Genomic DNA, 288,358 nt, shown 5'->3' with positions numbered 1-288,358 from the left:
GTAGTATATGGGGCTTTGGTGACAAAACGGATTGCACTGTGATAGACTGCATCCAATTTGTTGAGTAGGGTATTGGAGGCTATTTTGTAAATGACATCGCCAAAGTCGAAGATTGGTAGGATGGTCAGTTTTACAAGGGTATGTTTGGCAGCATGAGTGAAGGATGCTTTGTTGCGAAATAGGAAGCCAATTCTAGATTTAACTTTTGATATGGGTCTGGAAGGAGTGTTTACAGTCTAACCAGACACCTAAGTATTTGTAGTTGTCCACGTATTCTAAGTCAGAGCCGTCCAGAGTAGTGATGTTGGACAGGCGGGTAGGTGCTGGTAGTGATCGGTTGAAGAGCATGCATTTAGTTTTACTTGTATTTAAGAGCAATTGGAGGCCACGGAAGGAGAGTTGTATGGCATTGAAGCTTGCCTGGAGGGTTGTTAACACAGTGTCCAAAGAAGGGCCAGAAGTATACAGAATGGTGTCGTCTGCGTAGAGGTGGATCAGAGACTCACCAGCAGCAAGAGCGACCTCATTGATGTATACAGAGAAGAGAGTCGGTCCAAGAATTGAACCCTGTGGAACCCCCATAGAGACTGCCAGAGGTCCGGACAGCAGACCCTCCGATTTGACACACTGAACTCTATCAGAGAAGTAGTTGGTGAACCAGGCGAGGCAATCATTTGAGAAACCAAGGCTGTCGAGTCTGCCGATGAGGATGTGGTGATTGACAGAGTCGAAAGCCTTGGCCAGATCAATGAATACGGCTGCTCAGTAATGTTTCTTATCGATTGCGGTTAAGATATCGTTTAGGACGTTGAGCGTGGCTGAGGTGCACCCATGACCAGCTCTGAAACCAGATTGCATAGCAGAGAAGGTATGGTGAGATTAGAAATGGTCGGTAATCTGTTTGTTGACTTGGCTTTCGAAGACTTTAGAAAGGCATGGTAGGATAGATATAGGTCTGTAGCAGTTTGGGTCAAGAGTGTCGCCCCCTTTGAAGAGGGGGATGACCGCAGCTGCTTTCCAATCTTTGGGAATCTCAGACGACACGAAAGAGAGGTTGAACAGGCTAGTAATAGGGGTGGCAACAATTTCGGCAGATAATTTTAGAAAGAAAGGGTCCAGATTGTCTAGCCCGGCTGATTTGTAGGGGTCCAGATTTTGCAGCTCTTTCAGAACATCAGCTGAACGGATTTGGGAGAAGGAGAAATGGGGAAGGCTTGGGCGAGTTGCTGTTGGGGGTGCAGTGCTGTTGACCGGAGTAGGAGTAGCCAGGTGGAAAGCATGGCCAGCCATAGAAAAAGGCTTATTGAAATTCTCAATTATGGTGGATTTATCAGTGGTGACAGTGTTTCCTATCTTCAGTGCAGTGGGCAGCTGGGAGGAGGTGTTCTTATTCTCCATGGACTTTACAGTGTCCCAGAACTTTTTGAGTTAGTGTTGCAGGAAGCAAATTTCTGCTTGAAAAAGCTAGCCTTGGCTTTTCTAACTGCCTGTGTATAATGGTTTCTAGCTTCCCTGAACAGCTGCATATCACGGGGGCTGTTCGATGCTAATGCAGAACGCCATAGGATGTTTTTGTGTTGGTTAAGGGCAGTCGGGTCTGGGGAGAACCAAGGGCTATATCTGTTCCTGGTTCTAAATTTCTTGAATGGGGCATGATTATTTAAGATGGTTAGGAAGGCATTTAAAAAAAATATCCAGGCATCCTCTACTGACGGGATGAGATCAATATCCTTCCAGGATACCCCGGCCAGGTCGATTAGAAAGGCCTGCTCGCTGAAGTGTTTCAGGGAGCGTTTTACAGTGATGAGTGGAGGTCGTTTGACCGCTGACCCATTACGGATGCAGGCAATGAGGCAGTGATCGCTGAGATCTTGGTTGAAGACAGCAGAGGTGTATTTAGAGGGCAAGTTGGTTAGGATGATATCTACTGTACAGCACTTTGAGATATCAGCTGATGTACGAAGGGCTATATAAATAAATTTGATTTGATTTGATTTGATCTATGAGGGTGCCCGTGTTTAAGGCTTTGGGGAGGTACCTGGTAGGTTCATTGATAATTTGTGTGAGACTGAGGGCATCAAGTTTAGATTGTAGGATGGCTGGGGTGTTAAGCATGTTCCAGTTTAGGTCGCCTAGCAGCACGAGCTCTGAAGATAGATGGGAGGCAATCAGTTCACATATGGTGTCCAGAGCACAGCTGGGGGCAGAGGGTGGTCTATAGCAGGTGGCAACGGTGAGAGACTTGTTTTTAGAGAGGTGGATTTTTAAAAGTAGAAGTTCAAATTGTTTGGGTACAGACCTGGATAGTAGGACAGAACTCTGCAGGCTATCTTTGCAGTAGACACCGCAGCAACACCGCCCCCTTTGGCAGTTCTATCTTGTCTGAAAATGTTGTAGTTTGGAATTAAAATTTCTGAATTTTTGGTGGTCTTCCTAAGCCAGGATTCAGGCACAGCTAGAACATCCGGGTTGGCAGAGTGTGCTAAAGCAGTGAATAGAACAAACTTAGGGAGGAGGCTTCTAATGTTAACATGCATGAAACCAAGGCTATTACGGTTACAGAAGTCGTCAAAAGAGAGCGCCTGGGGAATAGGAGTGGAGCTAGGCACTGCAGGGCCTGGATTCACCTCTACGTCGCCAGAGGAACATAGGAGGAGTAGAATAAGGGTGCGGCTAAAAGCAATAAGAATTGGTTGTCTAGAACGTCTGGAACAGAGAGTAAAAGGAGGTTTCAGGGGGCGATAAAATAGCATCAAGGTATAATGTACAGACAAAGGTATGGTAGGATGTGAATACAGTGGAGGTAAACCTAGGTATTGAGTGATGAAGAGAGAGATATTGTCTCTAGAAACACCATTGAAACCAGGAGATGTCATTGCATGTGTGGGTGGTGGAACTAATAGGTTGGATAAGGTATAGTGAGCAGGACTAGAGGCTCTACAGTGAAATAAGCCAATAAACACTAACCAGAACAGCAATGGACAAGGCATATTGACATTAAGGAGAGGCATGCTTAGTCGAGTGATCAAAAGGGTCCGGTGAGTGGAGAGGTTGGTTGGGGGTCACGGCGATTTAGACAGCTAGCCAGGCCATCGGTAGCAAGCTAGCATAGAATGGAGGTCTGTTATTAGCCACCTCTTGCGTTCCGTCAGTAGATTAGTGGGGTTCCGTGTGGTAGAGGGGAATAATCCAAATCACACAACAACAAAAATAAAAACAATAGATATAGTTATAGAGGCCCAAGAAGAAAACATAATAATAATAAAAATAAATAAATAAATTGTCCGATTGTCTATTCAGATAGCAGCCGATAAGACAGCTAACGGTTAGCAGGCCGCAGATGGGCGTTCAGGTAACGTCGCGACGGAGGAGCTAGCCGGATAACTCCTTCGGGTAGATAACGTCGGCAGTCCAGTTGTGAAGGCCCGGTGGGGCTCAGCGTAGGCAGCAAAACGGGTCTGGATAGGTGACTGCAGCCCAGGAGTGATTGATGGAACTCAGGAGTGATTGACGGAGCTGGCTAGCTCCGGAATAATTGATGTTTGCTCCGGAATTAACGAAAGCCGTTAGTCACACGGATAGCAGCTAGCTAGCTGTGAGATCCAGGTATGAATATCCAGAGAGCGGTTGAAATCCAGGGACATGGAGAGAAAAATTGGTACGGTATGTTCCGTTCCAAGCCGCGCTGTGCCGTACAAAACTGGCGATAGATTTTCGAGCTAAAGGATAGCTGATGCCCACAAACCGTGGTTAGCTGAATACTAACGATTTGCCAGATTTGCCAGCTTCTGGCTAGCTTCTGGCTAGTTTCTGGCTAGCTTCTGGCTAGTTTCTGGCTAGCTTCTGGCTAGTTTCTGGCTAGCTTCTTGGACGATTACAGATTTGAGGTAAATAATACTTTTTTATAAATATAAATTGGTGAGGCGGGTTGCAGGAGAGTGTTTTGAAGATGAGTTGATGGAAAATTTTTAAAATGTATGTGAAAAAAGTTGTAAATATATATATATACACGGGACACGACAAGACGAGGACAAAAGGCGTCTGAACTGCTATGCCATCTTGGAAAACATATGTGGTGGTACTTAATGAATATGATGTCAGTTCGGTTGTCATCTGAGACATTCTCATCAATGATAAGATGACAAACTCTACAGTGGAAAGTCTACACATCAGAGTTATCGGATTCACATGGAATTGTTGTTCAATTTAAATATTTGAATATGAAATTATTTGTGATGGGATGAAATGTGATTTTAGCTTCTAAAATGTGAGATTTGGGTTTTCATAAGACAGGGCTCTGCTCAATCAGTGGCCCGCCCCTGTGAAGGGACATGGGCTATAAAATTTTCAAACACGCCCTCCTCTCCCTTCCTATATAAGCCCTTGATGACAATATAACCTCCTGTTCCGAAGATGTGAGGACGACAGTCCGATGTCAGAATGGTTCAGATAATAACTACAGAACGAAGCCAACATCAGCGAGAGCTTTGGTTGCGATTGATATGAACTTAGAACTCTTAGAACAGAGTATCCCGTCTATCACACAATGACGTTACTGCAACGTATGCAATTGACCACCAGAGACATTCTTCAAAGGACTCGGTTGGGCAACACAGCCTTCCATCTACCATAAACCTACCGAATCGCAGCTCAGAGTAAATATTTATTGTATTTTCCTTTTCCAAATGGGCGGTAATTTAGAATGCATAAGATACTGTATTTACGATAGCACAGCTTCTTCCCTTTGTTCCTCAGTCTTCCCGCTCTTTCACTCAAACCCAGCCCCTTTTCTTTTGAGTAACAAGCTGTCATATCTGTTCCGCCTGCTAGGAACGTTTGCCTTTATGACGTAATGTGTAATCAAGTTATGATTTAAATATGTGTATGTGTAATTCTGTGTGATTAGTTAGGTATTTAGTAAATAAATGATTAAACCCAATGTTGTATTGCTGATTCAAATTGTTAGCCAGGGTTCGTGCAGATAACCAATAATTTACAACTTTCAGATGAGACTGAATTAAAATGATGATTAATATTGACTGTTATTGATGTAAAATATTACTAGGTCTTTAAGAGTTTATTCGGAAGATAACAGCTCTATAAATATTATTTTGTGGTGCCCGACTCTCTAGTTAATTACATTTACATGATTAGCTCAATCAGGTAATATTAATTCTGGATAAATTATTTTATAGAATAGCATGTCATATCACTTAATCCAGCATGCCAAAGACACAACAGATTTCATTCAAACAGCACTTTACTACGTTTGCCAGCAGCTCTTAGCAATGCTTGAAGCACAGCTCTGTTTATGAATTCAAGCCTATCAACTCCCGAGATTAGGCTGGCAATACTAAAGTGCCTATAAGAACATCCAATAGTCAAAGGTATATGAAATACAAATGGTATAATTCCTATAATAACTATAAAATAAAACTTCTGAACTGGCAATATTGAAGACTCATGTTAAAAGGAACCACCAGCTTTCATATGTTCTCATGTTCTGAGCAAGGAACTTAAACATTAGCTTTCTTACATGGCACATATTGCACTTTTACTTTCTTCTCCAACACTGTGTTTTTGCATTATTTAAACCAAATTGAACATGTTTCATTATTTATTTCAGGCTAAATAAATGTTATTAATGTATTATATTAAGTTAAAATAAAATTGTTCATTGTTCATTCAGTATTGTTGTAATTTTCATTATTACAAATATATATATATATATATATATAAAATTTACGAAAATAAATTGACCGATTAATCAGTATCGGCATTTTTTGGTCCTCCAATAATCGTTTCGGTATCGGTGTTGAAAAATCATAATCGGTCGACCTCTAATAAACACACGTACACATGGATTTTGCACTGTAGATATGTGGTAGTGGTGGAGTACGGGCCTGAGGGCACACATTTAGTTGTGAAATATGTGAATGTATTGTAATGTTTTTAAAATTGTATAAATTGCCTTACTTTTGCTGGACCAGAGGAAGAGTAGTTGCTGCCTTGGCAGCAGCTAAATGAGGGCATAATAAATACAAAAACAAACAGCAGTTTGAAAAAGGTTTGAGAATGGCAGTTGGAGAAATAGGTTCTTGAATAAAGTGGTCAACTTCATAGCTCTGTTCACTGTTGGAAGCTTGGGGATTCCCTAACCAACTCCTGCTCTCATTCACTTTTCTCTATAAGAATAGTTTCCTTGAAATAAAGCAGAAGACACTTTTCCCATTACTCTCTAAGATGTCAGGAGGACTGGAATCAGATTTGTAATGTTGCCTGCCATATGTCTGGCTTCTCCTGAAGAACATGAGGCGATGATCTAGGTTTTCCTGCTCCTCCATCTAAACTTGGCAGCAGGTAGCGTTGGGCCAGTAACCGGTTGACTGGTTCAAATCCCTGAGCCGACTAGGTGAAAAATCTGTCTATGTGCCCTTGAGCAAGGAACATAACCCTAATTGCTCCTGTAAGTTGCTCTGGAGAATTACTAAAATGAAAAGGCACCCTATTGCTTGTCTTTATTTACTAAGATGGAATGCTTCAGGGACAGGTGCCTCAGTCTCTACATTGTGAAGATTCTACTGGCCAAGCGACGTTACTACAGCATTACTACAGGTGTTTGCCAGGGCACTAAGTATTCCACACTATGTCAACACAAACACCCTCAACATCACAACATATTAAGCACTTTGTGACAACTGCTGATGTAAAAAGCGCTTTACAAAACATATTTGGTGGAATTGTATTGTATTACAGTCCAGTTAGTAACAATTTTAGAAGGATCCACATGGAGTGCTCTGTGGTAACGGTAACAAGCAGCCCTTTCCTACATGGTTCTGCCCACACAGTGGAAATCCAGCAATGGCAGTATGGTAGTGGGAGTATAGTGTCATAAACCCCACTCACTCAACAAAACAATGCACAGTATATCAACAGACTCCTAGGGTGTTCCTCTTCAAAAGGGGATATTTTCCCTTCTCACTTCCCAGGGAGATTCCATGGGGTGGTCGGTCTGTGTACTGCTGGATAGCAATTAGCAGCTCATTAGAAGCATTAGAACAGCAAACGTCCCCGCCCGTGGCTTCCTGTATCCCACAGAGACTCATTGACCCTGACCTCAGAGGAGGAGTTCTCTTTAGTCTCGCACACTCGCGCGCACACACACACACACACACACACACACACACACACACACACACAGTCCTGAAATAATCCCATTATCAAACAACACTGTCGCTGATCTCAAGTCTAATTTGAGGGAAACACATTGTCCCCGAGTAAGGCAGTGAGCTATGAGAGATAGCAGCCGGAAGGTAACCACCTGACTTCAAAGGCTGAAGTACAGGATGGCCACCATGTGTCTGAGAGACCATTAAGACTTGGCTAGACCAAATAAAAGCAATGCGGGAAGACAGAAAGTACTCTGGGACTTTCAAGATAAGGACAGCTTACTGTACCTGCAGTTCGCTCACATGAAATGTGTAGTCCATCAGAAATACCAAACCTATGACCTAGTAATGGCCTGGTAATGATTTAGTAATGACCTCACCTTCTCACACTTTGCTACAGGGCAATTCCACAGTAATGGAATTATGTTTTAACTCTGGGGGGGTTTCCACAAATATGTCTGCAGAACGAATGGGAAGTCAACTATGACATGACACCTTCAGTTTGAAAAATATATTTTGCTACTGAACTACAGGAAGTGACATGGATTTACACCCGGTAACATAATTACAGTAACGGAATTCCATCATGGGTCCCTGATCTGTACTACACAGACATGCATGATTATGGATATGAATGTCCTTCTCTTCATGTTTCACAAGCGCAGCGCAGCACAGCAGTGTAGAGTATAGCTCAGTACAGTACAATATACTGTACTATACTACATTACTCTACTTTACTCTGCTCCCTGTACTGTGCTATCCAAACTTGTGAAACATGATGATAGATTCAAACTGGTCCATCTGTGGACGTTAACATCATGGCCAGGGTGGACTGACCTAATGTCAAATTATTTTCAACGTCCATGGATCTCCAGTGTCGGTTGATGCTCAATGGGTGAGGATGCTGGTTAAAGTAAATGGAAAGAGAGGGGGCTCATGGGTAGGTCGGTGCCAGTATGATCCGGGACAGGTGACATTAATTGGAGAGTGAGAAACAGGCAGAGAGGGAGGGGTTGTCCAGAGAGACTGTTTTAACAGAAGGAGAAAGAAAACAGTTATGAGCTGAACCTAACAGTATACCAGTAGAAGGGAGGACAGTAGCAGGTGACCCTATGAGCTGAACATAACAGTATACCAGTAGAAGGGAGGACAGTAGCAGGAGACCCTATGAGCTGAACATAACAGTATACCAGTAGAAGGGAGGACAGTAGCAGGAGACCCTATGAGCTGAACATAACAGTATGCCAGTAGAAGGGAGGACAGTAGCAGGAGACCCTATGAGATGAACATAACAGTATACCAGTAGAAGGGAGGACAGTAGCAGGAGACCCTATGAGCTGAACATAACAGTATACCAGTAGAAGGGAGGACAGTAGCAGGTGACCCTATGAGATGAACATAACAGTATACCAGTAGAAGGGAGGACAGTAGCAGGAGACCCTATGAGATGAACATAACAGTATACCAGTAGAAGGGAGGACAGTAGCAGGAGACCCTATGAGATGAACATAACAGTATACCAGTAGAAGGGAGGACAGTAGCAGGAGACCCTATGAGATGAACATAACAGTATACCAGTAGAAGGGAGGACAGTAGCAGGAGACCCTATGAGATGAACATAACAGTATACCAGTAGAAGGGAGGACAGTAGCAGGAGACCCTATGAGATGAACATAACAGTATACCAGTAGAAGGGAGGACAGTAGCAGGAGACCCTATGAGATGAACATAACAGTATACCAGTAGAAGGGAGGACAGTAGCAGGAGACCCTATGAGCTGAACATAACAGTATACCAGTAGAAGGGAGGACAGTAGCAGGAGACCCTATGAGATGAACATAACAGTATACCAGTAGAAGGGAGGACAGTAGCAGGAGACCCTATGAGATGAACATAACAGTATACCAGTAGAAGGGAGGACAGTAGCAGGAGACCCTATGAGATGAACATAACAGTATACCAGTAGAAGGGAGGACAGTAGCAGGAGACCCTATGAGATGAACATAACAGTATACCAGTAGAAGGGAGGACAGTAGCAGGAGACCCTATGAGATTAACATAACAGTATACCAGTAGAAGGGAGGACAGTAGCAGGAGACCCTATGAGATGAACATAACAGTATACCAGTAGAAGGGAGGACAGTAGCAGGAGACCCTATGAGATGAACATAACAGTATACCAGTAGAAGGGAGGACAGTAGCAGGTGACCCTATGAGATGAACATAACAGTATACCAGTAGAAGGGAGGACAGTAGCAGGTGACCCTATGAGCTGAACATAACAGTATACCAGTAGAAGGGAGGACAGTAGCAGGAGACCCTATGAGCTGAACATAACAGTATACCAGTAGAAGGGAGGACAGTAGCAGGTGACCCTATGAGATGAACATAACAGTATACCAGTAGAAGGGAGGACAGTAGCAGGATACCCTATGAGCTGAACATAACAGTATGCCAGTAGAAGGGAGGACAGTAGCAGGAGACCCTATGAGCTGAACATAACAGTATACCAGTAGAAGGGAGGACAGTAGCAGGAGACCCTATGAGATGAACATAACAGTATACCAGTAGAAGGGAGGACAGTAGCAGGAGACCCTATGAGATGAACATAACAGTATACCAGTAGAAGGGAGGACAGTAGCAGGAGACCCAATGAGCTGAACATAACACTATGCCAGTAGAAGGGAGGACAGTAGCAGTGGAAGGGAGGACAGTAGCATTAGAAGGGAGGACAGTAGCAGTGGAAGGGAGGACAGTAGCATTAGAAGGGAGGACAGTAGCATTAGAAGGGAGGACAGTAGCAGTGGAAGGGAGGACAGTAGCATTAGAAGGGAGGACAGTAGCAGTGGAAGGGAGGACAGTAGCATTAGAAGGGAGGACAGTAGCAGTGGAAGGGAGGACAGTAGCATTAGAAGGGAGGACAGTAGCAGGTTTCCCAACTGTGGCTTGTGACTATTATGATTTCCCATTTTAGCCAATTCAGTTGCAGTAATTCTGTTACAGATTTTTTTGGTAATCTCGTTACCAATTTGGTAATGGAATTATGAGTTTTAATCACTTAATAATTCATAAACAAAATGTATATCAGTAAAATCACAATGAATTGATAGGCCTACCATTAGTTGTTACTTCTGTGAAATGTCATAATCCTCACACTTCTTTTTCTTAAATATGTGGATTTTTGGTCATGGAATTACAAGGCACAAGGCAATTTTCTTAAACTTTTAGAAGGTAAACAATTTCACCAAAACTACATCTAAGTGTTGATATTAATTGTCAGGGGTCTTAACCTCCACATGATTGTGTTGGTGTAATATACCAGAAATGAAAGTCTCTACTTATGCCTAATTCTTTAGATGGAAAATGGTTGAAAAATGTATCTATGCCTTCAGTTCACACAAATATAGACTCTTAGCTTTCATTTGACACCGATTTGATATGCTCCTATGACCTTCACATGTTGGTGCTCATGGGACCTTTTACATGGAAATGACCTGCTAGGACTATTGTGTGCATACTCCTCACATCCTCTCTCCTCACCTCAAAACCCATTGGTCCCTCCCCCCTGACCTTCTCCTCCAATTGGTTTTGAGAAGGAGACCAGGAGTATGCAATTGATATTCTCCCTGTGTGTTTCTGAAGATCCTAGCTTTGAGCTGCATACGGTTTATTCCTGCCCCTTCATGTGTATTTTGGGCCAGAGGCGCGGGGGTATTTATAGCTGGCTTTAGAAGTCTCTCTGTCTGTACCATGCCTGAACAAGGACCATTTTGGTAACTGAACTTGAAGCAGCAGGGCAGTTAAATACATCTGCGTCCTAAATTGCACCCCATTTCCCTATGGGCCCTGGTCCAAAGTAGTGCACTGTATAGGGTGACATTTGGGACATAATCTACTACTCACTCCCCTCTTGGATACTAATACTAGCAAAGAACAGTTCACTTAGTAGGCTTGCTGCCATTCCATTTCCCATATCAACTTGCAGTATAATGCTATCTGTGTTCCACAGCTGATTCAAATATTTTTTTAAACACAACATTTCTCCCTAAACAATCACAATTCAATGTGAGGATGCTCATCCCCGAACCTAGATTACTCCTACACTAGTTCAGGCAGGAGTGGTTAGGATGATCGTCCCCTAGCCTAGATTACTCCTACACTAGTTCAGGCAGGAGTGGTTAGGATGATCGTCCCCTAGCCTAGATTACTCCTACACTAGTTCAGGCAGGAGTGGTTAGGATGATCGTCCCCTAGCCTAGATTATTCCTACACTAGTTCAGGCAGGAGTGGTTAGGATGATCGTCCCCTAGCCTAGATTACTCCTACACTAGTTCAGGCAGGAGTGGTTAGGATGATCGTCCCCTAGCCTAGATTACTCCTACACTAGTTCAGGCAGGAGTGGTTAGGATGATCGTCCCCTAGCCTAGATTACTCATACACTAGTTCAGGCAGGAGTGGTTAGGATGATCGTCCACTAGCCTAGATTACTCCTACACTAGTTCAGGCAGGAGTGGTTAGGATGATCGTCCCCTAGCCTAGATTACTCCTACACTAGTTCAGGCAGGAGTGGTTAGGATGATCATCCCCTAGCCTAGATTACTCCTACACTAGTTCAGGCAGGAGTGGTTAGGATGATCGTCCCCTAGCCTAGATTACTCCTACACTAGTTCAGGCAGGAGTGGTTAGGATGATCGTCCACTAGCCTAGATTACTCCTACACTAGTTCAGGCAGGAGTGGTTAGGATGATCGTCCACTAGCCTAGATTACTCCTACACTAGTTCAGGCAGGAGTGGTTAGGATGATCGTCCACTAGCCTAGATTACTCCTACACTAGTTCAGGCAGGAGTGGTTAGGATGATCGTCCCCTAGCCTAGATTACTCCTCCACTGTCAGTCACACCCTTTATTTTCCTCACAGCTCATCATAATACCAGCTGTGGGAATGACAATACATCCCCTTCATCCTCTACAAACACAGGTGTTGCAGCCAAAACAACATAGCAAGGAAGTTAACCTGATAAAATACTTAAATAGATTAAACCCTATTAAACCATATTCAGAAACGTTTTGGGAGGACAATGGAAGTTCACTTCAAAAACAATTTTGGTGTATAGCTCTTCAGGGTATTTCAATAAAAACACTTAACAAGACCCAGGCCATATCCCATATGGTATTCTATTCCCCTGGCATCCGCCAAACCCAGAGTCGTCGGACTGCCAGATGGTGAAAAGCGTGATTCATCACTCCAGCGTTTCCACTGCTCCAGAATCCAAAAGGTAGTGATCGTTACACCACTCCAGACAATGCTTGGCATTGCACATGATGATCTTAGGCTTGTGTTTCAGCTGCTCGGACATGGAAACCCATTTCATGAAGCTCCAGTTTTTGTGCTGATGTTGCTTCCAGAGGCTGCAAACGAGGACAGAAGACTTTTACACGCTACGCGCTTCAGCACTCGGCGGTCTCATTCTGCGAACTTGTTTGGTCCACCACTTTGTGACTGAGCCGTTGTTGCTCCTAGACGTTTCCACTTCACAATAACAGCACTTACAGTTGACCGGGGCAGCTATTGCAGGGCAGAAATGTGATGAACTGACTTGTTGGAAAGGTGGCATCCTATGACGGTGCCACGTTGACAGTCACAGTTCTCTTCAATAAGGCCATTCTACTGCCAATGTTTGTCTACGGATAATGGATGGCTGTGTGTTCGAATTTATAGACCTGTCAGCAGCGGGTGTGGCTGAAATCGCCAAGTCCACTCATTTGAAGTGGTGTCCACATACGCTATATATACAAAAGTATCTTAAAGACGTGTTTTTTTGGAAACAGAATGACAGGACATTAGGCAAATAATTTCTCCAAAACTAAATAAGTGTTGATATCAAAGCCTTTGATTATTCCTAACTTTTAGGATAAAACATTTTTGAAAAAGTTAATATGTGCGTTAATTTCTCCAAAATGTAAACTTTTGACACCAAATTTGAAACAAAGACTTACGTCCCTGGTAATGTGCCCAACAGAAAGCAGAGGTGTAATAACTAAGCCCTGCCCTGTCAATGTAAATATAGGAGTGCTACTGCACTGGGAGGTCAGGGGTCAGCAGTTGCTCCTGACCCTGGGGGAGAGGCTGGTAGGCCGGAAGGCGAGCAAAGTTTTTCCCACTCTACTGTCCCTGCAGACTGGGAAACAGAGAAGAGAGACAGAGGTGTCCCAAAGGCCTCCCTGGGCTCTGGTCAAAAGTAATGGACTAAATAAGGAATAGATTTGCCATTTGAGATGCAGCCAGTCAAAGTCAGAGCTCTCAGCCCTGATGAAGCCACAGTCTGTTATTTATCTGCCGTCAGCAGCTGGGGCCGGCACACACAGTACATGCAGCTGCTTAATTGGCTAGCGATCCCAGGTCCCCCAGAAGAGGCTTTGGAGCAGCAGATTGATTGGCTGCGGCCGCATAACTCCTCTTTGTTTACACAACAACCACATAAGGGACCGGGCTGGCAGCCTCTCCAGATGTCTGCACTGTACTGTAGCAGAGAGGTGACGTCTGGCTGTCTGAAGGAATTAAGGGACCGGGCTGGCAGCCTCTCCAGATGTCTGCACTGTGCTGTAGCAGAGGTGACGTCTGGCTGTCTGAAGGAATTAAGGGACTGGGCTGGCAGCCTCTCCAGATGTCTGCACTGTGCTGTAGCAGAGAGGTGACGTCTGGCTGTCTGAAGGAATTAAGGGACTGGGCTGGCAGCCTCTCCAGATGTCTGCACTGTGCTGTAGCAGAGAGGTGACGTCTGGCTGTCTGAAGGAATTAAGGGACTGGGCTGGCAGCCTCTCCAGATGTCTGCACTGTGCTGTAGCAGAGAGGTGACGTCTGGCTGTCTGAAGGAATTAAGGGACTGGGCTGGCAGCCTCTCCAGATGTCTGCAGGGTCAGTCATATGGTGATGATAGAACAGTGTGTGAACCCTGAGGCAAGGAACAGAGCCCAACCTTTTTTTGCAACTTTCTCAAATCATGAGAGGGACAGCAGGACAGGGGGCTGAGAGGGACAAGATGCTGAAAGGGGGCTGAAAGGGATAGAAGGCTGAGAGAGACAAGAGGACAGTGAGGAGGAGTGGAGGAGACAGGGGGCTGAGAGGGACAAGAGGACATAGAGGAGGAGTGGAGGAGACAGGGAGGGGACTGAAAGGGATAGGAGGCTGAGAGGGACAAGAGGACATAGAGGAGGAGTGGAGGAGACAGGGAGGAGACTGAAAGGGATAGGAGGCTGAGAGGGACAAGAGGACATCGAGGAGGAGTGGAGGAGACAGGGAGGGGACTGAAAGGGATAGGAGGCTGAGAGGGACAAGAGGACATAGAGGAGGAGTGGAGGAGACAGGGAGGGGACTGAAAGGGATAGGAGGCTGAGAGGGACAAGAGGACATAGAGGAGGAGTGGAGGAGACAGGGGGCTGAGAGGGACAGGGGGCTTAGAGGGACAAGAGGACATAGAGGAGGAGTGGAGGAGACAGGGGGCTGAAAGGGATAGGAGGACAGGGGGCTTAGAGGGACAGGAGGACAGGGGGCTTTGAGGGACAGGGGCTGAGAGGGACAGGAGGACAGGGGGCTTTGAGGGACAGGGGGCTGAGAGGGACAAGAGGACAGAGGAGGAGTGGAGGACACAGGGGGCTGAAAGGGATAGGAGGACAGGGGGGGCTTAGAGGGACAGGAGGACAGGGGGCTTTGAGGGACAGGGGGCTGAGAGGGACAGGAGGACAGGGGGCTTTGAGGGACAGGGGGCTGAGAGGGACAAGAGGACAGAGGAGGAGTGGAGGACACATGGGGCTGAAAGGGATAGGAGGACAGGGGGCTTAGAGGGACAGGGGGCTGAGAGGGACAGGAGGACAGGGGCTTTGAGGGACAGGGGGCTGAGAGGGACAGGAGGACAGGGGGCTGAGAGGGACAAGAGGACATAGTGGAGGAGACAGGGGACTGAAAGGGATAGGAGGACAGGGGGCTTTGAGGGACAGGGGGCTGAGAGGGACAAGAGGACAGTGCAGAGAAGTGGAGAGGACAGGGGGCTGAGAGGGACAGGAGGACAGGGGGATTAGAGGGACAGGGGCTGAGAGGGACAAGAGGACAGTGAGGAGGAGTGGAGAGGACAGGGGGCTGAGAGGGACAGGAGGACAGGGGGATTAGAGGGACATGCAACTGAGGCTATGAACGGAACACTGGACACGTCAGGCCAGGCATGAGGCATCATTAAGATGTGCAGTACACCACTCATAACTCGATCAGTCAACACTGCATGGTGCATTTTACTGAGCTCTACTGCAGTATACAATCACTACCCACATACTGTAGAAATACTAGCCTGTTACTCTACCATTACAGGAACTATGATCACATTTGTTCCAACAGTAATTATGTCTGTATGGCTTCAGCTGTGTTTTCAGAATGAAACACTGAAGTGCTTTGATAATGTGTCGTAATATTTGGATGTACTGTTGGATTCTCCCGTTAAGGGTACAGAGCCTGGTCCTCTGAAGAAAGATAAGCAGCATATGTTCTCATACAAAACCAGTCTGATCGCTGTCTCACAACTATTGGAACATCACCGCCGGTCAAAAGTTTTAAAACACCTATTTATTCAAGGGTTTTTCTTTATTTTTTTTTACTATTTTCTACATTGTAGAATAATAGGGAAGACATCAAAACTATTAAATAACACATATGGAATCAAGTAGCAAGTAGCACAACAGAGTAAGAGGACAAGTACCGACACCTCAGAAGTCCTCAAATGGCAGCTTCACTAAATAGTCCCCACAAAACACCAGTCTTAATGTCAACAGTGAAGAGGCGACTCCGGGATGTTGGCCTTCTAGGCAGAGTTCCTCTGTCCAGTGTCTGTGTTCTTTTGCCCATCTAAATCTTTTCCATTTATTGGCCAGTCTGAGATATAGCTTTTTCTTTGCAACTCTGCCTAGAAGGCCAGCATACCGGAGTTGCCTCTTCATTGTTGACATTGAGACTGGTGTTTTGCGGGGACTATTTAATGAATCTCGCGAACGAGCTTTTGTTAAATCATCACTTGTTTAGCGAAGTTGAGGTAGGGTGATGATTCGATGATAAATTAACATGCACCGCATTGATTATATGCAACGCAAGACAAGCTAGTTAACCTGGTAATATCATCAATCATGTGTTGTTAACTTGTGATTATGTGAAGATTGATTGTTTTGATAAGAAAAGTTAAATGCTAGCAAGCAACTTACCTTGGCTCCTTGCAGTCAAAAGGTTCAATTGACGCTGCACTCGCGTAACAGGTGGTCAGCCTGCCACGCAGTTTCCTCATGGATTGCAATATAATCGGCCATAATCGGCTTCGAAAAAGGCAGATTATCGATTGTTAAGAAAACATGAAATCGTCCCTAATTAATCGGCTACGCCGATTAATCGGTCGTCCTCGATTTCTGATTAATTCAATGTTATTTTAATGGACAAAAAAAGTGCTTTTCTTTCAAAACAAGGACATTTCTAAGTGACCCCAAACTTTTGAACGGTAGTGTATATTGGGAGTATTATTATTATTTCACTTATAATTCCCTGTATAATTCCGACCCACTGTAAATCCAGTGTATACTGTAGCTAAGAAAGTAATAATTAGTGTATGTTGTGTAGTAAGCTGTTTGTATCCCATGCGCCTCACCCTAATCATTTGGTCTGTTTACCCCTCTTAATTTTACCTAAACATGCCAATGTGCTGCACATGTAGCCTATAACCTGTTTTTTAGAAATGTCATCATCTAATATTGTCTTAGCTGTCATTGTCTGCTTATATGCCCCCTTTATTTATCATACCATTCTGACTTGATGTACAGGGAAAATGCTGTAAGAGCAGCCCATGTTCTGCATTCTGTTGCTGTACATTTCAAAAGTGCTGAACACACAGTTATATTGACTACGTCCGTCTTACTGTAGCTCGCTCATTAATGTCTTAATAAAAATTACGGAATGCCTCTCACCCGCTCACCGTTCCCTTATCCCTTATGCCATAGCTTGTACATCTCAATTGTCTGTAGAAACCACATTTGTTTAAACATAAAGTTTTCATATCTCGAAATCAATGTCATGTGGTTACTCAAAATTCAATACAATACAAATGTAAAAGTAACTTCTATTGCCATTGCCTATATGTAAAAATAGCCTTCATAAACCAACAAATAAAAACATTGCAGCATGCAGGAAGAAAATATCCTGATAAAAATAAATATCCTATTTACACATGGCATGTCTGCAAGGCACTTGTATCAACTGTTAACTTGGTCAGCCCAAGCTCATGATAGGCCCTCAGAGTTTCCTGTGCCAGTGAGCTCCAGACAGACAGAGCTGTAGGTTATTTGTGCAAGGGATAAGAAGTAATCAGGTAGTCTTATTTTATGACGTTTCCCTCGGATCACAGCATCACGTTTTTTTCCCCTTTCATGCTGGAAAGACTTTTCAAATAGGCAACGTTGAGGAACTATTGTCCTTCTCAATGGATGTTAAAACAGACTTTGTTTACTTGCTGTTTGAGGCGAAGACAAAAATACTTTGAGAAGCTCCACAGTTATGGTGAGCTAAGACAATTAGAAATAATATCAGATCTCCAAATGAGCACATTTATAGGCCTACATTTGTGCTCAGGCCAGGTAGCCTAGATCTACTTCTATGCCTAATAAGGTGTGTTTCTTTACTGAATATTGACAAGAGCGCTCCAAACAAAAGACAATAAATGGACAACTCGTACATGGTATGAAATAAACCAACACTTTTCTCACAAAAACAAAAAACGGGTATTTTCGCACTAATTTATGGTAAATAAAGCGACTTCAATTGCTAAGTTCTCTAAACAGCGAGAAAAAACAGCACCAGATTCACAAGAAATACATTACAATGAAGAAGCAATACTCCAAACCGCATCTTTATAAATAAAGAGAACTGATACTGTATACTGGTTGTTGGGGTGGGATTGGTGTGGGGAGTCTGTGGGTGGGTTTTGGCCATTTTATTGGATTCCTCATGTCTTACTCAATGGTAGGAAAAGTTTGGTTCAAATCGGATGTTGGGTAATATACTGGTGTAATATTACGCACATCCTATAAATTAAAAAGGGCCAAATTTGGTGCAATCTATTAGCTTATTTAATTTGATCTCTGAGAAATTGTCAACAAAATAATGTTTCAGGAATGCTAATCTTACATTTCTAACTACAGAACCTATTTCAGAACAATCTGAGATTGTGGGTGTCATGGCTTGCCGAAATGACATGGAATGACCCGTCTCCAACTCCTGGCAGCACAGGTGACAAAGGAGAAGACAGCCCACCGCAGCCAGCCCACAAACTGCTTTGACAGACACACAACCCACAGCAGCCTTTGACAGACACACAGCTCAGAGGCTGAGCAAAAAGGCCTCTGTTAAAATCTCTATGGGTGTGTCCCAAATAGCATCATATTCCCTATATAGTGCACTAATTTTGACCAGAGCCCTATTAGCCCTGATCGAAAATAGTGTACTATATAGGGAATAGGTGCCAATTGGGATGTACCCAGGATCTCTATAAAAGGATGACTAAGAGGCTGTTAGGACACTTCATCTGCAGCACTGTATTTACAGAATCAAAGCAGAATGTATGAATGAATGTGTGTGGTAAAGCCTGTGGAGAATCCTTAGCTCATTAAAGGAGTTCAGCTCAGTGTCTAATCCACACAGGGCTGTCATATCAGAAATCAGATCTGTAACATTTTCCACCATGGATGTTCTGTCTGGTATGTTTCCTATGGGGAGAGGTGATTTCTGCTGCCTAAAATAAATGTATGACGGTAGTACTATTCCGCTTGCCTGGCTTGCATTAAATAGATTGCTTTTGCATACAAATGTAGTTATTCGTCAGGGAGGGTGGTTTTGCGCAACAACAAAAAAATGCATTAACTATTCCCTCGCAAAACAAATTATGCTTCTATACTAAAGATTCAACACCCATCCCACCCAGAAATTGAACTATGAAGCACCCATCAGATTATTTCCATGACAACCGACCATACTTTCTCTATGATTTCCATGACTGCTCTTCCTGATTAAAGAAGCATAAAGAGTTGCCATTTACCGCAGAGCTGAGGGAAATGAATCACAATATCCCAGATAATGACACCTTTAATACCTCGCCAGGAAAACGCCTCACATTTTCACTGCTGATAACATTCAGAGAGAGACGGAAAGAGAAAGAGACAGGGAGAGCAGAGAGCATGAGAGAGAGTCTGCGTCCCAAATAACACCCTACTCCTTACATAGTGCAATGCTTTTGCCATTTGGAATGCATCCAGAGAGGGACTCCCACAGTTTTAGGAAAAAAAAGTTGCTATCTAGAAGCTAACATGCTAACCACACCGCTAACATCGCATGCGTGAGTGTTTTAAAATAAATGTACATATACATGTTATTCAATCAGTGACGCTAGCCGCGCTGCAATTCCGGCCTCTCCCATCTCCTCATTGGTTTTTAGGAGCATATAACCACGTGGGTGATTGAAAAATGAACTGAGGTCCACACTCCAGTCCAGTTGGTGGTGGTAATGCACTTTAAAGTTTGTTGTCAGCCACCATACAAAGTCCAAAGAAGAAGAAGAAGCCTGAAGGAGGAGAGATTACTAGAAACAAAATCTGTGGATGGGATGAATTATTGGAGTAGAGGACCTTGTGCATTTCAGGTAAAATAACAACACAATGTTTATATCCCAGGAAAATTAGCTAGCAACAGCAAGCTAGCTAGCTAAATTGCCATAAATGTTTAATGCTTTTCAACCTGTCCCCAAATTAATATAGTTGGTTCAGAGTTTGTTTTGATATTTCAACCCATAGAGGGTTCTACATGGAACCAAAAAGGGTTATCCTATGTGGACAGCCGAAGAACCCTTTTGGAACACTTTTTTCTAAGAGTGCACCCGCAGCTCTCCTCTCCAATTGGTGGCTGACAGAATGCAGCAGAAAGTGCAGCTTTGCTGTACCTAGACAACAAACAGTCTCAAACCTGACAGAGCAATATTATTACACTTCTTGTGGTGTCGGCAGAAATCCCTAAATCCATTCTAACCACTACAAGTAAGACCTACTCCTGGTGAAGCATAAAATATCCACTAGTCTCTGTTGTGTAGTATAGCTACTGTAGATTCAGCAAATAGTAGATGCAGCAAATAGTCACACAGTTCTTGTGTAGTCCGATCCAGAAAGGGGGGCAATTCAATTGTAATGCAATAATGCAGACTCAAATTTTTCACTTCAAAATGTATACCAAATAAAAAAACATTAATTTCAAAGCTTAACAAACCATAGAACTCTATGCACAAGGACTACTTTAAACAAGTTCCATCGAACATGTGTAAAACACATTTACAGGAAGAACTGTGCAGATACAACGTTTGGTAAGAGAATAAAACTGAGGGGGATTTTACCCTGATTTTGTTACCAAACTTTGCATCTGCACCGATTTTCCAGTATTTACTGTGTAAATTGTTTAAAGTAATAATTGTGCATAGAGTTGTATTCTTTGTTAAACTTTGAAATCAGTGGTTTTTGTTTGGCATACATTTTGAAGTAAAAAAGCTGTGTCAAAGCATAATTCCGTTCCAGTGGAATTGCCCAAGAATGACCTTACATGTGATTGAATAGGATTTTTGAAACGATATATAAACTGATTTACTGTTGTATCTTAAAACAAATCTGTCCGTTCCAACCCCACGGTTCCATCCATGACCTGTCTGTGGGATGGTGTCTGGCTGGGTCAGTGGAAACTAAGGCCTTGACACTCCTGGTGGACAAAGATAACGCAGTGAAATGACAGTTAAACACTAGACAGCAGAAAACATTACCTCATAATGGAAACCAATCCTCATAACACCCTCACTGTCTCCAGCATACTAAAATCACAGATGTGAGTGTGGGATGGAGAGAGAGTGAAAGAGGGACAAAAATAGAGAGAGACAAATGGAGATTGAGAGAGAGGGAGAGAGGAAATAGAAAGAAACAGAGAGAGGAAATAGAAAGAAACAGAGAGAGGTGGGTCCAACATGTGAAGTTCATTGGAGCACATTAAATTGGGTGTCAAATGTATTTTGAGTAATTAAGGCATATATACATTTTTCAACAATTTTCCATCCCTTATCCCATAATGTTGAATAAGCAAGGTTTTGATATCTGGTCAAACAGATGGAAAAGAGGTATTCTACAACATCTACCAGAAAACGTTTAAAAAGGTATTAGAAATCAATCAAAACACAATAATGTTGAAGGAAAGACCCCTGCCAACTAATGCCAACGCTATTTACTTTTGCTTTCTGTAAGTTTAAGAAATATTGCCTTGTGCCTGGGGATTCAGCTACCAAAAACCCACATACTGCATCTTGAAGATATTTTCACATAAGTAATAAGTGAAGGTAAACCTATCAATTAGTTGTAGTGTTTTTACTGATATCAAGTTTGTTCATCTCCCGAGTAGTGCAGGGGTTTAAGGGACTACATCGCAGTGCTTGAGGCGTCACAACAGACCCGGGTTCGATCCCAGGCTGTGTCGCAGCAGGCCGTGACTGGGAGACCCATGAGGCGGTGAACAATTTTTCAGGTTAGAGGGTTTGGCCGGCCGCGATTTTCTTATCCAATTGCGCTCTAGCGACTCCTTGTGGCGGGCCAGGCGCCTGCAAGCTGACTCACGGTTGCCAGCTGGACAGTGTTTCCTCTGACACATTGGTGCGGCTGGCTTCCGGGTTAAGCGAGCAGTGTGTCAAGAAGCAGTGCGGCTTGGCAGGGTCGTGTTTCAGAGGATGCACGGCTGTTGATATTCGCCTCTCCCGAGTCCGTAGGGGAGTTGCAGCGATGGGACAAGACTGTAACTACCAATTGGATATCACGAAATTGGGGAGAAAATTGGATAAAATGTTTGTTTTTTAAAGTTAGTTTATGAATTATTAAGTGATTAAAACTTGTAATTCTGTTAGCAAATCAGTAACGGAATTACTGCAATTGAATTGGCTACAATGGGAAAATCATAATAGTCACACTGCCATTGGGTCATCTGCTACTGTCCTCCCTTCTACTGGCATACTGTTATGTTCAGCGCATAGAATCACCTGTTACTGTCCTCCCTTCTACTGGCATACTGTTATGTTCAGTGCATAGGATCACCTGCTACTGTCCTCCCTTCTACTGGCATACTGTTATGTTCAGCGCATAGAATCACCTGCTACTGTCCTCCCTTCTACTGGCATACTGTTATGTTCAGCGCATAGAATCACCTGCTACTGTCCTCCCTTCTACTGGCATACTGTTATGTTCAGCGCATAGAATCACCTGCTACTGTCCTCCCTTCTACTGGCATACTGTTATGTTCAGCTCATAGAATCACCTGCTACTGTCCTCCCTTCTACTGGCATACTGTTATGTTCAGCGCATAGAATCACCTGCTACTGTCCTCCCTTCTACTGGCATACTGTTATGTTCAGCTCATAAGAGTTTTTTATGGCTATGCTTGGACAGTACAGCACACTAGAGTAAAGTACAGTATAATGTACTGTTTTATACAATGGGTGGGTCTAATCCTGAATGCTAATTAGTTAAAACCGCATTCAGCTGGTGTCTAATCCACAAGTTACCACCAGCTAAATCTATGACGTTAAAATGCCTATTTACTCAGTTCCATATAATTGTGCAATACACTGTCTCACCAGCCCAGCCAGGCTATTTATAAACTTGATCTCTACTATAAAAATCATCTAGATATTATCTCACAGTTATTTTCGAATTTGCAACATTGTTTCAATATTCAAATTTGAATAATATTCAAATTTCCAGCTGTCCCATAGTAATGAACATGTCGGGAGTTGTCACACCCTGGCCTTAGTATTCTGTGTTTTCTTTATTATGTTGGTTAGGCCAGGGTGTGACATGGGTGATTTATGTGTCTTGTTTTGTCTAGGGGTTTTTGTAGTCTATGGGGTTGTGTTCAGTGGAGTGTTCTAGGTAAGTCTATGGTTGCCTGGAGTGGTTCTCAATCAGAGGCAGGTGTTTATCGTTGTCTATGATTGGGATCCATATTTAGGCAGCCATATTCTTTAGGTATGTTGTGGGTGATTGTTCCTGTCTCTGTTTTGCACCAGTTAGGACGGTTTCGGTTTTTCCACGGTTTCTTATTTTGTATAGTGTTCACGTTTTCATCTTTCATTAAAGATGTTTATAAATAACCACGCTGCATTTTGGTCCTCCTCTCCTTCCCAGGAAGAAAACCGTTACAGGAGTCGGGACGAGACAGACAGGCAGGCAGCGTATCTCAGCCAGTCGAAATCATGAATCAAGCTGGCATCATTTTTATGGATAAATACAAATATATGTCAATTGAAAAAAGCTAGTAAGCAAGGGATAAAAACGTTGCCAGCCAGTATTTGCTTGGAACATTTAGAACGAATGGCTGGGTCACGTCCATAGATACAGAACAAAAAGTGTAAACGACTGGGTCGCGTCTCTGGCAACCGAAACGATAGAACAAACAACCAGCCGGCTTGGGTAGCAACCCTAGATTTGTGTCGGGACTATATCTTGTGGAAAGATTAAATACTATGAATAAATTCATCAAAATAATGTTTTTAATTCAAATATGTAAATCATTATTTGAATATGTTGGTAACCTGTTGTTTTAAAAAAAATGATAATGCCCTTGAAGCCAACAATATTGGCACACTTCGTCTCGGACCTAACAACACCCGTGCCAATATATCCCCCAAACACCGGCTTCTCAGGCATTATCACTTAATTGTACTGTACTGAGCATATCTACTGTACTTTACTCAACATATCTACTGAACTAAAAATATGTACTGTACTCTGCTGAACATATCTGAAGGTACAATCTCTGCCTTCCCGGCAGGCCAGGAGAGCAAATCAAGTGCACTATGGGCCTACCGCTGGCCAAATGGATGGTTCAGAATACTGTCTGCAGTAATGTAGCAGGCATAAAAGAAAGCTTAAGCAAAGTTGATACTGTGAGAATACAAAACATTTAAAATATTGACTAGCAAGAGACTGTCAACGAATACAGCATAGAGATGCTGTTTTTATGAATGAGTTAATGTTTAAGTTCTTTCTCAGCAATGTCAACACTTCGTATTCAACAATATTATTTTTCCAGTCAGATAAACACTCCAAACAGCCTACCCGACCGGCCGGAGGCGTCCACATGGTCCCAAACCACACCGTAGCCTCGTTTTGTATCACATTTCAATGATAAAATTGGGGGAGGGGCAAAAATGCAATTTCAGAATGTTGGGGGACATGTCCCCAGTGAAAGTTGCGCCCCTGATTATAAGCCATAAAATGCACATTCTTCCCATTTCCACTCAGCGCTACAACAAGCAGTGCAGCAGTAATGAATGAGTAGGAAAGTGTATCTATAGGCTTGTGTTGTTATTATTAACGGCTCGGGTCTTTTTAATATCGAGGAATATTTAACTTTCTCTGTTCATAGAGTCACAACATGAACTTGTGCATGAGGCAGAAATGATGCGGTGCCAGACTCAAGTTTCCATCAGCTTTTTGGTCAGTGTCAGAAAGGGAAAGCGGAGGGATGTTGAGAGGCGGACCCTCAGTCTGCTGCTCTCTCCCTCTGCTGAGACTGACCATCAGTCTGCTGCTCTCTCCCTCTGCTGAGACTGACCCTCAGTCTGCTGCTCTCTCCCTCCGCTGAGACTGACCCTCAGTCTGCTGCTCTCTCCCTCCGCTGAGACTGACCCTCAGTCTGCTGCTCTCTTCCTCCGCTGAGACTGACCCTCAGTCTGCTGCTCTCTCCCTCCGCTGAGACTGACCACCAGATGCAGGTACCATCAGCCCAGTAAAATAAACAGCAGATATGTTCAATGTATGTTCACTGAGATGTGCCTCACAAGTAGTACAACAATGGATTTATTACCAGTGTGATCATATAGCCTACCTCAAATTTTGAAATATAATTTTTTTAAATGGTCTGAACAACAATTCAAGCAAAGCCAATATGTGGTGATAATGTATTGAGCCCATACAGCCCAGCTTTCTGCACAAACCTCATTGCTACAGTACAGTTTTTAATTGGTTGATGTTGCATAGGCTTACGGTTTTTAAGTCATGTACAACAACAAAAAATCTGAGTGGTAGATCTCAGCTTGCATTTTGACTCAAAGTGATCTTGACCCAGAAAAGGTTGTTCTATAGTTTTCCCTGTTAACAATATCAACGTTTCCCTTTATTGTGATCGAGTCAACGCAATATTAGCCACTTTCAATGCAACATACCGAAACAAAACAAACTATGCAAGAGCTTTTGCAGAACGCATCGGAGTAGAATTCTATTGCATTGACACGCACTATTTGGCCCGTACTCTACACATACCAAGCGGCATAAACAATCAGAACTGCTGTAGGCCTATATGCAAATAGACCATTGTCATAGATGGTTCTGTGCCATTTACTTTGAACTTGACTGTGTTTGCAGCATTAGTGGTAGTGAGGAGATGTGCTGGTTTTGAGAGCTGTATGTAGCAACATTTTGTTCATTTCCTTTGCTAGTTAGTGAGTTATTAGACCAGTTATAGATCATTTGTAGTCAGCAATAGGGGAGTGATTGCTCAGTGACTAAATTGTTTTGAGGGAACATTGGTTGCAGCCGATAATATTTTTCAGTGACAAGTTTCTGGCAGCTTTCTTCCATTACACAACGGTGTTCGGAACATGCTACTGTAGATAGCTAATTAACACAGGTCGTCCCTTTGTCTTCCATCTGTCTTCAGTAAACAAGCTACAGTAGATAGCTAATTAACACAGGTCGTCCCTTTGTCTTCCATCTGTCTTCAGTAAACATGCTACTGTAGATAGCTTATTAACACAGGTCGTCCCTTTGTTTTCATCTGTCTTCAGTAAACATGCTACTGTAGATAGCTAATTAACACAGGTCGTCCCTTTGTCTTCCATCCGTCTTCAGTAAACATGTTACGGTAGATAGCTAATTAACACAGGTCGTCCCTTTGTTTTCATCTGTCTTCAGTAAACATGCTACTGTAGATAGCTAATTAACACAGGTCGTCCCTTTGTCTTCCATCCGTCTTCAGTAAACATGTTACGGTAGATAGCTAATTAACACAGGTCGTCCCTTTGTCTTCCATCTGTCTTCAGTAAACATGCTACTGTAGATAGCTAATTAACACAGGTCGTCCCTTTGTCTTCCATCTGTCTTCAGTAAACATGCTACGGTAGATAGCTAATTAACACAGGTCGTCCCTTTGTCTTCCATCTGTCTTCAGTAAACATGCTACTGTAGATAGCTAATTAACACAGGTCGTCCCTTTGTCTTCCATCTGTCTTCAAAAAACATGCTACTGTAGATAGCTAATTAACACAGGTCGTCCCTTTGTGTTCCATCTGTCTTCAGTAAACATGCTACTGTAGATAGCTAACTAACACAGGTCGTCCCTTTGTCTTCCATCTGTCTTCAGTAAACATGCTACTGTAGATAGCTAATTAACACAGGTCATCCCTTTGTCTTCCATCTGTCTTCAGTAAACATGCTACTGTAGATAGCTAATTAACACAGGTCGTCCCTTTGTCTTCCATCTGTCTTCAGTAAACATGCTACTGTAGATAGCTAATTAACACAGGTCGTCCCTTTGTCTTCAGTAAACATGCTACTGTAGATAGCTAATTAACACAGGTCGTCCCTTTGTCTTCAAAAAACATGCTACTGTAGATAGCTTATTAACACAGGTCGTCCCTTTGTCTTCCATCTGTCTTCAGTAAACATGCTACTGTAGATAGCTAATTAACACAGGTCGTCCCTTTGTCTTCCATCTGTCTTCAGTAAACATGCTACTGTAGATAGCTAATTAACACAGGTCGTCCCTTTGTTTTCATCTGTCTTCAGTAAACATGCTACTGTAGATAGCTAATTAACACAGGTCGTCCCTTTGTCTTCCATCTGTCTTCAGTAAACATGCTACTGTAGATAGCTAATTAACACAGGTCGTCCCTTTGTCTTCAGTAAACATGCTACTGTAGATAGCTAATTAACACAGGTCGTCCCTTTGTCTTCCATCTGTCTTCAGTAAACATGCTACTGTAGATAGCTAATTAACACAGGTCGTCCCTTTGTCTTCAGTAAACATGCTACTGTAGATAGCTAATTAACACAGGTCATCCCTTTGTCTTCCATCTGTCTTCAGTAAACATGCTACTGTAGATAGCTAATTAACACAGGTCGTCCCTTTGTTTTCATCTGTCTTCAGTAAACATGCTACTGTAGATAGCTAATTAACACAGGTCGTCCCTTTGTTTTCATCTGTCTTCAGTAAACATGCTACTGTAGATAGCTAATTAACACAGGTCTTCCCTTTGTCTTCCATCTGTCTTCAGTAAACATGCTACTGTAGATAGCTAATTAACACAGGTCGTCCCTTTGTTTTCATCTGTCTTCAGTAAACATGCTACTGTAGATAGCTAATTAACACAGGTCGTCCCTTTGTCTTCCATCTGTCTTCAGTAAACATACTACTGTAGATAGCTAATTAACACAGGTCGTCCCTTTGTTTTCATCTGTCTTCAGTAAACATGCTACTGTAGATAGCTAATTAACACAGGTCGTCCCTTTGTCTTCCATCTGTCTTCAGTAAACATGCTACTGTAGATAGCTAATTAACACAGGTCGTCCCTTTGTCTTCAGTAAACATGCTACTGTAGATAGCTAATTAACACAGGTCGTCCCTTTGTCTTCCATCTGTCTTCAGTAAACATGCTACTGTAGATAGCTAATTAACACAGGTCATCCCTTTGTCTTCCATCCGTCTTCAGTAAACATGCTACTGTAGATAGCTTATTAACACAGGTCGTCCCTTTGTCTTCCATCTGTCTTCAGTAAACATGCTACTGTAGATAGCTAATTAACACAGGTCGTCCCTTTGTCTTCCATCTGTCTTCAGTAAACATGCTACTGTAGATAGCTAATTAACACAGGTCGTCCCTTTGTCTTCCATCTGTCTTCAGTAAACATGCTACTGTAGATAGCTAATTAACACAGGTCGTCCCTTTGTCTTCCATCTGTCTTCAGTAAACATGCTACTGTAGATAGCTAATTAACACAGGTCGTCCCTTTGTTTTCATCTGTCTTCAGTAAACATGCTACTGTAGATAGCTAATTAACACAGGTCGTCCCTTTGTTTTCATCTGTCTTCAGTAAACATGCTACTGTAGATAGCTAATTAACACAGGTCGTCCCTTTGTCTTCCATCTGTCTTCAGTAAACATGCTACTGTAGATAGCTAATTAACACAGGTCGTCCCTTTGTCTTCAGTAAACATGCACTGTAACATGGACATATGGCCGTGTGGGAACACTAACCCTATAAAGGTGTGTTATAACATTTTGTTTTCTAGAAAATTAATACTCGCTAACATGAAAGATAAGGTCCTTATGCTTCCAAAACCGTAACGCAAGTGTTGCATGTTAATGTTCAGACCAAGAGTCAGGGCTATTTACAAAACAAAACATACAGAAGACCCCTTTGTCCAATGACTCTTATGTGTAATGTAATGGAACTGAGAGTCATGATCAAGGGCTAGGGTTGAACCATCATTAGCACATAAGACCCTGTCAGGAGGAACCAAGTCAGATAAGAGGCAGAATGAGGTAGGTACTGGGCTGAAGCCACACAGCAAGAAAGAACAGCTCTTTACTATGAACTAGTAACATTATCATGGACAGCTGTTTACCATGAACTAGTAACATTATCATGGACAACTGTTTACCATGAACTAGTGACATTATCATGGACAGCTCTTTACCATGAACTAGTGACATTATCCTGGACAGCTCTTTACCATGAACTAGTGACATTATCCCGGACAGCTCTTTACCATGAACTAGTGACATTATCATGGACAGCTCTTTACCATGAACTAGTGACATTATCATGGACAGCTCTTTACCATGAACTAGTGACATGATCCTGGTCAGCTCTTTACCATGAACTAGTGACATGATCCTGGACAGCTCTTTACCATGAACTAGTGACATTATCATGGACAGCTCTTTACCATGAACTAGTGACATGATCCTGGTCAGCTCCTTAACATGAACTAGTGACATTATCATGGACAGCTCTTTACTATGAACTAGTAACATTATCATTGACAGCTGTTTACCATGAACTAGTGACATTATCATGGTCAGCTCTTTACCATGAACTTAGTGACATTATCATGGACAGTTCTTTACCATGAACTAGTGACATTATCATGGTCAGCTCTTTACCATGAACTAGTGACATTATCCTGGACAGCTCTTTACCATGAACTAGTGATATTATCATGGACAGCTCTTTACCATGAACTAGTGACATTATCATGGACAGCCCTTTACTATGAAATAGTAACATTATCATTGACAGCTGTTTACCATGAACTAGTGACATTATCATGGACAGCTCTTTACTATGAACTAGTGACATTATCCTGGACAGCTCTTTACCATGAACTAGTGACATTATCATGGACAGCTCTTTACCATGAACTAGTGACATGATCCTGGTCAGCTCTTTACCATGAACTAGTGACATTATCATGGACAGCTCTTTACCATAAACTAGTGACATTATCCTGGACAGCTCTTTACCATGAACTAGTGACATGATCCTGGACAGCTCTTTACCATGAACTAGTGACATTATCATGGACAGCTCTTTACCATGAACTAGTGACATGATCCTGGTCAGCTCTTTAACATGAACTAGTGACATTATCATGGACAGCTCTTTACTATGAACTAGTAACATTATCATTGACAGCTGTTTACCATGAACTAGTGACATTATCATGGTCAGCTCTTTACCATGAACTAGTGACATTATCATGGACAGTTCTTTACCATGAACTAGTGACATTATCATGGTCAGCTCTTTACCATGAACTAGTGACATTATCCTGGACAGCTCTTTACCATGAACTAGTGATATTATCATGGACAGCTCTTTACCATGAACTAGTGACATTATCATGGACAGCCCTTTACTATGAAATAGTAACATTATCATTGACAGCTGTTTACCATGAACTAGTGACATTATCATGGACAGCTCTTTACTATGAACTAGTGACATTATCCTGGACAGCTCTTTACCATGAACTAGTGACATTATCCTGGACAGCTCTTTACCATGAACTAGTGACATTATCATGGACAGCTGTTTACCATGAACTAGTGACATGATCCTGGTCAGCTCTTTACCATGAACTAGTGACATTATCATGGACAGCTCTTTACCATAAACTAGTGACATTATCCTGGACAGCTCTTTACCATGAACTAGTGACATTATCATGGACAGCTCTTTACCATGAACTAGTGACATTATCCTGGACAGCTCTTTGCCATGAACTAGTGACATTATCCTGGTCAGCTCTTTACCATGAACTAGTGACATGATCCTGGACAGCTCTTTACCATGAACTAGTGACATTATCATGGACAGCTCTTTACCATGAACTAGTGACATGATCCTGGACAGCTCTTTACCATGAACTAGTGACATTATCATGGACAGCTCTTTACCATGAACTAGTGACATTATCCTGGACAGCTCTTTACCATGAACTAGTAACATTATCATGGACCGCTCTTTACCATGAACTAGTGACATTATCATGGACAGCTCTTTACCATGAACTAGTGACATGATCCTGGACAGCTCTTTGCCATGAACTAGTGACATTATCCTGGACAGCTCTTTACCATGAACTAGTGACATTATCATGGACAGCTCTTTACCATGAACTAGTGACATGATCCTGGACAGCTCTTTGCCATGAACTAGTGACATTATCATGGACAGCTCTTTGCCATGAACTAGTGACATTATCCTGGACAGCTCTTTGCCATGAACTAGTGACATTATCATGGACAGCTCTTTACCATGAACTAGTGACATGATCCTGGACAGCTCTTTACCATGAACTAGTGACATGATCCTGGACAGCTCTTTGCCATGGACTAGTGACATGATCCTGGACAGCTCTTTACCATGAACTAGTGACATGATCCTGGACAGCTCTTTACCATGAACTAGTGACATTATCATGGTCAGCTCTTTACCATGAACCAGTGACATTATCATGGACATCTCTTTACCATGAACTAGTGACATTATCATGGACAGCTCTTTACCATGAACTAGTAACATTATCATGGACCGCTCTTTACCATGAACTAGTGACATTATCCTGGACAGCTCTTTGCCATGAACTAGTGACATTATCCTGGTCAGCTCTTTACCATGAACTAGTGACATGATCCTGGACAGCTCTTTACCATGAACTAGTGACATTATCGTGGACAGCTCTTTACCATGAACTAGTGACATGATCCTGGACAGCTCTTTACCATGAACTAGTGACATTATCCTGGACAGCTCTTTACCATGAACTAGTAACATTATCATGGACCGCTCTTTACCATGAACTAGTGACATTATCCTGGACAGCTCTTTGCCATGAACTAGTGACATTATCCTGGTCAGCTCTTTACCATGAACTAGTGACATGATCCTGGACAGCTCTTTACCATGAACTAGTGACATTATCATGGACAGCTCTTTACCATGAACTAGTGACATGATCCTGGACAGCTCTTTACCATGAACTAGTGACATTATCATGGACAGCTCTTTACCATGAACTAGTGACATTATCCTGGACAGCTCTTTACCATGAGCTAGTAACATTATCATGGACCGCTCTTTACCATGAACTAGTGACATTATCATGGACAGCTCTTTACCATGAACTAGTGACATGATCCTGGACAGCTCTTTGTCATGAACTAGTGACATTATCATGGACAGCTCTTTACCATGAACTAGTGACATGATCCTGGACAGCTCTTTGCCATGAACTAGTGACATTATCATGGACAGCTCTTTGCCATGAACTAGTGACATTATCCTGGACAGCTCTTTGCCATGAACTAGTGACATTATCATGGACAGCTCTTTACCATGAACTAGTGACATGATCCTGGACAGCTCTTTGCCATGAACTAGTGACATGATCCTGGACAGCTCTTTGCCATGAACTAGTGACATGATCCTGGACAGCTCTTTACCATGAACTAGTGACATGATCCTGGACAGCTCTTTACCATGAACTAGTGACATTATCATGGTCAGCTCTTTACCATGAACCAGTGACATTATCATGGACATCTCTTTACCATGAACTAGTGACATTATCATGGACAGCTCTTTACCATGAACTAGTGACATTATCATGGACAGCTCTTTGCCATGAACTAGTGACATGATCCTGGACAGCTCTTTACCATGAACTAGTGACATTATCATGGACAGCTCTTTACCATGGTGGGTGTGTCTCGTATATACATGCACACTAAAGTGTTTTATGGCTTATAGTCAAGTACAGAGACAAACAGTTGGCTTGCTACTTAAAAAAAATATATATTTAGTATATAGAACAATTGCTTTTTATAGGAGGTGGGGACTGGGGAGGGTGGCTACAGCGTTGACAGTTGGCTATTTTGATCAGGGGGAGATATCGATCATGCATGTGTCTGTTTTTAAATGGGATTTCTCACACATGGCATGCAGCTTAATTAATGTCAAGCCTACTGCCTAAATTAAGACATAACCTACAGTAGCCTTACCTTGCTTAACTTTGTCTCTCCAGCCTGACACTAGCCAGTTCGCATCAGTTGCAGCAAATACTCGTAGCCGGTTTCTTTGAGATCCTCAAGCGAAATTGCTCGCTACAGCTGACGTTATCAATAGTCTACTACTGTCACAGAGCGAATAAATAGTCTACACTGTCTAGCCAAATATATTAAACTGATGTGTCTATCGACTTTATTATTTCCAAAAAAAATGCACTCATAATTTAAGAAAGGATAAATACAGGTAAACAAAAACCAAAAAGAACTACGTGTTCATGCAGCGCGCGACACTCCGTAGTTACCTATTTAATCGCCGCCGGTAACCTAACCCCAGGAAATATGCCAAGTGTAGGACCGGACCGATTCATAAGAAAAGTAATATGTTCCACAGCCGCAGTACGTATGGAGCGCTAGCACGCCTACCGGTCCAACCTCTGACTGGCAGCGGGCAGGACACAGCGCGGTAGAAGACGATGCATAAATCATGAAAATGGGAGGCTCTAATGTCTAAAACGATCATAATAATTATTCAAGAGGAGACAAGGTCGATGTCATTCAAATCTTTAGTCCATTCCCCCAAGGCCAAAGCATTTGACATTTGATGTAAGGCAATTATGCTATAAAAATGTGAGGTCTGCAGGCGACTCATTCAGGAGACTGCAGATTTTGTAGGTCTATTCTCTTGGGGGGAAGAAAGGTCAACAGATTGATCATGTCTGGTTTAGAGGATCAATACAACATTACTTAATGAATACTCTTGTCTTAAAAAAAACGTGCATACTGCTATGCGAAATGTACATTTTATTCAAATTATTATTTTATTGTAATTTCAAATGTGATCTGTAGCCTTGGTGTAAACTGGTGCATGTATCGTCATACAATGTCTCTGTGCTGCAGCCTACTATATCACAGTAGGAAGGCTGAGGCTAAAGGACCGCAGTGAGAAATTCCCCCGCCAGGTGTGTGCCATGCCCAGGGCTGCTGGTTTCAGTGTGTGGGGTTTTTACAGAATCTTTGTCACAAATGGCACCCTATTCTCGACATAGTGCACTTATTTTGACCAGAGCTCTATGTAGTGCACCGTAAAGGGTATAGGGAGAATGGCATTTGGGAAGCATCCAGAGAGGGGCAGGAGGAGAGATTAATGAGGGTTAAGTTTGATATGAAGCGATCAGCAGAGTCATGTAGAGCTGAAGCAGTGTTATGCCAGAGAGAGAGTTCTGGCCCTTGGATCCACTGTTAATCCACTGATACAACATCACCTCTCTTTGACAGCATCCCAAATGCCACCCTCTTCCCTATTTAGTGCACTGCTTTTGACCAGAGCTTAATGAGCCTTGGTCAAAAGTAGTGCACTAAATAGGGAAGAGGGTGCTATTGGGAATTAACATTCATTCTCTCTCTCTGCCAAAGCAAAGCCTCCCTCACACACAGCACCTCCCCTGCACACATCACACTCACACACAGGCCGAATACCGCACACACCTTCCTTCCCTCAGGTGCTTCAGGCAGCTGCAATCCGTCACACCACTCTGCTCTGCACTCAGACGTTGTGCAGACTCCTGGAGGATCATGGGGTGGAGATGATTTTTTCTCTATTCCCATGAGCTCTCCATAGCAGATATACCATCTGCTACTGGAGTTGGGGTAGGCAGGCATATTCTCAGGCTGTAAGGTAAGCACAACAACAATTTGACATGCAGTTCATTTTCCATTAAAGGGGCGATCAGCAGTAGCTACATGATATGTACCCATTGATTCTTGAAGAATATAATTTAGAAATGCTTCATGAGATTAGTTGAAACATTTATTGTTCTTACTGCTGATTGCAACTTTAAAGAATTTCCAGTACTTTAGTTTTAGGCCTAATTGTGTTTGTATCGTGCAAGGGAAGGCCAACTAAGCCTTGAACAAACTGATATTAATGAAGTAAGTAGAGATACCAGTAAATATTATTTTCACACATTCAAAGTGGGTACAATTATTTTATTTCCATCTCATAAGAAAACAGCAAGCAGGAAAACCAGTGCATTACTGTGAACTAGACTGAGTTGTAGCCTATAGGTGTGAGCATATGATAAAGGGCAAGCATGTTTGACATGTCAATGCACAGCAGGGGGAGGTTGATTAGGCCTAGTTATGAATCTCATACACTGCATCAACAACATCATGGGAAAAAAATTGCAGCATAGCAGCCAGTTGCTAGGGAGAAGCAAAGGGCAGGGCCCTAAAGAGCCAACTTGCTTATTTGGCAAGTGAGCCAAAAAAATACATTCCCCAATGACTTTCTTACCACTGCAGTTTCCATGGTGACCATATGGGGAGTAATGGAGCTGTAGTTTGGATGGGTTAGGGGTATCCTATACCATCAGGAATGCACTCAGGTCTGACCTGTTGCATCATTTTCGGAAACATTCCCATGCACAGGGTAAGAAAAAAACAGCATGCGCACGTCTGAATCCACCACACACAACTCTACCTGAAGTTTTGAGAGCGCGCTACATCTGCATGGAGACGAAGAGACGTGGGAAAAACGCAGAAGTTGGGGAAGTAGCTAGCAGCTCACTGACTGACTGGAAATGTATTGGATTGAATAGTAAGTAATAGGAGATTTTAATAATTTAGCTATAAAGTAACTTGTTAAAATGTTAACAGAATTGTAGGGCATTTGCTTAAGCATCTGCCATCACGATTGGACCGTTCCACCTGTCCTGTTTACCTACTGACAAGCATTTTGGTGATGAACAAGCCAACGAGCAACATTTATCATACCCGCTGTATTTCTGTATTTTGAAAGTGTTATCGTGAAAACCTGATTGCTGACATGCAAAACATGTTGGGAGTAGGCAGGGTGGTTGGTCCACATTTAAGGAGAACGTCTAGCAACCCAAATGTTGCATGTTTAAATCTCATCAATCTCATGCTAATTTGCAACAATACTGAACAATATAAACGCAACATGTAAAGTGTTGGTCCCATGTTTCATGGGCTGAAATAAAAGATCCCAGAAATTGTTTATAAGCACAAAAAGCTTATTTCTCACAAATGTTGTGCACAAATTTGTTTACATCCCTGTTAGTGAGCATTTCTCATTTGCCAAGATAATCCATCCACTTGACTGCTGTGGAATATCAAGAAGCTGATTGAACAGCATGATCAATACACAGGTGCACCTTGTGCTGGGGGACAATAAAAGGCCACTCTAAAATGTGCAGTTTTGTCACACAACACAATGCCACAGATGTCTCAAGTTTACAGGAAGCATGCAATTGGCATGCGGACTGCTGGAATGTCCACCAAAGCTGTTGCCAGATAATTGAATGGTAATTTCTCTACCATAAGCTGACTCCAACATCGTTTTAGAGAATTTGTCAGTACGTCCAACTGGCCTCACAACCGCAGACTATGTGTAACCACGCAGCCCAGGAATTCCACATCTGGCTTCTTTACCTGCAGGATGGTCTGATGAAACTGTGGGTTTGCACAACCAAATCATTTCTACACAACCAAATAATTTCTACACAAACTGTCAGAAACCGTCTCTGAGAAGCTCACCTGCGTGCCCGTCATCCTCACCAGGGTTTTGACCTGCCTGCAGTTTGGCGTCATAACTGACTTCAGTGGGATAATGCTCACCTTCGATGGCCACTGGCACACTGGAGAGGTGTGCTCCTCACGGATGAATCCCAGTTTCAACTGTACTAGGATGGCAGACACGGTGTATGGCGTCATGTGGGTAAGTGATTTGCTGATGTCAACATTGTGAACAGAGTGCCCCACGGTGGCGGTGGGGTTATGGTATGGGCAACGAACACAATTGCATTTAATCGATGGCAATTTGAATGCATAGAGATACCATGAGATCGGAGGCCCATTGTCAACATTAGCCACCTAGCTAACGTTAGCCACAAAATTCGGAAACATATACGTTTTGCAAATTCGTAACATATTGAATGAATTGCAATTCGTAACTTCATGCAAATTGTAATTCGTAACATATCATACGAAATGTATGATGGACATCCATAAATTAATACATACCATACAAAACGTAACATATCATCTATTGAAGTGTCCCGGATTTAAGTTTACCCTCTTATGTCTGAGTCCAGGTTGGTAACATTTTATGTCAGGAGTCTTTGTCCACATAATGTGCAGCAGGGAAAGACATGCAACTGAGAACCTCACCAAGGCTGAACACATGTGTGAGGTGAGGAAGAGGATTGACCTTAAATATCAGTGTTACTGTAATTTAATTATTCCAATATGTTTTCATTAATTGAATTCCCTTCATCTATTTTATGAGAATTTGTAAGATTCTTGTTTGCATAAAATAGACGAAGACCAGTCTTATCAATAATAGGTAACATCATTTATTCTCAGATGCGCTGAGCCGGCTTCATGGCAGAGCGTACAGGTCGCAGTGGTGGGTAGTATATGGGGCTTTGGTGACAAAACAAATGGCACTGTAATAGAGTATTGGAGGCTATTTTGTAAATGACATCGCCGAAGTCGAGGATCGGTAGGATGGTCTGTTTTACGAGGGTATGTTTGGCGGCATGAGTGAAGGATGCTTTGTTGCGAAATAGGAAACCGATTCTAGATTTAATTTTGGATTGGAGATGTTTCATGTGAGTCTGACTTGGGGTAGTAGCTGTTAAGAAATCTTTTGGACCTAGACTTGACGCTCCGGTACCACTTGCTGTGCGGTAGCAGAGATAACAGTCTATGATTAGGATTGGAGTCTTTGGCAATTTTTAGGATCTTTCTCTGACACCGCCTGGTAAAGAGGTCCTGGATGGCAGGAAGCTTGGCCCCAGTGATGTACTGGATCGTGTGGTCGGAGGCCGAGCAGTTGCCATACCACGCTGTGATGCAACCAGTCAGGATGCTCTCGATGGTGATGCTGTAGAACTTTTTGAGGATCTGAGGACCCATGACACATTTTTTCAGTCTCCTGAGGGGGAATAGGTTTTGTCATGGACTCTTTATGACTGTCCTGGTGTGCTTGGACTATGATGTTGCCTGTAATCCATGGCTTCTGGTTGGGGTATGTACGTACAGTCATTTTTGGTACGACATCATCGATGCACTTATTGATGAAACCAGTGACTGATGTGGTGTACTTCTGGAAACCTGGAACAGATTCCAGTCTGTGCTAGCAAAACAGTCCTGTAGCTTGGCATCTGCTTCATCTGACCACTTTTTTATTGACAGAGTCCCTGGTGCTTCCTGCTTTAGTTTTTGTTTGTGAACAGGAATCAGGAGGATATAATTATTTTGAGATTTGCCAAATGGAGGGTGAGGGAGAGCTTTGTCTGCATCTCTGTGTGTGGAGTAAAGGTGGTCTAGAGTTTTTTCCCCCTCTGGTTGCACATTTAACATGAAGGTAGAAATAAGGTAAAACGGATTTGTTTCCCTGCATTAATATTCCCGGCCATTAGGAGCACCGCCTCTGGATGAGCGTTTTCCTGTTTGGTTATGGCCGTATACAGCTCTTTGAGTGTCGTCTTTGTGCCAGCATCGGTTTGTGGTGGTAAATAGACAGCTACGAAGAATGTAGATGGAAAAACTCTCTTGGTAAATGGAGTCGTCTCCAGCTTATCATGAGATACTCTACCTCAAGTGAAGACTTCTTAGATATCGTGCACCAGCTGTTGTTTACAAATATACTTAGACCGCCACCCCTTGTCTTACCATAGGCTACTGTTCTATCCTGCAGATACAGTGTATAAACCACCAGATGTATGTTATTAATGTCATCGTTCAGCCACGACTCTGTGAAACATAAGATATGACATATTTTCATGTCCTGTTGGTAGGATATACTGTACATGCTTGTAGTTCATCTTTTTTATTATTCAATGATTGTACGTACGTTGGCTAATAGGGCTGACGGTAAAGTCAAATTACCCAGTCACCACCGGATCCTAACAAGGCACCCCGACCTTCGTCCTCGATATGTCCGTTTCTTTCTCCTGCGAATGACTGGAATGACGGGGATGAGGGCCTTGTCGGATGTCTGGAGTAAATCGCTCTCGTCCGACTCGTTAAAGTAAAACTCGTCTTTCAATTTGAAGTGAGCAATCGCTGTCCTGATTTCTAGAAGCTCTTTTCGGTCATAAGAGAAGATGGCAGAAACATTATGTTCAAAATAAGTTACAGATAATGTGGAAAAACACACACAATAGCCCAATTGGTTTGGAGACTGTAAAACAGCAGCCATTCTCTCTGGCGCCATGTCTAACAGTACATTCACAACCAATTTCACAACATTAAGTGTGTGCCCTCAGGCCCCTACTCTACTACCACATATCTAGAATGCAAAATACGTGTATGTGTGTGTAGTGCATATTTTATTGTATGTTTGTATGCACGTGTCTGTGCTTACGTTTGTGTTGCTTCACAGTCCACTGTTCCATAAGATGTATTTTTATCTGTTTTCTAAATATCATTTTACTGCTTGCATGAGTTACTTGATGTGGAATAAAGTTCCATGTAGTCATGGTTCTATGTAGTACTGTGCGCCTCCCATAGTCTGTTCTGGACTTGGGGACAGCGAAGAGACCTCTGGTGTCTTGTGGGGTATGCATGAGTGTCCAAGCTGTGTGCCAGTAGTTAAAACAGACAGCTCGGTGCATTCAACATGTCAATACCTCTCACAAATACAAGTAGTGATGAAGTCAATCTCTCCTCCACTTTGAGCCCGGAGAAATTGACATACATATTATTAATGTTAGCTCTCTGTGTACATCCAAGACCCAGCCGTGCTGCCCTGTTCTGGGCCAATTACAATTTTCCTAAGTCCCTTTCTGTGTGGCACCTGACCAATCGACTGAACAATAATCCAGGTGCGACAAAACTAGAGCCTGTAGGACCTGCCTTGTTGATAGTGCTGTTAAGAATGCAGAGCAACGGTTTATTATGGACAGACTTCTCCCCATCTTAGCTACTGTTGTATGAATATGTTTTGACCATGACTTAATTTCCACATTATTCCTGTTTGGCCCTGTCCGGGGATATTGTCAGATGAGGCCACTGTGTCTCCCGACCCCTCCTGTCTCAGCCTCCAGTATTTATGCTGCAGTAGTTTATGTGTTGGGGGGCCATGGTCAGTCTGTTATATCTGGAGTATTTCTCCTGTCTTATCCAGTGTCCTGTGTGAATTTAAATATTCTCTCCTCTCTTCTCTCTCTCTCTCAGGACCAACTGGCCTGATGACACATTGACTGTGCTGCTGCTCCAGTTTCAACTGTTCTGCCTGTGGCTATGGAATCCTGACCTGTCCCAGACCTGCTTTTTCTTCAACTCTCTAAAGACAGCAGGAGCGGTAGAGATACTCTGAATGATCGGTTATGAAAAGCCAACTGACATTTACATCACTTGCTCTGAGACCTTGAAGTAGTGGTTCCCCTTGCTCTGCAAGGGCCGCGGCTTTTGTGGAGCGATGGGTAACGATGCTTCGTGGGTGACTGTTGTTGATGTGTGCAGCAAATCTGATATTGAAAAAAACATCACGCAGACATAACAGTTCTTTTGAAATATTAAAAATACAAGGGAAACACAGGAAAGCAAATGGCTCCTGCTGAAAAGAGAAGACTGTTGTAGGCTAAAATATTTGGTCAACTTCCAAGAGAGAGAGAGGCTTTTGGCACAAGAGAATCAGCCATCACCAGCAAGTGAGCTGCGCATCATTGGGTGAGATTGTGAAACTGGAAAGCATTTTTAGGACTATATTTCCTACTCATTTTGTAGCCTACAATATTGTATGTCTCCACACAACTAGGTCTAGGCTATTGATGGATTCAAGACAAGGTTGTTTTATTGATCTCAGTTTGTCAGTGTCAAAGTAGCCTGCCATTCTGATCATCTGTGCTGTATTAAAAAATATTATCCCAAAGTCTCCAGTCATGTGAAATGACATAGAATGGTATGAAATTCGTTTATAAAAGGCCACATTCTGTAATTACTGCGTCCAAAACTACACAGTTGACTGCAGTTACTCAACTTTTACTGCAGTTTCAAAACGGCAATCTTTTTTTGTAAGGGCCCCATGTGATCTACTTTTTGTGTGCATGTACTGACATGTAACTGATAGATGCACACACACTACACGTTAATGTTTTTAAATGTATGTAAATTGTAAAGTGTTTTGTCTGTAATGTATTTTTCGTTATGCGTTGGACCCCAGTAAGACTAGCTGTAAGACTTAACGTTAACTTTTCTACGTAGTTACTAGCCATACAGCTTGAGCTTGTTTCTAACGTTACTTGTTCTCGATACACATAGAAAGAAAATGATCATTTTTTAAATGACAAAATTCTAGAACCGTTTTTCATGAAAGACAGTACTTTATATTACCCATGAGATGGGGTAATTGCAACACACATACAGAAATCGCATTTGAAACAGGAACTTTTTTTGCGTCGAACCCGGAAACGTCGGAGGGACCTATTATAGTGTTGCAAAAGCAGACCAGTCTGGTCGTCGGAAAAATGTCTGACCAGAAACCAACGGTGGATCCTGAAGTCCCCTTTGCCAAGAGAATAGATCCAAACAAGGAGGATCTTACCAGGGACGAGTTCTACTTTATCAGACAAGTGGAGCTCGCGCAATGGAAGAAGAAATCGCAGCAACTGAGGGGCCGTAATATTGCAACAGGACTTGGTATCGGAGCCATTGTAATGGGAATTTGTATCCTTGTCAAACAGTCACACAAGGTGAACTAGCTAGTTACGTACGAGATAACGTGCACTATCCGGCATGATATAACAAGCCATGGCAATGTTTTCCATAGTTTAGTCAACCGGACATTCATGTAGGACATTGAAGCTGCAAGTCATTGTAGAAATGTAATGACATATGCACGTTGTAATGGTGAAGCGCAACATGACGTGTTTGCATTGTATTGTAGCAAGCGAGTTAGTTAATTGGCCCTTAAAACCAGAATTTGGGTTTACAGGAGACGTTGAATATAGCGATTATCCTTTAAAATCGAATCGCCATATTCAGCGTTTCCTGAATGTCCAGTTTCTGGTTCACTAATTGGCTAACTAGCTACCTAAATAGCTCTCTGTCACTTTATTGTAGGCTGCTACAGTGAAAGCTGGTGATGAGTGTAAAACTTGTTTGTCATAAATGTATGCTGATGTTGAAAACATTCATCTTTGTGCGTATATACAGTAACTAAGGTCGACTGTAGATCGCATTTCAGCCAGCACATCCCTTGCCTCAATCTGCACATTTGACTTGACTTTGCTTCTCCTAGATGCCTACACGTTTTACTCAGTGAAACAGGAGAAGATCATGGATGAGCTGGATGAGGAGGCCAAGATAAGAGGGGCAAAGACAGGCGCCAACTGACATGGCAATCAGAAAACTTAGCTAAGATGGACTGTGTGGTGTGCCAGGTATTCTATCTACTTTACTGGAATGGACGAAGGGACTAATGCAGAAGCTACACCTTATTCCACTGCTAGCCATTGTCAACTTTCAAAGTGGCAGTATTGGACCTGTTTTGCCCAGGATCTGTAGGTTATGTAATTATGTTGCTGACTTAAGCGTCTTCATTGTGATTAAACATGTGTAACAGGGTTATATTGGTGAATCCCCTTGCTACTTTATTGTTAAGCCAATGGGTTTTGGTTTTAGTTTTGTCTTGCCTCAACATGGCATCTTATTGGCTGGTTTGCGTAGCTTGCTTATGAGGGGGGATGTTCCAGTTAGAATTGTCCCAGTGAACATGCACCAAACCATCGGTAAGTTGTTGGTTGCAAAGCACTGCATGTCAGAAGGGATTTTTATACTCCCAAGTGATGTTTTAAATGTACAATTTATATCAATTTGTTTGTAAATGTTATTGGAACATCACACATAAGATGCAGCGTTTTTTGTTGCATATTTGTTATGCATTTTGTTGTAGAGAATTCCACCAAATACTAGCTAGCAACTTACTGTGTCTGGTGGGGGGGTTCGTATATTTTGTACAGTGGGTCACATACAGAGTTGGATGGTGAGCTGTGCATTGCATGACGTGCAATTTTGTGCTGTTTCTATCAGAATAAAGCTCCATGACTGGTGCTACAAGTTGGAGCTCGTGTCGATGATTGATTGTACACAACGCAAGAAGAGTACTGTTACACATGCTTGTCAATAGGAGGAAAGATCTACTGCTCCCGATTGCCCTACCAATTCAGGATACCTGGGTGGTGTTTACTAAATGGAAGAAAATGGACTGCTTGTAGTTGTTGTAGACTTTTTTTTGTGTAAGAAACGGTCACTTAAAAAAAATCTGTAGTGTGCCCTACATGAACATGACCCTATTCTTCCTTTTCTCCCAATAAGTAGTCAGTCACTTGTATAGAGTTATTGGTACTGCCCCATTCAGTGTCATATGTCTCCCAAAACTGTCTATAGAACTAATCCAACCTCCAATCAATAATGTTAATTCTACAGTGACCTTAAAATGTGTGGGATTTGAATTGGAACTACTGAACTGAGACAAAGAAACAATCATATTTAAATATATTTATGTTGATAAAGGACGGAGATGTAAAAATTGTATTATGTAGTTTTTTTTACAAAACAAATGACATCTTCATGTAAGGTCAGTGTAATGTTTCCTAGGCTAAATGCCAGACATACAGTTGAAGTCAGAAGTTTACATGCACCTTAGCCAAATACATTTAAACTCCGTTTTAAACTATTCCTGACATTTAATCCTAGTTTTAAACAATTCCTGACATTTAATCCCAGTAATAATTCCCAATTTTAGGTCCGTTAGGATCACCACTTTATTTTAAGAATGTGAAATGTCAGAATAAGAGTAGAGTGATTTATTTCAGATGTGATTTCTTTCAGCACATTCCCAGTGGGTCAGAAGTTTACATATACTCAATTAGTATTTGGGAGCATTGCCTTTAAATTGTTTAACTTGGGTCAAATGTTTCAGGTAGCCTTCCCGAAGTTTCCCAGAATAAGTTGGGTGAATTTTGTCTCATTCCTCCTGACAGAGCTGGTGTAACTGAGTCAGGTTTGTATAGGCCTCTGCTCGCACAATTTCAGTTCTGCCCACAAATGTTCTATACGATTGAGGTCGGGTCTTTGTGATGGCAACTCCAATACCTTGACTTTGTTGTCCTTAAGCCATTTTGCCACAACTTTGGAAGTTTGCTTGGGGTCATTGTCCATTTGAAAGACCCATTTGCGACCAAGCTTTAACTTCCTGACTGACGTCTTGAGATGTTGCTTCAATATATCCACATAATGTTCCTGCCTCATGATGCCATCTATTTTGTGAAGTGCACCAGTCCCCCCTGCAGCAAACCACCCACACAACATGATGCTGCCACCCCCGTGCTTCACGGTTGGGCTAGTCTTCTTCGGCTTGCAAGCCTCCCCCTTTTTGCTCCAAACATAATGGTGGTCATTATGACCAAACAGTTCTATTTTTGTTTCATCAGACCAGAGGACATTTCTGCAAAAAAGTACGATCTTTGTCCCTATGTGTAGTTGCAAACCGTAGTCTGGATTTTTTATGGCGGTTTTGGAGCAGTGGCTTCTTCCTTGCTGAGTGGCCTTTCAGGTTATGTTGATATAGGACTTGTTTTACTGTGGATATAGATACTTTTGTACCTGTTTCCTCCAGCATCTTCACAAGGTCCTTTGCTGGGATTGATTTTCACTTTTGCACCAAAGTACGTTCATCTCTAGGAGACAGAACGCGTCTCCTTCCTGAGCGGTATGACGACTGCGTGGTCCCATGGTGTTTATACTTGCATACTATTGTTTGTACAGTTGAACATGTTACCTTCAGACGCTTGGAAATTGCTCCCAAGGATGAACCAGACTTGTGGAGGGCTACAATTTTTTTTGAGGTCTTGGCTGATTTCTTTTGATTTTCCAATGATGCCAAGCAAAGATGAACTGAGTTTGAAGGTAGGCCTTGAAATACATCCACATGTACACCTTCAATTGACTCAAATGATGTCAATTAGCCTATCAGAAGCTTCTAAAGCCATGACATAATTTTCTGGAATTTTCCAAGCTGTTTAGAGGCACAGTCAACTTAGTGTATGTAAACTTCTGACCCACTGGAATTGTGATATCGTGAATTACAAGTGAAATAATCTGTTTGTAAACAAACAATTGTTGGAAAAAATACTTGTGTAATGGACAAAGTAGATGTCCTAACCCACTTGCCATAACTATAGTTTGTTAACAAGAAATATGTAGAGTGGTTGAAAAATGAGTTTTAATGACTCCAACCTAAGTGTATGTAAACTTCCAACTTCAATTGTACATCAATATTGCCACAATAGTACGGAAGCAGAGAGGAGCGCTATCATAATTCCAACTGTTTATTATGTCAAAATATGATTTACAGAGTATGCTGTAGCCACCAAACCTACAGAGTAAAAATATTAAATAAGACATTGCAAGGGGAAGGCACAAATTTGAGCATGGCAGGACAGCAGCTTTGCATATCAAAGCGATACAATCATACACATATATTAAAATATTAGCATTGTAATCACATTTTCTTTAAATATATACACTTGTGGAAATCTTAGGTGAGTATTATCCTGAGTGGCGCAGAGGTCTAAGGCAGTGCATCTGGGCTAGAGGTGTCACTACAGACCCTGGTTCGATTCCAGACTGTATCACAACCGGCCTTGACTTGGAGTCCCATGGGGTGGCACACTTTTGGCCCAGTGTCGTCCGGGTTAGAGTTTGGCCGGAGTAGGTCGTCATTGTATATAATAATTTGTTCTTAACTGACTTAAATGAACTAAAAATAGAATTCAGTGTGCGTATTTAAGGCAATGGCTAAGGGCTCACAGTTCCATCCATTTTTTATGCAGTCATTCTCTCGCCTCCCTACCTGTGCATATAAATAAGCTACTTCATTTAACAAAAAGTGTGAAATTAGTGACTACTAAAGTAGAAGTTACTAAAGTGCAGAGGGTGCCTTGTTTATTACACATTGCAGAAATGTTTTTTCATTGTTCAATTTCGTGTACAAAACATTAGGAACACCTTTAGGACAGCCCATTTAGTCTACTGGTCGATTGTTTGTTCCATAGGCTGTTGTTCCATGTCTGATTTGCGCATGTCTCAGTGGACTAATTCATTGAGGAGGCCGTGGTCAACGAAGGTCATACTGTTTCCCCTTTGATTGTTGTGGCTAAGTAAAAAGTTTTAGAACACCTACTCATTCAAGGGTTACTCTTTTGACTATTTTCTACATGTGGCTAAGATGCAGAAGGCACATCTCTCATTGTTTCATAACTTCATTGTGTTAACTGTTTCCCCTTTGATTGTTAGTGTCTATGATCAATTCCCTGTTACATACAATACCGGTAAAAAGTTTTAGAACACCTACTCATTCAAGGGTTACTCTTTTGACTATTTTCTACATTGTAGAAGACATCAAAACTATGGAATCATGTAGTAACCAAAAAAGTGTTAGAAACAAATCAAAATGTATCTTATATCTGAGATTCTTCAAAAGCCACCCTTTGCCTTGATGACAACTTTGCACACTCTTAGCTTTCTCTCATCCAGCTTCATGAGGTAATCACTGAATCATCATGTGTTTAAATGAACAGGTGTGCCTTGTTAAAAGTTAATTTGTGGAATGTCTTTCCTTCTTAATGCGTTTGAGACAATCAGTTGTGTTGTGACAACGTAGGTGTGGTATACAGAAAATAGCCCTATTTGGTCAAATACCAAGTCCATATTATTGCTAGAACAGCTCAAATAAGCAAAGACAGTCCATCATTACTTTAAGACATGAAGGTCAGTCAATACAGAACATTTCAAGAACTTTTGAAAGGTTCCTCAAGTGCAATCGCAAAAACCATCAAGCGCTATGATGAAACTGTCTCTCATGAGGACCGCCACAGGACAGGAAGACCCAGAGCTACCTCTGCTGCAGAGGATAAGTTCATTAGAGTTACCAGCTTCAGAAATTGCAGTCCAAATAAATGCTTCACAGAGTTCAGGTAACAGACACAGCTCAACATTAACTGTTCAGAGGAGACTGTGTGAATCAGGCCTTCATGGTCGAATTGCTGCAAAGAAACCCCTACTAAAGGACACCAATAATAAGAAAAGACTTGCTTGGGCCAAGAAACACAAGCAATGGACATTAGACTGGTGGAAATTTGTCCTTTGGTCTAGGGTCCAAATTGGAGATTTTTGGTTCCAACCGCCGTGTCTTTGTGAGATGCAATGTAGGTGAACGGATGATCTCAGCATATAATGGGGCAAAAAAGTATTTAGTCAGCCACCAATTGTGCAAGTTCTCCCACTTAAAAAGATGAGAGGCCTCTAATTTTCATCATAGGTACACTTCAACTATGAGAGACAAAATGAGCATTTTTTTCTCAGAAGATCACATTGTAGGATTTGTAATTAATTAATTTGCAAATGATGGTGGAAAATAAGTATTTGGCCAATAACAAACATTTATCTCAATACTTTGTTATATACCCTTTGTTGGCAATAACAGAGGTCAAACGTTTTCTGTAATTCTTCACAAGGTTTTCACACACTGTTGCTGGTATTTTGGCCCATTCCTCCATGCAGATCTCCTCTAGAGCAGTGATGTTTTGGGGCTGTTGCTGGGCAACACAGACTTTCAACTCCCTCCAAAGATTGTCTATGGGGTTGAGATCTGGTGACTGGCTAGGCCACTCCAGGACCTTGAAATGCTTCTTACAAAGCCACTCCTTCGTTGGCCGGGCGGTGTGTTTGGGATCATTGTCATGCTGAAAGACCCAGCCACGTTTCATCTTCAATGCCCTTGCTGATGGAAGGAGGTTTTCACTCAACATCTCACAATACATGGCCCCATTCATTCTTTCCTTTACACGGATCAGTTGTCCTGGTCCCTTTGCAGAAAAACAGCCCCAAAGCATGATGTTTCCACCCGCATGCTTCACAGTAGGTATGGTGTTCTTTGGATGCAACTCAGCATTCTTTGTCCTCCAAACACGACGAGTTGAGTTTTTACCAAAAAGTGATATTTTGGTTTCATCTGACCATATGACATTCTCCCAATCTTCTTCTGGATCATCCAAATGCTCTCTAGCAAACTTCAGACAGGCCTGGACATGTACTGGCTTAAGCAGGATTTGAGTCCCTGGCGGCGTAGTGTGTTACTGATGGTAGGCTTTGTTACTTTGGTCCCAGCTCTCTGCAGTTCATTCACTAGGTACCCCTGTGTGGTTCTGGGATTTTTGCTCACCGTTCTTGTGATCATTTTGACCCCACGGGATGAGATCTTGCGTGGAGCCCCAGATCGAGGGAGATTATCAGTGGTCTTGTATGTCTTCCATTTCCTAATAATTGCTCCCACAGTTGATTTCTTCAAACCAAGCTGCTTACCTATTGCAGATTCAGTCTTCCCAGCCTGGTGCAGGTCGGCAATTTTATTTCTGGTGTCCTTTGACAGCTCTTTGGTCTTGGCCATAGTGGAGTTTGGAGTGTGACTGTTTGAGGTTGTGGACAGGTGTCTTTTATACTGATAACAAGTTCAAACAGGTGCCATTAATACAGGTAACGAGTAACTTAAAGAAGAAGTTTCAGGTCTGTGAGAGCCAGAAATCTTGCTTGTTTGTAGGTGACCAAATACTTATTTTCCACCATAATTTGCAAATAAATTCATTAAAAATCCTACAATGTGATTTTCTGGATTTTTTTCTTCTCATTTTGTCTGTCATAGTTGAAGTGTACCTATGATGAAAATTACAGGCCTCTCTCATCTTTTTAAGTGGGAGAACTTGCACAATTGGTGGCTGACTAAATACTTTTTTGCCCCACTGTATGTATTTCCCACCGTAAAGCATAGAGAAGGGGGTGGTGTTATGTTGTGAGGGTGCTTTGCTGGTGACACTGTCTGTGATTTATTTAGAATTCAAGGCACACTTAACTAGCATGGCTACCACAGCATTCTGTAGCAATTATGCCATCCCATCTGGTTTGAGCTTAGTGGGACTATAATTTTGTTTTTCAACAGGACAATGACCCAACAAACCTCCTGGCTGTGTAAAGGCTATTTGAACAAGAAGGAGAGTGATGGAGTGCTGCATCAGATGACCTGGCCTCCACAATCCCCCGACCTCAACCAAATTGAGATGGTTTGAGATGAGTCGGACCGCAGAGTGAAGGAAAAGCAGCCAACAAGTACTCAGCATATGGGATCTCCTTCAAGACTGTTGGAAAAGCATTCCAGGTGAAGCTGGTTGAGAGAATGCCGAGAGTGTGCAAATCTGTCATCAAGGCAAAGGGTGGCTATTTTGATGTTTTACACTTTTTTGGTTAATACATTATTCCATATGTGTTATTTCATAGTTTTGCCGTCGTCACTATTATTCTACAATGTAGAAAATAGTACAAAATAAAGAAAAACCCTTGAATGAGTAGGTGTTCTAAAACTTTTGACCGGTAGTATATATCACCAGTAATAGGCTACATTTACCATTAATCCCCATAATTTCTAATCTACAATGTTTGTTTGGTTAGGGTCATTTCTAATGCAGTTATTATATTATTACACCAGTATTTTGCGGTTCTAATTGTCGGAGTGGACATGTTGTTTGCAGAGCTCACAACTTATGCTACACTTGTGAGGAACAAGTTTTGGTTCATTTCAATCAATTTACGAGTTTTGTCAATGTATTAATTGTCTTTTCTTTGGAGCGCTCCTGTCAATGTTGAGTAAGGACGTGCACCTAATTATGCATATAGGCCTAGAAGTATATAGGCCTAGGCTACCTGGCCTGCTTGCAAATGCAGGCCTATAAATGTGCTCATTTGGGGGATGTTTGATAGAATTTCTAATTGTCTTATGTAATGAGTTCTGGAGCTAACCAAGTCTGTTTTCAGAACCTCAATGTATTTGAAAAATATCTCCAGCGCTTTCCTTTTCGATATCCACTTGGCATGAAAGGGAAAAAATGTCATGCTCTGATCCAGTGGAAACGTCATAAAATAGATGATTACTTCTTATCCTTTGCACAAATAGCCTACAGCTATGTCTGGCTGGAACTCACTGGTGTGAGGAACTCTGAGGGCCCAGAATGTTTTATACCATGTTGCAAATTTGCTAGCTCAAGCTTCAGGCTGTAGCCAGGTTACAGACTATTACCGGCAACTTCAGGAGCTTAACGGAAGAATCAGCCAAGGCCAGCAGCAGCTGGAGAAGGAGGGTCAGAACAGTTTTTTTTTCTGGTTAGGATATATTGATCTCTGGTTCCCTCTTTATTAATTTGTGTATTTTCATTGTTTAATTAAACCAAGTACTTAAAGCATCAGATAAGCTCAGTATATATAGTTGATTTTATTAAAACACATAGGGTGTGTCTGTATGGAAAAATACATGTTTTAACATTTTGTCTAATTGGTCAAAAGAAAAAAAGGACTCGGTCGACCTAGATTGAGTTTGTCGGGGACAGTCCTAAACCTTCCTATTATTGAGTTGCACCACCTTTGCCCTCAGAACAGCTTCAATTAGTTGGGGCATGGACTCTACAAGGTGTTGAAAGCATTCCACAGGGATGCTGGGCCATGTTGACTCCAATGTTTCCCACAGTTGTGTCAAGTTGGCTGGATGTCCTTTGGGTGGTGGATCATTCTTGATACACACAGGAAACTGTTGAGTGTGAAAATCCCAGCAGAGTTGCAGATCTTGACACACTCAAACTGGTGTGCCTAGAATCTACTACCATACCCTGTTCAAAGGCACTTTAATATTTTGTCTTGCCCATAGCCGTATTTTTATATATAAGAAAGTAAAAAATATATTAATATTTTTTGGAAATAAATTGTGAATTCACCGGGTCAGTCTAATGGAAAGAGCAGGTGTTCATAATGTTTTATACACTCCGTGTATGTGCAAGAAATGTAGGTTGCCAAAATGTCTTTGGTTCATTTGTAAACGTAATTTATAAATGCATTATTTCATATTTACAATCATGGTGAGACCCATTAGTCTACACCTATATCTGTATGTTGGATTATTTTTGTAGAAAATATAATCTCAGTGAAAAAATTAGGAGAGATTCGTAACAATCATCAACCATAAGTATTTTTTTATTTTTGATCAATGTGGCTGATTTGGCAATACTTTCACTGAATTTGTTTTTTTAAAAGGAGTAGCTGGTTAGTTTGTCTTGGGTATTCCTCATGTAATAGAGCTGTATTTTGCCTAGCTTCCTGGAAAGACTGACACCGCAATGATCTCAGTGTTATAGTTCTACCACTAGGTTGTATTCAGCAATAGAAAACTACTGGTCTATAGTGTTGTATTGTATTGATAAATGCTCACTATCATGTATATAAGATACTGCCTAACGTTAGACAACAATGTTCACATCCTTCTACATGTCGACAACAGTTCTCCTTCATAATTCTGTTGAATTCATCCGAAATATTGCTTCACTATTGCACATTGGAAAATCAGCAAAGTACAACAACATATCTGGATTTTCATAGTCCCTCTAGAGGGCAGTAGTGAGTTTACAGTCAGCATCAACATCAACAGATTGCAAACAGACAGTCAAATGTGCAAATTAAAATGTGAATAATCTGAAACAGTCCCAATAAAAACTGTCTGCGACAGTCAGATAAGCAGGAAAATATTGATCAACTGCCCCGGACTGGATCCCATGATCCCAATATTGTCGAACAACCCTTAATAATGCTTTGTGGCTACAAGGCAGGATTATAGCAGATCACTAAGGTTCTACTGTATGTACAACTATCACACATGTTCAACATAGCATAGTATGAGTAATGATGGTACACTACCTGGGCTGGTACTGTTGTGAGCCTTTTACACTCATTTTATACTCACACTGTTCTGGTGGCATCCTACTGAACCATTGTAGTGGCAAGGCTTCTCTCTGGGGTGACTGACAACAGATGACAGAGGTTCCGTTGTCCCTTCATAGCAGAGGGCTCAGTGACCTATGATGAACCCTGTGATCTCTGATGAACCTGTGACCATTAGCTCAGCAGAGGAGCTTCCTGGTTTCTGGGGGGCCTAGGTTACTCTCTCCTCCAGTGGGGGGCCAGATAAATGGTTTAGACGTGATGTCACTTCCTTCCTCCAGCAAGATGGACATAATCACTGCACTCTTCAGATGAGGTAGTCCGGACTTATTCTACAGCAAGCATGGCTCAAGATTCTTACTGGTGAGAGAGGAGACAAGGAGATGCAATGATTAGATGTGTAGAGTATTCAGATATAGTGGAGAACCGTTCACCTCCTGTCTTCTAGATAAACTTAGATTTTGGACAGCAGGATGAATACAACACATACTCAATACAGTAGCCGTGTCTGAAACCTGGCTTACCTACTACTTACCAAAACTGCATAATGTGTACTAATCACACACTATTTAGAATGTACTATTTAATAAAAATATATTCAGTAAGCAACAAATGTCAACATACTAGACTCACCCATACCGAGAGTGTGTCATCTAATGCGCAATTGCGTTGTTTCCCAACATGTGTTCATTTTGGTATAGTCCCCTTATCTGATTATCAGCTGTCGTCAAACACGTTGGTCTGAAAAATTATTCTATTCCTCAGTAGCAGGCAGCAAATTTGTAGATGAAATGAGCCGAAATGAGTATGACATCCTGGCATTTAAAGCATACAATTTTTTTCCCACACACTATAAAACGTATTTTTGCATTCCCAATCATCCTACTATTTAGAACGCAAGTAGAAGTATTCGGACCCTGTAAGGACAATGTGTAAACCCACCATTCTACTGATGTCAGATGCAAAAGTCACCCCTTTAGAGGGCTTCTCCAGAGAGCTGCTACTGCTGCTGCCTCCCAGAGAGTTCCTCCTAATGATACCTTGGAGGGGGAGCATGTCCAGGCGCTGCAGACTGTTTCTGCGGGAGGAGGAGAGGTAACTCCTTTCCTTAGAGAGGCGGCGCTGGCGAATTGACAGCATGGCGGCAGGACAGACTATCCCCGCAGGGGGAACCTTCCCCATCCTCTCATACAGCTCTTCAATCTCCCTCTTCTGGGTGGCCTGGAGACTCTGCACCTCTGCCAAGTGTCTGACAGGAGGGAGAGGGAGAATGAGAGAGCGGGATAAAGATAAACAGTTTAGGACTCTGAGGAGGATATGTTTAAGTGCTTTGGAATAGTTGAGAGTCAAGTTGAGTTCAAAGTAATCAAACTTCGATTAAAACCCAAAATGGGTGAATGACTGAAGAGATGCTGAAGGTGAAACACTCACTTCTCCCTCATCTCCAGTAGCTCCTCCCACATGTCCTCACTCTCTGAGTCGTCACTGCTCAGGTATGTGAAGTTACGGCTGTAGCTCAGCCACATGTGGTTTAGAGTGGAGGTGTAGGTGGGGCTCCCTGCCCCTCCATCCCACAGGCCACGCCCCTCTGATTCCACCGCTATAACGGACAGGCCGCTGTCTGCAGACATACCCATCAGACTGAGGCTGCACATTCTCTTCCTCCTCCTCCTCCTCACTGTCTGGTGCTCTTCCTTTTCCTCCTGTTCCTCTTCATCTTCTTCCTTCTCCTCCTCCTGCTCCTCATCTTCTTCCCCCTCTTCCTTCTTCTGCTCCTTCTCATCTTCTTCACCCTGTTCTTCCTCCTCCTCTTCCTGCTGCTGTTCCTTGGTCCCGGCCCACTCTACTTGGACCTCCCGGGCCTCCCCCATAGTGAGGTGTGGGGGGTGGGGAGTGAGGGAGGTGTTCAGGCTGGTCTCTGACTCCCACTGCTCCTGCTCCTCTGTGCTGCTCTTGGAGGTGGTGGTGCTGCCCACTGACATGGGCCTGGCGGGGTTAGAGCCCTGTCCACCTGGTTCAGGGATCTCCATGCTAGGGGAGACCTGAAAACGGCCCACTGTGACAACAGCAGGTGGAGGATCTGTGGGGAGAAGGGGGTTTATGATCAATATCAATACAGTGATAATAATTCATTTTCACAATCTGCTGTTTGTGTTTACATTCTGTTCTAGTCGTTGATATTATATTCTACTGATATTGACTCATGTACACTCAAATTAATTACAATGCTTTAGGCCGGGATTCAATCCGATTGCCCCTTTTCGGCTATGCACCGTTTAAAGGCAATGTTTCCGGAGAATTCATGGTAAACGCTGCATATGTCAGCTCAATCTGAAATTTCCTTTAAATATCAAGCGTGCAGTTACGTGGCTCTACTGTTGATCAGATATAACCCTGGTCTTAGTTTCATAACTTTCTGTCAGAAAACCAATCCAACTGCCATATTTACTGCCAACATCTGGCAGTGGTGTAAGAAGTGGGAAGGAATCAGAGTTAGCTGAGGTGTGGAACTAGGTGGCACTCTCCTGGCTTGGAAAAACCTTTTCTCTGCTGAATACGGCCTTGGGACTTCTCAAACAGAGCCTGTTCTGTCTGTCTGTTGAGCGGGGTGGGTCTTGTTGGGTTAAGTCGCTCGGGGACCAGAGCAGGGCGGAGTGGCGGTGTAAACACAGACAGGTGGGGAGGAAATGGGAGGAGAGGCCTGTAACGAGTGCGGAAGCCTTATAATTGGTCAGTTCTGCTGGACAAATCTTCTAATAGGTCAATACTGGTAGGCAGGGCTATAATCACACCTACGTATTGGTCCCTTATTCAATGATCCCGAGGCACTTGTAGTGCTAATAGGTGATGTTGTTACCAAACACCGATGTGGGCAGGATAAAACAGAACAGGAAACAACGGGAAGGGCAAATTGGCCCAAACACGCTTATTTTTAGATTGCAGGGCAATTCTGAGAATTATTTACTCTGGTTCCTTGAAAGTTTTCCTGGAGGTTTTATTAACGCTCTGAGAATGGAAAATATAGGTTATTTAGAGATTTTTTTGAAAAATAACTTCCTTCAAACTTTCACTGAATGTTTCAATAAAACTTTTAATAATATTGCTAGCTTATTTTGGGTCAATGTTTTTGAACTCCAAGCACATATAGGACACATGGAATTGAATTTTCTTAGGCATTAATCATGTGAACACATTTGTTTTTTATTGTGACACAGAATCAGTTGCTAGGTTTCCATCATATTCGCAACAGATTTTCATGCGAATATTCTAAAATCTAAATGAATAAAATATGTGCATTTTCCCACCGGAGATGTTTTCCATCAAATTGACTGCGGATAAAAGTATGTGCATGATAACGTAGTCCACATCGTAACTTTTGCGGTTAAATTCCTATGTACCGAATACAAATTCCAGTTAAATGGGATTCCATTGCATTTTCAACTCTACTGATTGTTTCGACACAACAAAAATGTTGCGTTATGTAATATTGTCACGTGCGCTCTAGCCTACAGTTTGCAGATACATAGCCTACATGAGATTATTATGGCCAAAAGAGCGATAATATTTTAATTTGTCAAATTAAAATATTAGCATCGATCATCATGTAACCAGAATAAGACCCTAGATATTTATTGGAAAAAGCATCAAGCACATTGCACTTTCACCACTTTGTGATGTTAATCACAATTTATTTAATCTGTAGCCTAATAAACATCATGGTTTTCCGAGTCATTGTGGGAGGACCACACACACACCATATCATCACGTAGTTTACTTCGATATGATGGTTAATATCTAAATATTTGCACATAAAGGCGTTTCCACAGTCAACTCGCTCATAATAGATTTTACCGACACAAGAAAATCCCACCATGTAGAACAAACTAATGATCTGTCTGCATTTATAAATGGTATGACTTTATTCAAATAAAAATTGGGATGATTCAAACATATAATCTTCTGTACTCTATCAACCAGGATGGAGCTAGCCATGCCATGTTTTTTTATGCAAACAAAGCTGTTGATTGTAGTCTATTCAAACAGACCCCATTTCAAATGAAACAAGCACTCATTAAGATCAGGTGTGGCCAATTAGTGGGAGCAGCCAAAATACCTGTTGCTGCTGAGAACAGAATGTATATGTTTTTTAATAACATTCTTAGAATGTTCTCTAAACCAAGGTTATTATAGTTTTGTGTTTTTATATTTGTTTTTATTTCTATTTGTTTTTTCATTTTTATTTGAAATGTAGTTTATTTTCAGTTATTTTTAGTTTTTATTCCGTTTTAGTTTGATAGAAACATTTAAATTTCATTTTTATGTTATTTAGTTTCAGTTTTAGTGTCAAGGACAAAGTAGCCTATGCCTGGGAGGCTAGCAGCCATGTATGTTCTACTTCTTCTGTTACCTAGTGATAGACAAGTGTTAGCTAGTGATAGGCTAGTGTTAGCTTGTAATAGGCTAGTGTTAGCTAGTGTTAGCTTGTAATAGGCTCGTGTTAGCTAGTGATAGGCTAATAATAAGCTAGTGCTAGCTTGTAATTAGCTAGTGATAGCTAGTAATAGGCTAGTGATAGCTAGTGTTAGGCTAGCTAGTAGTCTCTGAAATTACAGACCTAAAGGATTCTCTTGGACATTTAGAAAGAAAACAAATCGGGGAAGGGTGTTCTTCAGATAGAACTCTCCCAAGTTTGGGTAGGTAGACCAAGCCTGAAAAATCATCATTGGTTACCGCCTTGGTTACCGCCTTCCAAAGTGTGTTGCATGAACTTTACAAAAAATATACGTAATCAAAGACTGCAAGTTTCTGCAGCTGCTCTTCACCAACTTCAGCCTACAGCCACCACCTGCATTGTGGGTGGCTCTATTGTCAACCAAGCATGAATAGGTTTTTGTTTGCCTCACGCGAACATGACCAAATATGTGACTGAAACAGGAACCAAATTTGCGATTTTCATGTATACAGTGGACAAATGAATGTGAGGATCTCAATAACCAATTGATTGTCCTATTTTTTTACATTGTACTATCTATTTACAGTTTGAATGTGTGATAAATGTTTATTTCGACATTACAAAAAAAAACGTATAAACGACAGCAACACTGCCATGTTGCACTGAGCCGTGCCTTTGGAAAACCACAACTTTTGGCTGTTTCAGATGCACCTCCCCCGACTTCACTCCTCAACTCGCGTCTGCAGTCTATTGCTTTAGCTTTAACACTCAAGAGTCCATTCTTTATCTGAAGCAAGTAAGCAGACATCTCAGAGCATCAGGTAAATCCCTTGCAGTGGTTTTAGTGAACATACTGTAGATGATGCAAACTATCCACTTGTGAAATGCACTAATTCAAAATAACTCATTCATTAAAAATCTTACAATGTGATTTTCTGGATTTTTTCCCCTCTCATTTCGTCTGTCATAGTTGATACCTATGATGAAAATTACAGGCCTCTCTCATCTTTTTAAGTGGGAGAACTTGCACAATTGGTGGTTGACTAAATACTTTTTTGCCCCACTGTATGTAAAAACATTAACTTGGCCACTCAGGAACATTCACTGTATTCTTGGTAAGCAACTCCAGTGTAGATTTGGCCTTGTGTTTTGGGTTATTGTCCTGCTTAAGGGTGAATTAATCTCCCAGTGTCTGGTGGAAAGCAGACTGAACCAGATTTTCCTCTGGGATTTTGCCTGTGCTTAGCTACATTCCATTGAAAAAAACTCCCCAGTCCCTTAACGATTACAAGCATACCCATAACATGGTGCAGCCACCATTATGCTTCAAAATATGGAGAGTGGTACTCAGTAATGTGTTGTATTGTACTTGCCCCAAACATAACACTTTGTGTTCAGGACTAAAAGTGAATGACTTTGCCACGTCTTTTGCAGTATTCATTTAGTGCCTTGTTGTAAACAGGATGCATGTTGTTTTTTTTGTACAGGCTTCCTTCTTTTCACTCCATCATTTAGGTTAATATTGTGGAGTAACTACTATTTTGTTGAGGCATCCTCAGTTTTCTCCTATCACAGCTGTTAAACTCTGTAACTGTTTTAAAGTCAGAATTGGCCTCATGGTGAAATCTCTGAGTGGTTTTCTTCCTCTCTGGCAACTAAATTAGGAAGGACGCCTGTATCTTTGTAGTGACTGGGTGTATCGATACAGCATCTAAAGTGTAATTAATAACCACACTATGCTCAAAGATATATTCAATGTCTGCTTTTTTATTTTACCCATCCACCAATAGGTGGTGCTCTTTGCGAGGCAATTGAAAACATCCCTGGTGGTTGTGGTTGAAATTCACTGCTCGACTGAGGGACCTTACAATTATCTGTATGTGTGGGGTACAGAGATGAGGTAGTCATTCAAAAAACATGTTAAACACTATTATTGCACATGCAACTTATTATGTGGCTTGCTAAGCACATTTTTACTCTTAAAATTATTTAGGCTTGCCATAACAAAAATACTTATTGATTCAAGACATTTCAGTTTTCATATTTTATTCATCTGTAAAAATTTAGAAAAACATACTTCCACTTTGACATTATGGAGTATTGTGTGTAGGCCAGTGGCAAAAAAATATAAATTCAATCAATTTAAAATTATGACTGTAACACAATAAAATGTGGAAAAGTCTGAAGGCACTGTATGTCTGGCGGGGATGTTGACACTAGGGCAACAAACAGACAGGGCCGTGGTGTCACTGGATAAGGTAGCGATGTGCTTCCCTGTTTCCCGAAGAGATCATTAGAGATAATTTAAAATGGCTTCCACCATTTTAAAGTAGTCAACTGGGTGGGGATTCCGGAGTAATCTGCCAATGATCAGAGTATTGTCTTCTTCTTCAAATTGGATTGCCTATAGTTAGTAAATGGCTTTGAGCTATATTACCGACATCTAGTGACCACACTAAATGAATGACACACACGATTTGGTTTAAGACTCCAGCACTGCAGGTGGCAGGTAAATCACCAATGTTAGCTTTACACTTTTTTCAAACATCAGACAGCCTCAAAGGCACTGCCCATGCTGTCACAGACAAGGTACTTGTACGGACGAGATGTGTATGCTGGAACAATGAGGAAGTTTGACTAAGTGCACTGGGCCGGGCTATGGATCGCAGTGCTAGAAGCATCACTACAGACCCGGGTTTGATCCCAACCGACTGTGATCGGGAGTCCAATAAGGGTGGCGCACAATTAGCCCAGCGTCGTCCGGGTTAGGCCAGTGTAGGTCTTCATTGTAAATAAGAATTTGTCTTAACGTACTTGCCAAGTTAAATAAAGGTTATTTAAAAATAATAATAATAATTGTGCAGCATGATGCCTTTTTTTCCCCCAAAGTTTAGAAGAGAAAAAACAAAAACTGAACATAATTTACCATGACTGTATCATCACCTGGTACGGCAACTGCTCCGCCCACAACCGTAAGGCTCTCCAGAGGGTAGTGAGGTCTGCACAACGCATCACCGGGGGCAAACTACCTGCCCTCCAGGACATCTACACCACCCGATGGCACAGGAAGGACAAAAAGATCATCAAGGACAACAACCACCCGAGCCACTGCCTGATCACCCCGCTATCATCCAGAAGGCGAGGTCAGTAGAGGTGCATCAAAGCGGGGACCGAGAGACTGACAAACAGCTTCTATCTCAAGGCCATCAGACTGTTAACCAGCCATCACTAACATTGAGTGGCTGCTGCCAACATACTGACTCAACTCCAGCCACTTTAATAATGTAAAATTTGATGTAATAAATGGATCACTAGCCACTTTAAACAAGGCCACTTTATATAATGTTTACATACCCTAAATTACTCATCACATATGCATACACTGTGCTCTATACCATCTACTGCATCTTGCCATCTTGATGTAATAAATGTATCACCAGCCACTTTAAACAATGGCACTTTATATAATGTTTACATACCCTACATTACTCATCTCTATACCATCTACTGCATCTTGCCTATGCCGTTCGGCCATCACTCATTCATATATTTGTATGTACATATTCTTATTCATTCCTTTACACTTGTGTGTGTATAAGGTAGTTGTTGTGAAATTATTAGGTTAGATTACTTGTTAGATATTACTGCATGGTCGGAACTAGAAGCACAAGCATTTTGCTACACTCGCATTAACATCTGCATGTGACAAATAACATTTTATTTTATTTGTTTCTTCATGTTTTCTGAACTATTTGAGAACTTTCCAAATATCAAACCAGTTGCAGAACATTCCTACATTACCAACTATTTTATTAAATGTAACCATGTTTGAACTTTTAGGAAATGTTCTGTTAAAGTAATGAAATACCAAGAAAATCATGTTTTTTTGTCAAGTTCCTTAAATGTACTGAAAATGTTCCAAAGCCAAGCAACTATCCTGCACCATTCCCAGAAAGTTGTGGGAAGTGTGTATGCAAAATAACCATAGGACAACCATGCTCTCACCAAGCTCTAAGAATCATATGGTTCTCAGAACGTAGCTGGGTAGGCCTTATTTAGACAGAATAAAACATAAAACACACTTGCATAATAGAGAAACGGCCTCGTTGTGTGTGTGTGTGTGTGTGTGTGTGTGTGTGTGTGTGTGTGTGTGTGTGTGTCTGGAATGTTTACTCTGCATTTGTTTAGTGTGCTAACAAGGTCTGCCAGCGTCCTCCCCGACCCGTCTCCTACCATCAACAGATCAACAGTAAGCTTAGGTAAGGGCCAGTACAGTAGAATACAGTTAGAGTAGAGGTAGCGAGGGGAAGTCGCTGTGAATTCTACCTGTGTAACTGGAAGATACTCTGGGCTTGGGAGCACTGGCATTCATCTCAGGCACCATTGGTCTGGACATTGGTGTGGTTGAGCTGAACGATGATAACTTGGGAAAAGAGGAAGGAAACATGTAATCAATATTATTAAGAGAAATAAATCTATCCCCCCATACATTAGGTATTTCTCTTTATCATTTTCTTAATCAAATCAAATTTTCTTTGTCACATGCACCGAATACAACAGGTCAACCTTACAGTGAAATGCTTTCTTACAAGCCCTTAACCGACAATGCAGTTTTAAGACAATACCTTCAAAAAAATAAAAGTAACAAATAACAATGTTGATGACTTTTTTCCAGTAGGCTTGCAAAATAATTTCAGCTATGTTTCAGTGACCAAAAATATTCAGCAAGAATGACATTACTTGTCACTGTCAGACAGTCATGTAAGGTCTAGTTGGTAGCTTACTGTGCTCTCCGGGCTGTCTGGGGACGAGGGGGACAGGTCAGACCCCGACGCAGAGCTGGACACATCAGACTGGTCCTGAGGAACCATGTAGGATCCTTGGGAACTATTCTGTAAATGGCTTAGGCGTTTGGAAGACACTGTTTCCAGTGACATCCCCTGTGGGTTCCTTGGAGGGGTGTTGTAGCCCATCATAGAGGGAGATATGTGGTTATGCTGCCAGCTTGGGTGTCTGTTTTGAGAGTACACAGACCCAGACACATCCCTCTGCATCTCTGGTGGAGTGTCGGCGCCCTGGTAGACACTGTGCTGTTTTCCTTGACCAGGCATCCCACCCTGAGGATGGGGGACCTCCACTGGAGCTGTCTGGTAGTGGGGGGAGTAGATCGATGGGTAGCCAGACTGGGGGTGGGTTAGCTGGGGGTGGAAGCCTGCTATGGAGGGCATCCCTCGGTTGGCCAGGCTGTTGGCAGGGATGAAGGAGTGGGCCATGCTCATCGCCATGGAGATCACATTGGCCAGGGAGAAGAGGGGCTGTGTGTGGGAAGGCCACATGTCGGAGTGCTGGGGGTGAGCAGAGGGAGACAGAGGGTTCCCCTCCCCGCTGTACTCTAAGGGGCTCGGGGCATCAGAGTGGTGGCCCCCGGAGAAGGCTGGGGAGTAAACGGAGGGGAACATGGGGTTGCTGGCAACCCGTGTGAGGGGAGAATGGGCTGGTTTCGGGGAGCCGGGGTTCACTGGATAAGGGAAAGGGAAGTGTGTGTGGCCCATGAAGGGGGGCATGTGGTAGTGCTGCTTGGGATGGGGGAGCTGCTGCTTAGGATGGGGATGGAGGTGCTCTGGGGAGAACATGGAGACTGGGTGGTGCTGCTGTGGGTGAGGGTGCTGCTGCTGGGGGTGCTCTGGGGAGAACATGGAGGCTGGGTGGTGCTGCTGGGGTTGGGGGTGCTGCTGCTGGGGCTGGGGGCACTCTTGGGAGAACATTGAGACTGGGTGGTGCTGCTGGTAGTGAGGAGAACCTGGAAGATAGAAACAAAACAGAACAATTTATGTTAGTGATTATCAAATTCAACTAACTTTTATTTACTGAGAGGGAACTTATGTGTGGTGACAGATTGGTAGACACAAAACAACATAACATTACCTAACTCAGAAATACCACTTGTGTAAAAAGAATGCCTTACAAAACCTCAATGTGTTCTTTACAGTGTCCTCATACAAACTCTTATGCCAACGCCTAGAGGACACCTTAGGTTGTAAAAGAGTGGGATACTGAACGAACACAGAGACTAGTGAATTATATTATTCTTGCTCCATCTCACTCAGATTTTGGATTGTTCCTTCTGCCCTACTGCCAAGTGACATCAGGCATTTGGAACATAAATCCCTCATGTGCGGTGGTTTCCATGGCAAATGGCAGGGTTTTGTCTTTAAAAAATCACAGTTTAAGAGAGAGCTTTGATGAGATTGTCATTGCATAACAGGAGCTGATAGCCAGAGTGGTTGGGGCATGTGCAGTTATGTATGCATCCCAAATGGCACCCAAAAGTAGTGCATTGGTCAAAAGTGGTGCATAATGTAGGGAATAGGATGCCATTTGGGACGCAGGCAGATTTATTTTGGATTAGAAATTTAATGCAGCAAGGAAAGACTAGTTTTGACATTTTATGAAAGTCTGAAATTGAAAACATCCCACTGGGCACAGACGTCAATTCAATGTCTATTCCACACTCCTCAGGGATTAGTGCGGATGCCATTACACTACCCCATCCATTGATTTTAAATTGTATTCAACAATGGCTCTACAGTTATGAACCAACATGTCTCCTGTCACTGAGGTAATCCAGCCACTAACACGCCAGTCACTGAGGTGATCCAGCCACTAACATGTCAGACACTGAGGTAAACCAGCCACTAGCACGCCAGTCACTGAGGTAATCCAGCCACTAGCACGCCAGTCACTGAGGTAATCCACCCACTAACACGCCAGTCACTGAGGTAATCCAGTCACTAACATGCCAGTCACTGAGGTAATCCAGTCACTAACATGCCAGTCACTGAGGTAATCCAGCCACTAACACGCCAGTCACTGAGGTAATCCAGTCACTAACATGCCAGTCACTGAGGTAATCCAGTCACTAACATGCCAGTCACTGAGGTAATCCAGCCACTAACACGCCAGTCACTGAGGTAATCCAGTCACTAACATGCCAGTCACTGAGGTAATCCAGCCACTAACACGCCAGTCACTGAGGTAAACCAGCCACTAACATGCCAGTCACTGAGGTAAACCAGCCACTAACATGTCAGTCATTGAGGTAATCCACCCACTAACACGCCAGTCACTGAGGTAATCCAGTCACTAACATGCCAGTCATTGAGGTAATCCACCCACTAACACGCCAGTCACTGAGGTAATCCAGTCACTAACATGCCAGTCACTGAGGTAATCCAGCCACTAACACGGCAGTCACTGAGGTAATCCAGTCACTAACATGCCAGTCACTGAGGTAATCCAGCCACTAACGTAAATTCAGATATAAATATAGTTTGGGCAACACAGTTCAAGCAGGCATTATGAAACTAGACTGTGCTGTGGCTGTGTCCAGCAGAGTACAGAGAGACAACAGGGGAAGGAGGAAGGAGGGATATACTTCAGATGGCCTCCAAATCTTGTGCGGTGGAAGGGGACGTTGTGTGTTCTTTAATTGACTTTAAATGCTTCCATCTCCTCCAGTGCTGGTGGGGGGGGGGGTATTTCTTGGAAAGAGGGGGAGTGGGATTGTTTGTGTGTGTGTCTGCGGGGGTCATCAGAAGGGGAAAGGAGAAGTAATTAATTAAATGTATGAAAGCGGGAGTGGGATTGTTTGTGTGTGTGTCTCTGTATGTGTATGCGTACGTTTGTGTGTGCATGTGTGCTAGAAAACAGAAAACAGGCTGGGAAAGCTTATGCTTTACAGTGACTGCATTCACCTCTCGAAAAGAGGCAACAAGCTTCCTTCAGATGAGGTAATTACCTAAGAGGCCCTGGGACAAGGCTGGCACGGCACCACTGAGGCACAAAACTGGGCTTTGAGGGAAAGGGGAAAGTTAGTCGGGACCATTCAAATGTCCTGACAATACTAAGAACGGGGTCTGAGGAGGGAGGGGTTTTACGACGGTGTCGGGCCCGGTTTGTGTTCCACTGCCAAGATGAGGATGCATCCCAAATGGCATATTATTCCTTTAATAGTGCACTACTTTTGACCAGGCTTTGGTCATGCCCTATAGGTCATAGGGTGTCATTTAGTCTGCAACAGTCCTCTCTCTGTGGTGAACAGTAAACAATGCTAAGTCTCTTCACATGGGCCTGTGGGGAGGAGGAGGAGAGCTAGGCTGTTACAGTACAGTACCTGGGGCGTTGTGGAAAGACTGGGAGCGTAATAGAGGTCTCCATGCAGGTAAAGTCACGTCTGCTGGGCTGAAGAAGTCTCCTCCATCAGCGGGACGTAAGGGAGAACCATGCACAGCTACACTGGGGTCAGCCATGCTGAAGTCTTGGGAGAACAGACAGATACAGACAGTCAGTCTCAGTCATTGAGATGGACATGCACATTGGCAAGAAAATGCATGTCTATTTACCATACAAACCCTAGTGAACATACAGTAGGTGTAGGGAGGTTGAATATGAATAGAGACCAAGCAGCACAAGATGATACTGAGAAGAACTGAGGTTTCGTTTTCTTACCTGGTAGAGAGGAGGCAGAGTGTGTCCGCTCCACAATGTGACTGTGAAGATTAGGCTGGAAGAGAGGACACAGATATACACAGTGAGTTAGAGATTGTCTGGTAACTATTTTAATACTTTTTAGCCAGTAGTTCTGAAAGTAGCGCTCACGTGCCAAAAGTGGTCCCTGAAAATTGCGTACTACATCACACATGAGCAGATATGTGCACCACATAATTTCTCTCTCTCTCACTCTGCTGTGTGTGCATATTGCTAGGTGTCACTCAAATGGCGAGGGGCTGAAGCTCATTGGCTAGAACTTACATTACTAGGGGGCTGGCCCAAGTGGTGGAAAATGTAACGAAAATGGCGCAGCACAGCTTTCAAACTAATTGAGGTTAAACAGTAATTCTGCTCATAGATTATGCATGTATGAACTACACATTGACACATGCAGCCCAAAGCGAGAGGTTTAAAAAATATTTAGTAGTCGCCAAAGTTCCAGAACATTTCTTTAATAAACATAAACATAGGACATAAACCCAGTGGGTTTGTTGTGAGAAGTCAGTTGCATTAAGGCAGGGTCATTTTAATGATGAGGCCCATTTGAATAACGACCCAGTTAGACAATCATTAACAACTATGTGGTGTTCCCATTCCTTTGCTTTGGTTTAAATCTTTTAACCACCATAATCTGAACTAATAACTAACTTTAACTGATGCTACAGGCGAAACCAAGATGAAATTTCAAACAGGAAATGCCCCAGATTTTGAAGGCGCTGTGTTCCAATGTCTCCTTATATGGCTGTGAATGCGCCAGGAATGAGCCTACACTTTCTGTCGTTTCCCAAGGTGTCTGCAGCATTGTGACGTATTTGTAGGCATATCATTGGAAGATTGACCATAAGAGACTACATTTACCAGGTGCCCGCTTGGTGTCCTCCGTCGAAATTATTGCGTAATCTCCAGCTGCGTGTATTTTTCCATTTGCTTCAGAGGAGAAACCCAACTCCCACGAGTTATTTATCATCGAATAGATATGTGAAAAACACAGTGAGGATTGATTCTAAACAACGTTTGCCATGTTTCTTCGATATTACGGAGTTCATTTGGAAAAAAGTTTGGCGTTGTAATGACTGAATTTTCAGGGGGTTTTCTTAGCCAAACGTGATGAACAAAACGGAGCGATTTCTCCTACACAAATAATATTTTTGGAAAAACTGAACATTTGCTATCTAACTGAGAGTCTCCTCATTGAAAACATCCGAAGTTCTTCAAAGGTAAATGATTTTATTTGAAAGCTTTTCTTGTTTTTGTGAAAATGTTGCCTGCTGAATGCTAGGCTTAATGTTATGCTAGCTATCAATACTCTTACACAAATGCTTGTGTAGCTATGGTTGAAAAGCATATTTTGAAAATCTGAGATGACAGTGTTGTTAACAAAAGGCTAAGCTTGTGAGTGAATATATTTCTTTCATTTCATTTGCGATTTTCATGAATAGTTAACGTTGCGTTATGGTAATGAGCTTGAGGCTATGATTACGCTCCCGGATACGGGATTGCTCGACGCAAGAAATGCCCCTGAACTCTTGTGTATTTTCTGCACTATGCAATGATATGGGCAGCGACCATGTAACACTTTTACAACATACAGAGGTGCATTGGTTATCAAGGGGCAAAGTATTGACACGTTGTTTTGAATTGAGAGACAAGCTTAAATTTTCTTTACTGACCATAATTTTCACTTGTCTGACCTCTTGCATGATGACGAGTTTCTCACATGACTGGCCTATCTGGGTGATGTTTTTTCTCGCCTGAATGATCTGAATCTAGTATTAAAGGCACTCTCCGCAACTATATTCAATGTGCGGGACAAAATTGAGGCTATGATTAAGAAGTTGGAGCTCTTCTCTGTCTGCATTAACAAGGACAACACACAGGTCTTTCCATCATTGCATGATTTTTTGTGTGCAAATGGGCTCAAGCTTACGGACAATGTCAAATGTGATATAGCGAAGCACCTGAGTGAATTTGGTGCACAATTACGCAGGTACTTTCCCAAAATCGATGACACAAACAACTGGATTCGTTATCCCTTTCATGCCCTGCCTCCAGTCCACTTACCAATATCTGAACAAGAGAGACTCTCGAAATTGCAACAAGCGGTTCTGTGAAAATTACATTTAATCAGAAGCCACTTCCAGATTTCTGTATTGGGCTGCGCTCAGAGTATCTTGCCTTGGCAAATCGCGCTGTGAAGACACGGATGCCCTTTGCAACCACATACCTATGTGAGAGTGGATTCTCGGCCCTCACTAGCATGAAAACTAAATACAAGCACAGACTGTGTGGAAAATTATTTAAGACAGACTCTCTCCAATACAATCCAACATTGCAGAGTTATGTGCATCCTTTCAAGCACACCCTTCTCATTAAAATAGCCTCCAACATTCTACTCAGCAAACTGGATGTAGTCTATCACAGTGCCATCCGTTTTGTCACCAAAGCCCCATATACTACCCACCACTGCGACCTGTATGCTCTCGTTGGCTGGCCCTCGCTACATATTCGTCGCCAAACCCACTGGCTCCAGGTCATCTATAAGTATTTGCTAGGTAAAGCCCCGCCTTATCTCAGCTCACTGTTCACCATAGCAACACCCACCCATAGCATGCGCTCCAGCAGGTATATTTCACTGGTCATACCCAAAGCCAACACCTACTTTGGCCGACTGTACATTTGTTCATGTGTAACTCTGTGTTGTTGTTTTTGTCGCACTGCTTTGCTTTATCTTGGCCAGGTCACAGTTGCAATTGAGAACTTGATCTCAACTGGCCTACCTGGTTAAACAAAGGTGAAATCATTTTTTTAAAGACATTATTAACCTGTGGGGAGTTATTCACAATTTTCGATGAACAAATACGTTTTTATATGTAAGATGGTTAAATAAAGAACAAAATGATTGATTATTATTATATTATTATTTGTGCCCTGGTCCTATAAGAGCTATTTGTCACAGTTTTTTTCAATATTTAGGACTAACGTATTCCTTGCCACCAATTCTGAAACTAACTGCAGCTCTTTGTTAAGTGTTGCATTCATTTCAGTCACTGTGGTAGCTGACGTGTCTAGTGTTGAGTCATCCGTATACATAGACACACTGGCTTTACTCATAGCCAGTGGCATGTCATTAGTAAAAAATGATAGAAGTAAGGGGCCTAGAACAGTTGCCCTGGCAAATTCCTGATTCTACCTGGATTATGTTGTAGAGGCTTACATTAAAGAACACCCTCTGTGTTCTGTTAGACAGGTAACTCATTATCCACAATATAGCAGGGGGTGTAAAGCCATAACACATACATTTTTCCAGCAGCAGACTGATTGATAATGTCAAAAGCCACACTGAAGTCTAACAAAACAGCAGCCCCCACAATCTTTTTATCATCAATTTCTCTCAGCCAATCATCAGTCATTTGTGTAAGTGCTGTGCTTCTGGAAAGTCCTTCCCTATAAGCATGATGAAAGTCTGTTGTCAATTTGTTTACTGTAAAGCGTTGGTCGGCTAGTCGAGCCAGTAAAGGGGGCTTTACTATTCTTAGATAGGGGAATTACTTTTGCTTCCCTCCAGGCCTGAGGGCACACACTTGCTAGTGGGCTTAAATTGAAGATGTGACAATATCGTCCGCTATTATCCTCATTAATTTTCCATCCAAGTTGTCAGACCCCGGTGGCTTGTCATCGTTGGTAGACCACAATCATTTTTTCACCTCTTCCACACTCTACGTAAAACAAAATTAATTAATTGTCTTTCATAATTTGGTCAGATACACTTGGATATGTAGTCTTAGTGTTTGTTGCTGGCATGTCATGCCTAAATTTGCTAATCTTGCCAATGAAAAAAGTTATTCAAGTAGTTGGTAATATTAGTGGATTTTGTGATGAATGAGCCATCTGATTCAATAAATGATGGAGCTGAGTTTGCCTTTTTGCCGAACATTTCATTTAAGGGATTCCAAAGCTTTTTACTATCATTCTTTATGTCCTTTATCTTTGTTTCATAGTGTAGTTTCTTTTTCTTTTTAATTCAGTTTAGTCAAATGATTTCTCAATTTGCAGTACGTTTGCCAATCGGTTGTGAAGCCAGATTTATATGCCATTCCTTTTGCCTCATCCCTCTCAAACATACATACTGTTTTTACAGTCGCTTTCTTAATGGGTGCCTGCTTATTATTAACTGTGATAAGCAATTTCATGAATGTGTCAAGTGCAGCGTCTGGTTGCTCCTCATTACACACCACGGACCAACAAATATTTTTTACATCAACAACATAGGAATCACTACAAAACGTATATACAATATTAGGCCTAAAGCTTGGAACTTTGGTTTTCCTAGATATGGCTACTACATTGTGATCACTACATCCAATGGATTGGGATACTGTTTAAAGCACATTTCTGCAGCATTAGTAAAGATGTGATCCATATATGTTGTTGATTTCATTCCTGTGCTGTTTGGAACTACCCGGCTGATAACCTGAACCAGGTTTGAAGCTTTCTCTTGAGTGGGCAGCCTGATGAAAGCCAGTCAATATTTAAATCACCCAGAAAATATACCTCTGTTGATATCACATACATTATCAAGAATTTCACACGTTATCCAGATACTGGCTGTTAGCACTTGGTCTATAGCTGCTTCCCACCATAATGGGCTTTAAGTGAAGCAGATGAATCTGTAGGCCATATTACTTCAACAGTTTTTAACATGAGATCCTCTCTAAACTTTACAGGAATGTCGTTCTGAATATAAACGGCAACACCTCCACCGTTGGCATTTCTGTCTTTTCTGTAGATGTTATAACCATGTACTGCTGCCACTGTATCATTAAAGGTATTATCTAAGTGAGTTTCAAAGATTGTCAGAATATGAATGCCATCTGTTACTAGTAAATTATTGATTTCATGAACCTTGTTTCTTAAGCTACATATGTTAACCTGGGCTATTTTAAAAACTTTTCTGGAATACTTGATTGTTTTCATTGCTTTACTGGGAAGCTTAGCAGAGGTAGACATGCCATGTTAATGATGTTAGTGCAGGGTGAGCTCCACACAGTGGACTTCCTACTAGGGCACACCGCCTCAGTGCTAATAGTACAACTCTGGTTTACATTTACATTTAAGTCATTTAGCAGATGCTCTTATCCAGAGCGACTTACAAATTGGTGCATTCACCTTATGACATCCAGTGGAACAGTAGTGCATCTAAATCTTTTAAGGGGGGTGAGAGGGATTACTTTATCCTATCCTAGGTATTCCTTAAAGAGGTGGGGTTTCAGGTGTCTCCGGAAGGTGGTGATTGACTCCCCTGTCCTGGCGTCGTGAGGGAGTTTGTTCCACCATTGGGGGGCCAGAGCAGCGAACAGTTTTGACTGGGCTGAGCGGGAACTGTACTTCCTCAGTGGTAGGGAGGCGAGCAGGCCAGAGGTGGATGAACGCAGTGCCCTTGTTTGGGTGTAGGGCCTGATCAGAGCCTGGAGGTACTGAGGTGCCGTTCCCCTCACAGCTCCGTAGGCAAGCACCATGGTCTTGTAGCGGATGCGAGCTTCAACTGGGTTCATAGGCACATGATTACTGCATAAAATAGCTGTGGGATCAGCAGAGGCATTCGGGGCAGTAAGAGGGACATAAATTAGGTTACTGATATTGTGTCTTCCAATGCCCCTGAGATAATGTAAATTTTCTGAAGCATATGACAACTCAGCAACAAAATGGGATTAACACCCACAGAGTTGCAATAGTCTCGCAGCCAGTTATGGAGGGCCAAAAATCTGCTGAACCATTCAATGCCACGATTTAGGGAGGGCAGGGGGACAGATATATTGTGGGGCATTTGTTAGGGGTCAAGTAGTGACACAAACAGTTCTTTACAATCCATCGTCAGCTGTTCTGAGCTGCCCTTCATAATGTCATTGAATCCCACATGAACTATGATAGATTCAATTTCCTGACGCTGGTTTTAAAGTGTTTGGGAGCAGCTTATTCATGTCCTGTACCCATGCTGAGACATTTCTCACCATTGAACTGCCCAATACAACAGCCGGAGAAGGGAATGGAGAATTCCACCCATTCTTACCCCTCACACAATTCGTTGAACCTTTCATGGGCCCATGAGATGCAGGATAGCGTACGCCCACTGCTCACATTGATAGGTCCAGACATCCCACTGCAAGCAGTGCCCCATCAGATCCATCGAGGGGAAAGGAGCCGAACTCGATGACGAAGCTGCTGCTGGAGTCAACATAATGGAGTCGGCACCACTGTCGCAGACACAGGCAATCCCAGTGATGAGGGTGCAGGTAGATCAGGCACCAATGCAGGGAAGCTATTCCATAAGTCAATCTGCTACGAACCTCTCACAGTTACTCCCATCCACTAAGCATCATGCCGCAGCCTTCGGTTTCCACGAATTGTGACAGGGAACCAGCTCTTTTTGGAACATTATTCTTGCTGTTCTCCGTCTACTTCACTACAGGATGGAGGAGGAGAAGCAGAAAGGGGCGACTTCCTTTGCAGGCATGTTCCAGGAAGCACCTGCCATTCAGATAAGGACAGATGACAAGGCGGGGAAACCTCCATCAGACCTGAGCGGTGTCCAGCCATAGGAGTTGAGAACAAGAAAGTTCCAGTTTGTGTTCTCCCTATAAGTTTGCGTAGAATTTAGATTTGTTTGCTAAGCATAGCCAAGTCATTCCTGTAATCCTCCGCTAGCAAACAATTTCTGCATTGGAACTCCGAATTGTCAATATTGTCGTGAACAAGAGCGCAATAAACACAGCTCTGCAGGGCTGGAAACATTCATTAGCTACTTCAGACAAAGCGGGTTCCATTGCAACCTAGCTAGCTAGCTGGCTAGTTGATTGCAGGTGTTGACATAGGTGACCGAGTTTGTGAGCTGAGTCGGTGACCCCCGACAGCAGCGTGTCTGTAGCTCCACCACGGTGTTAATAATTCCTCAATATGTAACGTTAGCCTTGATTTTTATCCGATTGAGAATCTACCTACGAATGTCATCTCTCGCAACAGACAGGTTCAGTAACACCACAGCAAAAGCAGACGGTGACATCTGACGCCTCCCCGGGGGGAAACAAATTGTACAAATAGTCTAGAAACGTATAAGGTCATATGGGGTCTCAGTTAAAGATGTGGTAGGGTCAGCAGCCTGTTTTCAATCAGGTCCTGGTCCGGAGCCAGGAAGGAGAGATTTCCAGGACTGCCTGAGGTAATTATGTACCCAGGGGGTAGTATGTGTAGGAAAAGGAGTTACCGGTCCTCCCGACCCACATGAAACAGCACATTGTTCTCCACTATGTACATCCTAGATCTGTTTAATGGAAGGCACAGCACAGCACAGCACACATGTTGTTCTCTGGAGATAAGAACATGTCCTGGCATTACAGAGTATCCTCTCCTGGCTGCCCCTGTCTCCTTCTGAAATGTCTCCCTATTCCCTATATAGTGCACTACTTTAGACCAGAGCCCTAAACCCAAAGGTAGTGCACTATAAAGGGAATAGGGTGCCATGTGGGATGGAGACCCTTTCTCAGTGAACCACTCTGAACCTAAATAATGGTCTAGTTACTGTATATTATTAGAGCTGGAATGTAATGTACACAAGACAGTGGAGAGGAAAGAGGGAAGCCTGTTGGTGCTTCCACTAATTACATCATAGGATTTATATGAAGGTTCAAGAGCTTTTTAGTACCACCATGTTCTGATTACAGTGTTACTCATATTGCTTTCTCCATAACTCCTAAACCCATGAATCTTCTTAACTATTAACTAAAGCATTTGAGCCAATCAGTTGTGTTGTCACAAGGTAGGGGGGTATACAGAAGATAAAAGACCAAGTCCATATTATGGAAAGAACAGCTCAAATAAGCAAAGAAAAACGACAGTCCATCATTACTTTAAGACATGAAGGTCAGTCAATCTGGAACATTTCAAGAACATTGAACGTTTCTTCAAGTGCAGTCGCAAAAACCATCAAGCGCTATGATGAAAATGGTGCTCATGAGAATGGAAGACCAAGAGTTACCTCTGCTGCTGAAGATAAGTTCATTAGAGTCACCAGCCTCAGAAATTGCAGCCGAAAAAAAATCTTCACAGAGTTCAAGTAACAGACACATCTCAACATCAACTGTTCAGAGACTGTGTGAATCAGGCCTTCATGGTCGAATTGCTGCAAAGAAACCACTACTAAAGGACACCAATAATAAGAAGAAACTTGCTTGGGCCAAGAAACACGAGCAATGGACATTAGACTAGTGGAAATTTGTCCTTTGGTCTGGAGTCCAAATTGGAGATTTTTGGTTCCAACTGCCGTGTCTTTGTGAGACGCGGTGTGGGTGAACGGATGATCTCCACATATGCATTCCTCACCGTAAAGCATGGAGGAGGAGGAGGAGGTGTTATGGTATGTGGGTGCTTTGCTGGTGACACTGTCTGTGATTTATTTAGAATTCAAGGCACACTTAACCAGCATGGCTACCACAGCATTCTGCAGCGATACACCATCCCATCTGGTTTGGGCTTAGTGGGACTATCATTTATTTTCCAACAGGACAATGACCCAACACACCTCCAGGATGTGTAAAGGCTATTTTTACCAAGAAGGAGAGTGATGGAGTTCTGCATCAGATGACCTGGCCTCCACAATCTCCAGACCTCAACCAAATTGAGATGGTTTGGGATGAGTCAGACCGCAGAGTGAAGGAAAAGCAGCCAACAAGTGCTCAGCATATGTGGGAACTCCTTCAAGACTGTTGGAAAAGCAGTCCAGGTCAAGCTGGTTGAGAGAATGCCAAGAGTGTGCAAAGCTGTCATCAAGGCAAAGGGTGGCTATTTGAAGAATCTCAAATATAAAATATATTTAGATTTGTTTAACACATTGTTGTCTTTGGTTTAGGTGATTTTTGTATTTATTTAACCTTTATTTAACTAGGCAATTCAGTTAAGAACAAATTCTTATTTACAATGACGGCCTACCAAAAGGCAAAAGGCCTCCTGCGGGGACAGGAGTGGGGAATATAAAATTAAAATTAAAGTACAAAACACACACCGGCTCTGATGCTCGTCAGATGTGGCAGGGCTTGAAAACTATTACAGACTACAAAAGGAAACCCATATGCGAGCTGCCCAGTGACACGAGCCTACCAGCCAAGCTTTTATGCTCGCTTCGAGGCAAGCAACACTGAGGCATGCACAAGAGCACCAGCTGTTCTGGACTACTGTGTGATAACGCTCCCGGTAGCCGATGTGAACAAAACCTTTCAACAGGTCAACATTCACAAAGCCGCTGGGACAGACGGACTACCAGGATGTGTACTCAAAGCATGCATGGACCAACTGTCAAGTGTCTTCACTGACATTTCAACCTCTCCCTAACCGAGTCTGTAATACCTACATGTTTCAAGCAGACCACCATAGTCTATGGTCCAAAGGAAGCGAAGGTAACCTCCCTAAATGATTACCACCCCATAGCACTCACATCGGTAGCCATGAAGTGCTTTGAAAGGCTGGTCATGGCTCACATCAACAGCATCCTCCCGGACACCCTAGACCCACTCCAATTCGCATACCGAATAAACACCTCCCTCTGCAACTGGATCTTGGACTTCCTGACGGGATGCCCCCAGGTGGTAAGAGTAGACAACAACACGTCTGCCACGCTGATCCTTAACACTGGGGCCCCTTAGGGGTGTGTACTTAGTCCCCTCCTGTATTCCCTGTTCACCCACGACTGCATGGCCAAACACGACTCCAACACTATCATTACGTTTGCTGACGACACAACAGTGGTAGGCTTGATCACCGACGACGGTGAGACGGCTCATAGGGAGGAGGTCAGAGAACTGTCAGTGGTGCCAGGACAACAACCTCTCCCTCAATGTGAGTGAGAAAAACGAAGGAGCTGATCGTGGACTACAGGAAAAGGCGGGCCGAACAGTGGAGTGGGTCGAGAGTTTCAAGAGAGCATCCTCACCAGTTGCATCACCGCCTGGTATGGCAACTTCTCGGCATCTGACCGTAAGGCGCTACAGAGGGTAGTGCGAACGGCCCAGTACATCACTGGGGCCAAGCTTCCTGCCATTCAGGACATATATAATAGGCGTTGTCAGAGGAAAGCCCATAAAAATGTCAGAGACTCCGGTCACCCAGGTTATGGACTGTTTTCTGCTGCCATCCTGAGCTGGTACTGACCTGTGATGCATACAATGAGTTAACCCTGTTGTGGAATTGTGGGCATGGCGCTCCATGGCTGCCGTCCACGTGGACCATGTGCTCCTTCATCAGAGTCTCCGCCCTCTTGATGATGTCACCCATGCGGTGGATGAAACCCTCCTTCTCCGATGGCAGGATGAACTCATTGTGTACCTGGAAAATACACACGCCATGAATAAATCAATAACACATGTCTGCCTGTTTGCCTGCCTGCCTGCCTGCATGCCTTTCTGTGTATGTACACTACCGTTCAAAAGTTTTGGGTCACTTACAAATGTGCTTGTTTTTGAAATAAAAAGCTATTTTTTTGTCCATTAAAATAACATCAAATTGATCAGAAATACAGTGTAGACACTGCTAATGTTGTAAATGACTACTGTAGCATTTCACATTTCTAAGTGACCCCAAACTTTTGAACGGTAGTATATGTCTGTCTGCCCTCATTGTCATAACCTCCACACACAGTACTAATTTGTTGGAGCAGTTTAGAGCAGAGGTTCCCAACCTTTCCGTTCCGGGGACCACCAAATCACGTCAAAAGCTTTTTTTACATAAAATATTTGGTCAATTTTAGCAGTGAATGTAACAAATAAAAGGCCTTTTATTATTATTATATTAAAACATTTTGCATTGTGAACATTTATGTAAAATTGCAAACAATAACATTAATACTCCCAACTGTCATAATTTTTTCAACAACAAAAAAATATAACAAAAAAATACAATTAAAATAAATAATCACAATAAAAAATTGGACCACCTGCAGTACCCCCGTGGACCACCAGTGGTCCGAGGACCACAGATTAAAAACCACTGGTCTAGAGCAGGATTAAGGAGGTTTGCATAATTCTGTGAATTGTGGTTTGATTGGATGGTTGGGTGTGGTGAATGGGCTGGCTCTCCTGTCAGCATGTCTTAATTCAGCTCTTGTAGTGCTGGTGTACTGCACTAAGAACCACAGGGGCTTTTATAAGACCTGACTAACTCTGTGCCAAGACTCGACTAAACAAAAGCGCACTGTGTTTCATTCAGAGTCAGAATAACCAGAATCAACACAAAGTTCTAGAATTTACCACCAACAGAAGTAGAAAATATCACTACCTCATCTTGGCTACGTGCTTTGTGTATACCTACGCCAGAACCCCCCAAGTTCGTAATCAAACCTAAATGAGACGTGTGTAAACTAAAATGGTACGGGTGTAAACTGCTTATCTGCATGCCTCACATCCCCCTAACTGAGATACATCTATATGACATAGAAACACAGAGAAAAGTGTTTAAACTGGAAGTGGGACGTAGAGCCTGTGCTGCTGTGTGAGATAGGAGAAGATAGTAGAATCTGCTATTAAGATAAGCTGGTAGTGCTTCATTTCTCTGGAGATTATACTACCCTATAGTGTGTAGGTCTATTATTTGGAGATCAGTGAAGGGCCAATGGTCGAATGACTAGACTAGGTTTGCGTCCCAAATGGTGTACCCTATTTCCTATTTAGGGCCCTGGTCAAAAGTAGTGAACTACATAGGGAATAGGGAACCCTAGAGGTGACCACTAACCATGACAGCTGCGATGTCCTCTGGGTTGTCTCCATCCAGGTCAAATTTGAAGGTAACCATCTTGTCATTGTGAGTCTGCAGCTGACACTCCACCACCCGGTCGTCTTTGTCAGAGAGCTGCATAGAGACACCATCCATCAGGGTAACTTTGTTTATGTTCTGTAGACTAAAGAAACACTGGGGAAGCAGCAGAACGTCTGTATGTAGAACGTGTGTATGCAGGACGTGTGTATGCAGGACGTGTGTATGCAGGACGTGTGTATGCAGGATGTAGTCATAGTTATAGTTTTGATGTCTTAATTATTATTCTACAATGTAGAGAAAATAGTAAAAATAAAGAAAAACCCTTGAATGAGTCGGTGTGTCCGAAATTTGGACTGGTACTGTATATATATAAAAAGTGCTGCTGCTAAATTAATATAGGGGAAACTGCAAAGTAGGCATCCCAAATGGTACCCCATTAGCATTATATTCACCCACTCTATAGGGAATGGGTGCTCCTGGGAAGGCCCTAATTGTGGGCTTGACAATCAGTTGTATAGAATAGTCTTGATTGATTAATTAATTTGTTTTACCCCAGTGATGCGCAGTCTTGAACGGGCTCTCCTCCGGAACAGCTTCCCAGCCGTGCGCCTGGCAGCAGTCTTGCCACTCCTCTCTGATAGGCCCTCGTAGCCATCACTCAAACCTGAGGTCACGTCGGAGGCGTAGCTGTGAAGATGATTGGCGTGTTAGTACATTTTTCATTACCGCTGTAAAACCACAGGTGCATTTTATGTTGCAGTCATTTATGAGTTAATAACCATGCAATGAGGATGAAATAGAAATAACCACACGTCAAAATAGGAAACAGAGCTAGACCGTTAAACATGCCAAATATACACTCACCGGACAATTTTTTAGGTACACCCCCCGTTCACGAAAATTAATGAATCAATCAATCAATCAAATGTATTTATAAAGCCCTTTTTACATGATGTCACAAATCGCTCCTACAAACAGTGAGTCATGTGGTCGTGGCTTGCTATATAAAGCAGGCAGACAGGCATCGAGGCATTTAGTTACTGTTGGATTGAACGTTAGAATGGGCAAAACGAGTGACTAAAGCGACTTTGAGTTTGCTATGATTGTCAGTGCCAGGCACGCCAGATCCAGTATCTCAGAAACAGCCTCCCTCCTGGGCTTTTCAAGCACTACTGTGTGTAGGGTTTACCGAGAATGGTGCTGTCACATCTACTCCCCCTCCTCCCCTCCGGCGTTCGACGTCGCCGGTATACTAACCACCGGTCCTGGGATCCATCGTTACGCACACCTGGCATCCATCATTACGCGCACCTGCAGATCATTATGATACTCACTTGGACTCCATTACCTTCCTGATTATCTCCCCTTTATCTGTCACTCCCTTGGGTTCCTTCCGCAGTCGATATTGTTCCTGTGTTCATGCATTGTCGCCACTGTTATGTTGTCTCGTTTCATGTTTGTTGTTTTCTTAAACGTTTTACCTGCACCTACTTCTCGACTCACAGCATCTCTGTTACAGGTACGACAAAAAAAAACATCCAGTCAGTGGCAGTCCTGTGGGTGAAAACAGCTCATTGATGAGAGAGGTGGAAGGAGAATGGCAAGAATTGTAGAAGCAGGCGGGTCACAAACAGACAAATAACGGCACAGTACGATAGTATCGTGCAGAATGGCATCTTGGAATGCACAACATGTTGATTCTTGTCACAGAATGCATATTGCAGCGGACGACCACACCGGGTTCCACTCCAATAAGCTAAAAAGAAGAAGAAGTGGTTCCAGCAGGCACGCAATCACCAACACTAGACAGTTGAGGAGTGGAAAAAAAAATATTGGAACATGACAGCGAGTTTCCTTGAGTGGCCTGCTCAGTCCCCAGACCTCAACCCAATAGAGCATCTTTGGGATTAAATGTTACGGGCTGTTCGCAGCATGAATGTACTGCCGCCTAATCTGCAGCAACTGCTTGATGCCATCGCGTCAGCATGGACCAACATCCCTGTGGAACATTTCTGACACATTGTAGAATGTTCTGGTGGCAAATGGGGGACCGACCCAGTGCTAGATGAGTGTACCTAATAAACTGGCCGGTGAGTGTATATGCCAAATAAAGCCTAATGTGAGGATATAGTAAACGTTAGTGTGCTGTAATATTGGACACATCTCCGAAAGAAAACAATACAGTCATAAGAAAGGAACAACAAATCCATGTGTTCTATTCAGCAGTGGAGCATTTATGTAATGAAAACGTGTTACACAGCCTGGGAGAACATGCAGTAAAAAGCTTCATGGTTAGCTAATTGAGTCCCCTGGGTCTCTTAGAACCGTGGTCCCTGATTTATCCCTCCAGCCATCCACTACTCCTCTGAGGCCAGCAAACATTTACAGACAGACGCTCTACTGGTTAGAAGATTCCACTGTGCTTCTAACCATTCTCTAAAATTTGAATAACTTTTGGGTAACTTCAGTTCACAGCGGATAAAACTTGAACAAGGTATTGCCTAGACAGAATGTGCACCAGATGACAACACACATGTAAAGGACCTCACAATACTTGCTTAGCGAGTACCAGTTCCTCCTGATCTGGATCACACCAAGGATCGAACCCAGGACCTCTGCCTTGCTAGCACACGTGACCTCCTTCCAGAAGTGTCTTACCAGTCGCACAATGCAAAAAGCTTGCTAATCAGTGGTGCAAGTGGGGACACTTCAAGCTGAGGAGTAAGTTTCACACATCCCCATGTGCTACACATGCAGGACCATACAAACACCCGCACACACGCACACACACACAGACCAGCCCCACCCCATTCAAGGCTCCCCTACAGAGAAGAAAGCTGTTCTCCTCACATACCGCTTCACGAAAACACAGTTACCAGAAACATCTGATATGAAAGTAAAATAGAAACATCAGAGTCCATTGTGCTTCAATAAATAGACTACAGAGAGGTTGTTGATTCCCTCAGCTGGAGAGAGAGAGAGGCTGTTGATTCCCTCAGCTGGAGAGAGAGAGGCTGTTGATTCCCTCAGCTGGAGAGAGAGGCTGTTGTTTCTATCAGCTAAAGAGAAGAGATGTTTCCATCAGCTGGAAAGAGGGAATCTTGTGTCCATCATTTGGATAGAGACAGGCTGTCGTTTCTCTCAGCTGGAAAGAGGGGCTGTCGTTTCCATGAGCTGGAGATAGAGGGGTTGTCATGTCCCTCTGCTGGAGAGAGATACGGGCTGTCGTTTCCCTCTGCTGGAGAGAGAGACGGGCTGTCGTTTCCCTCAATGGGAGAGAGAGATGGGCTATTGTGTCCCTCAGCTGGAGAGAGAGGGGTGGTCATTTCCCTCAGCTGGAGAGAGGGGGCGTTTGTTTCCCTCAGCTGGAAAGAGACGGGCTGCCTTTTCCCTCAGCTGGAGAGAGAGGGGCGGTCATTTCCCTCAGCTAGAGAGAAGGGCTGTCGTTTCCCTCAGCTGGGAGAGAGAGGGGCTGTCGTTTCCCTCAGCTAGAGAGAAGGGCTGTCATTTCCCTCAGCTAGAGAGAAGGGCTGTCGTTTCCCCCAGCTAGAGAGAAGGGCTGTCGTTTCCCTCAGCTAGAGAGAAGGGCTGTCATTTCCCTCAGCTGGGAGAGAGAGGGGCTGTCGTTTCCCCCAGCTAGAGAGAAGGGCTGTCGTTTCCCTCAGCTAGAGAGAAGGGCTGTCATTTCCCTCAGCTGGGAGAGAGAGGGGCTGTCGTTTCCCTCAGCTAGAGAGAAGGACTGTCATTTCCCTCAGCTAGAGAGAAGGGCTGTTGTTTCCCTCAGCTAGAGAGAAGGGCTGTCGTTTCCCTCAGTTGGGAGAGAGAGGGGCTGTCGTTTCCCTCAGCTAGAGAGAAGGGCTGTCGTTTCCCTCAGCTAGAGAGAAGGGCTGTCGTTTCCCTCAGCTGGGAGAGAGAGGGGCTGTCGTTTCCCTCACCTAGAGAGAAGGGCTGTCATTTCCCTCAGCTAGAGAGAAGGGCTGTCGTTTCCCTCAGCTAGAGAGAAGGGCTGTCGTTTCCCTCAGCTGGGAGAGAGAGGGGCTGTCGTTTCCCCCAGCTAGAGAGAAGGGCTGTCGTTTCCCTCAGCTAGAGAGAAGGGCTGTCATTTCCCTCAGCTGGGAGAGAGACGGGCTGTCGTTTCCCTCAGCTAGAGAGAAGGGCTGTCGTTTCCCTCAGCTAGAGAGAGGGGCTGTCGTTTCCCTCAGCTAGAGAGAGGGGCTGTCGTTTCCCTCAGCTAGAGAGAAGGGCTGTCATTTCCCTCAGCTGGGAGAGAGAGGGGCTGTCGTTTCCCTCAGCTAGAGAGAAGGGCTGTCATTTCCCTCAGCTAGAGAGAAGGGCTGTCGTTTCCCTCAGCTAGAGAGAAGGGCTGTCGTTTCCCTCAGCTGGGAGAGAGAGGGGCTGTCGTTTCCCCCAGCTAGAGAGAAGGGCTGTCGTTTCCCTCAGCTAGAGAGAAGGGCTGTCATTTCCCTCAGCTGGGAGAGAGACGGGCTGTCGTTTCCCTCAGCTAGAGAGAAGGGCTGTCTTTTCCCTCAGCTGGGAGAGAGAGGGGCTGTCGTTTCCCTCAGCTAGAGAGAAGGGCTGTCATTTCCCTCAGCTGGGAGAGAGAGGGGCTGTCGTTTCCCTCAGCTAGAGAGAAGGACTGTCATTTCCCTCAGCTAGAGAGAAGGGCTGTTGTTTCCCTCAGCTAGAGAGAAGGGCTGTCGTTTCCCTCAGCTGGGAGAGAGAGGGGCTGTCGTTTCCCTCAGCTAGAGAGAAGGACTGTCGTTTCCCTCAGCTAGAGAGAAGGGCTGTCATTTCCCTCAGCTGGGAGAGAGACGGGCTGTCGTTTCCCTCAGCTAGAGAGAAGGGCTGTCGTTTCCCTCAGCTAGAGAGAGGGGCTGTCGTTTCCCTCAGCTAGAGAGAGGGGCTGTCGTTTCCCTCAGCTAGAGAGAGGGGCTGTCGTTTCCCTCAGCTGGGAGAGAGAGGGGCTGTCGTTTCCCTCAGCTAGAGAGAAGGGCTGTCATTTCCCTCAGCTAGAGAGAAGGGCTGTCGTTTCCCTCAGCTAGAGAGAAGGGCTGTCGTTTCCCTCAGCTGGGAGAGAGAGGGGCTGTCGTTTCCCCCAGCTAGAGAGAAGGGCTGTCGTTTCCCTCAGCTAGAGAGAAGGGCTGTCATTTCCCTCAGCTGGGAGAGAGACGGGCTGTCGTTTCCCTCAGCTAGAGAGAAGGGCTGTCTTTTCCCTCAGCTGGGAGAGAGAGGGGCTGTCGTTTCCCTCAGCTAGAGAGAAGGGCTGTCATTTCCCTCAGCTGGGAGAGAGAGGGGCTGTCGTTTCCCTCAGCTAGAGAGAAGGACTGTCATTTCCCTCAGCTAGAGAGAAGGGCTGTTGTTTCCCTCAGCTAGAGAGAAGGGCTGTCGTTTCCCTCAGCTGGGAGAGAGAGGGGCTGTCGTTTCCCTCAGCTAGAGAGAAGGGCTGTCGTTTCCCTCAGCTAGAGAGAAGGGCTGTCGTTTCCCTCAGCTAGAGAGAAGGGCTGTCATTTTCCTCAGCTGGGAGAGAGACGGGCTGTCGTTTCCCTCAGCTAGAGAGAAGGGCTGTCGTTTCCCTCAGCTGGGAGAGAGAGGGGCTGTCGTTTCCCTCAGCTAGAGAGAGGGGCTGTCGTTTCCCTCAGCTAGAGAGAAGGGCTGTCATTTCCCTCAGCTGGGAGAGAGAGGGGCTGTCGTTTCCCTCAGCTAGAGAGAGGGGCTGTCATTTCCCTCAGCTGGGAGAGAGAGGGGCTGTCGTTTCCCTCAGCTAGAGAGAGGGGCTGTCTTTTCCCTCAGCTAGAGAGAAGGGCTGTCATTTCCCTCAGCTGGGAGAGAGAGGGGCTGTCGTTTCCCTCAGCTAGAGAGAGGGGCTGTCGTTTCCCTCAGCTAGAGAGAAGGGCTGTCATTTCCCTCAGCTGGGAGAGAGAGGGGCTGTCGTTTCCCTCAGCTAGAGAGAGGGGCTGTCGTTTCCCTCAGCTAGAGAGAGGGGCTGTCGTTTCCCTCAGCTAGAGAGAAGGGCTGTCGTTTCCCTCAGCTGGGAGAGAGAGGGGCTGTCGTTTCCCTCAGCTAGAGAGAAGGACTGCCGTTTCCCTCAGCTGGGAGAGAGAGGGGCTGTCGTTTCCCTCAGCTAGAGAGAAGGGCTGTCGTTTCCCTCAGCTAGAGAGAAGGGCTGTCGTTTCCCTCAGCTAGAGAGAAGGGCTGTCATTTTCCTCAGCTGGGAGAGAGACGGGCTGTCGTTTCCCTCAGCTAGAGAGAAGGGCTGTCGTTTCCCTCAGCTGGGAGAGAGAGGGGCTGTCGTTTCCCTCAGCTAGAGAGAAGGGCTGTCATTTCCCTCAGCTGGGAGAGAGAGGGGCTGTCGTTTCCCTCAGCTAGAGAGAGGGGCTGTCGTTTCCCTCAGCTAGAGAGAAGGGCTGTCATTTCCCTCAGCTGGGAGAGAGAGGGGCTGTCGTTTCCCTCAGCTAGAGAGAAGGGCTGTCGTTTCCCTCAGCTAGAGAGAAGGGCTGTCATTTCCCTCAGCTGGGAGAGAGAGGGGCTGTCGTTTCCCTCAGCTAGAGAGAGGGGCTGTCGTTTCCCTCAGCTAGAGAGAAGGGCTGTCATTTCCCTCAGCTGGGAGAGAGAGGGGCTGTCGTTCCCCTCAGCTAGAGAGAGGGGCTGTCGTTTCCCTCAGCTAGAGAGAGGGGCTGTCGTTTCCCTCAGCTGGGAGAGAGAGGGGCTGTCGTTTCCCTCAGCTAGAGAGAAGGGCTGTTAAGAACCTCAGGTCAGTCTGCTGTTTGGACACAGATGTGTACGAAGGCGTATGAAGCGTAGAGGTTAAATGGTCCAGTAGGAACTTGACAACTGGTGGTCTGTTTATCTCGGATTCCACTGCTGTTGGAAGCAGATCAGCATTGACTGACCCTGTGCCTCTCAATGTGTGTGTATGCGTGCATGTGCGTGCGCTTATGTGTGTTTGTGTGTGTGTGTGTGTGTTGGTATTTGTGTTTCTGGTGGTGATGGGAAATGCAAGACATGAATTTCTCTTTCTAGCAAAAATGGACAATAAAGTATATATTCTAGGGAAGAGGCTGAGGAATGTACCTGTCCACAGGTGAGTTGAAGTCGCTGGTAGAGTGTCCTCCAGAATGGCCATGCTCCATATTACCCAAAACTGCAATACTCTACAAACAGGACAAGGGAGAGGGAACAGTCAGGAAGAGGGAACAGACACATAGTGTATTATGGTCATTCAAAAATACAATTGTATTAATGTACAGTTCAGGTAGAGTTACTCGTCATCATCATAGCTAGCTAGCTATTTGTCCCATGTACACACCGAGGGGAAGCGGAGGCCTGGGATGGAGTGGTGCTGAGGGTGTCTGTTGGGGGCGGTAGTCCCAGTCCCAGTGTTTTGGGTCAGGGTGGGAGGGGTCAGGGTTGACCAGTTGAGGCTGACAGCTATCTCCAGGGGATCCTGGAGGCCAGAGGAGCTGAGATAGCCGTCTGTCTCGCAGTCAGCTGTTACAACAAACACATCTGACATCAGCCATGAGCATGTGACTGACCAGGCATGAGACATCAGCCATGAGCATGTGACTGACCAGGCATGAGACATCAGCCATGAGCATGTGACTGACCAGGCATGAGACATCAGCCATGAGCATGTGACTGACCAGGCAGGGCCGCACTCACTGACTAACTGACACAGACGCACTCACACAAAGGATTGCATGCACGCACACATGCACTCACACACCCACACAGTCACTCACACAGTCACACACACACACACAGAGAGGGCTCAGAGGATTCCTTATAGATTAACATCATGGTCAGGACATAATGATGAATGTGGAAGATACTTCAACTAGATTAACTGGAACTATTATTATAGGAATCGACCACACAGAGGTTCTGATTGTCTCTCTGCTGGTCACTAGAAAACATTTGAGGACAATCACACACACACGCACACGTGCACACACACGCGCACACGCACACGCACACACACACACACACACACACCCACACACACACACACAACTGGTGAGGTACACTGTAAGACCATCAGGGACTGAATAATTAAGTTATCCTCCATTCTTTCGGGGTCTCCCACATGTAGATCTAGTCAGGGCCATTCAGCACTACAACAGTTATGAAACCAACAGTTATGAAAGCAATGAGCCCTGGTCAAAAGTAGTGCACTATATAGGGACTAGGGTGCCTTTCGGGACAGACCCACAGCCTAAATTGGCTAAAGGTTAAGTTAAGTGTTCTCACAGTTGGCCGAGGAGCAGCTGGTGTGGTGGACCTGGAAGTGCTGGTGCTGGTCTGCCTCTGGTTCCTCAGGTTCATGGATGAAGCTGGCGTTGATGCCCGAGTCCAGAGAGCTGTTGACGGGGGACAAGGTGGGGGTCAGCGGGTTCGGGGAGGGGTGATCCTGGCTCTGGGCCGGGGTGGGGGCATGGACGCCTATGGGGCTCTGATGGGGCTTTGATGGAGACCTGTTGATTTTCAGGGAGGGCGGCTGCAGTGCAGGCTTGGGCTCCTCCTCTTCCTGCTTCTTCTTCTCTGCGAGGCGGCGCAGTTTGTCACGCTGGCGCTTGATGACGTTGATGCGGTCCCGAATGGCCTTGGCCACAAGCTTGAAGTCGGCATCGCACACGAAGCCCAGCACTACCTGGGAGAAGGGATGTAGCAGAGTCAGGACTTAATACTGATACAAACAGGGAACACATCACGGTCCATGAACTACCACTGTCTGTGTAAATAATAATGCATAGAGGTATGATGTACTTCCTGACCGTGCTGTTCTGTACTGTACAGATGTAGGATCTTAATTTGAGCCAGTTTGCTACATCAGGAAAATAATCCTACAGCAACAGGAAATGTGAATGATTATGTGGTTATAATTCATTTACATATTTGTATTGGTTGATACATTTTTGGTAAGGGAAAATCAAGTCTGACATTTCAAAGTGGAAATTACAAACTTCAGAAAGCTTTTTAAGCCTCAAATACACTACAAGTTTGCATTGTCTGCTGCACAGGAAAACTCTCTATGACAACATTGATCAAATTAAGATAGTGCACCTTTACACCCCCGTGGACAGGACGCTAGTCTTGTCATTTGCTGTGTAGATAATCAATATGTATTGAGTGGATGCTGTTTATGTGTGGAGGGGCTGATCTAAGGCCCTATGATATTCTTCAAGAATGAATGTGAAAGATACAGCTGTAAATCATAAAGTGGGCCTTTAAAGGATGGTGTTACATCAAAACCTGTCCCATTCTGAACACAGTGTTCCAGTCTCAGACTGGGCGGGAGGAAAAGGTCTACGTCTCAAATTAAACCCTATTTCTTCTATAGCGCACTACTTTGACCAGGGCCCATAGGGAAAGCCCATAGGGCTCTGGTCAAAGGTACTGTAGGGCCTAGTCTAGCTTAGGGGTGTTTTTGAATACTTATTGTTTCTTTCCTTGGGTCCAGCTCAGCCCCTTTTCCTGCTCCCCCCATTACCGTGTGTTTATAAATAAACCTAGAGTTTGACGGTAGATTTCTGTTGTCGTGGTTATTTCGTGCACACTTTTACTTTGTCACCATAATAATTTGCATGAGTTATGTTACGGGTCTCATTACCATCCCCCCTAGACTGTCGGGCCAAAAGGGATTCGTAACAGGCACTATATAAGGAATAGGGTATAACTTGGGATGTACACAAAGTTGGTGGTTTGCCTCCCTCCTCTCTCTAACCCTTCTCTCAACATCTCGTCAGATTACGCTGTTAGATTCCCATAACCCAGACTAAATGTCCTGGATGATAATACATGGGAACTTGATGAAAAGGCAGCAGGCAGGAGGAAGAGGTATGGAATTGTGGCTGGTGGCCAGGCCGGGTCCTTCTCATTAAAAGTGACCTCTGCTAAGAGGGCTGGAGGACACAAAGTCCTACCTCCCAAATGGCAGACTAGTGTGTGGGCCCTGGTCAAAAGTAGTGCATTATAAAGGGAAAAGGGTACCATTTGGGACAACATTTGGGACTTAACCTAGGAAAGGCTGTTTCAAATGGCCTCCTGTTCGTGAGAGCGAGAGACATTATATTATTAAAGCCCTGACCTCTGCTTTCCTCTTTTCGCTCTCCTCTCACATTTCTACCACTGATGATTAAACACTGAGCTGTCCCCTTGACACACTGTCTGCAGGCAGGTCCACTTCACTTTATGGGCTAAGCATATGGCAGTGTGTGTCCACGATTGTAATCCAATCGTAGACTATGTGATCTTGGGGTATTAGTTTCTATGTGTTTCCTGGTCTGTTGCAAAAGGGATATCTAGATATCCTCAGATCCTCAAAAGGTTCTACAGCTGCACCATCGAGAGCATCCTGACTGGTTGCATCATTGCCTGGTATGGCAACTGCTCGGCCTTCGACCTCAAGGCACTACAGTAGTGCGTACGGCCGAGTACATTACATTTACATTTACATTTAAGTCATTTAGCAGACGCTCTTATCCAGAGCGACTTACAAATTGGTGCATTCACCTTATGACATCCAGTGGAACAGTAGTGCATCTAAATCTTTTAAGGGGGGGTGAGAGGGATTACTTTATCCTATCCTAGGTATTCCTTAAAGAGGTGGGGTTTCAGGTGTCTCCGGAAGGTGGTGATTGACTCCGCTGTCCTGGCGTCGTGAGGGAGTTTGTTCCACCATTGGGGGGCCAGAGCAGCGAACAGTTTTGACTGGGCTGAGCGGGAACTGTACTTCCTCAGTGGTAGGGAGGCGAGCAGGCCAGAGGTGGATGAACGCAGTGCCCTTGTTTGGGTGTAGGGCCTGATCAGAGCCTGGAGGTACTGAGGTGCCGTTCCCCTCACAGCTCCGTAGGCAAGCACCATGGTCTTGTAGCGGATGCGAGCTTCAACTGGAAGCCAGTGGAGAGAGCGGAGGAGCGGGGTGACGTGAGAGAACTTGGGAAGGTTGAACACCAGACGGGCTGCGGCGTTCTGGATGAGTTGTAGGGTTTAATGGCACAGGCAGGGAGCCCAGCCAACAGCGAGTTGCAGTAATCCAGACGGGAGATGACAAGTGCCTGGATTAGGACCTGCGCCGCTTCCTGTGTGAGGCAGGGTCGTACTCTGCGGATGTTGTAGAGCATGAACCTACAGGAACGGGCCACCGCCTTGATGTTAGTTGAGAACAACAGGGTGTTGTCCAGGATCACGCCAAGGTTCTTAGCGCTCTGGGAGGAGGACACAATGGAGTTGTCAACCGTGATGGCGAGATCATGGAACGGGCAGTCCTTCCCGGGAGGAAGAGCAGCTCCGTCTTGCCGAGGTTCAGCTTGAGGTGGTGATCCGTCATCCACACTGATATGTCTGCCAGACATGCAGAGATGCGATTCGCCACCTGGTCATCAGAAGGGGGAAAGGAGAAGATTAATTGTGTGTCGTCTGCATAGCAATGATAGGAGAGACCATGTGAGGTTATGACAGAGCCAAGTGACTTGGTGTATAGCGAGAATAGGAGAGGGCCTAGAACAGACCCCTGGGGGACACCAGTGGTGAGAGCACGTGGTGTGGAGACGGATTCTCGCCACGCCACCTGGTAGGAGCGACCTGTCAGGTAGGACGCAATCCAAGCGTGGGCCGCGCCGGAGATGCCCAACTCGGAGAGGGTGGAGAGGAGGATCTGATGGTTCACAGTATCGAAGGCAGCCGATAGGTCTAGAAGGATGAGAGCAGAGGAGAGAGAGTTAGCTTTAGCAGTGCGGAGCGCCTCCGTGATACAGAGAAGAGCAGTCTCAGTTGAATGACTAGTCTTGAAACCTGACTGATTTGGATCAAGAAGGTCATTCTGAGAGAGATAGCGGGAGAGCTGGCCAAGGACGGCACGTTCAAGAGTTTTGGAGAGAAAAGAAAGAAGGGATACTGGTCTGTAGTTGTTGACATCGGAGGGATCGAGTGTAGGTTTTTTCAGAAGGGGTGCAACTCTCGCTCTCTTGAAGACGGAAGGGACGTAGCCAGCGGTCAGGGATGAGTTGATGAGCGAGGTGAGGTAAGGGAGAAGGTCTCCGGAAATGGTCTGGAGAAGAGAGGAGGGGATAGGGTCAAGCGGGCAGGTTGTTGGGCGGCCGGCCGTCACAAGACGCGAGATTTCATCTGGAGAGAGAGGGGAGAAAGAGGTCAGAGCACAGGGTAGGGCAGTGTGAGCAGAACCAGCGGTGTCGTTTGACTTAGCAAACGAGGATCGGATGTCGTCGACCTTCTTTTCAAAATGGTTGACGAAGTCATCTGCAGAGAGGGAGGAGGGGGGGGGGGGAGGAGGATTCAGGAGGGAGGAGAAGGTGGCAAAGAGCTTCCTAGGGTTAGAGGCAGATGCTTGGAATTTAGAGTGGAAGAAAGTGGCTTTAGCAGCAGAGAGAGAAGAGGAAAATGTAGAGAGGAGGGAGTGAAAGGATGCCAGGTCCGCAGGGAGGCGAGTTTTCCTCCATTTCCGCTCGGCTGCCCGGAGCCCTGTTCTGTGAGCTCGCAATGAGTCGTCGAGCCACGGAGCGAGAGGGGAGGAACGAGCCGACCTGGAGGATAGGGGACATAGAGAGTCAAAGGATGCAGAAAGGGAGGAGAGGAGGGTTGAGGAGGCAGAATCAGGAGATAGGTTGGAGAAGGTTTGAGCAGAGGGAAGAGATGATAGGATGGAAGAGGAGAGAGTAGCGGGGGAGAGAGCGCGAAGGTTGGGACGGCGCGATACCATCCGAGTAGGGGCAGTGTGGGAAGTGTTGGATGAGAGCGAGAGGGAAAAGGATACAAGGTAGTGGTCGGAGACTTGGAGGAGTTGCAATGAGGTTAGTGGAAGAACAGCATCTAGTAAAGATGAGGTCGAGCGTATTTCCTGCCTTGTGAGTAGGGGGAAGGTGAGAGGGTGAGGTCAAAAGAGGAGAGGAGTGGAAAGAAGGAGGCAGAGAGGAATGAGTCAAAGGTAGACGTGGGGAGGTTAAAGTCGCCCAGAACTGTGAGAGGTGAGCCGTCCTCAGGAAAGGAGCTTATCAAGGCATCAAGCTCATTGATGAACTCTCCGAGGGAACCTGGAGGGCGATAAATGATAAGGATGTTAAGCTTGAAAGGGCTGGTAACTGTGACAGCATGGAATTCAAAGGAGGCGATAGACAGATGGGTAAGGGGAGAAAGAGAGAATGACCACTTGGGAGAGATGAGGATCCCGGTGCCACCACCGCGCTGACCAGAAGCTCTCGGGGTGTGCGAGAACACGTGGGCAGACGAAGAGAGAGCAGTAGGAGTAGCAGTGTTGTCTGTGGTGATCCATGTTTCCGTCAGTGCCAAGAAGTCGAGGGACTGGAGGGTGGCATAGGCTGAGATGAACTCTGCCTTGTTGGCCGCAGATCGGCAGTTCCAGAGGCTACCGGAGACCTGGAACTCCACGTGGGTCGTGCGCGCTGGGACCACCAGATTAGGGTGGCCGCGGCCACGCGGTGTGGAGCGTTTGTATGGTCTGTGCAGAGAGGAGAGAACAGGGATAGACAGACACATAGTTGACAGGCTACACAAGAGGCTACGCTAATGCAAAAGTACATCACTGGGGCCAAGCTTCCTTCCATCCAGGACCCCTATATCAGGCAGTGTCAGAGGACGGTCCTAAAACTGGCAAAGCCTCCAGCCACCCTAGTCATAGACTGTTCTCTCTGCTAACGCACGGTAAGCAGTACCGGAGCGCCAAGTCGAGATCCAAAAGGCTTCTTAACAGCTTCTACCCTCAAGCCATAAGACTCCTGAACAGCTAATCAAAGGGCTTCCCATAGACAGGACTGGCAAAAAGTGCTCTTCACTGACGAGTCATGGTTTTGTCTCACCAGGGGTGATGGCCGGATTTGCGTTTATCGTTGAAGGAATGAGCGTTACACCGAGGCCTGTACTCTGGAGCGGGATCGATTTGGAGGTGAAGGGTCCGTCATGGTCTGGGGCGGTGTGTCACAGCGTCATCAGACTGAGCTTGTTGTCATTACAGGCAATCTCAATGCTGTGCATTACAGCGAAGACATCCTCCCCCCTCATGTGCTACCCTTCCTGCAGGCTCATCCTGACATGACCCTCCAGCATGACAATGCCACCAGCCATACTGCTCGTTCTGTGCGTGATTTCCTGCAAGACAGGAATGTCAGTGTTCTGCCATTGCCAGCCAAGAGCACGGATCTCAATCCCATTGAGCACGTCTGGGACCTGTTGGATCGGAAGGTGAGGGCTTAGGCTATTCCCCCCAGAAATGTCCAGGAACTTGCAGGTGCCTTGGTGGAAGAGTGGGGTAACATCTCACAGAAAGAACTGACAAATCTGATGCTGTCCATGAGGAGGAGATGCACTGCAGATACTGACTGTTACTTTTGATTTTGACCCCCCTCCCTCCCTTTGTTCAGGGACACATTATTCCATATATGTTAGTCACGTGTCTGTGGAACTTGTTCAGTTTATGTCTCAGTTGTTGAATCTTGTTATGTTCATACAAATATTTACACATGTTATGTTTGCTGAAAATAAACGCAGTTGACAGTGAGAGGACGTTTCTTTTTTTGCTGAGTTTATATATCTATATACTACCGTTCAAAAGTTTGGGGTCACTTAGAAATGTCCTTGTTTTCGAGCCAGTTTGTGCTGTTCTGTGAAGGGAGTAGTACATAGCTTGTACGAGATCTTCAGTTTCTTGGCAATTTCTCGCATGGAATAGGCTTAATTTCTCAGAATAAGAATAGACTGACGAGTTTCAGAAGAAAGTGCTTTGTTTCTGGCCATTTTGAGCCTATAATCGAACCCACAAATGCTGATGCTCCAGATACTCAACTAGTCTAAAGAAGGCCAGCTTTATTGCTTCTTTAATCAGGACAACAGTTTTCAGCTGTGCTAACATAATTGCAAAAGGGTTTTCTAATGATCAATTAGCCTTTTAAAAGTATCAACTTGGATTAGCTAACACAACGTGCCATTAGAACACAGGAGTGATGGTTGCTGATAATGGACCTCTGTACGCCTATGTAGATATTCTATAAAAAATCTGCTGTTTCCAGCTACAATAGTAATTTACAGCATTAACAATGTCTACACTGTATTTCTGATAAATTTTATTTTATTTTAATGGACAAAAAATGTGCTTTTCTTTCAAAAACAAGGACATTTCTAAGTGACCACAAACTTTTGAGTGGTAGTATATATATATATACACTTACGTATCCAGAGACACTGTATGTATAACTTATTTTGTTTGTCTCTAAAAATAAGAATGGCTGTGTTTTCACCTAGGGCAACAGTGACACTCCAACAATGTGTAAGCTGAGTCTACCTGCATTATAGCTATAGTATTACACCTAGCTGTCTCCACTGGTCTTCAGCTTGACAGCCACAACAGGAAACCCTTCTTATTATTAATGCTACAACTAGAGGACATAAAGATTAAAGAGGACATGATGCTAGGTAAGTGCAAAGGTCAAGACAAGTGTTGTGGAAAGATACCCAGCCTCAGGGGTAGGCCATATGGCTCTCTCACACAGCCTATTCCAGTAACAGTTGTTACCACATGAGTAGTACCAAAGGGAGTGGATACAGTAAACCAATCTAAACTTATACAAATGTCAACTTGACCATTTCATGGCTTTCTTACTGTTTCCAGCTCTGCTGAGAGCTCTGCTCTGAGTAAGATTTTACATACAGTATGGCAAATAAACCTATAACTTGAAATGTGAGCTGCTCACCATCTCCTGCGCCACCTCCTCTGGCACATCCTTGTAGAGTTCAAACAGGAACTCAATGGCGTTGTTGTCCTTGTACTTCCCATGGAGTTTCTTGGTGTCGTCCATGCGGAGCCACAGCTTCAGGCCTGACTTCACCGTGTTGTCCTCCTCAGCCAACTCAACATGGACGCCGTTGTTCTCCTGGAAGAATGTGTGCTCCAGCAGGTCCTGGATGGTGTACCTGAGGTAAAGGAATAATATACAGTTGTAGTCGGAAGTTTACATACACTTAGGTTGGAGTAATTTAAACTCATTTTTCAACCACTCCACAAATGTCTTGTTCACAAACTATAGTTTTGTCAAGTTGGTTAGGACATCTACTTTGTGCATGACACAAGTCATTTTTCAAACTATTTCCAAACGCCTGAAGGTACCATGTTTATCTTTACAAACAATAGTACACAAGTATAAACACCATGGGACCACACAGCCATCATACCGCTCAGGAAGGAGACAAGTTCTGTCTCCTAGAGATGAACGTACTTTGGTGCTAAATGTGCAAATCAATCCCAGAACAACAGCAAAGGACCTTGTGAAGATACAAAAGTATCTATATCCACAGTAAAATGAGTAATATATTGACATAACCTGAAAGTCTGCTCAGCAAGGAAGAAGCCACTGCTCCAAAACCACCATAAAAAAGCCAGACTATGGTTTGAAACTACACATGGGGACAAAGATCATACTTTTTGGAGAAATGTCCTCTGGTCTGATGAAACAAAAAATAGAACTGTTTGGGCATAATGACCATCGTTATGTTTAGAGGAAAACGAGAGGCTTGCAAGCCGAAGAACACCATCCCAATCGTGAAGCGTGGGGGTGACAGCATCATGTTGTGCGGGTGCTTTGCTGCAGGAAGGACTGGTGCACTTCACAAAATAACACAAAATAACAAAACTATTGTTGTCCTAATAGTGTATGTAAACTTCTGACCCACTGGGAATGTGATGAAAGAAATTAAAGCTGAAATAAATCATTCTCTCTACTACTATTCTGACATTTCACATTCTTAAAATAAAGTGGTGATCCTAACGTGTAATGTGTAATATCTCATATGTTTTATGGATTTTACACATAAGAATATTATGAGAAGCCCAATACCTTTCATCTTTATCCATCCGGATACATCCTTCGATTATCTCTTTGAGCTCTGGGACCTTGACTTTGTAGAAACTGTCTGGCTTCATCCCCTGTAAGGAGAAGTATTCTGGTTAGCATGGCTTATTTACATGCTTGGTTCAAAATAGAAGGCAATGGTAACCTAAGGGAACATAGCAGTACCACAGGGGAATGTACGAATACAAAGAAAAAAGGAATGTCCGCAACTCTGGTACCATGGCCTGACGAAGATCGGATGGAAACGTTTTCTTATTTGATGTGTCTGATTAAATCACCATGGAAACAGAATTGTGGACAATACCTTTTTCTTTGATACATTTTTCTGAAGTTGGGTGTGCATATCTTTCTCTTTTTCTGCATATACACTCACAGTATGTGCTTCCTCAGATGTTGCCTGAGAAACTTTTTTGGCTCAGACTTTCCTCCCTCATGATGAGTGTACCTACAGTACTGAACCCACAACAGTCCCTTTCCAGTAGCTGAACCCACAACAGTCCCTTTCCAGTAGCTGCCTGCCAGTCTGCCTGCATGGCACTGTGCTCTGCCTTCAGGTAAACACAGAGGGAGGGAGGGGACACTTGGAAACAGAAAAGACCAAAGAGACTGTCTATCTGTTCATGTTAGTGCCGTTGTTTAAAGGGCAGACCAAAGAGACTGTATATCTGTTCATGTTAGTGTTGTTGTTTAAAAGGGCAGACCTAAGAGACTGTCTATCTGTTCATGTTAGTGTTGTTGTTTAAAAGGGCAGACCAAAGAGACTGTCTATCTGTTCGTGTTAGTGTTGTTGTTTAAAAGGGCAGACCAAAGAGACTGTCTATCTGTTCGTGTTAGTGTTGTCGTTTAAAAGGGCAGACCAAAGAGACTGTCTATCTGTTCATGTTAGTGTTGTTGTTTAAAAGGGCAGACCAAAGAGACTGTCTATCTGTTCATGTTAGTGCCGTTGTTTAAAAGGGCAGACCAAAGAGACTGTCTATCTGTTCATGTTAGTGTCGTTGTTTAAAAGGGCAGACCAAAGAGACTGTCTATCTGTTCATGTTAGTGCCGTTGTTTAAAAGGGCAGACCAAAGAGACTGTCTATCTGTTCATGTTAGTGTCGTTGTTTAAAAGGGCAGACCAAAGAGACTGTCTATCTGTTCATGTTAGTGTCGTTGTTTAAAAGGGCAGACCAATGAGACTGTCTATCTGTTCATGTTAGTGTTGTTGTTTAAAAGGGCAGACCAAAGAGACTGTCTATCTGTTCATGTTAGTGTCGTTGTTTAAAAGGGCAGACCAAAGAGACTGTCTATCTGTTCATGTTAGTGTCGTTGTTTAAAAGGGCAGACCAAAGAGACTGTCTATCTGTTCATGTTGGTGCCGTTGTTTAAAAGGGCAGACCAAAGAGACTGTCTATCTGTTCGTGTTAGTGTTGTCGTTTAAAAGGGCAGACCAAAGAGACTGTCTATCTGTTCATGTTAGTGTTGTTGTTTAAAAGGGCAGACCAAAGAGACTGTCTATCTGTTCATGTTAGTGTTGTTGTTTAAAAGGGCAGACCAAAGAGACTGTCTATCTGTTCATGTTAGTGTCGTTGTTTAAAAGGGCAGACCAAAGAGACTGTCTATATGTTCATGTTAGTGTCGTTGTTTAAAAGGGCAGACCAAAGAGACTGTCTATCTGTTCATGTTAGTGTTGTTGTTTAAAAGGGCAGACCAAAGAGACTGTCTATCTGTTCATGTAAAGGGCAGACCAAAGAGACTGTCTATCTGTTCATGTTAGTGCCGTTGTTTAAAAGGGCAGACCAAAGAGACTGTCTATCTGTTCATGTTAGTGCCGTTGTTTAAAAGGGCAGACCAAAGAGACTGTCTATCTGTTCGTGTTCGTGTTAGTGTTGTCGTTTAAAGGACAGCATGGCTACAGAAAGAATGCAGACCTCTCTCATCACCCACGCCGGTGCAACTCGGTGAGCAGTGCATTATGGGTTTGCAACTGTTTCAATAATAGAACAGAACAAATCCCCACATGTTTTAAACAGCTAACGTGAACATCACAGCTGTCCTAAACTTACCCCATGTTTATTCAGACATTAAAATAAAAAGGTTTGGTAAATCAAGGTTGTTTGGTTGGTTGGTTGGTTAACTGGTTTACATTGTTGTAATTGAGCAACAATGTTGACTTGTCATGTTTGGCTTCTGAGTTTAATATTTGCCAAGGGCCAGACACCGGCCTATGTTTGCCTTGATAACCTATTTATTCTGAGACAGAGAATCAAACTGTGAGACTATGGATGTCAAGAATGGAGTGTATCTAAAGGTGTTATATTCTCATTTCACACCTTGAAGTAGGAACAACATGTCAATGGGTTTTCTGTGTAAATGCATCAGCTACTGTAACACAGTTATTACATTGGAACAGCGTGACAGTGTGTTACATAACGCCAATGCTCTGAATTTCACTATAATATGGAGATCATTGTGATCGTAAAGGACTCTTTTTCCACATCCCTTCAACTCTTCCAAATATTTGATAACAAGTAAGGAACACAAAGGACAGTGCTCTTCAATTGGCCTCCACTATCATTACAATAACCCTATGGCTTATCTATTTAACAACGGAACAAGCAAGCAAACCAATTGAGTATTCTCTTTCGATCCGACTCTGTTATAATGCACTCTATACTTGCACAGTGGACGTAATATCTCTGCCTGTGAATTGAACAGTTTATTATGTTAAAACGTGACATTATATTAAAAAGTGTTCAGACTAGCAGTGGTAATCTGACAGGTAATTGCCCCAGACTCCCCCGAGTAGGTCCTTTTAGTTGTTTATGGAACATTGACTTTATGGATGGTGAGTGGCGACCGATCAGCGACGCCTACAGTAACCTGCACTTAGAAAGAGAGAGAGAGAGAGACGATGTTTGTGCAGAAGGCAGACGTCATTCTACCATCACCTGACCAAACCCACTGTGGTGTCACCACCCTGTATGCTCAAACCCAAAGCCCAAGAACACAGCTCTCAATGTGGAGGTTCCCTTCATTACTGACTTCCTCTCTGTTTCACGCCTGCTCCCGCTCTTCCCCCCTGGCACTCGAGGGCGCCAGGCTCCCCAGCATTGCGCACTCCTGCCATCATCATTACGCAAACCTGCCGTCCCCCCCGTCACACGAATCAGCAATTATTGGACTCACCTGGACTCAATCACCTCTGGCATTACCTTCCCTATATCTGTCTGGTTCCCTGCTCTGTTTCCTGCTTCTGCATTGATTGTCATATGTCCTTGTTTACCCATGTGCTGAAGCTGTTCCTGTCCTGTTACCTGTCTGTTCCTCATTAAATGTTCAACTCCCCGTGCCTGCTTCTTATCCCCGGCGTCGGTCCTTACACTCTGAGCGGTAAAACGCCTCTGTCAGGGAGAAGTTTGCAATTTCAACGAGTTACTTACTTCGAATCAAAAAATGTAAAACCAGGAACAGATATAGCCCTTGGTTCACTCCAGACCTGACTGCCCTTGACCAACACAAAAACATCCTGTGGAGTACTGCATTAGCATCGAATAGCCCCCGCAATATGCAACTTTTCAGGGAAGTTAGGAACCAATATACACAGGCAGTTAGGAAAGCAAAGATAAGCTTTTTCAAACAGAAATGTGCATCCTGAAGCACAAACTCCAAAAAGTTCTGGGACACTGTAAAGTCCATGGAGAATAAGAGCACCTCCTCCCAGCTCTCCACTGCACTGAGGCTAGGAAACACTGTCACCACCGATAAATCCACTATAATTGAACATTTCAATAAGCATTTTTCTACGGCTTTTCACCTGGCTACCCCTACCCCGGTCAACAGCCCCATAGCAACTTACCCAATCCTCCCCATTTCTCCTTCACCCAAATCCAGATAGCAGATGTTCTGAAAGAGCTGAAAAATCTGGACCCCTACAAATCAGCCGGGCTAGATAATCTGGACCCTCTCTTTCTTTCAAAAAGTATCTGCCGAAATTGTTGCAACCCCTATTACTAGCCTGTTCAACCCTTCTTTCGTACCGTCTGAGATCCCCAAAGATTGGAAAGCTGCTGCGGTCATCCCCCTTTTCAAAGGGGGAGACACTCTAGACCCCAACTGCTTCAGACCTATATCTGTCCTACCCTGCCTTTCTAAGGTATTCGAAAGCCAAGTTAACAAACAGATCACCGACCATTTTGAATCCCACAGTACCTTCTCCGCTATGCAATCTGTTTTCCGAGCTGGTCATGGGTGCACCTTAGCCACGCTCAAGGTCCTAAACGATATCGTAACCGCCATCGATAAGAGACAATACTGTGCAAATGTATTAATTGACCTGGCCTGACCGGGCCGACTCTTTTCTCTGTATACATCAATGATGTTGCTCTTGCTGCTGGTGATTCTCTGATCAACCTCTATATAGACAACACCATTCTGTATGCTTCTGGCCCTTCTTTGGAATCTTTGTTAACTAACCTCCAGACAAGCTTAAATGCCATACAACTCTCCTTCCGTGGCCTCCAACTGCTCTTAAATGTAAGTAAAACTAAATGCATGCTCTTCAACCGATCACTGCCCGCATCTGCCTGCCCGTCCAGCATCACTACTCTGGACGGTTCTGACCTAGAATATGTGAACAACTACAAATACCTAGGTGTCTGGTTAGACTGTAAACTCTCCTTCCAGGCTTACATTAAGCATCTCCAATCCTAAATTAAATCTAGAATCGGCTTCCTACTTCGCAACAAAGCATTCTTCACTCATGCTGCCAAACATACTCTCGTAAAACTGACTATCGTACCGATCCTTGACTTCTGTCACGTTCTGACCATAGTTCTTTTGTGTTTTCCTTGTTTTAGTGTTGGTCAGGATGTGAGCTGGGTGGGCATTCTATGTTTTGTGTGTCTAGGTTGTTTTTCTGTGTTCAGCCTAGTATGGTTCTCAATCAGAGGCAGGTATTCGTTAGTTGTCTCTGATTGAGAATCATACTTAGGTAGCCAGGAAGAAAGCCGTTACAGAATCCCCCACCACAAAAGGACCAAGCGGCGTGGTAAGCAGCAGCAGCAGCAGGAGAGACAGCAGCATCAACAGCAGGAGAGGCAGCAGCAGCAGCAGCAGGAGAGGCAGCAGCAGCAGCAGCAGGAGAGGCAGCAGCAGCAGCAGCAGCAGCAGGAGAGGCAGCAGCAGCAGCAGGAGAGGCAGCAGCATCAACAGCAGGAGAGGCAGCAGCAGCAGCAGCAGCAGTGGGAGAGGCAGCACTATTTGGAAAAATGGACTTGGGAGGAGATCCTAGACGGGAAAGGACCCTGGGCAGAGCCAGGGGAATATTGCCGCCCCAAAGCAGAGCTGGAGGCAGCGAAAGCAGAGAGGCGGCATTATGAGGAGCTAGCATGGCAGAGCGGCTGGAAGCCCGAGAGGCAGCCCCAAAAATGTATTGGGGGGAGCACAGGGAGAGTGTGGCAGAGTCAGGAGTTAGACCTGAGCCAACTCCCCCTGTTTACCGTAAGGAGCCATGGATGGAATCAGAGCAGTCGGCGAAGTTGAGGTGAGCGTCTGGGAATGTTGCGGAGGTATTGGACAGAGTATAGAGAGAGCTGTTGGTTTGGCGTAGTATGCACGGCATTCGTCCCGAGGAGCGTGTTAGCTGTCCGATGCCACCTGTGTCAGTTCCTCGTACTCAGCCTGAAACTTGTGTTGGAGTTCCGGAGGATTTGATGCCGGCTATACACACCAGGTCTCCAGTACACCTTCACAACCCGGTGTGTCCTGTTCCTTGCACTCACCCTGAGGTGCGTGTCCCCAGCCCGGTACCACCAGTGCTGGCACCCCGCACCAGGCTGTCTCTCCGTTCTTTGGCTACAGGTGCTCCCGCCTGTCCAGCGCTGCTAGAGCCTTCATACTCTCCAGAGCTGCCGGAGTCTCCCGCCTATCCGGTGCTGCCGGAGTCTCCCCTCAGTCCAGAGGCGCCAGAGCCCCTCTGTCCAGCGCTGCCAGAGCCTTCCTCCTCTCCAGCGCTGCCGGAGTCTCCCGCCTGTCCGGCGCTGCCAGAGCTTCCGCCCCTCAGTCCAGAGGCGTCAGAGCCTCTCTGTCCAGTGCTGCCAGAGCCTTCCTCCTCTCCAGCGCTGCCGGAGTCTCCTGCCTGTCCGGCGCTGCCAGAGCTTCCGCCCCTCAGTCCAGAGGCGCCAGAGCCCCTCAGTCCAGAGGCACCAGAGCTCCTCTGTCCAGCGCTGCCAGAGCCTTCCTCCTCTCCAGCACTGCCGGAGTCTCCAGTCTGCCCAGCGCCGCCTGAGCTGGCCGTCTGCCCAGCGCCGCCTGAGTTGCCCGTCTGCCCGGCGCCGCCTGAGCTGCCCGTCTGCCCACAGCCGCCTGAGCTGCCCATCTGTCCAGAGCTGCTAGAGTCTCCCGCCTGTCCAGAGCTGCTAGAGTCTTCAATCTGTCAGGAGCCGCCAGAGCCGCCAGTCTGCAAGGAGCAGCCAGAGCCGCCAGTCTGCAAGGAGCCGCCAGAGCCGCCAGTCAGCCAGGATCTGCCAGAGCCGCCAGTCAGCCAGGATCTGCCAGAGCCGTCATTCAGCCGGGATCTGCCAGAGCCGCCATTCAGCCAGGATCTGCCAGAGCCTCCAGTCAGCCAGGAGCTGCCAGAGCCGTCAACCAGTTATTTTGTGTTTTCCTTGTTTTAGTGTTTGTCAGGACATGAGCTGGGTGGGCATTCTATGTTTTGTGTGTCTAGGTGGATTTTCTGTGTTGTCTCTGATTGAGAATCATACTTAGGTAGCCTGGGTTTCACTGTGTTTTTGTGGGTGATTATTTTCTGTCTTTGTGTCTATGCATCAGATAGGACTGTTTTTCGGTTTTCACATTTGTTGTTTTGTAATTTGAAGTGTTCAGTTTGGGTTTATTATTAAATAAGATGAACACTCACCACGCTGCGCTTTGGTCCTCTCCTTCCCAGGAAGAAAGCCGTTACAACTTTGGCAATGTCATTTACAAATTAGCCTCCAACACTCTACTCAGCAAATTGGATGCAGTCTATCACAGTGCCATCCGTTTTGTCACCAAAGCCCCATATACTACCCACCACTGCGACATGTATGCTCTCGTTGGCTGGCCCTCGCTTCATATTTGTCGTCAAACCAACTGGCTCCAGGCCTCTAACCCTAGGAAGCTCTTTGCCACCTTCTCCTCCCTCCTGAATCCTCCTCCCCCTCCCCCCTCCTCCCTCTCTGCAGATGACTTCGTCAACCATTTTGAAAAGAAGGTCGACGACATCCGATCCTCGTTTGCTAAGTCAAACGACACCGCTGGTTCTGCTCACACTGCCCTACCCTGTGCTCTGACCTCTTTCTCCCCTCTCTCTCCAGATGAAAACTCGCGTCTTGTGACGGCCGGCCGCCCAACAACCTGCCCGCTTGACCCTATTCCCTCCCCTCTTCTCCAGACCATTTCCGGAGACCTTCTCCCTTACCTCACCTCGCTCATCAACTCATCCCTGACCGCTGGCTACGTCCCTTCCGTCTTCAAGAGAGCGAGAGTTGCACCCCTTCTGAAAAAACCTACACTCGATCCCTCCGATGTCAACAACTACAGACCAGTATCCCTTCTTTCTTTTCTCTCCAAAACTCTTGAACGTGCCGTCCTTGGCCAGCTCTCCCGCTATCTCTCTCAGAATGACCTTCTTGATCCAAATCAGTCAGGTTTCAAGACTAGTCATTCAACTGAGACTGCTCTTCTCTGTATCACGGAGGCGCTCCGCACTGCTAAAGCTAACTCTCTCTCCTCTGCTCTCATCCTTCTAGACCTATCGGCTGCCTTCGATACTGTGAACCATCAGATCCTCCTCTCCACCCTCTCCGAGTTGGGCATCTCCGGCGCGGCCCACGCTTGGATTGCGTCCTATCTGACAGGTCGCTCCTACCAGGTGGCGTGGCGAGAATCTGTCTCCTCACCACGTGCTCTCACCACTGGTGTCCCCCAGGGCTCTGTTCTAGGCCCTCTCCTATTCTCGCTATACACCAAGTCACTTGGCTCTGTCATAACCTCACATGGTCTCTCCTATCATTGCTATGCAGATGACACACAATTAATCTTCTCCTTTCCCCCTTCTGATGACCAGGTGGCGAATCGCATCTCTGCATGTCTGGCAGACATATCAGTGTGGATGACGGATCACCACCTCAAGCTGAACCTCGGCAAGACGGAGCTGCTCTTCCTCCCGGGAAGGACTGCCCGTTCCATGATCTCGCCATCACGGTTGACAACTCCATTGTGTCCTCCTCCCAGAGCGCTAAGAACCTTGGCGTGATCCTGGACAACACCCTGTCGTTCTCAAATAACATCAAGGCGGTGGCCCGTTCCTGTAGGTTCATGCTCTACAACATCCGCAGAGTACGACCCTGCCTCACACAGGAAGCGGCGCAGGTCCTAATCCAGGCACTTGTCATCTCCCGTCTGGATTACTGCAACTCGCTGTTGGCTGGGCTCCCTGCCTGTGCCATTAAACCCCTACAACTCATCCAGAACGCCGCAGCCCGTCTGGTGTTCAACCTTCCCAAGTTCTCTCACGTCACCCCGCTCCTCCGCTCTCTCCACTGGCTTCCAGTTGAAGCTCGCATCCGCTACAAGACCATGGTGCTTGCCTACGGAGCTGTGAGGGGAACGGCACCTCAGTACCTCCAGGCTCTGATCAGGCCCTACACCCAAACAAGGGCACTGCGTTCATCCACCTCTGGCCTGCTCGCCTCCCTACCACTGAGGAAGTACAGTTCCCGCTCAGCCCAGTCAAAACTGTTCGCTGCTCTGGCCCCCCAATGGTGGAACAAACTCCCTCACGACGCCAGGACAGCGGAGTCAATCACCACCTTCCGGAGACACCTGAAACCCCACCTCTTTAAGGAATACCTAGGATAGGATAAAGTAATCCTTCTCACCCCCCTTAAAAGATTTAGATGCACTATTGTAAAGTGGCTGTTCCACTGGATGTCATAAGGTGAATGCACCAATTTGTAAGTCGCTCTGGATAAGAGCGTCTGCTAAATGACTTAAATGTAAATGTAAATCTATAAGTCTTTGCTAGGTAAAGCCCTGCTTTATCTCAGCTCACTGAGATAAGGCTGAACTCTGAACTCTTTCCCGATGACCTACATACAGTGCCTTAAGAAAGTATTGACACCCCTTGACATTTTCCACATTTTGTTGTGTTACAAAGTGGGATTAAAATTAATTTAATTGTCTTTTTCTAACGATCTACACAAAATAGTCTGTAATGTCAAAGTGGAAAACAAATTCTAACATTTATTCAAAAATGATAAAAAACAAAACAATAAATATCTTGAGTCAATACATGTTAGAAACACCTTTGGCAGTGATTACAGATGTGACTCTTGTTGGGTAAGTCTCTTGTACAACATTCGCCCATTATTGTATTGGCTGTTGATCATTGCAAGAAAGCCACTTTCAAGTCTTGCTATAGATTTTCAAGTAGATTTAAGTCAAAACTGTAAGTAGACCTCTCAGGGACATTCAATGTCGTCTTGGTAAGCAACTCCTGTGGAGATTTGTCCTTGTGTTTTATTTAGGTTATTGTCCTTCTGAAAGGTTCATTTGTCTCCCAGTACTTCATTCTATAGCTAGAGGACTCCTGATATCTCCAGCAGTGATAAATATCACTTTTGTCTTCTGTTGTTGTCTAATACTGTCTTGCGGCTAACTAGTGCTAGCTGTCTTCCCAGTAGCCTACTTGGTGTGTGAACTGCTGACTGCTATTAACTTGCAGATGATTGTTGACACATCAACCAAGATTAAGGGGCAAGGCAATTTGTGACTGTTGTTGTTTTCGTAAACAGTGGCTGTATTAGAGGGGGAGTGGTTTCTCCTCTCATAGGCAATCAGCAATAAGACTGTTGTTGTTTTCGTAAACAGTGGCTGTATTAGAGGGGGAGTGGTTTCTCCTCTCATAGGCAATCAGCAATAAGACTGTTGTTGTTTTCGTAAACAGTGGCTGTATTAGAGGGGGAGTGGTTTCTCCTCTCATAGGCAATCAGCAATAAGACTGTTGTTGTTTTCGTAAACAGTGGCTGTATTAGAGGGGGAGTGGTTTCTCCTCTCATAGGCAATCAGCAATAAGACTGTTGTTGTTTTCGTAAACAGTGGCTGTTTAGAGGGGGAGTGGTTTCTCCTCTCATAGGCAATCAGCAATAAGTACCAGGAGATGTCCTCTTCAACTTTGCAAGGCAATTAGCAATTAGTACTTTAGTCTCCCCTGTTTTCTCAGCGGTGGCAATTGCGTTACAAAACTAAGACCGTCGCCGAAACAGAGACAGTTCTACCGAGTTGTTCTGTCGAGTTGTTCGAGGAAGGGAAGAGAGTAAGCTCCACACCACTCATTCACTTGAGTATTTTACATAGTTATTTTCAGATCTCAGTTTGCTCTTTTGTAGCATTGTCAACTATGTGTTTGTTTTCTTTTCCTGTTCGCTTCTCTCTCTGTAGGCTTTACAGACACTTGGCGGGGGGTGGGGAGCGTATACCCTGCGCGCACAACCCATGTGGAATTCCTGCTCCGTGGCAGCGTTTGGAACTGCCGATCTGCATTCAAGAACGCCAAATTCATCTCTGCCCATGCTGCCCTTCAGTCCCTTGACTTTTTGCCCTGACAGAGACATGGATCACCCCAGAGAACACTGCTGCTCTCTCCATCAGAATACGTTTTCTCATTGTCCAAGAACATTGGTCGTCGCGGTGATGGCACAGGGCTACTCATTTCACCTAAGTGAATTTCATTCTGTCACTTGTCCACTCAAGCTTAACATTGTTGTCATATATTGCCCACTAGGTTCTCTTAGAGTTTCTCAATGAGCTTGAACCTTGATAAGCTAATTTCCTGATAATGGCTCACCGCTATACATACTTGATGACTTCACCCTCCCGATGCTTGCCTTCAATTCATTTCTTTCCAACTCTCTCTTTCCCCTCCTTGCCTCTCTTGACCTTACTCTTTCCCAGTCCCCTCCCACTCACAAGGCAGGCAATACGTTTGACCTCATCTTTACTAGAGGCTGTTTGCCTACTAATCTCACTGCAACCCCCTCCAGGTCTCTGATCACTACTTTGTTTTCTGTCTCCCTTTCCTCCAACCCTAACCACTCAGATAGGCATGCACCATCACAATCTTGTCTCTCTCTCTCCCACTACTCTTTCCCTTCTGCTAAATCCTTCTCCCTCCTGTCTCCTGATTCTGCCTCTTCAACACTACTCTCCTCTCTTTTCACATCCTACGACTCCCACTGTCCCCTTTCTTCCCGGCCAGTTCGGCCCTCCCCTCCTGCTCCTTGGCTGAGTGACTCATTGCGAGCTTACAGAACAAGGCTGCTGGCAGCAGAGTGAAAAGGGAGTAAAACTAAACTTCCGAAGGACCTATCATCTTTCCACTCCCTCCTCTCTAAATCGTGCGACTAGTGAGGTCTGGCCGCCCGACAACCTTCCCGCTTGACCCCATTCCCTCCTCCAGACCATCTCTGGAGACCTTCTCCCATTCCTCACTTCCCTCATCAACACATCCCTGACCACTGGCTGTGCCCCCCCCCCCTGACTTAAAAATGGCCTGAATCACTCCCCTCCTCAAGAAACTAACTCTCTACTCCTCTGACATCAAACTAAAGACCAGTATCCCCTCTTTATTTTCTTTACAAAACACTTGAGCGTGCTGTCTCTGACAAACTCTATCACTATCTCTCACAGAACTTTCTTCTTGACCCTAAGAGGATATGTGCTGTTCATGTATTCTCACTACTGGTGTCCCCCAGGGCTCAGTTCTTGGCCCTCTCCTCTACTGTAAATCCACAAAGTCACTCAGCTCCGTCATATCCTTAAATGGTCTCTCCTATCATTGCTTTGCAGATGACACTCAACTACTCCCAGTTGACAACTCCAGTGTCCCCCTCCCAAAGTGCAAAGAACCTTTGCGTGACCCTGGACAACACCCTGTCATTCTCTGCAAACATTAAAGCAGTGACTCGCTCCTGCAGGTTTATGCTCTACAACATCCGTAGAGTACGACCCTACCTCACACAGGAAGCTGTGTTGGTCCAAATCCATCTTCCTTCTGGACTACTTCAACTCACTGTTGGCTGGCCTCCCCGCTTTTGGCATCAAACCCCTAAAACTTATCCAGAATGCTGCAGCCCACCTGGTGTTCAGACTTCCCAAGTTCTCCCATGTCACCCCACTCCTCCACACACAATCCACTGGCTTCCAGTCGAAGCTCGCATCCACTACAAGACCCTGGTACTTGCCTACAAAGCAGCAAGAGAAACTACCCCTCCCTACCTAAAGGCTATGCTCAAACCCTCCACCCCAACCCAAGCCACCTCTGGTCTCTTGGCCCTCCCACCCCCTGAGCTCCCGCTCAGCACAGCCCAATATTTTCTCTGTCCTGGCACCCCAATGGTGGAAGCAGCTTCCTCCAGAAGCTAGGACAGCAGAGTCCATGTCCATCTTTCTCTGAAAACATCTGAAACCCTACCTCTTCAGAGTATATTCAATAATCCCACAGCATGCCCCCCAGAAACAAGGAAAACAAATGCCTGTGGTGAAATAATACTTCCAACCCTTTCTAGCTCTGACTTTGATGATAGCAACTTTATTGAGGAAAATTTTACTTACTGTGATATGTGGTTGTCCAACCTAGCTATCTTAAAATTAATGCACTAATGGTAGGTCGCTCTGGAAAGAGCATCTGCTAAATTACTCAAATGTTGGAAAGAAGACTGAACCTGTTTTTTTCATTGGGATTTTGCCTGTGCTTAGCTGTACTCCATTTCTTATCATAAACTCCCTGGTCCTTGCCGATGACAAGCATACCCATAACATGGTGCAGTTAACGCCATGCTTGAAAATATGAAGAGTGGTACTCAGTGATGTGTTGGATTTGCCCCAAACAAAACACTTTGTATTCAGGACAAAGAGTTCATTTTTTGCAGTGCCTTAAACAGGATGCATGTTTTGGAATATTTTTTATTCTGTACAGGCTTCCTTCTTTTTACTAGCCTTAATGGCAGTTTGTGGAGTAACTACAATGTTGCTGATCCATCCTCAGTTTTTTCAAATCACAACCATTGAGCTCTAACTGCTTTAAAGCTTAATAAATAGCTTCACCATGCTCACATCTACCAATCAGTGCCCTTGTTACGGATACAGTTATCCTGTGTGTGTGTGTATCCTGTGTGTGTGTTTCTTTTCTCTCCTTCTCCCCTCACAGGTGAAAACCATCACTCCCCAATCAGTCAACAATCAATCATCAATCAGAAGACACACCTCCTCCTATTTCCTACCCTATCACAGTTCCTTCCCCATGGTTTAAAAACCCCATCATTTGTTTGCTCTGGAGCAATCTCTAGCTCAATCTGGAGCTCAATCTCTCTGTAAATGCCATGTCTGTAGGTCTCTGTGTTTCACTCTCGCTTTGTGTCTTAACCTCTCTTTTGTTTAAAGCACCTCCATAGCACTTTGTCATCACCTGTGAGTATTGTTTTTGGTTATGGTGTTTATTTGTTGCTGGTGGGAAAAGGGGAAACCAAGACAAGTCGCCCATGGGCATACACTACCCGTAGGTGAACTTTGTTAAATACACTAGTTAGAACTGGGCGGACCACCCACTGTATTTTTAGTTAGTTAGTTAGCTGTTGTTAAAGTAGGCTAGTCTAGCTTAGGGGTGTTTTTGAATACTTATTGTTTCTTTCCTTGGATCCAGCTCAGCCCCTTTTCCTGCTCCCCCCATTACCGTGTGTTTATAAATAAACCTAGAGTTTGACGGTAGATTTCTGTTGTCGTGGTTATTTCGTGCACACTTTTACTTTGTCACAATAATAATTTGCATGAGTTATGTTACGGGTCTCATTACCATCCCCCCTAGACTGTCGGGCCAAAAGGGATTCGTAACATAAGTGGAGCCTCGTTCGGGATCTGTCATAACTGACACCCATGCCGCTCATGTAGATTGTTGTAGTGGTATAGTTCAGTGTTGAGCGTCATAGCTGAAGTAGCATTAGTGTTTGCTATTTTCTTTGGCACTTGTGAAGTAGTGTAACATGACTACTTTTGATTTGAGATCCTTTTTGGATAACCCTTCGTGGGAGGTTTTTGACAAATGTCGTAGAGTTGATTTAATGACCTTGGCTGACCATTATTCAGTATCGATTCCGCAGAGTTTAGTTAAGGCAGGGGTTAAACGGCTAGTATTAAATGTATTGTTGGAAGAGCAGGTGCTTGTGTTACCGCTGCCTGAGCCTACTACCCCTGTAGGGGATGTTGCTGCTCCTGTAAGCCCATTGGTGTCTGATAATGAGGGCGTGGCTAAAACACCAGCCACATTGTCCCGTTTTGATCCACTCTCCCCACTGTCAAATGGTGATTCCAGGAGGGATGTCCGTTTAGCACAGTTCCAACTGGAGGTGGAAGAGAGCCCAAATTAGGCGAGAGACTCTCCAGTTGGAGATGTGTAAAATAAAGGCAGAAAAATAACGAGAACAACGGCATTTGGAGATGTGTAAAATTGAGGCAGACAGAGAACAAAGGCAGTTGGAGTTCAAAATGCGCCAGATGGAACTGGAGGCAGAGACAGCGAGGCTAGCCTCCGGTCCTACTGTGCCTGTTTGTGAGCCGTCCTCACCTGCTGTGTCCTCAAACACGTTTGACATTAGTAGGCAGATTGCCTTAGTACCTTTGTTCAGAGAGTCAGAGGTTGACTCCTATTTTTGTGTATTTGAGCGTATAGCCGTAGCATTGAAATGGCCTGAAGAGGTATGGTGCCTATTACTTCAGTGTAAATTAACTGGTAAAGCCCAAGAGGTTTTGTCAGCGTTACCTCTGGAGGACAGTTTGAATTATGAAGTGGTCAAAGCTACTGTTCTTCGTGCCTATGAGCTTGTGCCTGAGGCATACCGACAGAGATTTAGGTCTCATAGAAAGTCTTCTAGTAAGACTTATATGGAATTTGCTAGAGACAAGGGAAATCTGTTTGATAAATGGCATGCTGCTAGTAAGGTAACTGATTTCAACTCTCTCCGGGAGTTAATCTTGTTGGAAGAGTTTAAAAATTGCTTACCCGAACGCATTGTAGTTTACCTAAACGAACAGAAAGTATCCTCCCTGGCAGAAGCGTCTGTGTTGGCAGACGAGTTTGTGTTGACGCACAAGAGTGTGTTTTCGGCTCAAACTGAGAGTAGAGCCACTGAGTTTCCTACCTTTAGCCCTAGTCGGCCAGCAGTAGTATATCAAGCACGCCAGAAGAATGAGCGTCCCTGTTTCTATTGTCATAAAGTAGGACATATGATTAATGATTGCTTCCTGCTTAAACGCAAACAAGGGATGCCTCTTCGTGCCAAGCCACCAACAGGTGTTGCTCTAATTCGTACGGTTGTGAGGTCTGCAACAAAACAGGTGCCTCAGGGTAACTGTAGTTTGAAAGTCTCAGTCCCCGACCGCAGTTATGAACCATTCATTTTCGAGGGGTTTGTGTCCTAACGAATGACGAAGCGTCTCAGCGACCGGTTAAAATCCTTAGAGATACTGGTGCGGCGCAGTCGTTTATATTGTCTGATGTGTTGCCCTTATCTGACGATACATATTGTGGTTCCAGTGTGTTAGTGCAGGGTATTGAAATGGGTTTTGTCCCAGTGCCATTGCACTTTGTGAAAGTACACTCTGAGTTAATCAGTGGAATATTCAGAGTGGGGGTACGCCCTATGTTGCCAGTGAAAGGTGTGACCTTTATAATGGGTAACGATATTGCCGGAGGAAAGGTAGTACCCGTATTGGAAGTAATGGATAAAAGTGACCACTCTCTCTCTAATGAGCTGGCACAGAGTTATCCACATGTGTTCCCCGCTTGTGCTGTCACTCGTGCTCAGGCACTACAAGAGGGTGACGTGATAGATTTGTCGAACACTGTTCTGTTCAAAGAGGTTGATCAAGAAGATGGATTGTGTGATACCTCTGAGAAGCTGATCACCTCTGACAAACAGCCCAAGAAAGAATCAAAGAACGTTGAACTTATTGCTGATGCAATACAGTTACCAGTCACTCGTGAGCAGCTGATTGCTAACCAAAAGGTTGACAACAAGCTTGCTAAATGTTTTTCTAGTGTTGTCTCATTGGAAGATGTGAAGAAGAAGAACGTGGCTTACTTCATTGATTGTAATCTCCTCATGCGTAAATGGAAATCCCATGTTGACGCGGATGGAGATTGGAATGCTGTTTACCAAATAGTGATTCCTACAGCCTTTCGACAAACGGTGTTTTCCCTTGCTCATGATCACCAGTGGTCTGGTCATTTAGGAATCACAAAAACTTATGATCGGATCCTTCGACATTTCTTTTGGCCGGGTTTAAAACAAGATGTGGCTCAGTTCTGTCGGACATGCCACACCTGTCAGATAACAGGAAAACCAAATCAGGTTATTCCTCCCGCTCCTCTTTGTCCCATACCTGTCATAGGTGAACCATTCGAGCATGTGGTGGTTGATTGTGTCGGACCGTTACCGAAGACAAAATCGGGTAACCAGTTTTTGTTAACGATAATGTGTATGGCTACAAGATACCCCGAGGCCATTCCTCTGAGAAGGATTACAGCTCCGGTAGTGAGTAAAGCCTTAATAAAATTCTTCACGACATTCGGGTTACCTAGGGTGGTACAAAGCGATCAAGGTACCAATTTCCTATCCAAGCTCTTCAGGCAGGTGTTAAAATCCTTGTCAATTACGCACCGTGTGTCAAGCGCCTATCACCCAGAGTCTCAGGGTGCACTTGAAAGATGGCATCAGACACTGAAGTCTATGCTACGTAAATATTGTTTGGAATCTGAGAAAGATTGGGATGAGGGAGTTCCTCTAGTTTTGTTTGCTGCTCGTGAAACTGTGCAGGAGTCCCTAGGTTTCAGCCCGGCTGAACTGGTGTTTGGTCACACAGTGAGAGGACCAATGAAAGTCCTTAAAGAACAGTTCTTGTCCCAAGAGTTGTGTACCAGAGATGAGAATGTGTTGGACTACGTTAGTCGCTTTCGTGAGCGCCTACACCAAGCTTGTGCTCTCGCAAAGGAAGCTCTGTCTTCCTCACAGAGGAGCATGAAAAGACACTATGATAAAGAGGCTGTTTCTCGTCCACTACAGCCAGTTGACCAAGTACTGGTGTTATTACCTGTTCCAGGATCTTCACTGACAGCTCGTTTCTCGGGTCCTTATTTAATTGAAAAGAAAATAAGTGAAACTGACTATGTGCTTCAAACTCCTGATAGACAACGCCAATCTCGTGTGTGTCACATTAACATGTTGAAAGCTTACCACACCCGACCCATCACACAGTTAGAGAGTTCAAAAACAGAGGAAGGTACTGCTGTCTCCTCTGCTACTACTGCTATGATAGTGGACTGTCATATTGATGATGTTGATGGCTTGGAGTTGCGCAATACTCAGCAGCAGTGTGTTAGATTGCCCAACTCAGAAATGTTGCTGTCTATCCAATCCGGTCTGGTTCATTTAACGGATGGACAGGCCAATGATATTGTGAGGCTACTACACAGTTTTCCATGTCTCTTTAATGACGTTCCTACTCGCACAAACGTGTTGGAACATGACATTAATGTTGGAAATGCTACACCTATCCAGCAACACCCATATCGTATCAACGCTTCCAAGAGGAAGATAATGAGGGATGAGGTGAAATATTTGTTGGAGAATGACCTGGCTACGCCAAGTTCAAGCCCTTGGAGTTCTCCTTGCATTCTGGTTCCTAAACCTGATGGTACTTCCAGGTTATGTACGGATTATCGAAAGGTAAATTCTGTCACAATGCCAGATTCGTTCCCGTTACCCCGACTGGACGACTGTATCGACACTATTGGTGCTGCTAAGTATGTAACCAAGTTAGACCTCTTAAAAGGTTACTGGCAGGTTCCGTTAACTTCACGTGCTTCTGAGATTTCTGCCTTTGTGACCCCAGACAACTTCCTACAGTACTCAGTCATGGCTTTTGGGATGCGAAATGCACCAGCCACTTTCCAACGACTGGTTAACTCCGTATTAGCTGGCGTTCCTAATTGTAGTGCATACCTTGATGACCTAGTGATTTATTCTTCTGAGTGGTCAGATCATGTTGACTCGCTAAGGGTAGTATGTGAACGGTTGGCAGCTGCTTCTCTAACCCTGAACTTGGCAAAGTGTGAGTTTGGGAAGGCTACTGTTACCTATCTCGGTAAAGAGGTTGGCCATGGACAGGTGCGCCCTGTTGATGCCAAGGTCTTGGCTATAACTGCATTCCCTGCACCTACCACCAGACGAGAGCTACGCCGCTTTTTAGGGATGGTTGGCTACTACCGTAGCTTCTGTAAAAATTTATCTGCGGTAGTTGCTCCATTGACCGATTTGCTTAGTCCGGCTAGATCATTTGTGTGGTCCTCTGATTGTAAGAGAGCTTTTGAATCAGCGAAAGCACTCTTATGTAGTACACCTGTACTTGCTGCTCCAGATTTTGCACAACCGTTCAAACTTGAGGTAGATGCTAGTGCCAGAGGTGCTGGTGCTGTTCTACTGCAGCAGGACAAGAGTGGAGTGGATCATCCCGTTTGTTATTTTTCACGTAAATTTAATAAATGTCAAACAAACTATGCGACAATAGAACAAGAAGCTCTTGCTTTGTTGTTGGCTCTGCAATACTTTGAAGTATATATTGGTTCCAGTGCCCTACCCGTGATTGTATATACTGACCATAACCCCTTAGTTTTTCTCCACCGAATGTACAACCAGAACCAGCGCCTTATGCGTTGGGCGCTGATTGTACAAAATTATAATTTGGAGATCCGCCACAAAAAGGGTTCTGATAATGTGTTGGCAGATGCTTTGTCTCGTGTGTGAAAATGATTTCTGTATGTTTTGCAAGGTTGTTGCTTTGTTGTGAGTTTTCATTGAAATACTGTAGTCGCAACCCCTAGGGTTGCTCTTTTAAGGGTGGGAGTGTTGCGGATACAGTTATCCTGTGTGTGTGTGTATCCTGTGTGTTTCTTTTCTCTCCTTCTCCCCTCACAGGTGAAAACCATCACTCCCCAATCAGTCAACAATCAATCATCAATCAGAAGACACACCTCCTCCTACTTCCTACCCTATCACAGTTCCTTCCCCATGGTTTAAAAACCCCATCATTTGTTTGCTCTGGAGCAATCTCTAGCTCAATCTGGAGCTCAATCTCTCTGTAAATGCCATGTCTGTAGGTCTCTGTGTTTCACTCTCGCTTTGTGTCTTAACCTCTCTTTTGTTTAAAGCACCTCCATAGCACTTTGTCATCACCTGTGAGTATTGTTTTTGGTTATGGTGTTTATTTGTTGCTGGTGGGAAAAGGGGAAACCAAGACAAGTCGCCCATGGGCATACACTACCCGTAGGTGAACTTTGTTAAATACACTAGTTAGAACTGGGCGGACCACCCACTGTATTTTTGGTTAGTTAGTTAGCTGTTGTTAAAGTAGGCTAGTCTAGCTTAGGGGTGTTTTTGAATACTTATTGTTTCTTTCCTTGGGTCCAGCTCAGCCCCTTTTCCTGCTCCCCCCATTACCGTGTGTTTATAAATAAACCTAGAGTTTGACAGTAGATTTCTGTTGTCGTGGTTATTTCGTGCACACTTTTACTTTGTCACAATAATAATTTGCATGAGTTATGTTACGGGTCTCATTACCATCCCCCCTAGACTGTCGGGCCAAAAGGGATTCGTAACAGCCCTTCTTTACGAGGCATTGAAAAACATCCCTGGTCTTTGTGGTTTAATCTGTGCTTGAAATTCACTACTCGATTGACAGACCTTGTAATTATCTGTATGTGTGGGGTACAGAGATGTGGTAGTCATCTCTGAAAAAATCCTGTTAAACACTATTATTGAACACAGAATGCAACTTGTTATGTGATTTGTTAAGCACATGTGTACTCCTGAATGTATTTAGGCATCCCTTAACAAAGGGGTTGAATACTTGACTCAAGACATTACAGCTTTTCATGTCCTATTTATTTTAAATATTTTATTATTATGTATAGATCAGTGACACAACATCTCAATTTAATCCATTTTAAATTCAGGCTGTAACAGAACAAAGTGTAGAAACAGTAAAGGGGTGTGACTGCTTTCTAAAGGTACCATTAGCTGCATCTCTCTGGTAGAAGGGAGAGGTCTTTAAGTACTATTGTATGTTTCATCTGCTATTCCATTACTGATAATATGTTGGAATCAGAGTCAGTTAGAAATGTCTTGATTATGAGCTGCTCTGAAAAGGTAATCTCTCTCTCTCACCATGGTAACCAGCACCATGTCATCTGTCTCCCTGGTAACCAGCACCATGTCATCTGTCTCCCTGGTAACAAGCACCATGTCATCTGTCTCCCTGGTAACAAGCACCGTGTCATCTGTCTCCCTGGTAACTAGCACCGTGTCATCTGTCTCCCTGGTAACAAGCACCGTGTCATCTGTCTCCCTGGTAACAAGCACCATGTCATCTGTCTCCCTGGTAACAAGCACCATGTCATCTGTCTCCCTGGTAACTAGCACCATGTCATCTGTCTCCCTGGTAACTAGCACCATGTCATCTGTCTCCCTGGTAACAAGCACCGTGTCATCTGTCTCCCTGGTAACTAGCACCGTGTCATCTGTCTCCCTGGTAACAAGCACCATGTCATCTGTCTCCCTGGTAACTAGCACCATGTCATCATGGTCTGTAGGAAATGTAATCTTCTAATAAAGCTCATGTTGAGTGTGAGCATCCAGTCAGATCTTTGGAAAGGTAGAAGCGTAGAACGAGCTCAGAATCACAATATCAGATATTATGAGTCAAAATTGCAGATGAGAATAGAGCTGGTGGTAAGGCTACAACATGATAATGCACACAACTTTAAATTAATAAAGCATTTTAAAAATGGTGCTTTCATAAATTGGTGTATGAGGAGAAGTATGATGCAGCTGTGGCCTTAGGGGTATGCATCCTGGAGATGGCCACCTCAGTTCCATCTGGAGAGTGGAGTCTAACATCAATACTTCTTCCAGGGTTAGTGCAATCCAGAATCCTTTGGATGTCCTTACCTTAACGTTAACCCCAACCCTTACCTAACCTTTACCTTAACTTTTAAATATCAACTTCAATGGGGTGACATCAAAGTTGGGACATCCCAAGGAAACCCGTGTAGACTTTTCCCTTTCTCCAGACATCTAGGACATTCCTATAGTTATTTTCTCTCTTCCATGGTGCAAGAGGAAGAGAGTGAACAGGTGTGCACAATTACGTTATTGACTAACCCTGCATGGAGAGAGGAGAGTCCCAGTCTATGTAGGACCATGGTCCTGTGTTGCAGGATTGTAGAGCATGGCATTTGCAACACCAGGGTTTTGAGTTTGAGTCCCCCTGGGGCCACCCATACCAAAATGTACACTCTTAGGAAAAAAAGGATTGGTTCTACCTGGAACCAAAAAGGGTTCTCCTATGGGGACACCTGAAGAACCCTTTTGGAATCCTTTTTCGGAGAGTAAAAGGGTCTGCCTAATGGAATATATATTTCCACTCACACTGGTGACTTTGCGGTAGATCTGGGCTGCGTTCTGACACTCGGAGTACGGGTACTCTGAGGTGGCCATCTCCAGGATACACATCCCAAAGGCATAGACATCCACAGCTTCATCATACTTCTCCTCGTACATCTCTGGAGCCATGAACTCTGGGGTACCTGGAGGAGAGGAGAGAGGCAAGTCAACACCAGTCACAAGAAGACACACACACACACACACACACACCTTCTCTAGGAAAGATACATTTGATTGCACAGGACATGCCTCATAGGGTTGTAATCTGTGGCACAGTGATCTAATAATGATTATATAGTTAGAGCACTCAAAGGCCCTAAACTGGAAAAACCCAAAACATGAAATTAATCCAGAAAAATAGATGACTGCAGTTAGTTAATAAACTCTTATACACTCACCAATGACACTTTTAGCAAAGGAGGCACTTTTGAGTGTGGCCAGGCCCAGGTCTCCTATCTTGACGGAGCCGGTGGGGCCGGTGATGAAGATGTTGTCACACTTGAGGTCCCTGTGGATAATGGGAGGGGTGCGGGTATGGAGGAAGTGGAGCCCCTTCAGGATCTGCCGACTCCAACGCTGCAGCAGCTTCAGCTTCATCTCCTTGAACCTCTTCAGGTACCTGCAGTAAACACATGTTATCAGGATGCATTACCAAAAGAGTCAAGGCCAGAACAGTACATTCCAAACCAGAGAGGACTGTCAGAAGTTCAGATAGAAAACAAGGATGGATAAAAATAGTTTTCTATCAAGATTCTATAATCACGATAAAATATAGAAAATAATATAGAAAATATTGAAATGGTATGAATTTGTTAGGAGGAATTTGTAGAGGAAATAAAACAAATGGGACAAAACAGACACAACAGTCTCCTCTACTACAACGATGATTGAGGCCAGGTTGGGGCAGGAAAGACAAACTCACGTTTTGAGGGTGCCTGATGTCATGAGCTCGGTGACCAGCAGGATGCACTTGAGGCCCTTGGAGTTGTCCTTCCAGGAGTCGTAGAAGCGGACGATGTTAGGGTGCTGCAGACCCTTCAGCATCTCCACCTCCTCGCTGAACCTCTGCCGCTCTAACTTGGTCAGCTTACGCGTCTGCACGGAGCACAACGTAGATATATTCTAGAATTATTACATACGACACAGTCAGAACCATCCTAGAATTCCATTTCTATGGGCAGAGTATATTGCCAGGGAACCCCCCCCCCCCCCCCCACCCCACCCATCAGGCCTGATTTTATGACTATTGTTTATTATCACACAATACAGAATGAATAAGCTTATCAAGATGTGTGAAAATTTTGAAAATGTGTGTGTCCTACAGGGAGAGAACAGACAGAACCATTGACGGAGATATTTTACTGTACTAATTAGTTTTTTTGTGTGAATAACCACAGGTTGGTTGTCCATCTTGAGAACCACATTCCAGTGTTTACCTAATCATATTTTTCTTAAAACTTGAACAGTGACTTCTAGACATTTGGAGAGGAGGTTTCCGATAGCTGTGAGAAATTTAACCAAATACAGTATAATCACAGTGGGTAGGTGGGTCACAGAATAATCACAGTGGGTAGGTGGGTCACAGAATAATCACAGTGGGTAGGTGGGTCACAGTATAATCACAGTGGGTAGGTGGGTCACAGTATAATCACAGTGGGTAGGTGGGTCACAGTATAATCACAGTGGGTAGGTGGGTCACGGTATAATCACAGTGGGTAGGTGGGTCACAGAATAATCACAGTGGGTAGGTGGGTCACAGAATAATCACAGTGGGTAGGTGGGTCACAGTATAATCACAGTGGGTAGGTGGGTCGAATAATCACAGTGGGTAGGTGGGTCACAGTATAATCACAGTGGGTAGGTGGGTCACAGAATAATCACAGTGGGTAGGTGGGTCACAGTATAATCACAGTGGGTAGGTGGGTCACAGTATAATCACAGTGGGTAGGTGGGTCACAGTATAATCACAGTGGGTAGGTGGGTCACAGTATAATCACAGTGGGTAGGTGGGTGACAGTATAATCACAGTGGGTAGGTGGGTCACAGAATAATCACAGTGGGTAGGTGGGTCACAGTATAATCACAGTGGGTAGGTGGGTCACAGAATAATCACAGTGGGTAGGTGGGTCACAGTATAATCACAGTGGGTAGGTGGGTCACAGTATAATCACAGTGGGTAGGTGGGTGAACAAATCAATTTTTGTGCAGAGGGAGGTATGAATGGCTTGATTCAGTCTCTGGTCTCTGAGTAAAGCTGCCAGGAGGCTGCAGTGGGTGCCTAGCTGGCGGACAACTCTGGAGAGACCTCTAGACTTCTATAACCATGAATCCTGCATTCAGGCGGTTCTGGGAAAAACTTGGAGGGTATGTTTATGTTTACAATTACCTGACCACTATACCTTCCTCCCCTTTAGAGAAGGGGGCTGACGCTCACGTTACCAGGCCCTGCACTCTATTCCCTTTATAGTGCACTAGTTTTGGTAATTCCCTGGTCAAATGTAGTGCACTAGGGAATAGGGTACCATTTGGGACTTCAAGCCCTATCAAAAGCATGGGAGGGCCTGTCTCAGGATCTGGACTATCTCAGAAAGCAAGGTACATGAGGGGAGCCCCAACGTCCATCAACTGCCAAACACTAATTAAATAAGAATAAAATAACTTTTGACCAAGGAGTTTGTATGTATACTGTATGTGGAGAATTAGTGTAACAGAGACAGGAGTATGATGTAACTACAGGCAATACATTCTAGGACTCGTATGTTAAGATTACAGTATTGATGGGAGACTGAGCTTCAGTGTCCTTGAAGGTAAACTCTGAGTAAACATCTAACAATCTAAAAAAGATCCCTCTCTGATCTGATTGGGTGCTTCCACTGCCTCTGTTTTCTGACTGACGACCTGACTCACGGTCTGATTGACCTGACTGACAACCTGACTGACCTGTTTAACTTGAAGGTCCTCTACAGTACAGCTCAATGTGGTGTGTACGTGCATTTAGCTTCATGGTCAACCAGCCTGCCCTGGAAACCTTGACAGCTCCCTAAACCACTGTACCACATGACAAGCACAACACATTCAAATACAGAATAAGGAGATTTTGGCAACTTCAGAAGCGTTCCTGGAATAGCTAATGTCTTATTCGGGCATTCCTGAACTAAAGTAAGTAACATAACATTTTCTGCTAGCCTCCAAAGAGGCTCTGTAACGTGTGTCTGATTAGGGACTGATTATTATTATTATGTTGACTCTTCCAAAACCTGTTTCCTGTAACGGAATTCGTCCTCCTCTGACGAGGAGTATGAGAGATCGGACCAAAAAGCAGCGTGGTAAGTGTCCATAATATATTTTAATGAAATACAACTAGATACAGAAAACAAAAGGAACAAGAGAAATAAATGAAAACCGACACAGTCCAGTGTGGACCAAACACTGACACGGAAAAATAATCACCCACAAAACACAGGTGGGAAAGGCTACCTAAGTATGATTCTCAATCAGAGACAACGAACGACACCTGCCTCTGATTGAGAACCATACTAGGCCAAACACGTAGAAAATAATAACCTAGACAAAAGAACATAGACAACCCACCCCAACTCACGCCCTGACCAACCGAACACAAAGACATAAAAAAAAAAGAAACTAAGGTCAGAAAGTGACATTTCCAATAAAGACCTATTGTTCAATTTTGGATTGCATCAGCTTTCCAGATGACATAAATATCACTAAATGGTTGAATTTAACAATGATACAACACAAGTGACAGACTTAACTTGGTCTGAACATAAAGAGAAACCAACAATAAGTGCTCACACATGAAAGCTGCCAGAGGGTATTGTATTACATCTGCTATGACAGGCTCATTGTCCACCCTCCCTCCCAAAAGCCTGGAAGGGGTGAGAGAGCAAAGCCTATGGGTTCATAGTGCTAACCTCGCAGCACACACTTACACACACCAACTGATTAATGGACTGCTGAATATTTTTTAATTATCTTGTTTTGTTTGCTATTTTGCATATTATGTCTATCTCTGATAATCTACCCAGGAAAGGGCTGATAATATCTCATTTTAATATTCTGTATGTAGCCTTAGAAATGAGTTTCATGAAATCAATAACTTGCTAACATCAGATAACATTAATATATAATATATAGCTATTTCTGAGACTCACTAAGATAATTAATTTGATGATACAGCAGTAGCAATAGAAGGATATAACATCTGTAGGAGAAACAGGAATGGTTATGGGGGGGCTATTCAGAGCCATATCCCTGTACTGCTTAAAGAAGATATAATAGTGTTATTCAGGTGTTGTGGTTGCAGGTTCTCCTGGCACATCTAAAGGCTTTTCCTTTTGGATCTTGCTATAGGCCAACAAGTGCTAACAGTCAGAATCTAAAAAATATCTGTGAAATGCTTGATAGTGGATGTGATGTAAACACAGAGGTCTACTTTCGTGGGGACCTGAATATTGACTGGTTTTCATCAAGCTGTCCGCTCGAGAGGAAGCTTCTCACTGTAATCTGGTTAAGGTTATTAATATTAATCAACCTATCAGGGTGTTTACAAACACTACAGGAACAAGATCATCCACATGTATTGATCACATTTTTACTAATTGTAACATTTACGCTGGGAGTCCAGGTGGGTCTGATGAGGCGCTGATGCGAGGAACGATGGTGACAGGTGTGCGTAATAATGAGCAGCCTGATGACCTCGAGTGCCGGAGGGGGAGTACCCCTTCCCTGGCGAGCGGCTCCACCGGCAGGACGCCAGCCAGAAGGACGATCCCGGGGACCAGGAGCAGGCCGATCACTTCTGCTGAGGAGTGGGAACCTGATGAACCGGTTGAAGCGCGGGGGCCTGGCGAGCCTGCTGAGGCACAGGGACCTGACGAGCTGGCTGAGGCGCGGGGGCCTGACAAGCCGGCTGAAGAGCAGGGGCCTGGCGAGCCGGCTGAGGTACGGAGAGCCTGATGAACCAGCCGAGGCATTGGGAGCCTGATGAACCGGCTGAGGCATGGGAGCCTGACGAGCTAGCTGAGGTGTCCTCAGTAGACACGGCAACGGACACTTTACAGGGCAACCGGGTGTTGTAAACCTGGCAACCTGGTTGAGACATTGTGTTACATCTGCTCCTGCCACGCCCTCTACTTCTCATCCTGTGTCTCCCTAATCTGCCGCCACTCCTCCAGTGCTCACTCCCTCTTCCTCTCTGTGTGGGTGTGTGGGATTGTGTGGGAGGAGACAGGTGTGCTGGAGGCAGAGCAGATCCCCACCAGCTGCAACCTGTTCCATAATCAAGACCTCAACAAATACTCAGCCCTGCCACTTCCACGCTGCCAGGTCCCTGCTCAGTCAGTCTGCGGTTTTTAGTCGTTTGGTCCTGCTTAGATCCTGTTTTCGTGTTATTCCTGTTTTCCCTTGCTTGACGCTGTTTTCCTCTCCACTACAGTTCTGCCCGCTTTGACTTTGGCCCCAGTCCCACGTCTCGTCAGTGGACCCCCCACTCCACTGCGTCCTTAGAATCCTCTCCGGACCTGCTTACCCAGTCCCAACTCCCCTCGCTCCAGCCTCAGCCTCCACACCTGGCTTCCTGCATTCCGCCCAAGCTTCACTTGGCCTGCATCCCATCTTCCCCCTGTTTTTCAATTAATACCTTGGTTACCTCATCCCAGTTTCCTCGTCTGAGTCTGCTCTTATGTTCATCTGTTCCACTCCGCATAACACCTGGAAACCTGACGAGCCAGCTGAGGCATCCCAGTTGCTCCGGTAGCGACACCCGGATGCTACAGTAACAAAAAACACACCCTGATGCTCCCATTTGGTGAGGTGTTATTCTGTAAAGTGTACGCTGGGAGTCGGGAAGCAAATTCAGGGAGTCACTTTTAATAATAAATAACACAAGGACAAAACAAGAGTAGTGTACGGACATGAAACAACGTAACAGAAACAATGACGCCTAGGGAAAGAACCAAAGGGAGTGACATATATAGGGAAGGTAATCAGGAAGGTGAAGGTGTCCAGGTGAGTCTGATGAGGCGCTGATGCGCAATACGATGGTGACAGGTGTGCGTAATAATGAGCAGCCTGACAACCTCGAGCGCGGGAGGGGGAGTATACATGACTAATACTATAGAACTTTGTTCTAAAGCTGTATCCGTACCCATTGGATGCAGTGATCACAATATAGTGTCTTTATCCAGGAAAGCTGGGCCTAAAATAGTGTATAAGGCATCATACAAAATATTTTGCTGTGACTGTGGATGATGTAAAAAATATTTGTTGGTCTGATGGAATTAATAAGGACCATCCAGATGCTGCACTTGATGAATTTATGAAATTGATTCTTCCAATTACTGATGAACATGTACTTGTTAAGAAACTGACTGTTAGAATTGTTAAGGCTTCATGGATTGATGAGGAATTAGCATTAACAACTTAAATGGAAAGCTACTGAGGATGGTAGCTGATTTCATACCCCCTCCTATCTGTCATATCTTTAATCTGAGCCGAGAGGAAAGTCTTTGTCCTCAGGCCTGGAGTGAACCCAAAGTCATTCCGCTACCCAAGAGAGGTAAAGCAGCCTTTACTGGTTCTAACAGCAGACCTATCAGCTTGCTGCCAGCTCTTAGCAAACTGTTGGAAAAAATATGTTCGACCAAATACGATGCTATTTCTCAGTAAACAAATTGACAACAAACTTTCAGCATGCTTATAGAAAACAGCACTCAACATGTACTGCACTGACAGAAATGACTGATGATTGGTTAAAATAAATTGATAATAAGAAGATTGTGGGAGCTGTACTGTTAGATTTCAATGCAGCCTTCGATATTATTGATCATAACCTGTTGTTGAGAAAACCTATGTTTTATGGCTTTTCAACATCTGCCATATTGTGGATTGAGAGCTATCTATCTAATAGAACTCAAATGGTTTACCTTAATGGAAGCCTCTCTAATGTCAAACACGAATTTGTAAGTCGCTCTGGATAAGAGCGTCTGCTAAATGACTTAAATGTAAATGTAAATGTAGGGTGTGGTGTACCGCAGGGCAGCTCTTTAGTCCCTCTTGTCTTTTCTATTTTAACCAATGACCTGCCACTGGCATTAAACAAAGCCTGTGTGTCCATGTATGCTGATGATTCAACCATATATGTGTTAGCAACCACAGCTAATGAAGTCACTGAAACGCTTAACATGGAGTTGCAGTCTGTTTTGGAATGGGTGGTCAGTAATAAACTGGTCCTGAATATCTCTGAAACTAAGAGCATTGCATTTGGTACAAATCATTCCCTAAGGTCTAGACCTCAGCTGAATCTGGTAATGAATGGTGTGGCTGTTGAACAAGTTGAGGAGACTAAATTAATTGGTGTTACCTTAGATTGCAAACGTTCATGATCAAAACATATAGATTCAATGGTTGTAAAGATGGGGAGAGGTCTGTCCATAATAAAGAGATGCTCTGCTCTCACTCCAAAAAGCAAGTCCTGCAGGCTCTAGTTTTCTCTTATCTTGATTATTGTCCAGTCATATGGTCAAGTGCAGCAAAGTAAGCTCAAGTTCTTCCACACCGATCTTGACAAACCATTTCTGTATGGACCTTGCATTGTGCACGGGGCCATTGTCATGCTGAAACAGGAAAGTGCCTTCCCCAAAATGTTGCCACAAAGTTGGAAGCACAGGGTTGTCTAGAATGTCATTGTATGCTGTAGCGTTAAGATTTCCCTTCACTGGAACTATACCTCCGCAACCAAACTTTACAGTTGATACTATGCATTGGGGCAGGCAGCGTGTTCCTGGCATCCGCCAAACCCAGATGGTGAAGTGTGATTCTTCACTCCAGAGAAAGCGTTTCACTGCTCCGGTGATCTTATGATTGTGTGCGGCTGTTCGGCCATAGAAACCTATTTCATGAAGCTCGACGAACAGTTATTGTGCTGACGTTGCTTCCAGAGGCAGTTTGGAACTCGGTAGTGAGTGTTGCAACCCGAGGACAGAAGATTTTAACACGCTACACACTTCAGTTCTTGGTGGTCCCACTCTGTGAGTTTGTGTGGCCTACCACTTCGCAGCTGAGCCGTTGTTGCTTCTAGACGTTTCAACTTTACAAGAACAGCACTGGATCTGCATGGAAAGGCTGCAGGAACTATTATGACCCTGTGCCAACTCCCTCCACAGTTACATAAGTAGTGTTGATGGTTGGACCATTGGTATTAAGAACCTCCTGGTTATCAGCAGCACCCCTATATGACAACTGGGAAATGGATGGACAGCCAACCCAGCACTAAAGGAGGCGTAGACTTTACTTTGCAGGTCAGGAACATAACACTGTCCTCATATAGCATCCAAAATGCAAGCAGTGATATGTGTGTAAGTGCAGTATATGGAAGACTAGGTTGGGATCGAGAGAGAGAGAGACGGAGAGAGAGAGATGTAAAAATAGAGAGAGAGAACATCAGCGCCACAGGTAACTTCCACAAAGCTGTGAACGATCTGAGAGACAAGGCAAGAAGGGCCTTCTATGCCATCAAAAGGAACATAAAATTCAACATACCAATTAGGATCTGGCAAAAAAATACTTGAATCAGTCATAGAACCCATTGCCCTTTATGGTTGTGAGGTCTGGGGTCCGCTCACCAACCGAGATTTCACAAAATGGGACAAACACCAAATTGAGACTCTGCATGCATAATTCTGGAAAAATATCCTCTGTGTACAATGTAGAACACCAAATAATGCATGCCGATACCCACTAATTATCAAAATCCAGAAAAGAGCCGTTAAATTCTACAACCACCTAAAAGGAAGCGATTCCCAAACCTTGCATAACAAAGCCATCACCTACAGAGAGATGAACCTGGGGCTCTGTTCACAAACACAAACACACCCCACAGAGCCCCAGGACAGCAACACAATTAGACCCAAGTAAATCATGAGAAAACAAAAAGATAATTACTTGACACATTGGAAAGAATTAACAAATTTGAACCTAAACAGAGAGTACACAGTGGCAGAATACCTGACCACTGTGACTGACCCAGACTTAAGGAAAGCTATGTACACACTCAGAAAGCATAGCCTTGCTATTGAGAATGGCACCGTAGGCAGACCTGGCTCTCAAGAGAAGACAGGCTATGTGCACACTGCTCACAAAATGAGGTGGAAACTGAGCTGCACTTCCTAACCTCCTGCCAGCTGTATGACCATATTAGAGACACATATTTCCCTCAGATTACATAGACCCACAAAGAACGTGAAAACAAATCAAATGTTGATAAAACGCCAATATCTATTGGGTGAAATAGCACAATGTGCCATCACAGCAGCAATATTTGTGACATGTTGCCACAAGAAAAGGTCAACCAGTGAAGAACAAACGCCATTGTAAATACAACATGTATTTGCACATCATTATGACACTGTATATAGACATAATATAACACCTGAAATGTCTCTATTCCTTTGGAACTTTTGTGAGTGTAATGTTTACTGTTCACTTGTGTTGTTTATTTCACTTTTGTTTATGATCTATTTCACTTGCTTTGACAATGTTTCCCATGCCAATAAAGCTCTTTGAATTGAATTGAGAGGGGTGGGGGAGACATCATGGCATGTTTGGTCTAGAATGAATGCAGTAGCAGTGCTGTGGCTAACTTAAGCAGTTAAAGTGGTTATCTTGTTTCTCTCCTTCTGTATGTGTCTTTAACCCATCACGACAAGGAGGTCCCACATGCTCTCCAGAGGCTCCTTCAGATAGAGATCTGTGGCACACACATACACTGAGAAACAGACAGACAGTGCAGTGTGAGGAACTGAGGTACCAGTGTATACTTTCCAAGGAAAACCTGAGCTGTTCTATGAATGTAGCGGGGGAGAGGGGAGATTCAGCCCGCCCTCTCTCTCACCGGGCCTAGCAGTCTGAAAACCTGGCTCCCGCTTTAGTGGCGCCTAAAGCAATTAACTACACAAGCAAAAGACTACGCTGGACACAGATTCAAGATTTCTGTCTTCCTGTGCATCCTATTTCACACAAGCCTACTATCTAGCAAAACCTCCAACCAGGCCAAACTTCCAGGTCAATGGCAGCCTAAATAGTTCTGCAAATCTGCGTCCCAAATGGCATCCTATTCCCGATATAGTGCACTAATTCTGACCAGTGCCCAGTGCATCCCAAATGGCACCCCATTCCCTATATATAGTGTCAAAGGTAGTGCACTAAATAGGGAAACGGGTACCATTTGGGGCGCAGATTTGCAGAACTATTTAGGCTGCCGTTGACCTGGAAGTTTGGCCTGGTTGGAGGTTTTGCTAGATAGTAGGCGTGTGTGAAAGGAAGAACTGTATTTGTGCCTGACTGACTGGCCTTGGAACTGAAAGAATTGTGTCATAAAACATTGTATCATCTTTTAAAGTCATTAATTTCTCAAAACAATGTCAGCAACTCTTCCCAATCTTCATTTGTGGGGCAAGAGTTGATAAGATGTTTGTCTCATGTAACGCATGCTTCCAAAAAATAGTAAGCACGATTTATTGTACAGGAGTTAGTCATGTCCATCCTGGAACAAGTCAGGATTCTCAGAGATGTGAAAATCATGTACAGGTATCAAGTGTGCGAAGGAACTCTCAAGTCTCTGTCTCTATATCCTCCTGGGTTAGTTTATAGTAGGGCTGATGTGTCTATATCCTCCTGGATTAGTTTATAGTAGGGCTGATGTGTCTATATCCTCCTGGGTTAGTTTAGAGTGGGGCTGATGTGTCTATATCCTCCTGGATTAGTTTATAGTAGGGCTGATGTGTTTATATCCTCCTGGGTTAGTTTATAGTAGGGCTGATGTGTCTATATCCTCCTGGATTAGTTTAGAGTGGGGCTGATGTCTCTAAATCCTCCTGTGTTAGTTTAGAGTGGGGCTGACGTGTCTATATCCTCATGGATTAGTTTAGAGTGGGGCTGATGTCTCTATATCCTCCTGGGTTAGTTTATAGTAGGGCTGATGTGTCTATATCCTCCTGGCTTAGTTTAGAGTGGGGCTGATGTCTCTATATCCTCCTGGGTTAGTTTATAGTAGGGCTGATGTGTCTATATCCTCCTGGATTAGTTTAGAGTGGGGCTGATGTCTCTATATCCTCCTGGATTAGTTTAGAGTGGGGCTGATGTGTCTATATCCTCCTGGATTAGTTTATAGTAGGGCTGATGTGTCTATATCCTCCTGGGTTAGTTTAGAGTGGGGCTGATGTGTCTATATCCTCCTGGATTAGTTTATAGTAGGGCTGATGTGTCTATATTCTCCTGGATTAGTTTAGAGTGGGGCTGATGTCTCTATATCCTCCTGGGTTAGTTTAGAGTGGGGCTGACGTGTCTATATCCTCCTGGATTAGTTTAGAGTGGGGCTGATGTCTCTATATCCTCCTGGGTTAGTTTATAGTAGGGCTGATGTGTCTATATCCTCCTGGATTAGTTTAGAGTGGGGCTGATGTCTCTATATCCTCCTGGGTTAGTTTATAGTAGGGCTGATGTGTCTATATCCTCCTGGATTAGTTTAGAGTGGGGCTGATGTGTCTATATCCTCCTGGATTAGTTTAGAGTGGGGCTGATGTGTCTATATCCTCCTGGATTAGTTTAGAGTGGGGCTGATGTGTCTATATCCTCCTGGATTAGTTTATAGTAGGGCTGATGTGTCTATATCCTCCTGGATTAGTTTAGAGTGGGGCTGATGTCTCTATATCCTCCTGGGTTAGTTTAGAGTGGGGCTGACGTGTCTATATCCTCCTGGATTAGTTTAGAGTGGGGCTGATGTCTCTATATCCTCCTGGGTTAGTTTATAGTAGGGCTGATGTGTCTATATCCTCCTGGATTAGTTTAGAGTGGGGCTGATGTCTCTATATCCTCCTGAGTTAGTTTATAGTAGGGCTGATGTGTCTATATCCTCCTGGATTAGTTTAGAGTGGGGCTGATCTGTCTATATCCTCCTGGATTAGTTTAGAGTGGGGCTGATGTGTCTATATCCTCCTGGATTAGTTTAGAGTGGGGCTGATGTGTCTATATCCTCCTGGGTTAGTTTAGAGTGGGGCTGATGTCTCTATATCATCCTGGGTTAGTTTATAGTAGGGCTGATGTGTCTATATCCTCCTGGATTAGTTTAGAGTGGGGCTGATGTGTCTATATCCTCCTGGGTTCGTTTATAGTAGGGCTGATGTGTCTATATCCTCCTGGATTAGTTTAGAGTGGGGCTGATGTGTCTATATACTCCTGGATTAGTTTAGAGTGGGGCTGATGTGTCTATATCCTCCTGGATTAGTTTAGAGTGGGGCTGATGTCTCTATATCCTCCTGGGTTAGTTTAGACTGGGGCTGATGTCTCTATATCCTCCTGGGTTATGTTAGAGTTGGGCTGATGTGTCTATATCCTCCTGGGTTAGTTTAGAGTGGAGCTGATGTGTCTATATCCTCCTGGATTAGTTTATAGTAGGGCTGATTTGTCTATATCCTCCTGGATTAGTTTAGAGTGGGGCTGATGTGTCTATATCCTCCTGGATTAGTTTATAGTAGGGCTGATGTGTCTATATCCTCCTGGGTTAGTTTAGAGTGGGGCTGATGTGTCTATATCCTCCTGGATTAGTTTATAGTAGGGCTGATGTGTTTATATCCTCCTGGGTTAGTTTATAGTAGGGCTGATGTGTCTATATCCTCCTGGATTAGTTTAGAGTGGGGCTGATGTCTCTAAATCCTCCTGTGTTAGTTTAGAGTGGGGCTGATGTCTCTATATCATCCCTGATGTGTCTATATCCTCCTGGATTAGTTTAGAGTGGGGCTGATGTGTCTATATCCTCCTGGATTAGTTTATAGTAGGGCTGATGTGTCTATATCCTCCTGGATTAGTTTTAGAGGGCTGATGTGTCTATATACTCCTGGATTAGTTTGAGTGGGGCTGATGTGTCTATATCCTCCTGGATTAGTTTAGAGTGGGGCTGATGTGTCTATATCCTCCTGGATTAGTTTAGAGTGGGGCTGATGTGTCTATATCCTCCTGGGGCTGCTGATGTGTCTATATCCTCCTGGATTAGTTTAGAGTGGGGCTGATGTGTCTATATCCTCCTGGATTAGTTTTAGTAGGGCTGATGTGTCTATATCCTCCTGGATTAGTTTAGAGTGGGGCTGATGTGTCTATATCCTCCTGGATTAGTTTAGAGTGGGGCTGATGTCTCTATATCCTCCTGGGTTAGTTTAGAGTGGGGCTGATGTGTCTATATCCTCCTGGATTAGTTTAGAGTTTATGGGGCTGATGTGTCTATATCCTCCTGGATTAGTTTAGAGTGGGGCTGATGTGTCTATATCCTCCTGGGATTAGTTTAGAGTGGGGCTGATGTGTCTATATCCTCCTGGATTAGTTTATAGTAGGGCTTAGTTTTATCCTCCTGGGTTAGTAGGGGCTGATGTGTCTATATCCTCCTGGATTAGTTTATAGTGTCTCTAAATCCTCCTGGGCTGATGTGTCTATATCCTCCTGGTTAGTTTATAGTAGGGCTGATGTGTCTATATCCTCCTGGATTAGTTTAGTTAGTTTATAGGGGCTGATGTGTCTATGTGTCTATATCCTCCTGGAGTTAGTTTAGTTAGAGGGCTGATGTGTCTATATCCTCCTGGATTAGTTTAGAGTGGGGCTGATGTGTCTATATCCTTAGTTTATAGTAGGGCTGATGTGTCTATATCCTCCTGGATTAGTTTAGAGTGGGGCTGGGTCTCTATATACTCCTGGATTAGTTTAGAGTGGGGCTGATGTGTCTATATCCTCCTGGATTAGTTTAGAGTGGGGCTGATGTGTCTATATCCTCCTGGATTAGTTTAGAGTGGGGCTGATGTCTCTATATCCTCCTGGATTAGTTTATAGTAGGGCTGATGTGTCTATATCCTCCTGGATTAGTTTATAGTGGGGCTGATGTCTCTATATCCTCCTGGGTTAGTTTATAGTAGGGCTGATGTGTCTATATCCTCCTGGATTAGTTTAGAGTGGGGCTGATGTGTCTATATCCTCCTGGATTAGTTTAGAGTGGGGCTGATGTCTATATCCTCCTGGATTAGTTTAGAGTGGGGCTGATGTGTCTATATCCTCCTGGGTTAGTTTAGAGTGGGGCTGATGTGTCTATATCCTCCTGGATTAGTTTATAGTAGGGCTGATGTGTCTATATCCTCCTGGATTAGTTTAGAGTGGGGCTGATGTGTCTATATCCTCCTGGATTAGTTTATAGTAGGGCTGATGTGTCTATATCCTCCTGGGTTAGTTTAGAGTGATGGGATTAGTTTATGTGTCTATATCCTCCTGGGTTAGTTTAGAGTGGGGCTGATGTGTCTATATCCTCCTGGATTAGTTTATAGTAGGGCTGATGTGTCTATATCCTCCTGGATTAGTTTTAGTTTATAGTAGGGCTGATGTGTCTATATCCTCCTGGGTCTTAAATCCTCCTGTGTTAGTTTAGAGTGGGGCTGATGTGTCTATATCCTCCTGGATTAGTTTAGAGTGGGGCTGATGTGTCTATATCCTCCTGGGATTAGTTTATAGTAGGGCTGAGTTCTATATCCTCCTGGATTAGTTTAGAGTGGGGCTGATGTCTCTATATCCTCCTGGGTTAGTTTAGAGTGGGGCTGATGTGTCTATATCCTCCTGGATTAGTTTAGAGTGGGGCTGATGTCTCTATATCCTCCTGGGTTAGTTTGAGTAGGGCTGATGTGTCTATATCCTCCTGGATTAGTTTATAGTGGGGCTGATGTCTCTATATCCTCCTGATGTGTCTATATCCTCCTATGTTATATCCTCCTTTAGAGTGGGGCTGATGTGTCTATATCCTCCTGGATTAGTTTATAGTGGGGCTGATGTGTCTATATCCTCCTGGATTAGTTAGTTTAGAGTGGGGCTGATGTGTCTATATCCTCCTGGATTAGTTTAGAGTGGGGCTGATGTGTCTATATCCTCCTGGATTAGTTTAGAGTGGGGCTGATGTGTCTATATCCTCCTGGATTAGTTTAGAGTGGGGCTGATGTGTTTATATCCTCCTGGGTTAGTTTATAGTAGGGCTGATGTGTCTATATCCTCCTGGGTTAGTTTAGAGTGGGGCTGATGTCTCTATATCCTCCTGGTTAGTTTAGAGTGGGGCTGATGTGTCTATATCCTCCTGGGTTAGTTTATAGTAGGGCTGATGTGTCTATATCCTCCCTGATGGTCTATATCCTCCTGGGTTAGTTTAGAGTGGGGCTGATGTGTCTATATCATCCTGGGTTAGTTTATAGTAGGGCTGATGTGTCTATATCCTCCTGGATTAGTTTAGAGTGGGGCTGATGTGTCTATATCCTCCTGGATTAGTTTATAGTAGGGCTGATGAGTTTATATCCTCCTGGGTTAGTTTATAGTAGGGCTGATGTGTCTATATCCTCCTGGATTAGTTTAGAGTGGGGCTGATGTGTCTATATCCTCCTGGATTAGTTTAGAGTGGGGCTGATGTGTCTATATCCTCCTGGGTTAGTTTATAGTAGGGCTGATGTGTCTATATCCTCCTGGATTAGTTTAGAGTGGGGCTGATGTGTCTATATCCTCCTGGGTTAGTTTAGAGTGGGGCTGATGTCTCTATATCATCCTGGGTTAGTTTATAGTAGGGCTGATGTGTCTATATCCTCCTGGATTAGTTTAGAGTGGGGCTGATGTGTCTATATCCTCCTGGATTCGTTTATAGTAGGGCTGATGTGTCTATATCCTCCTGGATTAGTTTAGAGTGGGGCTGATGTGTCTATATACTCCTGGAGAGTGGGGCTGATGTCTATATCCTCCTATTAGTTTAGAGTGGGGCTGATGTCTCTATATCCTCCTGGATTAGTTTAGACTGGGGCTGATGTGTCTATATCCTCCTGGATTAGTTTAGAGTGGGGCTGATGTGTCTATATCCTCCTGGATTAGTTTAGGTTGAGTGGGGCTGATGTGTCTATATCCTCCTGGTTAGTTTAGAGTGGGGCTGATGTGTCTATATCCTCCTGGATTAGTTTATAGTAGGGCTGATGTGTCTATATCCTCCTGGGTTAGTTTATAGTAGAGTGGGGCTGATGTGTCTATATCCTCCTGGGTTAGTTTATAGTGGGGCTGATGTGTCTATATCCTCCTGGATTAGTTTAGAGTGGGGCTGATGTGTCTATATCCTCCTGGATGTTAGTTTTAGAGTGGGGCTGATGTGTCTATATCCTCCTGGGTTAGTTTAGAGTGGGCTGATGGGCTGTGGGGCTGATGTCTCTATATCCTCCTGGGTTAGTTTAGAGTAGGGCTGATGTGTCTATATCCTCCTGGATTAGTTTAGAGTGGGGCTGATGTGTCTATATCCTCCTGGATTAGTTTATAGTAGGGCTGATGTGTCTATATCCTCCTGGATTAGTTTAGAGTGGGGCTGATGTGAGTTTATAGTAGGGCTGATGTGTCTATATCCTCCTGGATTAGTTTAGAGTGGGGCTGATGTGTCTATATCCTCCTGGATTAGTTTAGAGTGGGGCTGATGTGTCTATATCCTCCTGGATTAGTTTAGAGTGGGGCTGATGTCTCTATATCCTCCTGGGTTAGTTTAGAGTTAGTTTATCCTCCTGGGTTAGTTTATAGTAGGGCTGATGTGTCTATATCCTCCTGGATTAGTTTAGAGTGGGGCTGATGTGTCTATATCCTCCTGGTTAGTTTATAGTGGGGCTGATGTGTCTATATCCTCCTGGATTAGTTTAGAGTGGGGCTGATGTGTCTATATCCTCCTGGATTAGTTTATAGTAGGGCTGATGTGTCTATATCCTCCTGGATTAGTTTAGAGTGGGGCTGATGTGTCTATATCCTCCTGGGTTAGTTTAGAGTAGGGCTGATGTGTCTATATCCTCCTGGATTAGTTTATAGTGGGGCTGATGTGTCTATATCCTCCTGGATTAGTTTAGAGTGGGGCTGATGTGTCTATATCCTCCTGGGTTAGTTTAGAGTAGGGCTGATGTCTCTATATCCTCCTGGTTATTAGTTTGATGTGTCTATATCCTCCTGGATTAGTTTGGGGCTGATGTGTCTATATCCTCCTGGATTAGTTTATAGTAGGGCTGATGTGTCTATATCCTCCTGGATTAGTTTAGAGTTGATGTGTTTATCCTCCTGGATTAGTAGGGGCTGATGTGTCTATATCCTCCTGGATTAGTTTAGAGTGGGGCTGATGTGTCTATATCCTCCTGGATTAGTTTTAGTAGGGCTGATGAGTTTATATCCTCCTGGTGGGGCTGATGTCTCTATATCCTCCTGGGTTAGTTTATAGTAGGGCTGATGTGTCTATATCCTCCTGGATTAGTTTAGAGTGGGGCTGATGTCTCTATATCCTCCTGGTTAGTTTAGAGTGGGGCTGAGGGCTGATGTGTCTATATCCTCCTGGGTTAGTTTATAGTGGGGCTGATGTGTCTATATCCTCCTGGGTTAGTTTATAGTAGGGCTGATGTGTCTATATCCTCCTGGATTAGTTTAGAGTGGGGCTGGTCTCTATATCCTCCTGGATTAGTTTGTGGGGCTGATGTGTCTATATCCTCCTGGGTCTATATCCTTAGTTTAGAGTGGGGCTGGTGCTGGATTAGTTTATGAGGGCTGATGTGTCTATATTCTCCTGGATTAGTTTAGAGTGGGGCTGATGTCTCTATATCCTCCTGGGTTAGTTTAGAGTGGGGCTGACGTGTCTATATCCTCCTGGATTAGTTTAGAGTGGGGCTGATGTCTCTATATCCTCCTGGGTTAGTTTAGAGTGGGGCTGATGTGTCTATATCCTCCTGGATTAGTTTATAGTAGGGCTGATGAGTTTATATCCTCCTGGGTTAGTTTATAGTAGGGCTGATGTGTCTATATCCTCCTGGATTAGTTTAGAGTGGGGCTGATGTCTCTAAATCCTCCTGTGTTAGTTTAGAGTGGGGCTGACGTGTCTATATCCTCCTGGGTTAGTTTATAGTAGGGCTGATGTGTCTATATCCTCCTGGATTAGTTTAGAGTGGGGCTGATGTGTCTATATCCTCCTGGGTTAGTTTAGAGTGGGGCTGATGTCTCTATATCATCCTGGGTTAGTTTATAGTAGGGCTGATGTGTCTATATCCTCCTGGATTAGTTTAGAGTGGGGCTGATGTGTCTATATCCTCCCTGGATTAGTTTGTGGGGCTGATGTCTCTATATCCTCCTGGATTAGTTTAGAGTGGGGCTGATGTGTCTATATCCTCCTGGATTAGTTTAGAGTGGGGCTGATGTGTCTATATCCTCCTGGGTTAGTTTAGAGTTTATAGTTGGGCTGAGTGGGGCTGATGTCCTCTATATCCTCCTGGGTTAGTTTATAGTGGGGCTGATGTGTCTATATCCTCCTGGAGTTAGTTTATAGTAGGGCTGATGTGTCTATATCCTCCTGGATTAGTTTAGTGGGGCTGATGTGTCTATATCCTCCTGGGTTAGTTTAGAGTGGGGCTGATGTGTCTATATCCTCCTGGATTAGTTTATAGTAGGGCTGATTTGTCTATATCCTCCTGGATTAGTTTAGAGTGGGGCTGATGTGTCTATATCCTCCTGGATTAGTTTATAGTAGGGCTGATGTGTCTATATCCTCCTGGGTTAGTTTAGAGTGGGGCTGATGTGTCTATATCCTCCTGGATTAGTTTATAGTAGGGCTGATGTGTCTATATCCTCCTGGATTAGTTTAGAGTGGGGCTGATGTGTCTATATCCTCTATATCCTCCTGGGTTAGTTTAGAGTGGGGCTGATGTGTCTATATCCTCCTGGGTTAGTTTAGAGTGGGGCTGATGTGTCTATATCCTCCTGGGTTAGTTTAGAGTGGGGCTGATGTGTCTATATCCTCCTGGGTTAGTTTAGAGTGAGGCTGATGTCTCTATATCCTCCTGGGTTATGTTAGAGTTGGGCTGATGTGTCTATATCCTCCTGGATTAGTTTAGAGTGGGGCTGATGTGTCTATATACTCCTGGATTAGTTTAGAGTGGGGCTGATGTGTCTATATCCTCCTGGATTAGTTTAGAGTGGGGCTGATGTCTCTATATCCTCCTGGATTAGTTTAGAGTGGGGCTGATGTGTCTATATCCTCCTGGATTAGTTTTTAGTAGGGTTGGGGCTGATGTGTCTATATCCTCCTGGATTAGTTTATAGTAGGGCTGATGTGTCTATATCCTCCTGGATTAGTTTATAGTGGGGCTGATGTGTCTATATCCTCCTGGGTTAGTTTAGAGTGAGGCTGATGTCTCTATATCCTCCTGGAGTTTAGTTTAGAGTTTGGGGCTGATGTGTCTATATCCTCCTGGATTAGTTTATAGTAGGGCTGATTTGTCTATATCCTCCTGGGAGTTGAGTCTATATCCTCCTTTAGTTTATAGTGGGGCTGATGTGTCTATATCCTCCTGGATTAGTTTAGAGTGGGGCTGATGTGTCTATATCCTCCTGGATTAGTTTAGAGTAGGGCTGATGTGTTTATATCCTCCTGGGTTAGTTTAGGAGTGAGGCTGATGTCTATATCCTCCTGGGTTAGTTAGTCTATATCCTCCTGGATTAGTTTAGAGTGGGGCTGATGTGTCTATATCCTCCTGGATTAGTTTAGAGTGGGGCTGATGTGTCTATATCCTCCTGGGTTAGTTTAGTAGTATCCTCCTGGGCTGATGTGTCTATATCCTCCTGGATTAGTTTAGAGTGGGGCTGATGTGTCTATATCCTCCTGGGGCTTAGTTTATCCTCCTGGATTAGTTTAGGGCTGATGTGTCTATATCCTCCTGGATTAGTTTATAGTAGGGCTGATGTGTCTATATCCTCCTGGATTAGTTTAGAGTGGGGCTGATGTGTCTATATCCTCCTGGTTAGTTTAGAGTGGGGCTGATGTGTCTATATCCTCCTGGATTAGTTTAGAGTGGGGCTGATGTGTCTATATCCTCCTGGTTAGTTTTAGTTTAGAGTGGGGCTGATGTGTCTATATCCTCCTGGATTAGTTTAGAGTGGGGCTGATGTGTCTATATCCTCCTGGTTTATAGTTAGTCTATATCCTTTAGTTTAGGGCTGATGTGTCTATATCCTCCTGGATTAGTTTAGTAGATGTGGGGCTGATGTGTCTATATCCTCCTGGATTAGTTTAGAGTGGGGCTGATGTGTCTATATCCTCCTGGATTAGTTTAGTTAGTTTAGAGTGGGGCTGATGTGTCTATATCCTCCTGGATTAGTTTAGAGTGGGGCTGATGTGTCTATATCCTCCTGGATTAGTTTAGAGTGGGGCTGATGTGTCTATATCCTCCTGGATGTCTCTATATTAGTTTAGTTTATAGTAGGGCTGATGTGTCTATATCCTCCTGGATTAGTTAGAGTGGGGCTGATGTGTCTATATCCTCCTGGATTCGTTTATAGGGGCTGATGTGTCTATATCCTCCTGGATTAGTTTAGAGTGGGGCTGATGTGTCTATATCCTCCTGGATTAGTTTAGAGTGGGGCTGATGTGTCTATATCCTCCTTATTAGTTTAGAGTGGGGCTGATGTGTCTATATCCTCCTGGATTAGTTTAGAGTGGGGCTGATGTGTCTATATCCTCCTGTTTAGAGTTAGTTTATAGTTTATAGTAGGGCTGATGTGTCTATATCCTCCTGGAGTTTAGTTTGATGTCTCTATATCATCCTGGATTAGTTTATAGTAGGGCTGATGTCTGATGTGTCTATATCCTCCTGGATTAGTTTAGAGTGGGGCTGATGTGTCTATATCCTCCTGGATTAGTTTAGAGTGGGGCTGATGTGTCTATATCCTCCTGGGTTAGTTTATAGTAGGCTGGGCTGATGTGTCTATATCCTCCTGGATTAGTTTAGAGTGGGGCTGATGTGTCTATATCCTCCTGGATTAGTTTAGAGTGGGGCTGATGTCTCTATATCCTCCTGGATTAGTTTATAGTGGGGGGTCTATATCCTCCTGGATTGAGTGGGGCTGTGTCTATATCCTCCTGGGTTAGTTTAGAGTGGGGCTGATGTGTCTATATCCTCCTGGATTAGTTTATAGTAGGGCTGATGTGTCTATATCCTCCTGGATTAGTTTAGAGTGGGGCTGATGTCTCTATATCCTCCTGGGTTAGTTTAGAGTGGGGCTGATGTGTCTATATCCTCCTGGATTAGTTTAGAGTGGGGCTGATGTGTCTATATCCTCCTGGTTATGTTTATATCCTCCTGGTTATTAGTAGTAGGGCTGATGTGTCTATATCCTCCTGGATTAGTTTAGAGTGGGGCTGATGTCTCTATATCCTCCTGGGTTAGTTTTAGAGGGCTGATGTGTCTATATCCTCCTGGATTAGTTTAGTGGGGCTGATGTGTCTATATCCTCCTGGGTTAGTTTAGAGTGGGGCTGATGTGTCTATATCCTCCTGATGTGTCTATATCCTTAGTTTATGGATTAGTAGGGCTGATGTGTCTATATCCTCCTGGATTAGTTTAGGGTGATGTGTCTATATCCTCCTGGGCTGATGTGTCTATATCCTCCTGGATTAGTTTAGAGTGGGGCTGATGTGTCTATATCCTCCTGGGTTAGTTTATAGTAGGGCTGATGTGTCTATATCCTCCTGGATTAGTTTAGAGTGGGGCTGATGTGTCTATATCCTCCTGGATTAGTTTATAGTGGGGCTGATGAGTCTATATCCTCCTGGGTTAGTTTATAGTAGGGCTGATGTGTCTATATCCTCCTGGATTAGTTTAGAGTGGGGCTGATGTGTCTATATCCTCCTGGATTAGTTTAGAGTGGGGCTGATGTGTCTATATCCTCCTGGTTAGTTTATAGTGGGGCTGATGTCTCTATATCCTCCTGGGTTAGTTTAGAGTGGGGCTGATGTGTCTATATCCTCCTGGATTAGTTTATAGTAGTAGGGCTGATGTGTCTATATCCTCCTGGATTAGTTTAGAGTGGGGCTGATGTGTCTATATCCTCCTGGGTTAGTTTATAGTAGGGCTGATGTGTCTATATCCTCCTGGGTTAGTTTATTGATGTGTCTTTAGAGTGGGGCTGATGTGTCTATATCCTCCTGGATTAGTTTAGATTGATGTGTCTATATCCTCCTGGATTAGTTTAGAGTGGGGCTGATGTGTCTATATCCTCCTGGATTAGTTTAGAGTGGGGCTGATGTGTCTATATCCTCCTGGATTAGTTTAGAGTGGGGCTGATGTCTCTATATCCTCCTGTGTTAGTTTAGAGTGGGGCTGATGTGTCTATATCCTCCTAGGAGTTAGTTTAGAGTAGGGCTGATGGCTGATGTGTCTATATCCTCCTGGGTTAGTTTATAGTAGGGCTGATGTGTCTATATCCTCCTGGATTAGTTTAGAGTGGGGCTGATGTGTCTATATCCTCCTGGATTAGTTTATAGTAGGGCTGATGTGTCTATATCCTCCTGGATTAGTTTAGAGTGGGGCTGATGTGTCTATATCCTCCTGGGATTAGTTTATAGTTTAGTGGGGCTGATGTGTCTATATCCTCCTGGATTAGATTAGAGTGGGGCTGATGTGTCTATATCCTCCTGGGTTAGTTTAGAGTGGGGCTGATGTGTCTATATCCTCCTGGATTAGTTTAGAGTGGGGCTGATGTGTCTATATCCTCCTGGTTAGTTTAGAGTGGGGCTGATGTCTCTATATCCTCCTGGGTTAGTTTATAGTAGGGCTGATGTGTCTATATCCTCCTGGATTAGTTTAGAGTGGGGCTGATGTGTCTATATCCTCCTGGTGTTAGTTTAGAGTGGGGCTGATGTGTCTATATCCTCCTGGATTAGTTTAGAGTGGGGCTGATGTGTCTATATCCTCCTGGGTTAGTTTATAGTAGGGCTGATGTGTCTATATCCTCCTGGATTAGTTTAGAGTGGGGCTGATGTCTCTATATCCTCCTGGGTTAGTTTATAGTCTGATGTGTCTATATCCTCCTGGATTAGTTAGTTTATCCTCCTGGATTAGTAGAGTGGGGCTGATGTGTCTATATCCTCCTGGATTAGTTTAGAGTGGGGCTGATGTCTCTATATCCTCCTGGGTTAGTTTATAGTAGTAGGGCTGATGTGTCTATATCCTCCTGGATTAGTTTAGAGTGGGGCTGATGTCTCTATATCCTCCTGGGTTAGTTTATCCTCCTGGATTAGTAGGGCTGATGTCTCTATATCCTCCTGGATTAGTTTAGAGTGGGGCTGATGTCCTCTATATCCTCCCTGATGTGTCTATATCCTCCTGGATTAGTTTAGAGTGGGGCTGATGTGTCTATATCCTCCTGGATTAGTTTAGAGTGGGGCTGATGTGTCTATATCCTCCTGGATTCGTTTATAGTAGGGCTGATGTGTCTATATCCTCCTGGATTAGTTTAGAGTGGGGCTGATGTGTCTATATACTCCTGGATTAGTTTAGAGTGGGGCTGATGTGTCTATATCCTCCTGGATTAGTTTAGAGTGGGGCTGATGTCTCTATATCCTCCTGGGTTAGTTTAGAGTGGGGCTGATGTGTCTATATCCTCCTGGATTAGTTTAGAGTGGGGCTGGTCTCTGATGTGTCTATATCCTCCTGGATTAGTTTATAGTAGGGCTGATGTGTCTATATCCTCCTGGATTAGTTTTGGGGCTGATGTGTCTTATCCTCCTGGATTAGTTTAGTAGGGGCTGATGTGTCTATATCCTCCTGGATTAGTTTAGAGTGGGGCTGATGTCTCTATATCCTCCTGGGTTAGTTTAGAGTGGGGCTGATGTGTCTATATCCTCCTGGATTAGTTTAGAGTGGGGCTGATGTCTCTATATCCTCCTGGGTTAGTTTATAGTAGGGCTGATGTGTCTATATCCTCCTGGATTAGTTTAGAGTGGGGCTGATGTCTCTATATCATCCTGGGTTAGTTTATGTCTATATCCTCCTGGATTAGTTTAGAGTGGGGCTGATGTCTCTATATCCTCCTGGGTTAGTTTAGAGTGGGGCTGATGTGTCTATATCCTCCTGGATTAGTTTAGAGTGGGGCTGATGTGTCTATATCCTCCTGATGTGTCTATATCCTCCTGGATTAGTTTAGAGTGGGGCTGATGTGTCTATATCCTCCTGGGTTAGTTTAGAGTGGGGCTGATGTCTCTATATCATCCTGGGTTAGTTTATAGTAGGGCTGATGTGTCTATATCCTCCTGGATTAGTTTAGAGTGGGGCTGATGTGTCTATATCCTCCTGGGTTAGTTTAGAGTGGGGCTGATGTCTCTATATCCTCCTGGGTTAGTTTAGAGTGGGGCTGATGTCTCTATATCCTCCTGGATTAGTTTAGAGTGGGGCTGATGTCTCTATATCATCCTGGGTTAGTTTAGAGTCGGGCTGATGTCTCTATATCATCCTGGGTTAGTTTAGAGTGGGGCTGATGCTGCCCTGATGACCACTCTGACCTGTGAGGTAACTGGGTCTGCGTTACAAATCAAATAAAACATCTAATCAAATCAAATGTTATTGGTCACACACAAATGTAGCAGATGTTAGCAGATGTTCCTACAGTGCTGTAGTAGCTAACAATTCACAACAATACACAAATCTAAAAGTAAAATAATGGAATTAAGAAATATATAAATATTAGGACAAGCAATGTCAGAGTGGCATTGACTAAATACAGTAGAATAGAATACAGTATATACATATGAGATGAGTAAAGCAGTATGTAAACATTATCTTCTTGCCCCTGCCCGGTAGTTTCTAAGTGCCGTGTTTCCCACTCGCCTAGCGTAGTACTACTGAACAGCTCCCTGACTCACCTATTGCTGTTCTTTGGACCCTTTGATCACTCGGCTACACAGCTGATGCCCCCTGGACTGTTTCAATAACACAGTACCTCATTTTGTTTACCTGTCAGCCCCAGCCTCCTGTATGTACCTAACTAACCCGCTCTGCCCATTCAATGCCATTTACCCGTTGTTGTCTTAGCTCTCCTGATCAACACCGGCGACTGCTTTATGTCTCTCTCTGTCAATATGCCTTGTCTACTGCTGTCTCGGCTCGTCCTTATTGTTTTATTTCACTGTAGAGCCCTCAGTCCTGCTCACCTTGCATTAGGTAGCTCGTTTGTCCCACCCCCCACACATGTGGAGACCTCACCTGGCTTAACGGGACCCACCAGAGGCGAAACCTCTCTCATCGTCACTCAAGGCCTAGGTTTATCTCAACTGTACTCACATGCCCTTGTCTGTACATTACGCCATTAGTCTATTCTACCACGCCCAGAATTCGTCTCCTTTTATTCTCTGTTCCCAACGTACTAGACAACCAGTTCTTATAGCCTTTAGCCATACCCTTATCCTACTCCTCCTCTGTTCCTCTGGTGATGTAGAAGTTAACCCAGGCCCTGTAGATGCCAGTACCACACCTATTCCCCAGGAGCTATCATTTGTTGACTTCTGTAACCGTAAAAGTGGGAGGCATCAGCTGTGTAGCTGAGTGATCACTGAGGAGGCCGGGAGGTGGGCCTGACTCATAGCTAGCTTTGGGGCTGGGCCACTCGGTGGCAGCTAGCTAGCTGTGATGATCTTTGCTTTATCTTGGCCAGGTCACAGTTGTAAATGAGAACTTGTTCTCAACTAGCCTACCTGGTTAAATAAAAGTGAAATAAAATAAACAATAACGACCACAGCTTTGTCTCCAGCCATATCCTTCCCTCCACAGTACGCCACACAAACTTATGAAATCTTAAATGAGCCCATACTTGGCAAACACAGGAGGAAAATGTTTGCAAAACATTTTTTTTTTACCATTCTTCAAAACACTGTGTATGTGTGCAAGCTAATGTTAGTAACCTATTTCCACTGGCTTGAGAGACCAAATTTCATGAGGCTACTGTGTCAGAATTCAATAAACAAGTTATGTGTTACGTGAGGTTTCTTACACCTCTGGAGCTACTGCAGGTAAGAAACACAGGTTTAGCTGTTTTTTCAACCCAAGTGTTTTGGTACATAAATAAATCTGTGTTTTGTGTATTGGAGCAGAAAACTTAACAGGCTGTGATGTTCCTTCACGGTTACATCTTACACCAGTCGTTAAGGGCCGGAGAGGAACACAGAGTTATTTTAAGGAGTCTCCTGCATGGTATTGGCCAGGTAACAGTGGGCCTGTCCCAAATGGCACCCCATTCCCTATACAGGGCACTACTATTGACCACAGCCCCATAGGCTCTAAAAGTACTGCACCATGTAGGGAATAGGGTGCCATTTGTGGTGCAGCCTCAGTCTCCTGCATGACACTGCCCAGGTGACTGTGTTTGCCAACAACACTGAGCCATTACTTCCCTAAGTAGTGAGTCCATGTTGTTTTGTCTGGTATAATGAATCCATGCTCTGTTCATATATAATGTGAGCAAGGCACAGTGCATTTGGAAAGTGTTCAAACCACTTGACTTTTTCCACATTTTGTTACATAACAGCCTTATTCTAAAATTGATTAAATATGTTTTTCCCCTCATCAATCTACTACACACAATACCCCATAATGACAAAGCAAAACATTTTTTTTTTTGCAAATGTATTAAAAAGGAAACACTGAAATATCACATTTACATAAGTATTCAGATCCTTTACTCAGTACTTTTTTGAAGCACCTTTGGCAGTGATTACAGCCTTGAGTCTTCTTGGGTATACACACTTGGCACACCAGTATTTGGGGAGTTTCTCTCAGTCTTCTCTGCAGATCCTCTCAAGCTCTGTCAAGTTGGATGGGGAGCGTCAATGCACAGCTATTTCCACAAAATGTGGAAAAAACCAAGAGGTCAGAATACTTCCCAAATGCACTGTATATCCCAGTGACTACAGAGGGCTGAATAACAGACGCATGAATCCATGCTTTGTTCATATATAATGTGAGCTAGGTATACCCCAGTAATTACAGTGGGCTGAATAATAGACACATGATACAGCATAGCCCACAAATCAGGCCACTCAGTTGCTTTTCCACGAAACAGTGTGTTGTCTAAAGCCCATTAGTAGTGCCCATTAGATTAGCAAGAGGCAATGACATTCCTGTTATAGCAAAACATGAAAGCACACTGTGTGTACACACAGGTGCCCTACTAAGCATGAATGCAATCAGGTTTACATCATGTAGTACCCTGTAATCAAATCAGAGGAAGCTGGAGGGGGAGCTATAGGAGGACAGGCTCATTGTAATGGCTGGAATGGAACAGAACAAAGTCAAACATGTGGTTTCCATATGTTAGATCTGTTTGGTACCATTCCATTTATTCCATTCAGCCATTACAATGAGCCTCCTATAACTCCACCCGCCAGCCTCCTCTGAATCAAATATTAGATCAAGCTTTTTCCTGGAATGATCTACTAGGCACTTTCTAAGAACAAGGATGTACAGTGCCTTCAGAAAGTATTCAGACCTCTTGATCTTTTCAAAATGTTCTTACATTACAGCCTTATTCTAACATGAATTAAATAGTTTTTCCCCTCATTAATCTACACACAATACCCCATAATGAAAAGCAAAAACAGGTTTTTCGATTTTTTTTAATCAAATGTATTAAAAACGGAAATATTGAATTTACATTCAGTTGATGTCAGAAGTTTACATACACCTTAGCCAAATACATTTAAACTCGGTTTTTCACAATTCCTAACATTTAATCCAAGTACAAATTCCCTGTCTTAGTTCAGTTAGGATCACCACTTCTTTTTAAGAATGTGAAATATCTGAATAATAGTTGAGAGAATGGTTTATTTAAGCTTTTATTTCTTTCATCACATTCCCAGTGGGTCAGAAGTTTACATAAACTCAATTTGTATTGCCTTTAAATGACTTAACTTGGGTCAGACGTTTTGGGTAGCCTTCCACAAGCTTCCCACAATAAGTTGGGTGGATTTTGGCCCATTCCTCCTGACAGAGCTGGTGTAACTGATTCAGGTTTGTAGGCCTCCTTGCTCGCACATGCTTTATCAGTTCTGCCCACAAATGTTCTTTAGGATTGAGGTCAGGGCTTTGTGATGGCCACTCCAATACCTTTGCTGTTGTTCTGGGATTGATTTGCACTTTTCGCACCAAAGTACGTTCATCTGTATGAGACAGAACGCGTCTCCTTCCTGAGCGGTATGATGGCTGCGTGGTCCCATGGTGTTTCTACTTGCGTACTATTGTTTGTACAGGTGAACATGGTACCTTCAGGCGTTTGGAAATTGCTCCCAAGGATGAACTAGACTTGTGGAGGTCTACACATTTGTTTCTGAGGTCTTGGCTGATTTCTTTTGATTTTCCCATGTCAAGCAAAGATGCACTGAGTTTTAAGGTAGGCCTTGAAATACATCCACAGGTACACCTCCAATTGACTCAAATGATGTCAATTAGCCTATCAGAAGCTTCTAAAGCCATGACATCATTTTCTGTAATTTTCCAAGCTGTTTAAAGGCACAGTCAACTTTGTGTATGTAAACTTCTGACCCACTGGAATTGTGATACAGTGAATTATAGGTGAAACAATCTGTCCAACCTAAGTGTATGTAAACTTCTGACTTCAACTGTAAGTATTAGGACCCTTTACTCAGTACTTTGTTGAAACAACTTTGGCAGCGATTACAGCCTTGAGTCTTCTTGGGTATGTCTTGCTTGGCACACTTGTATTTGGGGAGTTTATCACGTTCTTCACTGCAGATTCTCTCAAGCTCTGTCAGGTTGGATGGGAAGAGTTGCTGCACAGCTATTGTAAGGTCTCTCCAGAGATGTTCGATCGGGTTCAAGTCAGGGCTCTGGCTGGGCCACTCAAGGACATTCAGAGACTTGTCCCAAAGCGACTCCTGCATTGTCTTCCCTGTGTGCTTATGGTCATTGTCCTGTTGGAAGTGAACCTTCACCCCAGTCTAAGGTCCTGAGAGCTCAGTCCCTGTCACTGATAAACATCCCCATAGCATCCTCTTCCACCACCATGCTTCAGGTGCCAGGTTTCCTCCAGACATGACGCTTGGCATTCAAGACATAGAGTTCAATCTTGGTTTTATCAGACCAGAGAGTCTTGTTTCTCATGGTCTGAGAGTCTTTAGGTGCCTTTTGGCAAACTCTAAGCGGGCTGTCATGTGCCTTTTGCTGAGAAGTGGCTTCCATCTGGCCAATCTACCATAAAGGGCTGATTGTGGAGTGCTGTAGAGATGGTTGTCCATCTGAAAGGTTCTCCCTTCTCCACAGAAGAACTCTAGAACTCTGTCAGAGTAGCCATCAGGTTCTTTGGCAACTCCCTAACCAAGGCCCTTCTCCCCTGATTGCTCCGTTTGGCCGGGCGGACAGCTCTAGGAAGAGTCTCGGTTGTTCCAAGCCTCTTTCATTTAAGAATGATGGAGGCCACTGTGTTATTGGGGACCTTCAATGATGCAGCATTTTTTTATGTAAATATGGTTTTCCTGTTTTACATTTCTTATAAATGTGCAAAAAACTCTAAAAACCTGTTTTCACTTCGTCATTATGGGGTATTGTGTGTAGATTGCTAAGGATTTTTTTTTATTTAATCAATTTTAGAATAAGGCTGTAATGTAACAAAACGTGGGAAAAGTAAAGGGGTCTGAATACTTTCCGAAGGCACTGTATGTATGTACAATATTTGTGAGGGACTGAAAAATAGTCAGATTAAGAACAATGGTGTCTGGCATTCTTTAGTGCAGGCAATTCACCTTACCAGATGTGGAAATGTCCATATTCCACTGTCAATGAGATGTATTTTTAATTTGTAGAAGTAGAATTTAAACTTCAGAAGCCTTTTAAACCTCAAATACACTACAAGTTTAAAATGTCCTTAATTGAAGGAAAGTTCTCCTGCAAGAAGGTGATCAAACAAAGATCCTACATCTGTGTGTGCATCCCAAATTGCACCCCATTCCCTACATAGTGCACTACTTTTGACCGAGTCCCTTAAAAGTAGTGCACTATGTAGGGAATAGGGTGCCATTTGGAATAAAACCTAATTGTTCTGTTTACAGAGAGAGGACAACACTGTATTGTGCGGTGCCAACCATGACTACCAGATATACAATAGTTAACGACGTGATAGTATGCAAGAGGCGAGGAAAGCTCTTTATAGTGCCCTTCAGAGCCAAAGGGGATTCAACTCTATCCAATGATGTGTCCAACCAATGAGATAGTGGAAATAACTACCAGCATTGTGTCAGTGTCATAATCTCATACTCAGCTGAAGTAAAATCTGACCCTATCCCTTACAAGGCAAAGAAGAAAATACAACTTTGGAACTCAAGCAGGAAATATAAATTTAACTTCTGAAGAGAACCAACATCTACAGGTTAAACTCAAATAAAGCATACTACTTAATGGCAAATAAACCTGGTAAATATCTCTCAGCTCTCACAAAATGAATGAATGCTAAACCAGTTATCATTTCTAAAGATAAAGATACAAAAGTGGTCATTAGGAACAACAATGAGATTAATTACAATTATAAAAGCTTCTATGAAAATGTATATGAATCAGAATTAAACAACAGTGACACTGATCCCACAGCCTTCGTAGACTCAACAACTCTGAAGCAATTATCAGAAGACAAAAAAGATGAACTAAAAACAGATATTACCTAAGACTAAATATTAGATACTGTTAAAACATTCACATGGAGAAAAGTACCTGGAATGGATGGCTTTCCCATAGAATTATATTCAACATCTTGGGACAAAGTAGTCCCCCTATTCACTCAATTCAGTACTTCCTAATTCCATGTATAAAATCATTATATTTCAGTTATATTAAAACCAGGAAAATCTGTAGAGTCCCCTGCTGATTATCGCCCCTTAAGTTTAATACAATGTGATACAATAATAACAAAGCTTATAAGCAAGAGAATGGCAAAAGTCTTACCAGACCTGATACATATCAATCAAACAGGGTTTAGAAAAAATAGACACAAACAATTACAAGAACATGTTTCAGTTTAATGCAATATGCAAAAAAGAATACATACAGATCAATAACGGCTGTTGACGACAAAAAGGATTTTGACCGTCTTGAATAGCCTTTTCTATTCAAGACTTTGGAAGCATTTAACTTTCCAGGTGAAATAATACATTTCATAAGAATAATGTATAAATGGTCTAAGGCACTGCATTGCAGTGCTAGCTGTGCCACTAGAGATCCTGGTTTGAGTACAGGCTCTGTTACAGAAGGCCACGACCGGAATACACAGAGGAGGCGCACAATTGGTACAGTTTCGTCCAGGTTAGAGGAGGGTTTATCAGGCAGTGATGTTCTTGTCGCATCGCGCTCTAGTGACTCCTGTGGCGGGCAGGGCACAATGCACGCTGACATGGTCGCCTCTTTAGAATGGAATGGCTCCCAAAGTTTTTGTCTTTATTTATTTATTTTCGATAATACCAATTACTCCATCAAAGACAAAAAAGTTTTAAAAAGTATACTCGGTCATCAAATCAAATCAAACTTTTTTTGCCACATGCACCGAATACAACAAGTGTAGACTTTGCCGTGAAATGCTTACTTACAAGCCCTTAACCAACAGTGCAGTTCAAGAAGAAGAAAATATTTACCAAGTAGGCTAAAATAAAAAGTGATTATGCACAGGTAACAAACAAACAGTTAGTAGTAGCAGTGTACAAGAGGGGGGGGCAATGTAAATTCTCTGGTGCCGAGTTTTATGAATTGTTCAGCAGTCTAATGGCTTGGGGGTAGAAGCTGTTGAGGATCCTTTGAGTCCTGGATTTGGCGCTCCGGTACCGCTTGCCGTGCAGTAGCAGAGAAAACAGTCTATGACCTGGGTGACTGGAGTCACTGACAATTTTATGGGCTTTCCTCTGACACCGCCTATTATATAGGTATTGGATTGCAGGATGCTTGGCCCGAGTGATGTACTGGGCCGTTCGCACTACCCTCTGTAGCGCCTTGTGGTCAGATGCCGAGCAGTTGCCATACCAGGCGGTGATGCAACTAGTCAGGTTGCTCTTGATGGTACAGCTGTAGAACCTTTTGAGGATCTGGTGTCTCATGCCAAATCTTTTCAGTCTCCTGAGGGGGAAAAGGTTTGGTCGTGCCCTCTTCACGACTGTCTTGGTATGTTTGGACCATGATAGTTCGTTGGTGATGTGGACACCAAGGAACTTGAAACTCTCGACCCGCTGCACTACAGCCCCGTCGATGTTAATGGGGGCCTGTTCGGCCCACCTTTTGCTGTAGTCCACAATCAGCTCCTTTGTCTTGTTCACATTGAGGGAGAGGTTGTTGTCCAGGCACCACACTGCCAGTTCTCTGACCTCCTCCCTATAGGCCATCTCATCGTTGTCGGTGATCAGGCCTACCACTGTTGTGTCATCAGCAAACTTAATGATGGTGTTGAAGTCTTGTTTGACCATGCAGTTGTGGGTGACCAGGGAATACAGGAGGGGACTAAGTACACACCCCTGTGGGGCCCCAGTGTTAAGGATCAGCGTGGCAGACGTGTTGTTGCCTACTATTGCCACCTGGGGCGGCCTTGTCAGGAAGTCCAGAATCCAGTTGCAGAGGGAGGTGTTTAGTCCCAGAGTCCTTAGCATAGTGATGAGCTTCGTGAGCACTATGGTGTTGAACGCTGAGCTGTAGTCAATGGTGTTCCTAACTGATTTTATATGGGCTCATAGAATTCCTATAATAAAAAGGAAAGTTTTACATCTTCCTAAATGTGAGGGTGGTTTTAACTTTCCAGACTTGAAATTGTATCAACTCACTACCCAAAGCTTTTAACCTCACTACCCCATAAAGTTAAATGCACTAAAGAGGAACAATGGGTACATATTGAAGATGCACATGCTCATCCCCAGAATCTTTTGCGTGTCTATTTTCAAAGGGTAAAGCTAAGAACATGAACAACTTCCTACAGTAGTTAAACAGCATGATCATTACACAGGTGTACCATGTGCTGGGGACAATAAAAGGTCACTCTAAAATGTGCAGTTTTGCTACACAACACAATGCCACAGATATCTCAAGTTTTGAGGGAGCGTGCAATTGGCATGCTGACTGCAGGAATGTCTACCAGAGCTGTTGCCAGAGAATTGAATGTTAATTTCTCTACCATAAGCCACGTCCAGTGTAGTTTATAAGAATTTGGCAGTAAGTCCAACCTGCGTAACAACCGCAGACCACGTGTAACCATGCCAGCCCAGGAACTCCACATCTGGCTTCTTCACCTGCTGGATTGTCTGAGACCAACCACCCGGACAGCTGATGAAACTGAGGATTATTTCTGTCTGTAATAAAGCCCTTTGTATTGACAAATTCCTTCTGATTGGCTGGGCCTGGCTACCCAGTGAGTAAACATGGCTTCCAAGTGGTTGGGCCTATGCCCTCCCAGGCCCACCAATGGCTGTGCCCCTGCTAAGTCACGTGACATCCATAGACTAATTAATTAATTTCTTTATATGATCTGTAACTCAGTAAAATGGTTGAAATTGTGGCATGTTGCGTTCATATTTTTGTACAGTACAGTATACATTTATTTCCATGACAGAATTGAAAAGTAATATTGGACTCACCAATATACTCACCATAAATGTTACATATCATGAAATTTCTATTTGAAATCTTTTGGACATCAGAGCAACTTTGAGGGAATCTTATTTGAGTCAGAAAAGGATTAGAAATCAATTAATCTGACCATCATTAACACAATGGATAACTCAAATGATTTATTACTGAAATATTGAAATAGCATTGGTGACTGAGAAAAACAAATTGGTACAATTTAAGGCCATGTGGCAAACAATAATGCAAGCAATAAGGATGTGAGTGTGAGCATGTGGGTCTTGGCAGAGGAGATGTAAGTCAGTGTTTTTATGTTTGTAATTTGGTGTAAAAAAAAAAAGTGAGAAGGAAATGACAAACAATTCAGATTTAAAAAATAAAGTATGGGCATGATATATTTGACTTTTGTTTAGATGTCCAGTTGGCTTCCACACTCTAAAAAAGGCTGGGTTGTTTAGAAGACCCAGCTGCTGGGTTGCAGGCATTTGTTTCATTTAAAAAGAGCACGGTTGGGTTGTTGATGCTGGGTTATTGAGATATGACCAAGCGGGTCAGATCAGAAGACTGGAGACGTGGCTTAGTAGAGGCATGGCTTTCATATAGTTACTTTTGTCCACCCGTGTGAGTAAATGTGATTCTGTTTCATCCGTTCTGTTGTATTGTTATCACGTGTTAAGGCTGAACACTGACTCTTTTGTAGCTTTTATTAGTGTATGAGTTTCTCAAGAGTCTATTCATATCCCAATGTTTGGATAGTCACCACTTTGTTATAATATGGAGAAAATAATGTTATTAATTTGATATAAAAATATATAATGTGCAAAAAAATACAAGGACAATTAACATTTGTGGTGTACAAACTTAACATGATGAACAGAAATTACTCTCAAGGGTGGCCACTAAAGCCACGCCCCTAAGAAACCACGCCTCCTAAAAATAAGATGAGGATTGCATTAAAAAGGCCCAGCTGCTGGGCCAACCCAGCATGAAAGTGATTAAAAACCTAACGGATTGTTAAATTAACCCATGTTTGGTAATCCAAACAACTTAATTTATTGGGTCAAAATAAACCAACTGTGTTTTGTCCAATAGCACCGTGTTCCCAAATAACCTCAATTGGGTTGTTTTTAACCCATCTTTTTTTAGAGTGCAGTTTGAGCAGGGGGGGCTTTAGTAACCCTAAAGGGGTGTCTTGCTCTATTAAAGTACATGCTGTTGACTGAGAAAACACGTTTGCATGTTTGTTTGTTTGTTGTTCTGTTTGACCATGTGGTGTGAGCTGCTGATCCCAAATAGGTTATAGCCATTAGTGTGTCCAACACTCGTTACGCCATTAACCCATTCATCACTGTAGTCGCAACATTGACAGAGGATTAACTGTGTGGTGGGGTGGTGGTTATTTAACGAGGCAAGTCAGTTAATTAAGAACAAATTATTATTTACAATGACGACCTACCCTGGCCAAACCCCGACGACGCTGGGCCAATTGTGCGTCGCCCTATGGGACTCTCAAACACGGTCCGATACGATACAGCCTGGATTCGAACCAGGTACTGTAGTGATGCCTCTTGCACTGACATGCAGTGCCTTAGACCGCTGCACCAATCTAGACCTCCAAGCCCCACACTCCTCCTGAGTGAACACATGTTTTCTCCCAAAACAGACCATGGTACACTGTCAATACCATGCAGCTGTGGTGTGATATTGTTTTTTCCTAGAGTTTAAACCAGTTTCTCTACTGATGTGGATCTACAGCACCATGCTAACATATTACAGCACCATGCTATAGCACCATACTACCATGTTACAGCACCATGCTATAGCAGCATCTACGTTACCATTCTACAGCGCCATGCTACAATGCTACAGCACCATTCTACAGCACCATGCTACAACACAGTTCTACAGCACCATTTGACCATGCTACAGCAACATGCTACAGCCCCATGGTACCATGATACAGCACCATGTTAAAACACCATGCTACCATGCTACAGTACCATGCTATAGCACCACGCTACAGCACCATACTACCATGTCACAGCACCATTCTACAGCACCATGCTACCATGCTACAGCACCATGCTACCATATACAGTACCATTCTATAGCACCATGCTACCATGCTACAGAACCATGCTACCATGCAACAGCACCATGCTACCATGCTACAGCAACAAGCTACCATTCTACAGCACCATGCTACAGCACAGTACTACAGCACCTTTCGACAGTGCTACAGCAACATGCTACAGCCCCATGGTACCATGATACAGCACCATGTTAAAACACCATGCTACCATGCTATAGCACCACGCTACAGCACCATACTACCATGTCACAGCACCATTCTACAGCACCATGCTACGATGCTACAGCACCATGCTACCATATACAGCACCATTCTATAGCACCATGCTACCATGCTACAGAACCATGCTACCATGCAACAGCACCATGCTACCATGCTACAGCAACAAGCTACCATTCTACAGCACCATGCTACAGCACAGTACTACAGCACCTTTCGACAGTGCTACAGCAACATGCTACAGCCCCATGGTACCATGATACAGCACCATGTTAAAACACCATGCTACCATGCTACAGTACCATGCTATAGCACCACGCTACAGCACCATACTACCATGTCACAGCACCATTCTACAGCACCATGCTACCATGCTACAGCACCATGCTACCATATACAGCACCATTCTATAGCACCATGCTACCATGCTACAGAACCATGCTACCATGCAACAGCACCATGCTACCATGCTACAGCAACAAGCTACCATTCTACAGCACCATGCTACAGCACAGTACTACAGCACCTTTCGACAGTGCTACAGCAACATGCTACAGCCCCATGCTACCATGTTACAGCACCATGTTAAAACACCATTCTACCATGCTACATTACCATTCTACAGCACCATGCTACAGCACATACTACCATGTTACAGCACCATGCTACCATGCTACCATTCTACAGCACCATGCTACAGCACCATTCTACTATTCTACAGCAACATGCTACAGCACCATTCTACAGCACCATGCTACAGAATCATCCTACAGCACCATGCTACACAACCATGCTACACAGCCATTCTACAGCACCACACTACAGCACAATGCCACCATTCTACAGCACCATGCTACAGCACCATAGCACCATGCCACATCACCATTCTACAGGACCATTCTACCGCACCATGCCACCATGGTACAGTGCCATTCTACAGCACCATGCTACAGCACCATAGCACCATTCTACAGGACCAATCTACAGCACCATGCCACCATACTACAGCACCATTCCATGCCATCACAGCACCATTCTTACCATGCTACCATGCCACAGTAACAGCAACATTCTACAGCACCATGCTACCATGCCACAGTAACATGCTACAGCAACATGCTACAGCAACATTCTACAGCACCATTGCAGATGGAAAGAAACGAAAGACAGATCAAAATAATGAGCAACGTAAGTGGAGGAAGCAGGAAGAAGGGGGAGCCAATCAAAAAACAGGATTATGCTTACTGTTTATGCCTACTATTATACCTAATCTCTCAGAGATACAGCACCATTCTATAGCACCATGCTACCATGCTACAGAACCACATGCAACAGCACCATGCATTCTACAGCACCATGCTACAGCACAGTACTACAGCAGCACCATAAAACACCATGCTACCATGCTATAGCACCACGCTACAGCACCATACTACCATGTCACAGCACCATAGCAAACAGCACCATGCTACCATGCTACCATGCTACCATGCATACAGCACCATGCTACAGAACCATGCTGCAACAGCAAAGCTACCATTCTACAGCACCATGCTACAGCACAGTACTACAGCACCTTTCGACAGTGCTACAGCAACATGCTACAGCACATGTTAAAACAGCACCATGCTACAGTGCTATAGCACCACGCTACAGCACCATACTACCATGTCACAGCACCATTCTACAGCACCATGCTACAGCACCATGCTACCATATACAGCACCATTCTATAGCACCATGCTACCATGCTACAGAACTATGCTACCATGCAACAGCACCATGCTACCATGCTACAGCAACAAGCTACCATTCTACAGCACCATGCTACAGCACAGTACTACAGCACCTTTCGACAGTGCTACAGCAACATGCTACAGCCCCATGCTACCATGTTACAGCACCATGTTAAAACACCATTCTACCATGCTACATTACCATTCTACAGCACCATGCTACAGCACATACTACCATGTTACAGCACCATGCTACCATGCTACCATTCTACAGCACCATGCTACCATGCTACAGCACCATTCTACTATTCTACAGCAACATGCTACAGCACCATCCTACAGCACCATGCTACAGAATCATCCTACAGCACCATGCTACACAGCCATTCTACAGCACCACACTACAGCACAATGCCACCATTCTACAGCACCATGCTACAGCACCATAGCACCATGCCACATCACCATTCTACAGGACCATTCTACCGCACCATGCCACCATGGTACAGTGCCATTCTACAGCACCATGCTACAGCACCATAGCACCATTCTACAGGACCAATCTACAGCACCATGCCACCATACTACAGCACCATTCCACCATGCTGCAGTGCCATGCTACAGCACCATGCTACAGCATCATTCTACAGTACCATGCTACCATGCCACAGTAACATGCTACAGCAACATTCTACAGCACCATGCTACCATGCCACAGTAACATGCTACAGCAACATGCTACAGCAACATTGCAGATGGAAAGAAACGAAAGACAGATCAAAATAATGAGCACCGTAAGTGGAGGAAGCAGGAAGAAGGGGCAGCCAATCAAAAAACAGGATTATGCTTACTGTTTATGCCTACTATTATACCTAATCTCTCAGAGATTGGGTAATAGGCAAGGAACAAACCATCCAATCAGATTCATTTTAAACAAAGATAGCTAATCACCCAATGAAATGTGGGTCACCAAACCATTTTTATTCACATACTTTTATAGGATGGAAAAATTAATGATATGGATTCTGGCCCATTGTTGAGTCCAAAAAGAATATGAGTCCCACTGAAGTATTAATACACAGAGAGTGTCTCCAGTAATGATAATGGCATGTGTCACGTGCATAAAAGTAGTAAGAACAATAGCTCAATCATTTCTACTGGCACAGGGAGATATGATTTTGGTCTGTTATGTTCCACTGAGTGTTCTATGAGCGGTCTCTCTGGTCTCCCATTGGTCAGAGCCAGGTTCTACCTCCAGGAGAGAGGCTAGGCAGCAACACGGGGTAGAAAATTTTGCTAACACTCAGTCATCAACACGTTCTCTCCATTCACTCATTCTCATCAACTGAAGCGTAACAATGGCATATTATGATGACTGAGGGAAAGTTTTTGTAATCATTTTAGATTTGTTTTTATTTTCAATGGAATAGAAATGAATTAGGATAGGGATGTAAAATGAACTGAAGAGGAAGGGCATCGACCATAGAAATGGATTAGAATAGGGATGTAAAATGAACTGAAGAGGAAGGGCATCGACCATAGAAATGGATTAGAATAGGGATGTAAAATGAACTGAAGAGGAAGGGCATCGACCATAGAAATGGATTAGAATAGGGATGTAAAATGAACTGAAGAGGAAGGGCATCGACCATAGAAATGGATTAGAATAGGGATGTAAAATGAACTGAAGAGGAAGGGCATCGACCATAGAAATGGATTAGAATAGGGATGTAAAATGAACTGAATAGGAAGGGCATCGACCATAGAAATGGATTAGAATAGGGATGTAAAATGAACTGAAGAGGAAGGGCATCGACCATAGAAATGGATTAGAATAGGGATGTAAAATGAACTGAAGAGGAAGGGCATCGACCAAAGAAATGATTTAGAATAGGGATGTAAATGAGCTGGAGAGGAGGGGCATCGACCATAGAAATGGATTAGAATAGGGATGTAAAATGAACTGAAGAGGAAGGGCATCGACCATAGAAATGGATTAGAATAGGGATGTAAATGAGCTGGAGAGGAGGGGCATCGACCATAGAAATTTATTAGAATAGGGATGTAAATGAGCTGAAGAGGAGGGGCATCGACCATAGAAATGGATTAGAATAGGGATGTAAATGAGCTGAAGAGGAGGGGCATCGACCATAGAAATTTATTAGAATAGGGATGTAAATGAGCTGAAGAGGAGGGGCATCGACCATAAAAATGGATTAGAATAGGGATGTAAATGAGCTGAAGAGGAGGGGCATCGACCATAGAAATGGATTAGAATAGGGATGTAAATGAAGCATCCACACTGGCCCCCTCCACATCATCATGCCACTTCAGGAAACAGCAGAGGGAACACCCCCCTATCCACATCAATGGAACAGTAGTGGAGAGGGTAGCAAGTTTTAAGTTCCTCGGCATACACATCACAGACAAACTGAATTGGTCCACTCACACAGACGGCATCGTGAAGAAGGCGCAGCAGCGCCTCTTCAACCTCAGGAGGCTGAAGAAATTTGGCTTGTCACCAAAAGCACTCACAAACTTCTACAGATGCACAATCGAGAGCATCCTGGCGGGCTGTATCACCGCCTGGTACGGCAACTGCTCCGCCCTCAACCGTAAGGCTCTCCAGAGGGTAGTGAGGTCTGCACAACGCATCACCGGGGGCAAACTACCTGCCCTCCAGGACACCTACACCACCCGATGTTACAGGAAGGCCATAAAGATCATCAAGGACATCAACCACCCGAGCCACTGCCTGTTCACCCCGCTATCATCCAGAAGGCGAGGTCAGTACAGGTGCATCAAAGCTGGGACCGAGAGACTGAAAAACAGCTTCTATCTCAAGGCCATCAGACTGTTAAACAGCCACCACTAACATTGAGTGGCTGCTGCCAACACACAGACACTGACTCAACTCCAGCCACTTTAATAATGGGAATTGATGGGAAATGATGTAAATATATCACTAGCCACTTTAAACAATGCTACCTTATATAATGTTACTTACCCTACATTATTCATCTCATATGCATACGTATATACTGTACTCTATATCATCGACTGCATCCTTATGTAATACATGTATCACTAGCCACTTTAACTATGCCACTTTGTTTACATACTCATCTCATATGTATATACTGTACTCGATACCATCTACTGTATCTTGCCTATGCTGCTCTGTACCATCACTCATTCATATATCTTTATGTACATATTCTTTATCCCCTTACATTGTGTATAAGACAGTAGTTTTGGAATTGTTAGTTAGATTACTTGTTGGTTATTACTGCATTGTCGGAACTAGAAGCACAAGCATTTCGCTACACTCGCATTAACATCTGCTAACCATGTGTATGTGACAAATAAAATTTGATTTGATGACGTGTTGGCATCCACACTGGCCCACCTTCACATCACAATGACGTGTTGGCATCTACACTGGCCCCCTACACATCATCATGATGTGTTGGCATCTACACTGGCCCCCTCCACATCATCATGACGTGTTGGCATATACACTGGCCCCCTCCACATCATCATGACGTGTTGGCATCTACACTGGTCCCCTCCACATCATCATGACGTGTTGGCATCTACACTGGCCCCCTCCACATCATCATGACGTGTTGGCATCTACACTGGCCCCCTCCAAATCATCATGACGTGTTGGCATCTACACTGGTCCCCTCCACATCATGACGTGTTGGCATCTACACTGGCCCCCTCCACATCATCATGACGTGTTGGCATCTACACTGGTCCCCTCCACATCATCATGACGTGTTGGCATCTACACTGGCCCCCTCCACATCATCATTATGTGTTGGCATCTACACGGGCCCCCTCCACATCATGACGTGTTGGCATCCACACTGGCCCCCTCCACATCATGACGTGTTGGCATCTACACTGGTCCCCTCCACATCATCATGACGTGTTGGCATCTACACTGGTCCCCTCCACATCATCATGACGTGTTGGCATCTACACTGGCCCCCTCCACATCATGACGTGTTGGCATCTACACTGGTCCCCTCCACATCATGACGTGTTGGCATCTACACTGGTCCCCTCCACATCATCATGACGTGTTGGCATCTACACTGGCCCCCTCCACATCATGACGTGTTGGCATCTACACTGGTCCCCTCCACATCATGACGTGTTGGCATCTACACTGGTCCCCTCCACATCATCATGACGTGTTGGCATCTACACTGGTCCCCTCCACATCATCATGACGTGTTGGCATCTACACTGGCCCCCTCCACATCATCATGACGTGTTGGCATCGACACTGGCCCCCTCCACATCAACATGACGTGTTGGCATCTACACTGGCCCCCTCCACATCATCATGACGTGTTGGCATCTACACTGGCCCCCTCCACATCATCATGACGTGTTGGCATCTACACTGGCCCCCTCCACATCATCATGACGTGTTGGCATCTACACTGGTCCCCTCCACATCATCATGACGTGTTGGCATCTACACTGGTCCCCTCCACATCATCATGACATGTTGGCATCTACACTGGTCCCCTCCACATCATCATGACGTGTTGGCATCTACACTGGCCCCCTCCACATCATCATTATGTGTTGGCATCGACACTGGCCCCCTCCACATCATGACGTGTTGGCATCTACACTGGTCCCCTCCACATCATCATGATGTGTTGGCATCTACACTGGTCCCCTCCACATCATCATGACGTGTTGGCATCTACACTGGCCCCCTCCACATCATGACGTGTTGGCATCTACACTGGTCCCCTCCACATCATCATGACGTGTTGGCATCTACACTGGCCCCCTCCACATCATCATGCCGTGTTGGCATCTACACTGGCCCCCTTCACATCATCATGCCGTGTTGGCATCTACTCTGGTCTCCTCCACATCATCATGCCGTGTTGGCATCTACACTGGTCCCCTCCACATCATCAAGCCGTGTTGGCATCTACACTGATCCCCTCCACATCATGACGTGTTGGCATCTACACTCCCTCCACATCATCATGCCGTGTTGGCATCTACACTCCCTCCACATCATCATGCCGTGTTGGCATCTACACTGATCCCCTCCACATCATGACGTGTTGGCATCTACACTCCCTCCACATCATCAAGCCGTGTTGGCATCTACACTGATCCCCTCCACATCATGACGTGTTGGCATCTACACTCCCTCCACATCATCAAGCCGTGTTGGCATCTACACTCCCTCCACATCATCATGCCGTGTTGGCATCTACACTGGTCCCCTCCACATCATCATGCCGTGTTGGCATCTACACTGGCCCCCTCCACATCATGCCGTGTTGGCATCTACACTGCTCCCCTCCACATCATCATGCCGTGTTGGCATCTACACTGGTCCCCTCCACATCATCATGCCGTGTTGGCATCTACACTGGTCCCCTCCACATCATCATGACGTGTTGGCATCTACACTGGCCCCCTCCACATCATCATGACGTGTTGGCATCTACACTGGTCCCCTCCACATCATCATGACGTGTTGGCATCTACACTGGTCCCCTCCACATCATCATGCCGTGTTGGCATCTACACTGGTCCCCTCCACATCATCATGACGTGTTGGCATCTACACTGGTCCCCTCCACATCATCATTATGTGTTGGCATCTACACTGGTCCCCTCCACATCATGACGTGTTGGCATCTACACTGGCCCCCTCCACATCATCATGACGTGTTGGCATCTACACTGGCCCCCTCCACATCAACATGACGTGTTGGCATCTACACTGGCCCCCTCCACATCATCATGACGTGTTGGCATCTACACTGGTCCCCTCCACATCATCATGATGTGTTGGCATCTACACTGGTCCCCTCCACATCATCATGACGTGTTGGCATCTACACTGGTCCCCTCCACATCATCATGATGTGTTGGCATCTACACTGGTCCCCTCCACATCATGACGTGTTGGCATCTACACTGGTCCCCTCCACGTCATCATGATGTGTTGGCATCTACACTGGCCCCCTCCACATCATCATGACGTGTTGGCATATACACTGGCCCCCTCCACATCATCATGACGTGTTGGCATCTACACTGGCCCCCTCCACATCATCAAGACGTGTTGGCATCTACACTGGTCCCCTCCACATCATCATTATGTGTTGGCATCTTCACTGGTCCCCTCCACATCATCATGATGTGTTGGCATCTACACTGGCCCCCTCCACATCAATATGATGTGTTGGAATCTACACTGGCCCCCTTCACATCATCATGATGTGTTGGCATCTACACTGGCCCCCTCCACATCAACATGATGTGTTGGCATCTACACTGGCCCCCTCCACATCAACATGACGTGTTGGCATCTACACTGCACCATTGTGGGCCCCCTCCACATCAACATGACGTGTTGGCATCTATACTGCACCATTGTGGGCCCCCTCCACTTTCCTCAGTAAATCAATAGAATATGGGGCTGGTGCAGATAAGATGGACCCAGTCATATTGTGGGCTCTGAGAGGATAGACAGGGTTGATGTTTCCAGCAACTAAATTAATAGGAGACCCTCCGAAACCCTGCCTCTGTTTTGACACTGAACATTAACCCCTCTGTCAGAGATAACGGATACAACACACACACACACACACACACACACACACACACACACACACACACACACACACACACACACACACACTGGTCCATGGTTTACTTTAGCATGATATAAAACAATGGTAGAAATTAATTATTTGTCTTTTCAACATTGATGCAACTCATAATGAAAAGTGTATACAGTCGGGCAAAAAAAGTATTTAGTCAGCCACCAATTGTGCAAGTTCTCCCACTTAAAAAGATGAGAGAGGCCTGTAATTTTCATCATAGGAACACTTCAACTATGACAGACAAAATGAGAAAAAAAATCCAGAAAATCACATTGTAGGATTTTTTATGAATTTATTTGCAAATTATGGTGGAAAATAAGTATTTGGTCACCTACAAACAAGCAAGATTTCTGGCTCTCACAGAGCTGTAACTTCTTCTTTAAGAGGCTCCTCTGTCCTCCGCTCGTTACCTGTATTAATGGCACCTGTTTGAACTTGTTATCAGTATAAAAGACACCTGTCCACAACCTCAAACAGTCACACTCCAAACTCCACTATGGCCAAGACCAAAGAGCTGTCAAAGGACACCAGAAACAAAATTGTAGACCTGCACCAGGCTGGGAAAGACTGAATCTGCAATAGGTAAGCAGCTTGGTTTGAAGAAATCAACTGTGGGAGCAATTATTAGGAAATGGAAGACATACAAGACCACTGATAATCTCCCTCGATCTGGGGCTTCAGATCAGGCCCATCTGAAGTTTGCTAGAGAGCATTTAGATGATCCAGACGAAGATTGGGAGAATGTCATATGGTCAGATGAAACCAAAATAGAACTTTTTGGTAAAAACTCAACTCGTTGTGTTTGGAGGACAAAGAATGCTGAGTTGCATCCAAAGAACACCATACCTACTGTGAAGCATGGGGGTGGAAACATCATGCTTTGGGGCTGCAAAGGGACCAGGACGACTGATTCGCGTAAAGGAAAGAATGAATGGGGCCATGTATCGTGAGATTTTGAGTGAAAACCTCCTTCCATCAGCAAGGGCATTGAAGATGAAACGTGGCTGGGTCTTTCAGCATGACAATGATCCCGAACACACCGCCCCGGGCAACGAAGGAGTGGCTTCGTAAGAAGCATTTCAAGGTCCTGGAGTGGCCAAGCCAGTCTCCAGATCTCAACCCCATAGAAAATCTTTGGAGGGAGTTGAAAGTCCGTGTTGCCCAGCAACAGCCCCAAAACATCACTACTCTAGAAGAGATCTGCATGGAGGAATGGGCCAAAATACCAGCAATAGTGTGTGAAAACCTTGTGAATACTTACAGAAAACTTTTGACCTCTGTCATTGCCAACAAACGGTATATTACAAAGTATTGAGATAAACTTTTGTTATTGACCAAATACTTATTTTTCACCATATTTTGCAAATGATTTAATAAAAAATCCTACAATGTGAATTTCTGGATTTTTTTTCTCATTTTGTCTGTCATAGTTGAAGTGTACCTATGATGAAAATTACAGGCCTTGCAGAACTTACAGGCCTTGCAGAACAATTGTGAGAACTTGCACAATTGGTGGCTGACTAAATACTGTTTTGCCTCATTGTATATACAATACAACATGTATAATACCACCATACAACAATATTACACCACTACATATATACAATACAACATGTATAATACCACCATACAACAACATTACACCACTACATATATACAATACAACATGTATAATACCACCATACAACAATATTACACCACTACATATCTACAATACAACATGTATAATACCACCATACAACAATATTACACCATTACATATCTACAATACAACATGTATAATACCACCATACAACAATATTACACCATTACATATCTACAATACAACATGTATAATACCACCATACAACAATATTACACCACTACATATCTACAATACAACATGTATAATACCACCATACAACAATATTATACCACTACATATCTACAATACAACATGTATAATACCACCATACAACAATATTATAACACCACTACATATCTACAATACAAAATGTATAATACCACCATACAACAATATACACCACTACATATCTACAATACAACATGTATAATACCACCATACAACAATAGTACACCACTACATGTATAATACCACCATACAACAATATTATACCACTACATATCTACAATACAACATGTATAATACCACCATACAACAATATTATACCATTACATATCTACAATACAACATGTAATATTACATCACTACATATATACAATACCACCATACAACAATATTACACCACTACATATATACAATACAACATGTATAATACCACCATACAACAATATTACACCACTACATATCTACAATACAACATGTATAATACCACCATACAACAATATTACACCACTACATATATACAATACAACATGTATAATACCACCATACAACAATATTACACCACTACATATCTACAATACAACATGTATAATACCACCATACAACAATATTACACCACTACATATATACAATACAATATGTATAATACCACCATACAACAATATACACCACTACATATCTACAATACTGTCACGACTTCCACCGAAGTCGGCTCCTCTCCTTGTTCGGGTGGCGTTCAGCGATCGACGTCACCGGCTTTCGCCGCTCCATTTCTCATATTCCGTTGGTTTTGTCTTGTTCCATTACACACCTGGTTTTCATTCCATGATTACTGCATTATTTAGTCCTCTGTTTCCCCTCCATGTCTTTGTGTGTAATTGTTTGTTTGTGCTGTGTATTATTGTCGGGCGCTTTACTTTTGCCATGTTCCGTGTTTTTGGCACGTTATTGTTTTTACGTGCTATATTTTGTGGAACGGAATTAAAGTGGGCCTGTTCACTACACTCTGCTCTCCTACACCTGACTTCGCCTCCCGTACACACCCTTGACAAATACAACATGTATAATACCACCATACAACAATATTACACCACTACATATATACACAATACAAACTGTATAATACCACCATACAACAATATTACACCACTACATATATACAATACAACATGTATAATACCACCATACAACAATATTATACCACTACGTATCTACAATACAAACTGTATAATACCACCATACAACAATATTATACCACTACATATATACAATACAACATGTATAATACCACCATACAACAATATTACACCACTACATATCTACAATACAACATGTATAATACCACCATACAACAATATACACCACTACATATCTACAATACAACATGTATAATACCACCATACAACAATATTACATCACTACATATATACAATACAACATGTATAATACCACCATACAACAATATTATACCACTACGTATCTACAATACAAACTGTATAATACCACCATACAACAATATTACACCACTACATATCTACAATACAACATGTATAATACCACCATACAACAATATACACCACTACATATCTACAATACAACATGTATAATACCACCATACAACAATATTACATCACTACATATATACAATACAACATGTATAATACCACCATACAACAATATTACACCACTACATATATACAATACAACATGTATAATACCACCATACAACAATATTACACCACTACATATCTACAATACAACATGTATAATACCACCATACAACAATATTATACCACTACATATCTACAATACAACATGTATAATACCACCATACAACAATATACACCACTACATATCTACAATACAACATGTATAATACCACCATACAACAATATTACAATGTACGTGTGTGTAGAGTGCGTGTGCTTGTGTGTGTACCTTTGTGTGTCTCTTGACAGTCCCGGCTGTTCCATAAGTTGTATTTTTACCTGTTTTTTAAAAATCTGATAATACTGCTTGAATCAGTTACCTGATGTGGAATAGAGTTCCATGTAGTCATAGCTCTATGTAGTACTGTTAGCCTCCCATAGTCAGTTCTAGACTTGGGGACAGTGAAGAGGCCTCTGGTGGCATGCCTTGTGGGGTATGCATCGGTGTCTGAGCTGTGTGCTAGTCGTTTAAACAGACAGCTCGGTGCATTCAACATGTCTATACCTCTTACAAACACAAGTAGTGATGAAGTCATCCTCTCCTCCACTTTGAGCCATGAGAGATTGACATGCATATTATTAATTTTAGCTCTCTGTGTACATTTAAGGGCCAGCCGTGCTGCCCTGTTCTGAGCCTATTGTAATTTTCCGAGGTCTTTCTTTGTGGCACCTGACCACACGACTGAACAGTAGTCCAGGTGCGAGGTCCTTCTTTGTGGTACCTGACCACATGACTGAACAGTAGTCCAGGTGTGAGGTCCTTCTTTGTGGCACCTGACCACATGACTGAACAGTAGTCCAGGTGCGAGGTCCTTCTTTGTGGTACGTGACCACATGACTGAACAGTAGTCCAGGAGTGAGGTCCTTCTTTGTGGTACCTGACCACATGACTGAACAGTAGTCCAGGAGCGAGGTCCTTCTTTGTGGTACGTGACCACATGACTGAACAGTAGTCCAGGTGCGAGGTCTTTCTTTGTGGCACCTGATCACATGACTGAACAGTAGTCCAGGTGCGAGGTCCTTCTTTGTGGTACCTGACCACATGACTGAACAGTAGTCCAGGTGCGAGGTCCTTCTTTGTGGTACGTGACCACATGACTGAACAGTAGTCCAGGTGCGAGGTTCTTCGTTGTGGTACCTGACCACATGACTGAACAGTAGTCCAGGTGCGAGGTCCTTCTTTGTGGTACGTGACCACATGACTGAACAGTAGTCCAGGTGCGAGGTCCTTCTTTGTGGTACCTGACCACATGACTGAACAGTAGTCCAGGAGCGAGGTCCTTCTTTGTGGTACCTGACCACATGACTGAACAGTAGTCCAGGAGCGAGGTCCTTCTTTGTGGTACGTGACCACATGACTGAACAGTAGTCCAGGAGCGAGGTCCTTCTTTGTGGTACGTGACCACATGACTGAACAGTAGTCCAGGAGCGAGGTCCTTCTTTGTGGTACGTGACCACATGACTGAACAGTAGTCCAGGAGCAAGGTCTTTCTTTGTGGCACCTGACCACATGACTGAACAGTAGTCCAGGTGCGAGGTCCTTCTTTGTGGTACCTGACCACACGACTGAACAGTAGTCCAGGAGCGAGGTCCTTCTTTGTGGTACGTGACCACATGACTGAACAGTAGTCCAGGAGCGAGGTCCTTCTTTGTGGTACGTGACCACATGACTGAACAGTAGTCCAGGAGCGAGGTCCTTCTTTGTGGTACGTGACCACATGACTGAACAGTAGTCCAGGAGCAAGGTCTTTCTTTGTGGCACCTGACCACATGACTGAACAGTAGTCCAGGTGCGAGGTCCTTCTTTGTGGTACCTGACCACACGACTGAACAGTAGTCCAGGTGCGAGGTCCTTCTTTGTGGTACCTGACCACATGACTGAACAGTAGTCCAGGAGCGAGGTCCTTCTTTGTGGTACGTGACCACATGACTGAACAGTAGTCCAGGTGCGAGGTCTTTCTTTGTGGCACCTGACCACATGACTGAACAGTAGTCCAGGTGCGAGGTCCTTCTTTGTGGTACCTGACCACACGACTGAACAGTAGTCCAGGTGCGACAAAGATACTGATAAAACCAAAGCAGTACTAAGAGGCGGAGCAATTAAAGCAGCTTCCCCCTGAGGTCAGAATAATCTAATCAAAATGAAACTATGTCACATGCGCCGAATAGAACAAGTGTAGACTTTACAGTAAAATGCTTACTTATACAATCCCTTAACAAACAGTGCAGTTCAAGAGTAAAGAAAATATCTACCAAATAAACTAAAGTAAAAAATTATCAAAAGTAACACAATAACGTAACAATAACGAGGCCATATACAGGGGGTACCGGTACCGAGTCAGTGTGCAGGGGTCATTTGTACATGTAGGTAGGGGTGAAGTGACTATGCATAGATAATAAACAGCGAGTAGCAGCAGTGTACAAAAGAAATGGATGGGGGGGTCAATGTAATAGTCCTGTAGCCATTTGATGAATTGTTCAGGAATCTTATGGCTTGGGGGTAGAAGCTGTTAAGGAGCCTTTTGGTCCTAGACTTGGCGCTCCGGTACCGCTTGTCGTGTGGTAGCACAGAAAACAGTCCACGACCTGGGTGACTGGAGTCTCAGACAATTTTATGGGATTTCTTCTGACAACGCCTATTATATATGTCCTGAATGGCAGGAAACTTGGCCCCAGTGATGTACTGGAACGTACACACTAACCTCTGTAGAGCCTTACGGTCAGATGCCGAGCAGTTTCCATACCAGGCGGTGATGCAACCGGTCAGGATGCTCTCGATGGTGCAGCTGTAGAACTTTTTGAGGATCTGGGGACCCATGCCAAATCTTTTCAGTCTCCTGAGGGGGAAAAGGTTTTGTTGTGCCCTCTTTGCGACGGTCTTGGTGTGTTTGGACCATGACATGGTGATGTGGACACCAAGGAACTTGAAACTCTCGACCCGCTCCACTACAGCCCCGTCGATGTTAATGGGGGCCTGTTCGGCCCGCCTTTCCCTGTAGTCCACAATCACCTCCTTTGTCTTGTTCACATTGAGAGGGAGGTTGTTGTCCAGGCACTACACTGACAGTTCTCTGACCTCCTCCCTATCTCATTGTTGTAGGTGATCAGGCCTCCCACTGTTGTGTCATCAGCAAACTTGATGATGGTGTTGGAGTCGTGTTTGGCCACGCAGTGGTGGGTGTACAGGGAGTACTGGAGGGGACTAAATACACACCACTGAGTGGCCCCAGTGTTGAGGATCAGGGGCCCCAGTGGTGAAGTCTAGGATCCAGTTGCAGAGGGATGTGTTTAGTCCCAGGGTCCGTAGCTTAGTAATGAGCTTCGTTGGCACTATGGTGTTGAACGCTGAGCTGTAGTCAATGAACAGTATTCTCACATAGGTGTTCCTTTTGTCCAGGTGGGAAAGGGCAGTGTGGAGTGCGATTGAGATTGCGTCATCTGTGGATCTGTAGGGGCGGTATGCGAATTGGAGTGGGTCTAGGGTAACCGGGAGGATGCTGTGGATGTGAGCCATGACCAGCCTTTCAAAGCACTTCATGGCTACCGATGTGAGTGCTATGGGGCAGTAATCATTTAGGCGGGTTACCTTCGCTTCCTTGGGCACAGGGACTATGGTGGTCTGCTTGAAACATGTAGGTATTACAGACTCAGTCAGGGAGAGGTTGAAAATGTCAGTGAAGACACTTGCCAGTTGGTCTGTGCATGCTTTGAGTACATGGCCTGGTAATCCATCTGCCCCCGCAGCTTTGTGAATGTTGACCTGTTTAAAGGTCTTGCTCACATCGGCTACCGAGAGCGTTATCACACAGTCATCCAGAACAGAACAGAATAATGTAGTGCTAACTACACTAACAACAGCCACTTTAAAGCTCATTAGAGGTGATTAGGGGCCTTAACCCAGCTAAAGCCTCGTTGTCCTATAGAGAGAGAGAGGAGAAACCAAACCACCACTGAACATGGCAGCTAGCCAGAGTAATGCAGGTAACCAACTGGCCTCTAAACCAAACTATATTCTGAGAGATGTAGGTGAAGAAAGGGGAATAAGAATCAGGTAAAATTCCCTTGTCTACATCCCAAATGCCACCCCTTTCCCTTTATAGTGGACTAAATAGGGAATAGGGTGCCATTTGGGATTACACACCTTGTCTCTCAGCTCCTTGAAGGAGGTCCTGGCTGCTGCTGTCCAGGGCAGGGCCTCTGTTGCTCAGTAGCCTACACCCTCCTCATTGGGAGATTATTTTTATTGGATGTGTTTCAAACAGAACCAACACTTGGGATTTCAATACAAACAATGTTTTCAAAGATTTGATTTACCACAATACACGGGAGTGGTCCCAAGATGAAGCGGCCGCCCTTCTCTATCTCTCAATGTAAAATAAAGGAACATTCATCACAACTTCTCCCTATAAGAAGTCTTCCCTGACCCACCTCCGCTCAACATACGGCACGGTAAGGGTTAGAGGAGGTGCCACACTTGGATTGGTAAAAAAAAAAGTTAGATAAAAAAAGATATAGTATATATACAGTGGGGCAAAAAAGTATTTAGTCAGCCACCAATTGTGCAAGTTCTCCCACTTAAAAATATGAGAGAGGCCTGTAATTTTCATCATAGGTACACTTCAACTATGACAGACAAAATTAGAAAAAAAATCCAGAAAATCACATTGTAGAATTTTTTATGAATTTATTTGCAAATTATGGTAAAAGTAAATGGACCATCCTGGGCCACTTAAATGTGCATTCAGTCAGAACTTCTGTATCTGCTCTCGTCTCCCTCCCAGTCTCTCGTGCCAGACGACTTACTTCTGTAAGCGAGACTAGATCTGCTCTATCAGGTGGTGCTAAAGCTAATTGTAATTAACTTGTAAATAACAGTCATGGAAGACTGGGACCTGATAAACCGGACATCTACATCCAACAAGAGTTGAAGGAAAGAGAGACACTAGCTAGAACCTTCTCATCGGGGATCTGGTAGGACAAAAAAAGCATAACTGTGGCTGGCCAATTTGATTGCTTCCCCCCATGTTCATCAGGTTCTACTGTAGGTGACAGGGCGACATGTTGTGTGGACTAAAACAGCATGCTCCCCATGACAATTTCAAGATGATCTAAACTAATATCTGACTAATTCGGAAATCTGAAGTTATTTCAGAATGAAAGTTAACTGGCTAGTGAGTCATACTTTGTGACATTGTGTTAGCTATCCCTAGTTAGATAATGTATTTTCAAAGGTAGATAACTGGTTCATTTGACCAATGAATCATCCAAATATTTGTCAAAATTGCTAAAGCTAGCGTGTGGGGAGGGGTTCAGACAGACCATAAAAGAACCCTCAATACAAATGATTCATACATAACAGTGAGTGAATAATCTAATAGCACAGTCAGTCAGTCAATAGGTTTCTCTTGTGGGATTGAGAATTTGTAGTTGAGTGAGGGAAGAATTCAAATCATCTGCGACTTTGGCAGTTCCTAGTTTACATGTGAGCAAGGCTGAGAGAGAGAGAGGCAGGGAGCTGGTGTTACTGGTTGGTACTGAGAACACAGCTTAGAGGGGATCACGGCAGGCAGACTGGCTCAGTTGGAGCAGCAGACCGTTGACAGGTTAACCTCCTGGCATGCAAGAGCCACAGGAGCCAGCTCAATGTCACAGAGAATATGGATTACCAACCAATGTCACAGACTGCTCTGAAACTTTCACCACAGGGAGACCCATGAGGTTGTTGGGGTTTTGTACTGAGAGTGTAGGCCTATGAAGTATGAATTAGGCCTATTCTAAGGTGAAGGTGAAAAGTATGGGCCTAGGACTCTGAGGTGTCTATGTCCCACCTGGTCCACTGTCACTACATAACCTACTACTGGCACTAAGGACAGGAGCAGTTGGTAGTGTCAAAGCAGTGTCACCAAGCATCAGGCTAATTATCCCCATAGACTACATCACATGCACAAAAATAAAGAAGGATAACTTCTATGGTGCCAATAGATTTAAATTAACTATGTTTATCATATTAGCAATTCAGCACGAAAAAAAGGTCTGATGACATCATGATCACCATTGTTTCATGATAATAATGTAAAATTATGTCTATCACTCACCTGCAGCTCGCACCATGCCACTTCCACAGTAGTCTCTGTGTCCAGTCCTTTATAAACGGTCTTAAACGAACCCCTCCCAATCTCAATGTTGAATTTCAGGTATCTTCCATCAGGTGAGGTGGCCACAGCTTTGGTCTCAATGTCCTCCCTCTCCTCCTGTTCACATTTGCTTTCATACGGACTGCGTGACAACACGTTGTGTGGTTTATTTTGAACAAGCTCATTGTCTGAGTCCGAGCTGGCATCTTGTCTGTTGGGACTCTGGGTCGAGCTCCAGTTGTTCACCAGAGGGGTGACCGGGTCCTTGACTTGGGTACAGGGGGACTTGCTGCCGGTGATGCTCGCGCCCGGGATGGAGACCGGAGATGGAGACGTCGGCGGAGTCTCCGTTTTGTCGTCCTCCTCAACTCTGGCCTCCGTCAAAGTTAAAATATTCTCCGCGGACCCGGAAAGAGCCTTTGAAAGCGTCCCACCATAGAGTTGTGGGTCGATGTCCATGTTAATTTTGTGAAGTCCATAAGAGTTTCTCCTGCCACCCAAGTTGTTCCTCAGTGGCATCGACGGGACCCGGCCAGATAAGCAGTCATCTTTCAGTTCGACCGAAAGGCTTGGGAAGCCGCGTCCAGCTACCTCAAACTCAGTGTGTGACATTATAATGGTTCGTATTCTGATTTCCGAGACTTAAAAAAAATAAATAAGAAAATTAAACCCGGCCGTTACCTTAATAAAACAGCATGCTATTTACATATATCTTTCAGCAATTGATGCTACTTTCCATTGTAGCCTAGTTATACATTCTACACATTAGTTTAGTTGTGGAACATAGGGTAAATTGTGTGGCACGTAGCCTTGTACAAGACAATTAATTTAGGTCAATATAGACTGACAAAAACAAATATTCTCAATTTTGCAATTGAATTGAAATAGTTTACCTGAAAAGGTGTTCAAATTCGGGAAAAAAATCACACAATGCATGTCAGATAATCCGAGTCGTTCATTTGCACTTGTATGTGTGAGTCGTAAACTCAACTGTAACCTCTAGTGAAGAAATGAAAGCCTCTGTCTATATCGACCGAGACCCGCGGGTGCTCTCAACTCCGCCCCCATAAACAGTCTCCCGTAGTTTACCTGGGCAATGTGACGCAGCATGCAGCGCTTGATTCACAAACAAGAGCCTCTTCTCAAATGACTGACTTCATGAGGTATATGTCCATTCGTGTGTATATTCCTTATTTTCTTTGGAATCGTTGATAACATGATTTTCCTGTTCTGAATCAGTTATGTAATTATATTACCAAATACCATAGAACCAAGTAAATGGCTCACCTCATGGTGAGGTGAATCAGAGCAGCATGGGATTAACCTCATTGCCTAGTGGAGGTCAGTAATGTCACAGGGACATGTCTCCCTTTCTTGTATCCCAAATTGCACCATATTCCATATAAAGGGCTCTCTCTAGCTGCTACTTTTACACTGAACAAAAATATAAACACAACATGCAACAATTTTTAAGATTTTACTGAGTTACAGTTCATATAAGGAAATTAGTCAATTGAAATAAATAAATTAGGCCCTAATCTATGGATTTCATAACTGGGAATACAGATATGCATCTGTTGGTCACAGTTACCTTAAAAAAAAGGTAGGGGAGTGAATCAGAAAACCAGTCAGTATCTGGTGTGACCACCAATTGCCTCATGCAGCACGACACATCTCCTTCCCATAGAGTTGATCAGGCTGTTGCAGTCCCTGTAGTGCACTACGTTTGACCAGAATCCCACTATATAGAGAATACGGAGCCAATATAGACGCAGATGAAACACTGAGCCATGATGATAGTAGATTGGGAGACAGAGAGCTTCTCTCCCATAGGTTGAAACAAGACACATCACCAAGGCCACAGTCAGCCACACCTGTCACACTACAGTGAGCTATCAGCAAACACGCACAAGAGTCAGCTCAGCTGGACCAAGGACCAAGCCTATGGAGACATTCCACATTGTCAGCTAATTTGCAAGGTCCTCCTCCAAGCCCAGCTGGTGATTGTAATAAGTATTCAGACAAGGGGTCTTTTTCCACATTTTGTTACTTTACAGCCTTATTCTAAAATGGATTAAAATCTACACATAGTATCCTACAATGATCCTACAGATCCTCTCAAGCTCTGTCAGGTTGGATGGGGAGCGTCGCTACACAGCTATTTTCAGATCGGGTTCAATTCCAGGCTCGGTCTGGCTGGGCCACTCAAGGACATTCAGAAACTTGTCCTGAAGCCACTCCTGCATTGTCTTGGCTGTGTGCTTAGGGTCATTGTCCTGTTAGAAGGTGAACCTTTGGCCTAGTCTGTCCTGAGAGCTCTGGAGAAGTTTTTCATCAAGGATCTCTCCGTTCATCTTTCCCTTGATCCTGACTAGTCTCCCAGTCCCTGCCACTGAAAAACATCCCCACAGCATGTTGCTGCCACCACCATGCTTCACCATAGGTGCCAGGTTTCCTCCAGATGTGCCGCTTGACATTCAGGACAAAGAGATCAATCTTGGTTTCATCAGACCAGATAATCTTGTTTCTCATATTCTGAGAGACTTTAGGTGCCTTTTGGCAAACTACAGGTGGCCTTTCATGTGCCTTTTACTGAGGAGTGGCTTCCATCTGACCACTCTACCACAAAGGCCTGATTGGTGGAGTGCTGCAGAGATGGTTGTCATTCTGGAAGGTTCTCCCATCTCAACAGAGGAACTCTGGAGCTCTGTCAGAGTGACCATCGGGTTCTTGGTCACCTCCCTGACCAAGAACCTTTTCCACCGATTGCTCAGTTTGACCAGGTAGCCAGCTCTAGGAAGAGTCTTGGTGGTTCCAAACTTCTTCCATTTAAGAATGATGGAGGCCACTGTGTTCTAGGGGACTGTCAATGCTGCAAAAAAAAATTGGCACGCTTCCCCTGATCTGTGCCTCGACACAATCTTGTCTCGGAGCTCTACGGTCAATTCCTTCTTCGACCTCATGGCTTGGTTTTTGCTCTGACCTGCACTATCAAGTGTGGAACCTTACATAGACAGGTGTGTGCCTTTCCAAATCATGTCCAATTAATTAAATTTACCACAGGTGGACTTCAATCAAGTTGTAGAAACATCTCAAGGATGATCAGTGGAAACAGGATGCATCTGAGCTCAATTTCTAGTCTTGTTGAAAAGAGTCTGAATACTTATGTAAATAAGTTTTTTATTTGTAATACATTGGCAAAAAATTATAGAAATCTGTTTTCGCTTTGTCATTATGGGGTATTGTGTGTAGGTTGATGAGGGAAGAAAATGTATTAAATCAATTTTAGAGTAAGGCTGTAACGTAACAAAATGTGAAAAAAGGTAAAGGGGTCTGAATACTTTACGAATGAACTGTACATAAACACAGTAACATCCCAGTCAGTCTGTCTAGTGATCCCTAGGAAGTTACTACCAACATGGTTGTGTAAGGCAGGCTATATATTTCTTGGTTATGTAGAGTCTCTGGGCTTGATCAACATTGCAGACGACTGCCAATTAACTGATCTACAAATCACTGCATAACCACTCATTATCATTAGTAGATGAGTCAGTCAGAATTGTCCCACAAAACATCACTGACTTGATGCTCTCAAACAACCTTTAGTATTACTTTAACTAAATAATGTTCTTCCATATATAAGCCTGGTGCCCATTCATAAAGTCGTATTAAAACTGTATTTATCTTTTGACAGTAGGGGGCACTATAATACAACAAATTCATCCAAGCTCCCCTGAGCAAGGATATGGTATGTTGCCACCATAGACATTCATATATATAAAATAGATTCTGCCCCTGAACAGGCAGTTAACCCACTGTTCCTAGGCAGTCATTGAAAATAAGAATTTGTTCTTAACTGACTTGCCTAGTAAAATAAAGGTAAAATAAAAAATATATTTTAAAATATTGGCGCTCAAATCCTCGATGTACAACATTGTCCTCAATCATAACTGCAAGTAGGACTCAATATCTATTCAATTTATTTCTTACAGTATTCCACTAGTAAAAATACATTAAAAAAAGAGGTTCAATAGAACACAGAGACAGTGTCATAGGTTCTGTACTAAGGGTTTACAGCAGTCAGTCTATGCATGAGACATCCAGCACCATTATAACAGCTGAACTAAACCAAGATTCTGTTTCCTCTTCCTGGGGTTTTCAAACTCCCCAAATGTATCTAGGGTGTCTTGACTGGAATTTCTGGTAAAGAGGAACAGCAATAAAACAGGCGGGCAGAAGTCCCCAGCTCTGCCGCACCACATCGCTGCAAGTATATTTGTTATTAACCAGGAAGGTGAGAATAAAAATGAGTTCTAAATACAAAACAGTAAGGGGAAGATAGATTGTGGGGAAAGTTTCTCTCCAAGAATACCTAAACATGTATAGGACTGGCTCCCCTGAATTATGAGACACATGTCTGTCAGAACACCTGCCCACATCAAAAGTCCCAGGTAACTACTACCACAGTAGTCAAACTAAAGTCATCTCCTAAACTGCTCCTGCAAATGGATAATAGCGTCTGCTAAATTACTAAAATGTAAATTTACTATCTAGATTGGTTCTCTTCCAATAAGAAAATGCTTTAAATTTATGAGGAACCAAAAATGGACTATTATTCTCATCAAGCAGGTGGATTGGGTGCAGAGGTGCAAATAATAGCCTTTTAAACAGCAGTATCCCTATTAACATGGTCCCAGATCTGTTTGCACTGTCTTGCCACATCCTGTGTCACACCAATGACCAGATAAGTTAGCAGGACAACACAAACAGATTTGGGAACAGGCTAGCAGAACCCTCACAGTCTATAAGGATTAAAGGTTCCCAATCTGAGTTGAGACCTTGATCAATCCCACAATGCAATGCTACTTCAGAAGAACTTGACCCCTTTCCCGTCATCCATGGTGATGACCTCTGCCTTGCCGTCCGTCTGCAGGGCCTGCAGCGAGCGAATCAGCATCCACTCCTCCAGCCCATGGAATTCTGGGGGAAATGTGTTACAGCTATTTCCTTATGCTGTACAGCTCAGATGGTATAAAACAGTATAAATGTTTTGTGGTAGGGATAAATAGTAAGAAATACAGTACATTCGGAAAGTATTCACACCCCTTGACTTTTTCCACATTGTTACGTTACAGCCTTATTCTAAAATGGATTAAATTGCTTTTTTTTATCAATCTTCACACAATACCCCATAATGACAAAGCAAAAACTGTTGATCACATAACAAAGTAAAACACAAAATATCACATTTACATAAGTATTCAGACCAGATCACCGGACGTGCTACCTTGTCCTAGACCTGCTGTTTTCGACTCTCTCTCTAGCGCACCTGCTGTCTCTAACTCTATAGTCAGGATCTGAATGCTCGGCTATGAAAAGCCATTTATTATCATTATTATTTGACCCTGCTGGTCATCTATGAACGTTTGAACATCTTGGACATGTACTGTTATAATTTCCACCCGGCACAGCCAGAAGAGGAGTGGCCCCCCTCAGAGCCTGGTTCCTCTCTAGGCTTCTCCCTAGGGAGTCTTTCCTAGCCACCGTACTTCTACATCTGCATTGCTTGCCATTTGGGGTTTTAGGCTGGGTTTCTGTATAGCAATTTGTGACATCGGATGATGTAAAAACAGCTTAATAAATACATTTGATTACTCAGTACTTTGTTGAAGTGCCTTTGGCAGCGATTACAGCCTCAGGTCTTCTTGGGTATGACGCTAAAACATTGGCACACCTATATTTGGGGAGTTTCTCCCATTCGTCTTTGCAGATCCTCTCAAACTTTGTCAGGTCGGATGGGTAGTATCGCTGCACAGCTATTTTCAGGTCTCTCCAGAGATGTTTGATCGGGTTCAAGTCCAGGCTCTGGCTGGGCCTCTCAAGGACGTTCAAACTTTATTTGTCACATGCGCCGAATACAACAAGTGAGGACCTTACAGTGAAACGCTTACTTGCAAGCCCTTAACCAACAGTGCAGTTACCAAATAAACTGAAGTAAAAAATAATAAAAAGTAACACAATAACGAGGCCATATACAGGGGGCACCGGTACCAAGTCAGTGTGCAGGGGTACAGGTTAGAGGTCATTTGTACATGTAGGTAGGGGTGAAGTGACTATGCATAGATAATAAACAGCGAGTAGAAGCAGTGTACAAAACAAATGGGGGGGTGAATGTAATAGACCGGTAGCCATTTGATTCATTGTTCAGCAGTCGAATGGCTTCGGGGTAGAAACTGTTCAGGAACATTTTGGTCCTAGACTTGGCGCTCCGGTACTGCTTGTCGTGTGGTAGCAGAGAAAACAGTCCATAACCTGGGTGACTGGAGTCTCAGACAATTTTATGGGCTTTCCTCTGACAACGCCTATTATATATGTCCTGAATGGCAGGAAGCTTGGCCCCAGTGATGTACTGGGCCGTACGCACTACTCTCTGTAGAGCCTTACGGTCAGATGCCGAGCAGTTGCCATACCAGGCAGTGATGCAAGCATTCAGGATGCTCTCGATGGTGCAGCTGTAGAACTTTTTGAGGCTCTGGGGACCCATGCCAAATCTATTCAGTCTCCTGAGGGGGAAAAGGTTTTTGTTGTGCCCTCTTTGCGACGGTCTTGGTGTGTTTGGACCATGACAGATCGTTGGTGATGTGGACACCAAGGAACTTGAAACTATTGACCCACTCCACTACAGCCTCGTCGATATTAATGGGGGACAGTTTGGCCCTCAATTTCCTGTAGTCCACGATCAGCTTCTTTGTCTTGCTCAAATTGAGGGAGAGGTTGTTGTCTCTGACCGCCTCCCTATAGGCTGTCTCATCGTTGTCGGTGATCAGGCCTACCACTGTTGTGTCATCAGCTAACTTGATGGTGTTGGAGTCGTGTTTGCCCACGCAGTCGTGGGTGAACAGGGCGTACAGGAGGGGACTAAGTACACACCCCTGAGGGGCCCCAGTGTTGAGGATCAGTGTTGCACACGTGTTGTTGCCTACCCTTACCACCTGGGGAAGCCCGTCAGGAAGTCCAGGATCCAGTTGCAGAGGGAGGTGTTTAGTCCCCGGGTCCTTAGCTTAGTGATGAGCTTCGTGGGCACTGTGGTGTTGAACGCTAAGCTGTAGTCAATGAACATCATTCTCACATAGGTGTTCCTTTTGTCCAGGTGGGAAAGGGCAGTGTGGAGTGCGATTGAGATTGCGTCATCTGTGGATCTGTTAGGGCGGTGTACGAATTGGAGTGGGTCTCGAGTACCCGGGAGGATGCTGTTGATGTGAGCCATGACCAGCCTTTCAAAGCACTTCATGGCTACCGACGTGAGTGCTATGGGGCGGTAATCATTTAGGCGGGTTACCTTCGCTTCCTTGGGCACAGGGACTATGGTGGTCTGCTTGAAACATGTAGGTATTACAGACTCGGTCAGGGACAGGTCGAAAATGTCAGTGAACACACTTGCCAGTTGGTCCGCGCATGCTTCGAGTAGGCATCCTGGTAATCCATCTGGCCCTACGACTTTGTGAATGTTGACCTATTTAAAGGTTTTGCTCACATCGGCTACTGAGAGCGTTATCACACAGTCATTCAGAATAGCTGGTGCTCTCGTGCATGCTTCAGTGTTGCCTGCCTTGAAGCAAGCATAAAAGGTATTTAGCTCGTCTGCTAGGCTCGCGTGACTGGGCGGCTCGCCTTTGGGTTTCACTTTGTAGTCCGTAATATTTTTCAATCCTTGCCACATCCGACGAGTGTCAGAGCCGGTGCAGTAGGATTCAATCTTAATCCTGTTTTGACACTTTGCTTGTTTGATGGTTCGTATGAGGGCATAGCCAGATTTCTTAGTATCCGGATTAGTGTCCCGCTCCTTGAAAGCGGTAGCTCTAGCCTTTAGTTCGATGCGCATGTTGCCTGTTATCCATGGCTTCTGGTTGGGATATGTACGTACGGTCACTGTGGGGACGACGTCGTCGATGCACTTTTTGATGAAGCCAATGACTGAGGTGGTATACTCCTCAATGACATTGGATGAAACCCGGAACATATACCAGTCTGTGCTAGCAAAACAGTCCTGTAGCGTAGCATCCGTGTCATCTGACCACTTCCGTATTGGGCGAGACTTGTCCCGAAGCCACTCCTGAGTTGTCTTGGCTGTGTGCTTAGGGTTGTTGTCCTGTTGGAAGGTGAACCTTCGCCCAAGTCTGAGGTCCTGAGCACTCTGCAGCAGGTTTTCATCAAGGATCTAACCATTCATCATTCCCTCGATCCTGACTTGTCTCCCAGTCCCTGCCGCTGAAAAACATGCCCACAGCATGATGCTGCCTCCACCATGCTTCACCGTAGGGATGGTGCCAGGTTTCCTCCAGATGTGACACTTTGGCAATCAGGCCAAAGAGTTCAATCTTGGTTTCAACAGACCAGAGAATATTGTTTCTCATGGTCAGAGTCCTTTAGGTGCCTTTTGACAAACTCCAAGCGTGCTATGTGCATTTTACTGAGTAGCGGCTTCTGTCTGGCCACTCTACCATAAAGGCCTGATTGGTGGAGTGCTGCAGAGATGGTTGTCCTTCTGGAAAGGGTCTGAATACCTATGTAAAAAGGTATTTCAGTTTTTATTTTTAATAGAATTGCAAAAATGTAAAAAAAACTGTTTTTGCTTTGTCATTATGGGTTATTGTGTGTAGATTGAAGAGGCAAAAAAATTATTTCATAATTAAGCAGTAACGGGGGGAAAAAATGTGGAAAAAGTCAAGGTGTCGAATACTTTCCGAATGCACTGTACGTCAAAAATGTACATTTCTGTTGTTGTACCTTCGCTTTCTGTGTCATCACCGTTGGCGAGCTCGTAGAGTGTAAACACCGTATTGACCATACCGTTTTTAGAGACCTGAAATGATAGGGAGAGGAAACACAAACTTCATAAAGAAGTATCAATAACAGCATACTGAGGTCACCAGGATTTAGACTATTACTAGTAAATCTAGTAGAGCTCGACCGATTAATCGGAATGGCCGATTAATTAGGGCCGATTTTAAGTTTTCATAACAATCGGAAATCTGTATTTTTGGACAATGATTTGGCCGATTATTATTTTATTTTTTTAAAACACGTTTATTTAACTAGGCAAGTCAGTTAAGAACACATTCTTAATTTCAATGACAGTCTAGGAACGGTGGGTTAACTGCCTTGTTGGCAGAACGACAGATTTTTACCTTGTCAGCTCGAGGATTCAATCTTGCAACCTTACGGTTAACTAGTCCAACACTCTAACCCCCTGCTTTACATTGCACTCCACGAGGAGACTGCCTGTCACGCGAATGCAGTAAGAAGCCAAGGTAAGTTGCTAGCTAGCATTAAACTTATCTTATAAAAAACAATCAATAAATCATAATCACTAGTTAACTACACATGGTTGATGATATTACTAGTTTAATCTAGCGTGTCCTGCGTTGCATATAATCGATGCGGTGCGCATTCGTGAAAAAGCACTGTCGTTGCCCCAACGTGTACCTAACCATAAACATCAATGCCTTTCTTAAAATCAATACACAAGTATATATTTTTAAACCTGCATATTTAGTTAATATTGCCTGCTAACATGAATTTATTTTAACTAGGGAAAAGGTGTCACTTCTCTTGCAGCAGAGTCGTTTGGGCCGCCTGGCTCGTTGCGAACTGTGTGAAGACTATTTCTCCCTAACAAAGGGTGCCAACTTCGCCAAACGGGGGATGATTTAACAAAAGCGCACAATCGTTGCACGACTGTACCTAACCATAAACATCAATGCCTTTCTTAAAATCAATACACAGAAGTATATATTTTTCAACCTGCATATTTAGCTAAAAAATAAATCCAGGTTAGCAGGCAATATTAACCAGGTGAAATTGTGTCACTTGCGTTCATTGCACGCAGAGTCAGGGTATATGCAACAGTTTGGGCCGCCTGGCTCGTTGCGAACTAATACGCCAGAATTTTACGTAATTATGACGTAACATTGAAGGTTGTGCAATGTAACAGGAATATTTAGACTTATTGACGCCACCCGTTACCCGTTTGTGGAACAATACGGAACAGTTCCATATTTCACTGAAGGAATAAACGTTTTGTTTTCGAGATGATAGTTTCCAGATTCGACCATATTAATGACCTACGGCTCGTATTTCTGTATGTTATTATGTTATAATTAGGTCTATGATTTGATAGAGCAGTCTGACTGAGCGATGGTAGGCACCAGCAGGCTCGTAAGCATTCATTCATACAGCACTAAATAAGTGTGTTATACTAAATAAGTGTTCATTCAGTATTGTTGTAATTATTATTATTACAAATAAATATATACTTTTTTCGGCCAATTAATCTGTATTGGCTTTTTTTGGTCCTCCAATAATAGGTATCGGCGTTGAAAAATCAGTCGGTCGACCTCTAAAATCTACTAGACCACTGCACATCTTCTATAATGATAATACATTACAGTATTCTTCCAACAATGTAAATGGCGACCTAGGCTACGTCCAGAGAAGCACCCTACTCCCTATATAGTGTATTCCTTTAGACCAGGACCCATAGCAGACCTACTCACCCACTGGTAAATTAGTTTGCCCCATTCCTCTGGCCTCCTCCACATGACTAGACACTGTGTCTTGTTCTTATCTAACCATTCCAGGTTCCCTGCAAGCAATATCCAGTTAAATTATTGTTAGTGTCATAATAAGAATCCAAATACATATTTCAATGAAAGCAGCCCTGTTACCTTTTTTCCTCAATTCCTCAAAAACAATTAGTATGGCCTCCGTTGATAGTTTTCCTGCAAGATCAGTTAAGGTTTCTAGCAGATATGAGGGGAAATTTTCAGGGGGTATAATTTCAAAGAACATCCTTATAAAGTTTCTAAGTTATTACCTTTCCATAGCTTCAAAGTCACTATCCAACAACAAATAACAGGACAGTAGATCCAGAGATGGCTTTTCAGGTTGGTTAGATCTATGACATATGTCAGTAAGTGAAACTTAGAACACGGTGAATAAAAGGATACTATCAATATTCTTGTGGTTGAACACAGGGCACTCTTGGACTTCCATGATGTCCAAAGTGTAGAGCTTGTGATGGCGGCAGTAGGAGAGTGCAAGGGAGCACCATGCTGCAAGCTGTTTCTGTCTGGTGTCAACATTGGGTTGTAACCTGTCAACAATCAAAAGTAACCATTGCATCAACTTATATTGGCATGTAGCTAAGTTAAGAGACAGAAGTACCTAGATAACCACTCACTAACTAAGTAAGTTTGATTAAGTTGGAGAGGTGAATAATAATCATAAACGTTAGCTGGGAACAACCACATCATACATTATTTGTTGCAAATTAGAAAATTGAATGCATCTAGACAATTGACCATCCTAGTTAGCAAGCTTTACGAGCCAGCTAGCTAATATATCATAGGTAGCTAACGTTAACTCTAATTATAAACGAAGTAGTTATAACATCAAGAAGCATAGCTATCTAGCTAGCTACATATCGAGCAAAGCACTACAATCATTCATTGCATCGAAACCTTGAATCGAACCTAAAATATGAATGCCTTGGATGGCTCAAGCTAACTTCCCTAGCTAGCTTCAGCTAGCATTATTGTAAAGCAGGTAAACAATTTTATTCGAAAACACAATACTTCTTTATACCTGGAATCGCAGTTTAGTTGTGAAAAGTGTTAACTTACGTAAAAAACGGAGGGAAATTATACTGCCAAGGCCACTCAAAACTCATTGCAAAAAAATGTACGCACAGCTGACACCCGGAAGTAAGTTAAACCTATAAATCTTCTTCTTCAATGCGACAACGGCGGTTGGCATCCAATAACTGTTCCATTGCCGCCACCTACTAGATTGGAGTACAACTTCGTTATACTTTGCTTGAAAAATCTATAAATAAATAAACAAATACACTACCATCGAACACTACACTTACCAAAATAAAAATAACTAATATTAATAAAATATAACACCACCCTACTCCACTATTCATATATTTGGTCCTACCTCAGGCCAACAACCTGAAAGGATGGGACACCAACACTTAACACACTCAGTAAGTCTTCTGATGTCAAGTCTCGCAAAGCCAAATACCTTAACTGCAGCTTCCACCACAACCTCAATTTTCTGCGACGTACGTTCCATCCCTACAGTACAGTTGATAACCATTACTATAAATGCTAATAAACCCAATCTCACTGAAACATATCACTTGTTGGCCTATCCCTCTGTACTGGTACAGATCTACTTACACCACTCCTCTCAGGATCCCTCCCCCCTGTCCCATCTTCCTCTACTTTCTTCACTGCCTCAGCATATGACAACTTCTGCACTACTCCAAATCAAATGTATTTATGTAGCCCTTCTTACATCAGCTGATATATCAAAGTGCTGTACAGAAACCCAGCCTAAAACCCAAACAGCAAGCAATGCAGGTGTAGAAGCACGGTGACTAGGAAAAACTCCCTAGAAAGGCCAAAACCTAGGAAGAAACCAGGCTATGAGGGGTGGCCAGTCCTCTTCTGGCTGTGCCGGGTGGAGATTATAACAGAACATGACCAAGATGTTCAAATGTTCATAAATGACCAGCATGGTCAAATAATAATAATCACAGTAGTTGTCGAGGGTGCAACAAGTCAGCACCTCAGGAGTAAATGTCAGTTGGCTTTTCATAGCCGATCATTGAGAGTATCTCTACCACTCCTGCTGTCTCTAGAGAGTTGAAAACAGCAGGTCTGGGACAGGTAGCACATCCGGTGAACAGGTCAGGGTTCCATAGCCACAGGCAGAACAGTTGAAACTGGAGCAGCAGCACGGCCATGTGGACTGGGGACAGCAAGGAGTCATCAGGACTACCTGGCATGAGGCATGGTCCTAGGGCTCAGGTCCCCCGAGAGAGAGAAAGAAAGAAAGATGGAAAGAGAGAATTAGAGAGAGCATACTTAAATTCACACAGGACACCAGATAAGACAGGAGAAATACTCCAGATATAACAGACTGACCCTAGCCACCCGACACAAACTACTGCAGCATAAATACTCTAACCCTGGAAACCTCGACCTGACTCTCTTGCATGGGACATTTCTGATCCCCAGCCCCATGGGCACCCCTACAATTAACAAATACCACTACTTTCCCCGATGCTACACATTCCTTTGTCTCATGCCCTTCTGCACACTTCTCCCATAAGCTTGACACCTGTAACAACATAATGTATTTGGCACAAAAGTTCATACAGGATATATTATACATCCTAACATCACTTTGTCGAGCAAAGACTCAACATCAAAACAGCAGCACCCACCCGTAGCACGCGCTCCAGCAGGTAAATTTCACTGGTCATCCCCAAAGCCAACTCCTCCTTTGGCTGCTTTTCCTTCCAGTTCTCTGCTGCCAATGACTGGAACGAATTGCAAAAATCACTGAAGCTGGAGACTCAAATCTCCCTCACTAACTTTAAGCACCAGCTGTCAGAGCAGCTTACAGATCATTGCACCTGCACATAGCCCATCTGTAAATACCCTACCCAACTACCTCATCCCCATATTGTTATTTTTTTTGCACCCAAGTATCTCTACTTGCACATTCATCTTCTGCACATCTATCACTCCAGTGTTTATTATTATTTCACCACTATGGCCTGTTTATTGCCTTACCTCCCTAATCTTACTTCATTTGCACACACTGTATATAGACTTTTTCTATTGTGTTATTGACTGTACGTTTGTTTATTCCATGTGTAACTGTGTTGTTTGTGTTGCACTGCTTTGCTTTATCTTGGCCAAGTCGCAGTTGTAAATGAGAACTTGTTCTCGACTGGCCTACCTGGTTAAATAAAGGTGAAATACATATGTTTTTTAAATAAAAAAACTCAAAAGAACAATGACACTTCTGTTTCACCCCTCATGCCACCCTGTCTGTGTCGCACCAAACAACAAGCATCACAAACACTGGGAATCTTCCCCTTCAGTTGGTCAACTTTTACATTTACTGCTACCCCAGAAATCAGTCCTTTCAATGGTGCCTTTTTCTTGAGAGCAAAACAATTCACATTTCTTGCCCCCATTCGTTTAACGCCGAGCGCCTTCTCCCTCTGACCATCAGAAACACAAACAATTATCACAAGACCACTTCTGGTTACCTTCACCGATTCCACAGCACCCAACTCTGTTTTCACCCACCCTGAAACCACAAATGGATCTGCCAAAAGGCAAGGGTCCACATTTTCCAAAAACTTCACTCCTACTGTCACAGACTCATCTTTATCCTGACCCTTGGTGCAAGCATCAGGCTCCGAGAACTTCACCACACCTACAACCTCCAATACTTCACCCTCATTCACTTCTTTTTCTCCTCCTGTCTTCAGCTCATTCTGCTTACACTTTCTACCATTCTTCTTTAAGAAACCATCTCCCTTTTCTCCAGCATTTTTAACCGACTCAAGCTCGGCCTCTTCCTCCCTCTCTCTCTTAGACCTCCTCTGCCTCTCTTTTTCCTCCATTCCTCCTCCGTATTCCAAGTATACGTCCCTTTATGATAATACTGCACTTCTCCTGATGTACATCTTGTTCTTGCATTCTCAAGGGATGCATTTAACCGGCTGTCACAATTCCATACAATGTAACGCTCAACAGTACAACCCACTTACAAAGCAGTCACTTCGTCTTGATGTTCTTCTTTATCAAAAGCTACCGCAACGCTTTTCCATTTCAAACAAGCGTGCTCTTCCTGTCGTTTGTCATTGGATGATATTATTCCTCAACTCATCCGATGACAAATGACGTAAAAGTAATATTATAAACTGGGTGGTAGGAGCCCTGAATGATGATTGGTTGACAACCATGGTATATCAGACCGTATACCACAGGTATGACAAAACAAACATTTTCACTGCTCTAATTACATTGGTAACACGTTTATAATAGCAATAAGGCACCGCAGGGGTTTGTGGGATATGGCCAATACACCATGGCTAAGGGCTGTATCCAGACACTCCGTGTTGTGTCATATCCCACATGCTTATTGCTTAAATAGCGCAATCTGGCGGCCGGTTGGGCTATATATCACACACATCTATCACACATCTGTGGATAAGTTACATTATGTCATGAAAAACTGGTTTATATTACAAGACATATTGAGAAAGGAGTGAGTCATGTTACTTGACACGTTTGTGCAGTTATTTTATTAAAGAAACACATCTAGAGAGGCTGTACAAGGGAAGTCAGTGTCACAGCATGTATTTTATAAATGTCTAAATTAGTTATATACATTGACTGAATAAGACACATTCATAACACAGGACTTCTGAGCTACACAGCAACATCAGATCCACCTTTAAACATTTCAATTTAATCTTTAAAAATACATCTGAAATGGTTTGCCTGATCTGTGGTCAAAACAAAGTATCAAAGTGTCTTTCCAGGTTGCCTTGGGAATTGGGGTGTTAAGATAAAATCATTGTGATGTTACATTTCTACATGAAAGGAAGATTTCAAAGTAGGCCTATAGCAACCCACATGTCTTTTTAAATTGCACATAAGTGATGCCTTGAGCAGGTGTGCTATTTCACAATGAGGAATGCAATGAGTTGCAGAAATTCAGAGAACAATCTGAATTGGTTAATGATTATCCAATGCAGATATTACAATAAATGCAGTGCAAATATTTGACATCCCCTTCAACTAGCTTCTCCGTGGTTGCCTCCCAATCTCTCCTTTCTCCTGTAGTGTGCGCTTGTTCCCTTCCCTTCATGGATTTGAAAGGAAAAGACAGGTAGGCCTATATTTAAACTCCTTCTAGTCCATGCTACACCAATGCAATTTGAGAGGAGTAGTGAACAAGTGCACACTTTAGAAAGAAGGAAAGATTAGTTGGATGCACCCTCTGTGCGGTAGTGATTGTGTTTTTTCCCCTCCTGCAATATTGCTTAATTTGACCCCTGTCCTCTGACTGACAGATGCTTACCATTGGTTCAACTGGAATGGAAGATGTATTCGTATTGGTTGAGGATTAGCTCCACTATCTGGTTCTGGAAAACCATGTGCATGGCGATGTTGGCTGACTCCATCTCTGGCCGGAGCAGCGTGGGACCAAAGACGATAGCCACGTTCTGCACAGTCATACGGTTCTCCTCTCCATACTCTATCACTCTAAGAGGGGCAAGGGGGGGGAGGGTGGGAAGAGAGCGAAAGCGAGAGAGAGCGAGTGAGAGAACGAGCAAGAAAGAGAGCGAGAAAGAGAGCGAGAGTGAGAAAGAGGGACGATAGGGGGGGAGAAAGAGGGGAGAGAGAGAGCAAGAAGACAAGGGAGAGAAGCAGAATACAACCAGTTATCATTAGTTATCATAATATCATCAATACAATAGGGCTCCATTTGAGGCACAGGCTAAATGTGAGTGTGTGAAAGACATACTTGCGTAAATGGCTGAAGAGGAGTTCCATGGTATCATGGTTTGGCCGAGGGAGAGACTCAACAAGCTCTCGCATGCAAGACACTTTGTGGTGGTAATCAACAGTTCCTGTAAACAAGACAGGATAGAACAATACACATTTTACTAATGTATAGATTCAAGGGCACAAGTGTGTTACAATCTCCACTGCTTATTAAAAAGGGAAGTGAGGTGGTAAACACGATTATTCCTTCCTTGATAGTGAAGTAATAGCTTAACAGTTTCAGACTGTTAACTGAGGTGGCATTGTGGGTCTAATGCTTAACAGTTTCAGACTATTCTACACTGTGAGGAAACTAAGTTGGCTTTGTGAGGCTAATAATGATCAATTTCAGACTATTCTACACTGTGTGAGGAAACTGAGGTGGCATTGTGGGGATAATGCTTAACACAGTTTCAGACTATTCTACACTGAGGAAACCGGTGTCTGACTCACCAGTGTCTGTACGTAGCCTCGCTACTTTTGTAGCCTCGCTACTGTTATTTTTCACTGTCTTTTTACTGTTGTTTTTATTTCTTTACAACCAATACCTTTTTTGCAGTATTGGTTAGAGCCTGTAAGTAAGCATTTCACTGTAACCTGTTGTATTCGGCGCACGTGACAAATAAACTTTGATTTGATTTGAAACTGAGGTGGCATTGTGGGGATAATGCTCAACACAGTTTCAGACTATTCTAGGGGCGGCAGGGTAGCCTAGTGAGAGTTGGAATAGGAAGCGAAAGGTTGCAAGTTCAAATCCCCGAGCTGACAAGGTACAAATCTGTCGTTCTGCCCCTGAACAGGCAGTTAACCCACTGTTCCTAGACTGTCATTGAAAATAAGAATTTGTTCTTAACTGACTTGCCTAGTTAAATAAAGGTAAAAATAAAAATTCTACACTGTGTGAGGAAACTGAGGTGGTATTGTGGGCCTAATGCAGTTTCAGTCTGTGAGGAAACTGTGGCATTGTGGGGATAGTTTCAGTCCGTGAGGAAACTGAGTTGGTATTGTGGGTCTAATGCTTAAACACAGTTTCAGACTGCACGACATTGAATGAGGAAACTGAGGTTCCATTAGGGGGACAGCGTCCGGCCTGCTGCTTACTGATGGCCTGGATGAAGCGGCTGAAGTGACTGAAGGGGAAAAGGGGTTCAGGAAGCTCCCTGAAGAACAGCTTCAGAGCCCCTGTGATAACGTGGATGTCCTCCCACTGGCCATCCTCCAGGTCCAGCTCCTCTGTGGAACAAAATTACTTTTTTGATATATGTTTTATTTGTCCATATAAAACAATATTTAGCCACACCAGTGGAAACCATAAAACAATATTCAGCCACACCAGTGGAACCCATAAAACAATATTCAGCCACACCAGTGGAACCCATAAAACAATATTCAGCCACACCAGTGGAACCCATAAAACAATATTCAGCCACACCAGTGGAACCCATAAAACAATATTCAGCCACACCAGTGGAACCCATAAAACAATATTCAGCCACACCAGTGGAACCCATAAAACAATATTCAGCCACACCAGTGGAACCCATAAAACAATATTCAGCCACACCAGTGGAACCCATAAAACAATATTCAGCCACACCAGTGGAACCCATAAAACAATATTCAGCCACACCAGTGGAACCCATAAAACAATATTCAGCCACACCAGTGGAACCCATAAAACAATATTCAGCCACACCAGTGGAACCCATAAAACAATATTTAGCCACACCAGTGGAACCCATAAAACAATATTCAGCCACACCAGTGGAACCCATAAAACAATATTCAGCCACACCAGTGGAACCCATAAAACAATATTCAGCCACACCAGTGGAACCCATAAAACAATATTCAGCCACACCAGTGGAACCCATAAAACAATATTCAGCCACACCAGTGGAACCCATAAAACAATATTCAGCCACACCAGTGGAACCCATAAAACAATATTCAGCCACACCAGTGGAACCCATAAAACAATATTCAGCCACACCAGTGGAACCCATAAAACAATATTCAGCCACACCAGTGGAACCCATAAAACAATATTCAGCCACACCAGTGGAACCCATAAAACAATATTCAGCCACACCAGTGGAACCCATAAAACAATATTCAGCCACATCAGTGGAACCCATAAAACAATATTCAGCCACATCAGTGGAACCCATAAAACAATATTCAGCCACATCAGTGGAACCCATAAAACAATATTCAGCCACATCAGTGGAACCCATAAAACAATATTCAGCCACATCAGTGGAGCCCATAAAACAATATTCAGCCACATCAGTGGAACCCATAAAACAATATTCAGCCACACCAGTGGAACCCATAAAACAATATTCAGCCACACCAGTGGAACCCATAAAACAATATTCAGCCACACCAGTGGAACCCATAAAACAATATTCAGCCACACCAGTGGAACCCATAAAACAATATTCAGCCACACCAGTGGAACCCATAAAACAATATGGAGGCTAACATAAAACGTATAATGACCCTCTGGACGTCACAGAACACATTCACAGAACACAGTCTCTCACACACACAGTAAATGTAAAGGCATTACCATGATCTGCCTTGAAGCGTAGTTTCTGAATGACAGCTAGATTCCCACTGACTCTGTAGAGTCCATCCATGTCCAGACCTGTGAAGACACACACACACATCAGCATATGGGTCAATCAACTACTGTGGTAACCTTTGTTTCTATTACCATATACACTGTGCTGAATAATACACTGCTATTAATGTTAATGTTATTGCTGGCATATAACAATCATCATCAGTGTAATTACTAATCATTACCTCTCTTTTCCACTGCTCGAATACATTTCTCCACAAAGCTGGGGATTGTAGTTTTCTCCTGGGCACACAGTGCAGCCAGATGACAGCAAAACACATTGTCTGAGGGAAACGATGATGGAGGTTAGTGTGTACAGTGTATATATGTGATGCTGACCCGTATCAGGGTTGGGGTCAATTCCATTTCAATTCCAGTCAATTCAGGAAGTACATTGACATTCCAATTCCTTCAATGATTAAATTGTCTTGACCCCAACCCTGACCCATATCACAACAACAACAGAATATATGAACATATGATCCCTCTCTGGATTAGGAACATCGTCGTGACAAATCCTGACAGTAAATGTTATGTAGCCTGATTTGGAGCCAGTTAGACATGTGCTGCTTTGTAGGAAGGAAGACCCTATGAGCCCACCTCGGATGTAACCCTTCTCCTTGACGAACTGCAGTGTGGGTCGTTTCAGGAGGAACTTCATCAGCTTGGTACGAACCTTCTTCTGTTCGGTCTCTCCCCCAGAGGAGATGGCCGTGCTCGGTCTGGAAGCTGGGGAGGAGGAGAAGGAAGACAAGGAGGAGGAAGAGGAGGGAGGGTACATGAGGGGGGGTACACAGTCACGAAACATGAGCAAGTTGACCTAGCGGAGGCTATTGCAGCTGAAACGTCTGCTACAGTGTATTTGGAGCAAGAAGAACTTACACCTCCTCCTCCTGTCCATGGTACCTGGTGACCTCTGATCTCTGTCTGTACTGTAGGACTTCTCACTGACGTCCCCATCCTCCTCCTCAGATTGGTGGTGTTCCTGGTCCTGCAATGTCATTGACTAACATGCATGATGTTTGAACCAGCAGCCATTAAGTTAACCGACCTAAATTAACCTTCATTAGGGAGTTTATTGTATTTTTATCCAGTACATATTTGTCTCCATGTACCTGGTAGCACGTTAACGTGTGCGAGTTATTTCACTTAAAGAAACATACCAGCTGTCGTATGGTGTCCATTAGAACTTTGTGCCAGTCGTTGATGATACTCTCAGTGTCGTACTGTAGCAGAAACTCAACGCCATTTCTGTCTTTTAACTGAATACAACATAGAGAGGTTATTATATGTTAAACATTTGCTTTACAGATTTATACAGAGGGTAACAGTCTTGGATTAATGGCAAATGTATTCTCACATGATGTTGCTTCCCAGAATCACTTATCACAATGGGCAGGAAATTGTTATGCTTGAATTAAGTCTATCCTGTCAGGATTGTCTTTTCTGTATCTAGTACAACTCCTGTTATGATTCCATAGCAACCAACTGTCAACTCACTTCTACAACATTCTTTTTGCTGGATTTATCCCTGAGAGCCCAGCCAATCTTTGCCCCTCGTAGATCCACCGTGACCTCTGGGACGATCTGATTGGTCTTGATCTGTGACGAGAGAAAGACATCATGGAGGACCAGTTGATGAAAACTGACAGCACTGCATTCCATGAAATCAGACAGCTGGACAAAGCTTTGACTGTCATGCCTCATTGAGCCTTCAGGGCTTGTCTGTGCTGAGCAGTCACTCTGTCATGGATTCAACACAACATCCTGTATGTTGTATTCTAAGATGTTCACAGCATTTTCTTTCATTCCTTCTAATAAGACACAGTGAAACATTTTACTGTAGATGTTTCTGATACCATGTCTAGGTGTTCAGCTCAGTGCTAATGTCTCAAAGCTGTTAGTTCCCTCACTCCCTCAGAAATGTACTGAATGTCCCAGGACAGGAATGTAGACTTCCCACATAGTCAGGTGAGGGAATGTGTAACCAAGGAGATGTTAGAAATATTTTTATGTGCAGGTAACACATGTACACCTCTCACTCACAGAGGCTCCCATGGCTGCAGACTTGGGCTCTTTATGGAAGGTCAGAACCCCTCCGTGAAGAACCGTCCATGACTGGGCCCAGTTTTTCCTACAGGAAAGTCACTGAGTGTGAGCTGTACTGTACTTCAGGGAATGTTGCAGTGTAGAAAGTAATTTGGTAATGTAATGGATGTAATGGATAATGGATGACTATACATTCAAGTAGATGGCTGATTATTCCATGTCTTTCATGTCAGCTATGCCCAGACTTTGGATGAGGTCAGAATTACCTTACTCTTTTCCCGTTCTCTGACACTTTAGTTTTGTTGAGTATTCCAACTTTTTCCAAACTCTGCACCTGAAAAAGGATCCACACATAACATGCTTTTAAGGATGTGAGGCCAAGTGTTCAAGTGAGACATCATTATTGGTGCCTTGATTACTAACCTTAAGCTCTACTAATAGAAATGCACAAAAAAGCAACAGGCGGATTTGACAACTGTGGCTAAACTCTCACAACAAGCTACTTTGTCTAAGCTCGTGAACGGACACCTCTACCTCTATGTTTTATAATGAACAGCATGGAGGGGATGAAAGCACAGACATTTTCGACTAGTGCATGCTTTCTTTCAGGGTGTAGTGAGGTGTGATGGGGGGGTGTGGCAGTTCGTGGTTTTGGCTGACAGTTTGCCAATGGTGATGTGACATCAGCTGTCCTCGGAAGGGAAATCAATTAATATACCAGGAAATATTAAATTTCCAAGTGACATCTGTTTTCCACTCTCCCAGGGGTAGCTATGCCATATCAGAATAGTCCCAAGAAACTACTACTCTACAAGTACAATACACCATTAGTACGTCACACCATTAGCCCTTCGATAGATAGCATGCATGTATTACAGTACCAGTCAAAAGTTTGGACACACTCTAGGGTTTTTCTTTCTTTTTACTATTTTCTACATTGTAGAATAATAGTGAATAATTCAAAAACATGAAATAACACATATAGAATCATGTAGTAACCTAAAGTGTTAAACAAATAAAAATTGATTTTACATTTGAGATTCTTCGAAGTAGCCACCCTTTGCCTTGTTGACAACTTTGAACATTCTTGGCATTCTCTCAACCAGCTTAACCTGAAATGCTTTTCCAACAGTCTTGAAGTAGTTCCCACATATGCTGAGCACTTGGCTGCTTTTCCTTCACTGAGAGGTCCAACTTATCCCAAACCATCTCAATTGGGTTGAGGTTGTGGTCATCTGATGCAGCACTCCATCACTCTCCTTATTGGTCAAATAGCCCCTACACAGCCTGGAAGTATGTTGGGTCATTGTCTTGCTGAAAAACTAATTCTAGTCCCACTAAGCCCAAACCAGATGGGATGGTAGCCATGCTGGTTAAGTGTGTCTTAAATTCTAAATAAATCACTGACAGTGTCACCAGCAAAGCACCCCCACACCATCAAACCTCCTCCTCCATGTTTCACGGTGGGAACCACACATGCAGAGATAAACCGTTCACCTACTCTGCGTCTCACAGACACGGTGGTTGGCACCAAAAATCTCAAATTTGGACTCATCTGACCAAAGGACAGATTTCAGCCAGTCTAATGTCCATTGCTCATATTTCTTAGCCCAAGCATGTCTCTTCTTATTATTGGTGTCCTTTAGTAGTGGTTTCTCTGCAGCAATTTGACCATGATTCACACAGTCTCCTCTGAACAGTTGATGTTGAGATGTGTCTGTTACTTGAACTCTGTGAAGAATTTATTTGGGCTGCAAATGTTGAGGCTGGTAACTCAAATGAACATATCCTCTGCAGCAGAGGTAAGTCTGGGTCTTCCTTTTCTGTGGCGGTCCTCATGATAGCCAGTTTCATCACAGCGCTTGATGGCTTTTGCGAATGCACTTGAAGAAACTTTCAAATTTCTTGACATTTCTTGAAATGTACCAAATAGGGCTATCTACTGTATACCACCCCTACCTTGTCACAACAGAACTCATTGGCTTAAAATATATATATATATATATAAATAATCCTTTATTTAACTAGGCAAGTCAGTTAAGAACAAATTATTATGCATTAAGAAGGAAAGATATTCCACAAATGAACTTCAACAAGGTAATTGAAATGCATTCCAGGTGACTACCTCATGAAGATGGTTGATAGAATACCAAGAGTGTGCAAAGCTTTCACCAAGGCAAATGATGGCTACTTTGAAGTATATTTTGATTTGTTTAACCCTTTTTGGTTACTAAATGATTCCATGTTTTATTTCATAGTTGTAATATCTTCACTATTATTCTACAATGTAGAAAACCGTAAAACAAATTATATCTCTTTTTTTTAAACACATTGTGCCGCTGAGACTCTGGGCTCTGATTGGAGAGGCTTCCTTGGAGTCTCAACCAATTAGGCCTTCAGGAAAAAACACAAAACAGTGCTCTAGCTGGGGCATCACAGAACTGTCATTTTAGCTAGAACAGGACTGATCTTATGAGGATCAGCAAGGGAGGGCAGGTGAGGAGGACAGGAGAGGAGGAGGAGAACTCACGTGGTGCTGCCCAATCTCTGGAGAGTTGTTCACACAGGAGCCGTAGTCTGAGGCATTTCTTCTGTGAGTCGGGGAGAACTTTTGCCCAACAGGAGAAGAATAATGGATGCTTTACTTTTACTTTATTCCTAACTTCCTAGTGTCTGCAATCACTTAATCTTACCCCAGAGTATATGGTCTACTCTGTCGTGGTACACAGTCTACTCTGTCGTGGTACACTGTCTACTCTGTCGTGGTACACTGTCGTGGTACACTGTCTACTCTGTCGTGGTACACTGTCGTGGTACACTGTCTACTCTGTCGTGGTACACTGTCTACTCTGTCGTGGTACACTGTCTACTCTGTCGTGGTACACTGTCTACTCTGTCGTGGTACACTGTCTACTCTGTCGTGGTACACTGTCTACTCTGTCGTGGTACACTGTCTACTCTGTCGTGGTACACTGTCTACTCTGTCGTGGTACACTGTCTACTCTGTCGTGGTACACAGTCCACTCTGTCGTGGTACACAGTCTACTCTGTCGTGGTACGCTGTCTACTCTGTCGTGGTACACTGTCTACTCTGTCGTGGTACACTGTCTACTCTGTCGTGGTACACTGTCTACTCTGTCGTGGTACACTGTCTACTCTGTCGTGGTACACTGTCTACTGTCTGTCGTGGTACACTGTCTACTGTCTGTCGTGGTACACTGTCTACTCTGTCGTGGTACACTGTCTACTCTGTCGTGGTACACTGTCTACTCTGTCGTGGTACACTGTCTACTCTGTCGTGGTACACTGTCTACTCTGTCGTGGTACACTGTCTACTCTGTCGTGGTACACTGTCTACTCTGTCGTGGTACACTGTCTACTCTGTCGTGGTACACTGTCTACTCTGTCGTGGTACACTGTCTACTCTGTCGTGGTACACTGTCTACTCTGTCGTGGTACACTGTCTACTCTGTCGTGGTACACTGTCTACTCTGTCGTGGTACACTGTCTACTCTGTCGTGGTACACTGTCTACTCTGTCGTGGTACACTGTCGTGGTACACTGTCTACTCTGTCGTGGTACACTGTCTACTCTGTCGTGGTACACTGTCGTGGTACACTGTCTACTCTGTCGTGGTACACTGTCTACTCTGTCGTGGTACACTGTCTACTCTGTCGTGGTACACTGTCTACACTGTTGTGGTACATTGAACACAAGGTTGGCTGAAATGTCCCAGGTGCTGGGCGCTCTCTCATTTAGAAAGCGGTGTCAGGGTGGCTCAGTATGAAAGCTGAGGGTCAGGGGTTTCATAAGGTGCTCAGTCACTTCACTCTGCCTTACTGAACACTGTGGTCAGAGCCAGCTGACACACCTACTCTACCTCATAGCTCTACTGTGGTGGGCTCTGTGTTTGGGGACGTGAGGTATGTTAATGCTCCAGTATGTGTTATTAGTCCTCACCACCTCCTGCAGGGCTGAGCTGACATAAGTTGCACCCATGGTGTGTCTCCAGTTCTTCATGACCCCGTCCAGCTCAACACCGTTCCCCACCTTGGACTGGCCTGACACTACAGGGGCCTTGGTTGGTCAAATGATAATGGAGAAATGCATGTTCACAGAGGAGAAATCTTTCACATCTACATGAGGAAAATACTGATCTAAACCGGCCAAGATGAACCTCTCTTTAAGTCATGCACAACATGTTGCTGAGGACATGAAGAAGGGGAGGAGCTCACTGTGGCCTTGTGTTCCAATGGGAATGAAGACGAGTAATAATAACAGAATGCGGTCTTTGCTATAGGCAAATTTAGATCAATCTATTCACATGAATGAGATCTTCCATTTCATACTCGCTATGGGTGTTTTCTAATCTTGATCTCTACCTCAGGCAGGTTCCACTGGGATCTGGAGCCATCTCTAAGGTAGTAGTACGTCAGTCCTCTGTCATCCAACGATTTGATCCACTGTTACCACACACACAATGACAAAGACTTCCGGTTAAATATTGACTTTACTGAACCTGGAGAAAACGTAGTGCATATTACGTAGTGCATACACTTACGACATCTTCTAGTCTAATAGCATAACGGTGCATTTAGCCGTGATATTCTTTCAAGCTGAGTGACACGGTTTACCCCTAGACTGCATTCATGGACAGCTCTCACTTGAAAAGTACATTTTTATCTCAAATGAGACTAACCAGAATAAATAACGTCTAAATAAAGGGTCAATAAGACTAACCAGAATAAATAACGTCTAAAGAAAGGGTCAATAAGACTAACCAGAATAAATAACATCTAAATAAAGGGTCAATAAGACTAACCAGAATAAATCACGTCTAAAGAAAGGGTCAATAAGACTAACCAGAATAAATAACGTCTAAATAAAGGGTCAATAAGACTAACCAGAATAAATAACATCTAAATAAAGGGTCAATAAGACTAACCAGAATAAATAACGTCTAAATAAAGGGTCAATAAGACTAACCAGAATAAATCACGTCTAAAGAAAGGGTCAATAAGACTAACCAGAATAAATAACATCTAAATAAAGGGTCAATAAGACTAACCAGAATAAATAAAGTCTAAATAAAGGGCCAATAAGACTAACCAGAATAAATAACATCTAAATAAAGGGTCAATAAGACTAACCAGAATAAATAACGTCTAAAGAAAGGGTCAATAAGACTAACCAGAATAAATAACGTCTAAATAAAGAGTCTGTGTACCTGATCAGGTGAGTGTCTGTTGGAGAACACCCAAGTCCCATCAGGGTCTATGTTGAGGTTCCAGCCCGTCGGGGCACTCCTGTCCAGGCTAGCCCTGGGGATGACTGCCCGGGTCACATGGCTGGGGGTGTAGTCCTTAGGGAAGGAGTGAGGGGTCACAGGGGACACAGCCAACAACTCCTCTTCTGGTAGGTCAACCTCGGCTAGGTAGTTATCTGCTGGGTAGTCATCTGCTTGGTAGTCATCTGCTTGGTAGTCATCTGCTTGGTAGTCCTCCTCAGGCAGGGGAGGCTGGACACACACACACACACACATTATGCATTGCACAAACATCATGTCAGACACACACACGCACGCAGGTGTGTAAACAGACACATGCACACACCCATACGCATGTACACAGACAGACACACACGTTGTGAGAATGTTACATTCAGTGTTCTACTTCAAAACAGATGGAGACCAGGACATGCTATGTACGGTAGGTGTAGGACTTAGCAGGAGGATAATTACATAATCTATGAAAACCAACTGTCTGCTATGTACGGTAGGTGTAGGACTTAGCAGGAGGATAATTACATAATCTATGAAAACCAACTGTCTGCTATGTACGGTAGGTGTAGGACTTAGCAGGAGCTTAAACTTCATTAAAAAGATGAGCGTATTATTTGTAGACATCCCATGATGAAACTAAAATAGACTGGGTGTTTAAGTGGAGCAGGCTTTACCGGCCCTTCCTCCAGAGACCGGAGCCCACTCAGAGGCTCCATCAGAGCGGGGTAGGGGCACTGTGGCTCAGGGGACTCCCAAGACGTCTCCCCCGATACTGGGTTGTAGAAGTACTGGTGGCCGCTGGTCACATCCAAACACTGCTCCCAGTCAGAGGTCCATGCAGGGGGGGAGGCGGAGGTGGGGGACAGGGAGGGGAACTGAGAGGAGGGCGAACACACAGACACCTCGGCGGGAGCCTCAGGGTCTATGTGGGGGTTGTCCCAGGTGGTCTGCCCCGATTCGGGGTGGTAGTAGTACTCCCGTCCACTCTCCTGGTCAGTGTGCACCTCCCATCCCTTAGAGTCCAGGTATGGAGGAGTGCAGGGAGGGGAGAAGGCTGAGGGAGGGGACTCAGAGATGTTTCTGCCGAGCTCCGCTACATTAACGTACACAGCGTTCTGGACACTTTCTTTGACCTATGGGAAGAGTAGATAATATGGGGACAGAGGTCAGCTGGAAAAGTTTCGAACTAAAGTGTGACACCAAGTAGGTAGAACACTTATCTGATGCCAGATCGGTTTGCACTGTCTTTACAAAAACTTACAGCAGGAACACAAACTGATCTGGGACCAGGTTGAGGCTAAGTGACACTGAGTCACTCTAGACTGTCAAAATGCTTCTTGCAACAGAGAGCCAAGCCTGTGAACAACATAACCAAAATTAACTTTAGTCTATCACCTCTACAGACAGTCAGTTGGTTCTGTGTAGATAAAAGTAGTTGTTATTTTCTGGAGGAACAAGAGGCTTATAGCACTCAGTGAGAGGGTGACAGAGCAGAACAGAGACGGTCTTCCGGAGCAGTCAGCTCAGGAAGTCAATTCTAAAGCTGAAGAGAGAGCATCAAGCTCCAGATCACAAACCAACGCCTCATTTGTGTCTAAATTTACAGACGCCCACTATTACTAAACCTATTCCCCCTCAGGAGCCTGAATTTTTTTTGACATGGGTAGTCAGATCATCAAAAAGTTATAGAGCTGCACCATCGAGAGCATCCTGACTGGTTGCATCACCTCTTGGTATGGCAACTGCTCGGCATCCGACAGCTTCTAATCCCAAACCATTACACTGCTAAATAGTTAATCAAATGACTACCCATACTTTTTGCATTGTTCCCATTTTATACATTGCTGCTACTGATTGTTTATTATTTATGAGTCGTCACTTCACCCCTACCTACATGTACATATTACCTCAACTAACATGTACCCCTGCACATTGACTCGGTACCGGTACCCCCTGTACATAGCCTCGTTATTGTTATTTTATTGTGTTGCTTTTTTTTTCTCTTATTTTAGCTTATTTATTTTTTAGCAAATATTCTCTTTAATTAAAAAAAATCCTTTATTGTTGGTTAAGGGCTTGTAAGCATTTCATGTTGTATTCAGCACATGTGACAAATAAAATGTGATTTGATTGATTACCCAGTTACCTACAGACACTGAAACTGCATTGCCAAAACTGGAGGTGCAACAGGGATGTACAAAGTTCACCACTCGACAAACTGAAACCGTACTGCTTCACAATACTGCAGAGGCATTCATATGTGACATTGTCTTCCATTTAGGTGGGGTTTTCCAGTGAAAAGAAAGATTCATGACAGCTGTCCACAAATAAATATGCAAGCAGGGTTGGGTAGGTTATTTTCCAAAGTAATCCGTTACAGTTAACAGTTACTTGTCCAAAATTGTAAATCAGTACATGTAACTTTTGGATTACCCAAACTAAATAAGGTAATCTTATTACTTTTCCCTTAAATGGCATTAGAAGAAGACAAAAAATATCCATCAAAAGCATTTTGTGTGCCATCATAGAGGTCTCTGACTTCTGGTCGACTCTCTCAGGTGGAATACATTTTAACTTGCGCCTTGGTTTGATGCTGATTTGAATGTCATTGAGAAAACAGAAAGGTATCAATGTATTTCTCAAACATCCTTTCTGAATTGAACTGTAATCCAATAAATAATCATGTAGTTTTTCAAAAGTATCTAATCTGATTACAGTAGTTTGTTTTTTGTTGTAATAAGATGACATGTAATCAGTTACTCCCCAACCCTGTATGCAAGGCCAATATTCAGGTTTCATGCAACAGTTTCACAATGGTTACTGACACAATGGTTACTAATTGAAGCCAGTCAAAAAACTATGTCAAGAATGCTTACATGACTCAAACAGCTTGACTGAATATAACTTCAAATACCTTTTATTCTTCCTCTTATCTGGAACCCACAGCTATAGAAAGTTCCAGTATTTTACCGTATGAAGCACAAAACGCAATTCAGAGTATGTAAATATAGGCCTAGTCAAAGCCAATACACATGGTAAGGATTGTCGAGTTAACCTTGTTAGCATAAATGTTAGTCTTGTTGTCATTGCTGCAGCTGCCTTAAGTAATTGCTCCTTTGGGATAAATAAAGTTGTTTTAATTTAATAAATGAGAGAAGTAAATGAGTGTCCATCCTTCCAGTAAACATTGGCACACTCACTCACTGATACCACATTGCCAGAGTCTCACCTGGTGTCTCGCCTGTTCCAGAGGTCAGAGTCTCACCTGTTCCAGAGGCCAGAGTCTCACCTGTTCCAGAGGTCAGAGTCTCACCTGGAGTCTCACCTGTTCCAGAGGTCAGAGTCTCACCTGGAGTCTCACCTGTTCCAGAGGTCAGAGTCTCACCTGGAGTCTCACCTGTTCCAGAGGCCAGAGTCTCACCTGGAGTCTCACCTGTTCCAGAGGCCAGAGTCTCACCTGGAGTCTCATCTATTCCAGAGGCCAGAGGCTCACCTGGAGCCTCATCTGAACCAGAGGCCAGAGTCTCAACTGGAGCCTCACCTGTTCCAGAGGTCAGAGTCTCACCTGTTCTAGAGGCCAGACCCTCACCTGGAGTCTCACCTGTTCCAGAGGCCAGATCTTCACCTGGAGGCTCACCTGTTCCAGAGGCCAGAGCCTCACATGTTCCAGAGGCCAGAGACTCAACTGGGCCAGAGCCTCACCTGGAGTCTCATCTATTCCAGATGCCAGAGTCTCACCTGTTCCAGAGTTCAGAGTCTCACCAGGAGTCTCACCTGTTTCAGAGGCCAGAGTCTCACCTGGAGTCTCACCTGTTCCAGAGGTCAGAGCCTCACCTGGAGGCTCACCTGTTCCAGAGGCCAGAGTCTCACCTGTTCCAGAGGTCAGAGTCTCACCAGGAGTCTCACCTGTTTCAGAGGCCAGAGTCTCACCTGGAGTCTCACCTCTTCCAGAGGCCAGAGTCTCACCTGTTCCAGAGGCCAGAGTCTCACCTGGATGCTCACCTGTTTCAGAGGTCAGAGTCTCACCTGGAGTCTCACCTGTTCCAGAGGCCAGAGTCTCACCTGTTCCAGAAGCCAGAGCCTCACCTGGAGTCTCACCTGTTCCAGAGGCCAGAGCCTCACCTGTTCCAGAAGCCAGAGCCTCACCTGGAGACTCACCTGTCCCAGAAGCCAGAGCCTCACCTGGAGACTCACCTGTTCCAGAGGCCAGAGTCTCACCTGGAGTCTCACCTGTTCCAGAGGCCAGAGTCTCACCTGGAGTCTCACCTGTTCCAGAGGCCAGAGTCTCAACTGGGCCAGAGGCTCACCTGGAGTCTCATCTCTTCCAGAGGCCAGAGCCTCACCTGGAGGCTCACCTGTTCCAGAGGCTAGAACCTCAAATGGGCCAGAGTCTCACCTGGAGCTCACCTGTTCCAGAGGCCAGAGACTCAACTGGGTCAGAGTCTCACCTGGAGTATCATCTCTTCCAGAGACCAGAAGCTCACCTTGGCCATAGCCTCACCTGTTCCAGAGGCCAGAGGCTCAACTGGGCCACAGGCTCACCTGGAGTCTCATTTCTTCCGGAGCTCAGAGTCTCACCTGGAGTGTCACCTGTTCCAGAGGCCAGAGCCTCACCTGGAGTGTCACCTGTTCGAGGCCAGAGTCTCACCAGGAGACTCATCTGTTCCAGAGGCCAGAGTCTCACCAGGAGACTCATCTGTTCCAGAGGCCAGAGTCTCACCTGGAGTCTCATTTGTTCCAGAGGTCAGAGTCTCACCTGGAGTGTCACCTGTCCCAGAGGTCGCCCAACAACCTGCCCGCTTGACCCTATCCCCTCCTCTCTTCTCCAGACCATTTCCGGAGACCTTCTCCCTTACCTCACCTCGCTCATCAACTCATCCCTGACCGCTGGCTACGTCCCTTCCGTCTTCAAGAGAGCGAGAGTTGCACCCCTTCTGAAAAAACCTACACTCGATCCCTCCGATGTCAACAACTACAGACCAGTATCCCTTCTTTCTTTTCTCTCCAAAACTCTTGAACGTGCCGTCCTTGGCCAGCTCTCCCGCTATCTCTCTCAGAATGACCTTCTTGATCCAAATCAGTCAGGTTTCAAGACTAGTCATTCAACTGAGACTGCTCTTCTCTGTATCACGGAGGCGCTCCGCACTGCTAAAGCTAACTCTCTCTCCTCTGCTCTCATCCTTCTAGACCTATCGGCTGCCTTCGATACTGTGAACCATCAGATCCTCCTCTCCACCCTCTCCGAGTTGGGCATCTCCGGCGCGGCCCACGCTTGGATTGCGTCCTACCTGACAGGTCGCTCCTACCAGGTGGCGTGGCGAGAATCCGTCTCCACACCACGTGCTCTCACCACTGGTGTCCCCAGGGCTCTGTTCTAGGCCCTCTCCTATTCTCGCTATACACCAAGTCACTTGGCTCTGTCATAACCTCACATGGTCTCTCCTATCATTGCTATGCAGACGACACACAATTAATCTTCTCCTTTCCCCCTTCTGATGATCAGGTGGCGAATCGCATCTCTGCATGTCTGGCAGACATATCAGTGTGGATGACGGATCACCACCTCAAGCTGAACCTCGGCAAGACGGAGCTGCTCTTCCTCCCGGGGAAGGACTGCCCGTTCCATGATCTCGCCATCACGGTTGACAACTCCATTGTGTCCTCCTCCCAGAGCGCTAAGAACCTTGGCGTGATCCTGGACAACACCCTGTCGTTCTCAACTAACATCAAGGCGGTGGCCCGTTCCTGTAGGTTCATGCTCTACAACATCCGCAGAGTACGACCCTGCCTCACACAGGAAGCGGCGCAGGTCCTAATCCAGGCACTCGTCATCTCCCGTCTGGATTACTGCAACTCGCTGTTGGCTGGGCTCCCTGCCTGTGCCATTAAACCCCTACAACTCATCCAGAACGCCGCAGCCCGTCTGGTGTTCAACCTTCCCAAGTTCTCTCACGTCACCCCGCTCCTCCGCTCTCTCCACTGGCTTCCAGTTGAAGCTCGCATCCGCTACAAGACCATGGTGCTTGCCTACGGAGCTGTGAGGGGAACGGCACCTCAGTACCTCCAGGCTCTGATCAGGCCCTACACCCAAACAAGGGCACTGCGTTCATCCACCTCTGGCCTGCTCGCCTCCCTACCACTGAGGAAGTACAGTTCCCGCTCAGCCCAGTCAAAACTGTTCGCTGCTCTGGCCCCCCAATGGTGGAACAAACTCCCTCACGACGCCAGGACAGCGGAGTCAATCACCACCTTCCGGAGACACCTGAAACCCCACCTCTTTAAGGAATACCTAGGATAGGATAAAGTAATCCCTCTCACCCCCCCCTTAAAAGATTTAGATGCACTACTGTTCCACTGGATGTCATAAGGTGAATGCACCAATTTGTAAGTCGCTCTGGATAAGAGCGTCTGCTAAATGACTTAAATGTAAATGTAAATGTAGGTCAGAATCTCACCTAGAGTGTCACCTGTTCGAGGCCAGAGTCTCACCTGGAGTCTCATCTGTTCCAGAGGCCAGAGTCTCACCTGGAGTCTCATTTGTTCCAGAGGCCAGAGTCTCATCTGTTCCAGAGGCCAGTCTCACCTGTTCCAGAGGCCAGAGTCTCACCTGTTCCAGAGGCCAGAGTCTCACCTGTTCCAGAGGCCAGAGTCTCACCTGTTCCAGAGGCCAGAGTCTCACCTCCTGTATCCCATGAGAGGTCTCTGCCTGACTTTATGACTCCTGGGGGGTCCCCCTGGGAACACTGCTGCCTATGATATCCTCATCATGGCATTGTGAGAGTGCTCTCCCTCTCCATCTCCCCCCTCCCTACCTCAAATTCAAAGGGATTTATTGGAATGGGAAATGTGTTTACATTGCCAAAGCAAATGGAATAGGCAAGAAACAAGGGAAATAAACTAAATGAACAGTAAATATTACACACTAAAAGAATAGAGACATTTCAAATGTTATATTATTGGCAATGTACAATGTTATAACAATGTGCAAATAGTTTTACGTATGAAAGGGAAGATAAATATAGGTTGTATTTTCAATGTTGTTTGTGCTCCACTGGTTGCCCTTGTTGCAACAGATCACAAATCTTGCTGCTGTGGTGGCACACTGTGGTATTTCACCTATTAGATATGGGAGTTTATCAAAATGGGGTGTGTTTTCAAATCCTTAGTGGATCTGTGTAATCTGAGAGAAATACAGTGCATGCACTTGGAAAGTATTCAGACCCCTTGACTTTTTCTACATTTTGTTACAGCCTTATTCTAAAATGGATTAAATTAATTGTGTTCCACGTCCATCTACACACAATACCCCATAATGACAAAGCAAAAACAAGTTTTAGAAATTTTTGCAAATGTATTAAAAATTAAAAACAGAAATACCTTATTTACTTAAGTATTCAGACCCTTTGCTATGAAATTGAGCTCAGATGCAGCCTGTTTCCATTGATCATCCTGTGGTAAATTCTATTGATTGGACATGATTCGGAAAGGCACACACCTGTGAAGATGGGAGAACCTTCCAGAAGCACAACCATCTCTGCAGCACTCCACCAATCAGGCCTTTGTGGTAGTGGTGTCAGACAGAAGCCTCTTCACAGTTAAAGGCACACGACAGTCCGTTTGGAGTTTGCCAAAAGGCACCTAAAGAACTCTCAGACCATGAGAAACCAGATTCTCTGGTGTGATGAAACCAACTAGGCCTGAATGCCAAGTGTCACATCTGGAGGAAACCTGGCAGCATCCCTACGGTGAAGCATGGTGGTGGCAACATCATGCTCTGGGGATGTTTTTCAGCGGCAGGAACTGGGAGACAAGACAGGATTGAGGGAAAGATGAACAGAGCAAAGTACAGAGAGATCCTTGATGAAAACCTGTCCAGAGCACTCAGGACCTCAGACTGGGGTGAAGGTTCACCTTCCAACAGGACAACGGCCCAAAGCACACAGCCAAGATAACACAGGAGTGGCTTCGGGAAAAGTCTCTGAATGTCCTTGAGTGGCCCAGCCAGAACCCGGACTTGAACCCAATCGAACATCTCTGGAGAGACCTGAAAATAGCTGTGCAGCGACGCTCCCCATCCAATCTGACAGAACTTGAGAGGATCTGCAGAGAAGAATGGGAGAAACTCCACAAATACAAGTGTGCCAAGCTTGTAGCATCATACCCAAGAAGACTCGGGGCTGTAATAGCTGCCAAAGGTACTTCAACAAAGTACTGAGTAAAGTGTCTGAAAACTTATGTAAATGTGATAAAGTTTTTTTTTTAAATTTTTTTACCTGTTTTTGCTTTGTCATTATGGGGTATTGAGTGTAGATTGATGACTATTGAATCCATTTTAGAATAAGGCTGTAATGTAACAAAATGTGGAAAAAGTCAAGGGGTCTGAATACTTTCCGAATGCACTGTTTTTTTTATTTTACCTTTATTTAACTAGGCAAGTCAGTTAAGAACAAATTCTTATTTTCAATGACGGCCTAGGAACAGTGGGTTAACTGCCTGTTCAGGGGCAGAACGACAGATTTGTACCTTGTCAGCTCGGGGGTTTGAACTTGCAACCTTCCGGTTACTAGTCCAACGCTCTAAACACTAGGTTACCCTGCCACCCCTGTATGCGTCTCTAATATGGTCATACAGCTGGCAGGAGTTTAGGAAGTGCAGCTCAGTTTTCACCTCATTTTGTGAGCAGTGTGCACATAGCCTGTCTTCTCTTGAGAGCCAGGTCTACCTACGGCGGCCAGTCTCAATAGCAAAGCCATGCTCACAGAGTCTGTACATAGTCAAAGCGGTCAGGTATTCTGCCACTGTGTACTCTCTGTTTAGGGCCAAATAGCATTCAAGTTTGCACTGTTTTTTTGTTAAATATTCTCCCTGCTCAACCAACCACTGGATTAAGGAATGGTGACAGGTCGGAAAATCTATTTAGGTCAATGGTCGGAAGGCAGATATGTATAGTAATGGGTATATTTGACCATTTCATGTTTTGTGGTGATCAGATATGGACTCGGTGCACCATCTAGTTAAAAAATATATTTATTTATTTATTTAACCTTTATTTAACTAGGCAAGTCAGTTAAGAACAAATTCCCCTATGGGACTCGCAATCACGGACGGATGTGCTACAGCCTGGATTTGAACCAGGGACTGTAGTGACACCTCTTGCACTGAGATGCAGTGTCTTAGACCTCTCCACCACTCGAGAGCTCAATAACATCATTATTGATCTCATTATCACCACAAGGTAATCAATACACATGACTAGACAGACAAGAGAGTTGAAATGAGAGAGCTGCATCATTGATCTCTCTGATTGTGGAATGCCCCCTCCCCTGCCCACTGGAAAGAGATATCTAACCACAATAAGCACACACTAACCAGATGTTTGTGAGGTAAAATGTCCGTGTCACCAATAAAAATAAACTACAGGCTTAACCCCCCATTGCACCAACACCCACAGTAAGCAGCCCACAGTAAATGCAATACCTATATGTGAGAAACTATGGTTTTGTGTTGGCAAATGTGTCAACTACCAACTAGCAAAACTCTAACCTCAAGTCTACATCAAGAGTGCTTAACGGAGCTATGTGCTAAACATGTTGAAGCAGGCATTGCTTGTGTTATTGAGCATGCTCTCTGTACAGTAGGGTGAGACTAAGTAGAATAAACAGGAAGTAGGAAGGTGATAACAAGGTAGACGTAAATACTGTTAATATTGTACATACTGAACAAACCCAACACACTCTGATCTCTATTCTGGACAGCCTAATTTAGCCATAGTTTTACTGAGGCTGTACTGTTGTATCTAGATATACAGTATAGTGTACAGTTAGTTCTGGACCTACCTGGGCTGGTATTGGGAGAGCCAAGGTCCCCCGGACCCGGTACCCATGCTGGGGCTTTGCATAAAGATCCACCATGTTTAAGTAATCCCAATGAGTAGAGCCATATAATCCTACAGCTGAATAGAGCACAGCTACGCTAGCTATCACAGGACTGAACTGACACGAGCTGAGGCAGGCGGGCAGGCACACACACCCTAACACACACATCCTCTCAGACCAGCTGTGTCTGCTGGTGACCAATGACAGTTAGAGATTCCTTGAAAAAAAATAACAGCCTTTTCTGTTACAATGACAGGGGGAGGGGGTTCAGAGAGAGAGAGAAAGCTAAGAAAGTGAAAAAAAATATTGGTTTATCTTCATTCTGAAATAAGAAGGAACTTTATCTCGTCCACTGTCCTCACAGCTCATGTGTTCACTGCTACAACTCTGGTTTGGATTACATCTTCCCTTTGAACATCACGTCTGTAATCACCCTGAAAGTAACTACAACAATACTACTAAAGTATGGTTTTAAAATCAATGACGACAAATCTGAAATGTACACAGCAAAACACAATTGTGCACTGGGGAGAGGTGAAATGTACACATATCAGGGGAAAACATCTCTGTAAAAGTACACAAGGATGAACCCAGATTATCTGAAGTTCTGCAGAGTTGGTGAGAGCTTGACTTGACACAGGAAACGGTAGTGAAGGGACGGGATCCGACTGTTATATCTGCTGAATGTCTGATGCCTTTGAACCACCCCAACCAATAGTGTCATAATAACACCCCAACCAATAGTGTCATAATAACACCCCAACCAATAGTGTCATAATAACACCCCAACCAATAGTGTCATAATAACACCCCAACCAATAGTGTCATAACACCCCAACCAATAGTGTCATAATAACACCCCAACCAATAGTGTCATAATAACACCCCAACCAATAGTGTCATAATAACACCCCAACCAATAGTGTCATAATAACACCCCAACCAAGTGTCATAATAACACCCCAACCAATAGTGTCATAATAACACCCCAACCAATAGTGTCATAACACCCCAACCAATAGTGTCATAACACCCCAACCAATAGTGTCATAACACCCCAACCAATAGTGTCATAATAACACCCCAACCAAGTGTCATAATAACACCCCAACCAATAGTGTCATAATAACACCCCAACCAAGTGTCATAATAACACCCCAACCAAGTGTCATAATAACACCCCAACCAATAGTGTCATAATAACACCCCAACCAATAGGGTCATAATAACACCCCAACCAATAGTGTCATAATAACACCCCAACCAAGTGTCATAACACCCCAACCAATAGTGTCATAACACCCCAACCAATAGTGTCATAATAACACCCCAACCAATAGTCATAACACCCCAACCAATAGTGTCATAATAACACCCCAACCAAGTGTCATAATAACACCCCAACCAATAGTGTCATAATAACACCCCAACCAATAGTGTCATAATAACACCCCAACCAAGTGTCATAATAACACCCCAACCAAGTGTCATAATAACGCCCCAACCAATAGTGTCATAATAACGCCCCAACCAATAGTGTCATAATAACGCCCCAACCAAGTGTCATAACACCCCAACCAATAGTGTCATAATAACACCCCAACCAAGTGTCATAACACCCCAACCAATAGTGTCATAATAACACCCCAACCAATAGTCATAACACCCCAACCAATAGTGTCATAATAACAACCCAACCAAGTGTCATAATAACACCCCAACCAATAGTGTCATAATAACACCCCAACCAAGTGTCATAATAACACCCCAACCAAGTGTCATAATAACACCCCAACCAAGTGTCATAATAACGCCCCAACCAATAGTGTCATAATAACGCCCCAACCAATAGTGTCATAATAACACCCCAACCAATAGTGTCATAATAACGCCCCAACCAATAGTGTCATAATAACACCCCAACCAATAGTGTCATAATAACACCCCAACCAATAGTGTCATAATAACACCCCAACCAATAGTGTCATAATAACACCCCAACCAATAGTGTCATAATAACACATCAACTAATAGTATCATAATAACACATCAACCAAGTGTCATAATAACACATCAACCAAGTGTCATAATAACACATCAACCAATAGTGTCATAATAACACACCAACCAATAGTGTCATAATAACACACCAACCAATAGTGTCATAATAACACCCCAACCAATAGTGTCATAATAACACACCAACCAATAGTATCATAATAACACCCCAACAAAGTGTCATAACACACCAACCAAGTATCATAATAACACACCAACCAAGTGTCATAATAACACACCAACCAAGTGTCATAATAACACACCAACCAATAGTATCATAATAACACACCAACCAATAGTATCGTAATAACACCCCTGACCTTGTATCTAGTATGCTTACCCCTATACATATCTACCTCTATCACTCTAGTATCCCTGCACATTGTAAATATGGTATTGGAACTGACCCTGTATGCTGACTTACTTTCTCATGTTCCTCTTTTTTTATTTCATGTGAAGCAATGTGCTAACATAAAACTACACGCAACAACATGTGAGCACATCTGACAACACGATCTCATGTTAAATTAATGTGAAATACTGTATTAGAACACGCAACAACATGTGAGCACATCTGACAACACGATCTCATGTTAAATTAATGTGAAATACTGTATTAGAACACGCAACAACATGTGAGCACATCTGACAACACGATCTCATGTTAAATGAATGTGAAATATTGTATTAGAACACACAACAACATGTGAGCACATCTGACAACACAATCTCATGTTAAATGAATGTGAAATACTGTATTAGAACACGCAACAACATGTGAGCACATCTGACAACACGATCTCATGTTAAATGAATGTGAAATACTGTATTAGAACACGCAACAACATGTGAGCACATCTGAGAACACGACCTCATGTTAAATGAATGTGAAATACTGTATTAGAACACGCAACAACATGTGAGCACATCTGAGAACACGACCTCATGTTAAATGAATGTGAAATACTGTATTAGAACACGCAACAACATGTGAGCACATCTGAGAACACGACCTCATGTTAAATGAATGTGAAATACTGTATTAGAACACGCAACAACATGTGAGCACATCTGAGAACACGACCTCATGTTAAATGAATGTGAAATACTGTATTAGAACACGCAACAACATGTGAGCACATCTGAGAACACGACCTCATGTTAAATGAATGTGAAATACTGTATTAGAACATGCAACAACATGTGAGCACATCTGAGAACACGACCTCATGTTAAATGAATGTGAAATACTGTATTAGAACACGCAACAACATGTGAGCACATCTGAGAACACGACCTCATGTTAAATGAATGTGAAATACTGTATTAGAACACGCAACAACATGTGAGCACATCTGAGAACACGACCTCATGTTAAATTAATGTGAAATACTGTATTAGAACACGCAACAACATGTGAGCACATCTGAGAACACGACCTCATGTTAAATTAATGTGAAATGGTGATCCAAGAACACACAATATGCTCATTAGCATATTTTGGGTTGTGATCAAATACAGTGCCTTCAGAAAGTATTCATATCCCTTGACTTATTCCACATTGTTTTATTAGAGCCTGAATTCAAAACGTATTAAATAGATGTATTTTTTCACCCATTTAATGACTTAAAATGATGTTCAATTTGAGTGTCGTTATTTCTATACAGCCTACAATTTCTCCTTCTGAACTTCTAATGCGAGTGAGACTGGTATGGCTTTGTGGCGATGACCATACGAGCAGCTGCTCACCGATTTGACAGGTCTAATGCAGTGTCATGAGCTAGCCCTTTCAGTGAATCAAACCCCCCCTCTCCTGTTAGGGGGGGGGGGCAGTTTTATGACTTTACAACCACGTAGTTGTAAATTCCTTGCAGAGACTTGTCTCCCTGACAATGCAGTATGGAAGAGAAAGGGTCAAAGAAACAAAGGAACTCTCCCGCCAAATTCTACTAAATCCCAGAATTTTAGAATTGAACAATATTCCTATTTTGGAGAATGTGTAAACGGTCGGTGGAGAAGCCAGCTAACGAGCCGGTCCATTTTGTTTCATGTTTGTGACCTCATGAAAAACAATACAGCCACATTCCCCAGAAAGCTGAGTCACTGGCTTACTGGTGCTCTTCCATGCCGTCCCTAGGAGGGGTGCGTCACTTGAGTGGGTTGAATCACTGACGTGGTCTTCCTGTCTGGGTTGGCGCCCCCCCCTTGGGTTGTGCCTTAGCGGAGATCTTTGTGGGCTATACTCGGCCTTGTCTCAGGATGGTAAGTTGGTGCTTGAAGATATCCCTCTAGTGGTGTGGGGGCTGTGCCTTGGCAAAGTGGGTGGGGTTATATCCTGCCTGTTTGGCCCTGTCCGGGGGTATCATCGGATGGGGCCACAGTGTCTCCTGTCCCAGCCTCCAGTATTTATGCTGCAGTAGTTTATGTGTCCTGTGTGAATTTAAGTCTCTCTCTCTCTCTCTCTGTCTCTCTCTCTCTCTCTCTCTCTCTCTCTAGTCCACCTGGCCGTGCTACTGCTCCAATTTCAACTGTTCTGCCTGTGATTATTATTATTTGACCATGCTGGTCATTTCCGAACATTTGAACATCTTCTGTTATAATTTCCACCCGGCACAGCCAGAAGAGGACTGGCCACCCCTCACAGCCTAGCTCCTCTCTAGGTTTCTTCCTAGGTTTTGGCCTAGGGAGATTTCCTAGCCACCATGCTTCTACACCTGCATTGCTTGCTGTTTGGGGTTTTAGGCTGGGTTTCTGTACAGCACTAAAAAAAAGGGATAATTATAATTTCAACCCTACAGGCCAAAAAATGCTCCATAGGTGAAATGGGATGAACTCTGAACTATTGATCACCTAGAGAAGAAGTGTATATATCAGACTGCAGCTGAACATATGTGCAAATCTAGTATGAGAACACTGACCGACGAGGAAGCATCTCCAGAGTGAGCTGAACCTCTCAGACCACGTGAACTTCTCACACGACGACCTGGAAGATTCCACCAAGGATGAGGGCGACATCGACTGGGCAAACCAGAGCCTCATATCACCAGCTCAACTATTGAAGCCAGCTTCACGTAAATACAATGCATTACTTTTCCGAATGAGCGATCGTTAGTGGCATATGTATTTATGTGAGAATAGCTTCCCAGGCCTGATAGAGACCCATGTTCCTTAGTCTTACTTCCAAAAACCCTTTCTCCTCTCTCTGAATCTATCGTGTTTTTTTATTTTTTATTTAACCTTTATTTAACTAGGCAAGTCAGTTAAGAACAAATTATTTTTTACAATGACAGCCTAGGAACAGTGGGTTAACTGCCTTGTTCAGGGGCAGAGTGACAGATTTTTACCTTGTCAGCTCGGGGATTCGATCCAGCAACCTTTCGGTTACTGGCCCAAAGTTCTAACCACTAGGCTACCTATTTACTGTATAATGTACTGTATATTCTGTAATTGTTTAATTGGTTAGTAAATATATAATTGAGCCAATTTGTGTATGGATGATTTATAAGTAAAGGCTGGGTTTGTGCAGATAACTAAGAATTTTACGATGTTCAGATGAGACTGATATCAGGTAAAGAATAATTAATGACTGATTGACTGCTATTGATATAAAAGATCTTCAGATCTTTAAGAGTGGATTTGCGAGATAGCTGCTTTATATAAATGAATGCTTCCATGGTGGCCCAGGTTAATGTTTTAATTGTTGCATGGTTTAATTCAATCAGGTAATCAATTAAACATTATGTAATCAAATTGAAACTAGCATGTCATCTCATTAAAGAAGTCAGAGACACGACAGCAGTTACACCTCCGACATCGCCAAAACACCAGATAGACCGCTGCGCCACTTAGGAGCCTAAGGCACTGTATCTCAGTGCTAAAGGTGTCACCAGACCCTGGTTCGATTCCAGGCTGTATCCCAACCGGCTGTGATTGGGGGTCCCATAGGGCGGCGCACAATTGGCCCAGCGTTGTCCGGGTTTGGCCGGGGTAGGCCGTCACTGTAAATAAGAATTTGATCTTAAACTGACTTGACTGGTTAAATAAAGGTTAAATAAAAAATGCAGGTTTCTGCAATCACTTGTTTGATTGATCTGATTGAATTTAGGCCTTGGTGTCAAGTTTCCTTGAGCACTGCTACTTTTTCGTTGGTGTTGTCAGATAATCGCACAATCATTGAGTTGATTCCGGAAAACCTTTAGCAAAGTACAGAAATGTATTGGTTGCATTCCAAGTGTGCTAACCAATGTTGAGGTCAATTCCATTTGACTCCCAGTCAATTCAGAAAGTGAACCAAACTCCAATTCCTAATTTTACAGCTTTGAAAATATTTCAAATTAGAATTTCTTTATATTTCCAGAATACAGTTCATTGTGCAACAGTATATTTCCTGTAAAAACACAGTTCAGCTGTATAAATTACACTATTAGCTATTTCTGTTCATTTTGGAACACTTCACACGTCAAAACATGTGTTTTTGGAAAACTTCATATATGACATATGAAATATTAAATGTGAAAACGTGCTTTTGAAACACACATTTATTTTTGCTTTATTTAACTAGGCAAGTCAGTTAAGAACAAATTCTTATTTTCAATGATTGCCTAGGAACAGTGGGTTTACTGCCTTGTTCGGGGAAGAACGACAGATTTTTACCTTGTCAGCTTGGTGATTCAATCTTGCAACCTTTCGGTTACTGGTCCAACACTAACAACTACCTGCCACCCCACATATGGCATTTCATGTGTGAAAACTTGTGTGTTCTTGAAATTTCATGTGTTCACGTTTTCACATGTGCTATTTCATGTGTTATTGCTGTTCAGCTAAAATATGTCCCCACCTGGGATTTGAAAACACAACCTCTGAATTTGAGGTACACTGACCTTTGTGCTGCACCACAAAGTGTGTAGCATTCCCAGACACATTCATTATCTATACTACATCTTTGCACTTAGCAAAAAAGTGCCATCTGCACTGTTATTTTAGTTATCATTCATTCTGACTATTCATTGATTTCATTTACTTATTTCAACAATTGAAGAGTTTCTGTATAGTTGGTGGGTCATATTATTCTGTTTAATTGATACTCCTTAATCCCTATGATAAATATAATAATTTTCACAATTTTAAGTCCATAGTGTAGGAATACAGGTGAAATCAGTCAGTCATTGATACAGACATGGAACAGGGCCCCGGGCAGCCGAGCGGAAATGGAGGAAAACTCGCCTCCCTGCGGACCTGGCATCCTTTCACTCCCTCCTCTCTACATTTTCCTCTTCTGTCTCTGCTGCTAAAGCCACTTTCTAACACTCTAAATTCCAAGCATCTGCCTCTAACCCTAGGAAGCTCTTTGCCACCTTCTCCTCCCTCTTGAATCCTCCTCCCCCTCCCCCCCCTCCTCCCTCTCTGCAGATGACTTCGTCAACCATTTTGAAAAGAAGGTCGACGACATCCGATCCTCGTTTGCTAAGTCAAACGACACCGCTGGTTCTGCTCACACTGCCCTACCCTGTGCTCTGACCTCTTTCTCCCCTCTCTCTCCAGATGAAATCTCGCGTCTTGTGACGGCCGGCCGCCCAACAACCTGCCCGCTTGACCCTATCCCCTCCTCTCTTCTCCATTTCCGGAGACCTTCTCCCTTACCTCACCTCGCTCATCAACTCATCCCTGACCGCTGGCTACGTCCCTTCCGTCTTCAAGAGAGCGAGAGTTGCACCCCTTCTGAAAAAACCTACACTCGATCCCTCCGATGTCAACAACTACAGACCAGTATCCCTTCTTTCTTTTCTCTCCAAAACTCTTGAACGTGCCGTCCTTGGCCAGCTCTCCCGCTATCTCTCTCAGAATGACCTTCTTGATCCAAATCAGTCAGGTTTCAAGACTAGTCATTCAACTGAGACTGCTCTTCTCTGTATCACGGAGGCGCTCCGCACTGCTAAAGCTAACTCTCTCTCCTCTGCTCTCATCCTTCTAGACCTATCGGCTGCCTTCGATACTGTGAACCATCAGATCCTCCTCTCCACCCTCTCCGAGTTGGGCATCTCCGGCGCGGCCCACGCTTGGATTGCGTCCTACCTGACAGGTCGCTCCTACCAGGTGGCGTGGCGAGAATCCGTCTCCTCACCACGCGCTCTCACCACTGGCGTCCCCCAGGGCTCTGTTCTAGGCCCTCTCCTATTCTCGCTATACACCAAGTCACTTGGCTCTGTCATAACCTCACATGGTCTCTCCTATCATTGCTATGCAGACGGCACACAATTAATCTTCTCCTTTCCCCCTTCTGATGACCAGGTGGCGAATCGCATCTCTGCATGTCTGGCAGACATATCAGTGTGGATGACGGATCACCACCTCAAGCTGAACCTCGGCAAGACGGAGCTGCTCCTCCTCCCGGGGAAGGACTGCCCGTTCCATGATCTCGCCATCACGGTTGACAACTCCATTGTGTCCTCCTCCCAGAGCGCTAAGAACCTTGGCGTGATCCTGGACAACACCCTGTCGTTCTCAACTAACATCAAGGCGGTGGCCCGTTCCTGTAGGTTCATGCTCTACAACATCCGCAGAGTACGACCCTGCCTCACACAGGAAGCGGCGCAGGTCCTAATCCAGGCACTTGTCATCTCCCGTCTGGATTACTGCAACTCGCTGTTGGCTGGGCTCCCTGCCTGTGCCATTAAACCCCTACAACTCATCCAGAACGCCGCAGCCCGTCTGGTGTTCAACCTTCCCAAGTTCTCTCACGTCACCCCGCTCCTCCGCTCTCTCCACTGGCTTCCAGTTGAAGCTCGCATCCGCTACAAGACCATGGTGCTTGCCTACGGAGCTGTGAGGGGAACGGCACCTCAGTACCTCCAGGCTCTGATCAGGCCCTACACCCAAACAAGGGCACTGTGTTCATCCACCTCTGGCCTGCTCGCCTCCCTACCACTGAGGAAGTACAGTTCCCGCTCAGCCCAGTCAAAACTGTTCACTGCTCTGGCCCCCCAATGGTGGAACAAACTCCCTCACGACGCCAGGACAGCGGAGTCAATCACCACCTTCCGGAGACACCTGAAACCCCACCTCTTTAAGGAATACCTAGGATAGGATAAAGTAATCCTTCTCACCCCCCTTAAAAGATTTAGATGCCCTATTGTAAAGTGGCTGTTCCACTGGATGTCATAAGGTGAACGCACCAATTTGTAAGTCGCTCTGGATAAGAGCGTCTGCTAAATGACTTAAATGTAATGTAAATGTAATGGTGGCATAGCAAGAAGATAGGAATGCCGTGAACCAAGAGGTTGTGTGATCAAATCCCAGGTAATGACATGTTGAATAATAATTCATGTATAAATAAACATACACAATGTAGCCATGTGTGTCAAATATGTAAGTTGAAAACCCTGTGTTAAAAGCACTGTGTGTGCATCATAATGACTCACACATGTGAAAGGTTATGTGATCACGTGAAAATCCTCACGTGAAACTTCATGTGTAAAAACATCAAAGTGTTTCACATGTGAATCTTCTTGTGAAATGTCACGTGTTTCAAAAAAACACATGGTTTCACATTTTAAAAAATATATATATATTTCACCTTTATTTAACCAGGTAGGCTAGTTGAGAAAAAGTTCTAATTTGCAACTGCAACCTGGCCAAGATAAAGCGTAGCAATTCGACACATACAACAACACAGAGTTACACATGGAATAAACAAAACATACAGTCAATAATACAGTAGAAGAAAAGAAAAGAAAAAGTCTATATACAGTGAGTGCCAATGAGGTAAGTTAAGGAAATAAATAGGCCATGGTGGCGAAGTAATTACAATATAGCAATTAAACACAGGAATGGTAGATCGGCAGAAGATGAATGTGCAGGTAGAGATACTGGGGTGCAAAGGAGCTAAATAAATACATACATAAATACCAGTATGGGGATGAGGTAGGTAGGTAGATGGGCTGTGTACAGGTGCAGTGATCTGTAAGCTGCTCTGACAGCTGGTGCTTAAAGCTAGTGAGGGATATGTGAGTCTCCAGCTTCAGAGATTTTTGCAATTCGTGCCAGTCATGGGCAAAAGAGAACTGGAAGGAAAGACGACCAAAGGAGGAATTGGCTTTGGGGGTGACCAGTGAGATATACCTGCTGGAGCGCGTGCTACGAGTGGGTGCTGCTATGGTGACCAGTGAGCTGAGATAAGGCGGGGCTTTACCTAGTTGAGACTTGTAGATAACCTGTAGCCAGTGGGTTTGGCGACGGGTATGAAGCGAGTGCCAACCAACGAGAGCGTACAGGTCGCAATGGTGGGTAGTGTATGGGGCTTTGGTGACAAAACGGATGGCACTGTGATAGACTGCATCCAGTTTGTTGAGTAGAGTGTTAAAGGCTATTTTATAGATGACATCACCGAAGTAGAGGATCGGTATGATGGTCAGTTTTACGAGGGTATGTTTGGCAGCATGAGTGAAGGATGCTTTGTTACGATATAGGATGCCGATTCTAGATTTAATTTTGGATTGGAGATGCTTAATGTGAGTCTGGAAGGAGAGCAAGAGCAACATCATTGATGTATACAGAAAAGAGAGTCGGCCCGAGAATTTAACCCTGTGGCACACCCATAGAGACTGTCAGAGGCCCTCCGATTTGACACACTGAACTCTATCAGAGAAGTAATTGGTAAACCAGGCGAGGCAATCATTTGAGAAACCAAGGCTGTCGAGTCTGCCAATAAGAATGCTGTGATTGACAGAGTCGAAAGCCTTGGCCAGGTCGATGAATACGGCTGCACAGTAATGTCTCTTATCGATGGCGGTTATGATGTCGTTTAGAACCTTGAGCGTGGCTGAGGTCCACCCATGACCAGCTCTGAAACCAGATTGCATAGCGGAGAAGGTACGGTGGGATTCGTAATGGTCAGTAATCTTTGTTAATTTGGCTTTCTTTCTTTCTTTTTAATTTTTAAGAGTGTCTCCCCCTTTGAAGAGGGGGATGACCGCGGCAGCTTTCCAATCTTTGGGAATCTCAGACGATACGAAAGAGAGGTTGAACAGGCTAGTAATAGGGGTTACAACAATTTCGGCAGATAATTTTTGAAAGAGAGGGTCCAGATTGTCTAGCCCGGCTGATTTGTAGGGGTCCAGATTTTGCAGCTCTTTCAGAACATCAGCTATCTGCATTTGGGTAAAGGAGAAATGGTGGGGGCTTTGGCGGGTTGCTGTGGAGGGTGCCGGGCAGTTGACCGTGGTAGGGGTAGCCATGTGGAAAGCATGGCCAGCCGTCGAGAAATGCTTATTGAAATTCTCAATTATAGTGGATTTATCGGTGGTGACAGTGTTTCCTAGCCTCAGAGCAGTGGGCAGCTGGGAGGAGGTGCTCTTATTCTCCATGGACTTTACAGTGTCCCAGAACGTTTTTGAGTTAGTACTACAGGATGCAAATTTCTGTTTGAAAAAACTTGCCTTAGCTTTTCTAACTACCTGTGTATATTTGTTCCTAACTTCCCTGAAAAGTTGCATATCACGGGGGCTATTCGATGCTAATGCAGAAGGCCACAGGATATTTTTGTGCTGGTCAAGGGCAGACAGGTCTGGAGTGAACCAAGGACTGTATCCATTCCTAGTTCAACATTTTTTGAGAGGGGCATGCTTATTTAAGGTGAGGAAGGCACTTTTAAAGAATAGCCAGGCATCATCTACAGAATTAGTTAGGATGACATCTATGAGGGTGCCCGTGTTTACGGATTTGGGGTTGTACCTGGTAGGTTCATTGATAATTTGTGTGAGATTGAGGGCATCAAGCTTAGTTTGTAGGATGGCCGAGGTGTTAAGCATGTCCCAGTTTAGGTCAACCTAGTAGCACACGCTCAGAAGATAGATGGGGGGCAATCAATTCACATATGGTATCGAGGGCACAGCTGGGGGCAGAGGGAGGTCTATAGCAAGCGGCAACATCGAGAGACTTGTTTCTGGAAAGGTGAAATTTTAGAAGTAGAAGCTCAAATTGTTTGGGTACAGACTTAGATAGTAATACAGAACTCTGCAGGCAATCTTTGCAGTAGATTGCAACACCGCCCCCTTTGGCAGTTCTATCTTGGCGGAAAACGTTATAGTTAGCAACGGAGATTTCAGGGTTTTTGGTGGTTTTCCTAAGCCAGGATTCAGACACGGCTAAGACATCTGGGTTAGCAGAGTGTGCTAAAGCAGTGAGTAAAACAAACTTAGGGAGTAGGCTTGTAATGTTAACATACATGAAACCAAGGCTTTTACGTTTACAGAAGTCAACAAATAAGAGCACCTGGGGGGTGGGAGTGGAGCTAGGCACTGCAGGACCTGGATTAACCTCCATATCACCAGAAGAACAGAGGAGAAGTAGGATAAGGGTACGGCTAAAGACTACACAAACTGGCCGTCTAGCACGTTCAGAACAGAGAGTAAAGGGAGCAGGTTTCTAGGCACGATAGCATAGATTCAAGGCATAGTGTACAGACAAAGGTAAGTTAGGATGTGAGTACATTGGAGGTAAACCTAGGCATTGAGTAATGAAGAGAGAGATATAGTCTCTAGAGATGTTTAAACCAGGTGATGTCATCGCATATGTAGGAGGTGGAACAACATGGTTGGTTAAGGCATATTGAGCAGGGCTAGAGGCTCTACAGTGAAATAAGACAGTAATCACTAACCAGGACAGTAATGGACGAGGCATATTGATATTAGAGAGAGGCATGCGTAGCCAAGTGAACATATGGGTCCAGTGAGTGGTTGGGCTGGCTAGGGACACGGCGATTCAGACAGTTAGCAGGCCGATGCTAACAAGCTAACAGTTAGTAGGCCGGGAGTAAAGCAAGCTAGCAGCTAGTAGCTAGCAGTTAGGAGGCCGGGTTAGCAAGCAAGCAGTTAGCATGGGCTAGCAGTTACAGACCGGGCAGGTAAGCTAGCAGTTAGCAGGCCAGGGCCGGCAGCTAGCAGTTAGCAGACCGGGGCAAGCTAGCAGTTAGCAGGCCGGGTTAGCAAGCAGTTAGCATACCGGGTTAGCAAGCAAGCAGTTAGCAATGGCTAGCAGTTATAGCAGACCGGGTCCAGCAGCTAGCAGTTAGCAGACCGGGAAAGAAAGCAAGCAGATAGCAGGGGCTAGAAAGTTAGCCTTTGGGGGACATCGCGATGGGGGTAAGTCTGTTTTTGCCTCTTCATGCGGTGACGTCGATAAACCAGTCGTGGAATTAGTAGGGTTCCAAGTAGCTCTAGCAGGCCTAGCTGGTTAGCATAATAGGCCTTCAGCGGGCGTCGCGCCTGAGGGGCCTGTTGGGAGTCCTCGGGCAGATTATGTCGGTATTCAAGTCGTAGGGGATCTGCGGGGTTCCATGCTCCGTACCGGCTGTAGAAGGGGTCCGGATATTGTAGCCCAGGAGTATACTTCGGTGGTATCACAGGAGCCCTGTCCGGGCTAGCTTCAAGCTAATTGGTGCTTGCTCTGGGATGGAAACGCTAGCCAGGAGTAGTCATCCGGGATTGGGGTTAGGTAGTTGTGAAGATCCAGATGAAAATGTTCAGTTTGCGGTAGGAATCCGGGGATAAAAATAACAGGTCCGTTATGCCCTGGTTAGAGTCACGTTGTTCGAACTGACGAGAGCTTTCCGAGCTGAAGGTTAGCTGATGACCGCTGGCAATGGTTTGCTGACTGATAGCTGGTAGTTAGCTGGCTAGCTTCAGTTGAGGGATTCCAGATCCGAAGTAAATATAAATACTTTAGAAGAAAAAAAAGCAGATCCACAACACATTGGTTGAGGCGGGTTGCAGGAGAATATTTAGATGAGGTTTAGCAAAATAATTTAAAGGATATGCGACGAAAAAGTTGTAAAACGATATATACAGGGACACGACAGGACAAAGACGTCTGACTGCTATGCCATCTTGGATCAGAAAATGTGAAATCATGTGATTTTTCCCATAAGGGACCCCAACCAATAGTATCACAATGACTCCCAACACCCCAACTAATATTATAATAATAACACCCAACAGTATCATAATAACACCCCAACCAATAGTATTTCAAATTAGTGTTTAAAATTCAAATATCATCCCTTATAATGAATAATGTTGACTAAAAGAGGGACAGCGATGTACTGCGGAAAAGGAAACATCGTTGTGATGTTGAACTAGCTCCTGAAGAAGGAGATGGTTGAAGAGGAAACATCGTTGTGATGTTGAACTAGCTCTTGAAGAAGGAGATGGTTGAAGAGGAAACATTGTTGTGATGTTGAACTAGCTCCTGAAGAAGGAGATGGTTGAAGAGGAAACATTGTTGTGATGTTGAACTAGCTCCTGAAGAAGGAGATGGTTGAAGAGGAAACATCGTTGTGATGTTGAACTAGCTCTTGAAGAAGGAGATGGTTGAAGAGGAAACATCGTTGTGATGTTGAACTAGCTCCTGAAGAAGGAGATGGTTGAAGAGGAAACATCGTTGTGATGTTGAACTAGCTCTTGAAGAAGGAGATGGTTGAAGAGGAAACATCGTTGTGATGTTGAACTACCTCTTGAAGAAGGAGATGGTTGAAGAGGAAACATTGTTGTGATGTTGAACTAGCTCTTGAAGAAGGAGATGGTTGAAGAGGAAACATCGTTGTGATGTTGAACTAGCTCCTGAAGAAGGAGATGGTTGAAGAGGAAACATCGTTGTGATGTTGAACTAGCTCCTGAAGAAGGAGATGGTTGAAGAGGAAACATTGTTGTGATGTTGAACTAGCTCTTGAAGAAGGAGATGGTTGAAGAGGAAACATCGTTGTGATGTTGAACTAGCTCCTGAAGAAGGAGATGGTTGAAGAGGAAACATCGTTGTGATGTTGAACTAGCTCCTGAAGAAGGAGATGGTTGAAGAGGAAACATCGTTGTGATGTTGAACTAGCTCTTGAAGGAGATGGTAGCCATATTTTGTATAGCCTCCAATTGGCCTAAAGGAGAATAATCAGAACTTTCTCTTATAGCCTTGAGCAATGTTACAAAGCAGCAATCTGCCTAATTACTTCACTGCTTTGTAAATCATCTAATAAAACAATGGAGGAGCAAATTGGGGCCCAAAATCAGGCCACAAAAACACACTCGGCCTATTAATGGAGTCTGATTCCTACCCATTACATCACTCCTCATGGCCCAGAATCCTGGATTACCCCAGAGACGGCAGTTATGGCTCCATTTACAATCTACATACAGCACAGCAGCCGTATCACTTCCCTACCCATCTCCTCACTTCACTTTAACTCAGGCCAGGCTGATTGACATGTCTCTTCTGACTGCCCCGAGGCAGAGAACCTGCTCGCATATGAAGCAGGAGAACATAGAGTTTCGAGAACATAGAAATTCTAGAACATAGATGGAACACAGAGATTTATACATTCTACATGTATGGATAGAGAAAAAAAAGAGAAGATATGGTAATCTCTGAACATACTGCAGTGTCTGAAACATAAGATAGCGAAACTGACTTAGGTGTTGGGTAACAACTGCTGTCCAAGAATGCATACGGTACTGTACACACCCTTACGGAAAAAACATACATTTCACATGTGAAGTGTTCCAAAAATCCATGTTTTCATGTGAACTTATGTGAAGTTAATGTGATAACATTAAAGCAACACATGATAAAATGACACTACAAGTGAAAACGTGATCACATGTGAAGTGTTCCGAAAACACATTTCACATGTGAACTAATGTGGTTTTTCTGTAAGGGCAGTAAAGCCGCTTAGTTAAAATGCATTTTTACAGATATGTAGATCTCAAGAGCTTTGATAGTGAAGTCCCAAGCAGTTAACCCTATCATAACAAACATAGAGTACATAAAAAAGAACCATGCATCAAGATGAAATTAAAGACATTCCAGATCTAATATGATTCTATGACTAAGGAGACAAGATACTTTAGACCAGTGGTTCCAAAACTTTTTATAGTCCCGTACCCCTTCAAACATTCAACCTCCAGCTGCGTACCCCCTCCAGCACCAGGGTCAGCACACTTTCAAATGTTTTTTGCCATCATTGTAAGACTGCCACACACACACACACACACACTATACATTTATTAAACATAAGAATGAGTGTGAGTTTTTGTCACATCCCGACACGTGGGAAGTGACAAAGAGCTCTTATAGGACCAGGGCACAAATAATAATCAATTATTTTTCTCTTTCTTTAACCATATTACATATAAAACCTTATTTAAATAACTCACCACAAGTTAATGAGAAGGATGCACCGTAACTCTGCAATGTTGGGTTGTATTGGAGAGAGTCTCCGTCTTAAATCATTCTCCACACACAGTCTGTGCCTGTATTTAGTTTTCATGCTAGTGAGGGCTGAGAGTCCACTCTCACATACTGTAGGTACGTGGTTGCAAAAGGCATCAGTGTCTTAACAGCGCGATTTGCCAAGGCAGGATACTCTGAAAATGTGAAGGAAAAAAAATGTTCAAAAACTTAATATTATGATATATTTTTTAATGTGAATCACATTTTTATTTGGGGTACCCCCGACAGCATTACACATATCCCAGTTTGGGAATACCCGCTTTAGACAATGGTTGCGTTCCCCTGCTCAGATGTTGCATGCATCAACCAAAGATTGCATGCATCAACCAATGGTTGCGTGCCATGTCATCGACTGACAGATTGCTATAACATATGTGGTTAGCTGATAAATACCTACCCAGGCATTGTAAGATCTGGCAGGCATCAGCAGCACCTAGGCAGAGGAACGTGGCCAAAGGCTGCATTTAGACAGGCAGGCCAAATCTGATATTTTTTCCCCATCAATTAGACTTTTGACCAATCACATCAGATATTTTTCAGAGCTGATCTGAATTAGTGAAAAAAAGATCAGAATTGAGCTGCCTGTGTAAACACAGCCATGAAATAGTCTCATTACAGCTGAGGAGTGGTCATTGGGAGCCTCTAGAGGAGATTTGCACAACAAGCACAGAGAAAAATGCTGAATTTCCATTTCTCTCTCAAATAGTGTGTGTACGTTTACTAAATCAAATCAAACATTATTTGTCACACGGGCAGAATACAACAAGTGTAGACCTTACCGTGAAATGCTTACTTACAAGCCCTTAACTAACAATGCAGTTCAAGAAAGAGTGAAACAAATATTTACCAAAAGAACTAAAGTAAAAAAATTATAAAAAGTAACACAATAAAATAATGAGGCTATATACAGGGGGTACAGGCACAGAGACCATGTGCGGGGGCATTGGCCAGCCGAGGCAATCCGTACATGTAGGTAGGAGTGAAGTTACTATGCATAGATAATAAACAGAGAGTAGCAGCAGTGTACATGTAGGTAGGAGTGAAGTTACTATGCATAGATAATAAACAGTGAGTAGCAGCAGTGTACATGTAGGTAGGGATGAAGTGACTATGCATAGATAATAAACAGTGAGTAGCAGCAGTGTACATGTAGGTAGGGGTGAAGTGACTATGCATAGATAATAAACAGTGAGTAGCAGCAGTGTACATGTAGGTAGGGGTGAAGTGACTATGCATAGATAATAAACAGTGAGTAGCAGCAGTGTACATGTAGGTAGGGGTGAAGTTACTATGCATAGATAATAAACAGTGAGTAAGTGTACAAGGTAGGGGTGAAGTTACTATGCATAGATAATAAACAGTGAGCAGCAGCAGTGTACATGTAGGTAGGGGTGAAGTTACTATGCATAGATAATAAACAGTGAGCAGCAGCAGTGTACATGTAGGTAGGGGTGAAGTTACTATGCATAGATAATAAACAGTGAGCAGCAGCAGTGTACATGTAGGTAGGGTGAAGTTACTATGCATAGATAATAAACAGTGAGCAGCAGCAGTGTACATGTAGGTAGGGTGAAGTTACTATGCATAGATAATAAACAGTGAGTAGCAGCAGTGTACATGTAGGTAGGGGTGAAGTTACTATGCATAGATAATAAACAGTGAGTAGCAGCAGTGTACATGTAGGTAGGGGTGAAGTTACTATGCATAGATAATAAACAGTGAGCAGCAGCAGTGTACATGTAGGTAGGGGTGAAGTTACTATGCATAGATAATAAACAGTGAGCAGCAGCAGTGTACATGTAGGTAGGGGTGAAGTTACTATGCATAGATAATAAACAGTGAGCAGCAGCAGTGTACATGTAGGTAGGGGTGAAGTTACTATGCATAGATAATAAACAGTGAGCAGCAGCAGTGTACATGTAGGTAGGGGTGAAGTTACTATGCATAGATAATAAACAGTGAGTAGCAGCAGTGTACATGTAGGTAGGAGTGAAGTTACTATGCATAGATAATAAACAGTGAGTAGCAGCAGTGTACAAACAAAAGGAGGGGGGATGGGGGGTGGGGGGGGGACTGTTCAGCAGTCTTATGGCTTGGGGGTAGAAGCTGCTAAGGAGCCTTTCGGTCCTTGGCAGTTACAATTTACCAGTACTAATGCAAATAACCTAGTGATCTGGTGAAGTATGCATGAACATGATGATATCAACAAGATCACAACCGTTTTTTACATTCATATTTTGTTTATAACAATAGTTAAGGAATTTATGGTTCATTTGATCATGTAAGAAGACCATTCCTACATTCATTTTCATGTAAATTGAGTCCATTTAACTAGGGTAGTCCACTCCACTCAATAGTCTAAGCATCACTATTTTCCACAGAGTCTTGGGATCATGACATCCGGGGGTTACCCTAAATGTTGGATTAATCTAAATGTATTCACCCATCCTTACTCTCAAATAACCTCCCAATGATTTCAGTAAGAACCCACTGGGCACACACTGGTTGAATGAATGTTGGTTGAATCAAAGAGGAAAAGACATTGAATTGACATCTGTGCCCAGGTAGAAGCCAAGCCTAGCATTTGTCCCAAATTACTGTCTATTATCTATATAGTGCACTACTTTTGAACAGAGCCATAGGGAATGACCCATAGGGCTCTGGTAAAAAGTATTAAGTGCACCATACATTTAAGATGCACCATATAGGGAATCGGGAGTCATTTGGGCCAGTCAGAGAGCAGGATCAGATAGATAGGTCTCTCTCTCACACATAATCTGTTGGAGCAGTTTCCTGGCATTTGATTTTGGCAGGCAGAGGTCAATATTCAATCAAAACATTGAACTCTGATCAAATAAATGCATTCCTTTTTGCCAGTAAATTTAATTAGAAACAGAAAAAGCTTTTTTTAACCTGGTTCATTCCAAAGCTGACATATTTTGCATACCATACCCTAATTAATGTTAAATGTTATACAATTACACAAAGTACCAGTCAAAAGTTAGGACACACCTACTCATTTATTTTTTGTATTTTCTACATTGTAGAAAAATAGTGAAGACATCAAAACTATGAAAAAACACCTAAGGAATCATGTAGTAACCGAAAAAACTGTTAAGCAAATTCTTGAAAGTAACCACCCTTTACCTTGATGACAGCTTTGCACACTCTTGGCATTCTCTCAACCAGCGTCATGAGTCACTTGGAATGCATTTCAATTAACAGGTGTGCCTTGTTAAAAGTTAATTAATGCATTTGAGCCAATCAGTTGTGTTGTGACAAGGTAGGGGTGGTATACAGAAGATAGCCCTATTTGGTAAAAGACCAAGTCCATATTATGGCAAGAACAGCTCAAATAAGCAAAGAGAAACAACAGTCCATCATTACTTTAAGAAATGAAGGTCAGTCAATCCGGAACATTTCAAGAACTTTGAAAGTTTCTTCAAGTGCAGTCGCAAAAACCATCAAGCGCTGTGATGAAACTGGCTCTCGACACAGGAAAGGATGACCCAGAGATGCCTCTGCTGCAGAGGATATGTTCATTTGAGTTACCAGCCTCAACATTTGCAGACCAAATGAATTCTTCAAAGGTCAAGTAACAGACACATCTCAACATTGACTGGTCAGTGGAGACTGAATCAGGCCTTCATGGTCAAATTGCTGCAAAGAAAGCACTACTAAAGAACACCAATAAGAAGAACAGACTTGCTTGGGCCAAAAATCACAAGCAATGGACATTCGACTGGTGGAAATCTGTCCTTTGGTCAGATGAGTCCATCACAGTACCAGTGATTCATTTAGAATTCAAGGCATACTTAACCAGCATGGCTACCACAGCATTCTGCAGCAATACGCCATCCTCCTGGTTTGCACTTAGTGGGACTACCATTTGTTTTTCAAACCCAACACACTCCTGCAAGACTGTTGGAAAAGCATTCCAGGTGAAGCTGGTTGCGAGAATGCCAAGAGTGTGCAAAGCTGTGATCAAGGCAAAGGGTGACTACTTTGAAGAATCTCATTTGTTTAACACTTTTTTGGTTACTACATGATTCCACATGTGTTATTTCGTAGTTTTTGATGTCTCCACTATTATTTTATAATGTAGAAAACATTTGTTTTTGTCAAACCCTTGAGTGAGTAAGTGTCCAGACTTTTGACTGGTACTGTAGATGTTTATTTATTGTATACTTTTTTTCAAGAAATCATAGAGTAGTTTGACAAAACTTTTTACAAGCTTTCAAATGATATCAAACTCAACCGTTGATCTTTTCCAGTGATGAAGATATGGATGTGTCATGATAGGCTGGGGTATGTAAAATGGGTCAACTTTGAGCACCTCTATCTCCTGAATGTTTGGCATTCAGGTCTAAAAAGTCACTTCCTGACCACTTCTACCATGGGCAAACACGTATGGAAAGTTTCAAAAAGGGGTGCTGTCAGAAAGGGATTGAAATCAAGGTCCAAATGGCACCCTAGTCCCTACATGTCTTATTGCACAGCGTAAGTGAAGGCTACAGTTACAAGACATGTAAAGGTGATGGGCATTTCTATTGAATAGGAGCATATCAAATTGGTGTCATATGAAAGCTAAGAGTCTATCTTATTGGGAAATTAAGGCATAGAAGGCACCATTTCCAAAGAAAAAAAATTGCCTCTGAAAGCAACGTCAGCACAGTGACTAGAACACATCCGAGTACCGTGAGTAGAGCACAGTGAGTAGAGCAGTGCGTAAAGCACAGTAGTGTACTATACAGTGAGTAGAGCACCGTAGAGCACAATGAGTAGAGCACAGTAGAGTAGAGCACAATACAGTGAGTAGAACACAGTACTGCACAATCTAATAGTACAGTAAAGAAAGGTAGAATACATTGTACTGTACTCTGCTGTGATGTCATTCTCCTCATGTTTCACAAGTTTGGACATTCATATCCATAATTATGCATTTCTGTGTGGTACAGATTAAGGACCCATGATGCAATTCTGTTACCGTATTTCCATTATCGGATGTACAGTTGAAGTCTGAGGTTTACATACACCTTAGCCAAATACATTTAAACTCAGTTCTTCACAATTCCTGACATTTAATCGTAGTAAAAAGTCCCGGTCTTAGGTCAGTTAGGATCACCACTTTATTTTAAGAATGTGAAATGTCAGAATAATAGTAGAGAGAATGAATTACTTCAGCTTTTATTTCTTTAATCACATTCCCAGTGGGTCAGAAGTTTACATATACTCAATTAGTATTTGGTAGCATTGCCTTTAAATTGTTTAACTTGGGTCAAAGTTTTGGGTAGCCTTCCACAAGCTTCCCACAATAAGTTGGGTGAATTTTGGCCCATTCCACTTGACAGAGCTGGTGTAACTGAGTCAGGTTTGTAGGCCTCCTTGCTCGCACACGCTTTTTCAGTTCTGCCCACAGATTTTCCATGGGATTGAGGTCAGGGATTTGTGATGGCCACTCCAATACCTTGACTTTGTTGTCCTAAAGCCATTTTGCCACAATTTTGGAAGTATGCTTGGGGTCAATGTCCATTTGGAAGACCCATTTGCGACCAAGCTTTAACTTCCTGACTGATGTCTTGAGATGTTGATTCAATATATCCACATAATTTATTTCCTCATGATGCCATCTATTTTGTGAAGTGCACCAGTCCCTCCTGCAGCAAAGCACTCCCACAACATGATGCTGCCACCCCGTGCTTCACGGTTGGGATGGTGTTCTTCGGCTTGCAAGCCTCCCCCTTTTTCATCCAAACATAATGATGGTCATTATGGCCAAACAGATCTATTTATGGCCAAACAGTTCAACCCAGAGGGCATTTCTCCAAAAAGTACGATCTTTGTCCCCATGTGCAGTTGCAAACCGTAGTCTGGCTTTCTTTATGGCGGTTTTGGAGCGGTGGCTTCTTCCTTGCTGAGCAGCCTTTCAGGTTATGTTGATATAGGACTTGTTTTACTGTGGATATAGATACTTTTGTACCTGTTTCCTTCAGCGTCTTCACAGGGTCCTTTGCTGTTGTTGTGGGATTGATTTGCACTTTTCGCACCAAAGTACGTTCATCTCTAGGAGACAGAACGCGTCTCCTTCCTGAGCGGTATGACAGCTGTGTGGTCCCATGGTGTTTATACTTGTGTACTATTGTTTGTACAGATGAACGTGGTACCTTCAGGCATTTAGAAATTTCTCCCAAGGATGAACCAGACTTGTGGAGGTCTACACATTTTTTTCTGAGGTCTTGGCTGATTTGTTTTGATTTTCCCATGATGTCAAGCAAAGAGGCACTAAGTTTGAAGGTAGGCCTTGAAATACATCCACAGGTACACCTTCAATTGACTCAAATTATGTAAATTAGCCTATCAGAAGCTTCTAAATTCATGACATAATCTTCTGGAATTTTCCAAGCTGTTTAAAGGCAGTCAACTTAGTGTATGTAAACTTCTGACCCACTGGAATTATGATACAGTGAGTTATAAGTGAAAAAATCTTTCTGTAAACAATTGTTGGAAAAATTACTTGTGTCATGCACAAAGCAGATGTCCTAATCGACTTGCCAAAACTATAGTTTGTTAACAGGAAATTTGTGGAGTGGTTGAAAAACAAGTTTTAATGACTCCGACCTATGTGAATGTAAACTTCAACTGTAAATCCACTTCACTTACTGTAGTTCAATAACCAAAATATACTTTTTCAAACTCATGTTGCCATGATGTTTAACAGTTCTTTGGAAAACGCGATTGCATGATTTTACTGTAATTTCTTTACCAAAGTTTGAATCTGCACAGTTCTTCCACTAAATTTTATTTTGTACATTTTTCAGTGGAAATTGTTAAAAGTAGTCATTGTGCATAGACCTGTATGGTTTGTTAAACTTTGAAATCAATGTTTTTTGTTAGCATAAATTTTAAAGTCAAAGTCAAAGTGTAAAACGCCTTGTCATTCACTCCTGAAAAAGCCTTCGGGACAGATATCTAGCTACACCAAAACATCAACTTATTTCAGGAATCTGTAGCACATGGCACATCATTACAGCTCTAGAACACAGTGAATACAGGTTGAAGGCTCTCTGTACATTCTGTTTGATTAAAGATTATTCATCAGAATTTAGAATGCATCCACTGTACTGTACACAACTTAAATGTTAGCATATGTTGATTTGGATGCATGAAAATAATGACATAGCTGGGAGAGGAAATGTATAGAATATGCAAATAGCTGGCACTAACACATGAACTGTGGATGGATCCCATGCCAGAAAGGAAAGAACTATATAGTGCACTACTTTTGACCATAGGGATCAAATCCAGAACAGCCTAGCCAATCAACCATCCCAGATTTATTTATTTAACCTTTATTTAACCAGGTAGGCCAGTTGAGAACAAGTTCTCATTTACAACTGCGACCTGGCCAAGATAAAGGAAAGCAGTGCGACAAAAACAACAACAGAGTTACACATGGGATAAACAAAATGACAGACAATAACATAATAGAACATCTGTATACAGTGTATGCAAATGAACTATTTACCTAGAAGGCTTAAAATCAGGAAACAATGGAACTAGCCTAAGGTACATGTACTGAGTAGCGATGAGAAATTACCAATAATGTTATCTTGATTGCCGGTGTGCACAGCCTACACACACACACACACACACATATACATGGCATGGTTGGCACTGCCACCTAACCTAAGCCCTGGCTAGCTTCATCGACTAAATTCAACTCTATACCCCACACATCATCATGGAAACGGAACCTCTATTGTGGGACAGTGGGGCTCCACTTGAGGGGTCCTGGCAAGTCCACATGAGTAACAGCTCGTCTGTCCTAAATGCACTACATTGGGAATAGGGTGCCACTTGGGATGCAAATCAGTGTCCCAACAGACAGGGGAAAGTGAAGGGGTCATTAATTCCACTGAGGAGGATTGTGGAGAGCCACAAACCAGCTCTCTGGAAGTTTCAAGTTAGCAAACTAGTTCAAATTCTGTTATAGCAAATGTAACAACAATGTAGGCCTACTTTACAGACTACTTTCAAACTCTACACACTAGTTTATACAGAAATGTACATGTTTACACATTGCCACCCGCAAGCGCAACAATGTAATAAATTCATTCTCAGCATTGAGAAGGATATAAAATGTTCGTTCCATGCTTGACAACATCCTGATACTAGGAGCGGCCTACGTCACATTACCTCGGAACAGGTGAACCAACGATGAAAAGCAGACTCGCGGAATGTTTCAGCTTTCTCAAAAAAACGATGTTGCTTCACTGTGACGCCTGTCAAACCAACCAACTGAAGTCAATGTAATTTGCGTTTGCAAAATGTTTATATTTTTTACGGCGGTATAATTCTCGTCAACGTCACCGGTGCTCTGGCAACAGGTAGCAGCTGGAAGCTACAGCCAGTAGTTTGGGAGTGGTTTGTTGGTAGCCTAAGTTTCTGATTAACTCTTTCCTTTCTGGTTACAGTTGGTATGTATTTGAACCAGCCGAACTAACCGGTTTCTAACCTGTTCTGTGGTTGCCCCACCAACTCCCCACCCACATTCACGAAAGTAAAAAAGAAGAGGAAAGAAAAGGTAGAAAGAGGATTCCGCTTTTGGGAAATCTCAGATAGTCAAATGTTCCAATCAAATTGCATAGGTCCATACACCTAACAGTGATTGTGTCCTGCGAATCGTATTGAATCAGCTGGGCCAGACCGTCCAGACCCTACAGTTGCATTCTAGGGGCAGTGGCACCCCATTGGACTGGCACACAAAAGCAAAAGGGCTTGTGTATATGAGCTGCCACAGAATAACACATGGAGTCTACTATAGCTAGTATATGCTATGTTAGGAATCTTTCCATACATTAGCAGGGATTTTACCCTTTCATGGATAACTTGTACATGTCTGTACAAGACAACAGCACAACCTTCAATCAAACTCACTGCATTCTGTTATCCATAAACTCACCATGTATCTTTAATGCAGATCACAAGGCTCACTTACTGAAAGCATCTTTTGAGTCATGCCTTTGGAAACCAGATGGTATAACTATTTCCCTGAATGTGATATAGTTTGTGATTCATTAGCTGAGTCCTGTTGACCATATTAACTTTTGGGAAATCTGACAGAATAAGTAATATGCCTAGTTCTCATCTGTTTGTGATTCATAGTGCATCCCAAATGGCACCCTATTCCTTATTAAAGGGCACTACTTTTGAACAGAGGCCCTGGTTAAAAGTAGTGCACTGTATATGGCCCTCAAACTCAACTCTGGACCTCGAAGCCAGTTCCTCTACGTTTTTTTATTGTTCCCCTCTAATCAGTGACTGATTTAGACCTGGGACACCAGGTGCATGCAATCAGTTATCAGGTAGAACAGAACACCAGCAGGCCCTGGACCACTGGTAAGAGTTGAGTACCCCTGATATATAAGGAATAGGGTGCCATTGGGGATGCACACTATTGAGTATTTCCCAGAGTATAACAATAATTCCTCTGTGAATCTTGGATAAAATCTCTCCTTTTCTTAAGATGAACACAACAGGGTAACGACAATGAACAAACCAAATAGTGAACATAGTGATTCCCAACCTCAGTAATCATTTCTTCAAAAAGCTGAGGGAAAAAGCATTGACAGAGCATTGCAAGGCTTGATTACTTCTGTGCTTATCCATCAGACCTCTAATGCTTGTCTGGATGCCAGTTCTACCATGACTGAACAGCACACTCTGATGTCAGAAGTTAGTAATACCAGTTAATTTGTCTGACGTTCCCATCCAACTCACATCCTTTACAAATGGCCTCATGTAAATCATTATAAAGTCAAATAAAATACTTGCATACTATAAATGTATGTAGGATGTTATGAATGTCTACAGTGAAACGTAATCTTACCTGAGCTGTAGGGGAAGGGGCTGTAATGTCAAGCGGACCAGAAGTTCGATCCAGGCTCTGCTGTTGTTCTGCTGGTGTTTCAGTTGAACCCAAAGATCCAGCCAGTTCTGTTCCCACAAAGTCTGTCAACTCTGAGTGCTGGGTATCTGATATAGTCTCATAGATATCTGAGTCCTGAGATAAATGAGATAGCCCACTAGGATCCCCTGGCAGTGTTTTCGTTATCCGGCCACCTGAGATCAGCTGTTTATCTTGATCCTTGATAAGTGTAGGAGGGCTTGACTGCAACTGGGGAAGTCTGCTTGTGGGCTCAGGTGAGACATGGAGCTTTAGGGAACAGTGCTGCAACATATCACCAAGACCTTGAGCGTCTGAGGCTGAGGTGAATGAGAAACCTGGAGCTAAACTTCGCCTCTTCAGATCATGTGGCGGGATATCTCTAGTCTCGTTATTGGAGGTCTGCAGTCCCACCATGGTCTTCATGTGCTCATAATGCTTGATATCATCAATGTCGAGTGAGACCCCGAACGTGGACATCCTGAGAGTGGTGGCTCTCGCAGAGTGATCCGTGGACATGCAAACCTTCGTCACAGCACCTGACCATTGACCTTTGTTAGACATGTCCAGTGGCTCTCTGTCAGTCGTTGACTGCAAGAATGTGCGACTCTGAGTCCCAGAATTAGTGAGGTCCAGTGGGCCCTGGGTCTTCACAGAGAGCTCCGTCACATACTTGGCAGGGATATAGAAGGGTTTGGTCCTCTGGTCCTTCCGGACATGCCACCAGTAGTCGTTGGTCCTGGAGACCAGGATGTACCTGTGAACATTAGAGGCCCAGAGAGGCAACGTGAAGAATGTGTTTGGGCTGTGCAATGATGCGTGTACTGTGCATGTATTGTTAAGTTCTATCATCTATATCATGTTGTCTGATCTGTTCCTTTGTAATTTAACTTTTTTACCTAAAGACTAATTTCCATTTTGTGAAATATTTTCTGGACAATAAAGATTTTCAATTCAATTACCTCTCGTTGGGCTTGATGGAGACCAGAGCCCCGTCCTTGGCTGTGTACTCATACTCAAACTGCACCTGCACCATCGCCATGTTACTGTAGTTAGGCCTACAGTTACTGTAGTTAGGCCTAGTTAGCCGCTCTGCTGGATGGAGCCTCTATGTTGAAATGCAGATGGTCACGGTTCAAAAGAGTTCATCTTGGAGCTGGAAACATTGAAAACAGTACATTTAAAATGGGCATATCTGATTTTGTGCGTCTCAAACAGCACCCTATTCTCTTTATAGTGCACTACTTTTTAACCAGGGCACATAGAGAATATGGTGGGCATTTGGGACATACACACATTAAAAACATGATGAAAACAAATTCAGATCCAGTAAACTGAGACAGGACTCCGGCCATACAGTAGTAGACATTTGGAAACCTCAACATTATCTGAGTCATTGAATTATATACATGTGTTTTAATAGGATCTCTGAGGTGGGAGTACTCAGTTACTAACGTCATAGTTGTCCTCATTCAACATGATCCACTTCTGCCTTACAGATTATCATCATAAAGAATGCAGTGACCAGTAAGGCTGTTTCTGTTTCATGATTTTAACCTGAACAATGGACAGGCAGACATCAGTAAAGGTTGTCTCCCATCGCTGTGCATAAAAATATTGCTACAGGAAGTTGCTGCCAGCAGTCACTACAGTTCAGAATGTCAAAACTTAAAGAGCTCTATAGACTCACAACACAGAGCCCACAGAACAGGAAGCCTGTAGCCCAGCACCAACCTGGGTTGATGATGCACAGCTCACTCCATTGTCAAGCTGCAATCTCAGTTTGCCATATAAGGCCTCCAGAAACACGGGGAGAACTTACGAAAACAAAGGACTCAATTCCTTCTTCTAATTTCAGTAGTGACATCATTGACAACCAGGACCAATAACTGGTCAGAAGTCTATTCCCTCTCCATACTAACCCATTCAAAGTGAGTGGACCAACTGATCTGTCAACATGACAGTTGGTTTTTTTGTTGTCAACTGACATAATACTTAGTTCAATTGTTCTAGTAAGAATGCATTTTGAATATTTTCTTTAGGAAAGGGTAACTTTTTGAACTTGATATAGCCTACAGTAACAATCCAACCCTAAATTATAAGGAGTCAGATAGGGGTGGCAGGTAGCCTAGTGGTTAGAGCATTGGACTAGTATCCGAAAGGTTGCAAGATCCAATCCCCGAGCTGACAAGGTTCAAATCTGTTGTTCTGCCCCTGAACAAGGCACTGTTCCTAAACCATCATTGAAAATAAGAATTTGTTCTTAACTGACTTGCCTAGTTAAATAAAGGTAAAATAGTGCATGGAAAACAGAAGTTAAACATGATTTCATCCACACTAAAGGGGAGACTAGCAGAAGTTAAACATGATTTAATCCCCACTAAGGGGGTCTAGCAGAAGTTAAACATGATTTAATCCCCACTAAGGGGGTCTAGCAGAAGTTAACTATGATGTCCCCCTTAGTGGGACTAGCAGAGGTTAAACATGATTTAATCCACACTAAGGGGGTTTAGCAGAAGTTAAACATGCTTTAATCCCCACTAAGGTGGCCTATCAGAAATTAAACATGATTTAATCCACACTAAGGGGGTTTAGCAGAAGTTAAACATGCTTTAATCCCCACTAAGGGGGCCTAACAGAAATTAAACATGATTTAATCCCCACTAAAGGGGTTTAGCAGAAGTTAAACATGATTTAATCCCCACTAAGGTGGCCTATCAGAAATTAAACATGATTTAATCCACACTAAGGGGGTTTAGCAGAAGTTAAACATGCTTTAATCCCCACTAAGGGGGCCTAACAGAAATTAAACATGATTTAATCCCCACTAAAGGGGTTTAGCAGAAGTTAAACATGATTTAATCCCCACTAAAGGGGTTTAGCAGAAGTTAAACATGATTTAATCCCCACTAAAGGGGACTAGCATGAGTTAAACATGATTTAATCCTCACTAAAGGGGCCTAGCAGAAGTTAAACATGATTTAATCCCCACTAAAGGGGACTAGCATGAGTTAAACATGATTTAATCCTCACTAAAGGGGCCTAGCAGAAGATAAACATGATTTAATCCCCACCAAGGGGTCTAGCAGAAATTAAACATGATTTAATCCCCACTAAAGGGGTTTAGTAGAAGTTAAACATGATTTAATCCCCACCAAGGGGTCTAGCAGAAGTTAAACATGATTTAATCCCCACCAAGGGGTCTAGCAGAAGTTAAACATGATTTAATCCCCACTAAAGGGGTTTAGCAGAAGTTAAACATGATTTAATCCCCACTAAAGGGGACTAGCATGAGTTAAACATGATTTAATCCTCACTAAAGGGGCCTAGCAGAAGATAAACATGATGTAATCCCCACCAAGGGGTCTAGCAGAAGGTAAACATGATTTAATCCCCACTAAAAGGGTCTAGCAGAAATTAAACATGATTTAATCCCCACTAAAAGGGACTAGCAGAAGGTAAACATGATTTAATCCACACTAAAGGGGGACCAGCATAAAATAAACATGATTTAATCCACACTAAAGGGGGACTAGCAGAAATTAAACATGATTTCATCCCCAGTAAGGGGGACTAGAATACATTAAACATGATTTCATCCCCAGTAAGGGGGACTAGAATACATTAAACATGATGTAATCCACACTAAGGGGGTCTAGCAGAAGTGTTGTTCAAAGGGAATCTCATGTTAAAATAATAATGCACATTAACAGTACATCAAACTTTTACAAGAAAACGAATGTAATTCAAGGCTTGACAATACAGTAGGTATTCATACCTGGAGGTGGGCATACAGCCAGAAGACTTGTACAAACTCTGTCCTCTACTCTCTGAATGTTCAGTGGATCCCAGACGTTAGAGTAAGTTTAGTAAATCTACCATTTGCATTAATTCCCATCATATTATACCTGGTAAATATTTCTCTTTTAGCATCTATTTTCCATCACATTACAGTTCACTTGTCCAAGAAAGTTTTGAGCTCCTGTAGTGTTGGTTATAAAGCCTAGTTGTCTACCACGGGGCTGTGTGTGTGTGCACAGGTTTCAACTTGCCTGACTGCCTCTGTATCATTTCCTGTTCTACTGACTGTGTAAAGGAACAACACTGAGAGAATGGAGACTGGGGGACAGGAACACACACACAGAGAGCTATGAAAAATGGGAGTGACTCAATATATAGTTCTATTCAGTCCCTCATGAAACATCATCTGGTTTCCTAGGAGTCTGTGACCAAACTGACTGTTACTTCCCTTTAGAACTACAGTGGGGAATATTCTCTGGTTATAGGCTAACAGCCATATGAAATTGATCAATTACAAACAAATATGTGTGTATCCTATGGGCCCTGGTCAAAAGTAATGCACTATATAGGGAATTAGGTACTGTTTGGGATGCAGTAATTGTCAATAAGTGTTGTCAATAAATACCCTCTAGCCTACATGCCAGTGTGAGTTTCTGCTGGTTTAGCATTATATGGCAGTTGGCCAAAAAGGGGAAGCAAACACTGGTATCAAGATTATTTTAGATCTTGGTTTTGTTAGGAATCACATTCGTTTAGCCTCAGAATATCTTCATCTGGCCTCTAAAGAAAAGCAAGTCAGTAAATTGCACAGTAAAACCATGCCTCGCCCATTCTCTATAGGAGTGTTTCCCAACAGCACACGTTGTTGTTGTAGTCCCGGACAAGCACACCTGATTCAACTTGTCAAATAATCATCAAGACCTTGAGTTTTTTTGTTACCTTTATTTAACTAGGCAAGTCAGTTAAGAACACATTCTTATTTTCAATGATGGCCTAGGAACAGTGGGTTAACTGCCTTGTTTGTGGGCAGAGCGACAGATTTGAACCTGGTCAGCTCGGTGATTCGATCTTGCAACCTTTCGGTTACTAGTCCAACACCACTAGGCTACCTGCCACCCCAGTTGAATCAGGTGAGTTTGTCAGGGGCAACAACAAAAATGTGTGCTGTTGGGAATACTGGAAGACTGGAGACACTGGCCTAGAGGAGGATGTGCCAGAGGTTGGATGCCTGAATTTCCCTCTTTGGGGAATTTAAGACATAATATTTAAAGAAACAAGACCAATGTATATCTGGTTTGTCACAGAAACTCTATTTCTGCGTTCCTGCCGCTCTGTCCTTCAGTCTAGACTACACACCAAAACTATGCACTTTAGTGACTACATTACCGACAACCCCCAGCCATGTAACCTCTGACCTTAGTGATGACAACATCTTTCTTCTGGCTGAGGCGGTGACAGGGGTCCACACACTGGTGCTCTGCTGCTGGGTTCCAAGCCTGGTACACACGCACACGCACACACACACACACACACACACACACACACACACACACACACACACACACACACACACACACACACACACACACACACACACACACACACACACACACACACACACACACACACACACACACACACACACACATCTCAGAGTGTCTGTTGCTGCATGTTACACACATCTCTGTGTGTATGTCTGTTACTGCATGTTACACACATCTCTGTGTGTATGTCTGTTACTGCATGTTACACACACCTCTGTGTGTATGTCTGTTACTGCATGTTACACACATCTCTGTGTGTATGTCTGTTACTGCATGGTACACACATCTCGGTGTGTATGTCTGTTACTGCATGGTACACACATCTCGGTGTGTATGTCTGTTACTGCATGGTACACACATCTCGGTGTGTATGTCTGTTACTGCATTGTACACACATCTCTGAGTGTCTGTTACTGCATGTTACACACATCTCTGTGTGTATGTCTGTTACTGCATGTTACACACATCTCTGTGTGTATGTCTGTTACTGCATGGTACACACATCTCTGTGTGTATGTCTGTTACTGCGTGTTACACACATCTCTGTGTGTATGTCTGTTACTGCATGTTACACACATCTCTGTGTGTATGTCTGTTACTGCATGGTACACACATCTCGGTGTGTATGTCTGTTACTGCATGGTACACACATCTCGGTGTGTATGTCTGTTACTGCATGGTACACACACTCACTGGGTCCATGAGAAAGACGGGTGAAGCGGCAGTGAGGTCTACCCCCCCCCCAATGGGCTCCCGAGTGCGCCGCTCTGTATCTCCTAGATGACCTGAGCCCGCCTCTTCTGGCTCATTGTGCCATCCAGACACAAACGGGAGAGCGAGTTGAAAAGGCCAGCTCTTATTGAGCAGTTTCAGCACCCCTGAACCATTAATTTGTTGTAATTGCCAAACACCCCTTATATCTTATTAGTGTACCTTTAAGTCACACCACTTGTACTGGCCATAGTTCGCCATTCCCCGCGCTCCTCACTCAATCTAGCAAATGCCGTCAGAGTGAGATCGAGGTCAAATATGAATGGACTCACTGGACTATTCCTCATGTTTCTTTTATTTGACCTGTGTTTAGTGTGTGCATGTAATTATAAGTACTCTCCAACATGTCATGGGGTTTTAGTTGGGTATTTCTAAGACAGAAAAGTATTTACCATATTCATAAGGTTTATAAAGTTATTCCTATTCCATGTGAGTCATGCTGCTTCTATCCTGCTAGCCAAGATATTAGCCAGTCATGCTAGCTCGTAATGTTGTGTACCACATGCCTCGTTAAGGATAGCAGACACACACACAGTGCATTCGGAAAGTATTCAGACCCCTTCACTTTTTTTCCATTTTGTTACAGCCTTATTCTAAAATGGATTAAATAAATGAAAAAAATCTGCCTTCCGAGTGGCGCAGCGGATTAAGGCACTGCATCGCAGTGTTGCGCAGTCACTACAGCCTGGGGTTCGAGATTTCACTACAGCCCAGGCTGTGTCATTACCGGCCGTGACCGGGAGTACAATAGGGTGGCGCACAATTGGACCAGCATCATCTGGGTTAGGGAAGGATTTGGCCAGGGGGGCCTTACTTGGCTCATCGTGCTCTAGTGACTACATGTGGCAGGATGGGCACCTGCAGGCTGACTTCGGTCGTTTTCTCTGACACACTGGTGCAGCTGGCTATAATCGAATTATAATCGAATTACAGTATTATCATACATGTAAATCCATGTCGACTCAATTATTCTTTCTTTTTTTGATAGGAAATTGTTGATGAACCTACAGTTGATGTATTCATAAAAGAATGCAGGTAATCATTGCTGATGACAAATATGGGCAGTGTGATTTTCAGATTTAAAAAATAGATTTTCTGTTACTGCATACAGGATGAGGGTTTACTCGATTCGACCACAAACAGTCTACTGGCTATGTGACATTCAGATTGTGTTTTATATAGGATATTGTTTCAGATGGCTGATTCTCATAACAGCTGGTTGGGGATGTTCATCAGAACACCTTTGTGGTAGAAGAAAACACTTAGGCCCAACGTGTTTAAGGAACTTTCCATTCCATCTGGTTAATGTATACCTATTATGACATCTTTGTATCGGATTTTAACTGTTAAATATCTTGAAAATCTATGAAAAGTTTGAATGGTATGGAAATTCCATTTGCTTTTGAATACCAGCATCAAAACTTTGTTCACCAAGTAAAATAAACTAATCTCACTCGTATTTTGGGAACAGTAGTTCCAACTAGCCTGTGTACCAGTCAGTTTGTGCTTTCATTCCACTCCTTGACGGCATAGAATGATCGCGTAAACAGGCTAGTTGCAAACCATTTATTTTTTAGGTATGAAACTATTGGCATGATGCTTTAGTGCTTTGCTACATGATTGTGCAACCTTGCCATTTCCATCACTGATTAAATAGAAACAAAATTACAGGTTTGTCAACTTTATTGATTTAGGGAGGGAAAAAAATATTCATGTGATTGTTCATGTGGAACTCACAATGTTCTCTGAAAGTAATAAATGTACTAAAATATATTTTAGTATCCCTTTAACTGAGTGGACCTTTTAGTCCAGCATAAAACAGATTAAGTGGAGCTTCTGTCCCTTGAATAGTTTACTAACAAAAGCATTTGCTAAACCTGGACCATAATCGAGTAATGCAAAATTCAAGGCATAGTTAGAGAAACCAAGGTAGGATGTGCAAACCAAGGTATGAGAGACATTTAAATAGCAAGTGGCCTTAACTCAGCAGGTTGGCTAAGTTCTGGGAATCAGTGAGTGCAAGGAATGTAAAATGTATTCATTAAAATACAGCTAGTATAAATAGTATAAAATGTTGCATGAATTGAATTTTATATGTTTAAATCTATTTAATTGTTGAGTAGTTTCTCAGTGTTCTGTCAGGGGACATGTGCCCAATGCAAACAGGGATTGTCCTAGTAAAGTAGACAAGATGTCACTCATCACATTTAAAATGTATTCGTAATTACAATGGTGTCAGAAGTATGCACCAAATGTCACATTGATCCATAATTAAAGAAAATGCATTTATTCAATTAACAAGTATATACATAAAGGGCGTGGTGACAAACAGTACACTAGGAGTCACATTTCCAATGGGGCAGATAAGCAAAATCAATTACACACCAAGAAAATGTTTTTCTGTTTTCCGTTTATTCTTGTATCTTGGGACATTAACTAAAACTCATCCTATTCCAGAGACCACTGTCTTTAAAAGTTTCCAGAGAAAAAGTCCTGGCTTGTGAAAAGGACTGGAGCTATTCTACTTGTTGGCAGTTCTATTCGCTTTTTGACTTCTTGCTGTCATTCCCGTTCTTCTCTGGGATAATCTCTTCAGGCTTTCTCTTCTTGGTGATGTCGGCCATGCTGTTGCCAGGGTGAGCGCCGAACGTGATGATGATGCAGGTCATGTTGTCACAGCCTGTACCATCTCCAGACGTATCAGGTGCAAGGCAATGGTCAAGTAGCTACGGAGACAAAATAAAAAGTTCATAGTTCATTGTTAAAGAATGAAAAAGGTTATGCATACAGGGGACTGGTGGATCAAGTAAAACAAATGTATTAAAAAAGCTATATCTCTTACCTCTTCAACTATGGAGGACAGAGGCCTGGCAACGCCACTGGCATCAGGCTTTATTTTCTGACTGACAAAGTCCACAACATCCTGACTGCTCATGACGTTCCTGTGGATGACACTCATTAAGGAGGAATTCAGAGGTGGTTCCATTTCACAAATTGATTATTGAAGTACGGCCTAATTTAAGAGAAAACAGTACTATAAAACGCTAGTATCAAACAAGCTGTACCAGATTCCGTCGCATGCAATGACCATGAAGTCATGCTCAGGGTTGAGGGTGAGCACTTTGACGTCAGGCATTGAGGAGATCATCTGCTCCTCTGGGCCAAGGGCCTTGTTTCGTTTGTAAAAGTGATCGCCTGAAAACACAACAAAGGCCATTCAGTTATGTCCTTTCAGTCTGATGCCCGTTCTTCAACAGCAAGGCCATTCTTTACTGGAAACTATGCCTGATATTTCAATCGAAACACCAATGCCAGGGCTAGGATATGCAGGAGGATCCATTTACCGATGGCCCTGGAGAGGTTGAGTCCTCCGTTGACGCGGCCGTCCATGGTGACCTTTCCCCCAGCATTCTTTATCCTGGCCAGCTCCAGCTCATCTTCTGGCTTGTGGTCGTAGGACATGTCTATGGCCTTGCCCTTCTCAGACACCACACAGCGGGAGTCCCCGGCGTTTGCTACAATCAGCTGTTTCCCTCTGATCAGAGCCACCACCGCTGTAGTGCCACTGTCTGAGCCAGGCTAGGAGGGGTAGAGACACAGAGCTCTTATCGGAGAATAGCCGCCTTCAGTTTAATCCAGGTCAAAACACAAAGGCAGGATAGAATGTTGCATTAGTGAGACAAAAAGTGACCACTACTTCAGATAGACATGAATAGCCCCATTACAACAACCAGGGCTACTCAGGCTCTCCATTCAGGTTTGTTTCCTTTAGGGTTATGGCAGGATCTAAATTAAGCTGTGTATTCTACCTCTTCTTTTCCATCCATTCCGGGGTAGCACATCTCTTCCTCCTCATCCTCTCCCTCTTCAGTGTCTTCCTCTTCATCATCACTGCTTTCACCTTCCTCACTGCCATCCTGTAGAAACATAATTACATCATTAACCCACATACGATTCTTTCAAAAAAGTATAAAAATCTTAGACTTTAATTGTTCAAATCCAGTGGGGGAAATCTGATCCAGCAGAGGTGACCAACCCTCCTCCTGGAGAGCAGTCCTTCTGCAGACATTTTCTCCAACCAGAATCTCAGACAATAGCTGCTCACCAGGACGATGATTATCTTAACCAGGTGAGTAAGAACCGTTGGCAAAAGCCTACACACCCAGTAGCTCTTCAGGTAGAGGGTTGGCCAGAGTTACAGTAATTCCTGAAGGCTTGTTCTTCCACCTCACCTCCTCTTCACTTCCCTCATCTTCCTCTTCCCCCGACTCGTCACTGTCCTCAAAGAACTTGGAGCTGGTATCTCCCGGAGCCGGGGCCGCTGACGAAGAGCAAGAAGGCCCGGTGTCCTTCTCTCCTTCACAGGACCCTGCTGCTCCTGTCGCTGAAGAGCTGTCCGCTCCTGCTCTCCTGCAGGCCCGCAGCTTGGAGAATCCTGCACCAGCCTTGGCCTTCCCATTGCTGTCCATCTCACCCTCCACTTCTCCATTGATGCCCTTCTCCCCATAGGAATGTGGTTCACCTTCCCCAGACTCTTTGTTGCCCTCCGGACAGAGCTTCTTGTGTTTGAGTGCATTGCGGTTCTGTCCGTAGCGAACGAGCAGCTCTTCAATGGTCAAGGTGGCCTCCTCATGCAAAAGTTCTGCCTCCTCATTGTCCACTAACAGAGGGAAAGGAACACACAGGGTTGAATTACAAATAATTTGTTTTGAATAATGGTTTATGATTCCAGCCACAGGAATGTCTAACTAAATATGAAGCATTTTGCTACACCCGCTAAACACGTATGTGACCAATCATTTTACTAGATCTTGGGCAGTTGGAGTCTACTCACAATCATCTTCTTCAGCAACTTTTTCATTTGGTGCTTCCTCTTGTGGGCGGCCAGCGATCTGAACAAGCTCTTTGATCACTTCCTCTGTGGTCACCCTGCTATCAATTGCCAGAAATGCATCCTCCAAAGCCTGAAACACATCGACATGCATTCACCCAGTAAGACAATGTATGCTCCTATGGAGGAAAGTTTGACAAAGAGCACAAGATCTACAACCAAAATTGGTACTCACTTTAATATTGTTTAAAGATGCAATATCGCTCCACAATTTCCTAGTTGCTTAAATTCTAATAGTTTGCCTAGTTTCAGTTTGTGACAACACAAGCAGTCATTGTGTAGAAAATCATTGTACCATCTAAACCGCGGTGAAATATATTTTCCATAACCAAAAAGCTAGTATATTTACAGCTGATGAACAAAAGACGCAATAACAAAACTTTACGGGAAGCATAGAAATAGAGCACATAGAACATACACCTCGTCGACTTGCTTTCAATGACTGACATATCTATAAAACACATTTCTACGCATATTTCAAATAAAATTGTATTTGTTACATGCGCCGAATACAACAGGTATAGATAGACCTTACCGTGAAATGCTTACTTACAAGCCCTTAACCAACAATGCAGTTCAAGAAAAAGAAAATATTTACTAAACAAACTAAAGTAAAAAATATTTTGGTCATGTCACCCAAAATGTTACATTGTAACTTTAAGGGTGCCCAAAATGCATTATTTATTGGTAGGCCTGCTTAATTGTTACATATCCAACAGAAGGTAGCCTAGTGGTTAGACCTTTGGGCCAGTAACTGAAAGGTTGTTGATCAAATCCCCAGGCAGACAAGGTAAAAATCTGTCATTCTGCCCCTGAACAAGGCAATTAACCCACTGTTCCCCAGTAGGTCGTCATTGTAAATAAGAATTTGTTCTTAACTGATTTGCTTAGTTAAATGAAGGTTAAATTGTATTTTTTTAAACTGCCCATGTCAAAAGGATTCCTTTCCCTAGCCCAATTGCATTCTTCCACTCACCTTTTGCAGTTTGCCATCTTTGTAAGCCTTTTGTTCTTTAATGGTATCAGGTAGGTACTTGGAACAGTACAATGCAACTTCCTCACCTGTGAAGGCAAAAGCATTTAAAGTAATGATTACTTAACTTAAAGTAACTAGCTTAATAGTCTCCGGTATTCACAAAAAGGTTGTGGTATGCTCAAAAAAGTTGATCTTAGGGATAGTAAGAATACACAGTACCTCCATGTCCATCATACACAGAAAACATGGCCGTTTCATCATCCAGTTCTAAAATGCAGTTGTGAGCATCCTGTTGCAAGAAACAAAAACATATTACTCTCATGGAATGCCAAATTCCCAATCTGATCCTCATCATACCGAATCAATGGTGTAAAGTACTTAAGTATAAATACTTTAAACTGAATTTGTATTTTTGGGGTTACTTTACTACATTCCTAAAGAAAAATTAACCTTTTACTCCATAAATTCTCTGACACCCAAAAGTACTTGTTACATTTTGAATGCTTAGCAGGACTGGAAAACAGGCTAATTCACACACTTATGAACTGAACATCCCTGGTCATCACTACTGCCTCTGATCTGGGGGACTCACTAAAGACAAACGCTTTGATTGTAAATGATGACAGTGTGTGCCCCTGGCTTTCAGCCCCTTTCTGTAAATAAAAAAAAGGAAATGGTGGACCCTGGTTTGAATTTACTGAAGTTTGACAGTTGGGTAGTTCTTCCACCACTGTACCTAATCATCACCAGCTTCCAATTGACTAAATCACCCCCCTACCTCTCTCAGGTAACTATTCCCCAAGTAGTTGCTATAAATGAGAATGTGTCAGTTAACTTACCTGGTAAAATAAATAGACACATTGAGCCTTCCATCAGATTTTATAAATCATTAAATCAGACTAGTGCCATTTGAATGTGAAAATGTAATGGAATGCATTTGTTGGCACAGTCTTAATGGTATGCACATCTTACAGACGTGGCTTTAAAGGGGAACATACCAAATTTAGCGTGGAATCTCCATATCAGTGCATGCAGGAAAGTTAGCTACATAGCTAGCTAGTTTAGCTACCCAGTAACAATTTAGCTACCCAGCTAACGATAGCTACAAACAAAGTCTTCCTGCACAACAACGTTGAGTTTCATATTTAAGCCTCAACTAAGTTAACACTATGACACATTAATGGTTGGAATCATATAGCTAGTTACCTAAGATGCCAAACTTTAAAGTTATATAAGGACTACCTATCCCTTACAGCCAGTTTGATAAAGCTTTTTATTGTCGTCTAAACCAAATAATGTAATTCGCATTCTTGCTAGGTGGTAACTAGACAACATTGGCAAAGAACTACTGATGAATCCAATCCAACACACAATGTTTTTAGATCATCTTACCTCCATAGAGACACGCCAACCCTGCATGGCTGCAAAGCCGAAGCTCATCTTTTGGTTTCCACCATTGGAAGAGGACTTCACTGTGTTGGGTTGCGACAAGTAGGCTCCCATGATGTAGCTACCAACAAACAGTGGGTTTCAATCTGGTTGGTGTTGGAAAATCCGATTTAACGTTAGCAGGACAAAAACATGGTGATCAATTAAATTACACAGATGCTCCAACTTCATCTTACAATTCCTTATATCATACAGTGGAGTATAAACATTGCAATTGTCGCAAAGGGCTTCCTTATTATTATTGATAGCTAACGTTGGCTAGGCTAACAAACGAGCATAGCTAGCTACAGTTGTTATTCGCAAACGAGCCATTTCCATTACAGAGAAGCCAAATGGGAAACTTCAAACACCATCAACCGGAAGATTATAGTTGCTATCAAAACATTTCTGGCCTGTGAGTCACAATTTGAACATTGTACGGGAAAATACAAGCACGTGTACTGCAAACGTTAACAACATAGCTAGCTAGCTATAAACATACCTCTCAAAAAGAACGGGAGACATAAAGGAAGCGGAAACGCTGTGATGAATGAGAAACACGCATGCCTATTTGTGAGCAGGGGCGTTCAGAAAGCCTCCGTTCAGAAAGTGCGCCAAAACTTTATCTGCAATGAACGAAGACGTCCATGTGGTGTCGCCAAAGCCACTTATTCTAGTGTGGCCAACAAACGTGGGAGTAGATCCCTATTTCCCAGTGGTGTAATGTACTTACGTAAAAATACTTTAAAGTAGGTGTTTGGGGTATCTGCACTTTACTTTGTCATTTATATTTTTGACAACTTTTACTTTTACTTCAATAAATTCCTAAACAAAATGATGGTAATTTTACTCCATACATTTTCCCTGACACCCAAAACTACTCGCTGCATTTTAAATGATAAGCAGGACAGGAAAATTGTCTAATTCACACACGTATCAAATCAAATCAAATCAAATTGTATTTGTCACATACACATGGTTAGCAGATGTTAATGCGAGTGTAGCGAAATGCTTGTGCTTCTAGTTCCGACAATGCAGTGATAACCAACAAGTAATCTAACTAACAATTCCAAAACTACTGTCTTATACACAGTGTAAGGGGATAAAGAATATGTACATAAGGATATATGAATGAGTGATGGTACAGAGCAGCATACAGTAGATGGTATCGAGTACAGTATATACATATGAGATGAGAATGTAGACAAAGTAAACAAAGTGGCATAGTTAAAGTGGCTAGTGATACATGCATTACATAAGGATGCAGTCGATGATGTAGAGTACAGTATATACGTATGCATATGAGATGAATAATGTAGGGTAAGTAACATTATATAAGGTAGCATTGTTTAAAGTGGCTAGTGATATATTTACAACATTTCCCATCAATTCCCATTATTAAAGTGGCTGGAGTTGGGTCAGTGTCAATGACAGTGTGTTGGCAGCAGCCACTCAATGTTAGTGGTGGCTGTTTAACAGTCTGATGGCCTTGAGATAGAAGCTGTTTTTCAGTCTCTCGGTCCCAGCTTTGATGCACCTGTACTGACCTCGCCTTCTGGATGATAGCGGGGTGAACAGGCAGTGGTTCGGGTGGTTGATGTCCTTGATGATCTTTATGGCCTTCCTGTAACATCGGGTGGTGTAGGTGTCCTGGAGGGCAGGTAGTTTTCCCCGGTGATGCGTTGTGCAGACCTCACTACCCTCTGGAGAGCCTTACGGTTGAGGGCGGAGCAGTTGCCGTACCAGGCGGTGATACAGCCCGCCAGGATGCTCTCGATTGTGCATCTGTAGAAGTTTGTGAGTGCTTTTGGTGACAAGCCGAATTTCTTCAGCCTCCTGAGGTTGAAGAGGCGCTGCTGCGCCTTCTTCACGACGCTGTCAGTGTGAGTGGACCAATTCAGTTTGTCTGTGATGTGTATGCCGAGGAACTTAAAACTTGCTACCCTCTCCACTACTGTTCCATCGATGTGGATAGGGGGGTGTTCCCTCTGCTGTTTCCTGAAGTCCACGATCATCTCCTTAGTTTTGTTGACGTTGAGTGTGAGGTTATTTTCCTGACACCACGCTCCGAGGGCCCTCACCTCCTCCCTGTAGGCCGTCTCGTCGTTGTTGGTAATCAAGCCTACCACTGTTGTGTGGTCCGCAAACTTGATGATTGAGTTGGAGGCGTGCGTGGCCACGCAGTCGTGGGTGAACAGGGAGTACAGGAGAGGGCTCAGAACGCACCCTTGTGGGGCCCCCGTGTTGAGGATCAGCGGGGAGGAGATGTTGTTGCCTACCCTCACCACCTGGGGGCGGCCCGTCAAGAGAACATGCCTGGTCATTCCTACTGCCTATGATCTGGTGGACTCACTAAACACATGCTTCATCTGTAAATGATGTGAGTGTTGGCGTGTGTCCCTGGCTACCAGTAAATAAATAAAAACTACAAAATGTGGCCACCTGCTTTGCTTAATATAAAGAATTTGAAATTATTTTCACTTGTACTTTTACTTTTGATACTTAGGTATATTTGAGCAATTACATTTACTTTTGACACTTAAGTATATTTAAAACCAAATACTTCATAGTCATTTTCTATGAAGGTATCTTTAGTTTTACTCAAGTATAACAATTGGGTACTTTTTCCACCACTGCTATTTCCTTTGCTCGTTTCTTTTACTTTTAACATAAAGTTATTTCATCGGTAGACATGAAAGAGAGGCTAAATACGCAATCAGTGGTGTAGTGGAGGGTTTACGCAGGTATACGTTGTATACCCACGTATTTTTCAATGGGCATTGTGTATAGGCCTGCTAACTTCTTTATCCCCACGATGCATATCAAAGTAGTGTAGCGGAAGTAGGCTATGCGCCATATGAATTAATAAGGCTGATGGAACAGATCAGGGCCTGGTTTCTCGATGGCATGGAACACTTACGAGTGTTAACGATGTATCTTTCCTACAACCACTGAAGATGTAGACCTAACATGAATGTTTGCTAAGTGCTAGTTGGAGCATGTGTCGATAGGGCTGCTGATAGGATTGAAATACATGCTCTCTGATCAGCTTTCTCCATTCAAATCTTACCTTAACATTATAATTATTTCACAATACCGACGAGACCTAGAGAGATATTACCACCTATGACTGCAAATACTGAGGCTGCTTATTATGAAGCTTATCCAATGAAAATGCACAAGATCACTAATTTGGCACATCATTGCGCACATTAGGCTACACATCATGAAATATATTGCGACAAGTTTCAGATAGAGCCTACAAGAAGCAAAGTATAAGTCAATTGATTGATTATGACATGTGTTTCAATATGATTGAAATAGGCTATATAGCCTAGGGTACTGTTTATATTTTAAGGCTAGGTTCATCATTAAAACCTTTATAGGAGCATCGTTAATCTCTGAGCTGTTTCCCAAAACCATCCTTATTAAAGTTGCACTTGAAAATGATAAATCTAACACCCGCTTCAGACCACTGGTAGAACAGCAAAGTGCTTTGTTAGATTTGACCACTGATAACTTCAGAACAAAGTTGACTACAGAAACAACATTGCCAATGTCTTTACAATTGATACAAACAAGCCACATATTTTTAAAAAAAAGCTTCAAATGAAAATCGAGAAGACTGCATGACTGCATTGAATGTTTAGCTTAAAATGTTGATGAACTATTATTTATTCACATTTAAGGAGCAGCAATGTGCTCATGGCGGTAATGCAACTTGAGGGAAACATGTTCTAAAATGTGCACCATACATGCAAGAGGTTTCATGGACAGATTTGGAAATATCCATTAGAAATGTAGAAAGAGGGGAGATCTAAAGATGCAATAACTATCATGGGATGCTAACATGAGTAGGATAATGGCTTAGGCAGCTAGACAATGAAAGAAAGTTGAAAGAAAACCAATAGAACAGAATGCATATAAGGAAGTCATTATAATATAATTGCCTCCAAGTTTCTATCGTGGAATTTTGGCTATAGGCTACTTTGAAGCAAAGTAAGACATACCGCAAGTAAAATGTTTAGGTTTCAAACAATTGAGGAACAGGAAAAATATAGCGATGCTAATGATATGCCTAACCATCTTCTGGTAGATAGAAAGGCTTTCCCAGTAAACTTCTCAATTAAATGTTAACTAGTTACAAAGTAGCCTATTCCTAACTAGCATAAAGATATTATGATTATTTGCTTCAATCCCGTGGCCATTTTTTTACTCAGTTGAAAGCCTCATTTATCTGTTTCAATAGTAGGCCTACTGTTAGCTTACTTGCACAGTACAGTTTGGGTAGGCATTACTGTGAAAGACCAATATGGGATTTATAATTTTAGGTAATTCAGAGTGTTTGTCACTGTTCTCAAATAATTTTTCCCACAGGGTGCCTTTCCTTCCCTGGGCTAGCCATTTGGGAAATGTTTTACAAAATTAGAGTATACCCACTTCTTCACTGTACCCAAGCATACATAACAGTAGATGGGGAAAAAACAAACAAAGAAAAAACAGATTTTTAGTGCCAATATCTTGTCCTGTGCTGTTGGTATTGCTCCTATTGTTTAGTCTAACTATTCTGACTCCCGTTGTCTTGTAATTCTGTAATACCATTACAACATTTGAGATTCCCCTTCTCTTGGGGTAGATTGTTCTGTCCTGGGAATGGGAACAGAGTTAGTGGAGCTTGAAAGGGTTGCCTAGTTCATCATTAAACACAAGGGGGGAGACACACACCAGTGCTAATATACGTTTGTCAGAGTCAAGATGACTATACTGAACAGGTTGAATCTTATGGTAAAAAAAAGTTGATGGGTCTCTGTAGGCTAATGATCGATATACTGTAGCAGGTGGCACATATAACTCACAGATTTACACAGAAAAGGCTGAGTTGATCTGGACCCAGTGTGCTTTATCATGGGTCAAAGTTTAGCATAGGTATTTAAAGACCACTGTTTAATCTCTCGGCAAGAACAACACAAAGTTTTAAACATGGAATGCATGTGTGGTAGTTTTATAAAAGTACGTATATAGTCTTATAAATGGTCCTGTAACGTATACTAATTGTCTAAAGTTTAGACACAGTGTAACTTGATGTGGAAATTATTGTTGATGATTGACATCCTAGAAAGTGAATCTACAAAGTGAGGACCAAAAAACAACAACCCCCCCCCCAAAAAACAGCAGTTGTTTACCCCCAAAGTCTTTTAAAGAGAGTTGTCCCTGATGTAGGTTGAAAAATGGGGGTCCCTGCTGTGATTAACATTTGGAAAGGGGCCTGTCCAAATGGAGAGGTGTGATTCTGTGAGAACCTCTCTTTCTCTCTCAATATCAATTTAATGGGCTTTATTGGCATGGGAAACATTGCCAAAGCAAGTGAAATAGTTAAACAAAAGTGAAATAAACAATAAAACATTTCACTCACAAAAGTTCCAAAAGAATAGCCATTTCAAATGTAATATTATGTCTATATACAGTGTTGTAATAATATGCAGTTAAAGTACAAAAGGGAAAGTAAATAAACACAAATATAGGTTGTATTTACAATGGTGTTTGTTCCTCACTGGTTGCCTTTTCTTGGGGCAACATCTCACAAATCTTGCTGCTGTGATGGCACACTGTGATATTTCACCCAATAGATATGGGAGTTTATCAAATTTGATTTGTTTTCTAAATCTTTGTGGGTCTGTGTAATCTGATAGAAATATGTGTCTCTAATATGGTCATACATTTGGCAGGAGGTTAGGAAGTGCAGCTCAGTTTCCACCTCATTTTGTGGGCAGTGTGCACATAGCCTGTCTTCTTTTGAGAGCCAGGTCTGCCTTAGGCGACCTTTTTCAAAAGCAAGGCTATTCTCACTTAGTCTGTACATAGTCAAAGATTTCCTTAAGTTTGGGTCAGTCATAGTGGTCAGGTATTCTGTCACTGTGTTCTCTCTGTTTAGGGCCAAAAGGCATTCTAGTTTGCTCGTTTTTTTTGTAAATTCTTTCCATTGTCTCAAGTAATTATCTTTGTGTTTTCTCATGATTTGGTTGGGTCTAATTGTGTTGCTCTCCTGGGGCTCTGTGGGGTCTGTTTGTGTTTGTGAACAGGGCCCCAGGATCAGCTTGCTTAGGGGGCTCTTCTCCAGGTTAATTTCTCTGTAGGTGATGGCTTTGTTATGGAAGGTTTGGGAATCGCTTCCTTTTAGGTGGTTGTAGAATTGAATGACTATATTCTGGAATTTGATCATTAGCAGGTATCGTCCTAATTCTGCTCTGCATGCATTATTTGGTGTTTTACGTAGAGTCTCAATTTGGTGTTTGTCCCATCTTGTGAATTCTTGGTTGGTGAGCGGACTCCAGAACTCACAACCACAAAGGGCAATGGGTTCTATAACTGATTCAAGTCTTTTTAGCCAGATCCTAATTGGTATGTTGAATTTTATGTTCCTTTTGATGGCATAGAAGGCTCTTCTTTCTTGCCTTGACTCTCAGATCGTTCACAGCTTTGTGGAAGTTAACTGTGGCACTGATGTTTAGGCCGAGGTATGTATCGTTTTTTGTGTGCTCTATGGCAATGGTGTCTAGATGGAATTTGTATTTGTGGTCCTGGCAAATGGACTTTTTTGGAACACCATTATTTTTTGTCTTACTGAGATTTACTATCAGGGCCCAGGACTGACAGAATCTGTGCAGAAGATCTAGGTACTGCTGTAGTCCCTCTTTGGTTGGGGACAGAAGCACCAGATCATCAGCTAACAGTAAACATTTGACTTCAGATTCTAGTAGGTTGATTGCGGGTGCTGGAGACTTTTCTAGTGCCCTAGCCAATTTGTTGATATATATGTTGAAGAGGGTGGGGCTTAAACTGCATCCCTGTCTCACCTACCGGCCCTGTGGAAAGAAATGTGTGTGTTTTTTGCCAATTTTATGTCATATTTTATGTCATATGTTTTTCCCCCAACACCACCTTCCATCAATGTGTATAGCAGACCCTCATGCCAAATTGAGTCGAAAGCTTTTTTGAAATCAACAAAGCATGAGAAGTATTTACCTTTATTTACCTTTTCTTGGTTTGTTTGTTTGTCAATTGGGGCGGCAGGGTACCCTAGTGGTTAGAGCGTTGGACTAGTAACCGGAAGGTTGCAAGTTCAAACCCCTGAGCTGACAAGGTACAAATCTGTCGTTCTGCCCCTGAACAGGCAGTTAACTCACTGTTCCTAGGCCGTCATTGAAAATAAGAATTTGTTCTTAACTGACTTGCCTGGTTAAAACATATTAAAAAATAGGTTGTGCAGGGTGAATACATGTTCTGTCGTACAGTAATTTGGTAAAAAGCCAATTTGAGATTTGCTCAGTACATTGTTTTCACTGAAGAAATGTACGAGTCTGATGTTAATGATAATGCAGAGGATTTCCCAAGGTTGCTGTTGATGCATATCCCCCGGTAGTTACTGGGGTCAAATTTGTCTCCACTTTTGTGGATTGGGATGATCAGTCCTTGGTTCCAAATATTGGGAAAGATGCCAGAACTGAGGATGATATTAAAGAGTTTAAGTATAGACAATTGGAATCTGTGGTCTCTCTCTTTCTCTCTCTCTCAATTTTAATTGAAGGGTTTTATTGGCATGGGAAATATATGTTGACATTGCCAAAGCAAGTGAAGTAGATAATAACCAAAAGTGAAGTAAACAATAAAAATGAACGTTAAACATTACACTCACATTCGTTCCAAAGAATTGAATTAAATGTCATATTATGTGCAAATAGTTGAAATACAAAAGGGAAAATAAATCAACATAAATATGGGTTGTATTTACAACGGTGTTTGTTCTCCACTGGTTGCCCTTTTCTTGTGGCAAATGGTCACAAATCTTGTTGCTGTGATGGCACACTATGATATTTCACCCAATAGATATGGGAGTTTATTTCAATTGGGTTTGTTTTCTAATTCTTTGTGGGTCTTTGTAATCTGAGGAAAATATGTGTCTCTAATATGGTCATACATTTTGCAAGAGGTTAGGAAGTGCAGCTCAGTTTCCACCTCATTTTGTGGGCATAGCCTGTCTTCTCTTGAGAGCCAGGTCTGCCTACGGCGGACTTCCTATGCTCACTGAGTCTGTACATAGTCAAAGCTTTTCTTAAGTTTGCATCAGTCACAGTGGTCAGGTATTCTGCCACTGTGTACTCTCTGTTTAGGGCCAAATAGCATTCTAGTTTGCACTGTTCTTTTGTTGATCCGTCTCTCTCTCTCTCGCTCTCTCTCTCTCTCTCTCTCTCTCTCTCTCTCTCAGAGATGGGGGATGGACAAATTCCTCCTTCAACTACTGAGTCACAGAGATCTCTGGTTTTAATTGAGATAGCAGCTGATGTGTCTCAACACACACAGACACGGCTCATACCAGTGATGTAGTGGTCAAGGAATAGCTGAGTAAACTCTGATCGCCGGTCGCAGTGAATTAAGTAATGCTCCCTGTACATTCAAAGCATTTTTCCTCAAAAGGTGGGTAAACTGTCTTGCAAAAAAAAGTTTGGCTACAATGCATTTACTTGCATTCACCCTCCACTAAACCACTGGTGTAATGTGGTCTGTGTGTAGCTTGTGTAGAGGAGTCAGGCGCAGGACAGCAGATATGAGTAAATAAACGTAATTTACTCAAAATAGACAAATACAATACAATAAAGGTAGCCCACATAACGGACCATATTACATACAAACAATTACTCACAAACATGGGGGAACAGAGGGTTAAATAATGAACAAGTAATTGGGGAATTGAAACCAGGTGTGTAAGACAAAGACAAAACAAATGGAAAACGAAAAGTGGATCGGCGATGGCTAGAAGGCCGGTGACGCCGACCACCGAATGCCGCCCGAACAAGGAGAGGGACCGACTCTGGCGGAAGTCGTGACAACTGGCTCCTTCATGTTATGAGTGTCAGACAACAGTGTGCCTCCTCCATGGGAAAAGAAGCCATAACCGGAGTGTTGCAATCTGTTTAAAATTATGATATTGATGCACCACTATTGGTTGCCTTGATTAAGCTGTCTTGTTTATTTGGGATAGAATAGACTTAGCTGTCTTGTTTATTTGGGATAGGATAGACTTAGCTGTCTTGTTTATTTGGGATAGAATAGACTTAGCTGTCTTGTTTATTTGGGATAGGATAGACTTAGCTGTCTTGTTTATTTGGGATAGGATAGACTTAGCTGTCTGTTTATTTGGGATAAGATAGACTTAGCTGTCTTGTTTATTTGGGATAGAATAGACTTAGCTGTCTTGTTTATTTGGGATAGGATAGACTTAGCTGTCTTGTTTATTTGGGATAGAATAGACTTAGCTGTCTTATTTATTTGGGATATAATAGACTTAGCTGTCTTATTTATTTGGGATAGAATAGACTTAGCTGTCTTATTTATTTTGGATAGGATAGACTTAGCTGTCTTGTTTATTTGGGATAGGATAGACTTAGCTGTCTTGTTTATTTGGGATAGAATAGACTTAGCTGTCTAGTTTATTTGGGATAGGATAGACTTAGCTGTCTAGTTCATTTGCGATAAGATAGACTTAGCTGTCTAGTTTATTTGGGATAGGATAGACTTAGCTGTCTAGTTTATTTGGGATAGAATAGACTTAGCTGTCTTGTTTATTTGGGATAGAATAGACTTAGCTGTCTTATTTATTTGGGATAGGATAGACTTGGCTGTCTTGTTTATTTGGGATAGAATAGACTTAGCTGTCTTGTTTATTTGGGATAGGATAGACTTAGCTGTCTAGTTTATTTGAGATAAGATAGACTTAGCTGTCTTGTTTATTTGGGATAGGATAGACTTAGCTGTCTTGTTTATTTGGGATAGAATAGACTTAGCTGTCTTATTTATTTGGGATAGGATAGACTTAGCTGTCTTGTTTATTTGGGATAGGATAGACTTAGCTGTCTTATTTATTTGGGATAGGATAGACTTAGCTGTCTTGTTTATTTGGGATAGAATAGACTTAGCTGTCTTATTTATTTGGGATAGGATAGACTTAGCTGTCTGTTTATTTGGGATAAGATAGACTTAGCTGTCTTGTTTATTTGGGATAGAATAGACTTAGCTGTCTTGTTTATTTGGGATAGGATAGACTTAGCTGTCTTGTTTATTTGGGATAGAATAGACTTAGCTGTCTTGTTTATTTGGGATAGAATAGACTTAGCTGTCTTATTTATTTGGGATAGGATAGACTTAGCTGTCTTGTTTATTTGGGATAGAATAGACTTAGCTGTCTTATTTATTTGGGATAGGATAGACTTAGCTGTCTTGTTTATTTGGGATAGGATAGACTTAGCTGTCTAGTTTATTGGGGATAGGATAGACTTAGCTGTCTTGTTTATTTGTGATAGGATAAACTTAGCTGTCTTATTTATTTGGGATAGAATAGACTTAGCTGTCTAGTTTATTTGGGATAGGATAGACAGCTGTCTTATTTATTTGGGATAGGATAGACTTAGCTGTCTTGTTTATTTGGGATAGGATAGACTTAGCTGTCTAGTTTATTTGGTATAGGATAGACTTAGCTGTCTAGTTTATTTGGGATAGGATAGACTTAGCTGTCTTGTTTATTTGGGATAGAATAGACTTAGCTGTCTTGTTTATTTGGGATAGGATAGACTTAGCTGTCTTGTTTATTTGGGATAGACTTAGCTGTCTTGTTTATTTGGGATAGACTTAGCTGTCTAGTTTATTTGGGATAGAATAGACTTAGCTGTCTAGTTTATTTGGGATAGAATAGACTTAGCTGTCTTAGTTTATTTGGGATAGAATAGACTTAGCTGTCTTAGTTTATTTGGGATAGAATAGACTTGGCTGTCTTGTTTATTTGGGATAGAATAGACTTAGCTGTCTTGTTTATTTGGGATAGAATAGACTTAGCTGTCTAGTTTATTTGGGATAAGAATAGACTTAGCTGTCTAGTTTATTTGGGATAGAATAGACTTAGCTGTCTAGTTTATTTGGGATAGAATAGACTTAGCTGTCTAGTTTATTTGGGATAGAATAGACTTAGCTGTCTAGTTTATTTGGGATAGAATAGACTTAGCTGTCTAGTTTATTTGGGATAGAATAGACTTAGCTGTCTAGTTTATTTGGGATAGAATAGACTTAGCTGTCTAGTTTATTTGGGATAGAATAGACTTAGCTGTCTAGTTTATTTGGGATAGAATAGACTTAGCTGTCTAGTTTATTTGGGATAGAATAGACTTAGCTGTCTAGTTTATTTGGGATAGAATAGACTTAGCTGTCTAGTTTATTTGGGATAGAATAGACTTAGCTGTCTAGTTTATTTGGGATAGAATAGACTTAGCTGCTTAGTTTATTTGGGATAGAATAGACTTAGCTGCTTAGTTTATTTGGGATAGAATAGACTTAGCTGTCTAGTTTATTTGGGATAGAATAGACTTAGCTGTCTTGTTTATTTGGGATAGAATAGACTTAGCTGTCTAGTTTATTTGGGATAGAATAGACTTAGCTGTCTAGTTTATTTGGGATAGAATAGACTTAGCTGTCTAGTTTATTTGGGATAGAATAGACTTAGCTGTCTTGTTTATTTGGGATAGAATAGACTTAGCTGTCTAGTTTATTTGGGATAGAATAGACTTAGCTGTCTAGTTTATTTGGGATAGAATAGACTTAGCTGCCTAGTTTATTTGGGATAGAATAGACTTAGCTGTCTAGTTTATTTGGGATAGAATAGACTTAGCTGTCTAGTTTATTTGGGATAGAATAGACTTAGCTGTCTAGTTTATTTGGGATAGAATAGACTTAGCTGTCTAGTTTATTTGGGATAGAATAGACTTAGCTGTCTAGTTTATTTGGGATAGAATAGACTTAGCTGTCTAGTTTATTTGGGATAGAATAGACTTAGCTGTCTAGTTTATTTGGGATAGAATAGACTTAGCTGTCTAGTTTATTTGGGATAGAATAGACTTAGCTGTCTAGTTTATTTGGGATAGAATAGACTTAGCTGTCTAGTTTATTTGGGATAGAATAGACTTAGCTGTCTAGTTTATTTGGGATAGAATAGACTTAGCTGTCTTGTTTATTTGGGTTTGACTTGCCTGGTCAAATTGAAATAGAAAATACTGCTGGCAGCTGTCAAAAAGACAAGCGGGTAAAATAAGTCTCCATGGCTGTCTGTAAATATTCATAGGCATCCCTATCCTTGATCAGATAGAGGCCTAATCAGGGTTGGAGAGAGTCTTAAACCCCTCTGTTTGCATATGCAGAACTCTAAAATGTATTTGCTCAATTTGGGGGATTAAGGGCGAACAAGAGTCACCTCTATCTCATTCTTCCACCCTCCCCTCCCTTTATCTCTCACTCTCTCCCTCTTCCTTGGTGTGACCAACTGATGACCCAGGGATGCATGATCCCCTTGGGGGGTAGTGCTCTAAGTCTATGGGTTATGGAACGCTGCCATCTGCCACCGGGCACATTCATATACTCAGAAGAGGTCGCGATCATTTGTTGATTTAAATGGATAACTTCAATTTCCCAGGACAGTATGACCTCAGCAGTCACCTAGAAAAAAACGACTGTCTGCACGTGAGGCACTGAACCAGAAGAATCAGGCAGAATTTTAAGTGCCATACTAAAATAAAAGGCACCTTTCCACACAATGATGGATGTCCCTCTGGCAATATGGCGCTCTTGTTGTAGACTCAAAGATCCTGTTGATGAGGGAAATAACATGGATTGAATAAGATAATGATACATACAGAATTTCACAGCACCAGTGACAATCGTTCATTGTTGTAGCAGGCCTACAATTCATCAGTGATTGATGTTGGTCATGTGCTTTTGAATGCTCCCTCAAACTGATACAAGAGTCCTAGTGTCCCATCACCTCCTCATTGAAGCCTAAATAAGCATTGCCTGGGCTGAAATAGCTATAAAACAAAGATTAAAAGCTAGAGCACCCTTGATTCACCCTCAGTTTGTCCACTAGCCAGCTGCCTGTGGCCAGAGTGTGAGAAAGAGGGCAGATAGACTCATTTGAATGCATAAGCTCCTAGACACAATAAAGCCGTACTTGGGGAAAAAATAAACTATCCACAAAAAGCTGTCCATGTCCTTGACCATGCCACAAGGTATTCTTGTCTGGTTTGAAGTGTGGGAGTAAATCCATACATATTGTTATGGTTGGGTGGCCCAGTGGGTTGTCAAAGGGCATGGCAATGGAGAAGTGATTTTATTACAGGCTTATTCAGTTTAGGTAAATCAAACCATTATGAATTAGCTTTAAACATGATTGTTTTCAAGAGATTAAAGTCATAACATTTTCCTTATCTGTTTAAAAAAAAAGATTTGATCAACATTCAATACATTGTCAAGAGCCAGCACACACACACACACACACACACACACACACACACACACACACACACACACACACACACACACACACACACACACACACACACACACACACACACACACACACACACACACACACACACACACACACAAACAGGGTGATGATGGAGGGGATTAAAAAGTGACAGACCTGAGTGTCTTACTATCAGACTGAGCTCATGCAAGGAATTCCACTGCAGATGGTGGCTTGGGGCTCAGATAGCATCTCCACTGAGTTATTCGTTTGGCATCACATGCACCAAATGACAGCCACCTTGTATAAGATGCTCAATTGGTGTGTACACCCTCTGTGGACCACGTGTCGTGTATGGGTTAATACACTCTTAGAAAAAAGTGTTCCAAAAGTGTTCTTCGGCTGTCCTCAGGATACTCCTTTTCGGTTCCAGGTATAACTCTTTTAGATTCCATGTAGAACCCTCTGTCTAAAGCATTCTACATGGAACTCAAAAGGTGTCACGGTTCATGAATCCACTGCCTCCTTCTCTCTTTCTCTTTCTCTTTCTCTCTCTCTCTCTCTCTCTCTCTCTCTCTCTCTCTCTCTCTCTCCCGTGTTTGTGTGGGCGTGGTTCCCAATCTCGGTCTGATTGTCTGCGCCAGCTGGAATCACTTATCTTCCCTTTATATGTTCTGTAACCAGTGTTTCTTGTTGTCAGATCGTTGTTACTTCCCTGAGGTTGTGACGTGTGTCCGTGCTCATCTCTCGCCGCCCTTGTGTGGATTATCTGCTGTGCTCCTTCCTACCCATCCGGACACACTCCCCTGGATTTCTCAGCACGCTATCATAGGAAGATGCGCCCTAGTCCCTGGGTCGGATTCCGTCTGAGTACAGTCTGTCTGTCCTGTTGCTGCTGTGAACTGTATTCATTAAACCATCGTTGCTTGCATCTTGCATCCGCCTCTGTATTGTCACAGAACGATCTGACCAGACCATGGATGCAGCGAGTTCAACGAGTCTGACCGAATTCATTTCCCGCAGTATCACGAGAATGGATCAACAAGAGGAGAACATCTCCAGCACAGGTCGGGCAGTACAAGCCCTTGCGACGCAGGTATCCCAGCTGACCCAACAATTACAACATCTGAGGGGTCTCGCTGCGCCACCTACACCGGCAGTTCAACCCGCCCCGCCAGAGCCGGATTCCCAGCTAGAGCCACGGCTACCGACACCAGAGGGTTATTCAGGTGATCCTGACTATTGCAGAGCTTTTCTTACGAGATGTTCCATGCATTTCTCGTTGCAGCCACGGACCTTCAACCGTGAACAGTCTAAGGTAGCATTCGTACTCACACTGCTATCAGGCAAAGCGGCTCTTTGGGGAACGGCGGTGTGGGCGAACCAGGACCCATGCTGCAGACTACTCGCTGACCTTCGCCAAGGAGACCGTTCAGTATCGGAATACTCCATCCAATTGCGCACTCTGGCCGCAGAGTGTCAGTGGAACGAGGAGGCGCAGTGGGACATGTTCCTGCATGGGCTGGAGGACCGGATCCAGAAGGAGATTTATGTTCTGGACCTTCCCAGGAGTTTAAATGGACTAGTGGAACTAGCCTTGAGGGTCGACGCTCGTCTGAGTCGTGTTGGCTGCCGAGCATGCCCTAACAGACCGTATAACGACACGGAGGGCTGGCATGCCAGCGGCGGGAACACGGCCAGTTCAGCCTCCGCTCACGAACCCATGCAGCGGGCCACTTTATCCACTCCTGCCCGGTAAAAGATTAGGCCCGGTAGTAAGCATGAGGCTACTATCGGGTGGTGTCACCACAGAGAAGACCTCATCATCTACTCTCCTCCCGGTAAGACTAAGATGGGCCACCCACACGCACGACACCCAAGCCTTACTGGACTCAGGAGCAGAGGGTAATTTCATGGACTTCAAGCTCGCTCACAAACTCCAGATTCCTATCACCTCACTCACGCACAAGATATCCGTCAACGCTCTCAATGGTCAAGAACTCCCCAACATTTCTCACACCACTGAACCTATCACACTCATCACTTCTGGCAATCACACTGAGACACTATCATTTCTACTCATGGACTCACCCCTTGCACCATTAGTTCTCGGCCACCCTTGGCTCACCCAACACAACCCCAGAGTTGATTGGGGTCATAACTCTATATCCATGTGGAGTAACAAGTGTCTTGAGTCCTGTTTAGTGTCTGCTTGTTCGTCTGTGTCTGATTCTGTGTTTCTAGAGGAGGCAGTGGATTTGTCTAACGTGCCCGTTGAATACCTCGACCTGAAGGAGGTGTTCAGTAAGTCCCGTGCTGCTTCTCTTCCTCCGCATCGTCCCTATGACTGTGCAATAGAATTATTGCCAGGTGAATCTCCGCCTAAAGGCAAGTTATATTCACTCTCTGTTCCTGAGAGGGAGGCTATGGAGAGATACATCTCTGATTCTCTGGCATCTGGATTCATTCGTCCTTCCTCTTCTCCAGCGGGGGCGGGGTTATTCTTTGTGGGGAAGAAGGACGGATCTCTGCGTCCTTGCATTGATTACCGTGGGTTGAATAACATCACAGTGAAGAATACCTATCCCTTACCGTTGATGTCCTCAGCCTTTGAAAGGTTACAGGGAGCATCCGTGTTCACTAAGTTGGATTTACGTAATGCATATCATTTGGTTCGCATAAGGGGGCGAATGGAAGACCGAGTTTAACACCCCAGAGGGCACTTCGAATATTTGGTCATGCCTTTTGGGCTATCCAACTCCCCAGCGGTTTTCCAGGCACTCGTCAATGACGTGCTGAGAGATATGATTGATCAGTTCATATATGTTTACCTGGATGACATACTGATTTTTCTTCTTCTCTCCAGGAACACGTTCAGCACGTCAGACGAGTGCTTCAGAGGTTGTTGGAGAATGGACTTTTTGTCAAGGCGGAGAAATGCATTTTCATGCACAATCCGTTCCATTCCTAGGTTACATCGTCTCGACTGAAGGTATTCGCATGGATCCTGACAAGGTTAAGGCTGTGGTGGATTGGCCAAGCCCAGATTCCCGTAAGGCCCTACAGAGGTTTCTGGGATTCGCCAATTTCTACCGGCGTTTCGTTCGCAACTTTAGCCAGATAGTCGCTCCTCTTACCGCCTTCACCTCCCCCAGAGTGACGTTCAGGTGGTCCGATACAGCCGAGGCTGCATTCGCCAAACTCAAGAGCCGCTTTGTTTCGGCTCCCATCCTCATAGCTCCCGATCCCTCGCGTCAGTTCGTGGTGGAGGTGGACGCTTCAGAGGTGGGGGGTAGGTGCGGTACTTTCCCAACGTTCCTCTTCTGACGACAAGATGCACCCTTGCGCGTTCCTTTCCCATCGGTTATCACCTGCGGAACGCAACTACGACATTGGCAACAGAGAGTTGTTGGCAGTGAAGTTAGCACTGGAGGAGTGGCGCCATTGGTTAGAGGGTTCGGGGGTACCTTTTATAGTTTGGACCGATCACAAAAATTTGGAATATATCAGAACCGCCAAGCGACTCAACTCCAGGCAGGCGCGGTGGGCACTCTTTTTCGGACGTTTTGACTTCTCTCTCTCGTATCGCCCGGGTTCCAAGAATGTCAAACCCGATTCCCTTTCTGGCATTTTTGACCATTCCGAACGCCCATCCACTCCCAAGTGCATCCTACCCGGGACCCTAGTGGTCTCCACACTCACATGGGAGGTTGAATCGAGGGTCAAAACGGCCTTAGAAGGGGTAACGCCTCCGCCCGGTTGCCCGCCTAATCGGTTGTTTGTGCCGGAGGGGTGTCGGTCAGATGTTATTCGGTGGGGGCATTGCTCCAACGTAGCGTGTCATCCAGGAGCCAGCCGCACTAGCTTTTTGGTTAAGCAACGCTTTTGGTGGCCACTGATGGCTCGTGACATTCACAGTTTTGTCTTGGCTTGCTTGGTTTGTGCCACTGGGAAGACTTCTAATCGACCCCCAGATGGGTTACTCCAACTGCTGTCGGTCCCTTCGAGACCCTGGTCCCACATCGCGCTAGATTTTGTTACCGCCCTCCCGCCCTCCCAGGGCAAGACGGTTGTTTTGACCGTGGTGGAACGGTTCTCGAAGGCGGCTCAATTTTATTCCCTTGCCTAAATTACCATCTGCCAAGGAGACAGCGGTAACTGTCGTGGATCACGTCTTTCGCTTACATGGCCTGCCGATGGACGTAGTTTCTGACAGGGGGCCCCAATTTGTGTCCAAGTTTTGGCAAGAGTTTTGTAGGTTACTGGGAGCGAGTGTCAGCCTGTCTTCAGGGTTTCATCCCCAGAGCAACGGTCAAACGGAGAGGGCCAACCAAGATTTGGAGAGAGTGTTGCGATGTTTGGTTTCTAAGAATCCCTCTTCCTGGAGTCAACAACTCTCTATGGTTGAGTACGCTCACAATTCGTTGCCAGTGGCAGCCACGGGTCTCTCTCCGTTTGAGTGTAGTTTAGGTTACCAGCCACCTATCTTTCCCAGTACGGAGTCCGAGGTCACTGTTCCCTCCGCTCACACTTTCATCCAGAGGTGCCGTCACGCATGGAGCAGAGCCCGTGAGACTCTTCTCCGGGTGGGGCGCGCACCAAGGCTAAGGCCGATCGCCACCGGTCGAAGCCTCCGGTATACGTCGTTGGCCAAAGAGTGTGGCTTTCTACTAAGAACATTCCACTCCGATCCGTTTCGAACAAGCTTGCCCCCAAATTTATCGGCCCGTTCAAAGTCACCAGGATCATTAGTCCGGTGGCGGTCCGGCTCAAGCTTCCTCCGGCGTATAGGAAAATTCATCCTACCTTTCATGTGTCTAAAATAAAACCTGTGTTTCAGGCACGCATTAACCCGCCGGTCCCGGTTCCCCCGCCGCCACGACTTGTTGATGGGGAACCCACCTTTTCTGTCAATCGTATTTTGGACTCTAGAAGGAGGGGACGCAGATTCCAGTACCTGGTGGACTGGGAGGGTTACGGCCCGGAGGAGAGAAGTTGGGTACCTGCTAGGGACATTCTGGATCACTCCCTTATCGATGATTTCAATCGACAGGTACATTCGCCTGGGAACGCCAAGAGGCGTTCCTAGGGGGGGGGGGGGTATTGTCACGGTTCATGAATCCACTGCCTCCTTTTCTTTTCTCTCTCTCTCTCTCTCTCTCTCCCGTGTTTGTGTGGGCGTGGTTCCCAATCTCGGCCTGATTGTCTGCGCCAGCTGGAATCACTTATCTTCCCTTTATATGTTCTGTAACCAGTGTTTCTTGTTGTCAGATCGTTGTTACTTCCCTGAGGTTGTGTCGTGTGTCCGTGCTCATCTCTCGCCGCCCTTGTGTGGATTATCTGCTGTGCTCCTTCCTACCCATCCGGACACACTCCCCTGGATTTCTCAGCACGCTATCATAGGAAGATGCGCCCTAGTCCCTGGGTCGGATTCCGTCTGAGTACAGTCTGTCTGTCCTGTTGCTGCTGTGAACTGTATTCATTAAACCATCGTTGCTTGCATCTTGCATCCGCCTCTGTATTGTCACAAAAGGGTTCTTCCTGGAACCAATAAGGGTTCTTCAAAAGGTTATCCTACGGGAACTCCCTTTTCTGCTCTTTTGTACACCAGTATTTCTACTTGCACATCCTCATCTGCACATATATCACTCCAGTGTTAATTGCTAAATTGTAATTACTTCGCCACTATGGCCTATTTATTGCCTTACCTCCTTACTTCATTTGCACACACTGTTTACACATTTTTCTATTGTGTTATCGACTGTACGTTTGTTTATCCCATGTGTAACTCTGTGTTGTTGTTTTTTTCGCACTGCTTTGCTTTATCTTGGCCATGTCGCAGTTGTAAATGTGAACTTGTTCTCAACTGGCCTACCTGGTTAAATAAAGGTGAAATAAAAAATAAATAAATAAAGGTTCTAGATAACAGTGTACTAAGCTAATATGGACTCTCTTTCTTGGCAGAGTATGGAGAAACTTTATTTAATACGTTAGCTTTTTTCACCTGTTGTTTAACCGGCAGAGTCGGCATTGTTCTGGAGAAGATTGCTGTGAAAAGTAGCAGGTCAGATGTTTTTCCCCTTCTGTTCCTCTGCTGATAGTCAAGGGCCCATTCAGACTGACGGGAGAGTTGGAAGAGAGTTGGAGGAGAGGTGTCGCGAAGAGATTTCTACAATTTACATTACATTATTGCCTTACATTTGGATGTGGATTGGTAACACCACGTTGCTAATCAGCAATATTTACTGTAAACATCACAGTTACTGTGACAATAGCCAGTAAGCATGCTTTAACTAACTATTAATCAACTATGTGAGCAACTTCCCATCTTAACCATATTGCAACCATTCACAAGCATGTGCAGACAAATAAAGGGGTTATTTTCTCATCCGTAAAACTCATTAGCTAATTTACAAGACAATAGCACATATAGCACTGCTAGCTGGCTAACAATCAAATAACGTTAGCTGATTAAAAAGGAACGATTACTACCCCTCATATGTGAAAGTGCAGTAATGTTACCATACCGTGCCATTTATAAAGAGCTAAGCACACTTAACAAAATTATTTCTGCATCGTCATAGATCATTAGCTACTAGTTAGCTGAATGCTAACATAAGCTACTACTGTAGCTGAACCATAGGTAGATAGCTTTTACAGTACAACTTTAGCATATTTCAGTTAACTTAGAACATCTCTAGTGGTGCTGTTATATCAAAGGGGAGTTGACCCGGCTTGATGTTGCATTGAAAAGAAGTGATCTGAGATTCTCTTTTTTCTTTCTTTATCAACGCTACAGCAACAAATTCAGAATGTAACAGGCCATTACTGCGATTTCACGTAAAAACTCAATAAAAACAGTCTCAAATAGAAGCCTGAGAATAAAGTCTATCAAAGTCCTAAAAATAAGGGTGTGTGGGGAGGGGCAGGAAAACAATCAAATGTTGGAGAGGAAAGGGACCGATTTATGGGCCAGTGTGAACAGTCCTTTTGCTCTCTTCCACCCGGGTTTTGTAGTTGTTTTTGTTTTTCTCTCCCCTCTTGTTCGTGGAGAGGGTCAGTCTGCTCAATGGGGTCTGCTGTTGGAGAACAAACAGACGCAGGCTGTGGGAACTCCACTGTTGATCCATCTAAATCAATTACATCCCCTGGGAACACCAGTCTCCAGAGGGAAATATAATAACTGCCATCCACCTTTCCCTTCTCCATTCACAGTCTCTTTTCACACTGTCACTAGGCTCATTTATTCAATCAGTACTTGAAACGCCCGCCCAAGTTTTTGTCTTTGAATGGACAAGGGACTGTTTGCTCTCTTTCCCCCCTCTCTCTTGTTGTCTCTCTCTTCTCTCTCTCTCTCTATCACACACACACACACACACACACACACACACACACACACACACACACACACACACACACACACACACACACACACACACACACACACACACACACACACACACACACACACACACACACACACACACACACACGTTGAGCTACTAATGTTGTTTAGCTTTTAATCTAACAACTTCCCCAGGACATCAGGGGTCTCCTTATGAGTTATTAATACTTTTTATTGTTATTTGTGACAGGCGCAAGGCACGGGCCAAACCCCTCTCTCCAGGATATCCTTTACCTTACTTGTCATACGTAGGCTCTCCAGTGTTCCCTCAATACCTCTCTAGTCTACACCAACACATATCTAGATTAGAACTATCATATCACAACTATCACTCCAGTGTTAATTGCTCAATTGTAATTACTTCGCCACTATGGCCTATTTATTGCCTTACCTCCTTACTTCATTTGCACACACTGTTTACACATTTTTCTATTGTGTTATTGACTGTACGTTTGTTTATCCCATGTGTTGTCTAAAAACTTGTTTTTGCTTTGTCGTTATGGGGTATTATGTGTAGATTGATGAGGAAAAAAACTATTTAATCCATTTTAGAATAAGGCTGTAAGGTAACAAAAGGTGGAAAAAGTCAAGGTGTCTGAATACTTTCCAAATGCACTGTATGCATATACTATACTCTACTGTATTTTGGTCAATGCCACTCTGACATTGCTCGTCCTAATATTTATATGTTTCTTAATTTTTTTCTTTTACTTATAGATTTGTGTGTATTGTTGTGAATTGTTAGGTATTACTGCACACGCATTTCACTACACCTGCAATAACATCTGCTAAATGTTTACGTGACCAATTCCATTTGATTTGATTTGAAATATTTTACTCAGCTTTTTTAACAAACCACACATATCTGTTACTTCCCAGACACCATTCTAGGCACCACTCCCTCAACATGATTGTTTAGAAGTATAGACTTTGGTTACAATGGTTCAGGTTGACCTGTAGGCTCACATACACTCCACGCCGAGGCAGACTGGAATACCTAGGATAGGATAAAGTAATCCTTCTCACCCCCCCCTTAAAAGACCTAGATGCACTATTGTAAAGTGGCTGTTCCACTGGATGTCATAAGGTGAAAGCACCCATTTGTAAGTCGCTCTGGATAAGAGCGTCTGCTAAATGACTTAAATGTAAATGTTAAATGATTGGAGACAGTTATTTGTGGTTTTCCTCCACAGCTTCAGGAAGCCCATTGTTGTTGTGGGATGATGGTAAAGGATGTTGTGGTCCATACTACAGGTCCACAGCAGAACCTCTTTTGATCTGCATACCGTCTCAGTCCTCCACACACACAAACACACACTTACATGCACTTGCACTCACACACACCATTGCTCCCCCCACTTCTCACACTGTATCTGTACAAGGACACTTTATATTGATCATCCCTGTTTTTGACACTCATTAAAGAGGCACAGGGCATGGCAGTGGGGGCAGAGGGGGAGAGGATGGGGGGGGCTAACACCCTGGTGGCGTGAGGCTGGAGCTCAGCCCTGTCTGCTCTAACGGCACTTCTCACCAACCTGCTGGCTGTTATCAGGGCTCTTCTACACTCAGTGACAAGAGAGACTAACTGTTGACAAGGCCCAGCTACCTTCTCTCAGCAACTGCAGTAGTAGGGCCCTCTGCAACATGGTCCAGCTACCTTCTCTCAGCAACTGCAGTAGTAGGGCCCTGCTGCAACATGGTCCAGCTACTTTCTCTCAGCAACTGCAGTAATTGAGCCCTGATGCAACATGGTCCAGCTACCTTCTCTCAGCTACTGCAGTAGTAGGACCCTGCTGCAACATGGTCCAGCTACCTTCTCTCAGCTACTGCATTAGTAGAGCCCGAATGCAACATGGTCCAGCTACCTTCTCTCAGCTACTGCAGTAGTAGGACCCTGCTGCAACATGGTCCAGCTACCTTCTCTCAGCTACTGCATTAGTAGAGCCCGAATGCAACATGGTCCAGCTACCTTCTCTCAGCTACTGCAGTAGTAGGACCCTGCTGCAACATGGTCCAGCTACCTTCTCTCAGCTACTGCATTAGTAGAGCCCTGCTGCAACATGGTCCAGCTACCTTCTCTCAGCTACTGCAGTAGTAGAGCTCGGATGCAACATGGTCCAGCTACCTTCTCTCAGCTACTGCAGTAGTAGAGCCCAAATGCAACATGGCATTCTCTTTCCTGCTGACTTATTCATTCCTGTTCGCTAAAATCAAACATCTTTGTGAGTTTTATAGTGAAGGGTAATATTTTGATTGTTTGGGCATTAGATTCCATCATTCTTCAGACTACTGCAGTCAACAAGGGGTCATAATATACCAGTTTTGCATATCCATATTGAGATGTATCAGAGGTGCTCCAACTGAATCGTACTGCTTGTTGTGAACTGGTTTGGATGTTCACTGAGGGGCCTACTATCATACAGTGATAACATTAAATGACTGCATTCATGTAGGGATGTTATTTCTACAATGTATCAAAGTGCTTTACATTGTGGTAGTGTCACTCACTTCATCCAATAACAAAGTATGTAAGAACCTCTCTATACCAAGCAGTGGCAAATGTATCATACAAACATGAAAAAATAAATGTGTTACACAACATCCCCAATAGGTGGCGCATTGGTTCAACTCCATGATTTAAGTGATCCACCAGTTATTTTATTAATTCAAAATGCAGTAGCCAGACAAGATACTCTCTCTGTCTTTCTCTCACCCTCTTCCCAGTCACCCTCCCTCTCTCTGTCTCCCTCTTCCTCCCTGTCTCCCTTTCTCTCTCCTCATTGCAATACACTGAAATTGAATTACCAATTTCAATGGTTTCTCTACCCTGCTAGCTGGATGGCTTTTCCCACAGACAGCTCCAAAGGGAAGGGGAGGGGTTCAAAACATAGACAGAGACAACAGCTTGTGGGAAAGAGATATATTTAAATCAGAATTTCTTTTCATGGAACAAATCTAAAGAATTGTTAATAGTTAATGCATTACAGAAAAACTAAAGAAACAGATGTACACTTTATTAAGTTAGAATGTTGTATTTTGTGGCAGAATGCTGGGTCACTAACAACCAAATTATGCACTCAAGAAATAAAGACAATGCTCAGAGAGTACAGGCAAAATCTGCTGATTGCAGCAAAATGACTTGATACATTTAGTAGATAATGGCAACAGAAATGACTTGATACATTTATTAGATAATGGCAGCAAAATTACTTGGTTCATTTAGTAGATAATGGCAACAGAAATTACTTGATACATTTAGTAGATAATGAGAGCAAATTTACTTGATACATTTAGTAGATAATGGCAGCAAAAATGACTTGATATGTTTAGCAGATAATGGTAGATATTTTTGACTTGATACATTTAGTAGATAATGGCAGCAAAATTACTTGGTTCATTTAGTAGATAATGGCAACAGAAATGACTTGATACATTTAGTAGATAATGGCAGCACATTTACTTGATACATTTAGTAGATAATGGCAGCAAAAATGACTTGATATGTTTAGTTGATAATGGCAGATACATTTGACTAGATTACATTTACTAGATAATGGCAGCAAAAATGACTTGATACATTTGGTAGATACTGTATTGGCAGCAATATTACTTGATACATTCAGTAGATAATGGCAGCAATATTACTTGATACATTCAGTAGATAATGGCAGCAAAAATGACTTGATACATTTGGTAGATACTGTATTGGCAGCAATATTACTTGATACATTCAGTAGATAATGGCAGCAATATTACTTGATACATTCAGTAGATAATGGAAGCAATATTACTTGATACATTCAGTAGATAATTGCAGCAAAATGACTTGATACATTTGGTAGATAATGGCAGATAAGTTTGACTTGATACATTTGGTAGATAATGGCAGATAAGTTTGACTTGATACATTTGGTAGATAATGGCAGATAAGTTTGACTTGATACATTTGGTAGATAATGGCAGATAAGTTTGACTTGATACATTTGGTAGATAATGGCAGATAAGTTTGACTTGATACATTTGGTAGATAATGGCAGCAAAATGACTTGAAACATTTAGTAGAAAATGGCAGATAAGTTTGACTTGATACATTTAGTAGATCATGGCAGCACATTAATATCCCAGCATGTGTATCACTTGACTAATGAGAATTATCATCACATATTTCAGATGAGACACAATACATTTTATTTTCGGTATTTTGAGAAACGCACTACACCAAGAACTTGTAGCTCAATAAATCAACTCAAATCAAACAGTATTTGTCACATGCGCCGAATATAACAGGTACCGTGAAAGCTTACTTACAAGCCCTTAACCAACAATGCAGTTCAAGAAAGGGTTAAGAAAATATTTACCAAATAAACTAAAGTAAAAAATTATAAAAAGTAACACAATAAAATAACAATAACGAGGCTAGAAACAGGGGGTAGTGTTTTTGATTGTTTTATTTTCACCTTTATTTAACCAGTTAGGCAAGTTGAGAACAAGTTCTCATTTACAACGGCGACCTGGCCAAGATCAAATCAAATCAAATCAAATCAAATTGATTTATATAGCCCTTCGTACATCAGCTGATATCTCAAAGTGCTGTACAGAAACCCAGCCTAAAACCCCAAACAGCAAGCAATGCATGTGTAGAAGCAAAGCAGTGTGACACAGACAACAACACAGAGTTACACATGGAGTAAACAATAAACAAGCCAATAACACAATAAACAAATCAATGACACAGTAGAACAAAGAAAGTCTATATACAGTGTGTGCAAAAGGCATGAGGAGGTAGGCAATAAATAGGCCATAGGAGCGAATAATTACAATTTAGCAGATTAACACTGGAGTGATAAATGAGCAGATGATGATGTGCAAGTAGAGATACTGGTGTGCAAAAGAGCAGAAAAGTAAATAAAAACAGTATGGGGATGAGGTAGGTAGATTGGGTGGGCTATTTACAGATGGACTATGTACAGCTGCAGCAATCGGTTAGCTGCTCAGATAGCTGATGTTTAAAGTTGGTGAGGGAAATAAAAGTCTCCAACTTCAGCGATTTTTGCAATTCGTTCCAGTCACTGGCAGCAGAGAACTGGAAGGAAAGGCGGCCAAATGAGGTGTTGGCTTTGGGGATGATCAATGAGATATACCTGCTGGAACGTGTGCCACAGGTGGGTGTTGTTATCGTGACCAGTGAACCGAGATAAGGCTGAGCTTTACCTAGCATAGACTTATAGATGACCTGGAGCCAGTGGGTCTGGCGACGAATTTGTAGCGAGGGCCAGCCGACTGGAGCATACAGGTCGCAGTGGTGGGTGGTATAAGGTGCTTTGGTAACAAAACGGATGGCACTGTGATAGACTGCGTCCAGTTTGATGAGTAGAGTGTTGGAAGCAATTTTGTAGATGACATCAACGATGCTAGTCGGGCGGGCGGGTGCGGGCAGCGAACGGTTGAAAAGCATGCATTTGGTTTTACTAGCGTTTAAGAGAAGTTGGAAGCCTCGGAAGGAGTGTTGTATGGCATTGAAGCTTGTTTGGAGGTTACTTAGCACAGTGTCCAAGGAAGGGCCAGAAGTATACAGACTGGGGTCGTCTGCGTAGAGGTGGATCAGGGAATCGCCCGCAGCAAGAGCGACATCATTGATATATACAGAGAAAAGATTCGGCCCGAGAATTGAACCCTGTGGTACCCCCATAGAGACTGCCAGAGGTCCAGACAACATGCCCTCCGATTTGACACACTGAACTCTGTCTGCAAAGTAGTTGGTGAACCAGGCAATGCAGTCATTAGAAAAACCAAGGCTATTGAGTCTACCGATAATAATACAGTGATTGACAGAGTCGAAAGCCTTGGCCAGGTCGATAAATACGGCTGCAAAAGTACTGTCTTTTATCGATGGCGGTTATGATATCGTTTAGTACCTTGAGCGTGGTTGAGGTGCACCCGTGACCGGCTCGGAAACCGGATTGCACAGCGGAGAAGGTACGGTGGGATTCGAAATGGTCAGTTATCTGTTTATTAACTTGGCTTTCGAAGACTTTAGATGGATGGATATTGAAAACCTTGTGAAGACTTACAGAAAACGTTTGACCTCTGTCATTGCCAACAAAGGGTATATAACAAAGTATTGAGATAAACTTTTGTTATTGACCAAATACTTTTTTTCCACTATAATTTGCAAATAAATTCATTACAAATCCAACAATGTGATTTTCTCGATTTATTTTCCTCATTTTGTCTGTCATAGTTGAAGTGGACCTATGAGGAAAATTACAGGCCTCTCTCATCTTTTTAAGTGGGAGAACTTGCACAATTGGTGGCTGACTAAATACTTTTTTGCCCCACTGTAGGTCTGTAACAGTTTGGGTCTAGGGAGTCACTCCCTTTGAAGAGGGGAATGACCGCGGCAGCTTTCCAATCTTTGGGATCTCGGACGATACGGAAGAGAGGTTGAACAGGCTGGTAATAGGGGTTGCAACAATGGCTGCAGATAGTTTTAGAAAGAGAGGGTCCAGATTGTCTAGCCCAGCTGATTTGTACGGGTCCAGGTTTTGCAGCTCTTTCAGAACACCTGCTATCTGGATTTGCGTGAAGGAGAAGCTGGGGAGGCTTGGACGAGTATCTGCGGGGGGGGCGGAGCAGTTGGCCGTGGTTGGAGTAACCAGGAGGAAGGCATGGCCAGCCGTTGAGAAATGCTTTTTGAAATGTTCGATTATCATGGATTTATCAGTGGTGACCGTATTACCTAGCCTCAGTGCAGTGGGCAGCTGGGAGGAGGTGCTCTTGTTCTCCATGGACTTTACAGTGTCCCAAAACTTTTGGGAGTTAGAGCTACAGGATGCAAATTTCTGCTTGAAAAAGCTAGCCTTTGCTTTCCTGACTGACTGCCTGTATTGGTTCCTGACTGCCCTGAGCAGTTGCATATCGCGGGGACTATTCAATGCTATTGCAGTCCGCCACAGGATGTTTTTGTGCTGGTCAAGGGCACTCAGGTCTGGAGTGAACCAAGGGCTATATCTGTTCTTAGTTCTGTATTTTTTTAACGGGGCATGCTTATCTAAGATGGTGAGGGAATTACCTTTAAAGAATGACTAGGCATCTTCAACCGACGGGATGAGGTCAAAATCCTTCCAGGATACCCGGGCCAGGTCGATTAGAAAGGCCTGCTCGCAGAAGTGTTTTAGGGAGCGTTTGACAGTGATGAGGGGTGGTCGTTTGACCGCGGACCCATAGCGGATACAGGCAATGAGGCAGTTATCACTGAGATCCTGATTGAAAACAAAAGAGGTGTATTTGGAGGGCAAGTTGGTCAGGATAATGTCTATGAGGGTGCCCATGTTTGCAGATTTAGGGTTGTACCTGATGGGTTCCTTGATGATTTGTGTGAGATTGAGGGCATCTAGCTTAGATTGTAGGACTGCCAGGGTGTTAAGCATATCCCAGTTTAGGTCACCTAACAGAACAAACTCTGAAGCTAGATGGGGGGCGATCAATTCACAAATGGTGTCCAGGGCACAGCTGGGAGCGGAGGGGGGTCGATAGCAGGCGGCAACAGTGAGAGACTTTTGAGAGAGACAGACATCGGGGCATGAAGTAATCACAGGTGTTGATTTGGAGAGCTAACTAAGACAACAACAGCTAATCAGCTAAAACAACAACAACAGGTAAAATGGCAATGAATGGGCAGAGAGGGTCGGTTAACTACACATAGAGCCTGAGTTCGCAGCTGGGGCCGACAGATTAACAAAAAAATAAACAGAATGGGAGTACTGTCATTAATGGACAGTCCAGCAGGCATCAGCTATGTAGTCAAGTGATCATAGGGTCCAGGGGGCAGCAATAGATGGAACAGGGAAGCCGCGGAGTAGTCGCTACTACGCTAGCACGCGGGCGACACGGCGTTTAAAGTTAGTAGCCCGGGGCTATCAGAAGCCTCTGCTCCGATGTCCGACGGAGTCCGGTTGAAGGCATAGCGGATGGAGTATTCGTCGGCAGACCAGTCGTGGTGGTGCGGTGTGATGCTGTGTCGACAAAGGATCCAAGCCAGATGGCGAAAGAGGTACTGTAGTTGTAGTAATTGAGTTTGCTAGCCGGGAGATGCGCCTGGCTCACGGCTAACTGGTGCTAGCTTCGGGGCAGGGGCGTTAGCCACTATAGCCACTTGGCAGCAGCGGTGATCCAGTTCCAAGTTCCAGAGCTTACTGCAAGGATCCGGTTGAGTAGTGGGTTCCAGCTGTGTTTGGGTGGAGTACGGGTGAAGTCCGGGTGAGTAGGCCGGGAGCTGGGCCTCAGGGATAGCTTCGGTACTTGGTAACTCGGTGGGTGCTAGCTAGCTGTGAAGATCAGGAGTAATGGTCCAGGGATTACGGCAGGAATCCGGCGTTGTAGTGGAGAGACAGTCCGTTACTGGTAGGCTGGTAAGTATTATCCAGGCAAAAAAAAAGGGCTGGTATCTGTGCAGAAGCTAAAGGCCGCTAGCAGTGGCTAACAATGACTAAGTAGCTTGTAGCTAATTAGCTGGTTAGCTTCTGATGGCTAGGTGGTTCTGGCTATAAGGTCTAAAGAAATATATAATAATAGCGGTTCCGTATCATCTTGGGTGAGGCAGGTTACCGGAATGTATAATTGAATTGAATTAAAATGGAAAAGAGATTGAAAATAAAATTGAAATATATTCAAAAAGACGAAAAATACAAAAGTACACAAGAGGACGAACAAAACACGTCTCCACTGCTACGCCATCTTGGATTCTGTGAGGATCAGCGTGGCAGACGTGTTGTTGCCTACATTTACCACCTGGGGGCGGCCCATCAGGAAGTCCAGGATCCAGTTTCAGAGGGAGGTGTTTCGTCCCAGGGTCTATAGCTTTGTGATGAACTTTGTGGGCACTATGGTGTTGAACGCTGAGCTGTAGACAATGAACAGTATCTTCACATTGGTGATCCTTTTGTCCAGGTGGGAAAGAGATTGAGATTGAAATTTATTCCAGGTGAATACCTCATGAAGCTGGTTGAGAGAATGCCAAGAGTGTGCAAAGCTGTCATCAAGGCAAATGGTGGCTACTTGGAAGAATCTAACATCTAAAATATATTTTGATTTGTTTAACACTTTTTTGGTTACTACGTGATTCGTATGTGTTATTTCATAGTTGTGATATCTTCACTATTATTCTACAGTGTAGAAAATAGTAAAATAATGAAAAACCCTGGATTGAGTAGGTGTGTCCAACTTTTGGTTCTGTATATGTCCTATAATCCATGTATACCCTAATATACCCTTTATATCATATATACTCTATATACCCTATATATCATATATACTCTGTATACATATATACCCTATATATCCTATATACCCTATATACCCTATAAACCACTAGAGCAATTTCTAGAGGTCTGTAATTGTGACCCGTTTCAGGAAACTAGGCGGATGTCGCAAGTCACGACTTCACAGGAGAGCCATTTTAACATTTAAAAAAAATCTATTTGTGTTTTTTTTCTGGCAGAAATGCCTTCTGGAACATGTAAACTTTCATGTGCCTTAATAACAAACTTCTATGCCATCTGTAAATACCAATACATTAGTTAAATTACGAGCCTTGTTGGTTAAGCCACAGAAAAATACAGCAACCTTCTCACTAGCCATGATTGGTTGAGATAATGAGTGGACTGGACATGACGAAAGAGGAGTTTGGATTGGTCTGCCATATAGAAAGCTTCTGTCTATTTGAGCTGGTCAGTCTGTGTTGGTAATCCTGTTCAACGCAACGTTTTAAAAATGTATTGTGTAGTGGGGCTGCATAAATAATAATAATTTCGAAATACAAGCATTTCGTTACACCCGCAATAACATCTGCTAAACACGTGTATGTGACCAATACATTTGATTTGATTTGATAAGAGTTTTGAAATCAGTGGAATTAGAGTATGATAGCTAAAGAGAAATAGAAAACACTTGTCTAGAGATTACATCTTCAAACAAAGGGCAACCATGACATGGCATCTGTGACAGGGAGACACGATGATGTATACAGGTAAGATAGTCTAGCGTTAGCTAGCTACATTTTCTTTTCAGATATTACACGTTTCCAATTTTGACAGAAAGTGGTTTCATTTCAAGCTAAAGTGTACTGTTAGCTATCTAGCTAAAGTTAGCTGGCTGGCTCCATAGCTGACGTTATTCATCGTATCCCAGAGCTGTTTGCATTGGTAGTTATAGTCTAATGTTAGCTAGTTAATATTGAACCTGGTTGGTTAGCTCCCAGCAGATTCATGGAGGGTAGTAACGACATGATTTGGCACTATGTTCATCGTTGTTTACCTAGCTAGGTTCATTGTTTACCTAGCTAGCTACATGTCTTAAGCTAAAGTGTACAACACCCGTTGAATATGGCCGGTGTCAGGAAACATTGCCAAAAAAGCCTAATGAAATTCTTGCCAGCCGAGCTGGTTAGGCTGTTATCATGTTATTCAGAGGTAAACAAATCATTGGCCATAGCGTCAAGTGTGCTCTCTGAATGCTCCAAGAGCGAAACGATATGGGTTGGGCTAAAGGTTAAGAGGGTGTGTACGATGCTGAATGGGTGTAGACAAAGAAGCCTGACCAAAACCATCAAAGGCCATTTTCTCAAAAGTGAGTTTATAAGTTTATCAACTTTCAAAGCAGAAATACTTTCCCATTGTTCCTCTCTACTTTTATCCAATGTAAAAAACACAATTTCAAATATTGCTACAAAAGACCGAATTCAGGTGGTGAGTCACATATGCTGTGATATACACTATGCAGTAGTCATCTAGATAAATAAAGGATTCCTTATAAACCGACAGATGTGTGCTTCCGACAGCCCTGTTCTTGGAGAGCCCTCTACTAAACCACTTCATCAATAATCTGGGTCAAAATCATGGTCTTCCCTACTTAGCAAAGCACAGGTTATAAGATAAAAAACAATGCCTTAAAAAACTATGAAGGTCTAAGTCATTGTATGCATAACCTTGTGTCGCTACTTCCAGGTGTCCCTCTGGTGTCGCTACTTCCTGGTGTTCCTCTGGTTGGGGTCTCTCTGTCTGTGTTGTTTCTGCCTGGATCTTTCCCAGCAGGCCTATGTGAAGTGGCAGCCCAGCAGGAATCTGTGAAGTGGTAGCCCAGCAGGCATTTGGCACTTGGGAACGGTCCAAGGTGAAAATGGGGGTTATTCACACCTGCCTGGCAGCAGGGGATGCTCCTTGACTGGGGTTAACGATGCAGCAGCTAGCTCAGGCGTTCCTCCCCATTGACCCTCAGTTCACTCACTCACTCACTCACTCACTCACTCACTCACTCACTCACTCACTCACTCACTCACTCACTCACTCACTCATTCACTCACTCACTCACTCGCATGCACACACACACACACACACACACACACACACACACACACACACACACACACACACACACACACACAGAACCCCACCCACATCACACACACACACGCACACACAGAAGGACAGACAGAACCCCCCCCCCCCACACACACACACACACACACACACTCACACACAGACTAACAACAGAGAACCCCCCACACACACTGCCTCGCGTGTCTACCAGTCTGCTGCATTAGAACATGTTTACTGTCCCCTAAAGAACCAGCGCTCGGCCTTGGGCTCAGCCCTCTAAAAGGGTGGCAGGTAGCCTAGTGGTTAAGAACTTTGGTTCATTAACTGAAAGGTTGCTTGTTTGAATCCCATTCCCTTCAACAAGGCTCTTTACCGTAATTGCTCCTGTAAGTCTCTCTGGATAAGAGTCTACCCAAATTACTAACCTTTTTTTAAAAGTAGGCTCCTCCCTCTAGAAGTAGGTCTTGGGCTCCTCCCTTTGAAAGTAGACCTTGGGCTCCTCGCTCTAGAGGGTACAGTATATTAGCAAGTTCCTTCATACAAGTCAGTATTCGACGTCCATTCATGTCGGGAGATTACATGGAAACCGGCTGCTAGGGGCACCAGTGAGCACTGTTACTTTCAAGTAGATTTTGGTTTTGCTAGGGTGTTGTGGACAGGGATGGTGGATGGGCGTAAGCCTCCTATAGGATGACGCACAATTGTCCCAGCATTGTCTGGGTTACGGTTTGGCCAGGGTAAGCAGTCATTGTAAATAAGAACTTGTTCTTAACTGACGTGCCTAGTTAAATAATATTTTTGATATTTTTGTTTTAAGCCTATCACAACCTTGACCCTTACTTTAACCATTCGGGGTTAATGCTTAACTAAGAATTCTGAGTTAATGCCTACACGTAACCTTAAACCCTTAGAAATTTGATGTTTGGAACAACTTAGAAATTTGACGTTTGAGAAACGTATGAACGTCTAATTCTGAAGTGAGACTGTGAGAGCTTGTTGAATTCCTTGGCAGGATGCGGTTGACAAGACCCTGCCAAGGGGAAGCACGTCTTCTTATCAAAGAGACAGCCTGATGGCATGTACCTGACTATTAGGAACGATTCCTGTTTACTGCTCAATTACACAGCTCGTCTACAGGATGTCCTCTGTCCTCAGGATGCTGTGGTAGTTTAGGATGGAATGAGAAACTGACTAAAATGAGAAACTGACTAAATTGAGAAACTAACTAAATGAGTAAGCCTGCTTTTGACGTGGTAATATTAGCAGCATACCATGGTTACTGTGTAGGGTACTATATAGGTAGACCTATGTTGCTTGGTTTCCTGTGGAAAGATACATCTGGATCAGAATTGGAAGTTCTCATTAGCACGACTATAGGAGGACAGGAGGACACCATGGCTGACTCCAAGCACTTCCACTGACTCTCACCTAAAAGTAACCAAGGAGGCCACATCCTGACTCTCACCTAGCAGTAGCCAAGGTGGTGATGTCCTGACTCTCACCTAGCAGTAGCCAAGGAGGTGATGTCCTGACTCTCACCTAGCAGTAGCCAAGGAGGTGATGTCCTGACTCTCACCTAGCAGTAGCCAAGGAGGTGATGTCTTGACTCTCACCTAACAGTAGCCAAGGAGGTGATGTCCTGACTCTCACCTAGCAGTAGCCAAGGAGGTGATGTCCTGACTCTCACCTAGCAGTAGCCAAGGAGGTGATGTCCTGACTCTCACCTAGCAGTAGCCAAGGAGGTGATGTCCTGCCTCTCACCTAGCAGTAGCCAAGGATGTGATGTCCTGACTCTCACCTAGCAGTAGCCAAGGAGGTGAGGTGATGTCCTGACTCTCACCTAGCAGTAGCCAAGGAGATGATGTCCTGCCTCTCACCTAGCAGTAGCCAAGGATGTGATGTCCTGCCTCTCACCTAGCAGTAGCCAAGGATGTGATGTCCTGACTCTCACCTAGCAGTAGCCAAGGAGGTGATGTCCTGACTCTCACCTAGCAGTAGCCAAGGAGGTGATGTCCTGACTCTCACCTAGCAGTAGCCAAGGAGGTGAGGTGATGTCCTGACTCTCACCTAGCAGTAGCCAAGGAGGTGATGTCCTGACTCTCACCTAGCAGTAGCCAAGGAGGCCACGTCCCTTTAAGATTTAAGATCAAGGCAACAACACCTCCATTCAGGAAAGCAATCTCAGCTTGGAGTCTATTGTGAAACATGGACAGTGCTAAAGCAGCTTCAAAGCTCTTTATTACCATGGAGACAGGATCAAAGGGTCTGCTCTGTGGAATAGCGGCCGCCACTTCCCCATGATTTATCATAAGGAACCCATGGGAGGGCGAAAACACCTGAGTGACTCACCTTATGCTGATCTTCCACAGCTCAGGTCATGGAAGAGAGGATCCTGGCCCGTGGTGACCCCTGCACCCCCTGCCGCTCCCTCTTAACACCGGGCTTCAAGCATGTGATTGACACCAGATCAGAGGAAGTGCACGGCATCTCCATTCCAGGTGCCATCTGGGTGGAATTAGCTAGTCCATTCACAACCCGATGTTCCTGAGTGTGGGGCCGGCTGGCCAGGGCAGAAGTTTCCATGGAAATAACCCAGGAGGAGGAAGACATGGGGGCATCCTGAGGTTGAGGGTGGGAAACCTAGCAGTGATTGTTGGATCTGTTCAGTTCACTGGCTTTTAAATGTACATGTAATTGGCTGTTTGTGGCATGACAGCTGTTCGGCTCAGGAGGGGGTGATTCCTTGCCTAACTACAAAGCCATATGCTACTGGGAGTCAGTCTAGCAGCTCCTCAGTCACCGGCCCTGCTAAAGACGTGCTAAATGATCACTGGGCTCATTGGACCCGCAACGCCCCTCAGCCTGTTCCAGATGTCATCTATGAGCACAAAGTACACAGCAACATGGCAGTGTCCCTCACGCGGTAGCAGTAGTAGAAAACATCTTTAGGGGTAATGATGGCCAAGGGAAAGATTCCAATAGCATAAATCCTCAATAGATGTAAGAACCACAACTTTTACCATTCTGACAGTATCATTAAGAGTAATTGGGGAATCACAATGGGAAAGAGGACACAGTCCAAATCTTTCTAAAAGGGAGACAATGGCTCCAGTGTTCTATTGACTACATAGCCTACTATCGTCCTCACCATCTTTCTTGTGGCCAAATTCTCCAGAATACAGTAACTCTAAAGAGAAGGGACGGTTAAGTGCAAGAATTTAGGGCACGCTGGCCCTCTGTGACCGGGAGAATGCAGCCGGCTGCAAGCCTGCTGTCCACCCCCAGCTGGCTGTCTGCTGTCCACCCCCTGGCTGGCTGACTGCTGTCTACCCCTGGCTGGCTGACTGCTGTCCCCCCATGGCTGGCTGACTGCTGTCCACCCCCTGGCTGGCTGACTGCTGTCCCCCCATGGCTGGCTGACTGCTGTCCACCCCCGGCTGGCTGTCTGCTGTCCACCCCCTGACTGGCTGACTGCTGTCCACCCCCAGCTGGCTGTCTGCTGTCCACCCCCTGGCTGGCTGACTGCTGTCCACCCCCAGCTGGCTGACTGCTGTCCACCCCCGGCTGGCTGACTGCTGTCCACCCCCTGGCTGGCTGACTGCTGTCCCCCCATGGCTGGCTGACTGCTGTCCACCCCCGGCTGGCTGTCTGCTGTCCACCCCTGACTGGCTGACTGCTGTCCACCCCCGGCTGGCTGTCTGCTGTCCACCCCCTGGCTGGCTGACTGCTGTCCACCCCTGGCTGGTTGACTGCTGTCCACCCCCGGCTGGCTGTCTGCTGTCCACCCCTGGCTGGCTGACTGCTGTCCACCCCTGGCTGGCTGACTGCTGTCCCCCATGGCTGGCTGACTGCTGTCCACCCCCGGCTGGCTGTCTGCTGTCCACCCCCTGACTGGCTGACTGCTGTCCACCCCCAGCTGGCTGTCTGCTGTCCACCTCCTGGCTGGCTGACTGCTGTCCACCCCTGGCTGGCAGACTGCTGTCCACCCCCGGCTGGCTGTCTGCTGTCCACCCCCTGGCTGGCTGACTGCTGTCCACCCCTGGCTGGCTGACTGCTGTCCACCCCTGGCTGGCTGACTGCTGTCCCCCCATGGCTGGTTGACTGCTGTCCACCCCCGGCTGGCTGTCTGCTGTCCACCCCCTGGCTGGCTGACTGCTGTCCACCCCTGGCTGGCTGACTGCTGTCCACCCCTGACTGGCTGACTGCTGTCCCCCCATGGCTGGCTGACTGCTGTCCCCCCATGGCTGGCTGACTGCTGTCCACCCCCTGGCTGGCTGACTGCTGTCCACCCCTGGCTGGCTGACTGCTGTCCACCCCTGACTGGCTGACTGCTGTCCCCCCATGGCTGGCTGACTGCTGTCCACCCCCTGGCTGGATGACTGCTGTCCACCCCTGGCTGGCTGACTGCTGTCCACCCCTGACTGGCTGACTCTGACTACTGCCACAGCAACCTCTGACTGCCTGGATGAGACCAGAGAGAAAGGGCTGCTAGGCCTTCTGCCTGCCTGCCTCCGGTAAAGCCGAGCTTGAGCCAACACATTTGTGAAGGGATGCAATTTATAAACACTGACATCTAAATATAGCGGATCTGAACGAGACTTTGCCAAAGCCATCCTGTTAGGAGTAAAGTTATTTAAATGTCGCTGTGTTGGAACTGGGAGCGAAACGTCCAGAGGGAGATGAAGGAACTTCATAATGACAGGCTTGGTACTGGACTAAGCACCATTATGACCTCCTTGTTACTTTTTATTGTCTTTCCTTGTCCTCTTGGTTGAATCTGTGTGTTGCGTGAAAATATACTTGAGTCTAATGTACAGAAGTCCCTCAAATGTGTTGGGAAATAAGACTGGTTTGGATCAGTTTGCCACCAGAACCCTGATGATTTAGTGGGTAAGCCATTGCATGGAATCTGTGAGGTTTCTTTCTTCAGTTTTTCTAGGGGAGGATCTATGTCTGTGACAGTCTCCAGTAAATCACTACTTCATGCTCAGCTTGTCTGAGGACATGCGCAGGCAATTGTGGCAGAATATGAAAGGCCAATGGGGTTGGGGGTGTTTTTCCCCCCAAACAAACAAAATGATACACACACGTTTACAGCTACGAAACATTAGGTGTCCTTGTGCCTGTTGCATCAACACAGTTTATTTCTGAGTGATCTGGTTGATAACAATAAAAAATTGTATGCATTGATAATGTCAACCCCTAAATATTGTATATGATATGGCAATTACTACTGTGTCTACTAAGATTCTGTGTGCTTTAGTTAGCACTGTTGTTGATCCAATCCAGAGGGGAATATGGCGATGACATTGGTAGAGACCTCCTCAAGCCATTGTTGTCACTATTTGATCATGCTGGTTCAAAATAAACAGATCCAGAGAGAACATAAAACACTGTTGAGGTTTTACTTGAATTCACATTCAGTAAAATCCGGTGAACCTGGACTCCAAACCAGGAGTTGGTGGCTCAATCAAATGTTAGCAGGATGGGTGGATTGGCATGGAGATGAGTATTTATATAACTGGGTCCTCTATGGGCACCAACCCCCTTACTCCTCATTGATATGCAACCTAGGCACCTCCCTCTGTTTACCTTCAATATAAATCTAGACAAAAGAATGCCAACGAGGGCAATGGTTGGTGGCAGTCAGTGGCACATAAACCCAGATCTAACACAATGCTGTGGGAATGAGTTGCAGACAAATGCTTCTAATATACAAGAGCACATCATCCCACTGGTCACAGACGTCAGTTCAACGTCTAGTTTTGAATTACAATTGGATGAGTTGTCAACTGACATGAATTCAATGTGAAATCAACAACAAATGTCACCATTTCATTGGATTTAGGTTCAAAGTCGTGAGAAAAAAAGATGAAATACCCTTACGATGATGACTTTTTCAGTCCAATCAGTTTTCCACATTGATTCAACATCATCATATAGATTGTTTTGGTTGAAATGATGTGTAAAACAACCAGTTTTTGCCCAGTGGGATGGGAATTGTAGTCACTTGCAGCAGCACTATTATAATAAATAAAGGCCAAAGTGGAGGGCGGGGTTTAATATATATGGAGAAAAAAGACCTCTACAGCGGCATTCCAATGTCTAATAGAATGTGCCTCAGCACTTGCCCTTGGAGACAAGTGACAGTTATAAAAGTGTGTGGGTGGGTATTACTGACAGTGGTGGCTAATATTTAACATGATACACATTATTTTTTTAAACTGAGAAAAGTCTGGCCTGAAATTAAAACATTCTAGAGCACACAAAGGTTATATTTGGCCCGACTGTCACTCTGCACAGATTTGGCTTGTCATCTCATTTGGCTTGCGTCTCCAACATTCATCCCTGCAAGTTAGAATTTAAATTCTGTACAACGGCACAGCATTTCATATACTTCACTGTGGGGAAGGCATTGATAGCCAACCTGACATGTTGATATGCTTCAATGTGGGGAAGGCACAGACAGACTTCCTGTCATGTTGATATGCTTCAATGTGGGGAAGGCACAGACAGCCTACCTGACATGTTGATATGCTTCAATGTGGGGAAGGCATAGACAGCCTTCCTGTCATGTTGATATGCTTCAATGTGGGGAAGGCACAGACAGACTTCCTGTCATGTTGATATGCTTCAATTTTTACATTTACATTTAAGTCATTTAGCAGACGCTCTTATCCAGAGCGACTTACAAATTGGTACGTTCACCTTAAGACATCCAGTGGAACAGCCACTTTACAATAGTGCATCTAAATCTTTTAAGGGGGGTGAGAAGGATTACTTTATCCTATCCTAGGTATTCCTGAAAGAGGTGGGGTTTCAGGTGTCTCCGGAAGGTGGTGATTGACCAAAATGAGTACACACACGTTTACTTCCGCTGTCCAGGCGTCGTGAGGGAGTTTGTTCCACCATTGGGGGCCAGAGCAGCGAACAGTTTTGACTGGGCTAAAACACTGGGAACTGTACTTCCTCAGTGGTAGGGAGGCGAGCAGGCCAGAGGTGGATGAACAAAGTGCCCTTGTTTGGGTGTAGGGCCTGATCAGAGCCTGGAGGTACTGAGGTGCCGTTCCCCTCACAGCTCCGTAGGCAAGCACCATGGTCTTGTAGCGGATGCGAGCTTCAACTGGAAGCCAGTGGAGAGAGCGGAGGAGGGGTGACGTGAGAGAACTTGGGAAGGTTGAACACCAGACGGGCTGCGGCGTTCTGGATGAGTTGTAGGGGTTTAATGGCACAGGCAGGGAGCCCAGCCAACAGCGAGTTGCAGTAATCCAGACGGGAGATGACAAGTGCCTGGATTAGGACCTGCGCTGCTTCCTGTGTGAGGCAGGGTCGTACTCTGCGGATGTTGTAGAGCATGAACCTACAAGAACGGGCCACCGCCTTGATGTTAGTTGAGAACGACAGGGTGTTGTCCAGGATCACGCCAAGGTTCTTAGCGCTCTGGGAGGAGGACACAATGGAGTTGTCAACCGTGATGGCGAGATCATGGAACGGGCAGTCCTTCCCCGGGAGGAAGAGCAGCTCCGTCTTGCCGAGGTTCAGCTTGAGGTGGTGATCCGTCATCCACACTGATATGTCTGCCAGACATGCAGAGATGCGATTCGCCACCTGGTCATCAGAAGGGGGAAAGGAGAAGATTAATTGTGTGTCGTCTGCATAGCAATGATAGGAGAGACCATGTGAGGTTATGACAGAGCCAAGTGACTTGGTGTATAGCGAGAATAGGAGAGGGCCTAGAACAGAGCCCTGGGGGACGCCAGTGGTGAGAGCGCGTGGTGAGGAGACAGATTCTCGCCACGCCACCTGGTGGGGAAGGCACAGACAGCCTACCTGTCATGTTGATATGCTTCAATGTGGGGAAGGCACAGACAGCCTACCTGTCATGTTGATATGCTTCAATGTGGGGAAGGCACAGACAGCCTACCTGACATGTTGATATGCTTCAATGTGGGGAAGGCACAGACAGCCTACCTGACATGTTGATATGCTTCAATGTGGGGAAGGCACAGACAGACTTCCTGTCATGTTGATATGCTTCAATGTGGGATAGGCACAGACAGACTTCCTGTCATATTGATATGCTTCAATGTGGGGAAGGCACAGACAGACTTCCTGTCATGTTGATATGCTTCAATGTGGGGAAGGCACAGACAGACTTCCTGTCATGTTGATATGCTTCAATGTGGGGAAGGCATAGACAGCCTTCCTGTCATGTTGATATGCTTCAATGTGGGGAAGGCACAGACAGACTTCCTGTCATGTTGATATGCTTCAATGTGGGGAAGGCACAGACAGCCTACCTGTCATGTTGATATGCTTCAATGTGGGGAAGGCACAGACAGCCTACCTGACATGTTGATATGCTTCAATGTGGGGAAGGCACAGACATACTTCCTGTCATGTTGATATGCTTCAATGTGGGATAGGCACAGACAGCCTACCTGACATGTTGATATGCTTCAATGTGGGGAAGGCACAGACAGACTTCCTGTCATGTTGATATGCTTCAATGTGGGGAAGGCACAGACAGCCTACCTGTCATGTTGATATGCTTCAATGTGGGGAAGGCACAGACAGCCTACCTGACATGTTGATATGCTTCAATGTGGGGAAGGCATAGACAGCCTACCTGACATGTTGATATGCTTCAATGTGGGGAAGGCACAGACAGCCTTCCTGTCATGTTGATATGCTTCAATGTGGGGAAGGCACAGACAGCCTACCTGTCATGTTGATATGCTTCAATGTGGGGAAGGCACAGACAGCCTTCCTGTCATGTTGATATGCTTCAATATGGGGAAGGCACAGACAGCCTACCTGTCATGTTGATATGCTTCAAGGTGGGGAAGGCACAGACAGACTTCCTGTCATGTTGATATGCTTCAATGTGGGGAAGGCACAGACAGCCTACCTGACATGTTGATATGCTTCAATGTGGGGAAGGCACAGACAGACTTCCTGTCATGTTGATATGCTTCAATGTGGGGAAGGCACAGACAGCCTACCTGACATGTTGATATGCTTCAATGTGGGGAAGGCACAGACAGACTTCCTGTCATATTGATATGCTTCAATGTGGGGAAGGCACAGACAGACTTCCTGTCATATTGATATGCTTCAATGTGGGATAGGCTCAGACAGCCATGTTTGGCTGACCTGTTGGCTGACCTGTTGTTCCGGGTATTTCACAGAACCTTGTGGTGGTGGTGAGCGGCTGTCGTCACTTATGTGACAAAAAGAGCTTATGCTGCAACAATGCAAGTTCTGTCCTTACACTGATCACACGAGACCACAGTCGAAGGAAACTTTCCTTGAATTTCTGTTTTGTAAGTTGAATGACATCATCCCCACCAGCCTGTCATTTTATCTTTCGCTGTTTCATTCAGTTAGTTCACAGTGTTTCAGCAAGCCACAGCTGCAACTCATAGCTATACCCTTGTATTCATTCAGACAAGGTTACCCAAAGAGTTTGGTGCACTTTTGAGAACTTTTCCCTGGAGATGCTCTGTGACTTTGAAACAGTAGTAAGTCACGTGTGGGGCTGACATATGGTCACCAGGCCTGTGGAATGGAGGGTGGAGTAGGGAGTATAGAGGGTCCTTCAGCCTTTTGACTCAAGTGAATACAGCATCAGTTAGATACAGTTGAGAGCAAAGTAGACGGCCAAAACGGTAGCATATGTCTTGAGGATTGGGTTTCAAATGCTTTTACTTTCTCGCTTGTCCTTTGTGTTGGGGCGCTCCTCTCCCCTTTGTGTCTCAGGTTGGCTGGAGTGACGGCAGTTGAATGAACAGAAATCAGACACGGCTGGGCTCAACGACACATCACACTAGAGTGTGCACAGCACAACTCTCTCTCTCTCTCTCTCTGGGCATGGCCTTCCTTGGGGAAATATACCTGAGGTCTATACCCCTGAGAGCCATACCTACATGAACATAACGGAAATCAACAGTAGATAGGCTTTGAATGATACTTTCCGTTGGGAGAGACATAACATGTCTTAAAGTAACTGCCCAGTGAAAATCATACTATTTAAAGTTCATATTCTGTTAATTTATACCAAAATAATATTGTTGACTCATCCTATACATGTATTTGTGGTCAAATCATACATTTGAGAAAAACACTCAAACCCCACCTCAAACTTGTATCTCAAACCGACCTTTTAAAAAAATGCTTGCTTTTTCCTCAGAGAACATGACGTCAACTCCCTGAGGAAGATGAGCTGGCCAATCAGCGGCCTAGAGGAAGATGAACTGGCCAATCAGGGGTCTACTTGCATGAATATTTTTAAATAACATTATACGCCCACATCATTCTGTTGTTGGGGTACGCCTACACCATTCCAACACAGAAAAGCGGATTTTTAACATACTTAATTACCTTTTTTCTTTTAAAGGAAATTTACTTCACTCATAAGTAATTATAAAGTAATTATTGTAAGTAATTGTAAGTAATTATAAATCATCACTGGGCAGTTACTTTCATATCACTAAATGTTAGATCATATTGGAAGCAGAATTATTTTGATGATTGAAATGTAGATATTGACATCTCCTAAAAGCAGTTTGGGATTAAGACACATTTTGTTCTGCACAAAATTGTTAGGTTGTTACTTTACAAAAATGTTTATTGTCTTCAAAACCGTTTTCACTGACAAAAGTTGCTCTAGGTAACATGCAGTAGCAAAGACATTCCTATGTACTAGAAACAGGAAATGTTTGTACACAGGGTTATTTCACTGAATGGCCCCATCACCCTGGCAACAGGACCACTCCATCAGTTCAGCCAACAGATGGTTGGTGTGCAACAAGCAGCATATGTTCCAATACTCACCGGCTATTACTACAGATGGAGAGTGAGGAGGAGGCTGGCACTGAAACATAACCTGACATTTCCTCCTCATTTCGAGCTGCATTGTTATAGTCCACAATGTGAGATTAGCCAATGCAGGACATGTAACACTTGTAGTGTATTTGAGGCTTGAAAAGGCTTCTGAAGCTTGTAATTTCCACTTTGAAATGTCAGACTTAATTTTCCCTTGGGAAAAATGTATCAACCACTACAAATATGTCCATTAATTATAATCCATATAATTCACATTTCCTTTTGGTGCAGGATTATTTTCCAACTGTAGCAAACTGGCTCAAATTAAGATCCTACATATGTAGGGTGACTTTGGTCAAAGCAACAGGTGAGTTAGTTAACCAATTCCCATGGTTTGTTAAGAATGTCGTATTTTTTGTTTGTTCCTCATTCACAATTTATGCACCACTGACATAAATGTAATTTAATGGCAGTAAGGTATCCTGTAAAATGATTGTTGTCACATTAACATGAACTAAACCATGCTTAGTGCTGTCAGTGACAGTACAGAACTGTTAAAAGAGCTGGTTTCAAGGTCCTCA

The 288,358-nt window shown here is 43.8% G+C and overlaps 5 protein-coding genes across 8 annotated transcripts; 1 reads left to right on the top strand and 4 right to left on the bottom strand.

Annotated features, from left to right (window-relative positions):
• The first annotated feature begins 41,325 nt into the window (after positions 1–41,325).
• LOC115112631 (cytochrome c oxidase assembly factor 3 homolog, mitochondrial-like) lies at positions 41,326–42,976 on the top strand. Of its 2 annotated transcripts, XM_065012618.1 has the most exons (3): positions 41,326–41,584; positions 42,159–42,300; positions 42,950–42,976. In XM_065012618.1, exons 1-2 carry the CDS (start codon positions 41,386–41,388, stop codon positions 42,251–42,253), a joined length of 294 nt encoding a protein of 97 aa, XP_064868690.1. In that variant the 5' UTR covers positions 41,326–41,385; the 3' UTR covers positions 42,254–42,300; positions 42,950–42,976. The 2 variants fall into 2 exon arrangements, with proteins under 2 accessions (XP_064868690.1, XP_029495524.1); XM_029639664.2 differs by having other exon boundaries at positions 42,159–42,976.
• A 9,639-nt stretch (positions 42,977–52,615) lies between these two features.
• On the bottom strand, positions 52,616–172,734 carry LOC115113809 (serine/threonine-protein kinase WNK4-like). Its single transcript, XM_065013218.1, has 19 exons — positions 168,837–172,734; positions 115,897–116,069; positions 115,373–115,593; positions 114,960–115,117; positions 93,386–93,474; positions 92,246–92,465; positions 84,777–85,176; positions 83,833–84,014; positions 83,598–83,677; positions 77,078–77,213; positions 76,503–76,619; positions 74,928–75,101; positions 64,692–64,746; positions 64,357–64,500; positions 61,914–61,983; positions 60,968–61,763; positions 60,510–60,606; positions 53,162–53,810; positions 52,616–52,979 (listed from the first exon to the last, which is right to left on the bottom strand). The coding sequence occupies exons 1-19, from the start codon at positions 169,485–169,487 to the stop codon at positions 52,616–52,618; spliced, it is 4,776 nt and encodes a 1,591-aa protein (XP_064869290.1). The 5' UTR covers positions 169,488–172,734.
• A 104-nt stretch (positions 172,735–172,838) lies between these two features.
• On the bottom strand, positions 172,839–181,551 carry LOC115112859 (vacuolar protein-sorting-associated protein 25-like). 3 transcript variants are annotated; one of them, XM_029639870.2, is made up of 6 exons: positions 180,560–181,408; positions 179,885–180,030; positions 179,603–179,656; positions 179,432–179,520; positions 177,663–177,738; positions 172,839–173,855 (listed from the first exon to the last, which is right to left on the bottom strand). In XM_029639870.2, the coding sequence occupies exons 1-6, from the start codon at positions 180,604–180,606 to the stop codon at positions 173,743–173,745; spliced, it is 525 nt and encodes a 174-aa protein (XP_029495730.1). In that variant the 5' UTR covers positions 180,607–181,408; the 3' UTR covers positions 172,839–173,742. The 3 variants fall into 3 exon arrangements, with proteins under 3 accessions (XP_029495730.1, XP_064868689.1, XP_064868688.1); XM_065012617.1 differs by lacking the exons at positions 172,839–173,855; positions 180,560–181,408 and adding exons at positions 174,754–177,439; positions 181,484–181,551; XM_065012616.1 differs by lacking the exon at positions 172,839–173,855 and adding an exon at positions 174,754–177,439 and having other exon boundaries at positions 180,560–181,427.
• Positions 181,552–184,029: 2,478 nt separating this feature from the next.
• On the bottom strand, positions 184,030–235,467 carry LOC115112858 (rho GTPase-activating protein 27-like). Its single transcript, XM_065012615.1, has 19 exons — positions 235,196–235,467; positions 232,380–232,573; positions 231,361–232,174; positions 195,939–196,397; positions 195,211–195,501; positions 194,366–194,446; positions 193,944–194,060; positions 192,514–192,591; positions 190,250–190,317; positions 189,981–190,068; positions 189,435–189,536; positions 189,098–189,196; positions 188,817–188,925; positions 188,535–188,663; positions 188,120–188,218; positions 187,881–187,958; positions 186,407–186,538; positions 185,286–185,391; positions 184,030–185,023 (listed from the first exon to the last, which is right to left on the bottom strand). The coding sequence occupies exons 2-19, from the start codon at positions 232,457–232,459 to the stop codon at positions 184,846–184,848; spliced, it is 3,108 nt and encodes a 1,035-aa protein (XP_064868687.1). The 5' UTR covers positions 232,460–232,573; positions 235,196–235,467; the 3' UTR covers positions 184,030–184,845.
• Positions 235,468–239,799: 4,332 nt separating this feature from the next.
• LOC115112856 (protein phosphatase 1G-like) lies at positions 239,800–245,416 on the bottom strand. Its single transcript, XM_029639867.2, has 11 exons — positions 245,331–245,416; positions 244,793–244,935; positions 243,620–243,689; positions 243,401–243,486; positions 242,368–242,497; positions 241,766–242,193; positions 241,343–241,450; positions 240,878–241,112; positions 240,599–240,728; positions 240,376–240,475; positions 239,800–240,259 (listed from the first exon to the last, which is right to left on the bottom strand). The coding sequence occupies exons 2-11, from the start codon at positions 244,901–244,903 to the stop codon at positions 240,071–240,073; spliced, it is 1,587 nt and encodes a 528-aa protein (XP_029495727.1). The 5' UTR covers positions 244,904–244,935; positions 245,331–245,416; the 3' UTR covers positions 239,800–240,070.
• Between the last annotated feature and the right edge of the window lie 42,942 nt (positions 245,417–288,358).

The sequence above is a fragment of the Oncorhynchus nerka genome, linkage group LG28 (assembly GCF_034236695.1).
Source record: "Oncorhynchus nerka isolate Pitt River linkage group LG28, Oner_Uvic_2.0, whole genome shotgun sequence".
Lineage (NCBI taxonomy): Eukaryota > Metazoa > Chordata > Actinopteri > Salmoniformes > Salmonidae > Oncorhynchus > Oncorhynchus nerka.
Note: the sequence above shows the minus strand (reverse complement) of the source record. Positions and strands in the feature narration are given on the sequence as shown.

Coding starts and splice junctions, on each gene's coding strand:
- LOC115112631 (XM_065012618.1), top strand. CDS start 41,386: ATGTCTGACCAGAAACCAACGGTGGATCCTGAAGTCCCCTTTGCCAAG. Junction 41,585..42,158: donor AGCCATTGTAATGGGAATTT/GTATCCTTGTCA, acceptor TGCTTCTCCTAG/ATGCCTACACGTTTTACTCA.
- LOC115113809 (XM_065013218.1), bottom strand. CDS start 169,487: ATGTCACACACTGAGTTTGAGGTAGCTGGACGCGGCTTCCCAAGCCTT. Junction 93,475..114,959: donor TCTACCGCAAAGTCACCAGT/GTGAGTGGAAAT, acceptor TTCTCCTTACAG/GGGATGAAGCCAGACAGTTT. Junction 61,984..64,356: donor GTCTTTCCACAACGCCCCAG/GTACTGTACTGT, acceptor TCTATCTTCCAG/GTTCTCCTCACTACCAGCAG.
- LOC115112859 (XM_065012616.1), bottom strand. CDS start 180,606: ATGAGTTTTGAGTGGCCTTGGCAGTATAATTTCCCTCCGTTTTTTAC. Junction 180,031..180,559: donor AATTTCCCTCCGTTTTTTAC/GTAAGTTAACAC, acceptor GATTGTTGACAG/GTTACAACCCAATGTTGACA. Junction 179,657..179,884: donor CAACCACAAGAATATTGATA/GTATCCTTTTAT, acceptor CTGATCTTGCAG/GAAAACTATCAACGGAGGCC.
- LOC115112858 (XM_065012615.1), bottom strand. CDS start 232,459: ATGGCGATGGTGCAGGTGCAGTTTGAGTATGAGTACACAGCCAAGGAC. Junction 232,175..232,379: donor TCCATCAAGCCCAACGAGAG/GTAATTGAATTG, acceptor TAATGTTCACAG/GTACATCCTGGTCTCCAGGA. Junction 185,024..185,285: donor CTCTTCAGCCATTTACGCAA/GTATGTCTTTCA, acceptor TGCCCCTCTTAG/AGTGATAGAGTATGGAGAGG.
- LOC115112856 (XM_029639867.2), bottom strand. CDS start 244,903: ATGGGAGCCTACTTGTCGCAACCCAACACAGTGAAGTCCTCTTCCAAT. Junction 242,498..243,400: donor AAGATGGCAAACTGCAAAAG/GTGAGTGGAAGA, acceptor GATGTGTTTCAG/GCTTTGGAGGATGCATTTCT. Junction 240,476..240,598: donor ATTGCATGCGACGGAATCTG/GTACAGCTTGTT, acceptor TGTCATCCACAG/GAACGTCATGAGCAGTCAGG.